Source organism: Xyrauchen texanus, chromosome 31 (genome assembly GCF_025860055.1).
Source record: "Xyrauchen texanus isolate HMW12.3.18 chromosome 31, RBS_HiC_50CHRs, whole genome shotgun sequence".
Classification (NCBI taxonomy): domain Eukaryota; kingdom Metazoa; phylum Chordata; class Actinopteri; order Cypriniformes; family Catostomidae; genus Xyrauchen; species Xyrauchen texanus.
Window position 1 is genome coordinate 2,989,797 of NC_068306.1, and position 288,159 is coordinate 3,277,955.

The following is a 288,159-nucleotide window of genomic DNA, read 5'->3' on the forward strand; positions in this document are numbered from 1 at the left end:
ACTCCAGACAGCATGAGTTGTGGAGAATCAGATGGGATCTTGGGAGCTTTATACAGCTTTAAACTGTGCATGCCATTGAAGAGATGGTATATCTATCCCTCACAGCCTCCTTTTCATTCCTGTTAAAAATAAAATATGGCGCTACACATCAATCGGACCTGGATATAATTTGCAGGTTCTGAAAAGAAACCGGTGCCACACAATGTATATTTAACCTAGAAGTTGAATGCAACACAAAGCAGAGCAACAGCACAGGGTGTTTAATTCAGTAGTGATCATCTCTATATATATATGTAGTGTGTTGCCTTCTTGAGCGTCAATGAATGTTTGCACCTTTTGTAATATTTGTGTAGTTTAATGGAGTCCCTCAATCAAAAAACGGATGTCAGCGTCATATAGCCACTGTTAGAAAGAACTCAAATGTGCAGAAAATGCTGGCAAACCAAATATTTGCAATCTTAAAGTATTCTTTAAGGTGCACTCAGTACGTTTTTGAAGTATAATGATGTGGCTTACATTGACTTACACTGACACTTGGTGGCCTGGATGCTGCATCATACAATTTTAGTAGTTTTCATTTACCAAGGCCATTGTAGACATTCACTATACACCGTAAACCAGGAGTATTTTGATCCATGAGTAAAAAGGGTCCAATAACAGGGTGGTTACTGAAATAAAGTAAGTAGTTTTCAGCTGATCGTGTGATGCTAACATGGCTGCCCCCACGAGGCGCCCCCACCCCATTTAGAATAAATCCGATCTGATTTACCACCAACACCCCTCCTGGAGGAGAGTAACTCCCCGATCGCCTGGAGTGGTAGGGCCGCTGCCAGGGGTGGAGGAATGTCCCCATGTGCCGCCAGAGAAGCGGAGGGTCGTTCTGTCCACTGGGGGTCGGAGGTTTGACTCCGGTCCGCCCGGGGAGGAGCGGCTGTCCTCTGCCGAAGAGTGCGGAGGAGTGTTCGAGGACCACGCGACGGCACATCAGAGAACCGGTGAGTGAGCTTGTTCTCTCTCTCTCCTCTCTCTCTGTTTGTCACACTGTGTTTGAATTTTGTTTTTGTGTTGTTGTTTTTCCCCTCTTGTCTCCTCCCAGGTCGAGGAAGGCGGGGATGACGTGGGGCAAAGCATGCACCTCCCCAGGGAAAGGGGGGTGTATGTCATGCCGGTGGCACCCCGGCCTGAGGTAACGCCAGGAGGACTGTGGAGCGGAGGGGGGCTGGGCTGGAATGTCACATGCCCGGTCCCCAATCGGCCTGATGGGGCGCGCAAGGGATAAAGGCGGCCGGTGACGACGGTTCGAGAGAGAGAGAATTACGGCATGTCCGTGTTTATGTTTGTGTTTTTTTTTTGTTTTATTTATATTGACAAGCCAGTTCTCGCCTCCTGCTTGCCCATCTGAATCCCCTTACAAATTTGTTGTTTGTGCTTTTCCCAATACACAATGTTCCAAAGCAGCTTTACAGAAAATCATCTGTAATATCTGTAACGCCTCAAAAACATGAATAACCAACACTCCTGGAAACATAAACAATTTGATTTAAAAAAAAAAATCTGACTTTCTATAGCTTTGTATTATTTAAAATTAGGGATGTACATTTTCATAATCGCAGTGCAAATGATCGATTAACCAATCGTTTAATCGATAATGTAAAACGCACGTGAAGGACTCTAAATAATATGTGTCTGTTAAATATACATTTAAATTAATACACTTAAGAAATGCAAGTATGGTCATTTTCCTCTTCAAATATTAGTTCAGTGTATTACATTTTTTGTTTTTTATTTAAATTAAAAAGCTGTTTAGTTTGAATTTGGGAATTGTTTAATTACTGTTATTGAAATACTGTTATTATTAACTTCTGTCTTAAGATACTTGAGATATATAATTTGTATACATATTTGAGTTAATTATTACTTGACGTTGTGGATCCTGGGATGCTTTGGATTTTTTAAAATATTTTTTTATTAGAAATTAAGTCAAATCAGAACATGCTGCGTAATCACAATACATAACAGGCTATCTATCGCTTCTCAGGTGATGGTGAGATGTCAGCTGAATGTACCTTCATGCTTTCCCAATGATTGCTGACGTAATTGTAAGTTGGGTTGAATAAAAAAGGTCAGCCATGCTTATTTTTATGTGGTACTTTAACACATTATCATGATGTGTGCAGAAAAGTTTAATCTTCATTTGTAGAGAAACGCTCCACCAATGTTTACATTGAGCCCGCTTCATCTGATCTGTGCGTCAGCTGTCTTCTGTGAACAGGATAAGGAGATGTAGAGTGCAAGAATCCTAGTGGCATGTGACTGTATCAACCTCTGCTGTCATGATTACTGTGCATTTGTCCTGAAATTAAGCTTAATCAATTATTAATGACAATAAATCGATTTTCGATTAATCCTTAACATTCCTATCTAAAATTTCATAACTTAGGCCCACTGTCCCCATATGAGGACATACATTTTAAGGAAAACTTTTTGCTCTAAAAAACATAATTTTGTGCATGTTTATTAGGCACTACTAGTGATGATGCGATTTTTATTTTTTTTTTCAATATTCAAACATTTTTCCTTAATTCGATATTGTTTTTGTAATATCAGATCCACGATAACTGGTGCTTTCTGGCAAAAGCTTCTGAAATTGCACACAATCGCCAGCAGTGCGTGTGAGAGGAAACAATTCTGGGGGTTGTCCACAGGTAAAGTAACTTGCTTTAGCAAGTGAATTGTTGTTTTTAGTTCTGTTCTGTCTAAATTATTTGAATTAAATGTGATCTTTTTCCTCATGTAAATTATATTTTCACTCCCCTATAGTTTATGGCTTTAGAGTGTAGAGTGGTGGTGGCGTAGTGGGCTAAAACACATAACTGGTAATCAGAAGGTCGCTGGTTCAATCCTCACAGTCACCACCATTGTTTCCTTGAGTAAGACACTTAACTCCAGGTTGCTCCGGGGGTTGTCCCTGTAATAAGTGCAGAAGCCAGTGTGTGTGGAGGTGAGGTCCGTCAGAGTTGTGAGCTGACTGCAGTTCCTTTATAAACCTGATGCAGAAGCTGATGCACCTGAGACTTTTCCACCACCCTGATTGAGGCGAGTAACCGTGCCACAACAAGGACTTAATAAGTAGTGGGAATTGGGCATTCCAAATTGGGAGAGAAAGGGATAAAAATAAAAAAAATGCTGTCTTCTCCTCATCCCCCTTCGATAGGCGATAAGTGTTGTGTATGTCTTTTTGTAAATACAGACGCTTCGTGCAAGGTTTCGAAGGCTGAGGACATCAAAGGTAAAGGATAGCGATTCTTCACCGTGATGTCATTCAGCCCCTGATAATCTATACAGGGTCTAAGCAAGCCATCTTTCTTCACGAAGAAGAACCCCACCCCTGCCGGCGAAGAGGAAGGGCGAATGAGATTGGGTGCCAGAGACTCATTGATATACCTGTTCATGGCCTCCCTCTTGGGAGCCGAGAGTGAATACAGCCATCCCAGTGGTGGCGAAGTGCCAAAAAGCAGTTCAATCACACAGTCGTATGCTGATGAGGAGGAAGGGTTGAGGCGCGGGACCGGCTGAACACTTCCCTCAAGTTATGGTATGTAAATGTTACACCGGATAAGTCCGCTGGTTCATCCTGCAACAGAACACATGACTCGACAGGGGAAACAGCTGAGTTAAGACAGTGCGACAAACAAGAAGGACTCAAAGCAAGAACAGTGTTGGTTGACCAATCTATGTGTGGGTTGTGCGTTACCAACCAAGGATGCCCCAACACTACCGGTAACAATGGAGATTGGATAAGGTAGAAGGACAACTGCTCCACATGATTCCCAGCGATGAAGAGGACCGGCTTTGTGAATTGAGTGATAAAGGACAGCGGTGTGCCACATAGGGTGTGGGCTGCAGCCGGGCAGGTAGAAGTATCTGAAGTCCAGGAGTTTTGTCCAAAGGGGTTGTGCTCACCAGTAAACCCTCTCCTACTAACAAGCTATGTATTTTACCTGACAGGAAGCAGAGAGATAATCAGAAGCAGCAAAGTAAAAACACAGTCCATTAAAGAGACGTCGCTGTTTCTCCCTGTGTGAGATTTGAGTTCAATCGACTTGCATAGGCTCCATGTCGGGCCGTGATACTGGTGGGTTTGCTGGAGAGGCAGAACTGGTAGGAGGATTAGCCACCAGGGTAGATGGAAAGCGGCGATGGCGACTGCGTAGGGTCAGACGTTGATCGACTCTCATAGCCCAAGCCACCAAGTCATCAAAGTGCAGAACCAAATCCAAAGAATAAATCCAGAATGTCATTGGGAAGACCATGCAGATATCGATCCCACATAGCATGGTCATTTCACTCACAAGCAGCAGCAAGAGTGCAAAATTCAATCGCATAATCTGGTACGCGTCAATTTCCTTAAGACAGTCCAGATAAAACCCTCGCCACCTCCTGACCACCTCCTTTGTTCAGCAGCTCCACCATCTGATGCCTGCCCATCTCAGGTATGGAGGCCCAAACCTGCAAAAATAAATAAAAAAATAAATGTAATAATAAAACAATAAAGGAATAAATGTCTTGATAAAACAAATATAATTCGTTTTTAATTAAATGTACTCCTGAATTTATTATTGTATTACTTTATTCCTTTATTATTTTCTATATTTATTTTTAACTTTTATTTATTCATTTATTTTGCATATTTTTTTTATTTTGTGTTAATTTATTTATTCCCAGATGTTTATTTCCATATTTATATATTCCCATATTTATTTATTTATTTATACATGTATTTATTTGTACCTTTCTGTGTGCAACATGTAAATGAGGAAGGCGGTCCTTGCGGAACTCCAGTGCATCATTGGTCGAGAGCTCAATAGTATTATCGGAAGCAAATGTACGTCACCTGCGTGAAGTTGGCCCCCCACCCAACGCAAAACTTCGGCAAAATAGTCTCAATCGTTTGTGCTGGTTTGTGCTGTAAAAAATTTTGTTTGTGCTGCTTCAGTTTTTTAGATATTAAAAGAATATTTATAGGTCATTCTGAGGCCCCGCATCCTCTAAATTCACCCAAAATAGTCTCTTATCGTTTGTGCCAGTAAAAGTTTCGTTTTTGCAAATGTCTTTTTTTAACAATACAGTTGAAGTAAGAAGGTAAGATCCAAATGGAAAACCAAATCACTAAATAGACTCATTCACTGAACTGTTACCGATCCACTGTTCGTTTTCAACTTTTAGCAGACACAGCGGATCACAGGATTTGCGGAATGTAACACAAACTCCAAGCTAAGTGTTTTAACTTGTTACTGTATTTAGTTATGTGAATGACAGTAGTAATATTAACATTGTAATAAATACAGGCACCGTAATTTGTTTGCTGGAGCTCTGTGTTTATACGCACTAGGCTGTGTGTGTGTGTGTGTGCAGGTCAAAAGTTTGGAAACATTACGATTTTTAAATTTCTTTGAAAGAAGTCTTACTAATCTCACAAAGGCTGTATTTATTTGATAATAAATACAGTAAAAACAGCAATGTTGTGGAACAATACACATTATAATAGCTGTTTTCTTTAATATTATTTAAAATGTAATTTTATTTCTGTGATGCCAAAGCTGAATTTTCAGCATCATTACTCCAGTCTTCAATGGTGTATTTGTTTGTTTTTAATTTCTATTTTGTTCATTTTACTTGTATTGTTTATTTTATAGATTATACTGTATGTCTTTCTATTTGTAGTCTATATATGCTGTATATTTTATTCTATGTGTTGGATTGACAATTGTCATGTTCATTGTTTGTAATCTGACTGGCATAATTTTATTTATTTTTTAAACTCCATCTTCAATGTCACATGATCCTTCAGAAATCAGTGCTCCCCTTTGGCACATGGACTCTCCCAGCTACCCCTGTTATTCAGCAAGAAATGGACTATTCCAAAACTGTCCACTGGAGTTTTTGCGAAGTGACAGGAAGAGAGTTAGACGGGTGATAAATGGAAAAGGAGATCGGCTGAATATTGTATATAGTTTGTAGAGTGAAATATAGTGTATTAGCCCAAATCGGAGGAGTTTATCGATTGTGCGTGTGCGTGCATCACACTGTAAGTAATCACATAATTGTTGAACATTCTCAGCGAAGCTAATCCGCCTGTATCCCTGTTTACATTTAAGGTCGTTTACTTAATTTTATTCTACTGCTGTGACACTGCTACAATTCCATGTATATTTTTGTCATTTGTTGATAGTAATAGTTATATTTATTCCTTATAATCACCAATGCACGGTTGTACCTCAGATCGTGCGCATGCGCTCATAGTTGTTTACATCTCGGTTCGACCGCACATGCATCAATAGCCATGCTCGCGTGCACAGCTCGTGCACAGTGTTAGCGCACACACATCCATCCCCACCTTTTCAAGTATATCATCATCATAGAGATTGTATTGTGTTATATTTCACTGCTATTCGTCAGTATTTTACCAAAGAAGCTTTATTGATATTGTTTGTGGTTTATATATGTTTATATCTGTATTTTGTATTAACAGAACCACACATCTATGCATCTTTAATAAACCAACGATTTGGAACATAACCTGAGTGAGACATCGTTGTTCTAACCGGACAAACTGCAGCCTTCTGCCAACCTGAACTAGCAATTAGAGTGAATAGTTAAAAGATTTTTCATGGTCCTTCAAGCCGGATTGTTGAATTGCTACAGAGATGTCTCAACCCGAGAGGAAAGAGCCTGTCATGCGCCCACGAAGACAGATCAACCCACCGACTCATTTAGTGGATTACGAGCTTGGTGAGCCATTGCCACATCGACAGCCACTTCCAGAATTCGGTCATAGCAGAGTTCAGTCACCAAGTATGGTAGGACAGACTCGATCGACTTCTCCTGTCAGTCAAGAGTTAGATCATGATAAGTGGACACTGAGAGATGAATGGCAAAGTGAAAGATCTGATGGGCGGGGAGAAGAGGAAGTAGAGCTTACAGCTATGCTGCAGGTGATGAAACGCGAGAATGCAGACTTGCGGCTACAAACCAGCCAGCTTCCAGATATTATTTCAGCATTGCAGGAGATGCGACAACAGAATGCCATGTTACATCAGGAACTTCAAAGTCTTAAGGCGGAAAGGGGAGCCCCCTCCAGGCCAGTGACTTTACCAGTGCTATCTCCAGGTCCCTTTTCTTCAGTGGTGAGCCATGAGACTCCACAACAGTTCCGTCCTACTCCAGCCCCACGGACAAACCCCCAACACCGCTTACGGCCATGAGAGAACCGGGCCCAGTTACAATGGATGAGCGACTTGGATTAGCTGAGGATTTCAGAAACATGGATATTTCCTCCTCAATACATGTAAGAGCACCACCACAAGTGCGTTACAGTGACCCACCTCAACCCAGGTACTCTCGTTCCTCCCAACACATTCCAGCTCATCAGCCAGAGTTCGAAACCACAACATATGAGCATGTGCTATCTCCGCATTCAGGCCACAGACAGGCGTATTATCTGTCTTCATCAAGGCAGGAGAAAATGTACCGAGGCCCTGCTCCAACCATTCCCTTCCTAACCTCCCCTGATTCTAGAGAGTTCTCTCGATTGAGAATAGCATTGGAGAACATTTTGCCTGAGGACGCAATGGAGCGATTCAAGTATCAGATCCTCACAGACCATCTTAAGTTGGAGGAAGCCCTACTTGTGGCATACTTATACAGTAACTCAAGCTTTCCCTTCACAAACACAATGATAGCCCTCAATAAAATGTATGGCCAGCCACATCAGCTAGCCTTACAACACATTGCAGAACTGATGGATGGATCAAACATTCGCAGTGGAGATGTGAAAACTTTTCGCATGTTCTGACTAAGTGCGTTCCCTGGTCAGTATGTTGGAACAGCTGGGTCAGAAAGGTAATGTCGAGTTGGAGTGTGGATCACATGTGTCCAGACTGATGAGCAAATTACCGCATGATCTCAGGTCCAGTTTCAAGAGGTACACACATCCTCTTCATGTCACTATCCCCACATTATTGGACTTTGCGGACTGGCTTGAGTACTGCTGCTAAGAGAGAAGGGGTGAATGTTTACTGTCCATACTGCGACAATAACAGACATTTCCTGAGCGGCTGTGAGAACTTTAAGTTACTCAACAAAGAGCAGAAGGTGAATTGGATTAAAGGCCAAAATAGATGCTGGCGCTGTGGGCGTGGCCATCATGCTGTCAATTGCACTCTAAAAGCCCTTTGTCCATCTTGTAACAGAAAGCACGTGCTAGCCTTACATGATGTGAATGAACAGAGCAGTCACAGAAGCATCGGCTCCAGCCAGTGCAGTCTTGTATGTGGATCGTCCAACCTGTGAGAATAAAATTCTGCTGAAGGTGGCTAAAGTTCTGCTCCGAAATGGCAACAAATCCATGGAGGCGTATGCAATCCTCGATGATGGGTCAGAGCGAACTATTATTCTACACAAAGCTGTGCAGAGGTTGAATCTGAAAGGACAGCCAGAGGCCTTGGTTCTCCGTACAGTCAGGCAAGATACACAGACTCTTCACGGGGCGGCTGTGACCTTTACTGTGTCTTCAGTGGTTAACCCTCGTAAGGCTTTCAGGATACAGAGCGCATTCACAGCCAATAGTCTGGGTCTAGCAGAGCACACGCATCCCGTCAAGGTACTCCAGAAGAAGTACAAGCACCTTGTAGGCCTGCCACTACAGCACCTTTACAAAGTGAAACCAGTAGTTCTCATTGGTTCTGACTGCCCTCACCTCATCACACCCATAGAACCGGTCAGATTGGGTCCACCTGGTGGCCCTGCTGCTGTGAGAACACGCCTAGGAGGGACGCTACAGGGCCCAGCACAAGAACTAACCAGCAGACTTTCCCCACAGCAATGTCTTTTCACCAGCTTATGGCCCACTAACGACCTTTATGCAAATGTCCATTTTCCACAGTTTCTCCACATTCTTCCATATCGAAACGAGAAGGTACTGACGAGGTCTAAACAGGATCAAGAGTCCATCCAACTTCTTCAGGATAAAACCAGGAGAGTGGATGTTAACAAAATCCAGCGCTATGCGACCCCTCTTCTTCGTGCTAAAGATATGCCAGGTCTACATGCACCCAAAGAAGCTGTCCTGCCACAATTAAGGGGAATAGAGTATCATTTGAACAAGAATCCTGATCAAGCGGCGGCCTACCAAGAGGAGATAGTCAGGTTACAGCAAGCTGGCTACATCACGAAACTCACTCCTGAGCAGGTGGACTGTTCCAAAGAGAGCTGGTACATTCCACATCATTTGGTGGAGCATAATGAAAAGAAAAGTGTTGTCTTCAACTGCTCATTTGCTTACCAAGGCCACAACCTGAACGAGTACTTGCTTCCGGGTCCACCACTCAGTTCTTCTCTTCTGTCAGTTCTTCTGCGATTCAGAGAACATTCCATCGCCATTAGTAGTGACATTCGTGGGATGTTCCACCAGGTACGCCTTTTGCCTGAGGACAAACCACTACTGAGATTCATTTGGAGAGATCTGCAGAGAGACAAGGCACCGGACGTGTATGAATGGCAAGTACTTCCATTCGGAACAACGTGCAGTCAATGCTGCGCCACATACGCGTTACAGAAGCATGTCCTGGATCACAGTGAGTCGGAAGACACACAGTTCTCAGTAGAGAAATCTTTCTATGTTGACAACTGCCTTCAGAGCTTCACCTCAAGTGAGACAGCGAAAGATCTTGTAGACAGACTCCGCAGTCTCTTAAGTTCTGGAGGCTTCGATCTAAGACAGTGGGCGAGTAATGATCCATCAGTCATCAGCCACCTGCCAGCTGATGCTCAATCTCAAAGCAGCATCCTGTGGCTCAGCAAAGGTTATCAAGATGCACAAGAGTCAACTCTTGGGTTACACTGGCATTGCTCATCAGACACTCTCTCCTATAAGCAGCGGCAGGCAGACCACCCACTTCCAACTATGCGGAGCATATACCAGATCCTCGCTAGGCAGTATGACCCCATAGGCTATATTGTGCCATTCACAACACGGGCCAAGGTGATCGTACAGAAGTTATGGGACAAGAAAAGAGAGTGGGATGATCCCCGTCTACCAGAGAACCTGTTGAACTTGTGGAAAGCATGGGAGAGTGAGCTGGATGGTTTGCAGCACATTGTTTTGCCGAGGGCTTACTGCAGTAAAGAACTGGATCAGTCTACCAGTATGAGGCAGATCCACATTTTCTGTGACGCCTCAGAGCGAGCCTACGGTTCCGTGGCCTACTTACGAACTGAAAACCTGGAAGGTATAGTGGAAGTAGCCTTTGTAACTGGTAGATCTCGGGTAGCTCCGAAAAAGCAGCAAACATTCCACGTTTGGAGTTATGTGCAGCACTCACAGGTGCACAACTCGCAAAAGTGCTGAAGACAGAATTGACTTTGCCCATCCACAGTATTACTCTGTGGTCTGACTCGACAACTGTCCTTACCTGGCTGCTGTCACACTCATGTCATTTTAAAGTTTTCGTAGGCACCAGAGTGGCAGAAATCCAGGAACTCACGGAGTCTGATAACTGGAAATACGTGCCAACAAAGGATAACCCCGCAGATGACATCACAAAGGGAAAACTGCTCTGTGACATAGACAGGAAAGCGGATAGTATAAGGGGCCAAAATTCCTCAGACAGACAACTGACCACTGGCCGGAGATGCCACCATTTAAGACCATTGATCAGGACAGTGAACTGAGGAAGCCAATCTTCGTTGGTCTATCAATCTCCACTCCACCTACTCCCGATCCACAGAAATTCCATACACTTCCAGAGTTGTTGAAGGCTTACATCCAGCATGCCAACGGGGCAGCTACTGATATCCCAACAGCAGATGACTACAAAGAGGCAGAACTTGCAGTACTCCGTCAGAGCCAAACTGACTCCTTTCCAGACGAACTGTCCTTCCTCAGGGCAGATAAATCCTTGCCAAAAAATAGTCGCTTGCTGTGCTTAGCCCCGGAATTTGATGAGGACACCAAACTCATACGTGTTGGCGGTTGTCTCCGTCGGATCAGCCAGCTAGAGGAAGATACGATACATCCTATTGTCCTCGACTCGTCTCATCCAATTACCAAATTGGTGATCAAGGACTATGATAATCGGCTACATCACCCAGGACCAGATAGGGTGTTTGCTGAACTTCTGAGGAAATACTGGGTGATACGGGGACGGGCTGCAGTCAGAAACCACCAACGACAATGTGCAGAGTGTCAGAGATGGCGGGGACAACCACATCCACCAAAAATGGCTGACCTCCCACCTGCCAGATTGAGGATCCATCAACCTGTTTTCTACTCAACAGGTGTGGATTGCTTTGGACCTTACACTATAAAGGTGGGGCGCAGGAATGAAAAAAGATGGGGAATCATCTTCAAATGCATGACTTCCCGTGCAGTCCACATTGACATACTCACCAGCATCGACACAGATTCCTTCTTGATGGCATTACGATGATTTATCTCCAGACGTGGTAAACCTTTTGAGCTTCTGTCAGACCAAGGCACCAATTTTAAAGGAGGAGAAAGGGAACTGAAAGAGTCATACATCGCCCTTCATCCTGAGCTTCAAGCTCAACTCGCTAGCCAACAAATAAGATTCATCTTCAATCCACCCAGTTCACCCCATTTCGGCGGATGTTAGGAGAGAGAAATTCGTTCTCTAAAGGCTGCACTTCACGTCACCATCGGCAGCCAGACAGTTACAGAAGAAGTGCTGAGAACTGTCTTCATAGAAATATAAGGAATCCTCAACTCCAAACCCATTGGCTACACTTCTTCAGACGTCGCTGATCCAGATCCAGTAACTCCGAACATCTTGTTGATGGGGCGGCGAGATGCCTCATTACCGCAAGTGGTATTCCAAGACTCGGGACTCCTGAGCCGTAAGAGATGGAGACATAGCCAGCTTTTGGCTGACCACTTTTGGAGGCACTTTATTCAGCACTACCTACCCAACCTCCAGATCAGACAGAAATGGAAGACTGAAGAAGCTGACCTGCGGGTCGGTGACACAGTCATGATTGTGGATCAACAACTGCCCCGTGCTCTTTGGCCTGTAGGGAGAATTGTTCAGGTCTTTCCTGGGTTGGATAAGAGAGTCAGATCCGCGGAAATACGGGTTGACAGCAAAACTTACATCCGACCTGTAGCCAAAATTATTTGCCTGCCCTCTCTTCCCGGCTAGCTTTAAATTTAATGTAGCAAAGACACTTAAAATTGGCAAATTCACACTGAATTTGGGGGCGGCTGTAAAAAGTGCTCCCCGTTTGGCACATGGACTCTCCCAGCTACCCCTGTTATTCAGCGAGAAATGGACTATTCCAAAACTGTCCACTGGAGTTTTTGCGAAGTGACAGGAAGAGAGTTAGACGGGTGATAAATGGAAAAGGAGATCGGCTGAATATTGTATATAGTTTGTAGAGTGAAATATAGTGTATTAGCCCAAATCGGAGGAGTTTATCGATTGTGCGTGTGCGTGCATCACACTGTAAGTAATCACATAATTGTTGAACATTCTCAGCGAAGCTAATCCGCCTGTATCCCTGTTTACATTTAAGGTCGTTTACTTAATTTTATTCTACTGCTGTGACACTGCTACAATTCCATGTATATTGATGTCATTTGTTGTTAGTAATAGTTATATTTATTCCTTATAATCACCAATGCACGGTTGTACCTCAGATCGTGCGCATGCGCTCATAGTTGTTTACATCTCGGTTCGACCGCACATGCATCAGTAGCCATGCTCGCGTGCACAGCTCATGCACAGTGTTAGCGCAAACACATCCATCCCCACCTTTTCAAGTATATCATCATCATAGAGATTGTATTGTATTACATTTCACTGCTATTCGTCAGTATTTTACCAAATAATCTTTATTGATATTGTTTGTGGTTTATATATGTTTATATCTGTATTTTGTATTAACAGAACCACACATCTATGCATCTTTAATTAACCAACGATTTGGAACATAACCTGAGTGAGACATCGTTGTTCTAACCGGACAAACTGCAGCCTTCTGCCAACCTGAACTAGCAATTAGAGTGAATAGTTAAAAGATTTTTCACATATTATATATAAATATTACTTACCCCAAACCTTTTAATGGTTGTGTATCCAAAAAAAAAAAAAGCAGCACAACTGTTTTCAACTGATAATAATAATGAATTATTCTTGAGCAGCAAATCTGCATATTAGAATGATTTCTGAAGAATCATGTGAAACTGAAGACTAAAGTAATGCTGACAATTCGGCTTTGATCACAGGAATAAATTAGTTTACTATATATTCTGATAGAATACAACTATTTTACATTGGAATAATATTTTACAATATTACTTTTTTACTGTATTTTTTATCAAATAAATGCAGCCTTGGTGAACATTAAAAAATCGTAATGATTTCAAACTTTTTGCTAGTATATATATGTATGTGTGTGTGTGTATATATATATATATATATATATATATATATATATCAATCTTCTTTCACATTGTCTTTATGGGGTATTGTTTGTATAACTTTGAGGAAAATAATGAATTTAATCAATTTTGGAATAAGGCTGTAACATAACAAAATGTGGAAAAAGTGAAGCGCTGTGAATACTTTCAGGATGCACTGTATATGTGTGTGTATGTATGTGGAAACTCGTGACTCAATGAATTAAGCCAAAATAATTTTACTTTTGAATTAAATTACTGCGTACTATCAAACATCCATTAACACAAATAATGGACCTTTAAAAACATAAAATTAAAAACACTTAATACTGACAAGCCACTATCTGTCTTCAAACCAAACCAGAATAACAGACTTGAGAGCAAACAACATCAAGCCTGACTTCCTGAAAAGCAGATACTACTTCTCCAAACAGGAGTAGGAAAACAAGGGTGTGTGGCATATAACAGAAATACTTGTATTTGTGAAATTAAATTTAAACCATGCAATCAGTCTTTTGTGTATAATACAGCATGTGGGCATATTTTCTTTTTTCTGACACTCCTGTCACTCCACTTCTCAGGTCGTCATACATCTCCCAGACACATGGAGACCTCCTGCAGTAGGCCACATAATGTCCAAGAGCATCCTGGGTCTTCTTGTCAATAACTAGAGCTTCCTGGGTTAAGCCTCCTTTGAAAGCAGTGATTGCCCTTAAAGTAAATCTCTCTCCTTGTAGCATCAGATTGGAGGGAAATTCACACAAAGGAAATTCTGTGGAGTTGTTTCCCAGGTCAGTGTCAATCCACAGAACTTCTCCCGGACTGTAACTTTGAGAAACTTTCCCTGCACAGAGCCCTTTTCCTGAGGTATCTGTCTTGAATGCAGAGGGACACTGTGAGGGACTTTGTATTGGCCTGAGGCAGGGGGACTCCGGAAGGGTAAGGCCTTCTTCCACTGCGGTCTGAAGATGAGCCATGCCTGAAGTACAGCAACAGAAGTACAAATAAATGGAACTTCCCGGGTGACTTGTGTGCTGAGACCACAATACTGTGAGGAGCACTGTTTTGGGAAGGAAACACATGCACATTTTGTCTTTGACTTTTCAATGATCATGGAGATGTGGCACGCTGCATCGATTTGGAGAGCACCAGTCTTCAATCGGACAGCTTCAAATATTTCACAGAGCAGCTCTGCCCTCTGTGTTTAAGCCTGTGCATTCAGACCCTTTGTGGTGATGGATTTCACTAGCTTGAGGAGGTTGTTGGATGGTTGGTTTTGGGTGGAACTGCTAGGCCTCTCCAGTTTTCAACCGCATCTTCATCTGTTGGATGGATGTTTGTGACATTGTCAGATTTCCCAGAACAGGAAGCATCCATTTCTGGTTTCCCATCTACACTGCAAGTTGTGGTGGGTAGTGGATTGGCTCCTGTGATGATCACTGTTGCTACAGCTGCTTCGTCTTCATCTTTTTCCTCACCTTTTTGTTTTGCAGAACAAATTTGCATGTTGCCTTCAATGAAGGACAGATGTCGAGCAATGAATCGATCCACCCGAATAGGCAAGTTTTCATGCTTGAAAAGTCCATGTTTTAAGTTTTTGAACTCTGCTTCAACATTGGCTGAACTTGCGGTGATGTTGGTGCTTCGAAAGTGAGGGATCATTACCCCTGTCCAGAGTGGTAAGTAACTTGCAAGCCAGATTATATTGGGAATAATCTCAGGGAGGAAGTGCATATTATCATGATCCCCATGAGCTACAGCAAGTGACCTGCTCTCCTCACATATGTCTGTTACCCACTGTCGTAGGTCTGTCTGTGTTTGGTCACATGGATCCACTTCCAGGTCATCACCCTCTACATCTGGAATGATGACACACTCTTCTACAATTCAGGCTTTCAGGTATTTCTTGCACCTTTCTGATATGAGGGGGGCTCCAGAACTGTCATTGCCTCTGCTTCGCTGAGAGCCACAACAGTAATACTGCGTAGTAGCTCTTTTGCATCATCCATGGAATGTGACATGAGAAGCTGTGCCATTGACCTCACAAAGAAATCTTTAATGCAATGTGTTTTTTTCTTCAAGCAGTCCCACTGGCAGATCATCTTGATGCAGTGTGCAACATCAACCCGAACAAAACAAGGTGGCACTTTTGCTGATTTTTTACTGAGTAAGACAGCACAACACTCATTGATGTAGGTCTTTAGATCAGGATGAGTAAAAGCCTTAACCAGAGCTCCGAGCAAAGCCAGAGAAAAGTCACTCACAACCTCTTTTGGAGTTGGTGCACCTGCGCGTATCCATTCTGTCAGCCAATGTGTTATTGCATTAACATCGTGTCTCTCTGACAGCATTTGCACCTCTGGGACACTTGAGCTCTCATCCCCTGCCAGAATGCCCTGATATAAGAATATATGGCCAGACTTGCCATTTGGTCTCTGTAGTTTCCTCACTACTGAGCCAGTTGCATCAAAACTCACAGTGGGGTTAGTAGATGTCTTTGAGAAGGACTTGTACATATACATTTGTGTTTGACTCCAATAATGACAGAAAAACTTGTCCAGTCCAATTTCTTTAATGCTACCACTGTGCGGTGCACTGTATTTTAACATCTGCAGGGACACAATGAGATCCTTGTCGCCTAATTCTAAATCATTTCTCTCTTGCTTTGCTTTGCGCAGGGTGGCCAAATTAGGCAGATGACTTGGCTCAGGATCTCCAAAATCCATCAGCTTTGTTGCCTCTGATGCCCTCCATACATGGGGTTCCATTCTACCCTCACACAGTTCATTGGCTATCTGCACACGCAAGTTACCAGACATCGCACGCTTGGAACAGCCAGTGTGCAGGGAGTCATCAGTGTTTTTAATTAAACACTTAAGCACCATTGGGCTGGTGTCACTTGCGCCTAGTGGTGGCAGTGAAGTGTAGCAGATGATACTCCATGTAAATAAATAAAAAATTCAATCAGGAAACACCAGTGAATGAAGTAAAGATTGTTTATTGAAAAATTGTTTATTGAACAAATACTGTGATGATTAGTCTGGACAGAAATTCTACTGAAGTGTTCACATTGAGGAGATTTGCGCTTTTGTTCTCGTGCCCAGAGCTGAGTGAAAGTGAGTGACAAAGTCCGACAGACACCAGATGAATATTGAGCTGCTGCTGTCTGAACAACAATATGGTTTTTAATAAACACCATAGCGACTACAAGAACATTGATAAGGAGTTGTTGTTGTATTAAAACATCTTCATCCAACATTTTGGCAAGAGACTGAAATAACAAACCCGCACTGCTCATAAATCATAACACACAAAACTAGATATACCTATTTTAGAAATATATAATAAAGTAGCCTAATATATAGTAATCAGAATGACTGAGACTGCTACTAACCTATGATTTTTGTGACCATTAAGTGATCTATTTTATTCGGTCAGTATTGTATTCAATAAATATCAGCATTTATAATTCGCCTGTAATTCAATGTCTAATATTTAAAAATCCGAAGCAGCACAAACGATAGAGACTATTTTGGGTGAATTTGGAGCATGCGGGGGCTGAGTGACCTCAGAATGACCTATAAATATTCTTTTAATATCTAAAAAACAAAAGCAGCACACGAACATTTTTACAGCACAAACGAAGCACAAACGATTGAGACTATTTTGCCGAAGTTTTGCGTTGGGTGTTGGGCCAACTTCATGCAGGTATGGACGTCCCACCTCGGCACGCTCTGACTCGCACAGATTTTGAATATGCAGGGAAACGTTTTACAGAGAGTTTAACAATCCAGGATGTGCTTCTACATTCATACCGGCCTACAGCTCTCCTAAAACATGAATCAGCACCAATACTCTAAATGAAACAGTTATTTGATGCGTGATTATACACTTCATTAGCATGTCGCGCAACTCTAGATATATGTGAAAAGTCAGCAATAGATTTATATACATGCAACGATCAGGGAAATGAAGCGTGGTTGTATCGTTTACAATGAACAATCATAACAACAGAAAACAATATTATGGATTTGTAGAAATAAAAATATGAAGTTATATAACACAGAAAAAAAGAAAAGGACAAGGTTGAATCATTTATGAAACTTGCTCATTTTGTGGTTTTATTGAAGAAACAGCTCCACATTTATTTTGTGATTGTAGTATAACCAATACATCTTGGATTGACTGAAGCTCTTATTTTTTTAGCCCCACAAATAGCTTTAGTTTACACGCAATATATGACCTGACGTCACATCAAAACAAGTCAAGGGTAATCGAGCACACGCTTCAATCTACAATAAGCCAATGGTAAGCAGGACCCGCCCACATCATTATCATACAAGAGACAGAAATATAAGAATAAATACAAAAATAAATAAATGTTGTAATAAATAAACATAAAAATAAATGAATGCATAAATAAATAATAATAAAAAACAAAAACATGAAAGAATAAAACAAGTTTTAAAGAATAAAAATAAAATAATAAATAATGTGAAAAAGTCTACAAAAATAAATTCAGGAATAACTTTCATTAAAAACTAATTATATTTGTTTTATCAAGACATTTATTCCTTTATTTATTTTCTTATTATTACATTTATTTATGTATTATTTTTGCATGTTTTGTCCTCCATACCTCTGGCAGTTCCTCTGGACTTCAAAGACATTAGTCATTAATCTTAATGTTCATACAAAATCGATATTTAAACATGTTTGTCGATGTTTGACGCTTAAAACTTAATTTAATAATTTTAAACCATGATTTGCACTATACATAATTAATATTGGGATTATATTCATGATGTTAGCCAGAGGGGAACTGGCCCCCACAGTAAGTCTGGTTTCTCCCATTAATCAACATTTTATGTAGTTTTGTGTTCCTTGACACAATCGCCTTCAGCTTGTTCACTGGGGTTATTAATACAATTATTAATTACTTATTTTTAAACACGATAAACAATCGTATTTTATCTAATTACACAATGATGATTCATCAACATTAGTTTTATCTTCTGTTAATGCCTGATTTTCTGTAAAGCTGCTTTGAAACGATGTGTGTTGTTAAAGGCGCTATACAAAATAAAAATTACTTGACTACTGTGCAAAGGAGCAGCCGTACATCATCACTGTCCAGAAGCGCTGCCGACTTCTCTGGGCTCGGTCTCATCTTAGATGGAAAGTAGAACAGTGGAGCTGTGGTTTTTGGTCAGAAGAATCCAGATTTCAAAAAGTTTTTGAAAAACAAAGCAGTTGGGCCATCCAAGCTGTTATTAGCATCCGGTCCAAAAGCCAGTGTCTGTATGTGCCAGGGGTGTGTCAGTGCCCATGGGATGGGTAACTCACACATCTGTGAGAACACCATGAATGCAGACAGATATGTAAAGATTTTGTAGCAACATATACTGCCATCCAACACCGTCTTTTCCAGGGATGTTCCTACATTTTCCAGCAGGACAACTTCAAACCACATACTGCCCGGATTACAAGTGCATGTCTGTGTAAGTAGAGAGTGCGGGTGCTAGATTGGCCTGTCTGCAGTTCTGACCTGTCTCCAATTTTGAATGCAAGGCACATTATGAAGCACACCATACGGCAACAAAGACCCCGTACAAATGTGCAGCTAAAGACTTACATAATGGATGAATGGGGGAAATTTACACCACCAAAATTGTGTCTTCAGTGCCCAAATGCTTAAGTGTTATTAGAAGAACTGGTGATGTTTCACAGTGGTAAACACTCGACTGTCACAACATTTTTGGAGCGTGTTGAAATCATCTGATTTGAAATTACTGTACATTTTCAAAAAACAATGAAATTCACAAGGAAAAACATCATATAATGAGTAGTTGTGGTGCTTTCAATATAGCAAAGGGTGAATATAATTTACAAATCACTCCTTTTTGTGTTTATTAGCATTTTTCAAACTGTCCAACCTTTTTCGTAACTGGGAATGTAGTTAATACATTTACACCAATAAAACAGAAGTTACTTCATCATAACACCCAGCCGTCGCTTGCTATTTTACGATGGAGTAACATCTAATGTGTTGGTACTGGACCACTTATGTGCAGGTACATGCGGTTCTGTTTCAATTTAATTTTGTGGTGGTAAGAAAGAATAATATGCGTATAACTTGTGATACAAGTTTGCTGTTATGCTGATTTCACAGAACACATCAGGAATAAGTTTGCTCTAGTCTTTAAATAACGACAAACAATGGATCCATGTATCTATTCACTGACATACAAAAACTACTGACAGTATTAAATGTGCAGTTCAAGTTATCAAATAATGGACATTTGTTATTAAAACAAAAAAACTATTGGTCATCAAAAATGACTTTTTTATTAAAACAGTGGCACACCCCTCCCTGGGTCGTGATGCTACACACCCGGCCCCTAATCAGCCTAATCAAGCCTCAGAGAGGGATAAAGGCCGACTGGAAACTGCAGTGGGAGAGAGAGATTTACAGGCACCTTGGCGTGTTTGTCTTTTTGTTTAAGTCCCTTATTAAAATATAATTTATAGTGTCAAGCCGGTTGTCACCTCCTCCTTTCCCTTAATCCCCTTACAGTGACATCATCATCAGCTCTGCTCAGATTTCAACATTTTCTGAAGCAAATATTAATGGTGCTTACCAGTACAAAACTCCCCAGCATGATACTATGGCGTTGTCAGGCAGTTGCTAGGGTGTTAGGAGTGGTTGTTAGTGTCTTACTATTGATATTCTAGTCTCTAGATATGACTTGGGTCCCAAAGTATGAATAGTGATAACAACACTTACCTTAGCAGACACCACTAATAATAGTACTTTTTGTAAATAAGTGGTGTAGTGGTCTAAAGCACATAACTGGTAATCAGAAGGTCGCTGGTTCGATCCCCACAGCCACCACCATTGTGTCCTTGAGCAAGGCACTTAACTCCAGGTTGCTCCGGGGGGATTGTCCCTGTAATAATTGCACTGTAAGTCGCTTTGGATAAAAGCGTCTGCCAAATGCATAAATGTAAATAAGAATCTGAATATATATAAATGAACAATCTGATTACACAAATGTAATATACAGTGTTCAGCATTTAAATTCTGCTGTAATTAGTGGTTGCTGTATTCTATGGAACTAATGGCAAATTGCTTTGATACAAAAGCATGCTGAACTGCACTAGGCAAATTTATTTATATAGCAGATATTATACACAGTGGTAATTCAAAGTGATTTACATTGAAATCATAAAGAAAAATAAAAGATACTTAAAAGTTCATTTTCAAATCACTTGAGAAAATAAAAATAAGAAGACAACTGAATTCATTTTTCACAAAACTTCATTTAAATGAAAAAAAAATCCTGGCTTGAATTTTCATTCCTGGCTCAAAATGTATAAAGCAACATTTTGATCGACCTTCATCAGGCAATTAAAAACAGAGTGCAACAGCACCCAATTTAAAATATGTCATGACCAATCAACACATTGGATGACCATGACATCACAACCAATGACAATCATTAAAATGGGGAACATCTAGTAAACACCTATAAATACAGAAAAGAGAAAAACATCACATATACAGCTGCCCAAATCCATATAATAAATTACACCTGTAAGGTAACCACGATGGTTCAAAAAAACGAAGGTAGTTTCATTACTACTTTATTTACAAAAGACACTGACCGAAATACTCTTTTGATTGACCCAGCTCTCACCCTACTCCTCTAAAAAAGGCTCTTCCTAAAAGTCAGTTTTACAGAATGAGGAGGATATGTCACTCTGATTCGGATTTTATTAAGAAGTCTCAAATAATGAAAATACATTTCTTCAACGGGTTTACCCACTTGATTGGATCGAAGAAGCGTTTAGGACAGTTCTTCATAGAAGACACTGATTTTTTGAAAACAATTCAAAAGAAAGCCAAATAACTTTCATTTGCTTTTACTATGACATATTCACCTACGTCTTATCGATGTGATAATTGTGCACAGTGTAACAATACTTTTAAATCATCCTTTTTTTTGTCATGCACGAACTGGTATAAGGTATTCAATAAACTCTGTTATCACCTGTACCTCTAACATGGGTAGAAGAACAGGTGATTATTGAATACCTTTTACCAGTTCGCAGATGACAAAAAAAAAGGATGATTTAAAAGTATTGTTATTGTATTTGATTCATTGCCCTTGTGGTCTTGGATACGTGGGGAAAACATCAAATCAGTTAAAAAAACGAATTAGTGAACACATGAGTTTGATCAAGAAAAAAGATCCAAATTATCCTGTTGCAGCTCATTTTGTTGAGTTTGATCATGATGTCTCCTCTTTGCATTTTTGTGGCATTGAGAGTGTTAAGATGCAACCAAGAGACAATGAATTGATTTTACAGAAACGTGATATTTATTGGATCTACACTCTTCAAACCTTATCACCGATGGGACTTAATGATGAAGCCTTGTTTAATGTGATGCTGTAGATACAGTCAGGTCCATAAATATTGGGACATTGACACAATTCTAATCTTTTTGGCTCTATACACCACCACAATGGATTTGAAATGAACAAGATGTGCTTTAACTGCAGACTTTCAGCTTTAATTTGAGGGTATTTACATCCAAATCAGGTGAACGGTGTAGGAATTACAACAGTTTGTATATGTGCCTCCCACTTTTTAAGGGACCAAAAGTAATAGGACAGATTAACAATCATAAATCAAACTTTCACTTTTTAATACTTGGTTGCAAATCCTTTGCAGTCAATTACAGCCTGAAGTCTGGAACGCATAGACATCACCAGGCGCTGGGTTTCATCCCTGGTGATGCTCTGCCAGGCCTCTACTGCAACTGTCTTCAGTTCCTGCTTGTTCTTGGGGCATTTTCCCTTCAGTTTTGTCTTCAGCAAGTGAAATGCATGCTCAATCAGATTCAGGTCAGGTGATTGACTTGGCCATTGCATAACATTCCACTTCTTTCCCTTAAAAAACTCTTTGGTTGCTTTCGCAGTATGCTTCGGGTCATTGTCCATCTGTACTGTGAAGCGCCGTCCAATGAGTTCTGAAGCATTTGGCTGAATATGAGCAGATAATATTGCCCGAAACACCTCAGAATTCATCCTGCTGCTTTTGTCAGCAGTCACATCATCAATAAATACAAGAGAACCAGTTCCATTGGCAGCCATACATGCCCACGCCATGACACTACCGCCACCATGCTTCACTGATGAGGTGGTATGCTTTGGATCATGAGCAGTTCCTTTCCTTATCCATACTCTTCTCTTCCCATCACTCTGGTACAAGTTGATCTTTGTCTCATCTGTCCATAGGATGTTGTTCCAGAACTGTGAAGGCTTTTTTAGATGTTGTTTGGCAAACTCTAATCTGGCCTTCCTGTTTTTGAGGCTCACCAATGGTTTACATCTTGTGGTGAACCCTCTGTATTCACTCTGGTGAAGTCTTCTCTTGATTGTTGACTTTGACACACATACACCTACCTCCTGGAGAGTGTTCTTGATCTGGCCAACTGTTGTGAAGGGTGTTTTCTTCACCAGGGAAAGAATTCTTCGGTCATCCACCACAGTTGTTTTCCGTGGTCTTCCGGGTCTTTTGGTGTTGCTGAGCTCACCGGTGCGTTCTTTCTTTTTAAGAATTTTCCAAACAGTTGATTTGGCCACACCTAATGTTTTTGCTATCTCTCTGATGGGTTTGTTTTGATTTTTCAGCCTAATGATGGCTTGCTTCAATGATAGTGACAGCTCTTTGGATCTCATATTGAGAGTTGACAGCAACAGATTCCAAATGCAAATAGCACACTTGAAATGAACTCTGGACCTTTTATCTGCTCCTTGTAAATGGGATAATGAAGGAATAACACACACCTGGCCATGGAATAGCTGAGCAGCCAATTGTCCCATTACTTTTGGTCCCTTAAAAAGTGGGAGGCACATATACAAACTGTTGTAATTCCTACACCGTTCACCTGATTTGGATGTAAATACCCTCAAATTAAAGCTGAAAGGCTGCAGTTAAAGCACATCTTGTTCGTTTAATTTCAAATCCATTGTGGTGGTGTATAGAGCCAAAAAGATTAGAATTGTGTCGATGTCCCAATATTTATGGACCTGACTGTATGCTGTATGTATATTTTTTTCCATGTTTATATAGGTGTGTATATTTATGTATATGGAATAGTGTTGTCACGATACTAGAATTTCTAACTTCGATACGATACCTTGAAAAATATCGATATTCGATACCATTTTCGATACCACAGAGAAAAAAACTGCCACAATATTAAGAGGGTAGAACTGTCTAGAACATGACAATGAGGTATATTTTACATGAACAAAATGTCCTGAGGTATTGCACTTGTTCAAAAGCCTCTCAGATTGCCATACATTCAAAAACCAATAAAGTGCAAGTAAATAAAAAGTGCAATCTTTTGTATTTCCAAGTCAAATCAAATCCAATCTCAATGTCAACAAAAGATACTTAAACGTCAAGGGGGGGGGGGGGGGTTGACTAGCTTTCATAAGGTCTCTCGCTCTCTCCCGTGCACGCGCTATGTATGTTGTGTGCGCGCTATCTATGTTATGCGTGCAGTATGTTCTGTCTCGCATGTGTGCTATAGATTCCGGGAGATTTGAACTAAATTGCGGGCATCAGGGAGAAGCTATCAATATGCGGGAGACTCCCGGAACTTCCGGGAGACTTGGGATGTCTGGCTTCATATCAAAAATATTTCCAGATAGCACTCCTGCTGTGTTCTTTATCAAACAAAACTGGTCGCGGGCGCCGCATGCACTTCGCCATCTTTACATTCACTTCACTTTTGCTATTTAACCAGAGCGAATGAGAGGAGTGCGAGTGTGTGTGGTGTTTGTCAACGCGCCTTTGGAGAGAAGTGAAAGTGACAGCTCGGCAAGTATCGATACTTAGGGAAATTAGTATTGGTACCGTTCAGATATTTCAGTATCGATTTTATCGAAATATCGATATTTTTGACAACACTAATATGGAATATAAATGTAAGAAAAGGATCTGTATGTAATGGTGAAGGTTACCTTACAGGTGTAATTTATTATATGGATTTGGGCAGCTGTATATGTGATGTTTTTCTCTTTTCTGTATTTATAGGTGTTTACTAGATGTTCCCCATTTTAATGATTGTCATTGGTTGTGATGTCATGGTCATCCAATGTGTTGATTGGTCATGACATATTTTAAATTGGGTGCTGTTGCACTCTGTTTGTAATTGCCTGATGAAGGTCGAGTGACCGAAAATAAATAAATTTTAACTTTTTTGCAAGCCAGGATAGTGTTATAGTTTTGGCAAGTCATTTAGAACATCGACTTTGTGCCAGACACAAATCATTTTTCCAACTATTGTTTACAGACTGGTTGTTTTACTTTTAATTGACTATATCACAACTCCAGTGGGTCAGAAGTTTATGAACACTAAGTTAACAGTGCCTTTATGTAGTTTTCAAAATTCCAGAAAATGATATCAAGCCTTTAAGCAATTAGCTTCTGATAGGCTAATTTCAGTCAGTCGGAGGAGACCTCAGAAAAAACATTGTGGATCTTCTCAAGTCTGGTTTATCCATAGGAGGAATTTCCAAATGCCTGAAGGTACCACGTTCATCTGTACAAACAATAGTACACAAGTATAAACAACATGGGACCATGTAGCCATCATACCACTCAGGAAGGAGATGCATTCTGTCTCCTAGAAATGAACATAGTTTGGTGTGAAAAGTGGAAATCAATCCCAGAACAACAGCAAAGGACCTTGTGAAGATGCTGGAGGAAACAGGTAGACAAGTATCTATATCCACAGTAAAATAAGTCCTATATCAAAATTACCTGGAAGGCTGCTCAGCAAAGAAGAAGCCACTGCTCCAAAACTTCCTTAAAAAAGCCAGACTACCAGACTACAGTTTGCAAGTGCACATGGGGACAAAGATCTTACTTTTTGGAGAAATGTCCACATTAGGTTATTTGCTCTGAAATGTTTACAGAGGTTTTGTGAGAAAAACAGACTTGTCAGATTCAGATGGGATTAAAATAAAGTCTGTGAAACATAGATTTCCCAAACCTCCTCAGGGAAAACTAGTACCCTCCGAATAGGGCTTTAAATGATGCTGCTCTTTTGGGAGAAATCTTTGAGTTTATCTGAATTTCAAACTATTTACTTGATTTCGTTGGACATGAGGATGATTTTTGCTCACTGTGACTACTTGAGCAGTTATTTTTTACATGTTTCTGTATAGTACTTGCCGCACTGAAACTTTCCCCACATGAAGAGCAGTGGTATGGTTTCACTCCAGTATGAATCCTCTCATGAGCTTTTAGGTGTACTGACTGAGTGAAACACTTTCCACAGTGTGAGCACTTGTATGGTTTCACTCCAGTATGGATTCTCTCATGTGTTTTCAGGCTTTGTGACTGAGTGAAAGTCTTTCCACAGTGTGAGCACTTGTATGGTTTTTCTCCAGTATGGATTTTCTTGTGTCTTTTCAGGTGTTGTGACTGAGTGAAACTCATTTCACAGTGTGAACACTTATACGGTTTTTCTCCAGTATGGATTCTCTTGTGTCTTTTCAGGTTTACTGGAAGAGTGAAACACTTTCCACAGTGTGAGCACTTGTATGGTTTCTCTCCAGTATGGATTCTCTCATGTGCTTTCAGGTCTTGTGATTGAGTGAAAGTCTTTCCACAGTGTGAGCACTTGTATGGTTTGTCTCCAGTATGAATTCTCTGGTGCTGTTTCAAATTGCCGGCTGAAGTAAAGGTCTTCCCACATTCAAAGCACATGTGAGCCCCCACACCGGTATGTATTTTCTGGTGCTCTTTAAAATAGGACACACGTGCAAAACTCTTTCCACAAATAGAACACTTGTAAGGCTTCTCATTTGAGTGAGTTTTCAGGTGTTGTCTAAGGTACGCTGCCACAACAAATGTTTTACCACACTGATCACATTCATAAGGTCTTTCTCCAGAGTGACAGCAGAGATGATTTTTTAATTGGGCAGCAGATGCAAAACCTTTCCCACCCTGATGGCACGTGTAAGGCCTCTGTCCAGGGTGAACCCTTGTGTGCATCTTAAAGTTTCCTTTAATCGTGAAACTTTTTCCACACTGATGGCACGTGTAAGGTCTCTCTCCAGTGTGAATTCTCATGTGTACATTAAGCTGGCTTTTATATAAGAAACTATTTCCACATTGAGAGCAGGTGAAAGTATTTTTAGCTGCTGCTCTTTGAGGCTTTTTTGGTGATATACTCTTCTTAGTCTTGGAGCCGTTTGCTGATGTTTCTCCAGTTGTGAAATCATGATGTTTCTGCTCCTGAAGTTTCTCCTTCACGTCATTCAGCTCTTGATGTTCCTCTTTCACTTCCATCAGCTCTACAATGAACACATGAAATTGTTAAAATAAATCACATTTATTATTTTTTTTATTGAGGGTGGGAATTGCCTCCTGATTTGATATAATAATATTGAAATGCCAAATCAATATGTATTACAATTTCTTAAATTATTGTGAATTGACATATTAGCTGTGCTAACTAGTAATCAATCCATCTATTGTATTAGCATATTAAGCAGAACGTTTCTATTTTTTAATTATTATTTTTTTAATCAGGGAGACAATTTAAAAATCATTTGTCTCAAGAATCACAATTTGTAAGAGCTGATTTTTATCTCAATTCCTAATATTAATTTGTGATTTTTGCTGTGCAAAATTATATAATTATACCATTAATTATGACCGATAGCTGCAATTCATGACGATAGTAATTTAGATTGAGTGTGAACTAATCAGAAAAAGAAATGTGGAAGAACATGAGGGTGAGTGCATGATAGGGCTGTCAAATACAAATTTGGAACTTATTCATCGAATTTAAGAAAAAATGCACATTTGAGTGCTAAAACTGTGTATTCAAATTCTGGATGTGTGCCAAGCACTGACAATGACTTCAGATCGATCACATTCTTGCGCTAAAAAAGGCTAGAAACAGTGCAAAAAATACACTTGTAGCAGGTGATTAAAGATGCTTATAAAATTTATTTTTAATTAGACATGGGATCTAAAAAACTGTGCACCTCAATGAAACGATGAATAAACAAAAACAAATTAAAACCAAAACATTTGTCTAGCATGCGTTTACATATAAAAAGAAATGAATGGTTGCAGAAGCGTTCAGTGTGAACAGCCCCTTACAGTTGGTGGAGGTACTTTGCTGTTGCGTCTTGAAAAACGTGTGTCGGGTAGTGTCAATCAAACTAATTTTAGCCAATGACTTTTGGCGCGGGGCCTTGGCTCTGTTTGTGAACAGCGGTCAATTTAGTCCTGGCTGGGGGTGAAGAGCATCGTGTATATAGGGAAGAATTGGGGGGCGCTGTTTGTCTCAATTAAATTTATTTCAAAGTTGCATGCTGCAGCTTTTAGTGCACAAAATTGTTTACAAGAGCACAACACTAGCCTCTTAATTCTGCTCTCAAAGTGCACCAGATGGAAGTATTTAACTTTAAAATGTACAAAAAGTTCTTCAGGGTTGCATGCCCCTAGACCACACTATAGGGTCGGAGGTCCATCCCCCCTTAGTCTATCAAAATCATGTGGGAATCACTGTATTATCCTTTCACCGGAGCTCACAGCCCTGTTGACGTGTGGACAGAAAGGTCAGAGTGCAACTTCAGGATTTTAATCACATTAAAATGCACATCCGTGTCCCACATGAGAAGCATATTTAGCACTTATAAAATTAGATGAATATCATAATATCACCTGACGGAAATGTGTACGTACGTGGCTTGCATTAGTATCAAAACAAGCGTACATCTTAAAAATAATTTACATTGAGGTTTACGCGTTGCATCAATGACATCACATAGTTGGTTATTTGATCGATGCATCAATCCAGACTGATGGATCACCATCATATCACTTATGAAGAGTTGTTTGGATTACTTTTATGCTGCCTTTGTGATTTTTGTTGCCTCAAAGTTCTGTACACCATTCACTTGTATTATATGGAGCTACAGAAATGAAATATTCTTCTAAAAATCTTTCTGTTCTGCACAAGACAGACAGTCATACACATCCGGGATAGTATGAGGGTGAGTAAATGAGAGAATTTTCATTTTGGGGTAAATTGCTCCTTTAAAAGACAACTGAGCACTTCTCAAACAACAAAAAAACAAAAAGGGACTTTTTAGTGCAATGTTTGAGTGACAAAAATCATCTGGTAACAGATTCTGACATGACTGTCGATTGTCATGAAAATGTAAAACAACATTAAAAAGGAAGAAACATACCTGAAGGAATAAATTCATCATCATCATCATCATCATCATCTTCATCACTCAGTTTTTCCTCTGTTGCGTCTTCTTTTATCTCCTCCTGCTGCTTCACTTCAATCTTCACTGAACACATCTTCACTGGTGTCTGCAGAACCTGCTGTTCATCATCATCTTCATCACTGTGTTCCTCTTCTTTTATCTCCTCCATCTTCACTTCAATCTTCACTGGTGTCTGCAGCATCTGCTGTTCTCCAGCGTTACAGACAGAAGTCAGAGACTCTGTGGAGGTTTGATCACCCTGATTACTGTCACACACACTCTCCTGAGCATCAGTAGAACAGAGTAAAGTGAGCTGTGAGTCCTGTGTGTCTCTGGATCTCTGTTCAGAGAGTTTGTCCAGCAGCTGCTGTGGTTGTGGACTGATCTCTGCCGCTCCACACTGAATCCTGACATTCTGTGGAGGTCCCATCAGTCACACACACTGAAGATTGACAGGAAACCTTTTCCAGCTCCTGACAAACACAACACAATCACATCTGTACTGTTCATCATCACAGAGTCACAGTCATATCACATCATTTGAAACTTACTTACAATCTCAACTTTAACTCGCTCAAAACAGGTGCAGGATGAATACAGTTCTCTCTCCTTCAGTTTTGTCTTCAGTGACGTCACCTCTTTCTTCAGCTGAGAGATTTCTGTGATGAAATCATCAATATCCAGCATGGACAGATCAGTTCCTACTGATTTACAGCAGATCACATCCACCTGCTCTCTCATGATGAACACCTGAACACAAAAACATCCTCATTATAATGGACTGACATTCATCAAACTCTAAAACATTATTATAATTACTCACATAAAATCTATTTCTGAGATAAAACAAAATAAACGTGTGCTTGTGTAAGATTTAATTTCCCAGACAGCAGGAATAATCTGTTATAACAGGATATAAACTGTATATTGTCATCTACAGTGAACTCGTTTATAAACAGTCGCTGTATTTAAAGAGCTCATATATCAGAAATTAAACATGATATTCTCAGATTTCTGAATATTTTAAAGCGTCCTTCAGAAAACAAAGCTTCATGTGGAGATAATAATCTTCTTTTACTGTCATTAAAACGCCCAAAAGAGAAAAACAGCATATCAACATAGTTCTTGATGTGCACGCCACATAAATACATAAAATGATGTAAAAACACATTAAACAACACGTACCTGCGCGCTCAAACTGTCTGCAGCTCTTGTTTCATCTCGTGTTTTATGCTGGTCGGAAAAACAACTCGCGGTGCGTTTCTGCCATCTACTGGACTGGAGTGAATCACACGAGCTGATTTAGCCCGAAAAACTCCAACATCGTTTTCACTATTTTTGCCTCGTCAAAACCATTTAAAAATATATCTGTAATGCAATTTTGACTAGTAATAATTCACACTGGAGATCATTAAGAAGGTGGATTAATTATAATTATAGGAGTAAATGTGACTGATGTTCACACATTAAAATGCCATGAGGATGTTTTAATGTGTAAACTCAATTATTTTGAAGGCTATTATTGTTGTCTTTTGGAATAACTTTATAAAAATCATCCTCAGCAGTCACAAAAAGATAGATATGCCTAAACTTCATTATCATTTGTGAACTCTTATGAAACATAAATGAAGATTAACTGCTGAAGTCACACCAATACCACACTGGCCATGTTTACATTCAACCAAATAAACCATTTACAATCGAAACCATCACTTCTAAAGCATTTCTTCTTTGTCACAGTGACAGTCGAGCGTAGACAGATTCAGAAAGTAAATGTCAGAATATGTTTTACAAGACATGATGCAAAGGGAGCCGAAACGTCCTCCTCAAAACTTGATTTTGGGTTTCATTAAACACTGTACCTCAGCACCAGTGTTGGGTGTAATGCATTACTGAGTAATTAAATACTGTCGTTAAATTACTTTTTCATTGTAAAAAGTAAAGGGATTACTCTTATTTACTTCTGATGTAACTGTGTTAAATACTGTATAGATTATAAATCAATAAAACAATAGTGAATTTAAAATCGCAATTTAATGTCTAATGTTAAAATGTGTGTTTTCTAATTTAATGCAGCCCATTTAAATTCTTTGGCCAGTTCATGAATAATTTATTTGATTTTATATTATTTATTTGAAAGAATTAAAAGAACAGTTTCATGTATATCCTTGTATTTTTCATCTGGTCGAGTTTGATGAGGGTTTTAGAATAAATAATGCAATTAGTTTTCAGACAGAATAATTACAGTAATCTAATTACACTGTAGAAGATGTAATTAGTAGTTAGCAATTCATTCCTTTTTAAGAGTAACTTACCATCACTGCTCAGCAACGGACATCAATGCAGATATTGAAGCAAATTCTTCCTAATCACCAATAAATTCAATGCAATTGAGTGTTTTTCAACTAGAAAATTATTGATAGACATAAAAAAACGAATAAACATTCAACGTGAAATACATTTCTGACCACTGACGGGAACCGTTTAGCGGAGACATCTCCTCTTCATTTGAATAAAAAACTCCTCGCACTTTTACATCATGTTCTTTTCATTCACATGAGTCAAATCTTTGTCAAATTAATATTTAATACCACATCTTGATGTACTTTTGAGGAAATCGATGAATGTCTGTCAGCGAGTCGATTCACCGGAATGACCGTTAATTTTTCAATTGTGCAAGCGCGCGAATTCCTGTGGAGGAATGAAAGCGCGTGCAGATCAAATGCGCGTGTTTAAATACATCAGACGCAGCGAGTGAGATTGGAAGATATTATTTAATTATCGTATGCTTTTCAAGTGTATTTTTTTAATCCTTTCAAATCCCATACACTCTAATCTTTACTTCAACATTTAATAAAAGGTTTTGGTATACTGGGGATACAAATAGGCCTATTTAAGTGGCTGTGAGAGGAGCAATGAGTGAGTCGGTTAATTTTTTTTTTGAAAAAGGGGTACCTGCAAATACTGAGGACATGCGACTTTGTATATAAAGTCTGTCGTCAACTCACAACCTTTATCTAAATGTAAAAAGGCAGCATTGTTTTTATTTAAATTTATTTTATTTTTAAAGGCAGCTTAACTCAATATGGCAATGTCCTATCTTTTCAATGTTATGTTCGGGATTTCTACTATAACATTGAAAATAAACGCAATTAATAGTAGTAGTAAAAAAGCTATTGTAATTTTATTATGTGGGCCCTTCGGTGTTAAATAGCAATTAAGAGATAACGTTATATGCTTGCCCTTTTTAGGGATTTAAATTCTGTGTTGCAATAATGTAATTCATTGCTGTCTATCAACCTCTCCACAATGTTTATGAAAGATTATCAAATATTAGGAAAAAAACTATGCAAAATGGAAAACAAATACGATTCCTAAAAATAACCATTAGAGAATGTTTTAAGTTCTTACTAGTTTGCCCCATAAAAGCCTCCCTGCAATGTTTTGGGACGGTATGGCACAATAAACCTAAATATAACCATTGCAGAACATTCTGCATAAGATCTTTTTTAGCTTGTAACACAAAAATAGACCTGCAACATTCTGGAAACGTTAGTTAATGGTTAGAAATTCCATTCGTTTTAGCAAACAAATCATTTTTACATGAAATAATCATTCTATTTAATTATGAAAGTAACAAATACGTTTGGAAGTTCAGATATGCCATTCAAATTTAACAAAAAAAAAAATTGACAAGGACAAAGGAATGGACATGACGCATCTGGCTGCAACTTTTATTGTGTTTTTAATAAAAAAATGTGGCCTTTGTCTGCCGAATTGCCTTCACGGTCGATCGCTCACCCTGTCAATGTAAACTCCATTGCCCAGGAGCCAATACAAACACATTCGGTGCATGAGCAATACGACTACTTCGTGATACTATAAAATTAAGGGAAAGTGCACGCACTGACAAAGCGCACAGACGAGGTCTCTCCGCGTGTCAAGAATTTTTTTCTGACGAGTAATCTGAAAAATTATTTAACACAGATTGCATAAAGTTGTCAATTCACATTTGGCTAAAATGCATTCATTAGCATAAGTTTTGATGTATTTTACTACTGAATAAAAACAACAAACAACAGACATCCAAAGTAGATCTATAATATATAAACAGATGTATATTCATGCTGACAGAGATTGGCTTCTCTGGGTGTGTCCAGCTTTTTAACTGCAAGATCTACTTTTATCTTGAACTAGTTCAACATGATCTCCCATTTTAGTTTAACTCAAATATGGGAAAACAATATTTAATCTTTTCAGAAACAATGTCTGTGTCACGGCTCAAGTGAGTTTGTTGGTTTGTTTTATATGTTTTGTCATTTTCTCTCCCTCATGTCTCGCAGGCATGGGACGTCAGCAGGATGAAATTGCTGCCTCGAACCAGGATTTGGAGGTGATGGCTTTGCAGCTCGCCGAGCTCACCTCCTTTGTTCAGCAAATCCATCACCTGATGCTGGCCCATGAAGTTTCCTAACCGGCTCTGGAAGTTCCTCTGGCTCCTGGATTCTTTGAAGCCCATGTTTCCCCTTCAGCCCCGTATTCAGGTGAGGCTGAATCCTGCAGTGCATTCCTTTTACAATGTTGCCTGTTCTTCATGTTACAGCCCTCCTTTTTCACTTCGGCTATAATGAAGTTGGCCTGTGTTATTACGCTCCACACTGGAAGGGCTTGCAAAAGGGGCACTGCCATGTGGGATAACAGACCTCCCTGCTGCACTTCCTATCATGCCTTTACCATGGAGCTCTGGCGAGTGTTTGATTGCTCGGCTCAAGGTCGGGAGGTGGCGAGGGTTTTATCTGGACTGTCTAAAGGAGAAAGACGAGTATCAGATTATGTGATTGAATTTCGCACCCTTGCTGCTTCTTGTGAGTAGAATGACCATACTATGTGGGATCGATTTCAGCATGGTCTTTCCAGCGGCATTCTGGACAAGATTTATTCTTTGGATTTGCCTACGCGCATCCATGACATGGTGGATTTGGCTATCCGTGTCAATCTAATTCCACCTACCCTGGCGGCTGATCCTCCAACCCATTCTGCCTCTCCAGCAAACTTGCCAGTATCACGGCCTGACATGGAGCCTGTGTCTGTCACGGCTCTGGAGAGTTTGTTGGTTTGTTTTGTGTGTTCTGTCATTTTCTCTCCCTCTTGCTGGCGCGATTGACATGCTTGAACACTGATTGTTCCCCGGGGGAATGCTGATCATGACACTGATTAGCATGCCAAGTGTTCTCCATGTCTTTGCTAGATTGTTATTTGATGTTGAGTACTAACCTCACTCTCTCTGCCTGGTTGGTCCGGTCTTGTATATCTGTTGGTTGCCCACATGTCGGGTGTGTGTTTGCCAACCAGTGTTGCTGCATATCAGCTGGCCTTCCACGGAGGATACCTCGTCTCTGTCCACATGTCGGGAGTTATGTTTGCTCATCTCTGTTGGGCGCTGTGCTGCATCTCACTAAGCTTCAGAGGATTCTATGAATCTGTTCCTGACTTCCACAACGCACATACTCATCCTATGAACACTCATCATGGATTGCCCCTTGCGCATCTACCACGTGCATGCCATTGGAGATCACTTCTTGCTGCTGCAGCCGATGTCGGGATTTTCTACATTCCTCAACCCAGTGACTGCTCATTATTAATGTTAATAAATCCTTTGAACTGTTACTCTGCTCTTGGGTCTGTTTGTCTCCCTATTGTTCGTTACAGTCTGCCCAGCAAGCTTGTTTATTGAAGATAAATTATATATTTGGTTAAACTATTTTATAGAGATATAAAAGCCCTTTTATAGTATGTTGTTTTATTAACCGTTACTTGCATGCAAAACATAATACAATATTAACAGTATTCATGTCATTTTTCACTCTCGTGTTGAGCTGCAGCATTGTTGCGTGTGCTACATGAAGATCACAAAAGTTTGTCACTTTACACGTACCTTGTTAAATGCCCTTAAGCATCTGGACATTCAGTTCTTTATGGAGTAAAAACTTATAATTTCACATAGAGATATCAATTTCTCCCTCAGGTAACCCAAAGTTTTATATTGCTTCTGTGGGATGCGAGATGCAAAGCTGTGACTTATACAGCAGAATCACGCTGAGCCTTGACTGACATCATTCAGAGAGATCTGTGGTTTTATTCAGTAAATAAAGTTCTCAGGATTCCCACATTGAGTTTTACCCATAATGATGGCCATAAACTATAAAATATATATTGGAAGTGGGGCATTGCAATATATTTTTTAACCAATAAATCACATTTAATTCAAATGGTAATTAATTTACACAGAACTCAAAAATAACTGCTAAATATTTAGTAAATATTTGCTGAAAATAACCCTTTTAGATCATCTGGATTCAGTCAGATTTATTGAACAGAATGTGTTTGTGCATCTGTAATTGCATGTGTAAATTCAATCAAGTCCGAAGGACATCTTTGTTGTGACATTATTTTAAGTTGCTTCACAAAAACCTATATTGTGAATCGATTGTCTAGATAAATAGTTTTATAGTGCATTTTTTGCGGAGTTCAGCATGTCGATGAAGGGCTCAATTTCTCATGCAATGGCATGAAGATGAGTTTAACGGATTTGTAAAAACTGGATATCATCTTTTCAAGGTCTATTGCATTGCTGAAGTGATGTTTTTGAGATCCTGAATGTTTTTTTTTAATCTAAATTGTAGCGCTCACACATCTGAAACCTCATTGTTGTGTTCGCACCCTTGTCCATGCTCGCACTTCACTACCACTTATTTCCGATTTGTCAATTCAGCAATTTTGTAGAGTAATTTTTGTAATCGAGTAATCAAATTAAACAGAGTAATCGTGACAGCCCTTGTATACTGTGTGCGATCCGATCCAGAATGTGGAAAACCAAAAGTATCTTTTGACCTCAAGACATGAAGTCAAAAAGTCTATGCAATGCACAAAAATAATACCATAAATTAAAAACATAAAACAAGGATTCAATAATGATGGGGATGAAATATACTTTATTAAACATAGAATATATACATTGATTCATACATTGAAATAATATGTTTAAACATGCAATATAACAATTACAAGAAGTCCATTTCAGAAGTTATACATATAAGTAAACATGTCACAGCAACTTCCCCTGACAATGTAGATACATCACAATCGGTATGGCCGTAGCCCACTGTCCTACCTGGCCACTAGAGGACACCTTGTGGTTTTGTGCCTTGTGTGACTGCAACAAGGATTCAAAACTTGTTGGAACATGAGTCATGGGACAGAGCCAACATCAACAGAAACGGTGAACACAAACGGTGACCATGATCTCAACCCTGGCTCATTAATGCTGGGAAAGTGAGTGGCAGACATCGAAATTACCTTTGTCACACCACAAACTTGATCCTGGCCTGAGACAGTGGGGAAAGTTAGATGGATACTAGGCAACATGTAGGCACCTAAAATCAAAATGATTTCTGGCATGCATCAACAGCAAAAACAAGCATAGACCTGCCAATTTCCATGGCATCCATCTAAATTGTGGGAAATTACAGCATTCATATCTGCTCCTATCACTAAGTGTCTGACATGTTTGAGATATAGTGCATCCAGGAAATATTCGCAGCGTTTCACTTTTTCCACATTTTGTTGTGTTACAGCCTTATTCCAAAATTGATTAAATTAATTATTTTCCTCAAAATTCTACAAATACCCTATAATGACAACGTGAAAAGTTTGTTTGAAATCTTTGCAAATTTATTAAAAATAAAAAATATATTTTACAATTATGTAAATGTACATAAGTATTCACAGCCTTTGCCATGACACTCAAAATTGAGCTCAGGTGCATCCTGTTTCCACTGATCATCCTTGAGATGTTTCTACAACTTGATTGGAGTCCACCTGTGGTAAATTCAGTTGATGGGACATGATTTGGTAAGGCACACACCTGTCTATATAAGGTCCCACAGATAACAGTGCATGTCAGAGCACAAACCAAGCCATGAAGTCCAAGGAATTGTCTGTAGACCTCAAAGACTGGATTGTATAGAGCACAGTGGCCTCCATCATCAATAAATGGAAGTTTGGAAGCACCAGGACTCTTCCTAGAGCTGGCTGCCCGGCCAAACTGAGTGATCAGTGGAGAAGGGCCTTAGTCAGGAGGTGACCAAGAACCCAATGGTTGAGAGCTCCAGCATTTCTCTGTGGAGAGAGGAGAAACTTCCAGAACAACCATCTCTGCAGCACTCCACCAATCAGGCCTGTACGGTAGTGGCCAGACCGAAGCCACTCATCAGTAAAAGGCACATGACAGCCTTCCTGGAGTTTGCCAAAAGGCACATGAAGGAGTCTTAGACCATGAGAAACAAAATTCTCTGGTCTGTTGAAACAAAGATTGAACTCTTTGGCCTAAATGGAAAGCGTCATGTCTGGAGGAAACCAGGCACCGCTCATCACCTGGCCAATACCATCCCTAGAGTGAAGCATGGTGGTGGCAGCATCATGCTGTGGGGATATTTTTCAGTGGCAAGAACTGGGAGACTAGTCAGGATCGAGGGAAAGATGAATGCAACAATGTACAGAGACATCCTTGATGAAAACCTGCTCTAGAGCACTCTGGACCTCAGACTGGGGCGAAGGTTCATCTTCCAACAGGACAACGACCCTAAGCACACAGCCATGATAACAAAGGAGTGGCTACGGGACAGCTCTGGGAATGTCCTTGAGTGGCCCAGCCAGAGCCCAGACTTGAACATCTCTAGAGAGATATGACAATGGCTGTGCACCAATGCTCCCCATCCAACCTGATGGAGCTTGAGAGGTCCTCAAAGAAGAATGGGAGAAACTGCCCAAAAATAGGTGTGCCAAGCTTGTAGCATCATAGTCAAAAAGACTTGAGGCTGTAATTGATGCCAAAGGTGCTTCAACAAAATATTGAGCAAAGGCTGTGAAAACTTCTGTACATGTGATTATTTTTATTTTTTTTACTTTTAATAAATTTGCAAAGATTTCAAACAAACTTTTTCATGTTGTCATTATGGGGTATCGTTTGTTGAATTTTGAGGAAAATAATGAATTGAATCCATTTTGGAATAAGCCTGTAACATAAAAAAAATTGGAAAACGTGAAGCACTGTGAATACTTTCCGGATGCACTGTAAGATGTAATTGATGAAAAAAAGGTAAGATCAGGACAACTGGGTGCATAAATTGAGAGGAAAGCCATCTTCGTATTCTCTATCAAAGTCTTAATGCAAGTTATTCTGCCATCTGAATCTCATAAGTGATTGTCTCATAGCCAGATTCTTCCATAAAAGAATACAAAAGAAATTCTCATCATTCACTACTAGCACAATGACCATTAAATCTAGCCCCTAACTAAGCCAGTCTGCCTAGCAAAATATTTCATTCAAACATTTCATTGCTATAAACAGCAAGTCAGAGATTAACCGATAATTTACTTTTAAAAAAAGCGTATGACTACCAATACTATTTGGCACTCACCGATACCGGTCTTTATATAAAGCTGTAATTGTCAAGTACAGTGAAGTGGGGTTGGTGAGTTGAGGGTAGCATATTTCATATTTTAAAGATATTGGTGGGCCTGGGTAGCTCAATTAGTAAAGACGCTGCCTATCACCCCTGGAGTTCGTGAGTTCGAATCCCAGGGTATGCGGAGTAACTACAGCCAGGTCTCCCAAGCAACCAAATTGGCCCGGTTTCTAGGGCGGTTAGAGTCACATAATGAGTGCACCTGTAAAGGTGCAATATGTAACAATTTTCATGTAATATTTGTTTTTTTTTTTAATGCCAATGTGTGAACGGCTTGTAAGGCAACTTAAATTAGCCCTTCCCAGACTTCCTAGGTTGCCTATTAAAGCCTGTAGACTGACTTTCATGCAAAGGGAGCAGGTCGCTTTTGCTAGGAAAATCAAAAGGTGACGTTTATGCGCACTCCCGAGAGCTTTGCCACAGACAGCAGCTTCTCTTCCGCTATTCAACAGCAACAACAAACTGCAACACAAACTGCATTGAATCCAGCAAACTTCCCACTCCCAGCACAACACCGACTCCTACACAAACACAGAGTAATCCAAAAAACAACACAAAAAACATTTATCTACTGAATCCCATCTGGCTACGCAGAAATGTGATCGTGGGTGAGCGAAAACTAAAGTGAACATTTACAGGGCATTTGAGTCCTGGATGGACCTTGGGGATCAAAATAGACCCTGAATTGGCATTCTACTTATTGGACAGGTAAGCTTACATAACTGCAAAACATGTGAAATATAGTGCCATAAGGATTGATCTGTGGAAATATAGCTAAACTACAATAACACATTAAATGAATGCTAGACAGTGTTCAAGATAAATGTAAAGACCCATTCATTACTGTAACGTAACTTGGTTATACAGAAAATATATACATTCTATTATTATAAAACAACAGCGCATCGATATATCAAAATTACAGTTGTGATGGAATCGCATTAATACTGAATTTTGTCAACATATTTCTAAATGTACAGTCTATTTTATAAACTGTTACTGTCATCATCCACCAAATTTAGCTAACAGATATTGATAAAGCTGGTTAGCTAGCCAACACTGACATACGCTATCGTATAAATGCAGTCAATGTATCATGCAAAGAAAAGTGATTACTTCAAACTACAGTCTCGCAGAGTAAGACCGATATCCACACTTAGTTTTAGCCCTGTTGCAACACTGGAGTCAAATATAATATACAGTCTCAATGTTTGTTATAAAACAATCATAACTGTAATTTTAATTATGTTACCTCATCTGTCATCATGATGCCGGTGAATCACATTCAGTCTCTTTGTATGTTACATCACTGTTTTGGATGATGCTCACTTGCTCACATCCGTATGGAGTTCTCGACCCCGTTTCCACCTTTATTTGGTGTAGACCACCTGTGATCGGATCACCATCTTAATATCTGGAGGAATTGGGACATTATTGTTGAACAAGGCCAAACTTCACAACAGGTGATTTTAGCAAATGACTCTTCTTAGTTGTTGTTTTTATTGGACTAAATGCCATCTTTGGGATTATCTGAAATTTTTACTATTTAATTGACGCATTGTAACTGAAGAAGTCCTTCTCTCTGTGATTACTTTGGGAAACACATTTTCATTTGAGAAACTACATGACGTGCTGTGCTGAATCTCCTCCCACTTGAAGAGCACTTTTATGGTTTCTCTCCAGTATGAATTCTCTCGTGTTTTTTCAGATGTTCTAACTGAGTGAAACTCTTTCCACAGTGTGAGCACTTGTAAGGTTTCTCTCCAGTATGAATTCTCTCGTGTGTTTTCAGGTTTTGTGGCACAGTGAAACTCTTTTCACAGTGTGAACACTTGTATGGTTTCTCTCCAGTATGAATTCTCTCGTGTGTTTTCAGGTTTTGTGGCACAGTGAAACTCTTTTCACAGTGTGAACACTTGTAAGGTTTCTCTCCAGTATGGATTCGCTCATGTGTTTTCAGGTTTACTGACTGAGTGAAGCTCTTTTCACAGTGTGAACACTTGTGAACTTTCTCTCCAGTATGGATTCGCTCGTGTGTTTTCAGGCTTTGTGGCACAGTGAAGCTCTTTTCACAGTGTGAACACTTGTATGGTTTCTCTCCAGTATGAATTCTCTCGTGTGTTTTCAGGTTTTGTGGCACAGTGAAACTCTTTTCACAGTGTGAACACTTGTAAGGTTTCTCTCCAGTGTGGATTCGCTCATGTGTTTTCAGGTTTACTGACTGAGTGAAGCTCTTTTCACAGTGTGAACACTTGTGAACTTTCTCTCCAGTATGGATTCGCTCATGTGTTTTCAGGTTTACTGACTGAGTGAAGCTCTTTTCACAGTGTGAACACTTGTGAACTTTCTCTCCAGTATGAATTCTCTCGTGTTTTTTCAGGCTTTCTGACTGAGTGAAGCTCTTTTCACAGTGTGAACACTTGTAAGGTTTTTCTCCAGTATGGATTCTTTGGTGCTTGTTCAAGATGCTGGTTGTTGTAAAGGTCTTCCCACAATCAAAGCACATTGGAGCACCAATGCTGTAATGTATTTTCTGGTGCTGTTTAAAATATGACCGGTAAGCAAAACTCTTTCCACAAAAAGAACACTTGTAAGAATTCTTATTTGTGTGAGTTTTAATGTGTGTTTTTAGGTGCGCTGCCACAACAAATGTTTTACCGCACTGATCACATTCAAATGGTCTTTCTCCAGTGTGACGGAGGAGATGAATCTTGAGATCTTGTGCATATGTAAAACTTTTCCCACACTGATGGCACAAGTAAGGCTTCTCTCCAGTATGAATTCTCATGTGGACATTAAGATCTCTTTTACATGTAAAACTCTTTCCACACTGAGAGCAGGTGAAAGAATGTTTTGATGCTCTTCTTTGAGACTTTAGTGAGAACTTCTTCTTAGTCTTTGTGTCACTCAAAGATTTTGCTCCAGTCATTAAATCATGTTTCTGATACTGAAGTTTATTCAGCTCTCGATGTTCCTCTTGCTCTTCCATCAGCTCTATAATGAACACAGTAAATTGACAAAAATAAATTCAAGAGGGAGATATGTGAAGGACCCCCCCCCCCATTTAAATGGCAGAATGTAACAAACATCCATTATAGATATGTTCAGACACACACAGCTGAATGTGTCCCAAATCAGACTTTCTGCTCAAATCAGATTTATTTTTTTAATAGAAATTTTAGATTTTTTGTTTTGAGAATTTAGCCCATATCAGACACTAGTCTGAACAGCCAATGCTCGTTAACTTACCCGCACGTGTCTAACAAACACATCATTGTTCATTATTTTAATATGCATAACTTAAAAAATTTGTATTAGTCCCTCTGGGGTCGGCAAACGCGCCGGCGCGTTTTGCTGGATATTTTCGTCATTACAGCAGAAACAATTTAAAATTCTCCATCATTTTTGGGTATACAGATAAGTGTAAGACATCATTAGAGACTATAAAGGGTCTACTTTTATTTGTGTACACTCACAATAACAACAAAATCGTGTGCTTTTGTAAAATAAAGAAAATTAAAAGGTTGAGCTTTCAGCAGTCTCTGTCTCCACGAGCATATTTCAGAAACACGTCACAAAAATGAACTGAAACTCTGCTAATTATTTTCACTCAAATATGAAACATGTGTCTAAAGAAAGCTTAAAATGTCTACTTTTAAATAAAACTATTCCAGTTTAAAACAAATATTCTCCTGCAATGCAATCTGTCTGAAACAAAGCGATGTACAGTTTTTACCGGTCCATCTCATTATCTGTAATGTGATCCCACCCACGAGCAGAGCGCGCCATTCATACGCTAATGTGCTGAGATGATCAATGCAAATGTACACGCCCTGGTGCAACCAGCAATACCATTTCCTCGTCCTCCCAAATTTTACACAATACCTAAAGTGGATGGGAAGGAATGCATTGCAGGGCCATCCTTAGGGCGGTGCAGCAGCCTGTGGCGATATCTAAACAGATGCCAGTGATACCCAATAACCCCCACCCTATGATTGCTACCAGAGGTGACTTCCAAAGAAGGCAATCACTACCGCGGGGATCAAAGAACGCAATTACTTACAACGGGATGAGAAACACTCACCAACAGCAACCTGCATCTCACCACTGCACTACACTTTCTTGAAGTGGCTCATTGGTCGCTTCCACCTGAAAGAGACACTCTCTGGTCCTGCATTGAACAAGAAGTTCTTGCCCCATTTTGCCATTGCAAAGCCTTTCCATTAATCTAACCAAAGAAGTTAAATCACACCCAATTATTTCACATTTGCACTCAGTATGGACAAAAGAGTCCAGAGTTTTTAATTCATATAGTTATCTAAATGTTGTCTCGAGCCTATGGCTAAAACCCCAAACTAGGCATTAATAAGTCCCCTTTTTGTTGCTCAAGTGTGGATTGCGAGGGGGATTAATACACTCAGTGATCTTTGAGAGTTGTGTGATGAAATCCTTTGAAAATTTGGCTCAATATTTTGGGATCTCAAGATCTCAGATTTTTAGGTATCTTCAGCTATGCCACTTGCTCTCTATCTTGAGTAGCACACCCACCTAAAGCAGCAGATACTCAAGGAGAGGATTCTGCTTTTGGAAAAGGCCATGAGGCATCAGTGTATTTACTCCTTATTGATTCAGAGTCTGGGGGATGGAGTCTCGACCACTCTCAGGAGATTATGGGAGAAAAATGTAAACTTGGAATTGGAGGGGGGAGAATGGGCTAGCATTTAAAAAAAATATATAAAAACGGCATCAAGAGACGGAAGGGGGCACCTTATAAAAATGTAAGATTTTACGTTGGTTCAGTTAGACCCCCTCTAATTTGTATAGGCTTGGTCTTAAAGACACGCCCACCTGCTGGCAATGCCAATTAGAGGATGAGATATAGCCCTTGTCTTTTGGGGGTGTGTTGAAATACAACAGTTTTGGTTAAAGGTGCGGAGTCTAGTGTGTGATGTGCTGCATTCAGGTACCATTTTGCTCCAGACTCTGTATCTTGGGTAATGGGAAGGTCATTGACATTGAAAGTGGACTCAAAAAGGCTTGGGTCTTAACCAGTGTCATGATCGCCAGGCCGATAATTTTGAGGGGCTGGAGGTTGGCTGGAGCACCTTCTTTTCAGGAGTGGTGCTCTGAGATGGGAACTGTGGCAGCCTTTGAGGAAGGAGCATTTTGAAGAATTGGGAGGTATAAAGTGTTCATGGAGAATTGGGGCAGGTATTTCACATTTGTAGATGTGTGATTATTGTTGTTGTGTTTTTTTATTATTAGTTTATTTTATAGCAAAATTAACAGCACATGCTCTCTCTCCCTCTAACAAACATGCAGCAGGTGCTGAGATTGAGGGAGACACGCAAAGCAAAGCTGGTTAAAATTAAACTGACACGGGTCGACTGGAGGACAATGAATTAAACTGACTACAGAGAGCACATCAATATGAAACCAAGCAAATACAGGGCATTTAAGGCGATTTAGATATCCCAGCCTGTAAAGTCCCTTTGGGAGGCAAGGATGTGTTGTCACCCTAAACAAGCAGATATTACAGCTTTTCCTACTTGCATTACAACTTGTGGACAGTTTAACCGCTTCCTTTGGTGATGGTTGTGCTGCACTGAACACTGGGGCAGGTGAATGCTCTGACATTGTGATCACGTATATCTCCTCCCTCATAATGAAATTATCCATAACAAGCTCATTAAACATGATTGTAAACAGAGGCGGAAATGCAACTGTCGCATCCGCAGGTCGGAGATGGTGAAATGGGTGTGTTTTCGCCTGTCAGTCATTGACGCTCTATGAGAGGTTGGGCATACTGAGATGGCTGCTCGAACACTTCCGGTGGCTTCACTTCCTGCTGGCAGTTTAACGTTGCATCACCGATCCAGTTCGATTTATATATCAGTGGTCACACCTAGCAATGACGTGGACCAATGGCAGTAAGAAATTGTTTAGTAGACGGTAAGAAGTTTGCCCAGGCGAGATGTTACAAACCATCAAGTGAACTAAAAACACCTTCATATTGGCCAGATTTTGATCTAAATAATGTCACACATGTTTGTTCTTCAATTTCATAGGAAGTGTGCAGGGGACTTAATGCACAAAAGACAAGTGAACACTTCTAAAACAACAATAAAACAATGAGGAACTTTTTCATGCTGACATGACAGTTGATTATCTTCAAAATGTAAAAACACAAAATGAAGAAACATACCTGAATGAATAAAATTATCTTCATCTCGCTGTTGTTCCTCTGTGGTGGTTTCTCCTCTAATCTTCATCAGGTTTCTGCAGTCCAGCAGCTTCACTGAACACATCTTCACTGGTGTCTGCAGCATCTGCTGTTCATTATCATCTTCATCAGTATTTTGTTCCTCTGCTGTGTTTTCTTCTTTTATCTCCTCTTGCTTCACTTCAATCTTCACTGGTGTCTGCAGCATCTGCTGTTCTCCAGCGTTACAGACAGAAGTCAGAGACTCTGTGGAGGTTTGATCACCCTGATTACTGTCACACACACTCTCCTGAGCATCAGTAGAACAGAGTAAAGTGAGCTGTGAGTCCTGTGTGTCTCTGGATCTCTGTTCAGAGAGTTTGTCCAGCAGCTGCTGTGGTGTGGACTGATCTCTGCCGCTCCACACTGAATCCTGACATTCTGTGGAGGTCCCATCAGTCACACACACTGAAGATTGACAGGAAACCTTTTCCAGCTCCTGACAAACACAACACAATCACATCTGTACCGTTCATCATCACAGAGTCACAGTCATATCACATCATTTGAAACTTACTTACAATCTCAACTTTAACTCGCTCAAAACAGGTGCAGGATGAATACAGTTCTCTCTCCTTCAGTTTTGTCTTCAGTGACGTCACCTCTTTCTTCAGCTGAGAGATTTCTGTGATGAAATCATCAATATCCAGCATGGACAGATCAGTTCCTACTGATTTACAGCAGATCACATCCACCTGCTCTCTCATGATGAACATCTGAACACAAAAACATCCTCATTATAATGGACTGACATTCATCACACTCTAAAACATTATTATAATTACACACACAAGAACAGATCTGTTAAACAAAATCTATTTCTGAGATAAAACAAAATAAACGTGTGCTTGTGTAAGATTTAATTTCCCAGACAGCAGGAATAATCTGTTATAACAGGATATAAACTGTATATTATCATCTACAGTGAACTCGTTTATAAACAGTCCCTGTATTTAAAGAGCTCATATATCAGAAATTAAACATGATATTCTCAGATTTCTGAATATTTTAAAGCGTGCTTGAGAAAACAAAGCTTCATGTGGAGATAATAATCTTCTTTTACTGTCATTAAAACGCCAAAAAGAGAAAAACAGCATATCAACATAGTTCTTGATGTGCACGCCAAATAAATACATAAAATGATGTAAAAACACATTAAACAACACGTACCTGCGCGCTCAAACTGTCTGCAGCTCTTCTTTCATCTCGTGTTTTATGCTGGTCAAAAACAACTCGCGGTGCGTTTCTGCCATCTACTGGACTGGAGTGAATCACACGAGATGATTTAGCCCGAAAAACTCCAACATCGTTTTCACTATTTTTGCCTCGTCAAAACCATTGAAAAAAATATATCTGTAATGCAGTTTTGACTAGTAATAATTCACACTGGAGATCAGGGACGTGCACACACATTTTGAGGGCCAGGGGCTCAAGTGAAAAAAATGGCACTTCTCATACGTATTTTTGTACTTCTTTTTTTTAAACAAAAAAGTATATATATTAACACAACTCTGACTTCCTTTTTAAAAAATGTATTTAAAAAGTTAATTAATTTTATCTTCCTCAAACTCACGCAATTGTTTCATTTTCAAAAGATGTCTACAAAATAATCAGTTCACACAGAAACCATGGTCTCCTTAGTATTCAATTTTTAAAAAACATTTATTAGGCTTCAAAAAATAAAACAGCGTTTAATTTAAGTGAACTTCAAACAATCCTCACATAAACCCATAATAAATGTCATATTTACCTGTGCCCCTCCTGTCTAACAGGTCGAACATATACAGAATTGAATACGACAGTCTGCGCTGCATAAATTATCAACTATATATAGACTAATCCTTATTAAAGCTACGCAAGGTCTTTAGGTCAAGAGCAGTGAGTAATCTTCTCTGTTCCCTTTGTTCTTTGATTAACTTTACTGACAGAAAGCTTTATTGGATGCTGGCCCTTTAAGAGCAGCCGTTGCTGAGACGCGGATCTCACACGCGCCTCATTCTCTCACAACTCTTTATGTCCATCATAAGACTGCTCTTATGTTACGAAGATACTTGACAAACGACATTTTGGCATAATTGTGTGTGTTATTGTTCGTTCAAGCGCGAAAGAGAACTATATTCTGGCGCGCGGTCTGTGCATGCGCATGATACTGGCGCGCGTCTTTCTGTGAGTCACAGTGGCAGTCAGGACATTCACATGCAGCGCGCTCTCTTTTGACTTGTCGCGCATTGGTTCAGAACTCCTGAACTGATATTTAGATACACTATTCAATAAATATATTTGTTTGACAGGGAAGCTGTGCGCAAACAGGAATATATATTATTTTTCATAAATTAAAAAAAAGCACCCCAGAAAAAAAGGGCACTTTCTCTCCAGGAATAAAAAGGGTAGGTGCTCAAGCCCCTGTTGATGTCTATGTGTGCACGTGCCTGCTGGAGATCATCAAGAAGGCGGATTAATAATACTCACTTACAAAAGTTGGGTTAAAAACGACCCAACAGCTAACCCAATGGTGGGTTGATATAGCACCGACCTATTGTTGGGTTATTTTAACCCAATAAATTAGGTAACTAGTTTTACCCAATAAATTGGGTTACAAATAACAAATATATTGGGTTATTTGGCCAAAATGCTTTAATCAACCTAGTATTAATATTAATTATAATTACTATTATTGCCATGTAAATAAATAACTCACAACTTAAGTATATTAACAATGTTTTATTTACATTCAATTAGACATTGCATTCAAAAGTTATTGTTACAATTGTTTTAATGTACTTACCTAAAGGTAAGAAGTTGTTTCAATAAATATAAAGTAATGCAATTTGAAATAGAGGGGTTTTAGTTGTAGACACTAATTCGGATTGATTCGAAACGCTGCAGACAGTCGGTCAGAACTGTGTGTGATGACACTTATTTGCAGAGAATCACCAGGCAGTTTCCAAGTTCTTTCAATGACTTTACTGAAATTCACTTCGTTGGGCATACATATGTGTGGTTCTGTAACAAATTAACACAGTAAATAAACTTAGTACACATTCTTATTCACAACATAAATACCCAATTGAATATATAGCAATACCTTGAACAATACCAGAACAAAAGGTAATAATAAAGTAGGTAAATTACACTGTTGGGTGGTTATTCTTAATTTGCCCACAGGGTGGCGCCACCAAACCGTAAATAGCGTCTATCTAAACATCAGTAGACGTGAACGTTGCGCAACTAACTGACCATTACGAAAATCTTCAACACAATTCCTTGAATTGCATGTAATCACCATTAAACAATAATAATAATAATAATAATAATAATAATAATAATATGCAATAGAGATTCAAACATACAGTGAAACAGTCCTCAGACACTCATAACATTCTAGATTGAATACTAATGAAGGTGCAATGTCGCTAGTTTTATGCTATGATGCATCAAAGCAAACAACTAATTAAGAACAGAAAGTCCACTTGCACTTACTTTATATGCACGCACACCATATCCCATATCCCATAAAACTCAAAAGTACTACCAAAGAACAGTAATTAAACTAACTAGAGTGAAGTTAGCGAACTGTTCACTCTAACTTGCAATATTGCATCTGCTCAATGCTCTCCTTGGGTTTTCACTTCAGACACGTGAGGCTGCAGTAACAAGCAATCTGATTGGTCAAAATTCTTTATCACGTCTGAGAATACCTGGGCCTTTTGAACAGCTGCCCCCGAATTCAGTGATTGAATTCGCCCATTTCACAAAAGGTTGACTTATAACATCAGTCCTCATCAGGTAAAGCTGGAAGGTGGATAAGTCGAGCTACAGGTCGTGTATACATCCTTCCTTTAACCTCCACATTGGCTGACCTTACTCTGCCATCCGTGCCCGGGAATGCTTGGGTGATCTTTCCTACTGGCCAAAGGGCCCGTGGTAATTGAGGATCGACGATCATGACCACATCACCAACCTGTAAAGCCTCTTTCTCTGATCTACACTTTTGCCGGGCTTGGAGACTAGGTAGATAATACTTTAAGAAATGCCTCCAGAAGTGATCCGCAAGCAGTTGGCTGTCGCCAGCGCCGTCGACTCAGTGCCTCGGACTCCAGATAGACCACCTGGGGCAAGGATGCGTCCCGCCGTCCTATGAGGAAGCAATTGGGGGTAATTGGGTCAGGGTCAGCAATGTCTGAAGATGTGTAACCAATTGGTTTTGAGTTGAGGATCCCTTCAATCTCAATTAAGACTGTTCTTAGCACTTCTCCAGTAACACTCTGTGCACCAATGTTAACTCGGAGGGCTGTTTTGATTGAGCGGATCTCTCTTTCCCAGCATCCTCCAAAGTGAGGCGCTCCTGGAGGATTGAAGACAAACTTGATTTGCTGATTAGCAAGGTGATGCTGTAGCTCATGATGCAGAGCAGCGAAGGATTTATTCAACTCTCGTTCTCCCCCTTTGAAATTGGTTCCCTGGTCACATAACAACTCATAGGGTTTCCCACGGTGAGCGACAAAGCGTCTCAAGGCCATCAAGAACGAGTCTGAGTCGATGCTAGCAAGAACATCGAGATGGACAGCTCTGGTGGTCAGACACTTAAACACTATGCCCCACCTTTTTTCATTACAGCGTCCAATCTTGATTAGAAAAGGTCCAAAACAGTCCATGCCAGTTGAGTAGAAAGCTGGTTTGAAAATTCGCTGTCTGGCGAGAGGCAGGTCTGCCATACGGGGTGCTTCTGGGCGTCCTCTCCATTTCCTGCACTCCACACAGTGCCGTTGATGTCGCCGGACTGCTTCACGACCTCGTAATATCCAGTAGGTCCTCCTTATTTCAGCGAACACTCGTTCTGGTCCAGGGTGGTGCAATCTCCCATCGTAATCCTTAATGATTAGTCTGGTGATAGGATTTTGAGGTTCAAGGACGATTGGATGGACAGCATCCATTTCCAGCTCATTACAATGGCGCAAGCGCCCACCTACTCTAATCAACCCTGAAGCAATATCAAATTCAGGGGACAGAGAAGCCAATCTGCTTGTGGCTAAAACTGGCTTGCCTGATTTCAGCTGGTTTACCTCAGAAGGGAAGGACTCAATCTGTGCTTGACAAAGTATTGTTTGCTCGATATCTCGTAGTGTGTCAGCGCATGCAGTGTGTGCTGCCCCATGAAGATGCTGGCAAAAAGCCTCTATGAACTCTATTAATGTTTCATACTGTTGGGGGTTTGGCAAGGGTGTAGTTGTTGTTGTTGCCAACCCACAGAATGCAGACTGCCTTAACTCACTGTTCTGCTGTTCAAGGTGTAAGGATGGTTGTTCAGGCCAGCACCCTGGTGGCAGTTTGAGGAATGGAGGTCCCTGATTCCACTGACTCCCTTCTATTAAATCATGAAGAGGTTTGCCTCGAGTTATATCATCTGCTGGGTTATCTCCAGATCGTACATATTTCCAGGTAGCAGATGCTGTTAGTTCTTGAATTTCCGCCACTCTCGTCCCCACAAAAACCTTGTAACGGCATGAGCTGGATAACAACCAAGTAAGCACTGTTGTGGAGTCTGACCAGAGTGTAACAGAATGGATAAAGATAGTGAGCTCTGTAGAGAGGAGCTTAGAGAGCTGTGCACCACTCAGAGCCGCACACAGCTCAAGGCGGGGTATGGACTGTTGCTTTCGGGGGGCAACGTGAGATCTAGCGGCCAGGAATGCAACTTCCACTTCACCTTCAGTGTTTTCTGTCCGCAGATAAGCCACTGAATCATATGCCTGTTCTGACGCATCGCAGAACACATGAATTTCATGTTTGCAGATCAGGAGATCCAGATGTGGGCTGGAATAACACCTAGGCAGAGATATATTCTCTAGATAACTCAACTCTTTTTCCCATGAGTACCATGAGGCAAGTAGATCCTCTGGCAACTGTGGATCATCCCAGTCATGCTTTTTGTCCCACAGGCGTTGCACCAATATCTTTGCCCTGGTGGTGTAAGGGATAATATAACCAAGAGGATCATACTGTCTTGCCAGAACGCTGTAGATGTTACGCATTGTCACTGTAGAACAGCTTGTAGCTCGGTGCTTGTATTGCAAAGTGTCACATTGACAATGCCAATGCAATCCAAGTGTTGATTCATGGACATTTTGGTGGCCCTGACTTAGCCAAAGATCACAATTATTGGATATTGCTTCAGTGGGAAGGTGATTGATTACTGATGGACAATTGCTTGCCCACTGGCGCAACTCAAAGCCTCCAGCAGCTAGGAGTGTACAGAGCTGGTTAACCAAGTCTTCTGCAGCTTCTTTGGAGGTAAGACTATGTAGACAATTGTCAACATAAAAAGATGTTTCAATGACATCTCTGACCTTGTCCCTAGGCTGACTGTGATCTATAACATGCCTTTGCAGCGCATAAGTGGCACAACAGGGACTACATGTCGTGCCAAAGGGTAGCACCTGCCACTGGTACACTTCTGCAGGTTGCTCTGACTTTAGATCCCTCCACAGGAACCGGAGTAAAGACATGTCATCAGGGAGCAGCCTCACCTGATGAAACATCCCACGAATGTCGCTGCTTATGGCTATGGAGTGCTCACGGAAGTGGAGTAACACAGCCAACAGAGATGGGCCCAATGTAGGACCAGGTAAGAGAAGTTCATTTAGGTTGTGACCCCCATACTGGAATGAACAATTGTAGACTGATCCGGTTTTTACCGTTATGCTGTACCATATGGTGGGGATGTACCACGTAATCTTTTGAACTATCAACTTCAACTGATTCTAATTTCACCACATATCCAGCATCCTTCAGCCTTGCAATCTCAGCTTTGTAGGCCGAAGCCTGCACAGGGTTTTTAATCGCCTCGCTCAGTACTTCTTAGTTGTGGGAGAACTGCTTCTTTAGGCATGCACAGATGTGGCATGTTCTGCATCCGAAGGAGTGGTGTGGCATAACGCATTACTCCATCAATGGAAACTCTCACTGTTTTCTCCTCTAGAATTCTGACAGTTTCCTGATCCATCTTGGATCGCATCACCACCTTCTCACTGCGGTAAGGTAACACATCCATCTGCCATAATTTTTCAACCTGTGCAAATAATTCTGCATTTGGGGAGATAGTAGTAAAGAAGCATTGGTGAGTGTTAAGCCCATGTTTGAGCTCATGTGTGGGGCCTTGAAGCATCCAGCCGAGGCGAGTCTTGACTGCAGCTGGTCCACCTGGTGGACCTAGGCGGACAGGCTCAATTGGCGTAATTAAATGAGGGCAGTCAGAGCCAATCAGCAATACAGGCCACACTTTGTCTAGCTGCTGCAGCGGGAGTCCTGCTAGATGTCGGTACTTCTTCTGCAAGGAAGCCACCGGGTAGGAATGTTCAGCAAGACCAAGCCTCTCAGCTGTAAAGGCACCTTGAATAAGAAATTTCTTATGTGGGTTGGAGACTGGAGACACTTCAAAGGAAACAGCCGCCCCATGAAGCACCTGCTGATCCTGTTTTACTGTTCGCAGTATCAGGTCTTCTGGATGTCCTTTGAGGTTTAGCTGCTGTGCTGCGGCATGGAGGAGAATGGTTCTCTCAGACCCATCATCCAACACTGCATACACTTCAATGGATTTATTCCCATTTGTGATGACAACTTTACTCAATTTTAGGAGAACCTTACGGCCGTAGACAGGACGATCTACATATAAGATATCTTTTGTGGTGCTCACCAGGCAGGAGTTTTCTCTGGTTTCAGACTCATTACCGGTATCCGCAGCTCGCTCATTCACATCATGCAATATTAGTAGATGTTTCCTGTTGCATGTCTTGCAGAGGGCTTTCAAGGTGCATTTAGATGCATGATGGCTACGGCCACAGCGCTTATTCTTGCGGATCCATGCTTCTTTTTGTTTCCTATAAAGTTCTTTGAAATTCTCACATCCATTAAGGAAATGATTGGCGTTCTCACAATAAGGGCAGTATGCATGTAACTTCCCTCTGTAGCTATTTGGGCTATGCTTTGTCTCTGAAGCAGTCATTTTGGCTTCACTGTCCATGACAGATTTCTCAGTACCCAACAGGATTGAGGTGGATTTCCCAGAGAACCTCTGATTGCGGCGGTCTTCCCTTCTCTTAGTTGTCTGGTCAGGAGCATAACTACTTATTCTGGAACTATCATCTTGAACTTGGAGCTCATACTCCAACCAATCAGCGAAATCAAAGAGAGTGGGAATGGTTACTCTGTATGGATGTATATACCTCTTAAAACTAGTCTTCAGATCATGAGGAAGTTTACTTTGTAACCTTGACACATGTGAACCACATTCCAATTCAACTGTTCCTTCAGATCCTAGCTGCTCCAACATGCTCACCAAAGAGTGCACGCGTAGTGCGAACAGCTTAAATGCCTTCACGTCTCCCGCTCGGATGCTGGGACCATCGATGACTTCAGCAATGTTCTGTAGAACCAGCTTGTGGGGCTGACCATACATCTTTACAAGAGCTTGCATGGTGTCTGTGTAGGGGTGTGTCGAGTTACAGTAGGAGTCTGCCACTAACAATGCCTCTTCTAACTTTAAATGATCAGTGAGAATCTGATATTTGAAACGCTCTGTGGCTTCCTCCGGGAGGATATTTTCTAAAGCCATCCGAAGCCTTGAGAACTGTCTTGGATCTGACGATGTCAAGGTGGGTATAGTAGGCTTAGGTCCTCTGTATATCCTCTCCTGATGGTGTGACAATTCAGCTCTTGGTGTAAACTCAGATTGTCGTGGTAGGCGGTGCTCTCTCTCACCTGGAAAGGGTTGGTGCCCTGATCTGGCGGTATACTTATCATAATGAGTGGCTTCAGCTGACTGTTCTGCATGAGTATAGTACCTCTGTGGAAGGACATGACAGCTTGTGTCAGTATGCATCTGTTCATCTTGTTTAGGTGTAAGGGTGAAGCCGCTCATCTGGTCAGTCAACTGCGCAATCTGTACAGATCTGGGTTGCCGTATATCTTTAGAATGCATGGCAGGAATACTTGTGCATGGTGGAGGCTGACGACAGGTGATTCGTGGCACATTGGTACGAGGGGCTGGTATAGGAGTCACTGATCTGTTGGAAGTCTCCATATTTCTAGTTATGTTTTGGATTTCATGCTTTAGTGTGGCATTCTCTGCTTTAAGCCCTTGTAAGGCTTTCAAAATCTCTGGCATATAGTGAATGTGACTGCGAAGCACATTATTCTCATGCTGCACATCCTCCAGTGTTTCTTGCCATTCATCCTGTAGAACCAGATCACTTATGTATGAAGGCTGACTTTTTGGCGAGGACGCTCTGGATATATTTTCTGAATTCAATGGAATTGAAACCAGGCAGTTTCCAAGTTCTTTCAATGACTTTACTGAAATTCACTTCGTTGGGCATACATATGTGTGGTTCTGTAACAAATTAACACAGTAAATAAACTTAGTACACATTCTTATTCACAACATAAATACCCAATTGAATATATATAACAATACCTTGAACAATACCAGAACAAAAGGTAATAATAAAGTAGGTAAATTACACTGTTGGGTGGTTATTCTTAATTTGCCCACAGGGTGGCGCCACCAAACCGTAAATAGCGTCTATCTAAACATCAGTAGACGTGAACGTTGCGCAACTAACTGACCATTACGAAATCTTCAACACAATTCCTTGAATTGCATGTAATCACCATTAAACAATAATAATAATAATAATATGCAATAGAGATTCAAACATACAGTGAAACAGTCCTCAGACACTCATAACATTCTAGATTGAATATTAATGAAGGTGCAATGTCGCTAGTTTTATGCTATGATGCATCAAAGCAAACAACTAATTAAGAACAGAAAGTCCACTTGCACTTACTTTATATGCACGCACACCATATCCCATATCCCATAAAACTCAAAAGTACTACCAAAGAACAGTAATTAAACTAACTAGAGTGAAGTTAGCGAACTGTTCACTCCAACTTGCAATATTGCATCTGCTCAATGCTCTCGTTGGGTTTTCACTTCAGACACGTGAGGCTGCAGTAACAAGCAATCTGATTGGTCAGAATTCTCTATCACGTCTGAGAATACCTGGGCCTTTTGAACACAATTATAAACTGCCTCATCAGGCCACGTGTTGAGGGAACTCCTCCAGGCACAAAATATTAATGTTAAAATTAATTAATTTAGAGTTATGTTTTAAGTTCTAAGAAACATGGATCACAAAAACACAAATAAACAGTTGTAAACATTACAAGTTGTAAACATTTTCATTAAGTTATTGTTTGCAATTGCTTTAATTTACTTCCTTAAGATTAGAAATTCTTTCAATAAATAAATAAATAAATAGAATTAATGCAATTATAAACTGCCTCATAAGGCAACAGTGTGTTGAGGGAACACCTCCAGGCACAGAATATTAATGCTAAAATGAATTTATTTACAATTATGTTTTAAGTTCTAAGAAACATGGAATACAAATACACAAACCAAAGCTTGTCCAGCTTATCCAATTATAAACTGCCTAAGTAGGCGACAATGAGTTGATGGTACTCTTCCTGGCACAGAATATATTGTGTGTTGTAGAAACTGCCAAACAGCTGCCGCAGACTTTGGATACTCAATGTCTAAAACATAAAATAATTTAAAGCATGTATCAACAGCTTGTAAAAGGCTGTCTTGCTCTAGTGCCGCTCCTCCCACAATGACGAATGCTTGTGAGCAGTTGAATTTGTCCCCAAGCTGCAGGACATGAGGGAATTGCCTCCGTTGCTCCTCCTCCTCCAAATATTGGATGATGTTTGTTCCAACCTTTAAATAGAATTTTTAAATGGTAAATATGCACACATGGATCAAATATTACCCCAAATGTGTTGTCATAAATGATGTACCTACAGGCTGTAAATCAACAAATGCTTGTTTTGCCTCCTGGTAAGAGGGCCGAACCATCTTGCAGCCCGTTCCCTTTACAAAAGGGTTCACTACGATGTTGCGCTGCTAAGCGCTAGGGGAACAGCTTTAGCTGTGAGCCGAGCTGAATAAATGTGTGGAACACGTCAATGAACATTGACCGGAATTTATAGCCTCGGCTGATGTAATCATTAGATGCACCTGAGGCCAGGCTATAAATGGATACGTCACCAGGTGTCGTCAGAAAACTCTTTTTTCAGAGCGATTCTGTTTCTGTGTGTTGCACACACCCTGTCAAAACTTTCTTTCCTCTGTTAGGAGATAGATTCAGTTAGGCAGTGTGCAGTGAACGTTGTTCTATTTTTGTCTTCTGTTTAGAATATATATTATATATATATATATATTTCAAAAAAAAAAAAAGAAAAGAAAGAGAGAATGACTGAAAGCAAACGGTGCGTGTTCCCTCTTCTTGCTCTATAGCTGAAGACGGCACACATCAGTTTTTGCTGTTTGTTTGGGGGTAGAGCACGCTGCTCTAGCGTTGCAGCAGGGCGTGCTCGCCTCGCTTGCTTCCGGAGTCAGCACTCACGTAAAAGATCGCTTGTGGGGCTCGTGCATGGATTTGGCTGAGGAGCAAGAGACAGGTTGATCCCTTCTCTCACTCTCTCCCCAAACCCAGCTGGTCCTTCACATGATCTCGGCTGCTCCGACGCTTCTTCGGATCATGAGGTGGATCGCTATTCTCTTCCGCCTCCGAGCTTTCCGTCCGCGATAAAAAATCTACGGAGGAATTGCTCGATGTTGTTACTCGTGCTGTTGCCAGATTGGACTGGCCACGCGAAAAGAGACCCCAAACGCTCCAAATAGGGGATAGATTTTATCTTCCAGTCTAAGAAAGGGAACGCCTCATGGGTCCCTTCCCTTTCTTTGATAACCTCCTTGAAGAGCTTTTTCGCTCATGGAGAACCCCTAAAAAAATAAAAAAATAAATATATATATATTTTCTTCCCGTGTTCACGTACCCTCGACGTCATTATATTCGACTATCGTGGGTGCTGAGGCACGGGGGTATTCAGTGATGCCGCCGGTCGAAGAGACGCTTGCGGGCTATCTCTCGCCGGGCTCGACATCGTCACTTAAGAAGCCCTCTCTCCCCTCAAAGCCTTATAGGACAACCTCCACTTTAGTGGGAAGGGCTTATCAAGCAGCAGGTCAGGCTGGTGCTGCTCTGCACACTATGCTGTTTTTCAGGCATACCAGGCTGACCTCCTGGACGACCTGAGTGTGGGTTCTGCGCTTGACGAGCAAGCCTCAGACCCACCTCGGTCCTGACTGAAGGGAGGCTCAAAAGCAAAGCGTGGTGAGTCGTGCTCCTCCTCCCAGGGATTGGGGACAGTCTCAGCCACCCTTGCCAGCCCTCAGGACTATAAATTCTAGTAAGAGAAGACCCTGACGGTCTTGCGCCTAGATTAGGGGTAGCTCCCTCGGGACGGGCGCGTGCTTCACTTCACCCCTCCCAGTACCCCCTCGAAGCCCCTCCATTCCCGCCACCTCTTGGTGTTTCGGGTTGCAGAGGCTTCTGTCAAAATTGGGTGTTTTCGCTGTTCCTGCATTTTATTCAGGACGCTAAACACCCAACAACCCTCAACAGGAAGTGTTAAAATATAATACCCATCTCAGAGATCCTGGCAGCGTGGAAACTTCTGCCAGATATATCCTTTTCTGTGGGTCTTATAAGGGCGTCAGGATTTAATTCTCTCGCGCTTTTCCGTGTTTCAACGGCGTGTTCTCACTACCAGTAACCGGATTTCTTTTTTGTAAAAAAAAAAACTCTCAATCTCCTGGTTAAAGGGGCCATGGTATGTGTTCCCCTTCCAGAGAGAGAGTTAGGTTATTACACTAAATACTTCCCGCTTCCCATGGAGGGTGAGGGGTGGCGTCTGGCTTAGATCTTAAGCTTGAACTACCCGTGGGTGTTCAAGTCCAAGATGATGCCTGTCAAGACGGTCGTGTCTCAAGCCCTACAACTCGTTTGGCTGGTCACCATCGATCTTATGACGCACTTCTATACTTCATTTAGAAGTTCTGCCACAACATGGAAAGTTCCTGAGGTTCACTTCGGGGCTGAAGTCTTCCAGGGTCAGGTTCTTTCACCCAGCCTAGCCCTTTTTACCCGCACATTCACAATGCATGATGTAGCGCTGGCTCCTTGCGACTCCAGGGCATCTGCATTCTGAATTATGTAGACGACTGGCTGATCCTAGCACAGTTCCAGGAACTGGCAGTTCAGCACAGGGACATCGTCTTAGCTCATCTGTTTCTCTGGGGTTGAGGCTCAACGCCAAGAAAAGCGTCCTCTCTCCCACTCAGAACACTGTCTATCGGGGCATCGTATGGAGTTCAATCACTATGCGGGCACAACTGTCTCCCGCTAGGATTGAGTCTATTCAGATCACCCTGAGCAAAGTCAGGCTAGGTTGCACTGTTATCAGTATCAACGATTTCCAGGTCTCAGGGCGAACGCGTCCACGGTGATCTCTCTGGACCTTCTGCTCATGAGACCGTTTTTGTTGTGGCCAAAAGCCAGGGGATTTCTTCCAAGGGCCAAAACCCCTGGGCTAAATAGGGTTCTACGCCTCAGGCTTCGTTCCCTTTCTATGTGGTTCAGACCCCGGTTTTCTGCCTTGGGTCCCACTCTAGGTGCGTCTTGTTGTCGCAGACTGCTAACGACAGACGCCTCCCTGACGGGCGGGTAGCGGCCTTAAGTGGTCAGTCCAGCTTAAGGGGATAGGAGGGTCGTCAGCTCGGTTGTCACAGTCACTGTCTCGGGTTGATGGCTGTATTTCTGGCCCTGAAATACCTCCTCCTGAGGCTGCCATGTCTTGGTGCGGGTGGACAATACAGCGGTAGCCTCTTACATAAATCATCAAGGAGACCCACGTTCTTGTCAGCTGTATTTCTGACACGTCGGATTCTCCTTTGGGCCCAGGGCAAACTCCTGTCACTCAGGGCAATTTACATCCCTGGACGCCTAAATGTGGGAGCAGATTTGCTGTCCAGACAGAACATACCGAGGGGCGAGTGGAAACTCCACTCCGAGGTAGTACAACAAATTTGGGAGAGATTTTACAGAGCAGAAGTGGACCTCTTCAGCCTCTCAAGAGACTGCGCAATGTCCCTCTACTTCTCTCTGAGTCACCCAGCCCCCTGGGTCTGGGCGCTGATGGCGCATACATGGCCCAGAATGTGTCGGTATGCTTTTCCCCGGTTTCTCTGCTCCGGGAGTCTTAGCCAGAGTTCAGCCAGCAAGGGTCTTGCCTCTTACTGATAAGCCTCACTGGCCGAACAGGATTTGGTTCTCAGAAATGATATCTCTCCTCGACGGCTCGCCTTGGGCGATTCCGGACAGGAGGGACCTTCTGTCTCAGGCACAGGGGACGATATTTCATCCCCGGCCCGAATTGTGAAACCTTTCATGTCTGGCCCCGAAGGGTACCAAATGAGGTTCACAGGGTATTCTCTTGAGGTTATTGAGACCATTTCAAGTGCTAGGGCTCCCTCCACTTGGAACTGATCTGGGTAGATTTTACAGGGCAGAAGAGGACCACTTCGCCTCTGTTGATAGCGCAATGTCTCCTCTACTTCTCCCCGAGTCACCCAGTCCCCCCTCCCCCTTGGGAGGGGCTGAACGTAGTAACGCAAATGCACCTGCATGCGTTTCCTTCTACTAAAGTTCTTATTACAGAACCAGCTAACTGCCAGTTTGTTTCAGTTCTGGATTTTCTGTAGAAAGAACTGTCAGCGGGCACTTGCCTCGCCACTGCCAGGTTCTATGTGGCCACTGCGGTTTGCCACGGCTTGGTGGGCGGGGTGCCCTCAAAGAGGCATCCTCATTATTGCCCGGGCCTACGAGGCAGCGGTCAAGCTTCGCCAGTAGGTTTCAGGGCGCACTCTACCAGAGGGCTCTCCTCCTCCAAAACCTTGGCTAGAGGTCTCCCTCTGCAGCAAGTTTGTGATGCGGCAGGTTGTCCTCTCCGCACACATTCATTGGATTTTTATAGTTTGGATGTTTTGCCACTCCGGGCTCTTATGCCCTTGAGTCGACATCTCAAGCTCATGTCTGGACAAGTTTGTGATGCGGCAGGCTGGTCCTCTCCGCTCACATTCATCAGTTTTTATGACAAGTTTGTGTTGCGATAGGGTTCTCTTCGCACACATTCATCGAACTTTATGGGTTAGATGCTTTGCTACTCCGGACTCTTATGTCCTTGAGTCGACATCTCAGCCCATGCCTAAACAAGTTTGTGATGCGGCAGGTTGTCCCTCCGCACACATTCATTGCACCTTTTTAGTTTGGATGTTCTGCACTCCGGGCTCTTATGCCCTTGAGTCGACATCTCAGCTCATACCTGAACAAGTTTGTGATGCGGCAGGCTGGCCCTCTCCGCTCACATTCATCAGTTTTTATGACAGGTTTGTGGTGCGATAGGGTTCTCTTCGCACACATTCATCGAACTTTATGGGTTAGATGCTTTGCTACTCCGGGCTCTTATGCCCTTGAGTCGACATCTCAGCTCATGCCTGAACAAGTTTGTGATGCGGCAGGCTTGTCCTCTCCGCTCACATTCATCAGTTTTATGACAAGTTTGTGTTGCGACAGGGTTCTCTTCAGCACACATTCATCGAACTTTATGGGCTAGATGCTTTGCTACTCCGGGCTCTTATGCCCTTGAGTCGGCATCTCAGCCCATGCCTAAACAAGTGTGTGATGCGGCAGGTTGTCCTCTCCGCACACATTCATTGGACTTTTTAGTTTGGATGTTCTGCACTCCGGGCTCTTATGCCCTTGAGTCGACATCTCAGCTCATACCTGAACAAGTTTGTGATGCGGCAGGCTGGCCCTCTCCGCTCACATTCATCAGTTTTTATGACAGGTTTGTGGTGCGATAGGGTTCTCTTCGCACACATTCATCGAACTTTATGGGCTAGATGCTTTGCTACTCCGGGCTCTTATGCCCTTGAGTCGGCATCTCAGCCCATGCCTAAACAAGTGTGTGATGCGGCAGGTTGTCCTCTCCGCACACATTCATTGGACTTTTTTAGTTTGGATGTTCTGCACTCCGGGCTCTAATGCCCTTGAGTCGACATCTCAGCTCATGCCTGAACAAGTTTGTGATGCGGCAGGCTGGTCCTCTCCGCACACATTCATCAAAATTGAATGGTTTAGATGTTTATGCTACTCCGGGCTCTTATGCCCTTGAGTCGACATCTGAAGCTCATGTCTGAGACCTCTCGCGTTTTTGTGAGTACACTGCACAACCGTAGGGGTCCGGACAGCCCCAAGTGCGGCGGCATGGGTATTGCGTTCCTCTAGCGCTTAGCAGCCAACATCGTAGTGAAGCCTTTTGTAAAGGGAACGCCTCGGGTTACATGTGTAACCCTTGTTCCCTGAAAAAGGCGGAACGAGATGTTGCGCTGCTTTGCCGCACTGGGGCGCCCCAGGACTGCTCTTCAAAAAGAAGTATCTGACGACACCTGGTGACGTATCCATTTATAGCCTGGCCTCAGGTGCATCTAATGGTTACATCAGCCGAGGCTATAAATTCCGGTCAATGTTCATTGACGTGTTCCACACATTTATTCAGCTCGGCTCACAGCTAAAGCTGTTCCCCTAGCGCTTAGCAGCGCAACATCTCGTTCCACCTTTTTCAGGGAACAAGGGTTACACATGTAACCCGAGACGTTTTGTGTGGCAATGGAGGAAGGATAGCTGGCAGGGTTTTTAAAGCAACATCTCCAAGAGTGTCTTTACATAAAACAGAAAGAACAATGGATTAATCTTTAAACAAGTGCATTATATTATAGACAAAATATTATAACTTGACATGAAAGTACAGAGCTGTTGTGCAGGATTTTCTCACCAGAAGAAATGTTAGTCTGAACAGGAAGAAGATCCAAGGCTCTCTTCTCGGTCTTGCAATACGAAAGGATTCGCTGAGATGCATGTCCCCAAATTTCAAAAAGTTTATCTTTGGCATGTGGGTATAAAATACCAAAGTCCTGAGCAATCTAAAAATTAATAAAGAAAAGTTAAAATCACACCAACACCTCATATGTAAAGGATAATGTAGAGCGAGGCGGTTGTTATAGTGAATACAACCCCGACAGGCTGATTATGACCCCGATGTGAAGCGGAGCTTGAATCAGCCTGAAGGGGTGGTATTCACTATAACAACCGCCTCGCTCTACAACCGCCTCGCTCTACATCCCGCTTATTACATGGCTACCTACCAAATAAATCAATAATTTGACAAAAAATATTGATTTAAAAAGGAGTTTATTGATTTAAAAAGGAGTTTATTGATTTAAAAACGATTGTATTGCTTCCGCTAAAGAAAATAGTCTGTTCCGTCTCTACGGTTAGAATCCAGCGTCCATGGCAACGCTCTGTTTTTCATGGCAACGGTGTGTTATACTTAGCAGAGGTGTGTTATCAAGAAATAACAGACCGCATTCTACATTAGAATTCAACCAAGCCATGTAATAAGGTGCAGTAACAATGAAAGTATGGACATTTGTTTATCAATATGAAAAAACAAGCCTAGTGAATCAAATCAAGTGGGATTCATTTTTTTAGGGCAGGACACAGTGATTTTTATACTATGTCCAAGCAAACAAATGAATTGTTTAGGTTAGTATTAATTGTTTATTACGATTAATGCAAACCTCATTTTCTTATTATAGATTTAACATTTCTTTACCATTCCAGGGGTGTCCAGAAGTCTTGGATACTCTTGGGTGATCTCTATTAAAGATTTAGACCCGTTCTCTCTTATCCACTGTGCTCTGTAGATAGCTGTTCCTCTCATAAATTCCTCAACTTGACTAACTGGTTGCTTATTCTTTTTCAGCCACTCTGTCATTTTGTTATTGTCTGCCTCACTGACTTGTGAATCTGAGTGAATCAAACAGCATCAGAGTGATTAATATCTCAACAACGTAAAGCAATGTTTGAAGAATGTTAACAGGCCGATGTAACAGTTACTACTAAAATTACCAAAATTAGGTATTATTAGACAGTTGAACTGCTTTGATCACACCACAATTTTGATTTTAAGGAATAAAAAAGGAATAAGTAAGAAAGTAGAAAGAAGAACGTAAATAAGGTTTCAGCACCTTTGGTTAAATTTTTCTTATACCTGGCAATAAAGTAATCCTCTCAGTCACTGTAGCTCAGGCTCATCTGTGGTTTGTGACCTCTGTCTAGATGTTGAACTGTGCCTGTGGATGCGTTTCCTGATATTACGGAGTCGTTCCTCCATAAACCCTGTGGCTGGATGGCGGTATCGCCCTGGTGTATACCATACCTCCTAAAACATCAACACAAATGTTAAATGGATAGTTTTCCCAAAAATGTCTTAAAAATGTCTTGAGTTTTTCAAATATTCTACTTCTGTGTGAAGGTGAGTGTAGTTCTAATAAACTTGGGATCAGCATACTCACATATCCACTGCCCTCTGAATCTCTAAGGCATGGAAATTGTGTGACCAGGGTCAGAGCCAACTCTTTCTTTCGGTCTGGTGATGGACTTAGTGGTAGAAGGATTGTACAGATATTAGGTTACTCTTGAGTAAATTGAATTGACAGCTTATGACTGAATGACTTTATGTAAAGTGGAACAATGAATAAAACATTACTTACTATTCCCCAAACTTCTCCATTAAATGGGACACCAAAATTTTCCTTCGGTCTTCAAGACATAAGTTGTGGTTTTGTTCCAAATTGGAGAGAATAGAAGACCCATGTGTGGTTCCCTCTAAAATCTGTCGTATATCCTTAATGGAGAATTTTTTTTTATTTTTTATTACACATCAGCATAACGTCATAATGCTAGAGAATTTCAGATGTCAGAATTTCAACATCACAGATGAAGGTGTCTATAAAGTGTGTATTTGTAAGGTATTAAATATCAGGGAAAAGGAAATGCGTACAAATGAGGTTGAATTTTCCACAATAGTCAGTGTCACAGTAGGATCTTCAGTAGGTACCTCGGTTTCACTAGCATTGTTTTCAGAGTGTTCTTCTGTCTGTATGTGAAAAAATACATTTTGGTTTTTAAGTGCAGTTACAATATACTTTACATAACCAACCAAATAAAAAAAGATATATTAATAATTGGACAATACAGCTCCAGTAGATTACCAACCTAACATATGCCCTGCAATTGATTAGTGCACCACACCAAGAATTGGCCTTTTAAAATTATAATAACAAACCTTAAAATTCTAATATATACATATAACCTATGGTAAAGTGTGTATGTCTAGATGTACAAGAAGCTTCTATTTATAACATGTATTTAATAAAGATAGATAAGGGGGGAAAAGTAAAAGCTTGTACAGCTCATTTCATGTAAAAGATAAAAAAATACTGCCTTAAAAACGTCTGTAGCGCAAGGGAATGTAGTACAAGTCATCGTCTACATTATATGATTTCACTGCATGCAAGGGCTGAAAATCATGCAGTGAGTTCACAGAGACAGCCTCGAGAGCTTCATCAGGGGACACCGCGTATGCAAAGTAATGGCGGTCAAAACCCACAGTGTGCCATTTTTTTACAACAAGTTTCACATCAACATCGAGGCCAATAGTTACAATAGCTTTTATCAGCCCAAACTGAGGTACTCCATCCTCTGTGCATCCCCTTGTAATGGTCATGCCTGGTCTGTACTCTGTGCCATTAACTACTACCCAATCAGGAACATAAACCTCAGCAAATGGGGGTTCTTCAAGACCCTTCACAAATTCTCCCTGAATTGCAGCAAGAAATGAGCGGTGTCCTGGTCCAAAATCTGGGTTTTTGGAGAAAACACTTTCTGTCAATAAGCGGTAGCACAACATCATCTGATTCCTGAATGCCATAGTTTTGCAAATATTTTTAAAATTACAAACTACATGGCCCAGCTGTTTAAAGAAATTATGTCTTGCCTCAAATCGCATTGTCCAAAATTCTTTTAATGGACCAATCTTCCGAATGGCTCTTGGGTAATGGAGGAGAAAGTGGTGTTTGGGTTTCAGGTGCAGATGTGGGTAAAGTTGCAAAAAAACTGTGTGGTGTTCCGCAATTAGATGTTTCAGGTATATGGTGGCCTCTGTTGTGATGGAAGGGAGAAAATGAACTCCATGCAAGAAAGGAGAAGTAGTAACAGTTCCCAATGTTTGTTCTCTTTTGGTATTTTGTCTCCAATGATGATGGGCAAAAACCTTAAGAAGCACCACATTTGAGCAGCAGTCTGTCTCATTGCCCCGTTAGGGTTCTTAAGTTCATGTTGTCCCAGTACAGTAGGTTTATTGCAACTATCAGGAAATCCATAATCAAAACTTGTCCATCTGTAATTCAGTGTTTCTAAACTCACAAGCCCTTCAGCCAACAAGGATGCCAAGACCAATTTGACTTCAAAAGGTCCAATTCCCTCAAGAATGTCATGCATGATGTCCGGAGCTACATTGTCCACAACACTGAAGTACTTCAAATCATCCAAGACACATTTTCGTTTGAGTCCCGTTACTGAAGGGTTGTTGGATGACAAGTCTTCTGCATAATTCTGAGCATTGCGAACCATCTCTAGGTCTTCCACAGTCTGACTCCACAAATCTTCTTTGTGCACCTTACACCAGCGACAGCAGTGGTTAGCACTGAAACTTTCTGAGTAGCCAAGGAGTGAATTCAGTCCTAAGTTGTCACCACAAACTTGTGCCACGCTGATCTTAACAGTACCAGAAAATTCGGAGTGTCAATGAGGAGTCCCCTTCTTCTAAGTCCATAATATCGTCAGTTATACGTTGCAGAACAGAGTCAATGCCATATGTTTTAGCATCATCTGATTTATACACAGCTAACAGAAAGCATGAAGACAGAGAAGACAACAGCATGGGGGGCAAACATTTGATCTGGAAGTATATCAATCCTAATTTGTGCACACCAGTTTTGGAGCCCAAGGGATTAACCGTCTCACAATCATCGTTGTACAAAAGAAGTGGGATGGAAAGCTCTTTGGAAAACAAGGAGTGGCTTTTGTAAAGCTCTCCATCATGAAAGTCTTGTAATACTCCTGCATCACGCTCTGTGTTTTGATAGTCAATGATGATTGGCATTGTTCCAGGTGTTTCAAGAACTTTTTTCAGAAGTGGACGCAATGGAATATACTGAAATGTATCAGGTACTGCCATCTGTTTAACCATTCCAGATGTAGAGTCATGCCGCTGACAATAGGATACCCCTGGAAAATACTCTACAACAGGCTCAATGAAACACCCCGTTTTGTGAAGTATTTCATTTGCTTGTACTCAGATTCAAGCTCTTTTAATGGCTCAGAAGCAATTTCAAATTGAGCTTTCAAATTTTTTACTGCTAGGTCATCTTGGTGTCCAAAGCGCTGAAACAAGGACATGGTCTTCTCCTGTAGACCACCAACTATATCTGTAATTAAACTTGCAGTTTGTTTGACGACAAAGTTGACGGCAGAATATGTTTGAGAAGATTTAGCTCTCAACTTTGCAAGAAACAAAGCTAAACGGTTAGTTATTTCTTCTTTGTCAAAGTCATCCCACTCTTCCTCTGTCCCCACATCTTCAGTGTCTGATGTTTGCACATTAGTGGATGGAGCTGTATGTTGATGTGAAACTTCAGAAGAGGCAGATGAAAATATTTCTTTTGTTGGCCTGTCATCTGCTTGCATGTGATCTCTCAACAGATGTCTTTTGAATGACCACATGTATGCAAATGTTCTACTACAGTTGTTCTCACAGCAACAGAAACAATTTGACGAACTGTTAATGCCATGAATGGCATTAAGATGTAAGAAATATTCTTTGTGGTTCGGAGTGGATTTTTTACATTTGAAGCATGTAAAAGGCATTGTATGTTTAGTTACTCACAGTTTGCAACTGTTTGAAATAATTGTTAAATTTTATTCTTTGGCCAATTCTTGGTATAAGTGCTGTTATGGTGGTGTCGTCAAGAAGTAGAAAGCTTTGCTGGTCAATTTCTTCCTCTGGAAAAGGGAAAATAAGAAGACAAATAAATGACCGACACTGCTTTATTTGACAATATTGGTTAGGACATCTCATAGATCATCGTTTTCTTATAATATTTTCCATCTCCCTTAAAGGGATAGTTCACTTTGAAATACATTTTTGGTATGTTTTAGCTTACCTCAAGGGCATCCAAGATGTAGGTGTCTTAGTTTCCGCAGTAGTTTCAATTTTGATATTTTTAGGTCAAACCGTTCTTGTCTGTCAGTCATATAATGCAGGTCTATGGTCACCACCTCAAAGAGCATGCACAAGTCCAAATTAAACATGATTTAATGACTCGTAAATGTAAGTACACATTGATGGCCTAAGACATGAAACGAGCGGTTTGTGTGAGAAAACGAACAGTATTTATATTGTTTTTACCTCTTGTAAGCACAGCCACGTCCAAGTGATCTGAGGGCGTGGGCACTTCGGTCTGCGCAAGCGCCGGAAAGCACCGGAAGTGATCTCTCGCGTGTGTACGTCACTCATTGTTTACACAGAGATTTCGGAAGTCGAAATCGTCTTCCATTGCGATTTACTGTATATCTAAATATGTTTAGATCTTCACAGTGAAAGGTAACACTTCCGAAATCTCTGTGCATGCTCTTTGAGGTGGTGACCATAGACCTGCATTATATGACTGACAGACAAGAACGGTTTGACCTAAAAATATCAAAATTGAAACTACTGCGGAAACAAAGACACCTACATCTTGGATGCCCTTGAGGTAAGCTAAAAAATACCAAAAATTAATTTCAAAGTGAACTATCCCTTTAACCATCATACACCATTAACCATCATAATGTCCTCATCATATACTTAAAGGGATAGTCCACCAAATAATTAAATGGTTTCAGGTCCCATTGATTAACCTCATATTCTCCTCATATACACTTTACACTCTTGAGTGTTTGGGTTCCATTAAAGTCCACATATTTACAGAGCAATTGTATAAAAAAAAAATATACTTTTAATATTACAAATGGTATATAATTTTTATAAATCACTTCTCAATACATTTATGCTGTGTTTTGGGTGATATGTGATTTTTTTTTAACCCATTTACAGCAAAGTTACTCAACTATACCATTAGATTGCATATTATGAATTGTTACATTTTTATGAAAAATCACTGTAATAGTGATCTTAATTAAATGTAGGTTGTGTCTGAATATTGGTCTAGGTGTTAGAGGCCGAATTTTGTTGTCTGCTGGTTAGAAAAATCCTGGGGAAATTACTGTGTGTGTGTCAAATAACAATTATTATTTGAGGTGTTTTAAAATTGTCTGTTTTTGCAATAACACCACAAATTTGCAAAAATATAACTTAAATGCCACTAAAAGAAAAGATGTAGAGTTCGATTGTCAAATTATATGTAGAAAAGATAATTAATTTTAAAATTAAAAAAATATAAAAAATGTGTATAAAACCAACACCAATAAGCAGAAATTAAGTTGTGTATGCATGTGTGTGCACCTGGATTTGTGTTTGTGTGGCTGTTAGGTCTCACCCCTTTAAATGCATTTGTGGCTGTTCTATACAAATGCACTCTTGCAGTCACACCTGTGTGTGTGTGTGTGTGTGTGTGTGTGTGTGTGTGTGTATGAGCAAGCATGTTTGTCCTAAAATGCATTTGTGACTCAAGGCTTTCCTGTATGAAAATGTTCTGATTTCTGGATTTATTGATGTAAAAAAACGAATAAAAAAAATAGGCCTAAGTTCTGCTTTTCATGAAGTCATAGTAAAAAGGTTTCACTATATTAGTGATGACATTTTTAATTGTGAGGAGGATAAGCAACTGAGACAGGGTTTCCTTTTTCAGACTTGCTACATTATCTCTTACCTGCAAATCTGTCGATTAATGTTTCAAGGTTCCACTTCTGAAGCTTTTCCCTTACATATGAATCTATAGCATCCTGTGTAAAAAATGTTTAGTTAATATAAAGTGAATTAACAAAAATAACGCCTATTGTCACCAACCTATAAATTCACTGTAAAATCACAGGAGCTGTAATTTTACAGTATGAGCTTCTGCAATGGCCATGTATTGTGGTAAATGACCTCCATTTAAAATGTCCTTTTACTGCTATGTGTCATTTAAAAAGTAATAAGTTAAATGTTATTATAAAGGAATAAAGTCTCAACCAACCGTCATTTTATTTAATGGGCATTTGGCATCTGAAAAGTGTTATGTAACTCAATTGACTATTGTAATAACTTACTACCTTATTGAGTCATAGTTATCTTGTATAACTTTTAATCTTTATAGAGTTGTCTAGATAAAACGTTTTTTTTTTTTTTTTTAAGGCGGGATCTAAAGCAATGAAAAAAAAGCACACAATGAATGGCGTCCCGTCCGGACGCATTTTCTTTAGGTCCGAAAAAAGGACATGTCCGGGAAAAAGAGGACGTATGGTCACCCTAGTTTAACACTTTGTAGTATTTTAAATTCGCACTGTAGTTGGGATAGCCCAAGTAAACATTTGCGCTACAATAGTATATAACACAGCATACCTTCTTCCTGTAAGTGACTGCGACACTGGATGGACCATGGCTTCCGCTGGTTCTTGAAGCCGAGCGCGTCGGTTAATATCTGAAAATATGAATAACTTTCCCAAAAAGTATTGGAAAGACCATAGAAAGTTAGGAAGAGTATCACAACCGAGTAGTACTAAGAAATTGGCTGGCTATATGGCCATATTGGTGTCGTTAGTCGCAGATACCGGACAAAATTTGAATTTTGAATTGAATTGAATTTTAACCTAACGGGCTGCGTTGTTATAGAACAACCCAATAAATGTTCCTAATAACCCAACAGAACGACCCAATATATTTAACCCAGCTATTGGGTACACAAAATAACCCAACGTTTTATTGAGTGTAATTATAAGAGTAAATGTGACTGATGTTTTGTAAACTTAATTATTTTGAAGGCTATTATTGTCTTTTGATATAACTTTACAAAAATCATCCTCAGCAGTCACAAAAAAGATAGATATGCCTAAACTTCTTTATCATTTGTGAACTCTTATGAAACATAAATGAAGATTAACTGCTGAAGTCACACCAATACCACACTGGCCATGTTTACATTCAACCAAATAAACCATTTACAATCGAAACCATCACTTCTAAAGCATTTCTTCTTTGTCACAGTGACAGTCGAGCGTAGACAGATTCAGAAAGTAAATGTCAGAATATGTTTTACAAGACATGATGCAAAGGGAGCCGAAACGTCCTCCTCAAAACTTGATTTTGGGTTTCATTAAACACTGTACCTCAGCACCAGTGTTGGGTGTAATGCATTACTGAGTAATTAAATACTGTCGTTAAATTACTTTTTCATTGTAAAAAGTAAAGGGATTACTCTTAATTTGTAAGTAATTACAGTTACTTCTGATGTAACTGTGTTAAATACTGTATAGACTATATATCAATTCTATATAAAACAATAGTGAATTTAAAATCGCAATTTAATGTCTAATGTTAAAATGTGTGTTTTCTAATTTAATGCAGCCCATTTAAATTCTTTGGCCAGTTCATGAATAATTTATTTGATTTTATATTATTTATTTGAAAGAATTAAAAGAACAGTTTCATGTATATCCTTGTATTTTTCATCTGGTCGAGTTTGATGAGGGTTTTAGAATAAATAATGCAATTACTTTTCAGACAGAATAATTACAGTAATCTAATTACACTGTAGAAGATGTAATTAGTAGTTAGCAATTCATTCCTTTTTAAGAGTAACTTACCATCACTGCTCAGCACCGGACATTAATGCAGATATTGAAGCAAATTCTTCCTAATCACCAATAAATTCAATGCAATTGAGTGTTTTTCAACTAGAAAATTATTGATAGACATAAAAAAAACGAATAAACATTCAACGTGAAATACATTTCTGACCACTGACGGGAACCGTTTAGCGGAGACATCTCCTCTTCATTTGAATAAAAAACTCCTCGCACTTTTACATCATGTTCTTTTCGTTAACATGAGTCAAATCTTTGTCAAATTAATATTTAATACCACATCTTGAAGTACTTTTGAGGACATCGATGAATGTCTGTCAGCGAGTCGATTCACCGGAATGACCGTTAATTTTTAAATTGTGCAAGCGCGCGAATTCCTGTGGAGGAATGAAAGCGCGTGCGGATCAAATGCGCGTGTTTAAATACATCAGACGCAGCGAGTGAGATTGGAAGATATTATTTAATTATCGTATGCTTTTCAAGTGTATTTTTTTTTAATCCTTTCAAATCCCATACACTCTAATCTTTACTTCAACATTTAATAAAAGGTTTTGGTATACTGGGGATACAAATAGGCCTATTTAAGAGGCTGTGAGAGGAGCAATGAGTGAGTCGGTTAATTTTTTTTTTTTGAAAAAGGGGGTACCTGCAAATACTGAGGACATGCGACTTTGTATATAAAGTCTGTCGTCAACTCACAACCTTTATCTAAATGTAAAAAGGCAGCATTGTTTTTTATTTAATTTATTTTATTTTTTAAAGGCAGCTTAACTCAATGTGGCAAATGCTCCTATCTTTTCAATGTTATGTTCGGGATTTCTGCTATAACATTGAAAATAAACGCAATTAATAGTAGTAGTAAAAAAGCTATTGGAATTTTATTATGTGGGCCCTTATGTGTTAAATAGCAATTAAGAGATAATGTTATGCTTGCCCTTTTTATAGGGATTTAAATTCTGTGTTGCAATAATGTAATTCATTGCTGTCTATCAACCTCTCCACAATGTTTATGAAAGATTATCAAATATTAGAAAAAAAAACTATGCAAAATGGAAAACAAATACAATTCCTAAAAATAACCACTAGAGAATGTTTTAAGTTCTTACTAGTTTGCCCCATAAAAGCCTCCCTGCAATGTTTTGGGACGGTTAGTTTATGGCACAATAAACCTAAATATAACCATTGCAGAACATTCTCTTTTTAGGGGAACGTTGTTTTTAGGTTTTATTTTTATGTAACCATAAAACAACGTTCCCAGAACGTTGCTGGAAGGTTATTTTTTGAATAACCTCAAAACAACTTATAAAGAACGTTCCCTAATGGTTATTTTTAAGTTATTGTTTTGCAACCATAAAACAACGTTCCAAGAACGTTGCTGGAAGGTTATTTTTTGAATAACCTCAAAACAACTTATAAAGAACGTTCCCTAATGGTTATTTTTTAAGTTATTGTTTTGTTCCCAGAACCTTCCATAATGTGATCATGCAATAAATGCTACAATGACTTGTACATCAATAATGCACTTATTTTCTGCACTGTAAAAAATGATTTTATGGCAAAGTAAATAAAACAGGAAAAATCATGTATCTTTTGCTAAGAATCATTTTGTAAAAATGAAAACTTTAGAATATTAAGTAAATCCTAATTATATACTCAATTTTTACTTGTAAATATTAGACATCCAACAGACAAGTAAATTTGACTTCTGACTCTCTGCCATATTTACACGCATTAATCAAGTACTTGAAGCAAATATTAAAAAATCAAGTAAAATTTACGTCCTTGAAGAAAGGAATCTGCGCGTGCGCGAAAGAAGAAAACCCGCGATCACTGAGGGATTTCCAATCTCCACTCCATCTGCTCTCGACGGGTAAGTAACAGTAAAAAACTGCATTATTTCGGATTTGTTTTTGTAATTTATTCAGTAAATGTCTTAATCACTTAATTCTATACATTTGAAAAGTTTAATGTTCTTAATGACGAGTTAGCTTCGTAAGACTCGTTAGCCATATTTTTTTGCTCAGTTTTAAACTTTACGTTTTACACACAAGTAAGTTACGCCTAAAAACCATGAATACTTAAATCATGATCTTTTTGTTTAAGTAAGGGTTAATGCCCGACGAGGTGTCCATTGTCAGGTAACGTTATTAACGTTAATGGACGACGGCGAGGCGTGCGCGGAGGACGGTTGCCTCCGCCGAAGTCCATCAAGTTAATACCTAACTTTAGACTATGGACACCTCGAAGGGCATTGACCCTCTTATACCATGGTCACTTGCCAAATAACAAATTTTTAAAACATCAGTTTATGGGTAATTCTACGAAAATGGTGGCTTTCCTGTCCCGGCCTTAACCACCAGGAAAAACACTTAAAATTGTCAGATAACGACACAAAATATCAGTTTTTTGTTTTAATTTAGGTGTTTTATTGTTAATAAAACATATGTAAGACAGTTATATTGAAAAGCAATTTTTTTATATATTGTAGAATACGGTCAGTACCATGAAATTGGCTTGTCCCTCGGGTCAGGAGTCGTTGTTTAGTGACATATTTTGAGTTAAAAAATATATTTTTCTCCCCCTTTAAATGTCATAATACAAATGAAAGAAGTATAGTTATTTAGTGGACTACTTAAAAAACTAAAATATCAACTAAATATTATAAATAATTTACAGGGAATAGCTGTCCCTCAATTTCATGTCACTGGTGTTACAATTTATAAAAAACACCACTTTGAAAAAATGCAACATCCTTGCCAACTTCTTCCTGGGTCAAAGGCTCGTTGGAGGCGGAGCTGTTTTGAAAAGCACATGGTGAGTGTTCACTCTCTCTTCATCTTTTAGCAATTTGATAAATAATTTCATAATTTCATGTGAGGACTTAAGATGCGTCACTGGTGTTCTACAGTTTATAGTAAGGGGAAAGGAAATTTGATTAAAATAATTGTTCAAATTGCATGATTAGGCTAAGTGATTTATTTACAATTTAAGAAGTGTAGTTTGAGCTACTGTGGCCGCCATCTTAGATATCCCATCTTGTCTGCAAATTTGTCACTGGTGTTATCGTCACTGGTGTTACTGTTGCTGCTGGTAACACCAGTGACATGATGATAACACCAGTGACAATCAATAACACCACTAACATTTTTCTCAACATAAGATTTCATAAAAGCCTTAACAATTATATTAATAAAGACTTATTAGCATTTTATTACTGTTTCAATATTGTACAAACATAATATGGCTTTCCTTTTGACAGATATGTTATGTCATTGGTTTCACATTGCGTCACTGGTGTTACATTGCGTCACTGGTGTTACTGCATGGCATATTGGTGTTCTGGCATCAGAGTTGCCCAGTTTCTAGAATATGGTTTTTGTATCTACCTAACTGTTGCTGCATTCATTAGTAAGCATTTTAAGAATATGATCATTCAATTTTGATCACTCAACCTCAAATATTTCTAATGTTACAACAAAAAACACAATGGTAGAAATAAAAAAATGTCACACAATATAACTTTACACATACCTGTTTAAAGTAAATTATTACTAATCAAGACAATTTCTTAATATTACATTAACCTTTTCTGTCTTTGATTATGTATGAAAATTAAATAGTCAAATTACATTCTGGTAAGCCTGAATTGTCATCTAAAATATAGGTAACACCAGTGACAAAAAGGCAGCACAAGCAATTCTTTATGTAATGTAGTAAAAATATCAAAATACATTAAGCTGTCATTTAAGTTGATTTATAATGTTAAGAGGTTAACTATTATCTGACTATAAGTTTTGGTATAAAAAAAAGAATTACATTTTTTAAAAGTTGTCTGTTCAAAAAGCCACCATTTTCATAGAATGACCCTTATATTTTAATTAGTTTTACAATCGAAATCTAAAGTTTTTACAAACAATAACTTGGATTCCCTGGTTACGCCTGACGGTTTATTTAGCAACCAAAGATATAGTCCGCTCAGCTCGTAGAACAGTTTTTTAAATTGTTAACGAATACTTTGACTGCCTGTTGCTATGGTTACTCACAGCTGATGTAGCCAGCGCATTTATTTATTAATTTCGAACGGTAAACAGTCAGTTTCACCAGAACTCCTTTACTAGGTGTAACATCATTTAGATAGACGCCCCGTGGGGCCGCCATTTTAGACCGTCACCCGCTCCACTCAGTGTAATCTGTTTAGCAGGTGCAATGAGCTGTCAGCGCATTTAATTAATCATACCGAACTGATTTTCACGCGGGTTTTTTTTCTGCAAATGTCATACAGGTAGCTATGATACAGGACACATGGTTCTGCGTATTTTATTATTCATAGTGGGCTTAACAGTAATAGAATATTCTGATATATGATAAAGTGGCCATTATCCCATAAAAGGGGGAAAAACTGGGACATTTTGACTATCAATCTGATTGAAAAACCTAATGTTGTGTCTTCAAAAACAAAACGGGGACCGAGGTAAGTTAGTTTTTTTCTGTATTTAGACAGGGACAGGCAACCAAAAACAGGGACTGTTCCCTGAAACCGGGGATGTCTGGTCACCCTGTGATATGTGATGTAGGCTATGATAACGTTATGTATTTTGCAAATCACACACTATAAATATGCTAGGGAAGCAGAAAGAGATAGTGGCAGTAAAGTCAAATATTTTAATAAGTTGAATAAACAATATAATTATGATTATATTATATTAGAGTCTACTTAAAGCTTTTTATATTTGTCTCTCTCTGTCACACACACACACACACACACACACATCCATCCATCTCTTCCCAGCCCTTGACATTTAGCAGCCCGCCTCCCGAGTCCCACACACACACACACACACACACACACACACACACACACACACACACACACACACACACACACACACACACACACCGAAATAGTGAAGCTACCACCATAATTCGTTGCCTTATTTAAATCAAGACGAGTAAAAAATTAGTACTCTCAAATTCCTAATTCGTTGCCATGATATATTTATCTGCATGCTGTGTGCATTAATGTGAGGAAATGGCTATGAGATTAAGGTCATGCAGGATGTTTTAATGTTTTTGATATGATTTGGTATGTGTGAAATTAATAATGTGAATGCAAATTAATCAACTTTTAATTTAAAAGTATTTGCTGTTTACTGATTGTTTGTTTTCTCTTTTCTTAATTTCAGAATATTTCTCAAATGCAAACTGCATACTCCTTTGTGGCCTCGTTGCTGTAAACCGGACAAAGAGAGAGACCGAACACACTGAATTGTTCTCCTTAAGTCCACACAGGGGTACAATGTTTTTTTATATTGATTCAAGCATTTCAGAATGAACTTTCTTCAATCAAATCTTCATTAATTTTCACATGAGGTGGTTGTGCAAAACATGTAACTAACGGGGAATCCCTTGAGAGTTTAGAAAATGAACGTCAAGCTTTGCTGGAGGAAACAAAAAAAAAAGACAATCAGAGAGTCATTGCAGAGAAAATGCCTAAAACATTCTCATACAGACGACATGAAGTTGTCAATCTCAGCCCACCAATTAAAGATTGCCAGGAGAGATGGCCTGCTTTATTCACAGAAGCACAGGTAAGTTACATTATTGTAGGTGTTATATTTTGATTGTTTGATGTCCATATAAGGATTTTTTGTGTATGAATTATTTAACTCTTTACAGATTAAGGAGGAATTCCGAAGAATTTCTGCTGTGCCCCTGGAGCAAACCTTTATGTACAAACTAGATGGCTACACACCAAGAATCTTGGAGCTTTTGAAAGCTAAGGGAGGTGTTGCAGGAGTGAAGATACAGTCACGGCTCAGTGCATTGCTTCAGGTATGCAAAAAAGTAGCTGTATGAACAGAGGTTTAAAGTCCAGGTTCAGAAAGTAAAAGTCCTCCTCAGTATTTTGTTCCAGTCACCTGGATTTGCTAATTAGCATAGTTTTCCAGCCAGGAGAGCTGGCTGAGTTCATGGGTGGAATAAACATATGGCAGGGCTTTCCCTTTCTGACCCCTGGACTTTACACCTCTGTTAATATTCTGTTATGTTGATTTGTGCATTGGCTGCTAAAATGTGGTGGATCATCATTTACAAATGCCGCTCGATAACACCCATTCCGCCACACTCTTCTATCTGTCCCTCCATCTGTTTTTCTGACTATTTTACTTACTGAAACCCTTCAAAACTTTTTTAAAATGTTAACTTTTATAAATCTTAAAAATTGAAAAATGTTTGTCAAATGACAATTATTTAGTATTGATTATTAGAAATAAATCTCTTCCCAGGGTCACACCATTGAGAAAAGACGAGATGCCATGATCCGCAGTCTCATTGAATATCTTGGTGAGGTGGAGGAGAATCTTTTCAAAGATGGCAGTGTAAGTCCCAGACATGTTATGCTAATAATTTCTATCCAATCTGCCACATAAGATATTCAAAGTGTTAGAAATGAAAGATTCATATTTATAGAGATGGTACACCCAAAAATGAAAAGAGTAAATATTTACAGCTAAAATGTTAGTTCAGATTGTTAGCTCGGTTTTCATCAAAAATATGAAAAATATGAGGTTGAGTAAATAATGAAAGAATTTTTTTATTTTTGGGTGAACTAACCCTTTTAAACCATTCTCCTCAAGTGCGTGTTACATGGGGTCAGTGGATATTGGATGTTTATTTGATTGGATGTTGAAACAATACAAGGGTGGGTGAATAAGTTCCAAATTTCTATTTTTGGATGAAATTGGTGATGGCTTCTTAAGTATAAATTACTAATTTCCCAATCACCGAAGCCCAGTCATTCTCATATTGGTGACACAAGACCGCAAAGCCTGGTAGGCTGCTCCAACTTGTCATGTGGAAAGATGTAAAATTGTCCTAAACCTTTTTTTTTGTTTATACAACATTAAAGCTTATGAGGGTATTAACCTTTTAAATTAGTTTTTTCCCTCATCCTCCTGGATTGCATAAGGATGACGATCAAGAAAACTTCATGGAAGATGTCCTGATGATTCTTGTCCATGGAAACAGAGACAGAGAGCCAGTGGTGTCCATTGTGCTTGAAGGAAGCAAGGTCCTAACTAAATGCGGAAATACTGCAAAAGCTTGTGCTCTCCTGATGGGACTGGTATATGCCTTAAATCTTCAGTATCCCTCCAAGCTGAAGTACACTTTTGAGGTTTTCCAGAAACTGTTTCTGGATCTTGATGGTCTGAAGCTCTCTCCTAAAGTACGATCTTTGAAAAATAAGCTGCTTGCTTGAAATATTTCCATGGATGTTCATAGGCATTGATCTGCCTTGTTGACTCTTGCTCCAAAATGTTCATTGTGTGCAACCTTTACATTTATATTTTTATTTGTTGTTAACATAACAGATGTGCATTCAACTGAGTTGATAATGGTTGCCTCATTTGATAACTGTTTTGTACAAATGTTTTTATATTTACAATTTGCAGGATTTGTATTTCAGATTTTTTATTAGCTTAAAAAGGCTTTCTAAATGCACTTGGGCAAGGACTTTATGAGTTTCCTTTTAAGGGTAGGGGGTGGGGGCTTGGTTAGCAAGTTTTATTTGTGACAGCAGTTTGTTAAAGGATTAGTTCACCTCAAAATGAAAATCTCCTAATAATTTACTCACCCCAATGCCATCCAAGATATCCATGTCTTTCTTTCCTCAGTGGAAGAGAAATTAATTTTTTGAGGAAAACATTTCTGGATTTTTCTTTGAATAATGGACTTCAATGGCAACCACGGTTTTGAAGTCCAAATCAATGCAGTATTCAATGGATATAAGACATGGATATCTTAGATGGCATTGGGGTGAGTAAATTATTAGGAAATTTTCATTTTGAGGTGAACTAATCCTTTAATGTCATGTTTTGATACTGAGATTTAGAATTAACTTGACTTAAGTTACATGTTTTTGTATCGTAGATCTTCATAGGGATTTATCTGCTTTGTTGACTCATTCATTTTGTGACTGCAGAACTGTACCCTTGAGGAAAAACCTGTTTGATGCAACTGCTAATTTTAGCGTTCTATATTATGCATTTAATGTATCATTGAAAGTAAAGGTTTAATCAGCTTGAGCGAAGATAAACTCCAGAGTGATCTTAAGCATTATAGGTTTCTGTAGATGATGCTTATTTCATAATAAATTACTCTTAACTGCACATTGTCACAGTATTATTGTCACATTATAAGAGTAACATTTAATTTAGAATAATTACCAGCACTGCATAAAACAAGTAAAATGCATTTAAAATGGCAAATGGTTTTACTTAATTATATTAATTACATCAGCTTTGTAAGTAAAAATTACTCAATATAATTGAACAGGCCAAGTTATATGTACTTTTTTCACTTTGTTAATTTTACTCGGCTTAGTTAAGTAGATTTACTTAATTTACATAAATGTGAAATTTACTTGAAAAATATCAGTGCAAAAACTTGCCTTATTAAAATTGAGTAAATTCTACTTATTGTTTTTCTCAGTGTAGGAAAGTTTAATTCCATAATCCTTTTAAAAATATATATTGATTGTCAATTTAAGTAGTTACAATTTGGAGATGATTTGTTGTTTGATCAGATTATTTTATCTAATTTCTAGGAGCAACACAGAGGAACTTCAAATCAATGAAGTCAATAGAAGTGGAAGATCTAATCTCACTGGCCCTGAAATTCGCTCCACACAGGAATTTAAAATGGTAAACGCATGTATTTGTTGAATAAACAAACACCCAACATGAAACAAGACATACAGCCAAGAGCGGGCTGGAGCACACTCGAGACCGTCCGCTCACACACACACACCAGACAATACGGTCTGTCACAAAACCAAGAAATAAACTAGACCGCACTAAGTGACAGTATTTAAATGCATTTTGAAATTACTATTATGTCAGTGGAACTGATGCAAAAGTATTATCATTATGTATCAGGTAGGTGTAATTTTACCAATAAAGGTATCAATTTAATATTTTTATAAGAATTTACACGCCATGTTATTGCATCCTATTAATGCTCGACTGTAATCTGAATAAAAAAATAATAGTGCTTTGCTCTTTTCTTTGTGCCTTTAAAGAAGAAAAATGCATGGATATTAACAACATTAATTACATTTTAGTATTAGAAATACTACTGTGACTAATACTGAAGGCTACATGGACAGCGTTTCCCAAAAGCATCATAAGATTGCATAAAAACGGATCTTAATATTACGGTCTGTTTCCCAAAAACATATCGTTCCAATAAAATAGCAAGTTTGTTTGTTGTTGCAAAAAAACCTTTTAGCTTAAATAATCTATTGCTCTTTGCAGTTAATGTAAACCGCATCTATTTGATATACTTTGTGTATATGGCATCTATCGCTAATTTTCACCTCGCTGCTCGGTGGCATCTATATTTGACAAACGCCCCTTGAATATCCTCTTCAACAGTGACATCTATAGCGGTAAACTGTTATTACATTATTAAACTAATAATTACTAAAAGGTGTTTACTATAATAATAATAATTGAAGACTTCAGATGCAAAAAAAACCCTTAATGTCGGTCTGACATTTCATTTAAAATTAGGATTTTTATCAGGCTCCTATTTAGGTTCAGTCATTTCACTTTAATGGAAATGAATGATTGAAACAAGACTATCATTTTTTACTTTACTTTGTAATAATATTACTATTTGTTATATTTACAGATGACTGGGGTGAAGATGGAAGAGGCTTTCAAGTGCAGGATCTACAATTTGACTACTAATAAAAGTGTATTCTTAGTTTGTTTTCGTTTCGCCTTTTGCGCATGTTTTGAATGTGATGCATAGCCTATGATGTGTTTTTTTGTGTGCATAGCCTATGATGTGTTTTTTTGTGTGTTTTTAATCAACAATTAAACAATGAATTCGACAAAAACATGGACTGTACAGGTTGATTATTCATATAGATTTACGGTTGTATTTTATTAAAGTAAAAAAAAAAGATGAATTGTTATTGAACGTAAAGAAAACTCTACTGGCTAACTAAAAACAAACCATAAAAAATAACGTTCTGGGAACCAAAAACTAACTTTCTGATAACCAAAAACTAACGTTCTGGGAACCAAAAACTAACTTTCTGATAACCAAAAACTAACATTCTGAGAACGTTCTGGGAACCAAAAACTAACTTTCTGATAACCAAAAACTAACGTTCTGAGAACGTTCTGGGAACCAAAAACGAACGTTCTGGGAACCAAAAACTAACGTTCCGAGAACGTTCAGGGAACCAAAAATTGTTAGCTGGGTTAATGGTTATGTGACCGGATGCTCTCCTCCCATGTTGTCTATTAATAAATTAAGTTATTTAGAGCTCGCCGCCTACAAATTTTCTTTAATCGCTGACACGTCATTTCCGATCTGCTATAAATAGCCTATTTCTATTTCTGTCGAGACGCGTAATTTCCGACTGACCCGGGGGTTCCCATTTGTTCCCAACGTGCGGATGATTTAACTGAGGCTGTACACCAGCTTTCGCTTGCTGCTGAAACGGCGATCTTCCTTTTGCTTGTTTCAGGCGTATGTAAATCCGTTTATGCGACGCTGCAGGATCAAAACAAGACCAAGCGATCTAAAAGATTGACTGTTCAGAGTGATTGAGGTTGACGCGATTCTATCATCGGGAGTTTGAGATCTGTCTTTGCCTTTTGCCAGTATTTAATGCGAGGAATCTTTGTTGTCCTACCACCTACGTTTTTGTGTTCTTTAGTTTGATATGCATGGTTCATTATATGTGAGTTGAATGACTGTTATTAATTTGTTTTGAGATTATTTGCTGTGGGAATTATAGTGTGTTGATGGCTTATTATTATTATCATGGTTCGAATTACGTGGGAGCTGAGCTCCCATAGAGAGAGGATGAGCTCCCATGAAAGCAGTAAAATCATACACCTGTGGGGGTCTCTAAAAATCATCAGCACCATTATTTTAAATTACAAATAAAGCATTTTTTCCTTCAATATATTCCTTCAATGTTTATGTTAACCCTTTTGCACGTATGATCGATCAACACCGGTGTGATTAGAACGGTCAGTGCATCACGTGATCAACTGCTAAATTCAAACGTGCTTTCGCGCTTTGGCTGGCGCTGAGCCAGAGACAGACGCGCTCAGTGCTGCTGTCATGTATCACAACCATAGACAGATCAACTGTTCTGTGTTTTCAACCACATAATGTTTATTTTAGGTTTCAGACATTTAAATACACATAAGTACTAGCAAAAAAATATTTTGAGTTTGTAAAATACACACTGATGTCTAGGGAAGCGGCAATAATAATCCTTTCCATTAACGTTACGTTACAATAAGACACGTTTTCATATCAGATACACATTGTGTAAGTAGCTTTACATTTTACTCTATTCTTCTCCCAGTTCACCGGCCACTTACTTTCATGTATTTCGTGAGAAGCTGAGGAATTGACGTGTTGTAAAATTATCCTCCTTTCTGACTTTTTCCATTATTTCACCATGCATGGGCGTGTTTTTGGTCATGTTATACCTCGGTTTCTGCTTGTTGTAAAGTAAAAGTGAATTAAATACCAAAGGATACCACTTTGAAGAGCCCATTCTTTGCCATGAGGACAACAAAGTCATACCATCAGTAGCAACAGGGTGATATAAGGTGGTTTATTATTGTCGTTTCTCTACTCCTGTATTAATAAACATTGAAATCAAAAGAATCAAGTGCAGTGTTAAGCAATTATTTATCACACACACCACGCCTGCTTATAGGCTACTTTTTTTTTTTTTAAGAGACCCCCACAAAAATGAAATCATAATTCGAACCCTGATTATTATTATTATCATTGTTTGTCTTCAGTGTTTATATTGTTCTGATTTATAACCCAATTGTATTTTGATTTTTGTTTGTGTGTGTGAGCAATGGTAACTTTCGCTAGGTGCTGAGGGCTTCAGCCAGTAATCCTCCCTGGTTTTCTCCGCGTGTTGGTGGTGGTTTGAACACATGGTGCTGTGTGCAGTGAGACGCACGGATTTTGTGAGTGATAAGAGTTTACTCCAAAGTGTGTGTGGTACTATTCCTTATACTTTAGCCCTCAGCCAAAACAGCTTCTGAGTGTAATGTTGTTATTTTTGTTTTGTAGTGACTGATTTTTGAATGACTGTACTTTTTCTGACAACATATCAACCCCCTTTTTATTGTCAGATGTTGCTGTGTGTCTTGCCTGGTACGCTCTGTTTATTTTACTGTGTTTTTAGTAATAAAGAACTCTTTTTGTACGACATTCACATCTCTGTTCCTTACTAGTGCAAACAACTTGTGTGCCTTTGGATAAAGTGTATCAATCATTCTCTGTGTGATATCAGAGTGGTGTAGTCCGTTTTCTTAAATCTGCATTTATTTCTATTATAAGTAGTTAGGCAAGAGTGCCAGTCTAATGCGGTTCCCTTTCTTGCCACAGTTAGAAATTCCATTCGTTTTAGCAAACAAATCATTTTTACATGAAATAATCATTCTATTTAATTATGAAAGTAACAAATACGTTTGGAAGTTCAGATATGCCATTCAAATTTAACAAAAATTTTTTGACAAGGACAAAGGAATGGACATGACGCATCTGGCTGCAACTTTTATTGTGTTTTTAATAAAAAAATGTGGCCTTTGTCTGCCGAATTGCCTTGCACACGGTCGATCGCTCATCCTGTCAATGTAAACTCCATTGCCCACGAGCCAATACAAACACATTCGGTGCATGAGCAATACGACTACTTTGTGATACTATAAAATTAAGGGGAGGTGCACGCACTGACAAAGCACACAGACGAGGTCTCTCCGCGTGTCAAGAATTTTTTTCTGACGAGTAATCTGAAAAATTATTTAACACAGATTGCATAAAGTTGTCAATTCACATTTGGCTAAAATGCATTCATTAGCATAAGTTTTGATGTATTTTACTAATGAATAAAAACAACAAACAACAGACATCCAAAGTATATCTATAATATATAAAAAGATGTATATTCATGCTGACAGAGATTGGCTTCTCCGGGTGTGTCCAGCTTTTTAACTGCAAGATCTACTTTTACTACCGGCTCTGGAAGTTCCTCTGGCTCCTGGATTCTTTGAAGCCCACGTTTCCCCTTCAGCCCCGTATTCAGGTGAGGCTGAATCCTGCAGTGCATTCCTTTTGCAATGTTGCCTGTTCTTCATGTTACAGCCCTCCTTTTTCACTTCGGCTATAATGAAGTTGGCCTGTGTTATTATGCTCCACACTGGAAGGGCTTGCAAAAGGGGCACTGCCATGTGGGATAACAGACCTCCCTGCTGCACTTCCTATCATGCCTTTACCATGGAGCTCTGGCGAGTGTTTGATTGCTCGGCTCAAGGTCGGGAGGTGGCGAGGGTTTTATCTGGACTGTCTTAAGGAGAAAGACGAGTATCAGATTATGTGATTGAATTTCGCACCCTTGCTGCTGCTTGTGAGTAGAATGACCATGCTATGTGGGATCGATTTCAGCATGGTCTTTCCAGCGGCATTCTGGACAAGATTTATTCTTTGGATTTGCCTACGCGCTTCGATGACATGACTCGGATAGCCAAATCCGCAATCTAATTCCACCTACCCTGGCGGCTGATCCTCCAACCCATTCTGCCTCTCCAGCAAACTTGCCAGTATCACGGCCTGACATGGAGCCTATGCAAGTTGATAGAACTCAAATCTCACCCAGGGAGAAACAGTGACGTCACGTTAATGTACTGTGTCTTTACTGTTCTGCTTCCGATCATCTCAATCAGATTGGCCTAAATGGAAAGCGTCATGTCTGGAGGAAACCAGGCACCGCTCATCACCTGGCCAATACCATCCCTAGAGTGAAGCATGGTGGTGGCAGCATCATGCTGTGGGGATGTTTTTCAGTGGCAAGAACTGGGATACTAGTCAGGATCGAGGGAAAGATGAATGCAACAATGTACAGAGACATCCTTGATGAAAACCTGCTCTACAGCACTCAGGACCTCAGACTGGGGCGAAGGTTCATCTTCCAACAGGACAACGACCCTAAGCACACAGCCATGATAACAAAGGAGTGGCTATGGGACAGCTCTGGGAATGTCCTTGAGTGGCCCAGCCAGAGCTCAGACTTGAACCCAACTGAACATCTCTAGAGAGATATGACAATGGCTGTGCACCGATGCTCAAGCTCCATCAGGTTGGATGGGGAGAGGTCCTCAAAGAAGAATGGGAGAAACTGCCCAAAAATAGGTGTGCCAAGCTTGTAGCATCATAGTCAAAAAGACTTGAGGCTGTAATTGATGGCAAAGGTGCTTCAACAAAATATTGAGCAAAGGCTGTGAAAACTTCTTTTCATGTGATTTTTTTTTTGTTTTTACTTTTAAGAAATTTGCAAAGATTTCAAACAAACTTTTTCACATTGTCATTATGGGGTATTGTTTGTTGAATTTTGAGGAAAATAATGAATTGAATCCATTTTGGAATAAGGCTGTAACATAAACATTTTTGGAAAAAGTGAAGCGCTGTGAATACTTTCCGGATGCACTGTAAGATGTAATTGATGAAAAAAAGGTAAGATCAGGACAACAGGGTGCATAAATTGAGAGGAAAGCCATCTTCTTATTCTCTATCAAAGTCTAATGCAAGTTATTCTGCCATCTGAATCTCATAAGTGATTGTCTCATAGCCAGATTCTTCCATAAAAGAATACAAAAGAAATTCTCATCATTCACCACTAGCACAATGACCATTAAAACTAGCCCCTAACTAAGCCAGTCTGCCTAGCAAAATATTTCATTCAAACATTTCATTGCTATAAACAGCAAGTCAGAGATTAACCAATAATTTACTTTTAAAAAAAGCGTATGACTACCAATACTATTTGGCACTCACCGATACCGGTCTTTATATAAAGCTGTAATTGTCAAGTACAGTGAAATGGGGTTGGTGAGTTGAGGGTAGCATATTTCATATTTTAAAGATCTTGGTGGGCCTGGGTAGCTCAGTTAGTAAAGACGCTGACTATCACCCCTGGAGTTCGTGAGTTTGAATCCCAGGGTATGCTGAGTAACTCCAGCCAGGTCTCCCAAGCAACCAAATTGGCCCGGTTTCTAGGGCGGTTGGAGTCACATACTGAGTGCACCTTTAAAGGTGTAATATTTGGGGTTTTTTTATGCCAATGTGTGAACGGCTTGTAAGGCAACTTAAATTAGCCCTTCTCAGACTTCCTAGGTTGCCTATTAAAGCCTGTAGAGTAGACTGATTTTCATGCAATGGGAGCAGGTCACTTTTGCTAGGAAAATCAAAAGGTGACGTTTATGCGCACTCCCGAGAGCTTTGACACAGACAGCAGCTTCTCTTCCGCTATTCAACAGCAACAACAAACTGCAACACAAACTGCATTGAATCCAGCAAACTTCCCACTCCCAGCACAACACCGACTCCTACACAAACACAGAGTAATCCAAAAAACAACACAAAAAACATTTATCTACTGAATCCCATCTGGCCAAGCAGAAATGTGATCGTGGGTGAGCGAAAACTAAAGTGAACATTTACAGGGCATTTGAGTCCTGGAGGGACATTGGGGATCAAAACAGACCCTGAATTGGCATTCTTCTTATTGGACAGGTAAGCTTACATAACTGCAAAACATGTGAAATATAGTGCCATAAGGATTGATCTGTGGAAATGTAGCTAAACTACAATAACACATTAAATGAATGCTAGACAGTGTTCAAGATAATGTAAAGACCCATTCATTAGTGTAACGTAACTTGGTTATTTCCGTTTTTGTATTTTCTGGTGATATATCACATCAGAACATGTACAAATGTCTCAAGAAGTGTATTTACAATGCATCCACATTGTAGATGAGAATCTATAGAATCCAGAAATATGACTCTCTTCACTCTGCTATGAAAATTGACCATTCCAGAAGCCAAAATATCAAAATAGTGCCAGGCGGACTTAAGACCCCTTAGACCTAGAAGGGTTAAATTCCTTGGTGTGGGAAAGTTCTTCACGGCTTCTACCTTTGTCCCCTCTGGTTTGATCCCTTCTTCAGAAACCACATGACCTAAAAAAGACAGTGATTTCTTACAGAGGTTACACTTCTTGAGGTTTAATGTCAAACCACCTGCTTCCATTTCACCGAAGACAGTCTTAAGATCTTTGATATGTTGTTGGATGTCTCTGGAATACACCAAAATGTCATCAATATACACGAAGCAGCATTTACAAAGCAAATCCTTCAATATTCTGTTCATCAGTCTTTGGAAGGTAGCTCCCGCATTCTTCAGCCCGAAGGGAAGACGGATGAATTCATATTGATTATTTTTGGTAATGAATGCAGTCTTCTGGATGCTGCAGTCATCCATCATGACTTGCCAGTATCCACTCCTAAGATCTAAGGTACTGAATACTGAGGCTCCGTACATCGACTTCAAGATGTCTTGTATTTGAGGCATTGGGAATCCGTCTAATGGGGTTTTGGTGTTCAACGATCGATAATCTACACAAAAACGAACACTTCCATCCTTTTTTGGTACTAGGACTATAGGAGCTGCCCATGGTGAAGTAGACGGCCGTATTATGCCCTTGTTCAACATCGATTCAATCTCCTCATCAATAAACTTTTGTTTGTTAATTGGTACAGGGTACGGTCTTTTCCGTACCGGGATGGAATCACTAGTCATAATCTGATGTTTGATGACAGAGGTTTGTCCCAGATCATCGGTACAGACAGTGGGCCAGTTCAATAAGAGACCTTCCAGTTGCCTCTTCTCAGTACGTGAAATATCGGCTTGACTCACCAAATCCTTGATGACGGTTATGGTATTTTCTGACACTTGTAAAGTTGATAATGCACAGTGAATGTTAATGCTGGCAGGTTGCAGATAGCAAGAAAAGGATTGTGGTGACTCCTGTGCACGCAATGAATAAGAAGAACTGTTGAAGTCAAGTTTCATGCCAACTGACACAAGGAAATCAAGGCCAAGAATGAGCGGAAATTATAGGTCTTGATTCCTCATAATGAACAACCGCACTGGGTAGGTACTATCTTGCAATATACATTCCCAACTGACTTCCCCTATTGCTCTTTGTATTTGGCCATTAGCAAGCGCAAACGACAGTCCTCAGCTGGATTTCCAGGTCTCAGCATCATCTTTCCATCTCCTCCACAAAGATTCCTGAATTAGGGAATATGAGCTACCAGTGTCTATGACAGCATCACATGTATGTTTCCGTAATACCACAGGGAAGGTTAACAGCTTGATGTTACTTTCTGAAAGTATGGCAATGTTATGACTCCCGCCTTTGCCTTTACCTGATCTGTCTGAATCTCCTTTTCTGGTAGCTTGCTCAGCATGGCGTTGTTTCCAGTAGGCTCTTTCCTCTGCCATGTCTCGTTCCACTAAAGTTCCGACACGTACCAGCTCATCAAAGGTGTTAGCTGTGCTTCTCAGAATACTGGCAACTCGAGGATTACAGTTCCTTAATGTGGCTTGAAGTATTTCTCTTTCGGTCATAGATGGCCTCAGTCTCAGACACATAGCTCTATATTGAAAAGCAAATGTCCGGATGCTTTCACCCAGCCCCTGCTTTCTCTCTCTGATTTTCCTCTCAGCCTCCACCTCGTGGTCATCGGGTAGAAAGGAACAAAGGAATACCGCCTTAAATTGATTCCATGTGTTGACGCGGATTTTCTCCGCCATCCACCAGTCTTTAGCAGTGTGCATCAATACTGATGGAAGTATTGACAATATCTCGCCATCACTCATCGGTCGCACTGCTAAGTACTCGGCACACCTTTCTAGGCAAGTTATTGGATCTTCGCCTTCTGTGTGTCCAAACACGGGGAATTCTAGCCTGACTGCTGCCTTAAGGAATTATGTGAGATGTAGATGTTGCCTGGCCAACTGGGAATGACGTGGCGAAGGCTTGTGAAGCTATAGGAGTAGACACAGCATTCGGGACAGAACTCATCATAGACTTGAGCTGATTATCTCTTCTCTTTAAACAATCCATCATGGCCTTGCCCATATCTTGCACCTGTTCCTCCAAAACTTGCTTCAAACGGTTACACCTTCTTTCAATTATATCTGTCAGCTTTTCTTCAAACTTTCGCTGATTCTGATCAACCGCCTGTGCTTGAGTTATCGTCTGTTTGGTTATTTCTCGAACTTGTTCCTCTAGAGTTTTAAGACAGTGGTCATGTCGCTGAAGGTGATTTTGAATGTCTTGCTCCACTCTTCTAATACACTCCACATTGTCTTTCTCCATGTTGTCTATTCTCATGCTTAACTGATTTACCTTGGTTGCAATGGCAAGACTGATAAGACTTTCATCTTCCTCTTCCTCTACTGGTGGAGGTGGTGGAAAATCAGTTAAAACAACCTCTTCCTCCTGTAAGATTGCCTCCTATTCAATCTCCAAGTACAAACTGCCAAAGGACTGTATCATTCTTGAATTGGTTCTCGGCGAGTTGTAAAAGGTGCAGCAGTGAAGTCTGGGTCCGTACCCACATCAGCCTCAGCATGAGACAGGTCCATACTTTTGAACTTGCTCTTACTCTTTACCAGAAGGTCCCTGTTTGGGCGCCATTATATGTAACACTCTCGTTTTGGTCACATACTAAATGAAGGGGATCCATTCTTCCAAGAGTAGAGTTAATTGTATTTATGTTTTTGTGAGATAACCCAAACCACATAGTTATATACACAACAGCAATATTGCCAGGAAATCATCACATCCAAAGAAAAAGAAAATCATATCTTCATTATGTTAGAACATTTCAGTTCACCACATGTTTGAGTCCAGGCAGAAATACAGTCAATTTCTCACCACACCACAAGCAGTTCAGGTTAGAAGTGAGCGTTTCCAATATTCTAAAAGTTCATTAGAAGTCCCGGAGTAGAAGTCCAACAAAAAGTGTTTCAAATCATGACCAAGCACCAGTCTGGGCAATCAACAAAGGTGTAGAATCAGAGCACAACATAGTCCAGATGAAGTGTCCATATTGAATGAAGCTAAAAGAAAATCCTCTAAACAAATAAGCAAATACAAATCAAAATATTCAATTGACACAGATAATAAACATAGAATTACAAAATATATACAACTTACATTGAGCTGTTGAACCAAAAAGATTCCTCATAATAGGGTTTATTGCATACGGCTCAGTTGAGCAAACACTCAAAGCCATGCCAGCACCTCTCTAAACACTCTTGTCTCTCTTAAAAGGATAGCCCTTCCAAAAGAAACCTCCATAGCTCCCCCTTAAGGTGGGGAGTAGAATTACAACACAAGAAATGGAACATTCTTTCAGAACTGTTACAGGTTGAGATCCAAATGCAGCTTTAATTAAGGGGCAATCCAGACACGTAATCCAATATTCACAGCATCCAAGAGAAGCACAGGCATAACTAGGGATGGGTATCGTTAAGGTTTTAATGGTATTACTATCTTACCGATACTGCTTATCGATCCGGTACTTCAACTGTATTCTTAATCGTTCTTTTTAAGATAAACATTATATAGGCACAGTGATTTAATTTCAGGAAGGTCTACTAACATTACTGTTCAGGTGTGGTCTAAAAAGAAATCTAATAATCAATAGTAAAATAACACTGCATAGTTTATCATAGATAGATTAATGCTTATTAATGCACTAGTTATTCATTCAAGAGCTGTAAGTGATTTTCTCTTTGCCTTTTGTTGTTTGATTCGCAGTAATGGCTCAATCGTCAGCATGTTTATTATTAGACTGCTTCCCCTTTAAGACCGAGTTCAGATCTAATAGGCTCCTGATGCAGCATATTTTCTCCCAACTATTTCCATAACTACGTCCATTTAAGACATAAACTGTGTTAAAGTGAATCTCCAAGCCGGTCGTTTAGACATATTTTTGTGTATAGTTGATCGTTTAGACGCGCACATGAAACCCAAAATAGTCTATACTTTGCTTGTCTCGTTGCGGTCTGTATCGGAGCGCGCGCCGCCTTGGGAACGGTATCTATTGCGCTCTTTTTATTATTAAACGCGTCCCGCAATTTAGCAACAGTAGCTAGACTGCATTTTACAACAATCACCGATCGTGCTGATTCTGACGTTAAGTTTGAGTTTTAGGGAGAAATGTCTGTGCACCGCTGTGAAGGGAAGGAAGTTGTGCTAGACAGAATGCGGCTTATGTATAAATATTCTTTTTATAATCTTTGGAAGGCGAAATATAAAATAAAATCAGACTAATATCACAGATCTAAACCAGGCAATGTTTGAATGTTTAGTTCTGTCACTCATTTAGCAGGGCTCATGTTGTGCTCGCTGTGCGCGAGATCTCTCTCTCTCTCTCTCTCTCTCTGCGAATAGCTAAATTGCATCACAGACAAATGGTTTCATAGAATTATTATACATAGAAATGGCTGGCGAGATAAAAATAACTTTCTCTTTATATCAATAATACATGTATTTTCTTAATTTCTCCAGTACCGACAGCAGAACCGGTAACGTCCGAGCTTACCAAAGCCAGTCCTTCAATAGCCTATAGCGTGTTGGTATCTTTTTTATTACTTATTTCTCTGCATTGAGTGACAACCCTCTCAAATATAAGACACACAAACAGAACAAAGTCTCAGATTCACTGTCTGTAATTGCAAAATTCTTGCTTACTTATTGTGACATGATAGCAACCCTTCTGCTGTGATAATGCAACTTCAACTACGCTATCAATATCCAAAGTAGCCGAATGTCATGTCGCGTTTTTTCTCGAAGTTGGCAGTAAAATATCAAAAGTTTTTAATTAAATATAAAGAAGTTACACAAATTTAATCCTTACTGTTTTCTCCAAGGAACTTAGCTCCTTCCTTGAAGTCTGCTCACTCTGCTGGAAAATGACTCTAGGGGCAGCATGCCTCGAACACGTGTTCCACAACAACACTAGGCTAACCAAAGACGCGCCTGCCTAATAATCGGCTTGATATACTACGATATTGGCCGATGCCGATTATGTTAAAAAATGCTAAAAATCGGCCGATTAATCGGTCGACCTCTAATAGAGTCTCAATGTTTGTTATAAAACAATCATAACTGTAATTTTAATTGTAACCTCATCTGTCATCATGATGCCGGTGAATCACATTCAGTGTCTCTTTGTATGTTACATCACTGTTTTGGATGATGCTCACTTGCTCACATCCGTATGGAGTTCTCGACCCCGTTTCCACCTGTATTTGGTGTAGACCACCGGTGATCGGATCACCATCTTAATATCAGGAGGAATTGGGACATTAATGTTGAACAAGGCCAAACTTAACAACAGGTAATTTTAGCAAATGACTCTTCTTAGTTGTTGTTTTTATTGGACTAAATGCCATCTTTGGGATTATCTGAAATTTTTACTATTTAATTGACGCATTGTAATTGAAGAAGTCCTTCTCTCTGTGATTACTTTGGGAAACACATTTTCATTTGAGAATCTACATGACTTGCTGTGCTGAATCTCCTCCCACTTGAAGAGCACTTTTATGGTTTCTCTCCAGTATGAATTCTCTCGTGTTTTTTCAGGTTTTCTGACTGAGTAAAACTCTTTTCACAGTGTGCGCACTTGTGAACTTTCTCTCCAGTATGGATTCGCTCGTGTCTTTTCAGATGTTCTAACTGAGTGAAACTCTTTTCACAGTGTGAGCACTTGTAAGGTTTCTCTCCAGTATGAATTCTCTCGTGTTTTTTCAGGCTTTCTGACTGAGTGAAGCTCTTTTCACAGTGTGAGCACTTGTGAACTTTCTCTCCAGTATGGATTCGCTCATGTGTTTTCAGGTTTTCTGACTGAGTGAAGCTCTTTTCACAGTGTGAACACTTGTAAGGTTTTTCTCCAGTATGGATTCTTTGGTGCTTGTTCAAGTTGCTGGTTGTTGTAAAGGTCTTCCCACAATCAAAGCACATTGGAGCACCAATGCTGTAATGTATTTTCTGGTGCTGTTTAAAATATGACCGGTAAGCAAAACTCTTTCCACAAAAAGAACACTTGTAAGAATTCTTATTTGTGTGAGTTTTAATGTGTGTTTTTAGGTGCGCTGCCACAACAAATGTTTTACCGCACTGATCACATTCAAATGGTCTTTCTCCGGTGTGACGGAGGAGATGAATCTTGAGATCTTGTGTATATGTAAAACTTTTCCCACACTGATGGCACAAGTAAGGCTTCTCTCCAGTATGAATTCTCATGTGGACATCAAGATCTCTTTTAAACGTGAAACTCTTTCCACACTGAGAGCAGGTGAAAGAATTTTTTGATAATCTTCTTTGAAACTTCGAGAACTTCTTCTTAGTCTTTGAGTCACTCAAAGATTTTTCTCCAGTCATTAAATCATGATGTTTCTGATACTGAAGTTTATTCAGCTCTCGATGTTCCCCTTGCTCTTCCATCAGCTCTATAATGAACACAGTAAATTGACAAAAATAAATTCAAGAGGGAGAAATGTGAAGGACCCCCCCATTTAAATGGCAGAATGCAACAAACATCCATTATAGATATGTTCAGACACACACAGCTGAATGTGTCCCAAATCAGATTTTCTGCTCAAATCAGATTTATTTGTTTTGAGAATTTAGCCCATATCAGACACTAGTCTGAACAGCCAATGCTCGTTATCTTACCCGAACGTGTCTAACAAACACATCATTGTTCATTATTTTAATATGCATAACTTTAAAAATTTGTATTAGTTTAAAAAAAAAAAAAAACAAAACAATAGGACACTTAACGACCACCTAATAAAATATCTGCAATTGATTTTGCAATCATATGGTAGAATTGATTTACCATTGAAGCTCAATAATGTAATATAATGAGCGAGACGAAGGACAGCGGGAAAAAACGCATTATATATAAGATAAGAGTTATTTACAATTATTTCAGATTTCCATTTACTTGCTTGCATTCACGTTTTGATACAGTTTGAGAAAGATAGAAACTGTTTTCTGCACGGGTGACCTGAGCAAAGAGCGGTTACATAGGCTAAATCTACCTCTGCATGTATTCATGCACATATTTTACTATGTGAAACTCAAATGAACCACTGAACCCAACTGTTGAAGCCAAAGGTTTTTTTTATTTTCTTAAAAAGGAACTGAATGCATCAACTAGAAAAGATACGACTTGAGATCTGAAGTTTTTTTTTTTTACTATAACAGGCATATTATGTGGTAAATCGAGCATGCAAGTGATGAATGTTCCAGTCGGAAAAAATCAGATATGTATCAAATAGAGGTCGGCCGATATATCGGTTTTGCAAATTAAAAAATGTTGCATATCCGAGAAAGACTATGCTAGCTGAGGTAAGGGACAATCCATAATTTAAACTGGTGTGTATAAATTAGTATAGTTTACTGAGCACGTGGATATGCTTGTTTTTCCTCAACAAAAACATGACATACAATATAAACATGATAACAATCATAAATCACATATAAACTACATTAACTGCATCAGTCTACTTCATTAGCGATTTCTTTTCTTCGCTTTGCATGAGCTTAAATGCTTTCATTCTAATATTTTGGGTTTTCACGCTAATTTTGATTATAATTAGAATTTTTTTTTTTTTTTTAATGGTGACACAAATTTTGACTAAAAAAAACATTTTACAACTCTCACATAATTCATTTAAATTACAGAATATTAGAATATTTGTTTTTAATGAGCTTAAATATTCGAATACCAAATCATTGATGAATGCCCATCCCTACATTGTGATACTCTTTTAGTAGTCAATGGTTGGGGCATTCGCTGACGATCCACGCTCAGACTGGCCGTGGTCAGTCTGAGCAGACTGGGTGATGCTGAAATGTACCAATCCAAGAGCTCTATTAAGTTCTGGTGCAACCAGCAATACCATTTCCTCGTCCTAGGAGTGGTGGTGGCGTAGTGGCTAAAGCACAGGGCTGTTAATCAGAAGGTCACAGGTTCTAACCCCATGGCCACCACCATTGTGTCCTTGAGCAAGACACTTAACTCCAGGTTGTTCCGGGGGGATTGTCCCTGTAATAATTGCACTGTAAGTCGCTTTGGATAAAAGCGTCTGCCAAATGCATGAATGTAAATGTCCTCCAAATTTTACACAATACCTAAAGTGGATGGGAAGGAATGCATTGCAGGGCCATCCTTAGGGCGGTGCAGCAGCCTGTGGCGATATCTAAACAGATGCCGGTGATACCCAATAACCCCCACCCTATGATTGCTACCAGAGGTGACTTCCAAAGAAAGCAATCACTACCACGGGGATCAAAGAACGCAATTGCTTACAACGGGATGAGAAACACTCACCAACAGCAACCTGCATCTCACCACTACACTTTCTTGAAGTGGCTCATTGGTCGCTTCCACCTGAAAGAGACTCTCTCTGGTTCTGCATTGAACAAGAAGTTCTTGCCCCATTTTGCCATTGCAAAGCCTTTCCATTAATCTAACCAAAGAAGTTAAATCACACCCAATTATTTCACATTTGCACTCAGTTTGGACAAAAGAGTCCAGAGTGTTTAATTCATATAGTTATCTAAATGTTGCCTCGAGCCTATGGCTAAACCCCAAACTAGGCATTAACAAGTCCCCTTTTTGTTGCTCAAGTGTGGATTGCGAGGGGGATTAACACACTCAGTGATCTTTGAGAGTTGTGTGATGAAATCCTTTGAAAATTTGGCTCAATATTTTGGGATCTCAAGATCTCAGATTTTTAGGTATCTTCAGCTATGCCACTTGCTCCACTATGCCCCTAAAGCAGCAGATACTCAAGGAGAGGTGCTTTTGGAAAAGGCCATGAGGCATCAGTGTATTTACTCCTTATTGATTCAGAGTCTGGGGGATGGAGTCTCGACCACTCTCAGGAGATTATGGGAGAAAAATGTAAACTTGGAATTGGAGGAGGGAGAATGGGCTAGCATTTTAAAAAAAATATAAAAACGGCATCAAGAGACGGAAGGGTGCACCTTATAAAAATTTAAGATTTTACGTTGGTTCAATTGGACCCCCTCTAATATGTATAGGCTTGGTCTTAAAGACACGCCCACCTGCTGGCAATGCCAATTAGAGGACGAGATTTAGCCCTTGTCTTTTGGGGGTGTGTTGAAATACAACAGTTTTGGTTAAAGGTGCAGAGTCTAGTGTGTGATGTGCTGCATTCAGGTACCATTTTGCTCCAGACTCTGTATCTTGGGTAATGGGAAGGTCATTGACATTGAAAGTGGACACAAAAAGGCTTGGGTCTTAACCAGTGTCATGATCGCCAGGCCGATAATTTTGAGGGGCTGGAGGTTGGCTGGAGCACCTTCTTTTCAGGAGTGGTGCTCTGGATGGGAACTGTGGCAGCCTTTGAAGAAGAAGCATTTTGAAGAATTGGGAGGTATAAAGTGTTCATGGAGAATTGGGGCAGGTATTTCACATTTGTAGATGTGTGATTATTGTTGTTGTGTTTTTTTATTATTAGTTTATTTTATAGCAAAATTAACAGCACATGCTCTCTCTCCCTCTAACAAACATGCAGCAGGTGCTGAGATTGAGGGAGTCACGCAAAGCAAAGCTGGTTAAAATTAAACTGACATGGGTCGACTGGAGGACAATGAATTAAACTGACTACAGAGAGCACATCAATATGAAACCAAGCAAATACAGGGCATTTAAGGCGATTTAGAAATCCCAGTCTGAAAAGTCCCTTTGGGAGGCAAGGACGTGTTGTCACCCTAAACAAGCAGATATTACAGCTTTTCCTACTTGCATTACAACTTGTGGACAGTTTAACCGCTTCCTTTGGTGATGGTTGTGCTGCACTGATAGCCTGAACACTGGGGCAGGTGAATGCTCTGACATTGTGATCCACGTATATCTCCTCCCTCATAATGAAATTATCCATAACAAGCTCATTAAACACGATTGTAAACAGAGGCGGAAATGCAACTGTCGCATCCGCAGGTCGGAGATGGTGAAATGGGTGTGTTTTCGCCTGTCAGTCATTGACGCTCTATGAGAGGTTGGGCATACTGAGATGGCTGCTCAAACACTTCCGGTGGCTTCACCTCCTGCTGGCAGTTTAACGTTGCATCACCGATCCAGTTCGATTTATATATCAGTGGTCACACCTAGCAATGAAGTGGACCAATGGCAGTAAGAAATTGTTTAGTAGACGGTAAGAAGTTTGCCAAGGCGAGATGTTACGAACCATCAAGTGAACTAAAAACACCTTCATATTGGCCAGATTTTGATCTAAATGATGTCACACATGATTGTTCTTCAATTTCATAGGAAGTGTGCAGGGGACTTAATGCACAAAAGACAAGTGAACACTTCTAAAACAACAATAAAACAATGAGGAACTTTTTCATGCTGACATGACAGTTGATTGTCTTCAAAATGTAAAAACACAAAATAAAGAAACATACCTGAATGAATAAAATTATCTTCATCTCGCTGTTGTTCCTCTGTGGTGGTTTCTCCTCTAATCTTCATCAGGTTTCTGCAGTCCAGCAGCTTCACTGAACACATCTTCACTGATGTCTGCAGCATCTGCTGTTCATTATCATCTTCATCACTCTGTTCTTCCTCTGCTGTGATTTCTTCTTTTATCTCCTCTTGCTTCAGTTCAATCTTCACTGGTGTCTGCAGCATCTGCTGTTCTCCAGCGTTACAGACAGAAGTCAGAGACTCTGTGGAGGTTTGATCACCCTGATTACTGTCACACACACTCTCCTGAGCATCAGTAGAACAGAGTAAAGTGAGCTGTGAGTCCTGTGTGTCTCTGGATCTCTGTTCAGAGAGTTTGTCCAGCAGCTGCTGTGGTGTGGACTGATCTCTGCCGCTCCACACTGAATCCTGACATTCTGTGGAGGTCCCATCAGTCACACACACTGAAGATTGACAGGAAACCTTTTCCAGCTCCTGACAAACACAACACAATCACATCTGTACCGTTCATCATCACAGACTCACAGTCATATCACATCATTTGAAACTTACTTACAATCTCAACTTTAACTCGCTCAAAACAGGTGCAGGATGAATACAGTTCTGTCTCCTTCAGTTTTGTCTTCAGTGACGTCACCTCTTTCTTCAGCTGAGAGATTTCTGTGATGAAATCATCAATATCCAGCATGGACAGATCAGTTCCTACTGATTTACAGCAGATCACATCCACCTGCTCTCTCATGATGAACATCTGAATGCAAAAACATCATCATTATATTAGACTGACATTCATTAAACTGTAAAACATTATTATAATTACTCACACAAGAACAGATCTGTTAAACAAAATCTATTTCTGAGATAAAACAAAATAAACGTGTGCTTGTGTAAGATTTAATTTCCCTGACAGCAGGAATAATCTGTTATAACAGGATATAAACTGTATTATCATCTGTTAGAAATAAAAGTCTTCTACACCACAGAAGTGCCTTTTCTCTCTGTCTTAATATGAAACAGATGTTTGATAATGCATACACAGCATTTCTCTCTTGGACAGAGCTGAGCTATAGACATAACATTTCTTACATCATCTACAGTGAACTCGTTTATAAACAGTCGCTGTATTTAAAGAGCTCATATATCAGAAATTAAACATGACATTCTCAGATTTCTGAATATTTTAAAGCGTCCTTCAGAAAACAAAGCTTCATGTGGAGATAATAATCTTCTTTTACTGTCATTAAAACCCCAAAAAGAGAAAAACAGCATACCAACATAGTTCTTGATGTGCACGCCACATAAATACATAAAATTATGTAAAAACACATTAAACAACACGTACCTGCGCGCTCAAACTGTCTGCAGCTCGTTTCATCTCGTGTTTTATGCTGGTCAAAAACAACTCGCGGTGCGTTTCTGCCATCTACTGGACTGGAGTGAATCACACGAGATGATTTAGCCCGAAAAACTCCAACATCGTTTTCACTATTTTTGCCTCGTCAAAACCATTTAAAAATATATCTGTAATGCAATTTTCACTAGTAATAATTCACACTGGAGATCATTAAGAAGGCGGATTAATTATAATTATAGGAGTAAATGTGACTGATGTTCACACATTAAAATGCCATGAGGATACTTTGTAAACTCAGTTATTTTTAAGGCTATTATTGTCTTTTGGAATAACTTTATAAAAATCATCCTCAGCAGTCACAAAAAGATAGATATGCCTAAACTTCTTTATCATTTATGAACTCTTATGAAACATAAATGAAGATTAACTGCTGAAGTCACACCAATACCACACTGGCCATGTTTACATTCAACCAAATAAACCATTTACAATCGAAACCATCATTTCTAAAGCATTTCTTCTTTGTCACAGTGACAGTCGAGCGTAGACAGATTCAGAAAGTAAATGTCAGAATATGTTTTACAAGACATGATGCAAAGGGAGCCGAAACGTCCTCCTCAAAACTTGATTTTGGGTTTCATTAAACACTGTACCTCAGCACCAGTGTTGGGTGTAATGCATTACTGAGTAATTAAATACTGTCGTTAAATTACTTTTTCATTGTAAAAAGTAAAGGGATTACTCTTAATTACTTCTGATGTAACTGCGTTAAATACTGTATAGATTATAAATCAATAAAACAATAGTGAATTTAAAATCGCAATTTAATGTCTAATGTTAAAATGTGTGTTTTCTAATTTAATGCAGCCCATTTAAATTCTTTGGCCAGTTCGTGAATAATTTATTTGATTTTATATTATTTATTTGAAAGAATTAAAAGAACGGTTTCATGTATATCCTTGTATTTTTCATCTGGTCGAGTGCAGTGTTCAACCGGTCCCGTGCCACAACCCTTCCTCCTCATCATCCATATGAATTTGTGATTGAACTGCTTCCTAGTGCCACCACTGGGACAGCTGTATTCGCTCTCGGCTCCCGAGAGGGAGGCGATGTACAGGTATATCAATGAATCTCTGGCAGCCAGTCTCATTCGCCCTTCCTCTTCGCGGGCATGGGCAGGGTTCTTCATGTAGGATGGCTCGCTTAGCCACTGTATAGATTATCGGGGGCTTAATGACATCACGGTGAAGAATCGCTATCCTTTACCTTTGATGTCTTTGACTTGAGTGTCCGTCTTTAAAAAGTTAGTTATGCACAATGCTTATCACCTTGTCTGGTGAAGGGGAATTATTTTTTTTTCATCTCCATTTCTCACAATTTGAAATGCCCAATTCCCACTACTTTGTCCTTGTTGTGGAATGGCGGTTACTCACCTCAATCTGGGGGTTTATAAGGTTTATAAACTCCAGGTCGCCGCACCTCTGACGGACTTCACCTCCACACACACACTGACTTTTGTTGGTCCTTGCAAGCGGAGGCCATGTTTTCTAAATTAATGGAGCAGTTTTCTACCGCACCTATCCTCATTACTCCTGAGCCTGCAAGTCAGTTCTTGTTGGAGGTGGATGCGTCTGAGGTTGGTATCAGAGCAGTCTTGTTGCAGCACTCTCCCTCGGATGGAAAGATGCATCTGTTTGCTTTTTTCGCACCGCTTAACACCAGGTGAATGGAATTACGGCTTCGGCAACTGAGAATTATTGGCTGTCCAGTTGGCTAAACTCTACACAGGATCGATGGGCATTATTTTTCACGCATTTCAACTTCATGCTGTCTTCTCTTCCGGGCTCTAAAAACATCAAGCCCGAATCCCTATCTCGATGTTTTGAGGTTGAGACCTCCACCACCCCACCGGATACTATTTTAACTGGCACACATGCGGTGGGCATGGTATCCTGGGTGGTGGAGGCTAAAGTCTGTTCGGTATTACAAATATTGTGGCCCCCGCCATGTGCCAGCGGACTGGTTATTTGTTCCACTATCTGCCCAGACACATGTCCTACATAGGGGTCACTCATCCAAAGTTGCTTGTCATCCAGGGGTGACACTCATTAAACAGCGATTCTGGTGGCAATCATTAGATTCGTAGCCAATTGCCCCATTTTTGTCATAGATAAGATGTCCTTTGATCCCCCAGCTGGGCTCCTCCAAACGCTGCCTGTACCTTCGAGACCCTGGACATCCATAGCCATGGATTGTAATGGATGTAACTGGTCTCCCCCTCCCATGGCAACACAGTCGTTTTGACTGTAATGGACCGGTTCTCGAAGGCGGCTCATTTTATTCCTCTCCAAATGACCTTCATCCAAGGAGTCAGCAGTAGTAGTCATTAACCATGTCTTCTGCATCTATGTTCTTCCGGTCGATGTGGGTTCTGACAGAGGCCCCCAATGTCTGTCACGGCTCTGGAGAGTTTGTTGGTTTGTTTTGTGTGTTCTGTCATTTTCTCTCCCTCGTGTCTTGCTGGCGCGATTGACATGCTTTAACACTGATTGTTCCCTGGGGGAATGCTGATCATGACACTGATTAGCATGCCAAGCAACACCTGTTCTACCCTAATTCACTCCCTCCTTAAGCCTGCCGTGTTCTCCGTGTCTTTGCTAGATTGTTATTTGATGTTGAGTACTAACCTCACTCTCTCTGCCTAGTTGGTCCGGTCTTGTATATCTGTTGGTTGCCCACATGTCGGGTGTGTGTTTGCCAACCAGTGTTGCTGCATATCAGCTGGCCTTCCACGGAGGATACCTCGTCTCTGTCCACATGTCGGGAGTTATGTTTGCTCATCTCTGTTGGGCGCTGTGCTGCATCTCACTAAGCTTCAGAGGATTCTATGAATCTGTTCCTGACTTCCACAACGCACATACTCATCCTATGAACACTCATCATGGATTGCCCCTTGCGCATCTACCACGTGCATGCCATTGGAGATCACTTCTTGCTGCTGCAGCCGATGTCGGGATTTTCTACATTCCTCAACCCAGTGACTGCTCATTATTAATGTTAATAAATCCTTTGAACTGTTACTCTGCTCTTGGGTCTGTTTGTCTCACTATTGTTCGTAAACAGTCTGCCCAACAAGCTTGTTTATTGAAGATAAATTATATATTTGGTTAAACTATTTTATAGAGATATAAAAGCCCTTTTATAGTATGTTGTTTTATTAACCGTTACTTGCATGCAAAACATAATACAATATTAACAGTGTTCATGTCATTTTTCACTCTCGTGTTGAGCTGCAGCATTGTTGTGTGTGCTACATGAAGATCACAAAAGCTTGTCACTTTACACGTACCTTGTTAAATGCCCTTAAGCATCTGGACATTCAGTTCTTTATGGAGTAAAAACTTATAATTTCACATAGAGATATCAATTTCTCCCTCAGGTAACCCAAAGTTTTATATTGCTTCTGTGGGATGCGAGATGCAAAGCTGTGACTTATACAGCAGAATCACGCTGAGCCTTGACTGACATCATTCAGAGATCTGTGGTTTTATTCAGTAAATAAAGTTCTCAGGATTCCCACATTGAGTTTTATCTGTAATAATGGCCATAAACTATAAAATAGTTATTGGAAGTGGGGCATTGCAATATATTTTTTAAACAATAAATCACACATTTAATTCAAATGGTAATTAATTGATTGATTCATACATTGAAATAATATGTTTAAACATGCAATATAACAATTACAAGAAGTAAATTTCAGAAATTATACATATAAGTAAACATGTCACAGCAACTTCCCCTGACAATGTAGATACATCACAATCGGTATGGCCGTAGCCCACTGTCCTACCTGGCCACTAGAGGACACCTTGTGGTTTTGTGCCTTGTGTGACTGCAACAAGGATTCAAAACTTGTTGGAACATGAGTCATGGGACAGAGCCAACATCAACAGAAACAGTGAACACAAACGGTGACCATGATCTCAATTATGGCTCATTGGCTCATTAATAATGCTGGGAAAGTGAGTGGCAGACATCGAAATTACCTTTGTCACACCACAAACTTGATCCTGGCCTGAGACAGTGGGGAAAGTTAGATGGATACTAGGCAACATGTAGGCACCTAAAATCAAATAATTTCTGGCATGCATCAACAGCAAAAACAAGCATAGACCTGCCAATTTCCATGGCATCCATCTAAATTGTGGGAAATTACAGCATTCATATCTGCTCCTATCACTACGTGTCTGACATGTTTGAGATATAGTGCATCCGGGAAATATTCACAGCGTTTCACTTTTTCCACATTTTGTTGTGTTACAGCCTTATTCCAAAATTGAATAAATTAATTATTTTCCTCAAAATTCTACAAATAGCCCATAATGACAACGTGAAAAGTTTGTTTGAAATCTTTGCAAATGTATTAAAAATAAAAATATATTTTACAATTATGTAAAATGTACATAAGTATTCACAGCCTTTGCCATGACACTCAAAATTGAGCTCCGGTGCATCCTGTTTCCACTGATCATCCTTGAGATGTTTCTACAACTTGATTGGAGTCCACCTGTGGTAAATTCAGTTGATGGGACATGATTTGGTAAGGCAAACACCTGTCTATATAAGGTCCCACAGATAACAGTGCATGTCAGAGCACAAACCAAGCCATAAAGTCCAAGGAATTGTCTGTAGACCTCCAAGACTGGATTGTATAGAGCACAGTGGCCTCCATCATCAATAAATGGAAGTTTGGAAGCACCAGGACTCTTCCTAGAGCTGGCCGCCCGGCCAAACTGAGTGATCAGCGGAGAAGGGCCTTAGTCAGGGAGGTGACCAAGAACCCAATGGTTGAGAGCTCCAGCATTTCTCTGTGGAGAGAGGAGAAACTTCCAGAAGAACAACCATCTCTGCAGCACTCCACCAATCAGGCCTGTACGGTAGTGGCCAGACCGAAGCCACTCATCAGTAAAAGGCACATGACAGCCTTCCTGGAGTTTGCCAAAAGACACATGAAGGAGTCTTAAACCATGAGAAACAAAGTTCTCTGGTCTGTTGAAACAAAGATTGAACTCTTTGGCCTAAATGGAAAGCGTCATGTCTGGAGGAAACCAGGCACCGCTCATCACCTGGCCAATACCATCCCTAGAGTGAAGCATGGTGGTGGAAGCATCATGCTGTGGGGATGTTTTTCAGTGGCAAGAACTGGGAGACTAGTCAGGATCGAGGGAAAGATGAATGCAACAATGTACAGAGACATCCTTGATGAAAACCTGCTCTAGAGCACTCTGGACCTCAGACTGGGGTGAAGGTTCATCTTCCAACAGGACAACGACCCCAAGCACACAGCCATGATAACAAAGGAGTGGCTACGGGACAGCTCTGGGAATGTCCTTGAGTGGCCCAGCCAGAGCCCAGACTTGAACCCAACTGAACATCTCTAGAGAGATATGACAATGGCTGTGCACCAATGCTCCCCATCCAACCTGATGGAGCTTGAGAGGTCCTCAAAGAAGAATGGGAGAAACTGCCCAAAAATAGGTGTGCCAAGCTTGTAGCATCATAGTCAAAAAGACTTGAGGCTGTAATTGATGGTAAAGGTGCTTCAACAAAATATTGAGCAAAGGCTGTGAAAACTTCTGTACATGTAATTTTTTTTTGTTTTTTACTTTTAATAAAATTTGGAAAAAGTGATGCAATGTGATTACTTTCCGGATGCACTGTAAGATGTAATTGATGAAAAAAAGGTAAGATCAGGACAAAAAATTGCATAAATTTTGTTGCAATTGCATAAATTGAGAGGAAAGCCATCTTCTTATTCTCTATCAAAGTCTTAATGCAAGTTATTCTGCCATCTGAATCTCATAAGTGATTGTCTCATAGCCAGATTCTTCCATAAAAGAATACAAAAGAAATTCTCATCATTCACCACTAGCACAATGACCATTAAAACTAGCCCCTAACTAAGCCAGTCTGCCTAGCAAAATATTTCATTTAAACATTTCATTGCTATAAACAGCAAGTCAGAGATTAACCGATAATTTACTTTTAAAAAAGCGTATGACTACCAATACTATTTGGCACTCACCGATACCGGTCTTTATATAAAGTTGTAATTGTCAAGTACAGTGAAGTGGGGTTGGTGAGTTGAGGGTAGCATATTTCATATTTTAAAGATCTTGGTGGGCCTGAGTAGCTCAGTTAGTAAAGACGCTGCCTATCACCCCTGGAGTTCGTGAGTACGAATCCCAGGTTATGCTGAGTAACTCCAGCCAGGTCTCCCAAGCAACCAAATTGGCCCGGTTTCTAGGGCGGTTGGAGTCACATACTGAGTGCACCTTTAGTGCAATATGTAACAATTTTCATGTAATATTTGTTTTGTTTTTTTATGCCAATGTGTGAACGGCTTGTAAGGCAACTTAAATTAGCCCTTCCCAGACTTCCTAGGTTGCCTATTAAAGCCTGTAGACTGATTTTCATGCAAAGGGAGCAGGTCGCTTTTGCTAGGAAAATCAAAAGGTGACGTTTATGCGCACTCCCGAGAGCTTTGCCACAGACAGCAGCTTCTCTTCCGCTATTCAACAGCAACAACAAACTGCAACACAAACTGCATTGAATCCAGCAAACTTCCCACTCCCAGCACAACACCGACTCCTACACAAACACAGAGTAATCCAAAAAACAACACAAAAAACATTTAACTACTGAATCCCCATCTGGCTAAGCAGAAATGTGATCGTGGGTGAGCGAAAACTAAAGTGAACATTTACAGGGCATTTGAGTCCTGGAGGGACCTTGGGGATCAAAACAGACCCTGAATTGGCATTCTTCTTATTGAACAGGTAAGCTTACATAACTGCAAAACATGTGAAATATAGTGCCATAAGGATTGATCTGTGGAAATGTAGCTAAACTACAATAACACATTAAATGAATGCTAGACAGTGTTCAAGATAATGTAAAGACCCATTCATTAGTGTAACGTAACTTGGTTATACAGAAAATATATACATTCTATTATTATAAAACAACAGCGCATCGATATATCAAAATTACAGTTGTGATGGAATCGCATTAATACTGAATTTTGTCAACATATTTCTAAATGTACAGTCTATTTTATAAACTGTTACTGTCATCATCCACCAAATTTAGCTAACAGATATTGATAAAGCTGGTTAGCTAGCCAACACTGACATACGCTATCGTATAAATGCAGTCAATGTATCATGCAAAGAAAAGTGATTACTTCAAACTACAGTCTCGCAGAGTAAGACCGATATCCACACTTAGTTTTAGCCCTGTTGCAACACTGGAGTCAAATATAATATACAGTCTCAATGTTTGTTATAAAACAATCATAACTGTAATTTTAATTATGTTACCTCATCTGTCATCATGATGCCGGTGAATCACATTCAGTCTCTTTGTATGTTACATCACTGTTTTGGATGATGCTCACTTGCTCACATCCGTATGGAGTTCTCGACCCCGTTTCCACCTGTATTTGGTGTAGACCACCGATGATCGGATCACCATCTTAATATCAGGAGGAATTGGGACATTAATGTTGAACAAGGCCAAACTTCACAACAGGTGATTTTAGCAAATGACTCTTCTTAGTTGTTGTTTTTATTGGACTAAATGCCATCTTTGGGATTATCTGAAATTTTAACTACTTAATTGACGCATTGTAACTGAAGAAGTCTTTCTCTCTGTGATTACTTTGGGAAAGACATTTTCATTTGAGAATCTACATGACTTACTGTGCTGAATCTCCTCCCACTTGAAGAGCACTTTTATGGTTTCTCTCCAGTATGGATTCGCTCATGTGTTTTCAGATGTTCTAACCGAGTGAAACTCTTTTCACAGTGTGAACACTTGTATGGTTTCTCTCCAGTATGAATTCTCTCGTGTTTTTTCAGGCTTTGTGGCACAGTGAAACTCTTTCCACAGTGTGAACACTTGTAAGGTTTCTCTCCAGTATGAATTCTCTCATGTGTTTTCAGGTTTTGTGGCACAGTGAAGCTCTTTCCACAGTGTGAACACTTGTAAGGTTTCTCTCCAGTATGGATTCGCTCATGTGTTTTCAGGTAATCTGACCTAGTGAAGCTCTTTTCACAGTGTGAGCACTTGTAAGGTTTCTCTCCAGTATGAATTCTCTCGTGTTTTTTCAGGCTTTGTGGCACAGTGAAACTCTTTCCACAGTGTGAACACTTGTAAGGTTTCTCTCCAGTATGAATTCTCTCGTGTGTTTTCAGGCTTTGTGGCACAGTGAAACTCTTTCCACAGTGTGAACACTTGTAAGGTTTCTCTCCAGTATGAATTCTCTCGTGTGTTTTCAGGTATTCTGACTGAGTGAAACTCTTTCCACAGTGTGAGCACTTGTGAGGTTTCTCTCCAGTATGAATTCTCTCATGTGATCTCAAGCTGTTTGACAGAGTGAAACTCTTTCCACAGTGTGAGCACTTGTATGGTTTCTCTCCAGTATGAATTCTCTCGTGTTTTTTCAGGTTTTGTGACTGAATGAAACTCTTTTCACAGTGTGAACACTTGTATGGTTTCTCTCCCGTATGAATTCTCTCGTGTGTTTTCAGGCTTACTGACTGAGTGAAACTCTTTTCACAGTGTGAACACTTGTATGGTTTCTCTCCCGTATGAATTCTCTCGTGTCTTTTCAGGTCTTGTGACTGAGTGAAACTCTTTTCACAGTGTGCGCACTTGTGAACTTTCTCTCCAGTATGGATTCGCTCATGTGTTTTCAGATGTTCTAACCAAGTGAAACTCTTTTCACAGTGTGAGCACTTGTAAGGTTTCTCTCCAGTATGAATTCTCTCGTGTTTTTTCAGGCTTTGTGGCACAGTGAAACTCTTTCCACAGTGTGAGCACTTGTAAGGTTTCTCTCCAGTATGGATTCTCTCGTGTGTTTTCAGGTTTTGTGGCACAGTGAAACTCTTTCCACAGTGTGAACACTTGTAAGGTTTCTCTCCAGTGTGGATTCTCTCGTGTGTTTTCAGGCTTTCTGACCTAGTGAAGCTCTTTTCACAGTGTGAACACTTGTATGGTTTCTCTCCAGTATGAATTCTCTCATGTGTTTTCAGGCTTTGTGGCACAGTGAAACTCTTTCCACAGTGTGAACAGTTGTAAGGTTTCTCTCCAGTGTGGATTCGCTCATGTGTTTTCAGGTAATCTGACTGAGTGAAACTCTTTTCACAGTGTGAACACTTGTAAGGTTTTTCTCCAGTATGAATTCTTTGGTGCTTGTTCAAGATGCTGGTTGTTGTAAAGGTCTTCCCACAATCAAAGCACATTGGAGCACCAATGCTGTAATGTATTTTCTGGTGCTGTTTAAAATATGACCGGTAAGCAAAACTCTTTCCACAAAAAGAACACTTGTAAGAATTCTTATTTGTGTGAGTTTTAATGTGTGTTTTTAGGTGCGCTGCCACAACAAATGTTTTACCGCACTGATCACATTCAAATGGTCTTTCTCCGGTGTGACGGAGGAGATGAATCTTGAGATCTTGTGCATGTGTAAAACTTTTCCCACACTGATGGCACAAGTAAGGCTTCTCTCCAGTATGAATTCTCATGTGAACATTAAGACCTCTTTTACATGTTAAACTCTTTCCACACTGAGAGCAGGTGAAATAGTGTTTTGATGCTCTTCTTTGAGACTTTGAGAACTTCTTCTTAGTCTTTGAGTCACTCAAAGATTTTTCTCCAGTCATTAAATCATGATGTTTCTGATACTGAAGTTTATTCAGCTCTCGATGTTCCTCTTGCTCTTCCATCAGCTCTATAATGAACACAGTAAATTGACAAAAATATATTGAAGAGGGAGAAAAAAAATCAGATATGCATCAAATAGAGGTCGGCCGATATATCGGTTTTGCAAATTAAAAAATGTTGCATATCCGAGAAAGACTATGCTAGCTGAGGTAAGGGACAATCCATAATTTAATAATTTAAAATTTTATTTTCTTAAAAAGGAACTGAATGCATCAACTAGAAAAGATACGACTTGAGATCTGAAGTTTTTTTTTTTTTACTATAACAGGCATATTATGTGGTAAATCGAGCATGCAAGTGATGAATGTTCCAGTCGGAAAAAATCAGATATGTATCAAATAGAGGTCGGCCGATATATCGGTTTTGCAAATTAAAAAATGTTGCATATCCGAGAAAGACTATGCTAGCTGAGGTAAGGGACAATCCATAATTTAAACTGGTGTGTATAAATTAGTATAGTTTACTGAGCACGTGGATATGCTTGTTTTATCTCAACAAAAACATGACATACAATATAAACATGATAACAATCATATATCACATATAAACTACATTAACTGCATCAGTCTACTTCATTAGCGATTTCTTTTCTTCGCTTTGCATGAGCTTAAATGCTTTCATTCTAATATTTTGGGTTTTCACGCTAATTTTGATTATAATTAGAAGTTGTTTTTTTTTAATGGTGACACAAATTTTGACAAAAAAAAAACATTTTACAACTCTCACATAGTTCATTTAAATTACAGAATATTAGAATATTTGTTTTTAATGAGCTTAAATATTCGAATACCAAATTATTGATGAATGCCCATCCCTACATTGTGATACTCTTTTAGTAGTCAATGGTTGGGGCATTCGCTGACTATCCACGCTCACGCCGTGGTCAGTCTGAGCGGACTGGGTGATGCTGAAATGTACCAATCCAAGAGCTCTATTAAGTCTGGGCCATTCTGGTGCAACCAGCAATACCATTTCCTCATCCTCCCAAATTTTACACAATACCTAAAGTGGATGGGAAGGAATGCATTGCAGGGCCATCCTTAGGGCGGTGCAGCAGCCTGTGGCGATATCTAAACAGATGCCGGTGATACCCAATAACCCCCACCCTATGATTGCTACCAGAGGTGACTTCCAAAGAAGGCAATCACTACCGCGGGGATCAAAGAACGCAATTGCTTACAACGGGATGAGAAACACTCACCAACAGCAACCTGCATCTCACCACTGCACTACACTTTCTTGAAGTGGCTCATTGGTCGCTTCCACCTGAAAGAGACTCTCTCTGGTTCTGCATTGAACAAGAAGTTCTTGCCCCATTTTGCCATTGCAAAGCCTTTCCATTAATCTAACCAAAGAAGTTAAATCACACCCAATTATTTCACATTTGCACTCAGTATGGACAAAAGAGTCCAGAGTGTTTAATTTATATAATTATCTAAATGTTGCCTCGAGCCTATGGCTAAACCCCAAACTAGGCATTAACAAGTCCCCTTTTTGTTGCTCAAGTGTGGATTGCGAGGGGGATTAACACACTCAGTGATCTTTGAGAGTGGTGTGATGAAATCCTTTGAAAATTTGGCTCAATATTTTGGGATCTCAAGATCTCAGATTTTTAGGTATCTTCAGCTATGCCACTTGCTCTGTTCTATTTTTGGGAGTAGTATACACCCCCCTAAAGCAGCAGATACTCAAGGAGAGGGGATTTCTGCTTTTGGAAAAGGCCATGAGGCATCAGTGTATTTACTCCTTATTGATTCAGAGTCTGGGGGATGGAGTCTCGACCACTCTCAGGAGATTATGGGAGGAAAATGTAAACTTGGAATTGGAGGAGGGAGAATGGGCTAGCATTTAAAAATATATATAAAAACGGCATCAAGAGACGGAAGGGGGCACCTTATAAAAATTTAAGATTTTACGTTGGTTCAATTGGACCCCCTCTAATTTGTATAGGCTTGATCTTAATGACACGCCCACCTGCTGGCAATGCCAATTAGAGGACGAGATATAGCCCTTGTCTTTTGGGGGTGTGTTGAAATACAACAGTTTTGGTTAAAGGTGCAGTCTAGTGTGTGATGTGCTGCATTCAGGTACCATTTTGCTCCAGACTCTGTATCTTGGGTAATGGGAAGGTCATTGACATTGAAAGTGGACTCAAAAAGGCTTGGGTCTTAACCAGTGTCATGATCGCCAGGCCGATAATTTTGAGGGGCTGGAGGTTGGCTGTAGCACCTTCTTTTCAGGAGTGGTGCTCTGAGATGGGAACTGTGGCAGCCTTTGAGGAAGGAGCATTTTGAGGAATTGGGAGGTATAAAGTGTTCATGGAGAATTGGGGCAGGTATTTCACATTTGTAGATGTGTGATTATTGTTGTTGTGTTTTTTTATTATTAGTTTATTTTATAGCAAAATTAACAGCACATGCTCTCTCTCCCTCTAACAAACATGCAGCAGGTGCTGAGATTGAGGGAGACACGCAAAGCAAAGCTGGTTAAAATTAAACTGACACGGGTCGACTGGAGGACAATGAATTAAACTGACTACAGAGAGCACATCAATATGAAACCAAGCAAATACAGGGTGTAATGGCGATCTGAGCCGTTTTTCTTTCTTCGCCATTTCTATATGGGTGTAGCACAAAGGATTTGACGCGTGAATCCATAATTCGTCTTGTAAACTTTACTTTTCGTTGTCAGGTTACATTTTAAGAGAACTCAAATACACACACAAAAAAAAGATAATACTTATTCACGTTCCAATAACATGAATTCGATCCTTTTCACGGTCAAAAGACTGTCTAGCACCAACCCTTTCTTCTTCCTTTTTCCTTCTTCAAATTATTACACGTATGTAGCACGTAAAACTAGTCAAATCTCGCGATACCATACAAATAAAACAACATATGCATTTATCAAAAAACATAAATCACTCTTAATATAAGGAAAAATATTACAAATTATTAATGTAATTATGGCTCTAACATTCCGGCCCCTAATTGTCTATGCCGACAGCATAACAATTATCTTGTTCAATATTTGAATGGAGTAATAACAATATTTCCTTTTCTTTTAAACAGTTCTTTTTAGAAAATTCAAATTTTCAATGAAATTTCCATTCACAGTCTTTATGAAGGTCTTATTCTTCTTCTGCTTCTTGCAATAAGCAGAGTTTTGTTATCGGCCTTTCCAACTGACAAGTTTTTGTCTGAACACAAGCACGTCGGACAGTACCAGAAGCATCTGGTGTGGTCCTGAGAATTCTTCCCATAATCCAAGAATTTCTTGGAGCAGAATTGTCCACAATGAGAACAATGTCTCCATGTACCATGTTTCTTTTCAATTTCTGCCACTTCTGTCGTTCTTGAAGTAACGGCAGATATTCCTTTGTCCATCTGAACCAAAAGAGGTCTGCCATGTATTGAATTTGCCTCCATCTTCTACGCGAATAACAATCCTCTTTCACAAAAACTCCTGGTGGCATGGTTGGTTGTTTTTTCATAAGCAACAGATGATTTGGAGTCAGAGGCTCCAGGTCATTTGGGTCATCTGATGCTTTAGTAATCGGTCGATCGTTTATAATGGCTTCAACTTCACACAAGACTGTGTGAAGCCCCTCATCGTCGAACATCTGTTGATTCAATACGGAATTCAAAATCTTTCGAACTGTGCGGATCTGTCTTTCCCACACTCCTCCTTGATGCAATGCTGCTGGGGTATTGGAGATCCACTCGATTCCTTTTTGAACAAGAACTTCAGCTATTGTGGAATTATTTAATTCTTGAATAGCTTCTTTAAGCTCTCTTTCAGCACCAACGAAGTTCGTACCATTGTCCGATCGAATTGTAGACACCTGTCCTCTTCTGCAGATGAAGCGTCGTATGGCGTTTATGCATGATGAGGTATCAAGACTGTTGGCCACCTCAATATGAACTGCTCTTATGTTCAGACATGTAAACAACACTCCATACCTCTTTACAATGGTGCGTCCTCGTTTTACTGAGAAAGGACCAAAATAATCCACTCCTGTATGCGTAAAGGGAGGATTATCTGGCAACACACGATCTCTTGGCAGATCTGCCATTTTCTGTTCGTTGACTTTGGCATTTAATCTTCTGCACACTGTGCATTTAGAAATCAGCTTCCGTATGGCTGTACTGGCAGCAGCAACCCAAAATTTGTTTCGCAGTTTTGCAAGGATTTGATTTATGCCACTATGGCCTGTGTTTTTATGTATATTCTTCAGAATCAAAGTAAGTAAAATTTATTTGTATAGCACTTTTCTCAGATGAAGATCACAAAGTGCTTCACAACAAAAGAAACCATAAGCAGCTCTCATAAGTACATCTCAATCACAAAACAAAATAAAATAAAATATAAGTAAAATAAGCAACACTAAAACACATACACAATAGACCGGCGTCAACCATCCTCCAAACTAATCAAAAGCCTCTTTAAAAAGCAAAGTTTTTAGCTGACTTTTAAATTTTTCCACACAATCCAAGCAGCGTATTGAAGGAGGCAAAACATTCCACAACCTGGGTGCAACAACTTGGAATGAACGGAACAAAGACGTTACATGCTGTTTTTTATCAAGAATTGCTGGATGCTTCGCAGATTCTGGCATTGCGGACGGATTTAAACGACCACCTACTCGTATTATGCCATCTTGCACCAGTGGGTCCAGTTTGTACAGAGGACTACTTCTTTTGACATGGTTACTGCTTTGTAAAGATTTGAATTTGTCAGGGAATGTCTGTCTTTGATTGTAACGAATCAAACTCAGTTCTGCATTTTCCACATCTTCTATTGAAAGTAGTAGAATGTGCTTGTTGTCTGTTTGGATTATTTTCAGTTTGACTTATGGTAGCTTGAATTTCTCGTCTCTTGTTTGATAGATGTTGGAGTATTTCCTTCAGCCTCAACATCCAAGCGATTGCTCTCTTCAATCTGTACCATTCTGAATAATACTCAATCAGTTTATCCAAAGGTTTCGCATTTCCTGTAGCACTGACACAATTTACTACAGCTGATTTTTTCAATTCCACTTCCATTGCACCTGCCTGATCTGGTCGCCAAGGCCATTCACTTTCGGGTTTGCAAACGAATTCTGGTCCTTTGGCCCAATTTTCCTTTTTCATGAAGTTTTCCACTTTGATGCCTCTAGAGGCCATGTCTGCTGGGTTTAGCAAGGTGTTGACATACCTCCACTGTGAGGGCTCAGAAGCTTCTCTGATGAAGGAAACCCTATTGGCAACAAACGTTTTAAAACGTGAGGCTTCATTCTCAATGCATTGCAGCACTGTGAGGCTATCAGTCCAGAACATAGAGTCTTTGAGTTGTAACCAAAGCTCGTATTTTAACATTCTGTCCATTTTCGCTGCAACAACTGCTGCAGTCAACTCCATCCTAGGGATTGTTATCTGCTTCAGAGGCGCAACTCTGGATTTACCCATTACGAATGAACAGTGTTTTTCTCCTTGCTCATTTGTGAGTACTAGATAGGAAACGGTTCCATACCCATTTTCAATTGCATCTGCGAAATGATGTAATTGAGCAGACTTAGTAGTTCCAAAATTGTCTGGCTTGAAGCATCTGCTTACACTGAAGTTTGACAATTGTTGTATGTCCTTTTGCCACATGAACCATTTTTGAGCTTGATTTTCCGGCATGTTCTGATCCCAGCCTAATTTGTCTTTGCACAGTTGTCTCAAAATGAGTTTCGCTGGAAGAATACAGGGTGCTACAAGACCAAGAGGATCGTAAATAGAATTCACTACTGAAAGCATTCCTCTTCTCGTAGCAGGTTTCTCCTGTATGTTGATGGAGAATCTGAATGTATCTGATTCTGTGCACCACCGTACTCCAAGAGCTCTTTCAATTGGTAGATTGCTTTTGTTGAAATCTAAGTCCCCTACCTCTTTAGATCTTTCCTTTTCTGGAAATGATAACAGAACTTCTCGGCTATTGCTCGCCCATTAGTCAAATTGAATCCACCTTTAGAGCACGTAGATATCAGACTTTGTGATAGTTTGATTGCTGCCTCCTCAGAGGCGACAGATTTTAAGCAATCGTCCATGTAAAAGTTTTGCTGAATAGTATTGGCAGCTTCAGCTGTTTCCTCTGTCTTTCCATCCATTGCAGCCTTTCGCAAAGCGAAGCATGCACAACTGGGAGATGAGGTTGCCCCAAACAGGTGTACTGTCATCCTGTATTCCTCTGTAGGCTTACCTAGATCTCCTTCAGGCCACCACAAAAATCGCAAAAGATCTGAATCACAATCTGGGACTCTAACTTGGTAAAACATTGATTCAATATCTGCCATGATAGCGGTTGGCTCTTGTCTGAATCGATTTAGCACACCAATTAGAGTATTGGTCAGGTCAGGTCCCTGCAAGAGTTGATTATTTAGAGAGAAGCCCTGGTAGGTCGCAGTGCAGTCAAAAACAACTCTGATTTTGTTCTTTTTCGGGTGATATATCCCATGGTGTGGAATATACTACACTCTGTCCTTGCGTTCCAGTTGTTCTAAAGGCACTTTTTTAGCATAGCCTTTGTCAATTATGTCTGACATGAACACTTCATAGTCTTTGTGAAACTCAGAGTTCCTGCTGAGCTTACTTTTGAGACTGATGGCTCTTTGTTCTGCTATGCATCTGTTGTTGGGCAGCTTATCAGGATCGTTCTTAAAGGGTAATCCAATACAGTAATGTCCATCTTTATACTGTATCGACTGCTCAACGCACTGCATGAATTTTAGGTCTTCTTGGGACATCTCAGCTTTGTCACTGTAATTACGTTCAGGGAAGTCTGCATTGAACTGCACTACCAACAGCGTTTCAATGTCCACCACTGCAATCCTGTTCACTGTGAAACTTGGAGTTCTGACCTGATCCGATTCGGTGCTCACTTCTGTTCGTAAAGGCCCATTCACTATCCATCCTAATGCCGTCCTAAGAGCATAAGGTCCATTTCCTTCACTGTTTATTATTTGCCATGGTTCTATTGCCTTGTGCACATTAGCGCCAATCAGTAGACCAATCAAATGCATTGAGATGAGGAAGGGTAACTTGTCTCAAATAAGGCCATCTTTCCAGGTCCTGTTGTTGAGGGATATTTTCCTGTTTTACCGGAATCTCTTTTTGAGTGAACATTTTCGGAAGTTCTATGTAGTCTTCACTCTCTAAACCACTTATTTCCAGGTCTGACAGAATGTGACTATGAACAGGTTTTTCTTGTCCCATAGTACGAAGAAGAATCTCCGTCTTTCTGCCTCTCAAGTTTAACTCTCTCATCAAAGACTCGGTGCAAAACGTTGCAGAACTTCCTTGATCAATGAAAGCATATGTTTTTACTATTTTGTCACTTTTCTTTGACTTGATCTTGACTGGAACTATAGCAAGAATGCATTCACTGTTTCCGGCCCCAGTGTACCCACAAGTTTCATGGTCTATGGAAGTTGTTCTCCTGCTAGTTTTGTTCTCATCACAACTGCTGGATGTGGGGCTGTACTCTTTTGTAATGTGCAAAACACTTGGGTGCATCTTGGAACATTCTTGACAAATAAGCCTTTTCTTGCAGTCTTTGCTTAAGTGTCCTTGTGTGAGACATCCAAAGCATAGTCCTTTTGTTTTCAAAAACTCAATTTTATCTTTGTGTGCTTGCTCCTTAAACTTGAAACAGGAATTCAAGGCATGATTCTTTTGACAGAATATGCATGTGTCATGAACGGTCTTGTCAAATTGAGGTTTTGTCTCTTTCTTAGTCTCACTTTCTTTTTTCTGATCAGTACAGACACTTGTAACAAAACTACTTCCCTTAGTAGTAATCTTTTTGTTGTTAAAATCAGAGGCTCTGCTTTTCTTCCCAGCATCAACACTTATCTCCTGAATGTCTCCAAACAACGGGTCATTTTTTACTTTGGCTTGACGGTCGATATATTGCACTAAGTCTGAAAACCTAGCTCTTCTGCCCATCCTTTCATGAATATCATATGCCACGTTTCTCCAGTTCTCTCTCATTTTGTATGGACGTTTGGAGATGATAACCCTCAGGTTTGTAGGGTTGTCCATTTCAACCATGTAATCTACATCTTGCATAGTATTGTGGCATCCAATCAAGAAAAGAGCATATGCATTTAGCATCTTTCCGTCTTCTGTTTTGATCTGAGGCCATTTTAGTGCTTTCTCAATGTACGCTGAAGCAATTTTGAGCTCATCACCGTAATGATGTTGCAATAATCTTCTTGCTTCTTTATATCCATTTTCTGCACTCATGTGTCCACAACTCCTTACCAGGTCTTGTGGTTCACCAATGGTATATTGCTCCAAATAGAACAGCTTGTCCTTGGCATTCTCAGTTTTACTGTCTATGCTATTGTCAAAGGCTCACACAAACGATCTAAAATTAAGAGGATCACCATGGAAGATTGGGACATCTCTTTGCGGTAGTTGAGACAGATTTTGTTGCTTTACTAGCATTTGTGTGATCTCATTTTGTCTTCGCATTATTTGAAATAAATTGTCTTCTGAGCTTTCAGATTTTTGACAATTTTGACTGGCATTATGAAGTCGAGTTTGTTCAGCAACAGGCTTTTGTTTTCTTCTGGTTGCAGCTTGAACATCAGAACTTTCACCGTCAGACGTCCTTTCATCCAATGCATGCTCTGGTTGAACATATTTTTGCACTGATTCACCAGAATTTTCATGTTCATCATAAACCTTCAGTTTTGCATTAGAAACAGCAATTGCGGTCTGCAATTCTAATAGCTCCAGTTTAGCTTTCAAGTTGATCTCTTCTACCTGTAGAGCTTGTTTCTTTTTTAAAGCAGCAGCTTTGTCAGCCTCTTCTTTAACTCGTAAAATAGAACTTGAACTGGTGGCTGATGATGTGGCACAACTATGTCCAGCTGACGAACCTGCTCTACTCTTTTTCCTTACTGCTGACGCAACTTCAGAGACACTGTCACCTGGTTCAATGTCATCATTTTTTGCAGCATTTTCATTCTTGACATGTTCTATCCACTGTTCAGTAGCAATAACATAATCCCTGATTTTTGATGATTTTGGCTCAAACCAGATATGCTGATCATCCTTCTTTTCATCATCCAGCAAAAGCTCTTGAATGCTTTCATTTAACTCAATGAACTCCTGATACAATTTGGTGAGTGTTGTAAGAACTTCTTGTTCTATTCTTTCTACATTGGCATAATTTTCTTTTAATTTGTCGATTTCTTTCATTTGAATGGTAATTTGAGCCATTTTTGACTTTCTCAAATTAACGAGTCTGTTCAAACGCTCCTCCTGCGCTTTAGGCGTGTACTTGCTCACCCTCTTGTGGCCATCTTCATCTGAGTCATCCATAATTCAACAGCAAGTCAAAATCAATGGATTGAAAAAAGTAACAGCAAAATTACCTTTAAAATTGTATTAAGAGTCCCGTTTCAACTTGAAAAAACAAGTTTAAATGTCTCTATACATCCAAATAGTACAGACCGGGAAATCAACGCGTCTCCTGGTTTACTTTCATTTTCGTCCGTCGCAATAATCTCGAGCTCGCAGTTTGTTCCGCTCATACATACATACATAATCTTGAAAAACCTTTTCGGTCCATTGCAGCATCAATCCTGGCAAACCGATTTCCACTTCACGCAATTCCAATGTGAAGAAGTCTTTTGACTAAAATGTAATGGCGATCTGAGCCGTTTTTCTTTCTTAACCATTTCTATAAGGGTGTAGCACAAAGGATTTGACGCGTGAATCCATAATTCGTCTTGTAAACTTTACTTTTCGTTGTCAGGTTACATTTTAAGAGAACTCAAATACACACACACAAAAAAAGATAATACTTATTCACGTTCCAATAACATGAATTCGATCCTTTTCACGGTCAAAAGACTGTCTAGCACCAACCCTTTCTTCTTCCTTTTCTTCTTCTTCAAATTATTACACGTATGTAGCACGTAAAACTAGTCAAATCTAGCGATACCATACAAATAACACAACATATGCATTTATCAAAAAACATAATCACTCTTAATATAAGGAAAAATATTACAAATTATTAATGTAGTTATGGCTCTAACACAGGGCATTTAAGGCGATTTAGAAATCCCAGTCTGAAAAGTCCCTTTGGGAGGCAAGGACGTGTTGTCACCATAAACAAGCAGATATTACAGCTTTTCCTACTTGCATTACAACTTGTGGACAGTTTAACCGCTTCCTTTGGTGATTGTTGTGCTGCACTGATAGCCTGAACACTGGGGCAGGTGAATGCTCTGACATTGTGATCCACGTATATCTCCTCCCTCATAATGAAATTATCCATAACAAGCTAATTAAACATTAAATATGATTGTAAACAGAGTCGGAAATGCAACTGTCGCATCCGCAGGTCGGAGATGGTGAAATGGGTGCGTTTTCGCCTTTCAGTCATTGACGCTCTATGAGAGGTTGGGCATACTGAGATGGCTGCTCAAACACTTCCGGTGGCTTCACCTCCTGCTGGCAGTTTAACGTTGCATCACCGATCCAGTTCGATTGATATATCAGTGGTCACACCTAGCAATGACGTGGACCAATGGCAGTAAGAAATTGTTTAGTAGACGGTAGGAAGTTTGCCCAGGCGAGATGTTACAAACCATCAAGTGAACTAAAAACACCTTCATATTGCCCAGATTTTGATCTAAATGATGTCACACATGTTTGTTCTTCAATTTCATAGGAAGTGTGCAGGGGACTTAATGCACAAAAGACAAGTGAACACTTCTAAAACAACAATAAAACAATGAGGAACTTTTTCATGCTGACATGACAGTTGATTGTCTTCAAAATGTAAAAACACAAAATGAGGAAACATACCTGAATGAATAAAATTATCTTCATCTCGCTGTTGTTCCGCTGTGGTGGTTTCTCCTCTAATCTTCATCAGGTTTCTGCAGTCCAGCAGCTTCACTGAACACATCTTCACTGGTGTCTGCATCATCTGCTGTTCTCCAGCGTTACAGACAGAAGTCAGAGACTCTGTGGAGGTTTGATCACCCTGATTACTGTCACACACACTCTCCTGAGCATCAGTAGAACAGAGTAAAGTGAGCTGTGAGTCCTGTGTGTCTCTGGATCTCTGTTCAGAGAGTTTGTCCAGCAGCTGCTGTGGTGTGGACTGATCTCTGCCGCTCCACACTGAATCCTGACATTCTGTGGAGGTCCCATCAGTCACACACACTGAAGATTGACAGGAAACCTTTTCCAGCTCCTGACAAACACAACACAATCACATCTGTACCGTTCATCATCACAGAGTCACAGTCATATCACATCATTTGAAACTTACTTACAATCTCAACTTTAACTTCGCTCAAAACAGGTGCAGGATGAATACAGTTCTCTCTCCATCAGTTTTGTCTCCAGTGACGCCACCTCTTTCTTCAGCTGAGAGATTTCTGTGATGAAATCATCAATATCCAGCATGGACAGATCAGTTCCTACTGATTTACAGCAGATCACATCCACCTGCTCTCTCATGATGAACATCTGAACACAAAAACATCCTCATTATAATGGACTGACATTCATCAAACTCTAAAACATTATTATAATTACTCACACAAGAACAGATCTGTTAAACAAAATCTATTTCTGAGATAAAACAAAATAAACGTGTGCTTGTGTAAGATTTAATTTCCCTGACAGCAGGAATAATCTGTTATAACAGGATATAAACTGTATTATCATCTGTTAGAAATAAAAGTCTTCTACAACACAGAAGTGCCTTTTCTCTCTGTCTTAATATGAAACAGATGTTTGATAATGCATACACAGCATTTCTCTCTTGGACAGAGCTGAGCTATAGACATAACATTTCTTACATCATCTACAGTGAACTCGTTTATAAACAGTCGCTGTATTTAAAGAGCTCATATATCAGAAATTAAACATGATATTCTCAGATTTCTGAATATTTTAAAGCGTCCTTCAGAAAACAAAGCTTCATGTGGAGATAATAATCTTCTTTTACTGTCATTAAAACGCCCAAAAGAGAAAAACAGCATATCAACATAGTTCTTGATGTGCACGCCACATAAATACATAAAATGATGTAAAAACACATTAAACAACACGTACCTGCGCGCTCAAACTGTCTGCAGCTCTTGTTTCATCTCGTGTTTTATGCTGGTCGGAAAAACAACTCGCGGTGCGTTTCTGCCATCTACTGGACTGGAGTGAATCACACGCGATGATTTAGCCCGAAAAACTCCAACATCGTTTTCACTATTTTTGCCTCGTCAAAACCATTGAAAAAAATATATCTGTAATGCAATTTTGACTAGTAATAATTCACACTGGAGATCATTAAGAAGGCGGATTAATTATAATTATAGGAGTAAATGTGACTGATGTTCACACATTAAAATGCCATGAGGATGTTTTGTAAACTTAATTATTTTTAAGGCTATTATTGTCTTTTGATATAACTTTATAAAAATCATCCTCAGCAGTCAAAAAAGACAGATATGCCTAAACTTCTTTATCATTTGTGAACTCTTAAGAAACATAAATGAAGATTAACTGCTGAAGTCACACCAATACCACACTGGCCATGTTTACATTCAACCAAATAAACCATTTACAATCGAAACCATCATTTCTAAAGCATTTCTTCTTTGTCACAGTGACAGTCGAGCGTAGACAGATTCAGAAAGTAAATGTCAGAATATGTTTTACAAGACATGATGCAAAGGGAGCCGAAACGTCCTCCTCAAAACTTGATTTTGGGTTTCATTAAACACTGTACCTCAGCACCAGTGTTGGGTGTAATCACTGATCTATATATATAACTGGATAGCTCATGACGTCACAACAGTGAAGCTACTGCGCCGCCATCTTGGTATTCCCTAACATTCTGTACTCCTATGTGTCTCAATGGGAAATCGTCTGTTTTGGTGAGTAATTTGTACCCATCCAGTCACATTAAAACACATTTCTTATGTCTGCATACACTGTATCACAATGCAATCTTCCTAAATATGTAATTCATTATTTATTTTGACTTTAATTTCCCCCCCCTGCTTATTCTAAATGTGAGCGTGTTATGTTACTCATTATTGCAGCAGCATTACGTTCAGCGGCGCACGTGCGCACGTGTTTCAATAGAAACAAGTTTAAGAAACTGAGGTAAGATATCAGTAGACATTTTCAAACATATTTTTTGCAGGCTTTAAAGTTTTTATTCTGAATACATAATTATGTTTTGTAGCTTTTGTTTACGTTGAACGTGCATTGTGGTTATTTTCTTAGGATAAATGAATATTAGCTATGCAGCTAACGTTAACTTAGTGAGTTATACTGTTATTCTTTGTGGTTATTTTCCTAAGTCAGCTTTTTTGGTCAAGTTGAATATCTAATTGCAGATCAACACCGGTTACATATGATAAATATAATGCCTTCATTAATTCTCTGTGTGTGATTTGTACTTTTTGCAGTGCAGGCCTGAATACGGTCCAGCTCACGGGCATCATTTATAAAGTGATCAATTGGAATAGACGAGGAGCAGGGCAGGACTGGTAATCTGGACTACCGGACATTTTTCCGGTGGACCGACAAACTTTGGGGCCGATCAGGGTGGACTGGCCATCGGGAGAACCGAGCGGGTCGCTGTGTCGGCCGCGATAATCTAAAACGAGCCGCCGCGTTAGCGAACACTACTACCCCCCCCCCCAACAACTTTTAACAGTTATGTCAAATCCGGGCCGATTTCTCTTTCCAGTCCAGCCCTGAAAAGGTGCACATGGATATTGTTGACGTGAAACAAGGTAAATTTGCCGTTTGGATTTCAATAAACATCGCACTGAATGCTAGATAAAACTGGAATTGGTTTGCAACAGGAGGAAAAGCTGTATGAGGAGTCAGCCTGGCTTCACTGAAGAGCTGTTTTAACAGAGTAAAAAATATTATATTGTCTGTTTTTATTTGCAATGAAGATACTTTTGCAACATGCAGTACAAGTCTCATAAAATTACTGTGTTTCAGATAGTTATAACATTTAATATTAATAGAAAAGTTGACCCAAATATGTAAATTCTGTCATCATATACTCAACTTCATGTCCTTCCAAATCCATGTGACTCTTTTGCAGAACCCCCAAAAATGTATTTTGTATTCCATATAATGAAAGTAAATGGTGAGCAAAATAGCTTGTTTTGGTCACCAATGGCATTCATTATATGGACAAAAACATTTTTTTAAATGTCATCTTTTATGTTCCACAGAAAAAGTCATACAGGTTTGGAAGGACATGAGGTTGAGTAAATAGCTGTGCGTAAGGTCTTAAGTTGGGGTATAAAGTTCAAGGCTTCGTAACTACTAGTTAGATTGCAACTAAGTTGGTGCTTAATTTGGTTGCTCCACCTGTTGTTTAAGTCAATTTTTTTTATGTACTTGGAAGCTTTTGTTATTGAACAAATAAATATGTATGAATCTTGAGTGTGCATATGTCAATAAACCTATTTCTGATTATGATTTAAAATATCAGGGATTGTTGAAATAATTAAATGCTCACAAGCTGGTATGTACATGTTCCAGAAATGAATGCAAATGGATAATTCCATTAAGTAAAGGTAAATTAATGTGTGTGTGTGTGTGTGTATATATATATATATATATATATATATATATATATATATATATATATATATACACACACACACATACTACATATGAACTTTTGTGTGTATACTATGCTACATTTTTTGGTTCTGGATTTATTCTAAGAGGTACTGTCTAGTTACAATATCAACACAAAGCTAGTCGTTTTTATTAACTTTAAAATTTGTTGATGTGCATGCACCCCCCCGAAATTAGTTCACATTTACTATATAATCTAGTCAAAAATGGTTAATAATGTTGGCAAATTATGCAGATTTATAATTTGTCAACATTATGAACAATGAGCATCAACAGATTTAAACTATGAAGGCAGAGAAACATTGCATCCTGTAACAATCTGCAGATAGATAACTTTGCTTTAAAAAGGGGTATTAATACACTTTGGTGTTGTATTTTTACTGTTGATTATTAAAGATTATGATCGTTATGCCCACTCTACATGGGGATAACGACTAATGTGTGCTTAATATGTACATAGTCATAAATTACAACCTGTGGGCACTTTAGCCGCATCCTTAAGTGAGTGTTGTTTCGCGGTTCAACGCTGCACATGCCGCGATGCCCTCTGTCGGTAGGGAATAGTAAGATGGCCGCCAGAGCACTTCCGGTAGCTTCACCTACTGCTGGCAGTTTAGAATTCTATGAGCTATCCAGTTATATATATAGATCAGTGGGTGTAATGCATTACTGAGTAATTAAATACTGTAGTTAAATTACTTTTTCATTGTAAAAAGTAAAGGGATTACTCTTAATTTTTAAGTAATTACAGTTACTTCTGATGTAACTGTGTTAAATGCTGTATAGACTATATATCAATTCTATATAAAACAATAGTGAATTTAAAATCGCAATTTAATGTCTAATGTTAAAATGTGTGTTTTCTAATTTAATGCAGCCCATTTAAATTCTTTGGCCAGTTCATGAATAATTTATTTGATTTTATATTATTTATTTGAAAGAATTAAAAGAACAGTTTCATGTATATCCTTGTATTTTTCATCTGGTCGAGTTTGATAAGGGTTTTAGAATAAATAATGCAATTACTTTTCAGACAGAATAATTACAGTAATCTAATTACACTGTAGAAGATGTAATTAGTAGTTAGCAATTCATTCCTTTTTAAGAGTAACTTACCATCACTGCTCAGCACCGGACATTAATGCAGATATTGAAGCAAATTCTTCCTAATCACCAATAAATTCAATGCAATTGAGTGTTTTTCAACTAGAAAATTATTGACCGACATAAAAAAACCGAATAGGCCTAAACATTCAACGTGAAATACATTTCTGACCACTGACGGGAACCGTTTAGCGGAGACATCTCCTCTTCATTTGAATAAAAAACTCCTCGCACTTTTACATCATGTTCTTTTCATTCACATGAGTCAAATCTTTGTCAAATTAATATTTAATACCACATCTTGAAGTACTTTTGAGGAAATCGATGAATGTCTGTCAGCGAGTCGATTCACCGGAATGACCGTTAATTTTTAAATTGTGCAAGCGCGCGAATTCCTGTGGAGGAATGAAAGCGCGTGCAGATCAAATGCGCGTGCTTATACATCAGACGCAGATTGGAAGATATTATTTAATTATCGTATGCTTTTCAAGTGTATTTTTTTAATCCTTTCAAATCCCATACACTCTAATCTTTACTTCAACATTTAAACCCCAAAATGTTTTGGTATACTGGGGATACAAATAGGCCTATTTAAGAGGCTGTGAGAGGAGCAATGAGTGAGTCGGTTAATTTTTTTTTTGAAAAAGGGGGTACCTGCAAATACTGAGGACATGCGACTTTGTATATAAAGTCTGTCGTCAACTCACAACCTTTATCTAAATGTAAAAAGGCAGCATTGTTTTTTATTTAAATTTATTTTATTTTTTAAAGGCAGCTTAACTCAATATGGCAAATGCTCCTATCTTTTCAATGTTATGTTCGGGATTTCTACAAGCCATTGAAAATAAACGCAATTAATAATAGTAGTAAAAAAGCTATTGGAATTTTATTATGTGGGCCCTTATGTGTTAAATAGCAATTAAGAGATAACGTTATATGCTTGCCCTTTTTAGGGATTTAAATTCTGTGTTGCAATAATGTAATTCATTGCTGTCTATCAACCTCTCCACAATGTTTATGAAAGATTATCAAATATTAGAAAAAAACTATGCAAAATGGAAAACAAATACAATTCCTAAAAATAACCATTAGAGAATGTTTTAAGTTCTTACTAGTTTGCCCCATAAAAGCCTCCCTGCAATGTTTTGGGACAGTTAGTTTATGGCACAATAAACCTAAATATAACCATTGCAGAACATTCTGCATAAGATCTTTTTTAGTTTGTAACACAAAAATAGACCTGCAACATTCTGGAAACGTTAGTTAATGGTTAGAAATTCCATTCGTTTTAGCAAACAAATCATTTTTACATGAAATAATCATTCTATTTAATTATGAAAGTAACAAATACGTTTGGAAGTTCAGATATGCCATTCAAATTAAAAAAAAAAAATTGACAAGGACAAAGCAATGGACATGACGCATCTGGCTGCAACTTTTATTGTGTTTTTAATAAAAAAAATGTGGCCTTTGTCTGCCGAATTGCCTTGCACATGGTCGATCGCTCATCCTGTCAATGTAAACTCCATTGCCCACGAGCTAATACAAACACATTCGGTGCATGAGCAATACGACTACTTTGTGATACTATAAAATTAAGGGGACTGACAAAGCGCACAGACGAGGTCTCTCCGCGTGTCAAGATTTTTTTTCTGACGAGTAATCTGAAAAATTATTTAACACAGATTGGATAAAGTTGTCAATTCACATTTGGCTAAAATGCATTCATTAGCATAAGTTTTGATGTATTTTACTACTGAATAAAAACAACAAACAACAGACATCCAAAGTAGATCTATAATATATAAACAGATGTATATTCATGCTGACAGAGATTGGCTTCTCTGGGTGTGTCCAGCTTTTTAACTGCAAGATCTACTTTTATCTTGAACTAGTTCAACATGATCTCCCATTTTAGTTTAACTCAAATATGGGAAAACAATATTTAATCTTTTCAGAAACAATGTCTGTGTCACGGCTGCAGTGAGTTTGTTGGTTTGTTTTGTATGTTTTGTCATTTTCTCTCCCTCATGTCTCGCATGGGACGTCAGCAGGATGAAATTGCTGCCTCGAACCAGGATTTGGAGGTGATGGCTTTGCAGCTCGCCGAGCTCACCTCCTTTGTTCAGCAAATCCATCACCTGATGCTGGCCCATATCAGGAAGTTTCCTAACCGGCTCTGGAAGTTCCTCTGGCTCCTGGATTCTTTGAAGCCCACGTTTCCCCTTCAGCCCCGTATTCAGGTGAGGCTGAATCCTGCAGTGCATTCCTTTTACAATGTTGCCTGTTCTTCATGTTACAGCCCTCCTTTTTCACTTCGGCTATAATGAAGTTGACCTGTGTTATTACGCTCCACACTGGAAGGGCTTGCAAAAGGGGCACTGCCATGTGGGATAACAGACCTCCCTGCTGCACTTCCTATCATGCCTTTACCATGGAGCTCTGGCGAGTGTTTGATTGCTCGGCTCAAGGTCGGGAGGTGGCGAGGGTTTTATCTGGACTGTCTTAAGGAGAAAGACGAGTATCAGATTATGTGATTATATTTTGCACCCTTGCTGCTGCTTGTGAGTAGAATGACCATGCTATGTGGGATCGATTTCTGCATGGTCTTTCCAGCGGCATTCTGGACAAGATTTATTCTTTGGATTTGCCTACGCGCTTCGATGACATGGTGGATTTGGCTATCCGAGTCAATCTAATTCCACCTACCCTGGCGGCTGATCCTACAACCCATTCTGCCTCTCCAGCAAACTTGCCAGTATCACGGCCTGACATGGAGCCTATGCAAGTTGATAGACCTCAAATCTCACCCAGGGAGAAACAGTGACGTCACGTTAATGTACTGTGTCTTTACTGTTCTGCTTCCGATCATCTCTCTGCTTCCTGTTCGGTAAATGACATAGCTTGTTGGTAGGAGAGGGGTTACTGGTGAGCGCAATACCTTTGGACAAAACTCCTGGACTTCAGACACTTCTCCCAGCCAGGCTGCAGTATGAATCTACCGGTCACATGATTTCCGCCTTGGTTGATTCTGGAACTGAAGGCAACTTTATGGATTTCCAATTGGCTTCTAAGAGGCGGTCTTCCTATGGTCCAGTAGGAAAGACCCATCACCGCCCACACCCTATGTGGCATGCCGCTGTCCGTTATCACTCAATCCACAAAGACGGTCACCTTTAACTCTGGGAATCATAAGGAGCAGTTGTCCTTCTAACTTATCCAATCTCCATTAGTACTGGTAGTGTTGGGGCATCGTTGGTTGGTAACACACAAGCCACACATAGATTGGTCAACCGACACTGTTCTTGCTGGGAGTCCTTATAGTTTTTCTTAACTCTGCTGTTTCACCTGTCAAGTCTTGTGTTCCATTGCAGGATGAACCGTCTGATTATCTGGAGTGCCACTGACATACCATGACTTGAGTGCAGTGTTCAACCGGTCCCGCGCCATAACCCTTCCTCCTCATCACCCATACGAATTTGTGATTGAACTGCTTCCTAGTGCCACCACTGGGACGGCTGTATTCGCTCTCGGCTCCCGAGAGGGAGGCGATGTACAGGTATATCAATGAATCTCTGGCAGCCGGTCTCATTCGCCCTTCCTCTTCACGGGCATGGGCAGGGTTCTTCATGTAGGATGGCTCGCTTAGCCACTGTATAGATTATCGGGGGCTTAATGACATCACGGTGAAGAATCGCTATCCTTTACCTTTGATGTCTTTGACTTGAGTGTCCGTCTTTAAAAAGTTAGTTATGCACAATGCTTATCACCTTGTCTGGTGAAGGGGAATTTTTTTTTTCATCCCCTTTTCTCACAATTTGAAATGCCCAATTCCCACTACTTTGTCCTTGTTGTGGAATGGCGGTTACTCACCTCAATCCGGGGTTTATAAGGTTTATAAACTCCAGGTCGCCGCACCTCTGACGGACTTCACCTCCACACACTCTGACTTTTGTTGGTCCTTGCAAGCGGAGGCCATGTTTTCTAAATTAATGGAGCAGTTTTCTACCGCACCTATCCTCATTACTCCTGAGCCTGCAAGTCAGTTCTTGTTGGAGGTGGATGCGTCTGAGGTTGGTATCAGAGCAGTCTTGTTGCAGCACTCTCCCTCGGATGGAAAGATGCATCTGTTTGCTTTTTTCGCACCGCTTAACACCAGGTGAATGGAATTACGGCTTCGGCAACTGAGAATTATTGGCTGTCCAGTTGGCTAAACTCTACACAGGATCGATGGGCATTATTTTTCACGCATTTCAACTTCATGCTGTCTTCTCTTCCGGGCTCTAAAAACATCAAGCCCGAATCCCTATCTCGATGTTTTGAGGTTGAGACCTCCACCACCCCACCGGATACTATTTTAACTGGCACACGTGCGGTGGGCATGGTATCCTGGGTGGTGGAGGCTAAAGTCTGTTCGGTATTACAAATATTGTGGCCTTCGCCATGTGCCAGCGGACTGGTTATTTGTTCCACTATCTGCCCAGACACACGTCCTACATAGGGGTCACTCATCCAAAGTTGCTTGTCATCCAGGGGTGACTCGCACTCAGACACTCATTAAACAGCGATTCTGGTGGCAATCATTAGATTCGTAGCCACTTGCCCCATTTTTGTGATAGATAAGATGTCCTTTGAACCCCCAGCTGGGCTCCTCCAAACGCTGCCTGTCCCTTCGAGACCCTGGACATCCATAGCCATGGATTGTAATGGATGTAACTGGTCTCCCCCTCCCATGGCAGAGTCGTTTTGACTGTAATGGACCGGTTCTTGAAGGCGGCTCATTTTATTCCTCTCCAAATGACCTTCATCCAAGGAGACAGCAGTAGTAGTCATTAACCATGTCTTCTGCATCTATGTTCTTCCGGTCGATGTGGGTTCTGACAGAGGCCTCCAATGTCTGTCACGGCTCTGGAGAGTTTGTTGGTTTGTTTTGTGTGTTTTGTCATTTTCTCTCCCTCTTGCTGGCGCGATTGACTTGCTTGAACACTGATTGTTCCCCGGGGGAATGCTGATCATGACACTGATTAGCATGCCAAGCAACACCTGTTCTACCCTAATTCACTCCCTTCTTAAGCATGCCGTGTTCTCCGTGTCTTTGCTAGATTGTTATTTGATGTTGAGTACTAACCTCACTCTCTCTGCCTAGTTGGTCTGGTCTTGTATATCTGTTGGTTGCCCACGTGTCGGGTGTGTGTTTGCCAACCAGTGTTGCTGCATATCAGCTGGCCTTCCACGGAGGATACCTCGTCTCTGTCCACATGTCGGGAGTTATGTTTGCTCATCTCTGTTGGGCGCTGTGCTGCATCCCACTAAGCTTCAACAGAGGATTCTATGAATCTGTTCCTGACTTCCACAACGCACATACTCATCCTATGAACACTCATCATGGATTGCCCCTTGCGCATCTACCACGTGCATGCCACTGGAGATCACTTCCTGCTGCTGCAGCCGATGTTGGGATTTTCTACATTCCTCAACCCAGTGACTGCTCATTATTACTGTTATTAAATCCTTTGAACTGTTACTCTGCTCTTGGGTCTGTTTGTCTCACTATTGTTCGTTACAGTCTGCCCAACAAGCTTGTTTATTGAAGATAAATTATATATTTGGTTAAACTATTTTATAGAGATATAAAAGCCCTTTTATAGTATGTTGTTTTATTAACCGTTACTTGCATGCAAAACATAATACAATATTAACAGTATTCATGTCATTTTTCACTCTCGTGTTGAGCTGCAGCATTGTTGTGTGTGCTACATGAAGATCACAAAAGCTTGTCACTTTACACGTACCTTGTTAAATGCCCTTAAGCATCTGGACATTCAGTTCTTTATGGAGTAAAAACTTATAATTTCACATAGAGATATCAATTTCTCCCTCAGGTAACCCAAAGCTTTATATTGCTTCTGTGGGATGCGAGATGCAAAGCTGTGACTTATACTGCAGAATCACGTTGAGCCTTGACTGACATCATTCAGAGAGATCTGTGGTTTTATTCAGTAAATAAAGTTCTCAGGATTCCCACATTGAGTTTTATCTGTAATAATGGCCATAACCTATAAAATAGTTATTGGAAGTGGGGCATTGCAATATATTTTTTAAACAATAAATCACACATTTAATTCAAATGGTAATTAATTTACACAGAACTCAAAAATAACTGCTAAATATTTAGTAAATATTTGCTGAAAATAACCTTTTTAGATCATCTGGATTCAGTCAGATTTATTGAACAGAATGTGTTTGAATTTACACATGCAATTACAGATGCACAATCAAGCCCGAAGGACATCTTTGTTGTGACATTATTTTAAGTTGCTTCACAAAAGCCTATATTGTGAATCGATTGTCTAGATAAATAGTTTTATAGTGCATTTTTTGCGGAGTTCAGCATGTCGATGAAGGGCTCAATTTCTCATGCAATGGCATGAAGATGAGCTTAACGGATTTGTAAAAACTGGATATCATCTTTTCAAGGTCTATTGCAAATGCTGAAGTGATGTTTTTGAAATCCTGAATGTTTTTTTTAATCTAAATTGTAGCGCTCACACATCTGAAACCTCATTGTTGTGTTCGCACCCTCGTCCATGCTCGCACTTCACTTCCACTTATTTCTGATTTGTCAATTCGGCAATTTTGTAGAGTAATTTTTTAATCGAGTAATCAAATTAAACAGAGTAATCGTGACAGCCCTTGTATACTGTGTGCATTCCGATCCAGAATGTGGAACACCAAAGTATCTTTTGACCTCAAGACATGAAGTCAAAATGTCTATGCAATGCACAAAAATAATACCGTAAATTAAAAACATAAAACAAGGATTCAATAATGATGGGGATGAAATATACTTTATTAAACATATAATATATATATATACATTGATTCATACATTGAAATAATATGTTTAAACATGCAATATAACAATTACAAGAAGTCCATTTCAGAAATTATACATAACATGTCACAGCAAATTCCCCTGACAATGTAGATACATCACAATCGGTATGGCCGTAGCCCACTGTCCTACCTGGCCACTAGAGGACACCTTGTGGCTTTGTGCCTTGTGTGACTGCAACAAGGATTCAAAACTTGTTGGAACATGAGTCATGGGACAGAGCCAACATCAACAGAAACAGTGAACACAAACGGTGACCATGATCTCAACCCTGGCTCATTAATGCTGGGAAAGTGAGTGGCAGACATCAAAATTACCTTTGTCACACCACAAACTTGATCCTGGCCTGAGACAGTGGGGAAAGTTAGATGGATACTAGGCAACATGTAGGCACCTAAAATCAAAATGATTTCTGGCATGCATCAACAGCAAAAACAAGCATAGACCTGCCAATTTCCATGGCATCCATCTAAATTGTGGGAAATTACAGCATTCATATCTGCTCCTATCACTAAGTGTCTGACATGTTTGAGATATAGTGCATCCAGGAAATATTCGCAGCGTTTCACTTTTTCCACATTTTGTTGTGTTACAGCCTTATTCCAAAATTGATTAAATTAATTATTTTCCTGAAAATTCTACAAATACCCCATAATGACAACGTGAAAAGTTTGTTTGAAATCTTTGCAAATGTATTAAAAATAAAAAATATATTTTACAATTATGTAAATGTACATAAGTATTCACAGCCTTTGCGAAGACACTCAAAATTGAGCTCAGGTGCATCCTGTTTCCATTGATCATCCTTGAGATGTTTCTACAACTTGATTGGAGTCCACCTGTGGTAAATTCAGTTGATGGGACATGATTTGGTAAGGCACACACCTGTCTATATAAGGTCCCACAGATAACAGTGCATGTCAGAGCACAAACCAAGCCATGAAGTCCAAGGAATTGTCTGTAGACCTCCAAGACTGGATTGTATAGAGCACAGTAGCCTCCATCATCAATAAATGGAAGTTTGGAAGCACCAGGACTCTTCCTAGAGCTGGCCGCCCAGCCAAACTGAGCGATCAGCGGAGAAGGGCCTTAGTCAGTGAGGTGACCAAGAACCCAATGGTTGAGAGCTCCAGCATTTCTCTGTGGAGAGAGGAGAAACTTCCAGAAGAACAACCATCTCTGCAGCACTCCACCAATCAGGCCTGTACGGTAGTGGCCAGACCGAAGCCACTCATCAGTAAAAGGCACATGACAGCCTTCCTGGAGTTTGCCAAAAGGCACATGAAGGAGTCTTAGACCATGAGAAACAAAATTCTCTGGTCTGTTGAAACAAAGATTGAACTCTTTGGCCTAAATGGAAAGCGTCATGTCTGGAGGAAACCAGGCACCGCTCATCACCTGGCCAATACCATCCCTAGAGTGAAGCATGGTGGTGGCAGCATCATGCTGTGGGGATGTTTTTCAGTGGCAAGAACTGGGATACTAGTCAGGATCGAGGGAAAGATGAATGCAACAATGTACAGAGACATCCTTGATGAAAACCTGCTCTACAGCACTCTGGACCTCAGACTGGGGCGAAGGTTCATCTTCCAACAGGACAACGACCCTAAGCACACAGCCATGATAACAAAGGAGTGGCTACGGGACAGCTCTGGGAATGTCCTTGAGTGGCCCAGCCAGAGCTCAGACTTGAACCCAATTGAACATCTCTAGAAAGATATGACAATGGCTGTGCACCGATGCTCCCCATCCAACCTGATGGAGCTTGAGAGGTCCTCAAAGAAGAATGGGAGAAACTGCCCAAAAATAGGTGTGCCAAGCTTGTAGCATCATAGTCAAAAAGACTTGAGGCTGTAATTGATGGCAAAGGTGCTTCAACAAAATATTGAGCAAAGGCTGTGAAAACTTCTGTACATGTGATTTTTTGTTTTGTTTTTACTTTTAAGAAATTTGCAAAGATTTCAAACAAACTTTTTCACGTTGTCATTATGGGGTATTGTTTGTTGAATTTTGAGGAAAATAATGAATTGAATCCATTTTGGAATAAGGCTGTAACATAAACATTTTTGGAAAAAGTGAAGCGCTGTGAATACTTTCCGGATGCACTGTAAGATGTAATTGATGAAAAAAAGGTAAGATCAGGACAACAGGGTACATAAATTGAGAGGAAAGCCATCTTCTTATTCTCTATCAAAGTCTTAATGCAAGTTATTCTGCCATCTGAATCTCATAAGTGATTGTCTCATAGCCAGATTCTTCCATAAAAGAATACAAAAGAAATTCTCATCATTCACCACTAGCACAATGACCATTAAAACTAGCCCCTAACTAAGCCAGTCTGCCTAGCAAAATATTTCATTCAAACATTTCATTGCTATTAACAGCAAGTCAGAGATTAACCAATAATTTACTTTTAAAAAAAGCGTATGACTACCAATACTATTTGGCACTCACCGATACCGGTCTTTATATAAAGTTGTAATTGTCAAGTACAGTGAAATGGGGTTGGTGAGTTGAGGGTAGCATATTTCATATTTTAAAGATCTTGGTGGGCCTGGGTAGCTCAGTTAGTAAAGACGCTGACTATCACCCCTGGAGTTCATGAGTTCGAATCCCAGGGTATGCTGAGTAACTCCAGCCAGGTCTCCCAAGCAACCAAATTGGCCCGGTTTCTAGGGCGGTTGGAGTCACATACTGAGTGCACCTTTAAAGGTGTAATATTTTTATTTTTTTTTATGCCAATGTGTGAACGGCTTGTAAGGCAACTTAAATTAGCCCTTCTCAGACTTCCTAGGTTGCCTATTAAAGCCTGTAGAGTAGACTGATTTTCATGCAAAGGGAGCAGGTCGCTTTTGCTAGGAAAATCAAAAGGTGACGTTTATGCGCACTCCCGAGAGCTTTGCCACAGACAGCAGCTTCTCTTCCGCTATTCAACAGCAACAACAAACTGCAACACAAACTGCATTGAATCCAGCAAACTTCCCACTCCCAGCACAAAACCGACTCCTACACAAACACAGAGTAATCCAAAAAACAACACAAAAAACATTTATCTACTGAATCCCCATCTGGCTAAGCAGAAATGTGATCGTGGGTGAGCGAAAACTAAAGTGAACATTTACAGGGCATTTGAGTCCTGGAGGGACCTTGGGGATCAAAACAGACCCTGAATTGGCATTCTTCTTATTGGACAGGTAAGCTTACATAACTGCAAAACATGTGAAATATAGTGCCATAAGGATTGATCTGTGGAAATGTAGCTAAACTATTAAATGAATGCTAGACAGTGTTCAAGATAATGTAAAGACCCATTCATTAGTGTAACGTAACTTGGTTATACAGAAAATATATACATTCTATTATTATAAAACAACAGCGCATCGATATATCAAAATTACAGTTGTGATGGAATCGCATTAATACTGAATTTTGTCAACATATTTCTAAATGTACAGTCTATTTTATAAACTGTTACTGTCATCATCCACCAAATTTAGCTAACAGATATTGATAAAGCTGGTTAGCTAGCCAACACTGACATACGCTATCGTATAAATGCAGTCAATGTATCATGCAAAGAAAAGTGATTACTTCAAACTACAGTCTCGCAGAGTAAGACCGATATCCACACTTAGTTTTAGCCCTGTTGCAACACTGGAGTCAATTATAATATAGAGTCTAGAGGTCGACCGATATTGTTTTTTTCAGGCCGATGCCAATCTTTTGAAATCCGGGTCGGCCGATGGCCGATTAATGCAGCCGATTTATTTTGGCCGATATTGGGCCGATATGTGCTTGTTTTTAACCTCTTATTTGAACCTTTTATTTGAAAGATAAAATGTAACACAAATAATTACTTAAGATAGACAAAATTTCTCAACAAATACATTTATTGAACACTTGACACTTAAATTAAAGGGGTCATGACATGAGAAACCAAATTTGCCTTGATCTTTTGGTATATAAGAGGTCTTTGTATCATTAAAACGTCCTGCAAGTTTAATATTTTAAGACGTCCTCCCCATTCTACACAAATCATTTATTTAATCAAGCTCAAAATACAGCTCGTTCTGGATTCATGGTTAGAAGTGACGTGTCGGTTAGAAGTGACGTAACAGCGTTTGCATATGACCGCCTCCAGCACAAGATAACTACGCTTTAAGCGCCAAGACAACTACGCACATTTCAGTATCGCCGTCGCCTCACAAGTGTTCAGTCGATGGACAGCGAGCTCTGACAGAGACTACTTGTGCACAGGAAAATTACGATGCCACACATATGTGCTGTTCCTGGCTGCGGTCAAACAAAACCTCTGAATAAGCTGCCGAAAGATCCAGACGTCAGGGAAAAATGGATGCAGTTTATTTTTGCGGACGTCCCAGTCACGGCAGTGTTAACTTAAGCGTTTGTTCTGTACATTTTAAGGATGACTGTTTTGAGAACAAATCTCAATATGATGCTGGCTTTGCCAGAAAACTGTTGCTCAAAGATAAGTCCATGCCGACTATTCTGGGAACAACGACGACGCAAACTGTAAGTAATCTATTTTAAACTTTAAACTACTTTTTAAAGCGCAATTTCATTCATTATGAATAATCACAGTGTTTTTACTTAGTTTACTTGCATATTGTTCTGGCTGGGAGCGTCAATAATTGATACATAGGCACTGACGTTAGCCAATCATAACAGTGGGCGTTAACACTGAAGTCTTAAATGGAAAACGCCCCCAAAACAGACTGTTTGAATCAGAGGATGAGAAACAGGGTGGGAAAAGGTCATAAATCACTAGATTTTAAAAAATTTTCTTAAAAAAAAAATATATTAATACTATAATTGCACCTAAGGGAACATAATAATACAATAAAAAAAACCATGTCATGACCCCTTTAAAAATGTATAATGTAAAAACATATTGTATAAATAATGTATAACACATATATTAAATAAACAAAGCAGGTGTTACGAACTGCTCTGAGACACGAAGGTTTGTAACACTCTCGTTTTGGTCACATACTAAATGAAGGGGATCCATTCTTCCAAGAGTAGAGTTAATTGTATTTATGTTTTTGTGAGATAACCTAAACCACATAGTTATATACACAACAGCAATATTGCCAGCAAATCATCACATCCAAAGAAAAAGAAAATCATATCTTCATTATGTTAGAACATTTCAGTTCACCACATGTTTGAGTCCAGGCAGAAATACAGTCAATTTCTCACCACACCACAAGCAGTTCAGGTTAGAAGTGAGCGTTTCCAATATTCTAAAAGTTCATTAGAAGTCCCGGAGTAGAAGTCCAACAAAAAGTGTTTCAAATCATGACCAAGCACCAGTCCGGGTAATCAACAAAGGTGTAGAATCAGAGCACAACATAGTCCAGATGAAGTGTCCATATTGAATGAAGCCAAAAGAAAACCCTCTAAACAAATAAGCAAATACAAATCAAAATATTCAATTGACACAGATAATAAACATAGAATTACAAAATATATACAACTTACATTGAGCTGTTGAACCAAAGAGATTCCTCATAATAGGGTTTATTGCATACGGCTCAGTTGATCAAACACTCAAAGCCATACCAGCACCTCTCTAAACACTCTTGTCTCTCTTAAAAGGATAGCCCTTCCAAAAGAAACCTCCATAGCTCCCCCTTAAGGTGGGGAGTAGAATTACAGCACAAGAAATGGAACATTCTTTCAGAACTGTTACAGGTTGAGATCCAAATGCAGCTTTAATTAAGGGGCAATCCAGACACGTAATCCAATATTCAGAGCATCCAAGAGAAGCACAGGCATAACTAGGGATGGGTATCGTTAAGGTTTTAATGGTATTACTATCTTACCGATACTGCTTATCGATCCGGTACTTTAACGGTATTCTTAACGGTTCTTTTGTTATATATATATATATATATATATATATATATATTAAACAAAGATAAACGTTATATAGGCACAGTGATTTAATTTCAGGAAGGTCTACTAACATTACTGTTCAGGTGTGGTCTAAAAAGAAATCTAATAATCAATTGTAAAATAACACTGCATAGTTTATCATAGATAGATTAATGCTTATTAATGCAGAAGTTATTCATTCCAAGAGCTGTAAGTGATTTTCTCTTTGCCTTTTGTTGTTTGATTCGCAGTAATGGCTCAATCGTCACATGTTTATTATTAGACTGCTTCCCCTTTAAGACCGAGTTCAGATCTAATAGGCTCCTGATGCAGCATATTTTCTCCCAACTATTTCCATAACTACGTCCATTTAAGACATAAACTGTGTTAAAGTGAATCTCCAAGCCAAGTGTATAGTTGATCGTTTAGACGTGCACATGAAACCCAAAATAGTCTATACTTTGCTTGTCTCCTTGCGGTGTGTTTCGGAGCGCGCGCCGCCTTGGGAACGGTATCTATTGCGCTCTTTTTATTATTAAACGCTTCCCGCAATTTAGCAACAGTAGCTAGACTGCATTTTACAACAATCACTGATCGTGCTGATTCTGACGTTAAGTTTGAGTTTTAGGGAGAAATGTCAGTGCACCGCTGTGAAGGGAAGGAAGTTGTGCTAGTCAGAATGCGGCTTATGTATAAATATTCTTTTTATAATCTTTGGAAGGCGAAATATAAAATAAAATCAGACTAATATCACAGATCTAAACCAGGCAATGTTTGAATGTTTCATTCTGTCACTCATTTAGCAGAGCTGTGTTGTGCTCGCTGTGCGCGAGATCTCTCTCTCTCTCTCTCTCTCTCTCTGCGAATAGCTAAATTGCATCACAGACAAATGGTTTCATAGAATTATTATACATAGAAATGGCTGGCGAGATAAAATAACTTTCTCTTTATAGCAATAATACATGTATTTTCTTAATTTCTCCAGTACCGACAGCAGAAGCGATAACGTCCGAGCTTACCAAAGCCAGTCCTTCAATAGCCTATAGTGCATTGGTATCTTTTTTTATTACTTATTTCTCTGCATTGAGTGACAACCCTCTCAAATATAAGACACACAAACAGAACAAATAAAAGTCTCAGATTCACTGTCTGTAATTGCAAAATTCTTGCTTACTTATTGTGACATGATAGCAACCCTTCAGCTGTGATAATGCAACTTCAACTACGCTATCAATATCCAAAGTAGCCGAACGTCATGTCGCGTTTTTTTCTCGAAGTTGGCAGTAACATGTCAAAAGTTTTTAATTAAATATAAAGAAGTTATACAAATTTAATCCTTACTGTTTTCTCCAAGGAACTTAGCTCATTCCTTGAAGTCTGCTCACTCTGCTGGAAAATGACTCTAGGGGCAGCATGCCTCGAACACGTGTTCCACAACAACACTAGGCTGCCCACAGATGCGCCTGCCTAATAATCGGCTTGATATACTTGGATATTGGCCGATGCCGATTATGTTAAAAAATGCTAAAAATCGGCCGATTAATCAGTCGACCTCTAATACAGTCTCAATGTTTGTTATAAAACAATCATAACTGTAATTTTAATTATGTTACTTCATCTGTCATCATGATGCTGGTGAATCACATTCAGTCTCTTTGTATGTTACATCACTGTTTTGGACGATGCTCACTTGCTCACATCCGTATGGTGTTCTCGACCCCGTTTCCACCTGTATTTGGTGTAGACCACCGGTGATCGGATCACCATCTTAATATCAGGAGGAATTGGGACATTAATGCTGAACAAGGCCAAACTTCACAACAGGTGATTTTAGCAAATGACTCTTCTTAGTTGTTGTTTTTATTGGACTAAATGCCATCTTTGGGATTATCTGAAATTTTTACTATTTAATTGACGCACTGTAACTGAAGAAGTCCTTCTCTCTGTGATTACTTTGGGCAACACATTTTCATTTGAGAATCTACATGACTTGCTGTGCTGAATCTCCTCCCACTTGAAGAGCACTTTTATGGTTTCTCTCCAGTATGAATTCTCTCGTGTTTTTTCAGGCTTTCTGACCGAGTGAAACTCTTTCCACAGTGTGAGCACTTGTATGGTTTCTCTCCAGTATGAATTCTCTCGTGTCTTTTCAGGTCTTGTGACTGAGTGAAGCTCTTTTCACAGTGTGAGCACTTGTATGGTTTCTCTCCAGTATGAATTCTCTCGTGTTTTTTCAGGTTTTCTGACTGAGTGAAGCTCTTTTCACAGTGTGAACACTTGTGAACTTTCTCTCCAGTATGAATTCTCTCGTGTTTTTTCAGGCTTTCTGACTGAGTGAAACTCTTTTCACAGTGTGAACACTTGTAAGGTTTTTCTCCAGTATGGATTCTTTGGTGCTTGTTCAAGTTGCTGGTTGTTGTAAAGGTCTTCCCACAATCAAAGCACATTGGAGCACCAATGCTGTAATGTATTTTCTGGTGCTGTTTAAAATATGACCGGTAAGCAAAACTCTTCCCACAAAAAGAACACTTGTAAGAATTCTTATTTGTGTGAGTTTTAATGTGTGTTTTTAGGTATGCTGCCACAACAAATGTTTTACCGCACTGATCACATTCAAATGGTCTTTCTCCAGTGTGACGGAGGAGATGAATCTTGAGATCTTGTGCATATATAAAACTTTTCCCACACTGATGGCACAAGTAAGGCTTCTCTCCAGTATGAATTCTCATGTGGACATCAAGATCTCTTTTAAACGTGAAACTCTTTCCACACTGACAGCAGGTGAAAGAATTTTTTGATGCTCTTCTTTGAAAGTTTGAGAACTTCTTCTTAGTCTTTGTGTCACTCAAAGATTTTTCTCCAGTCATTAAATCATGATGTTTCTGATACTGAAGTTTCTTCTCAACTTTATTCAGCTCTCGATGTTCCCCTTGCTCTTCCATCAGCTCTATAATGAACACAGTAAATTGACAAAAATAAATTCAAGAGGGAGAAATGTGAAGGACCCCCCATTTAAATGGCAGAATGCAACAAACATCCATTATAGATATGTTCAGACACACAGCTGAATGTGTCCCAAATCAGATTTTCTGCTCAAATCAGATTTATTTTTTAATAGAAATTTTAGACTTTTTGTTTTGAGAATTTAGCCCATATCAGACACTAGTCTGAACAGCCAATGCTCGTTAACTTACCCGCACGTGTCTAACAAACACATCATTGTTCATTATTTTAATATGCATAACTTAAATTTTTTTTATTAGTTTAAACACTTAGACACTTAACATCCACCTAATAAAATATCTGCAATTGATTTTGCAATCATATGGTAGAATTGATTTACCATTGAAGCTCAATAATGTAATATAATGAGCGAGACGAAGGACAGCGGGTAAAACCGCATTATATATAAGATAAGAGTTATTTACAATTATTTCAGATTTCCATTTACTTGCTTGCATTCGAGTTTTGATACAGTTTGAGAAATATAGAAACTGTTTTCTGCACGGGTGACCTGAGCAAAGAGCTGTTACATAGGCTAAATCTACCTCTGCATGTATTCATGCACATATTTTACTATGTGAAACTCAAATGAACCACTGAACCCAACTGTTGAAGCCAAAAGTTTTTTTTATTTTCTTAAAAAGGAACTGCATGCATCAACTAGAAAAGATATGACTTGAGATCTGAAGTTTTTTTTTTTTTTACTATAACAGGCATATTATGTGGTAAATCGAGCATGCAAGTGATGAATGTTCCAGTCGGAAAAAATCAGATATGTATCAAATAGAGGTCGGCCGATATATCGGTTTTGCAAATTAAAAAACGTTGCATATCCGAGAAAGACTATGCTAGCTGAGGTAAGGGACAATCCATAATTTAAACTGGTGTGTATAAATTAGTATAGTTTACTGAGCACGTGGATATGCTTGTTTTATCTCAACAAAAACATGACATACAATATAAACATGATAACAATCATATATCACATATAAACTACATTAACTGCATCAGTCTACTTCATTAGTGATTTCTTTTCTTCGCTTTGCATGAGCTTAAATGCTTTCATTCTAATATTTTGGGTTTTCACGCTAATTTTGATTATAATTAGAAGTTGTTTTTTTTTAATGGTGACACAAATTTTGACTAAAAAAACATTTTACAACTCTCACATAGTTCATTTAAATTACAGAATATTTGTTTTTAATGAGCTTAAATATTTGAATACCAAATTATTGATGAATGCCCATCCCTACATTGTGATACTCTTTTAGTAGTCAATGGTTGGGGCATTCGCTGACAATCCACGCTCACGCCGTGGTCAGTTTGAGCGGACTGGGTGATGCTGAAATGTACCAATCCAAGAGCTCTATTAAGTCTGGGCCATTCTGGTGCAACCAGCAATACCATTTCCTCGTCCTCCAAAATTTTACACAATACCTAAAGTGGATGGGAAGGAATGCATTGCAGGGCCATCCTTAGGGCGGTGCAGCAGCCTGTGGCGATATTCATTCATTCATTTTCATTTTATTTGGTTTATCATTAACAAATATATATAATAACAAATATTCAATTCATCATATACATAACTTTTGATTAAACCAAAGGGTATAGGCTGAAGCTCAAGGCTTATTGACGCCTATCCCTCTCAATTTTTACAACAGTCACAGTGCTCAATTCTCTTCTTACAAACACTTGAAACAACAAAGTCATAGATATTAATTACCCAAAACCTACCTATATGAAAGTATCATTTTGTTTCTTAGGAGGCGTTTAAATCCACTTATTGTTTGTGTCAATTTAAAATCTATATGCAAACAATTCCATAAATTCACTCCTCTTACAGAGATAGTTCTACATCTAGTATTTGTTCGTACCTTCAATTTTTTGAACAAACATGTTCCTTTTAACTCATACTTACAATAACGTTTCTCAAACATACTCAAAACTTTATCAGGCAGCATTTTATAGTATACTTTATACATTATCAATGTAACCTTATAATCCACTAAATCATAAAATTTTAGAATGTTTAATTTTAAAAATAAATCGTTAGTATGATCCCTATATTGTGATCTTGTAATAATACGTAAAGCTCTCTTTTGTAAAATAAAAAGTGGTTGGGTGTATGTCTTATACGTATTACCCCAAATCTCCAGACAATACGTTAAATATGGAACAAATAATGATGCATATAACATAAATAATGCCTTCTTATTTAACAAATTCCCAATCTTATTTAATATCGTGACTGTCTTTGAGATTTTACATAATCAATATGCTTTTTCCACCCCAATTTACAATCTAATATAACACCCAAAAAATTTATTTCATTTACTCTTTCTATTTCCTCCACCCCTATTCTTACTTTCACTTCTGTCACACTATTTTTACCCCAAATCATAAACTTTGTTTTACTCATATTTAGTGACAGCCTATTAATATCAAACCATTTCTTAACCCATTCCATCTCCCTTTCCACATTTCTCACAATGTCTTTTAACTCTTTCCCAGAATAAAAAAAATTGGTATCATCCGCAAAAAGAATAGGCTTGAGAACACATGAGACCCTACAGAGATCATTTAAATATAAAATAAACAATTTTGGTCCCACTACCGAGCCCTGTGGAACCCCACAAAGAATTTTCAGGGGACTTGACATAATTCCATCAACTGAAACAAATTGTGTTCTATTATTTATATATGAACAAATCCAAGAATATGCAACCCCTCTGACCCCATACTTAAACAGCTTCTTCAGAAGAATATCATGATTTATAGTGTCAAATGCCTTTTTCAGGTCAATGAAGACACCCAGACTCACTCTCTTATCATCAATAGCCTTGCTTAACTCATCCACTAGTTTCATTATTGCAAGTCCGGTCGACTGCTTGGCCTGAAATCCATACTGCTGCTCACTCAAAATATAATATTTTTTAATAAAACTATCCAACCTTTTAACAAACAGTTTTTCCAATATTTTAGAAAACTGTGGAAGAAGTCATACAGGTCTATAATTTGATAAATCATTTTTATTACCTGCTTTGAACAAAGGTATAACCTTTGCTACCTTCATCTGGTCCGGGAATATTCCCATCCTAAATGAAACATTACATATGTGTGTCAATGGTTTAATAATTTCTTCTATGGTTTCTTTCACTAAGGACATATCTATGTTATTGCAATCTTGTGATCTCTTACTTTTATAGTTTAAAACCATTCCCCTCACTTCAGATTCACTAACCTCACTTAGATACAAACTTTGCAAATTGTTTTCAATTAATTCATCCAATCCATTTTTCTCTTTTGGTTCAACAATATCCCTTGAGAGATTCAGTCCCACATTAACAAAAAAATCATTAAATTCTTCAGCCACATCTTGATTCTTGTCTATGCACATATTATCTTTTATTATAAATTTTGGATATGCAGCTTCATTATCTTTAATTCTTATTAAACCATTTATAACTTTCCACATACCTTTCATATTTCCTTTATTTTCCTCTAAACAACTGCTATAATATGTCTCTTTCCTTAACCTAAGTATTTTCGTTAGTTTATTTTTATATGCCTTATATTTCATCTCAGCTTTTTCCGTTCTTTGTCTTAAAAAGACCCTATATAGTGTGTTTTTCTTTTTACATGCATTAAGTAACCCTTTTGTCATCCAGGGTTTTTGTTCCCTCTTTTTCTCAATGTACATTTTTAAAGGACAATTCATTTCATATAACTTTAAAGAAATATTCAGAAGAGCGCTATACGCTTCATTTACGTCATTAACATAAACATTTTCCCAATTATATCTTAATAGATCTTCCTTAAAGGCTTTCATTGTTACAGGAGTCCTCAGCCTCCATTCTCTTTTCCTTCTTACAGGTGCTTCTTCATTTAATTTACAATTATATTAAACAAAAATTGGCAAATGGTCACTTATATCTTCCACCAACAATCCCCCTACAATGTCATTATAAACAACATTTGTACAAATATTGTCAATTAATGTAGCACATTGACCTGTAATTCTACTCGGCTTTGTGATTGTTGGAAATAAACCTAAGCTATCCATTGTATAAATAAAGTCTGTGGTACCTTTGTGGCCTTGTGGATTCAAAAGATCAACATTAAAATCTCCATAAACAAAAACATTTTTTTCTACCTACCACCTTCTCAAACATACAAACTAATTGATCATTTGTTTTGTCAATACATGTTCCAGGCGCTCTATACACACAACTAACTATTAGATTTCTACTTGTTTTCATCTCTATTTCTACAGTGACTATTTCAAAATTCCCAGCACATTCTTTCGACATAGAAACAACCGGCTTGCATTGCAGGGCAGTATTAACATATAAGACCACTCCACCTCCCTTCTTTAAAGTCCGATTTACAAAGAACATTTCATAGCCTGTCATTCCAAAGTCTTCAGCAGTGTCATTTCGCAACCATGTCTCTGAAATCGCAATGACATCAAATACCCTCTTCAGCCGCTTCAAATAATCCGTGATATTGCTGAAATTTCTATTTAAACTTCTGCTATTGAGATGGATAATATACACTCCATCCCTCTCTACAATATCATTGAATTGTTTTTCAGTGAAATATTTACAGTTCGACCCATCTGTTGTGGAGTCATAATTGAAATTCCTTTCAGGGTCTATTTCACTCCCCACATCAAACACTCTTTCATCCAAATCTTCTAATCTTCCACTATGCGATATCTAAACAGATGCCGGTGATACCCAATAACCCCCACCCTATGATTGCTACCAGAGGTGACTTCCAAAGAAGGCAATCACTACCGCGGGGATCAAAGAATGCAATTGCTTACAACGGGATGAGAAACACTCACCAACAGCAACCTGCATCACACCACTGCACTACACTTTCTTGAAGTGGCTCATTGGTCGCTTCCACCTGAAAGAGACACTCTCTGGTTCTGCATTGAACAAGAAGTTCTTGCCAATTTTGCCATTGCAAAGCCTTTCCATTAATCTAACCAAAGAAGTTAAATCACACCCAATTATTTCACATTTGCACTCCGTATGGACAAAAGAGTCCAGAGTGTTTAATTTATAAAATTATCTAAATGTTGCCTCGAGCCTATGGCTAAACCCCAAACTAGGCATTAATAAGTCCCCTTTTTGTTGCTCAAGTGTGGATTGCGAGGGGGATTAACACACTCAGTGATCTTTGAGAGTGGTGTGATGAAATCCTTTGAAAATTTGGCTCAATATTTTGGGATCTCAAGATCTCAGATTTTTAGGTATCTTCAACTATGCCACTTGCTCGGTTCTATTTTTGGGAGTAGCATACACCCCCCTAAAGCAGCAGATACTCAAGGAGAGGTGCTTTTGGAAAAGGCCATGAGGCATCAGTGTATTTACTCCTTATTGATTCAGAGTCTGGGGGATGGAGTCTCGACCACTCTCGGGAGATTATGGGAGAAAAATGTAAACTTGGAATTGGAGGAGGGAGAATGGGCTAGCATTTTTAAAAATATATAAAAACGGCATCAAGAGACAGAAGGGTGCACCTTATAAAAATTTAAGATTTTACGTTGGTTCAATTGGACCCCCTCTAATTTGTATAGGCTTGGTCTTAAAGACACGCCCACCTGCTGGCAATGCCAATTAGAGGACGAGATATAGCCCTTGTCTTTTGGGGGTGTGTTGAAATACAACAGTTTTGGTTAAAGGTGCAGAGTCTAGTGTGTGATGTGCTGCATTCAGGTACCATTTTGCTCCAGACTCTGTATCTTGGGTAATGGGAAGGTCATTGACATTGAAAGTGGACACAAAAAGGCTTGGGTCTTAACCAGGGTCATGATCGCCAGGCAGATAGTTTTGAGGGGCTGGAGGTTGGCTGGAGCACCTTCTTTTCAGGAGTGGTGCTCTGGATGGGAACTGTGGCAGCCTTTGAGGAAGAAGCATTTTGAAGAATTGGGAGGTATAAAGTGTTCATGGAGAATTGGGGCAGGATTTCACATTTGTAGATGTGTGATTATTGTTGTTGTGTTTTTTTATTATTAGTTAATTTTATAGCAAAATTAACAGCACATGATCTCTCTCCCTCTAACAAACATGCAGCAGGTGCTGAGATTGAGGGAGTCACGAAAAGCAAAGCTGGTTAAAATTAAACTGACACGGGTCGACTGGAGGACAATGAATTAAACTGACTACAGAGAGCACATCAATATGAAACCAAGCAAATACAGGGCATTTAAGGCGATTTAGAAATCCCAGTCTGAAAAGTCCCTTTGGGAGGCAAGGACGTGTTGTCACCCTGAACAAGCAGATATTACAGCTTTTCCTACTTGCATTACAACTTGGGGACAGTTTAACCGCTTCCTTTGGTGATTGTTGTGCTGCACTGATAGCCTGAACACTGGGGCAGGTGAATGCTCTGACATTGTGATCCACGTATATCTCCTCCCTCATAATGAAATTATCCATAACAAGCTCATTAAACATGATTGTAAACAGAGGCGGAAATGCAACTGTCGCATCCGCAGGTCGGAGATGGTGAAATGGGTGCGTTTTCGCCTGTCAGTCATTGACGCTCTATGAGAGGTTGGGCATACTGAGATGGCTGCTCAAACACTTCCGGTGGCTTCACCTCCTGCTGGCAGTTTAACGTTGCATCACCGATCCAGTTCGATTTATATATCAGTGGTCACACCTAGCAATGACGTGGACCAATGGCAGTAAGAAATTGTTTAGTAGATGGTAAGAAGTTTGCCCAGGCGAGATGTTACGAACCATCAAGTGAACTAAAAACACCTTCATATTGGCCAGATTTTGATCTAAATGATGTCACACATGTTTGTTCTTCAATTTCATAGGAAGTGTGCAGGGGACTTAATGCACAAAAGACAAGTGAACACTTCTAAAACAACAATAAAAACAATGAGGAACTTTTTCATGCTGACATGACAGTTGATTGTCTTCAAAATGTAAAAACACAAAATGAGGAAACATACCTGAATGAATAAAATTATCTTCATCTCGCTGTTGTTCCGCTGTGGTGGTTTCTCCTCTAATCTTCATCAGGTTTCTGCAGTCCAGCAGCTTCACTGAACACATCTTCACTGGTGTCTGCAGCATCTGCTGTTCTCCAGCGTTACAGACAGAAGTCAGAGACTCTGTGGAGGTTTGATCACCCTGATTACTGTCACACACACTCTCCTGAGCATCAGTAGAACAGAGTAAAGTGAGCTGTGAGTCCTGTGTGTCTCTGGATCTCTGTTCAGAGAGTTTGTCCAGCAGCTGCTGTGGTGTGGACTGATCTCTGCCGCTCCACACTGAATCCTGACATTCTGTGGAGGTCCCATCAGTCACACACACTGAAGATTGACAGGAAACCTTTTCCAGCTTCTGACAAACACAACACAATCACATCTGTACCGTTCATCATCACAGAGTCACAGTCATATCACATCATTTGACACTTACAATCTCAACTTTAACTCGCTCAAAACAGGTGCAGGATGAATACAGTTCTCTCTCCATCAGTTTTGTCTTCAGTGACACCACCTCTTTCTTCAGCTGAGAGATTTCTGTGATGAAATCATCAATATCCAGCATGGACAGATCAGTTCCTACTGATTTACAGCAGATCACATCCACCTGCTCTCTCATGATGAACATCTGAACACAAAAACATCATCATTATTATAATGGACTGACATTCATCAAACTCAAAAACATTATTATAATTACTCACACAAGAACAGATCTGTTAAACAAAATCTATTTCTGAGATAAAACAAAAAATAAACGTGTGCTTGTGTAAGATTTAATTTCCCAGACAGCAGGAATAATCTGTTATAACAGGATATAAACTGTATATTATCATCTACAGTGAACTCGTTTATAAACAGTCGCTGTATTTAAAGAGCTCATATATCAGAAATTAAACATGATATTCTCAGATTTCTGAATATTTTAAAGCGTCCTTCAGAAAACAAAGCTTCATGTGGAGATAATAATCTTATTTTACTGTCATTAAAACGCCAAAAAGAGAAAAACAGCATATCAACATAGTTCTTGATGTGCACGCCACATAAATACATAAAATTATGTAAAAACACATTAAACAACACGTACCTGCGCGCTCAAACTGTCTGCAGCTCTTGTTTCATCTCGTGTTTTATGCTGGTCGGAAAAACAACTCGCGGTGCGTTTCTGCCATCTACTGGACTGGAGTGAATCACACGAGATGATTTAGCCCGAAAAACTCCCAACATCGTTTTCACTATTTTTGCCTCGTCAAAACCATTTAAAAATATATATCTGTAATGCAATTTTGACTAGTAATAATTCACACTGGAGATCATCAAGAAGGCGGATGAATAATAATTTTAGGAGTAAATGTGACTGATGTTCACACATTAAAATGCCATGAGGATGTTTTTTAAACTCAATTATTTTTAAGGCTATTATTGTCTTTTGGTATAACTTTATAAAAATCATCCTCAGCAGTCACAAAAAGATAGATATGCCTAAACTTCTTTATCATTTGTGAACTCTTATGAAACATAAATGAAGATTAACTGCTGAAGTCACACCAATACCACACTGGCCATGTTTACATTCAACCAAATAAACCATTTACAATCGAAACCATCATTTCTAAAGCATTTCTTCTTTGTCACAGTGACAGTCGAGCGTAGACAGATTCAGAAAGTAAATGTCAGAATATGTTTTAAAAGAGATGATGCAAAGGGAGCCGAAACGTCCTCCTCAAAACTTGATTTTGGGTTTCATTAAACACTGTACCTCAGCACCAGTGTTGGGTGTAATGCATTACTGAGTAATTAAATACTGTCGTTAAATTACTTTTTCATTGATTACTCTTATTTACTTCTGATGTAACTGTGTTAAATACTGTATAGATTATAAATCAATAAAACAATAGTGAATTTAAAATCGCAATTTAATGTCTAATGTTAAAATGTGAGTTTTCTAATTTAATGCAGCCCATTTAAATTCTTTGGCCAGTTCATGAATAATTTATTTGATTTTATATTATTTATTTGAAAGAATTAAAAGAACAGTTTCATGTATATCCTTGTATTTTTCATCTGGTCGAGTTTGATGAGGGTTTTAGAATAAATAATGCAATTAGTTTTCATACAGAATAATTACAGTAATCTAATTACACTGTAGAAGATGTAATTAGTAGTTAGCAATTCATTCCTTTTTAAGAGTAACTTACCATCACTGCTCAGCACCGGACATTAATGCAGATATTGAAGCAAATTCTTCCTAATCAACAAATTCAATGCAATTGGGTGTTTTTCAACTAGAAAATTATTGACAGACATAAAAAAAAAAACGAATAGGCCTAAACATTCAACGTGAAATACATTTCTGACCACTGACGGGAACCGTTTAGCGGAGACATCTCCTCTTCATTTGAATAAAAAACTCCTCGCACTTTTACATCATGTTCTTTTCATTCACATGAGTCAAATCTTTGTCAAATTAATATTTAATACCACATCTTGAAGTACTTTTGAGGAAATCGATGAATGTCTGTCAGCGAGTCGATTCACCGGAATGACCGTTAATTTTTAAATTGTGCAAGCGCGCGAATTCCTGTGGAGGAATGAAAGCGCGTGCGGATCAAATGCGCGTGCTTATACATCAGACGCAGCGAATGAGATTGGAAGATATTATTTAATTATCGTATGCTTTTCAAGTGTATTTTTTTTAATCCTTTCAAATCCCATACACTCTAATCTTTACTTCAACATTTAATAAACCCCAAAAGGTTTTGGTATACTGGGGATACAAATAGGCCTATTTAAGAGGCTGTGAGAGGAGCAATGAGTGAGTCGGTTAATTTTTTTTTGAAAAAGGGGGTACCTGCAAATACTGAGGACATGCGACTTTGTTTATAAAGTCTGTCGTCAACTCACAACCTTTATCTAAATGTAAAAAGGCAGCATTGTTTTTTATTTAATTTATTTTATTTTTTAAAGGCAGCTTAACTCAATATGGCAAATGTTCTATTAACTACATTGAAAATAAACGCAATTAATAGTAGTAGTAAAAAAGCTATTGGAATTTTATTATGTGGGCCCTTATGTGTTAAATAGCAATTAAGAGATAATGTTATATGCTTGCCCTTATTAGGGATTTAAATTCTGTGTTGCATTAATGTAATTAATTGCTGTCTATCAACCTCTCCACAATGTTTATGAAAGATTATCAAATATTAGAAAAAAAAACTATGCAAAATGGAAAACAAATACAATTCCTAAAAATAACCATTAGAGAATGTTTTAAGTTCTTACTAGTTTGCCCCATAAAAGCCTCCCTGCAATGTTTTGGGACGGTTAGTTTATGGCACAATAAACATAAATATAACCATTGCAGAACATTCTGCATAAGATCTTTTTTAGTTTGTAACACAAAAATAGACCTGCAACATTCTGGAAACGTTAGTTAATGGTTAGAAATTCCATTCGTTTTAGCAAACAAATAATTTTTACATGAAATAATCATTCTGTTTAATTATGAAAGTATCAAATACGTTTGGAAGTTCAGATATGCCATTCAAATAAAAAAATAAAAAATTGACAAGGACAAAGCAATGGACATGACGCATCTGGCTGCAACTTTTATTGTGTTTTTAATAAAAAAAATGTGGCCTTTGTCTGCCGAATTGCCTTGCACACGGTCGATCGCTCACCCTGTCAATGTAAACTCCATTGCCCAGGAGCCAATACAAACACATTCGGTGCATGAGCAATACGACTACTTCGTGATACTATAAAATTAAGGGAAAGTGCACGCACTGACAAAGCACACAGACGAGGTCTCTCCGCGTGTCAAGAATTTTTTTCTGACGAGTAATCTGAAAAATTATTTAACACAGATTGCATAAAGTTGTCAATTCACATTTGGCTAAAATGCATTCATTAGCATAAGTTTTGATGTATTTTACTACTGAATAAAAACAACAAACAACAGACATCCAAAGTAGATCTATAATATATAAAAAGATGTATATTCATGCTGACAGAGATTGGCTTCTCCGGGTGTGTCCAGCTTTTTAACTGCAAGATCTACTTTTATCTTGAACTAGTTCAACATGATCTCCCATTTTAGTTTAACTCAAATATGGGAAAACAATATTTAATCTTTTCAGAAACAATGTCTGTGTCACGGCTGCAGTGAGTTTGTTGGTTTGTTTTGTATGTTTTGTCATTTTCTCTCCCTCATGTCTCGCATGGGACGTCAGCAGGATGAAATTGCTGCCTCGAACCAGGATTTGGAGGTGATGGCTTTGCAGCTCGCCGAGCTCACCTCCTTTGTTCAGCAAATCCATCACCTGATGCTGGCCCATCTCAGGAAGTTTCCTAACCGGCTCTGGAAGTTCCTCTGGTTCCTGGATTCTTTGAAGCCCACGTTTTCCCTTCAGCCCCGTATTCAGGTGAGGTTGAATCCTGCAGTGCATTCCTTTTGCAATGTTGCCTGTTCTTCATGTTACAGCCCTCCTTTTTCACTTCGGCTATAATGAAGTTGGCCTGTGTTATTACGCTCCACACTGGAAGGGCTTGCAAAAGGGGCACTGCCATGTGGGATAACAGACCTCCCTGCTGCACTTCCTATCATGCCTTTACCATGGAGCTCTGGCGAGTGTTTGATTGCTCGGCTCAAGGTCGGGAGGTGGCGAGGGTTTTATCTGGACTGTCTTAAGGAGAAAGACGAGTATCAGATTATGTGATTGAATTTCGCACCCTTGCTGCTTCTTGTGAGTAGAATGACCATGTTATGTGGGATCGATTTCTGCATGGTCTTTCCAGCGGCATTCTGGACAAGATTTATTCTTTGGATTTGCCTACGCGCTTCGATGACATGGTGGATTTGGCAATCCGAGTAAATCTAATTCCACCTACCCTGGCGGCTGATCCTCCAACCCATTCTGCCTCTCCAGCAAACTTGCCAGTATCACGGCCTGACATGGAGCCTATGCAAGTTGATAGAACTCAAATCTCACCCAGGGAGAAACAGTGACTTCACGTTAATGTACTGTGTCTTTCTAGCTTATCCAATCTCCATCAGTACCGGTAGTGTTGGGGCATCCTTGGTTGGTAACACACAAGCCACACATAGATTGGTCAACCGACACTGTTCTTGCTGGGAGTCCATATAGTTTTTCTTAACTCTGCTGTTTCACCTGTCAAGTCTTGTGTTCCATTGCAGGATGAACCGTCTGATTATCTGGAGTGCCATTGACATACCATGACTTGAGTGCAGTGTTCAACCGGTCCCGCGCCACAACCCTTCCTCCTCATCACCCATACGAATTTGTGATTGAACTGCTTCCTAGTGCCACCACTGGGACAGCTGTATTCGCTCTCGGCTCCCGAGAGGGAGGCGATGTACAGGTATATCAATGAATCTCTGGCAGCCGGTCTCATTCGCCCTTCCTCTTCGCGGGCATGGGCAGGGTTCTTCATGTAGGATGGCTCGCTTAGCCCCTGTATAGATTATCGGGGGCTTAATGACATCACGGTGAAGAATCGCTATCCTTTACCTTTGATGTCTTTGACTTGAGTGTCCCTCTTTAAAAAGTTAGTTATGCACAATGCTTATCACCTTGTCTGGTGAAGGGGAATTATTTTTTTTTCATCCCCTTTTCTCCCAATTTGAAATGCCCAATTCCCACTACTTTGTCCTTGTTCTGGCGCGGTTACTCACCTCAATCCGGGGGTTTATAAGGTTTATAAACTCCAGGTCGCCGCACCTCTGACGGACTTCACCTCCACACACAATGACTTTTGTTGGTCCTTGCAAGCGGAGGCCATGTTTTCTAAATTAATGGAGCAGTTTTCTACCGCACCTATCCTCATTACTCCTGAGCCTGCAAGTCAGTTCTTGTTGGAGGTGGATGCGTCTGAGGTTGGTATCAGAGCAGTTTTGTTGCAGCACTCTCCCTCGGATGGAAAGATGCATCTGTTTGCTTTTTTTGCACCGCTTAACACCAGGTGAATGGAATTACGGCTTCGGCAACTGAGAATTATTGGCTGTCCAGTTGGCTAAACTCTACACAGGATCGATGGGCATTATTTTTCACGCATTTCAACTTCATGCGGTCTTCTCTTCCGGGCTCTAAAAACATCAAGCCCGAATCCCTATCTCGATGTTTTGAGGTTGAGACCTCCACCACCCCACCGGATACTATTTTAACTGGCACACGTGCGGTGGGCATGGTATCCTGGGTGGTGGAGGCTAAAGTCTGTTCGGTATTACAAATATTGTGGCCCCCGCCATGTGCCAGCGGACTGGGTATTTGTTCCACTATCTGCCCAGACACATGTCCTACATAGGGGTCACTCATCCAAAGTTACTTGTCATCCAGGGGTGACACTCATTAAACAGCGATTTTTGTGGCAATCATTAGATTCGTAGCCACTTGCCCCATTTTTGTGATAGATAAGATGTCCTTTCATCCCCCAGCTGGGCTCCTCCAAACGCTGCCTGTACCTTCGAGACCCTGGACATCCATAGCCATGGATTGTAATGGATGTAACTGGTCTCCCCCTCCCATGGCAACACAGTGGTTTTGACTGTAATGGACCGGTTCTCGAAGGCGGCTCATTTTATTCCTCTCCAAATGACCTTCATCCAAGGAGACAGCAGTAGTAGTCATTAACCATGTCTTCTGCATCTATGTTCTTCCGGTCGATGTGGGTTCTGACAGAGGCCCCCAATGTCTGTCACGGCTCTGGAGAGTTTGTTGGTTTGTTTTGTGTGTTTTGTCATTTTCTCTCCCTCGTGTCTTGCTGGCACGATTGACATGCTTGAACACTGATTGTTCCCCGGGGGAATGCTGATCATGACACTGATTAGGATGCCAAGCAACACCTGTTCTACCCTAATTCACTCCCTTCTTAAGCCTGCCGTGTTCTCCGTGTCTTTGCTAGATTGTTATTTGATGTTGAGTACTAACCTCACTCTCTCTGCCTAGTTGGTCCGGTCTTGTATATCTGTTGGTTGCCCACATGTCGGGTGTGTGTTTGCCAACCAGTGTTGCTGCATATCAGCTGGCCTTCCACGGAGGATACCTCGTCTCTGTCCACATGTCGGGAGTTATGTTTGCTCATCTCTGTTGGGCGCTGTGCTGCATCTCACTAAGCTTCAACAGAGGATTCTATGAATCTGTTCCTGACTTCCTGCACATACTCATCCTATGAACACTCATCATGGATTGCCCCTTGCGCATCTACCACGTGCATGCCATTGGAGATCACTTCTTGCTGCTGCAGCCGATGTCGGGATTTTCTACATTCCTCAACTTAGTGACTGCTCATTATTACTGTTAATAAATCCTTTGAACTGTTACTCTGCTCTTGGGTCTGTTTGTCTCACTATTGTTCGTTACAGTCTGCCCAACAAGCTTGTTTATTGAAGATAAATTATATATTTGGTTAAACTATTTTATAGAGATATAAAAGCCCTTTTATAGTATGTTGTTTTATTAACCGTTACTTTCATGCAAAACATAATACAATATTAACAGTATTCATGTCATTTTTCACTCTCGTGTTGAGCTGCAGCATTGTTGCGTGTGCTACATGAAGATCACAAAAGTTTGTCACTTTACACGTACCTTGTTAAATGCCCTTAAGCATCTGGACATTCAGTTCTTTATGGAGTAAAAACGTATAATTTCACATAGAGATATCAATTTCTCCCTCAGGTAACCCAAAGTTTTATATTGCTTCTGTGGGATGCGAGATGCAAAGCTGTGACTTATACTGCAGAATCCCGTTGAGCCTTGACTGACATCATTCAGAGAGATCTGTGGTTTTATTCAGTAAATAAAGTTCTCAGGATTCCCACATTGAGTTTTATCTGTAATAATGGCCATAAACTATAAAATAGTTATTGGAAGTGGGGCATTGCAATATATTTTTTAAACAATAAATCACACATTTAATTCAAATGGTAATTAATTTACACAGAACTCAAAAATAACTGCTAAATATTTAGTAAATATTTGCTGAAAATAACCTTTTTAGATCATCTGGATTCAGTCAGATTTATTGAACAGAATGTGTTTGTGCATCTGTAATTGCATGTGTAAACTGAATAAAGTCCGAAGGACATCTTTGTTGTGACATTATTTTAAGTTGCTTCACAAAAGCCTATATTGTGAATCGATTGTCTAGATAAATAGTTTTATAGTGCATTTTTTGCGGAGTTCAGCATGTCGATGAAGGGCTCAATTTCTCATGCAATGGCATGAAGATGAGCTTAACAGATTTGTAAAAACTGGATATCATCTTTTCAAGGTCTATTGCATTGCTGAAGTGATGTTTTTGAGATCCTGAATGTTTTTTTTAATCTAAATTGTAGCGCTCACACATCTGAAACCTCGTTGTTGTGTTCGCACCCTCGTCCATGCTCGCACTTCACTACCACTTATTTCCGATTTGTCAATTCAGCAATTTTGTAGAGTAATTTTTGTAATCGAGTAATCAAATTAAACAGAGTAATCGTGACAGCCCTTGTATACTGTGTGTGATCCGATCCAGAATATGGAAAACCAAAGTATCTTTTGACCTCAAGACATGAAGTCAAAATATCTATGCAATGCACAAAAATAATACCGTAAATTAAAAACATAAAACAAGGATTCAATAATGATGGGGATGAAATATACTTTATTAAACATAGAATATATATATACATTGATTCATACATTGAAATAATATGTTTAAACATGCAATATAACAATTACAAGAAGTCCATTTCAGAAATTATACATATAAGTAAACATGTCACAGCAACTTCCCCTGACAATGTAGATACATCACAATCGGTATGGCCGTAGCCCACTGTCCTACCTGGCCACTAGAGGACACCTTGTGGTTTTGTGCCTTGTGTGACTGCAACAAGGATTCAAAACTTGTTGGAACATGAGTCATGGGACAGAGCCAACATCAACAGAAACGGTGAACACAAACGGTGACCATGATCTCAACACTGGCTCATTAATGCTGGGAAAGTGAGTGGCAGACATCGAAATTACCTTTGTCACACCACAAACTTGATCCTGGCCTGAGACAGTGGGGAAAGTTAGATGGATACTAGGCAACATGTAGGCACCTAAAATCAAAATGATTTCTGGCATGCATCAACAGCAAAAACAAGCATAGACCTGCCAATTTCCATGGCATCCATCTAAATTGTGGGAAATTACAACATTCATATCTGCTCCTATCACTAAGTGTCTGACATGTTTGAAATATAGTGCATCCGGGAAATATTCACAGCGTTTCACTTTTTCCACATTTTGTTGTGTTACAGCCTTATTCCAAAATTGATTAAATTAATTATTTTCCTCAAAATTCTACAAATACCCTATAATGACAACGTGAAAAGTTTGTTTGAAATCTTTGCAAATTTATTAAAAATAAAAAACATATTTTACAATTATGTAAGTAAATTGACTTATGTAAATGTACATAAGTATTCACAGCCTTTGCCATGACACTCAAAATTGAGCTCAGGTGCATCCTGTTTCCACTGATCATCCTTGAGATGTTTCTACAACTTGATTGGAGTCCACCTGTGGTAAATTCAGTTGATGGGACATGATTTGGTAAGGCACACACCTGTCTATATAAGGTCCCACAGATAACAGTGCATGTCAGAGCACAAACCAAGCCATGAAGTCCAAGGAATTGTCTGTAGACCTCAAAGACTGGATTGTATAGAGCACAGTGGCCTCCATCATCAATAAATGGAAGTTTGGAAGCACCAGGACTCTTCCTAGAGCTGGCTGCCCGGCCAAACTGAGTGATCAGTGGAGAAGGGCCTTAGTCAGGGAGGTGACCAAGAACCCAATGGTTGAGAGCTCCAGCATTTCTCTGTGGAGAGAGGAGAAACTTCCAGAACAACCATCTCTGCAGCACTCCACCAATCAGGCCTGTACGGTAGTGGCCAGACCGAAGCCACTCATCAGTAAAAGGCACATGACAGCCTTCCTGGAGTTTGCCAAAAGGCACATGAAGGAGTCTTAGACCATGAGAAACAAAATTCTCTGGTCTGTTGAAACAAAGATTGAACTCTTTGGCCTAAATGGAAAGCGTCATGTCTGGAGGAAACCAGGCACCGCTCATCACCTGGCCAATACCATCCCTAGAGTGAAGCATGGTGGTGGCAGCATCATGCTGTGGGGATGTTTTTCAGTGGCAAGAACTGGGAGACTAGTCAGGATCGAGGGAAAGATGAATGCAACAATGTACAGAGACATCCTTGATGAAAACCTGCTCTAGAGCACTCTGGACCTCAGACTGGGGCGAAGGTTCATCTTCCAACAGGACAACGACCCCAAGCACACAGCCATGATAACAAAGGAGTGGCTACGGGACAGCTCTGGGAATGTCCTTGAGTGGCCCAGCCAGAGCCCAGACTTGAACCCAATTGAACATCTCTGGAGAGATATGACAATGGCTGTGCACCGATGCTCCCCATCCAACCTGATGGAGCTTGAGAGGTCCTCAAAGAAGAATGGGAGAAACTGCCCAAAAATAGGTGTGCCAAGCTTGTAGCATCATAGTCAAAAAGACTTGAGGCTGTAATTGATGCCAAAGGTGCTTCAACAAAATATTGAGCAAAGGCTGTGAAAACTTCTGTACATGTCATTTTTTTTGGTTTTTTACTTTTAAGAAATTTGCAAAGATTTCAAACAAACTTTTTCACGTTGTCATTATGGGGTATTGTTTGTTGAATTTTGAAGAAAATAATGAATTGAATCCATTTTGGAATAAGGCTGTAACATAAACATTTTTGGAAAAAGTGAAGCGCTGTGAATACTTTCCGGATGCACTGTAAGATGTAATTGATGAAAAAAAGGTAAGATCAGGACAACAGGGTGCATAAATTGAGAGGAAAGCCATCTTCTTATTCTCTATCAAAGTCTTAATGCAAGTAATTCTGCCATCTGAATCTCATAAGTGATTGTCTCATAGCCAGATTCTTCCATAAAAGAAATTCTCATCATTCACCACTAGCACAATGACCATTAAAACTAGCCCCTAACTAAGCCAGTCTGCCTAGCAAAATATTTCATTCAAACATTTCATTGCTATAAACAGTAAGTCAGAGATTAACCGATAATTTACTTTTAAAAAAAGCGTATGACTACCAATACTATTTGGCACTCACCGATACCGGTCTTTATATAAAGTTGTAATTGTCAAGTACAGTGAAGTGGGGTTGGTGAGTTGAGGGTAGCATATTTCATATTTTAAAGATCTTGGTGGGCCTGGGTAGCTCAGTTAGTAAAGACGCTGCCTATCACCCCTGGAGTTCGTAAGTTAGAATCCCAGGGTATGCTGAGTAACTCCAGCCAGGTCTCCCAAGCAACCAAATTGGCCCGGTTTCTAGGGCGGTTAGAGTCACATAATGAGTGCACCTTTAAAGGTGCAATATGTAACAATTTTCATGTAATATTTGCTTTTTTTTTTTATGCCAAAGTGTGAACGGCTTGTAAGGCAACTTAAATTAGCCCTTCCCAGACTTCCTAGGTTGCCTATTAAAGCCTGTAGACTGATTTTCATGCAAAGGGAGCAGGTCGCTTTTGCTAGGAAAATCAAAAGGTGACGTTTATGCGCACTCCCGAGAGCTTTGCCACAGACAGCAGCTTCTCTTCCGCTATTCAACAGCAACAACAAACTGCAACACAAACTGCATTGAATCCAGCAAACTTCCCACTCCCAGCACAACACCGACTCCTACACAAACACAGAGTAATCCAAAAAACAACACAAAAAACATTTATCTACTGAATCCCATCTGGCTAAGCAGAAATGTGATCGTGGGTGAGCGAAAACTAAAGTAAACATTTACAGGGCATTTGAGTCCTGGATGGACCTTGGGGATCAAAACAGACCCTGAATTGGCATTCTACTTATTGGACAGGTAAGCTTACATAACTGCAAAACATGTGAAATATAGTGCCATAAGGATTGATCTGTGGAAATGTAGCTAAACTACAATAACACATTAAATGAATGCTAGACAGTGTTCAAGATAATGTAAAGACCCATTCATTACTGTAACGTAACTTGGTTATACAGAAAATATATACATTCTATTATTATAAAACAACAGCGCATCGATATATCAAAATTACAGTTGTGATGGAATCGCATTAATACTGAATTTTGTCAACATATTTCTAAATGTACAGTCTATTTTATAAACTGTTACTGTCATCATCCACCAAATTTAGCTAACAGATATTGATAAAGCTGGTTAGCTAGCCAACACTGACATACGCTATCGTATAAATGCAGTCAATGTATCATGCAAAGAAAAGTGATTACTTCAAACTACAGTCTCGCAGAGTAAGACCGATATCCACACTTAGTTTTAGCCCTGTTGCAACACTGGAGTCAAATATAATATACAGTCTCAATGTTTGTTATAAAACAATCATAACTGTAATTTTAATTATGTTACCTCATCTGTCATCATGATGCCGGTGAATCACATTCAGTCTCTTTGTATGTTACGTTACTGTTTTGGATGATGCTCACTTGTTCACATCCGTATGGAGTTCTCGACCCCGTTTCCACCTGTATTTGGTGTAGACCACCGATGATCGGATCACCATCTTAATATCAGGAGGAATTGGGACATTAATGCTGAACAAGGCCAAACTTCACAACAGGTGATTTTAGCAAATGACTCTTCTTAGTTGTTGTTTTTATTGGACTAAATGCCATCTTTGGGATTATCTGAAATTTTTACTATTTAATTGACGCATTGTAACTGAAGAAGTCTTTCTCTCTGTGATTACTTTGGGAAAGACATTTTCATTTGAGAATCTACATGACTTGCTGTGCTGAATCTCCTCCCACTTGAAGAGCACTTTTATGGTTTCTCTCCAGTATGAATTCTCTCGTGTGTTTTCAGGTTTTCTGACTGAGTGAAACTCTTTTCACAGTGTGAGCACTTGTATGGTTTCTCTCCAGTATGAATTCTCTCGTGTTTTTTCAGGTTTTCTGACTGAGTGAAACTCTTTTCACAGTGTGAACACTTGTATGGTTTCTCTCCAGTATGAATTCTCTCGTGTTTTTTCAGGTTTTCTGACTGAGTGAAACTCTTTTCACAGTGTGAACACTTGTATGGTTTCTCTCCAGTATGAATTCTCTCGTGTGATTTCAGATGTTCTAACTGAGTGAAACTCTTTTCACAGTGTGAGCACTTGTAAGGTTTCTCTCCAGTATGAATTCTCTCATGTGTTTTCAGTTGTTCTAACTGAGTGAAACGCTTTTCACAGTGTGAGCACTTGTAAGGTTTCTCTCCAGTATGAATTCTCTCGTGTGTTTTCATGTTTTGTGGCCAATTGAAACTCTTTTCACAGTGTGAGCACTTGTAAGGTTTCTCTCCATTATGAATTCTCTCGTGTGTTTTCAGGTTTTGTGGCCAATTGAAACTCTTTTCACAGTGTGAGCACTTGTAAGGTTTCTCTCCAGTATGAATTCTCTCGTGTGATTTCAGATGTTCTAACTGAGTGAAACTCTTTTCACAGTGTGAACACTTGTAAGGTTTCTCTCCAGTATGAATTCTCTCGTGTGTTTTCAGGTTTTGTGACTGAGTGAAACTCTTTTCACAGTGTGAGCACTTGTAAGGTTTCTCTCCAGTATGAATTCTCTCGTGTTTTTTCAGGTTTTCTGACAGAGTGAAACTCTTTTCACAGTGTGAGCACTTGTAAGGTTTCTCTCCAGTATGAATTCTCTCGTGTTTTTTCAGGCTTTCTGACTGAGGGAAACTCTTTTCACAGTGTGAGCACTTATGAACTTTCTCTCCAGTATGGATTCGCTCGTGTCTTTTCAGATGTTCTAACTGAGTGAAACTCTTTTCACAGTGTGAACACTTGTGAACTTTCTCTCCAGTATGGATTCGCTCATGTGTTTTCAGGTTTTCTGACTGAGTGAAGCTCTTTTCACAGTGTGAACACTTGTAAGGTTTTTCTCCAGTATGGATTCTTTGGTGCTTGTTCAAGATGCTGGTTGTTGTAAAGGTCTTCCCACAATCAAAGCATATTGGAGCACCAATGCTGTAATGTATTTTCTGGTGCTGTTTAAAATATGACCGGTAAGCAAAACTCTTTCCACAAAAAGAACACTTGTAAGAATTCTTATTTGTGTGAGTTTTAATGTGTGTTTTTAGGTGCGCTGCCACAACAAATGTTTTACCGCACTGATCACATTCAAATGGTCTTTCTCCAGTGTGACGGAGGAGATGAATCTTGAGATCTTGTGCATATATAAAACTTTTCCCACACTGATGGCACAAGTAAGGCTTCTCTCCAGTATGAATTCTCATGTGAACATTAAGACCTCTTTTACATGTGAAACTCTTTCCACACTGAGAGCAGGTGAAAGAATTTTTTGATGCTCTTCTTTGAAACTTTGAGAACTTCTTAGTCTTTGTGTCACTCAAAGATTTTTCTCCAGTCATTAAATCATGATGTTTCTGATACTGAAGTTTCTTCTCAACTTTATTCAGCTCTCGGTGTTCCTCTTGCTCTTCCATCAGCTCTATAATGAACACAGGAAATTGACAAAAATAAATTCAAGAGGGAGAAATGTGAAGGACCCCCCCATTTAAATGGCAGAATGCAACAAACATCCATTATAGATATGTTCAGACACACAGCTGAATGTGTCCCAAATCAGATTTTCTGCTCAAATCAGATTTATTATTTTAATAGAAATTTTAGACTTTTTGTTTTGAGAATTTAGCATATATCAGACACTAGTCTGAACATCCAATGCTCGTTAACTTACCCGCACGTGTCTAACAAACACATCATTGTTCATTATTTTAATATGCATAACTTTAAAAATTTGTATTAGTTTTAAAAAAAACAAAAAACAGAATAGCATACTTAAAGATACGACTTGAGATCTGAAGTTTGTTTTTTTTACTATAACAGGCATATTATGTGGTAAATCGAGCATGCAAGTGATGAATGTTCCAGTCGGAAAAAATCAGATATGTATCAAACAGAGGTCGGCCGATATATCGGTTTTGCAAATTAAAAAACGTTGCATATCCGAGAAAGACTATGCTAGCTGAGGTAAGGGACAATCCATAATTTAAACTGGTGTGTATAAATTAGTATAGTTTACTGAGCACGTGGATATGCTTGTTTTTCCTCAACAAAAACATGACATACAATATAAACATGATAACAATCATAAATCACATATAAACTACATTAACTGCATCAGTCTACTTCATTAGCGATTTCTTTTCTTCGCTTTGCATGAGCTTAAATACTTTCATTCTAATATTTTGGGTTTTCACGCTAATTTTGATTATAATTAGAAGCTTGTTTTTTTTTTTTTAATGGTGACACAAACTTTGACTAAAAAAAATTTTTACAACTCTCACATAATTCATTTAAATTACAGAATATTAGAATATTTGTTTTTTAATGAGTTTAAATATTCGAATACCAAATTATTGATGAATGCCCATCCCTACATTGTGATACTCTTTTAGTAGTCAATGGTTGGGGCATTCGCTGACGATCCACGCTCACGCCGTGGTCAGTCTGAGCGGACTGGGTGATGCTGAAATGTACCAATCCAAGAGCTCTATTAAGTCTGGGCCATTCTGGTGCAACCAGCAATACCATTTCCTCATCCTCCCAAATTTTACACAATACCTAAAGTGGATGGGAAGGAATGCATTGCAGGGCCATCCTTAGGGCGGTGCAGCAGCCTGTGGCGATATCTAAACAGATGCCAGTGATACCCAATAACCCCCACCCTATGATTGCTACCAGAGGTGACTTCCAAAGAAGGCAATCACTACCGCGGGGATCAAAGAACGCAATTACTTACAACGGGATGAGAAACACTCACCAACAGCAACCTGCATCTCACCACTGCACTACACTTTCTTGAAGTGGCTCATTGGTCGCTTCCACCTGAAAGAGACACTCTCTGGTCCTGCATTGAACAAGAAGTTCTTGCCCCATTTTGCCATTGCAAAGCCTTTCCATTAATCTAACCAAAGAAGTTAAATCACACCCAATTATTTCACATTTGCACTCAGTTTGGACAAAAGAGTCCAGAGTGTTTAATTCATATAGTTATCTAAATGTTGCCTCGAGCCTATGGCTAAACCCCAAACTAGGCATTAATAAGTCCCCTTTTTGTTGCTCAAGTGTGGATTGCGAGGGGGATTAACACACTCAGTGATCTTTGAGAGTGGTGTGATGAAATCCTTTGAAAATTTGGCTCAATATTTTGGGATCTCAAGATCTCAGATTTTTAGGTATCTTCAACTATGCCACTTGCTCTGTTCTATTTTTGGGAGTAGCATACACCCACCTAAAGCAGCAGATACTCAAGGAGAGGGGATTTCTGCTTTTGGAAAAGGCCATGAGGCATCAGTGTATTTACTCCTTATTGATTCAGAGTCTGGGGGATGGAGTCTCGACCACTCTCAGGAGATTATGGGAGAAAAATGTAAACTTGGAATTGGAGGAGGGAGAATGGGCTAGCATTTAAAAATATATATAAAACGGCATCAAGAGACGGAAGGGTGCACCTTATAAAAATTTCAGATTTTACGTTGGTTCAATTGGACCCCCTCTAATTTGTATAGGCTTGGTCTTAAAGACACGCCCACCTGCTGGCAATGACAATTAGAGGACGAGATATAGCCCTTGTCTTTTGGGGGTGTGTTGAAATACAACAGTTTTGGTTAAAGGTGCAGAGTCTAGTGTGTGATGTGCTGCATTCAGGTACCATTTTGCTCCAGACTCTGTATCTTGGGTAATGGGAAGGTCATTGACATTGAAAGTGGACACAAAAAGGCTTGGGTCTTAACCAGTGTCATGATCGCCAGGCCGATAATTTTGAGGGGCTGGAGGTTGGCTGGAGCACCTTCTTTTCAGGAGTGGTGCTCTGAGATGGGAACTGTGGCAGCCTTTGAGGAAGGAGCATTTTGAGGAATTGGGAGGTATAAAGTGTTCATGGAGAATTGGGGCAGGTATTTAACATTTGTAGATGTGTGATTATTGATGTTGTGTTTTTTTATTATTAGTTTATTTTATAGCAAAATTAACAGCACATGCTCTCTCTCCCTCTAACAAACATGCAGCAGGTGCTGAGATTGAGGGAGACACGCAAAGCAAAGCTGGTTAAAATTAAACTGACACGGGTCGACTGGAGGTCAATGAATTAAACTGACTACAGAGAGCACAGCAATATGAAACCAAGCAAATACAGGGCATTTAAGGTGATTTAGAAATCCCAGTCTGTAAAGTCCCTTTGGGAGGCAAGGACGTGTTGTCACCCTAAACAAGCAGATATTACAGCTTTTCCTACTTGCATTACAACTTGTGGACAGTTTAACCGCTTCCTTTGGTGATGGTTGTGCTGCACTGATAGCCTGAACACTGGGGCAGGTGAATGCTCTGACATTGTGATCCACGTATATCTCCTCCCTCATAATGAAATTATCCATAACAAGCTAATTAAACATTAAACATGATTGTAAACAGAGGCGGAAATGCAACTGTCGCATCCGCAGGTCAGAGATGGTGAAATGGGTGCGTTTTCACCTGTCGGTCATTGACGCTCTATGAGAGGTTGGGCATAATGAGATGGCTGCTCAAACACTTCCGGTGGCTTCACTTCCTGCTGGCAGTTTAACGTTGCATCACCGATCCAGTTCTATTGATATATCAGTGGTCACACCTAGCAATGAAGTGGACCAATGGCAGTAAGAAATTGTTTAGTAGACGGTAAGAAGTTTGCCCAGGCGAGATATTACAAACCATCAAGTGAACTAAAAACACCTTCATATTGGCCAGATTTTGATCTAAATGATGTCACACATGTTTGTTCTTCAATTTCATAGGAAGTGTGCAGGGGACTTAATGCACAAAAGACAAGTGAACACTTCTAAAACAACAATAAAACAATGAGGAACTTTTTCATGCTGACATGACAGTTGATTGTCTTCAAAATGTAAAAACACAAAATGAGGAAACATACCTGAATGAATAAAATTATCTTCATCTCGCTGTTGTTCCTCTGTGGTGGTTTCTCCTCTAATCTTCATCAGGTTTCTGCAGTCCAGCAGCTTCACTGAACACATCTTCACTGGTGTCTGCAGCATCTGCTGTTCTCCAGCGTTACAGACAGAAGTCAGAGACTCTGTGGAGGTTTGATCACCCTGATTACTGTCACACACACTCTCCTGAGCATCAGTAGAACAGAGTAAAGTGAGCTGTGAGTCCTGTGTGTCTCTGGATCTCTGTTCAGAGAGTTTGTCCAGCAGCTGCTGTGGTGTGGACTGATCTCTACCGCTCCACACTGAATCCTGACATTCTGTGGAGGTCCCATCAGTCACACACACTGAAGATTGACAGGAAACCTTTTCCAGCTCCTGACAAACACAACACAATCACATCTGTACCGTTCATCATCACAGAGTCACAGTCATATCACATCATTTGAAACTTACTTACAATCTCAACTTTAACTCGCTCAAAACAGGTGCAGGATGAATACAGTTCTCTCTCCTTCAGTTTTGTCTTCAGTGACGTCACCTCTTTCTTCAGCTGAGAGATTTCTGTGATGAAATCATCAATATCCAGAATGGACAGATCAGTTCCTACTGATTTACAGCAGATCACATCCACCTGCTCTCTCATGATGAACATCTGAACGCAAAAACATCATCATTATATTAGACTGACATTCATTAAACTCTAAAACATTATTATAATTACACACACAAGAACAGATCTGTTAAACAAAATCTATTTCTTAGATGAAACAAAAAATAAACGTGTGCTTGTGTAAGATTTAATTTCCCAGACAGCAGGAATAATCTGTTATAACAGGATATAAATTGTATATTGTCATCTACAGTGAACTCGTTTATAAACAGTCGCTGTATTTAAAGAGCTCATATATCAGAAATTAAACATGATATTCTCAGATTTCTGAATATTTTAAAGCGTCCTTCAGAAAACAAAGCATCATGTGGAGATAATAATCTTCTTTTACTGTCATTAAAACGCCAAAAAGAGAAAAACAGCATATCAACATAGTTCTTGATGTGCACGCCACATAAATACATAAAATGATGTAAAAACACATTAAACAACACGTACCTGCGCGCTCAAACTGTCTGCAGCTCTTGTTTCATCTCGTGTTTTATGCTGGTCGAAAAACAACTCGCGGTGCGTTTCTGCCATCTACTGGACTGGAGTGAATCACACGAGATGATTTAGCCCGAAAAACTCCAACATCGTTTTCACTATTTTTGCCTCGTCAAAACTATTTATTTATTTTGTAATATCTGTAATGCATTTTGACTAGTAATAATTCACACTGGAGATCATTAAGAAGGCGGATGAATAATAATTTTAGGAGTAAATGTGACTGATGTTCACATATTAAAATGCCATGAGGATGTTTTAATGTGTGAACTCAATTTTTAAGGATATTATTGTTGTCTTTTGATATAACTTTATAAAAATCATCCTCAGCAGTCACAAAAAGATAGATATGCCTAAACTTCTTTATCATTTATGAACTCTTATGAAACATAAATGAAGATTAACTGCTGAAGTCACACCAATACCACACTGGCCATGTTTACATTCAACCAAATAAACCATTTACAATCGAAACCATCATTTCTAAAGCATTTCTTCTTTGTCACAGTGACAGTCGAGCGTAGACAGATTCAGAAAGTAAATGTCAGAATATGTTTTCCAAGAGATGATGCAAAGGGAGCCGAAACGTCCTCCTCAAAACTTGATTTTGGGTTTCATTAAACACTGTACCTCAGCACCAGTGTTGGGTGTAATGTATTACTGAGTAATTAAATACTGTCGTTAAATTACTTTTTCATTGTAAAAAGTAAAGGGATTACTCTTAATTTCTAAGTACAGTTACTTCTGATGTAACTGTGTTAAATACTGTATGTGGGTCAATGACGTGACGCCTACATTTTCTGTCCAACTGCATTTATTTCAGTTAAAAAAAGGTTTTAAAAACATAAAAAGATACCATATACATGTAGTACCTCTCTATTATATGTACTCACTTTAACTTTTCAAAAAACTTTATTTATTTGTAATTTTTCTGTTATTTAAAGTGTCAAAATATCATGTGGTGCGACCGTCCGGCCATGACTGCGGTTTTGAAAACGTCTTTGAAATTACTTTAAATTGATTCAAATTTATTTTATGCCCTATTTGGCATATTTTTCAAAGTGTTTTGTAGTCCTGTACAAAATTGTAAAGCATTTGTATTTATATTTTCATCATAATATACAAACAAACTTTGTCCGATGATGTCCGTTTTATGAAATATCATGTGGCGCGACCATCAAGAAACGACCATTTTGGGACTTTTATGCTGAAATCCATTCAATGACAGGAAGTTGCATGCTGTACCAGTTTGCCAAGGACCCATGGAAGCAGAAAGCAGGTTTGTAATTCTCTCTCAAATTTGAAAAAAAAAAAGTTCATTTTTAATGGCTGGTATGTAGTTGCCACATTTGGATATCATGTGGTATGACCTCAAAAAAACATTGAATATAAATTTTTTTCTACAAATAAATATTTTTATTATAAATTTCATAGTGACTTTTTGTGGTAAACTAGCTTATTTCATTTAGGTGGCTAATTCTGTGCCTGTAAAATTGAACTGAACTTGAAAATATCATGTGGTGCGACCAAATATCATGTGGTGCGACTATTTCAGAGTGTTTTCCATGATAGATATATGTCCTAGATTGGCAGTTTTATTGCTTTTATATTCAATTGATGATTTATATACGTAAAGTACTTTATTTTAGTATTAATTGGAATAGATATTTATGCAGTCATTTGAGTAATTTGTTCTAATATTTAAGACACAATGGTTTATGTTTTATCTTTGTACAATATCATGAGAAAAATACAAAAATATAATTTAGAGAATGTCATTTCACTTTGGTAATTATGCAATTATTATGCATTCATTATTTATGTATTTATATATTTATAACTGGTTTAATCTATTTTACCAGATGCCACTGCCAAGCAAAGTAAAAAGCGCTCGCCATAGGCAGCGTGTTAATTCTGACCCTGCAGCAAGAGCAGAGTACCTTGCTAGGAGAAGAGAAAGGTATGTTAAAAAATTCTAAAAATTAAAACTATAAATAAAGCAACATGAAGTACATATTGCTCTTATGTGTTTTTCATTACCTGGAGGAAATAAATTTTTTTGTTAACATGATCATCTCCTGTCATCTATTATTAGTCCAAAATAAAATAGACTATACACTGTAGATTAATGGCATGATGCTATATTAAATGACTGTTTCAGCTACCAGAGAAGAAAATGTCAGGGAAAGATTCCATATGTGAAGTCAAGTGAGCTGCCAGAGAGAGAGAAAAAGAAACAGAGAGAGTAATGGAGGGCTGCATCCAGTGCTTACAGGGAAAGAAACAAGATGGCAAATGCTGTGTTAGACCTTACACCGCCATCTATGGAGATAGTTCTAGTTGATGTAGATGTAGCACAAGAGCAGCCAGAAAATACAGGTCAAGCTGTGGTAGAACCCATACCTCTGAATGAGGATTTTAATCCACCTGTGTCCTCCACACCAGAGAGAGATCAGAGAAGGAATACATCTTCAGCAGAGAAACGCATCAAAAGACTGCAGAAAGAGAAGTATAAACTGAATAAGCATGTCTTACATCTGAGGAAACAGCTAGCAGAGATGAGAAAACAAAATGATAAATCCAGAAAGAGTGAGAAAAGGTTAATGGCAAGACAAAGAGTAGGTCTAAGTGAAAAATTCAAGCAAAGGGGTCACAAGAAACTGTCAGCAAAGAGAAAGCAAGCCGTTATTGATTTTCTGTCCAGAGATGAAAACAGTCGTCTTTTAGCTGGGAAAAAAGACACCATCACCAAAAATAAACAAAAAATGCAAAGAAGAGTTCTAAAAAAGCCACTCACTGAGCTCCATGAACAGTATCAAACAGAGGTGGAACAGCATCTCTCCATGTCTTACAGACAATTTGCCAGAAGACGGCCTTTTTATATCACAGAGCCGAAGACCAGGGATAGAGATACATGTGCATGTGTGGTACATGAGAATGTCCGGCTATTGGTAAACAAACTCGCCAAGAGAGGTATATTGAAAACATCCAGCATCTCAGAGTAAGTGAGTATGATTGTGTGTGACCCTAAAAACAAAGCATGCATGGATCGTGCATGTCCGAAATGCTGCTTTGACGAAGTTGAATTTCCTGAGACAGACCGTACTGAGGTTTCTTGGGAACAATGGGAGCGGGTAACTTCAACCAATGGAGAGAAAACCTCTGCAAATGTTTTAAAACAAACATACACAGGGACAATCCAAGACTTAAAAGAGCTGTTCAACAAAAAGCTAGAAGCTTTAGCCATACATCAATTCAACTGGATCCATGAAACAGAACATTTTCATGACCTAAAACAAAATCTAACTGAATCTGAAGCTGTTCTTCACATTGATTTTTCGGAAAACTATGCCTGCAAGGTGAGTACAGAAATACAAGCTTATCATTTTGGAGGCAGCCGAAAGCAGGTCACAATACACACTTCTGTCCTCTACACAGTCCATGGCACCAAATCGTATGCAACACTGTCAGACAGCCTCCGCCATGATGAGCGGGCAGTGTGGGCACACCTGGAGCCCATACTGAAAGAGCTTCGGGAAACCTGCCCACAGATTACAGTTCTACATATAATCAGCGATGGACCCGTTACACAGTACAGGAACAAAGCAAACTTTTACCTCCTTAGTACTGTGCCTTTCCTTTCTGGGTTCAAGCATGTTACATGGAATTATTCAGAAAAGTCCCATGGAAAGGGTGCCCCGGATGGCATTGGCGGTGCCATAAAGAGGGATGCAGATCTCTACGTTCAACGAGGAGGCGAGCTGCAGACTCCACTGGACTTGTATGAGATGCTGGCCAAAAAATCAGGGTCAACTATTACTCACCATTGGATAAGTGAAGAAAGCATTCAAAAGTATGATGAGCTGATTCCAGGCAAATTGACGACTGTGAGGGGCACCTTAAAGATACACCAGGTTTTGTCTTCACAAGCTGCACAAATTAGTCATAGGGAGGTGTCATGCTTCTGCAAGCATGCAGAAATGAAGACATGCCTATGTTACCAGCCAGTGAAAGTAGACCTGAGGGACAACATGTGCCACACTGAGGATCCCTCAAGCGCACCTGAGCCTCCAAGGGAACAAGCTAGTCTTCAAGACTTGAGTGGCAAGTTTGTGATCGTAACCTATGATGAGCTTCCATATGTAGGCCAGGTCCTTGAGGTTGTCCGAGAGGAAGTCCAGGTTAGCTCCATGTGGCAAGTGGGTGAAAAGAACTTATTCATGTGGCCACAAACTCCAGATGTCATTTTCTACTGTAAGAAAGATGTTCATGCTGTCATCTCAGAACCTGAGCCAGCTACTCTAAGTTAAGCAGCCAAGATTGGGTAAAGTTCAGAAATAACTGGGGTTAATAAATGCTTGCAGTTTACACCATGTACCTCACTTTCACGTGGACATTCCAAATACCCATCAGCAACATGATGATTGTCAAGTTAAATGAAATGTTTGTTCAAAACAATGCAATGAATGTGTGCTGCGCTTATAAATGTTTGTGATGAGAGTTTTAGAAGAAAAAAATGTTTATGAAATGTTTGTGTTCATGAAAATTCAGTGAAATTGTAATAAAATCTGGTTTAAATCTATTTTTTTGTATGGAATTTATCATTTATTGATCTCTTTAAATATATTTGTAACTATATGAGGTCTTTGTGTCATTTGGAGCGACCAGTCATCATGTGGTGCGACCAAACCTAGCAATTACTGTATTAAATTCAAAATAAAATATTTAATTTATGTGACTGAAATATTAATCACTGATACAGTATGCTTAAGGGAATGGTATTTTTTAAACATTTTTATCAGTTTTATGTGATTTACAGGAAAAATAAGGCTTTATTTACATTTAAGAAGGTGACTGTGACATTGTAGAACAAAAATATGAGATAATTATTTATAAAAACCTCACAGCAAATGCAAATAATTTATTTCTAAACACTTTATATTACTGAGAACTTGTTAAAAATGTTAAGCATGTTAAGGTAAATTAATGAATTTTAAGATAAATCACGGTCGCACCACATGACATTTTTCTAGGCCACGGCCAATTCATCTAGATGAAAAAACACTAAAATCACTTAATTAAATTTTTTTATATGCATTTATGTGTACACAACATTCTTAATGTTTGAACAATTGCAATAGATATCCTTATTTTTTGTATTTTAAAATTGGCCTAATGAAAATCCTTATACGTCATTGACCCATATCAATTCTATATAAAACAATAGTGAATCATTACTTTTTAAGAGTAACTTACCCAACATTGCTCAGCACCGGATATTAATGAAGATATTGAAGCAAATTCTTCTCAATCACCAATAAATGCAAAGAAATTGCGTGTTTTTCATTTAGAAAATTATTGATCGACGTTAAAAAATGAATAAACATTCAACGTGAAATACATTTCTGACCACTGACGGGAACCGTTTAGCGGAAACATCTCTTCATTTGTTGTCAATAAAAAACTTCTCAGTTGCACTTTTACATCATGTTCTTTTCATTCACATGAGTCAAATATTTGTCAAATTAATATTTAATACCACATCTTGATGTACTTTTGAGGAAATCGATGAATGTATGTCAGCGAGTCGATTCACCGGAATGACCGTTAATTTTTAAATTGTGCAAGCGCGCGAATTCCTGTGGAGGAATGAAAGCGCGTGCGGATCAAATGCGCGTGCTTATACATCAGATGCAGCGAGTGAGATTGGAAGATATTATTTAATTATCGTATGCTTTTCAAGTGTATTTTTTGTTATCCTTTCATATCCCATACACTCTAATCTTTATGGAATGATTTTAATCTCAATATGATTAATGAATGCACACACAATTATGCATGTACTAGATAAATGTTGTGAATGTATTTCACTAACCACAAACAAATGCCATTTGATTTGAATCTGTGGAATTCGGGATTGAATGATTGTGCAGCGATTTGTACAAATACAGACATATTTGCAAATAAACATGTTCTGTTCTACATTAATAAATTAAAAATTGCTCATGCAAAAAGGAATCCGTGCATTTGTGGATCAGAAGACACACGTGCATTTATTGACATCTTGTTCGAATCGATCGTGTTCGGTTCATTTGGATTTGAGACTTCCTTTTCGCAGTTTACCGCATTCCACCCACCCACCCATGTAGGATGGGACAACCACTCATTGAGAACGGAGCAAAACCTCTCACCATTGACTACTAAAGGAGTCAATGGGTGCCACCAACTGTTTGATAACCAAAATTCTTTCAAATATCTTCTTTTTTGTTCAACAAAAGAAAAACTCATACAGGTTTGGAACAACTTGAGGGTGAGTAAATGACTAAATTAAAATTTTTGGGTGAACTATCCCTGTAAAATGATATTTTCTTTGTTTAACTGCTTCAGTACCTCTGGGTTGTCAATGGGATTTTCCATCTGACCAACCACCCACAGTTGGTTTGGTGAGAGGTTTTGCTCTGTTCTCAATGGGTGGTTATCCCATCCCTCACGGAACACATTGAGGTTTGCTTGCAGTCGGGGCAAAAATACATAATGGCATCAAAACAGGTGAAGAGTGCTGCTCAAATCCAGCATGTCCTGTTCCTCAAGTGTGCAATTTGGTAGAACATGCTGGTGACTCCCATCCAGAGATCACGCCAGAGTCTCTCTACTCTTCATTTAAAAAAAGACAAATTACAAAAAATAATTACAAGTCTTTCAAGTAGTAGTTAAAGACATTTAAACAATCTTAGATGAATCTATCTTGCCTCTGATTGTGCACTTTTGCCTGCTATAAAGCAGTTACTGTCTGGCCCACGTACAGAAAACATCAGACGAGCCACGCCAACATTCTCTCCTCCCTGATCAGCTCGCACTCTAAACAATAATCGATTGTGGCAGTATGAGTTAGTATAATGAACTGGCGTTCCTTTGGTCACTCCCCGTGTGAAGCTCCGCCCTATAAATAGCGCGTAACTCTTCTGACACCGTCTCGTCCTCATTGGTGACAGGAAGTTGTGTTGTGCTTCCTGCCCTCGTTCTCCGTGTGCGGTGCTGTGCTGTGTAACAGGTAGGGTAGCGGTTTTGCTGTCTCCTTGCGAACATTGTTTCCTGCTGTTTTGGTTACGGTACTATGTGGTTACTTGCGTTTGTAGATCTCCGGTCGGATGGCCAAGCTTTCATCTAGTCGTTCAATTCATTGAACCACTGAACGTACTGCATTATTAGTGCCGTGAGCTCTCGTCGAGCTTTCTCCCTCGGGTATGTCTGAATGATGGGTATGTATCTTAGATGATGTAGGATTTATTTATATTTTGTTCCTTATTAATTGGGGGTTAATGGTAATCTTTTTCTGTGTGTAGCTAACAGGAATGAGGCCAGTTTAGCCGGAGATCACTGCTAGCTGCACAGGACCGATTCGCTGGCTGCTGTTTTGTCTGTTCTTTTACTTTGGCCGTTTTTCCTGCGGCTATATTGTGCATTTTTTGCCTATGTTTGAGGTGCTGTTTTGTGTATATCTCCGTGTTTTGTCTGTCTCCGTTTGACTGACATACGTGCCGCTTTGCCTGGGCCACTGCCTTGTTTGTGTAAACGTATCAGCGAGTGGAGTAGATCGTTGGATGCTCGCCTTGCTATCACGCCACTGGGTAGTTACGGCTGTTTGGCCAGGAGTATGTGGCATTTGTTTTCGAGTGCTATTGTTTTTCTGATATGTGAATATGGCTCAAGGGGTTGGGGTTTTAACTCATAATTTTGTTGATTTAAGAAGTTTGCTTTCTGGTTTTGTGTTTTCGTTTGTTTTGATTTCAAATTAGATTAAATTTGTATTTATAATTCACTTGATTTCTTTCTTTTGATTTATTGGATTTATATATATATATATATATATATATATATATATATATATATATATATATATTAGTTTTCTTTATACTGTCGTATTATAACCATTGTTGGTTTTGGCAGTCATTTTGTATTTTGTAATAAGTTTATTTTGTTTGTTTTTTTGTTGAAATGAGAAGTTGATTTATTTGTTTACTATTTTTGTTGTATTTCTACTGCCTCTTTAGGGCCATTGTGGGTTCTGGCAGTTATTGTTTATATTTTGTGACAAGAACAACATTGATTTTCTGTATTTTCTTTTGTGGAATCTTTGTGGAAAGAGTGTGTGTGTTTTCTTCTTTTTTTTCTTTTGTTACAGTAGCTGAGCTCGGTGGTGGTATTGGTGTCTGGGTGGCATTATCCCCGTTTGGAGTGTTGTTGACTTCCCTGTTTGCATTGGTGTTTATTGGGGTGTGTTTGTGTGTGTACTGGGGGGTGTTCTGGGATTTCTTACTGCCTGTTAATCCTTTGCCTCCATTGGTAAGTCTCAGCAATTATATGTTTCTTTTTTGTTTTTGTTTTTTTGTGTTTTTTTGTTTTGTGTTCTCTTCCCCGAGAGATGACTGTTTTAAATTGTTAAATTATTTAAACAAATAAATGGTGTGTCTTCAGAATTGAACATTGTCTTTGGCTCTATTGTATACGTACCTGTGTGTCTTTAGCTGTTAGACTTATAGAGCTTGGGTAGTAAAATCATTCTCTGGGTGAAATTCCCAGGGTGGCGTAGTCGGTGTTTAGTCTGTCTTGGTATAGAACGCCACAATTTGGCGTAGTCGGCAGGACATACAAGTTAATGCCAAGGACGTGTTCAATTTTGTTGTATTTGTTTTTTTCCTCGTTTCTTTTTTTCTTTGTGTTATAGGCAAAACAGCAGCCGGCGACTTTCCCCCGTCTTCCTATCTCCTAACGGTAGGGTTTCCCTTTGTTGGGTAGGGTAAGTATGGAGGGAGAGTTACAGGAGTTGAGGGATTTAGTTGAGCAGTTAAGAGCAGATAATGAGAAGCTCCGCCAGGAGCAGGCTGCGGCCGTGCCTGGACCTAGTTCCGCACCCCCTAATGTGTTAACCGCTGCCCAACCTACGGCTAGAGCTCTTACAACTGAGAGATTGGTTTTTGTGCCCCGTGATCGAAAATGTCCTATATTCAGGGGAAGGTCAGGCATAGGGTTAGCAGAATGGATTGAGGAAGTGCAATCCTGTATGCGGGCGCGCCATCTGTCTACATCTGATCAGGCATTCTTTTTGTTTGACCACCTAGAGGGAGAGGCCCGCGAGGAAGTAAAATTTCATCCTAGTGCAGAACGTGAGAGCCCAGATAAGATAATTGCCGTTTTGCAGGAACTTTACAGTTGTTGTGAATCCTATGTATCGTTGCAGGAAGCGTTTTTCTCCCGTCGGCAGCGCGAGGGGGAAACCCTGCAAGAGTTCTCCCTCGCGCTGATGAGTCTTATGACGTCGGTAAAGCAGCGTGCCCCCGGCGATATACCAAATGCCGAAGTTTTGCTACGCGATCAATTTATTGAGCATGTACTTGACGGCACGCTCCGTCGCGAGTTGAAGCAGTACGGGCGTAGACAGCCAGCCGCTACCCTGCTTGAGGTGAGAGCAGAGGCGATCCGGTGGGAGCGAGAGGGTTTGCCTGGAGGTGCTAGGGGCCGGAGTCACTCCGTCCCTTCAGCCCTTGGGTTTCAGTTTGGCGTTCAGAGTGATCCTCGGGGGGTTGGTAACTCACCCCATCTATCTGAGCTGAGTGAAATGCGAGAGATGCTGAGGCTGCAGCAGGACCAGCTCAATCAGCTTACTCAAAGCATTGGCCGCCTGCAGAGCTCTAGCCAGCGTGGTCGTTCATCTTATAGCGGCCCCATAATATGTAGGCGGTGTCAGCAGCCTGGCCATTTTGCCAGGGAGTGCGAAGGAGAACGTGTCCCTGCTCGTGTACCCTTTACTTCATCTGCCCCTCCACCTTTTAATAGGCCTTCTCGCCCTGCTCCGGCGTCGGAAAACTAGCACCAGCCGAATTGCAGAGCCACAGTTCGGAAGGGGCAGCGATTGGTTCAGTCGTTTTTAATTGTCTGGCAGATACTTCAAAGTTGATGTCTTCTTGTCCACATTTAGATGTGCGTATAGGCGGAGTTGAGGTCCCCTGCTTGGTGGACACCGGGTCAATGGTTTCCACAGTCACAGAGAGTTTCTTTCTTCAGCAGTTCGAGCCATGGGGTCAAGAGAGGCTTCAGTCCTGTCACTGGCTGCAGCTTAGGGCCGCTAATGGGTTGGCTATTCCCTACCTTGGGTATTTGGAGCTAGATATTGAGCTTTGTGGTAAATTGATGCAGCGGTGTGGGTTGCTGGTAGTTAAGGACCCCCCTGGTGGTGCATCTTCGCAGGTTCCTGGTATTCTGGGAATGAACGTGATCCGCAGATGCTATAGAGAGCTTTTCAGTCAGCATGGCTTGGCCATGTTTGACTTGTCTGTTGTTGCCAATAGTCCAGAATCTGTTGTGAAGGCGTTGCAGGGGTGCCAGCAGGCCAGCACTCGTTCCTTTAATGCCGCTGGTAAGGTGAGAGTGCGAGGCAGAAAGGCTTGTCGGATTCCTGGAGGTGTGATGAAAATTGTTCCTACCACATGTTCAGTGCAGTATTCTGAGGATACCGTACTGTTTGAACCTCCGAGCTCTGGCTTGCCAGCTGGACTCCTTGCATCTCCTGCTTTGGTTCGGGTGGTAAGGGGTACTGCCTACATCCCAGTGGTGAATGTGGGTACCCTTGATGTGCTGCTCTATCCACGCACGGTGGTGGGTACACTGGATGAGGTTTGTGTTGTTAGCCTCCCAACAGGAGTTACGGAGGTACCTTTAGGTGTGGCTACAGTGGCTTCTCAGACTGTTGCTTCTACGATGCAAGAGCAGATAGACACCATGGACCTGTCGTCCTTGTCCGTCGAAGAGCAGGGTCGGGTGAAGTCCCTTCTGGAGACATATAGCTCTGTCTTTTCTGCTCATGATGGAGACCTTGGTTGTACTAACCTGATCGCCCATGATATCCCTCTTTTAGACAATGTTCCTGTCAGGCAGCGTCATAGGCGTATTCCTCCCTCTGAATATGAGGTGGTTAAAGAGCATATTCACCAACTCCTTGAGGCACAGGTTATCAGGGAGAGTAGTAGTCCTTACGCCAGCCCCATTGTCCTAGTTAAGAAGAAGGATGGAACTTTAAGAATGTGCGTTGACTATAGGCAGCTCAACGGTAAAACTCGGAAAGATGCTTTTCCTCTTCCTCGTATCGAGGAGTCGTTGGATGCTCTTACAGGTGCTCGCTGGTTCTCCACCCTGGACCTGGCGAGTGGGTATAACCAGGTCCCGGTTGCTGAGGCAGATCGGCCCAAGACTGCATTTTGCACCCCCTTTGGGCTGTTTGAATGGAATCGCATGCCCTTTGGGCTATGTAACGCCCCTGGCACATTTCAGAGATTGATGCAACGGCTGTTTGGTGATCAACAAAACCAGTCCTTGTTGCTTTATCTCGACGACATTGTGGTTTTTTCCTCCACCGTCCAGCAACACTTGGAGAGGTTGGAAGTGGTGCTTGACCGGCTTCAACGAGAGAACCTAAAGGCAAAGTTCACCAAATGTGCCTTTTTCCAAGAGGAGGTGCGTTACTTGGGGCATGTGATTTCCAGCAAGGGGGTTGCCACAGATCCAAGCAAAGTGGAGGTGGTAGCTAACTGGCAGTCTCCTGCGACGGTTTCAGAGCTGCGGTCATTTCTTGGGTTCGCCAGTTATTATCGCCGCTTTGTGGAGGGTTTCGCTAAGTTGGCGGCCCCCCTACATAAGCTGGTGGCTCATCTGGGGGCCACGAAGTCTAAGAGAGTGACGGCGCAAGTTACCATTGAAAGCTGGACCGCGGAGTGCCAGAGCAGTTTTGACGCTTTGAAAGTCAGGCTCACCAGTACCCCGGTGCTTGCTTATGCCGATTTTTCGCTCCCTTTTATTTTAGAGGTGGACGCCAGTCATGGCGGCCTAGGAGCTGTTCTATCACAAGAGCAGGATGGTAAGGTTAGGCCCATAGCTTACGCAAGTCGGGGTCTGAGGCCTACGGAGCGTAATATGGTGAACTACAGCTCTATGAGACTGGAGTTTGTGGCACTTAAGTGGGCCATGACGGAGAAATTTCGGGAATATCTGCTGGGCCACAAGTGTGTGGTATTTACTGATAATAATCCTCTTAGCCACTTGTCATCTGCTAAACTTGGCGCCACTGAGCAACGTTGGGCTGCTCAGTTGGCATCGTTTGATTTTGAGGTAAAATATCGTTCAGGTCGAAGTAATAAGAACGCCGATGCTTTATCTCGTCAGTATCCTCCTGGCCCAGCAGATATGGAAGCTATGCTTCCTGGGACGTCATTGCCAAAGCCTTTGCAGCAGGCTCTCCAGGGCACTCAGGCTGAGGCAATCCAAATGGCCGTCATGGCCCTGCCCCACCATACCACTTCTGATATGTGTGCCCTCCAGCAGGCTGATCCATGTATACAGGAGGTCTTGGTGTTCTGGAGACGTGAGCAACGTCCCAACGCTGAGGAGCGTCAAGGGATGACCCAGCCTGCACTAGCGTTGCTCCGACAATGGGATAGGTTGGAGGAGAGAAGTGGTGTCCTGTATCGCCGTGTGTTTCGTCCTGACGGTGCAGAGATGGTCTTGCAGGTGGTGGTGCCTGTTTCCTTACAGGAAGAGGTGTTAACTAAGGTTCACCAGGAGCATGGCCATCAGGGTATAGAACGGACGTTAGAGCTTCTCCGCCAGCGTTGTTACTGGCCGGGTATGTCTGTGGATGTGTCTAAGTGGTGTCAGGCATGTGAGAGGTGCCAAGTCGCCAAGGACACGCGACCCCCTAATTCCAGTCTTATGGGACACTTATTGGCCTCTCGGCCTAATGAGATAGTAGCCATTGACTATACCATGTTAGAGTCCACGCAGAGCGGTATGGAAAATGTATTGGTCATGACCGACGTTTTCAGCAAATACACACTTGCCATTCCCACTTACGACCAACGAGCTTCCACTGTGGCTCAGGCTTTGGTGGTAGAGTGGTTCTCTAAGTTTGGTGTCCCTGCTCGTATCCATTCCGACCAAGGCCGTAATTTCGAGAGCTCCCTGATCCAACAGCTGTGTCGACTTTATGGCATTGAGAAATCTCGCTCCACGCCATACCATCCGGCCGGTAATGGCCAATGTGAAAGGTTCAATAGGACGCTCCATAATTTGCTGCGCACCTTGCCAGTGTCTCGGAAGAGAGACTGGAGTTCTTGTTTGCCACAGGTTCTTTTCTCGTATAACACCACTCCCCATCAGGCCACTGGTGAGTCTCCGTTCTTTTTAATGTTTGGGCAGGAGCCTAGACTACCGGTTGATTTCCTCTTGGGTCGAGTACAGGATCCTGTGGGTGGCAATATCCATGAGTGGATTCAGGAGCACCAGACTCGTCTGCGGTTAGCCTTTGAAGGTGCCACGGAAAGGTTGCGGGTTGCTGCGCAGCGTCGTAAACATAATCATGATCGGCGGGTAAGGGTTGCGCCTTTTAAGTTGGGCCAGTTAGTATGGCTTCGTGACTTCTCGGCCCGGGGCCGTCATAAGCTCCGTGACCTTTACGGCCCAGTACAGTATAGAATCCTTAGAGTACCCCGAGAGGAAGGCTCGGTGTATACAATTGCACCAGTAGATGAACCAACCAAAGTTAGGCAGGTTAACCGTGCCTTGTTGAAGGCGGTGGTAGGAGGGTCTCCCTCAAGTGGGGCTGCCTCACCCTGTTCCCCTCCTGCGGACCCGCCACCGTTGGAGGATGAGTCGATAGAGGAAGATCTATTGGTGTGGAGGCATGATGCCCCTCTGGTGACTCCCACTCAAGTGTCTGTTACTCAATGCACCCCTCGGGTGCAGTCTTCACCAGTACCTATTAGGCCAGGTTTGTTAGTGCCTCCTATTGCCAGTGCAGCGGAAGGACCCTCCATCCCTTCGGTCCCTTTGCCTGAAGCTGCTTTTGCAGTCAGTGAAGTGGCTATACGTCGGACAGCACGGTCGACTGCGGGTCAACATTCTAATGTTTATCACCTTCCACAATCTTTAGCGCCTGTGGATTGTGTGGCTGACCCTTCTGGCCCTAGCGTCCAATGTAATAATGGCTCTTTTTCAACCCTGGAATTAGTATTGGATATTCTGCTTTATTCATCGTCGGGGCGACGATACAAGAGGTGGGGTAGATTGTGGCAGTATGAGTTAGTATAATGAACTGGCGTTCCTTTGGTCACTCCCCGTGTGAAGCTCCGCCCTATAAATAGCGCGTAACTCTTCTGACACCGTCTCATCCTCATTGGTGACAGGAAGTTGTGTTGTGCTTCCTGCCCTCGTTCTCCGTGTGCGGTGCTGTGCTGTGTAACAGGTAGGGTAGCGGTTTTGCTGTCTCCTTGCGAACATTGTTTCCTGCTGTTTTGGTTATGGTACTATGTGGTTACTTGCGTTTGTAGATCTCCGGTCGGATGGCCAAGCTTTCATCTAGTCGTTCAATTCATTGAACCACTGAACGTACTGCATTATTAGTGCCGTGAGCACTCGTCGAGCTTTCTCCATCGGGTATGTCTGAATGATGGGTATGTATCTTAGATGATGTAGGATTTATTTATATTTTGTTCCTTATTAATTGGGGGTTAATGGTAATCTTTTTCTGTGTGTAGCTAACAGGAATGAGGCCAGTTTAGCCGGAGATCACTGCTAGCTGCACAGAACCGATTCGCTGGCTGCTGTTTTGTCTGTTCTTTTACTTTGGCCGTTTTTCCTGCGGCTATATTGTGCATTTTTTTGCCTATGTTTGAGGTGCTGTTTTGTGTATATCTCCGTGTTTTGTCTGTCTCCGTTTGACTGACATACGTGCCGCTTTGCCTGGGCCACTGCCTTGTTTGTGTAAACGTATCAGCGAGTGGAGTAGATCGTTGGATGCTCGCCTTGCTATCACGGCCACTGGGTAGTTACGGCTGTTTGGCCAGGAGTATGTGGCATTTGTTTCCGGGGTGCTATTGTTTTTCTGATATGTGAATATGGCTCAAGGGGTTGGGGTTTTAACTCATAATTTTGTTGATTTAAGAAGTTTGCTTTCTGGTTTTGTGTTTTCGTTTGTTTTGATTTCAAATTAGATTAAATTTGTATTTATAATTCACTTGATTTCTTTCTTTTGATTTATTGGATTTATATATATATATATATATATATAGTTTTCTTTATACTGTCGTATTATAACCATTGTTGGTTTTGGCAGTCATTTTGTATTTTGTAATAAGTTTATTTTGTTTGTTTTTTTGTTGAAATGAGAAGTTGATTTATTTGTTTACTATTTTTGTTGTATTTCTACTGCCTCTTTAGGGCCATTGTGGGTTCTGGCAGTTATTGTTTATATTTTGTGACAAGAACAACATTGATTTTCTGTATTTTCTTTTGTGGAATCTTTGTGGAAAGAGTGTGTGTGTTTTCTTCTTTTTTTTTCTTTTGTTACAGTAGCTGAGCGCCGGTGGTGGTATTGGTGTCTGGGTGGCATTATCCCCGTTTGGAGTGTTGTTGACTTCCCTGTTTGCATTGGTGTTTATTGGGGTGTGTTTGTGTGTGTACTGGGGGGTGTTCTGGGATTTCTTACTGCCTGTTAATCCTTTGCCTCCATTGGTAAGTCTCAGCAATTATATGTTTCTTTTTTTTGTTTTTGTTTTTTTGTGTTTTTTTTGTTTTGTGTTCTCTTCCCCGAGAGATGACTGTTTTAAATTGTTAAATTATTTAAACAAATAAATGGTGTGTCTTCAGAATTGAACATTGTCTTTGGCTCTATTGTATACGTACCTGTGTGTCTTTAGCTGTTAGACTTATAGAGCTTGGGTAGTAAAATCATTCTCTGGGTGAAATTCCCAGGGTGGCGTAGTCGGTGTTTAGTCTGTCTTGGTATAGAACGCCACACTAACATACATAATGAAGAGCCAACATGTTTTTGTTAATATCTCATCAAATTAATATTTATAAAATGTAATTAATATGTCAAATATATCAAATGTACATTGTTTTTAACTTGCTAGTCTATAGGAAGTTGCTTTTTTTTTTTTTCAGTATGCAATAAAAGAAAAAAAGAAAAAAAAAGATATTAGTTTTACTTACCCAACCAGCTTGTTGGATTAAAATGGTATAATCCATGTTGTAAAGGTTCTTCGGGAGAATGCGAACAATGTCCATTATCACCTGTTCTCAAACCAGGGCAGGCCAACTCTGTAATTCTCTGCGACTGCCATCTAGTGGTAGCTGCCTGCCTTGCCTTTCAGTTGCGTGTGGATCCTCACTGCTGAAAATGCGGAAAGAAAGTCTCAAAATCCAAATGAACCGAACACGATCGACTCGAACAAGGAATCAATAAATGCACGCGTGTCTTCTGATCCACAAATGCACGGATTCCTTTTTGCATGAGCAATTTTTTATTTATTAATGTAGAACAGAACATGTTTATTTGCAAATATGTCTGTATTTGTACAAATCGCTGCACAATCATTCAATCCCGAATTCCACAGATTCAAATCAAATGGCATTTGTTTGTGGTTAGTAAAATACATTCACAACATTTATCTAGTACATGCATAATTGTGTTTGCATTCATTAATCATATTGAGATTAAAATCATTCCATAGGAGAGGAGCAATAAGTGAGTCGGAACAATGAGTGTCCCGGCAAATACTGAGGATATGCAACTTTGTATATAAAGTCTGTCGTCATCTCACAACCTGTATCTAAATGTTAAAAGGCAGCTGACCTCGAGGCAAATGTTCCTATCTTTTCAATGTTGTGTCCAGGATTTCTACAAGCTATAACATTGAAAATAAAAGCAATCTAAAAAATAAAAAAAATAAGCTATTGGAAATGTATTATGTGGGCCCTGAAAAACAGTAATTAAGAGGTACCTTTATATGCTTGCCCTTTTTAGGAATTTAAATTCTGAACTGCAATTATGCCATTCATTGTTGTCTATCAACCTCTCTACAACGTTTATTAAAATGATCAAATATATATTTAAAAAAAAATTATGCAGAAAGGGGAACAAAACGAAATCCCCAAAATAACCATTAGAAAACGTTTTAAGTTCATCCCATAAAAGCCTCCCTGCAATGTTTTGGGACGGTTAGTTTATGGCACAATAAACCTAAATATAACCATTGCAGAACATTCTGCATAAGATCTTTTTTAGTTTGTAACACAAAAATAGACCTGCAACATTCTGGAAATGTTTGAATGGACTCTGGCTGCAAATTGTATTGTGTTTTTAATGAAAAAATGTGGCCTTTTTCTGCCGAATTGTCTCGCTTATGGTTGATCGCTCAACCTGTCAATGTAAACTCTATAGAGGAGCCAATACAAACACATTCGGTGCATGAGCAATACGACTACTTAGTGATACTCTTAGTAAAGTTAAGGGGAGTTGCACACACTGACTAATCACAGACGAGGACTCTCCGTGTGTCAGGAAAGTCTGTGCCCCATTCGGACAGTCCATTGCATCACGTATACTGTACGGCTGTCACTATCAATTATTTTGTAAATTGAGTAATCTAGCAACTTTTCTGACGATTAATCGAGTAATCTGACAAATTATTTAACACAGATTGCATAAAGCTGTCGAGTCACATTTGGCTAAAATGCATTCATTAGCATAAGTTTTGATGTATTTTACTACTGAATAAAAACAACAAACAACAGACATCCAAAGTAGATCTATAATATATAAACAGATGTATATTCATGCTGACAGAGATTGGCTTCTCTGGGTGTGTCCAGCTTTTTAACTGCAAGATCTACTTTTATCTTTAACTAGTCAACATGATCTCCCATTTTAGTTTAACTCAAATATGGGAAAACAATATTTAATCTTTTCAGAAACAATGTCTGTGTCACGGCTCAAGTGAGTTTGTAGGTTTGTTTTATATGTTTTGACATTTTCTCTCACTCATGTCTCACAGGCATGGGACGTCAGCAGGATGAAATTGCTGCCTCGAACCAGGATTTGGAGGTGTTTGCTTTGCAACTCGCCGAGATCACATCCTTTGTTCAGCAAATCCACCATCACCTGATGCTGGCCCATCTCAGGAAGCTTCCTTACCGGTTCCAGCAATTCCTCTGGCTCCTGGATTCTTTGAAGCCCACGTTCCCCCTCCAGCCCTGTATTCAGGTGAGTTTGAATCCTGCAGTGCGCATTCCTTTCACAATTTTCACTGTTCTCTGACTGACCAACCCCAGATTCTCGCAAGACATTGCAGAGGTTTCTGGGGTTCGCTAATTGTTATTGGAAGTTCATAAGGAACTCCAGCTTGCCGCACCTCTGACGGACTTCACCTCCACACACACTGACTTTGGTTGGTCCTTGCAAGCTGAGGCCATCTTTTCTAAATTAAACGAGCAGTTTTCTACCGCACCCACCCTCGTTACTCCTGACCCTGCAAGTCAGTTCAATGGTAGTCTTATTACAGCGCTCCCCCTCGGATGGAAAGATGCATCCGTGTGCTTTTTTTTTCAGGTTGGCCACGGGTGAGTGGCCTCATTGGTTAGTGTTCGGGGGTACTTTTCGTGGTCTGGACAGATCATAAGAACCTAGAGTATATTCATAGCGTCAAATACCTAAACTCTAGACAGGCTTGCGGCACACTATTTTTTATGCATTTCAACTTCATGCTATCTTACCGAGCTCTAAAAACATCAAACCTGACTCCCTATCTCAATATTTTGAGGTCAAGACCTCCACCGCCCCACCGGATACCATTCTACCCAGCACTTGCGTGGTGGGCATGGTATCCTGGGTGGTGGAGGCTAAAGTCTGTGCGGTGTTACAACATATTGTGGCCCCCGCCACGTGCCCAAGTCTTCCGCATCCATGGCCTCCCGGTCGATGTTGTTTCTGACAGAGGCCCCAATCTCTGTCACGCCGCCCATTAGTTTGTTGGTTTGTTTTGTAATTTTCTCTCCCTTGTGTCTCGCAGGCACGGTCGGCATGCTTGATCAGAGGTTCCATTGGATCACTGATTGTTCCCAAGGGAACACTGGTCATGCCACTAATTAGCGTGCCAAGCAACACCAGTTCTCCCCGATTTCACTCCCTTCTTAAGCCTGCCGTGTTCTCAGTGTCTTTGCTAGATTGTGATGTTAAGTACTAACCTCACTCTCTCTGCCTAGTTGGTCCAGTCTTGTATATCTGTTGGTTGCCCGCGTGTGTCGGGTGTGTGTTTGCCATCCAGTATTGCTGCATGTCAGCTGGCCTTCCAAGGAGGACACCTCGTCTCTGTCCACATGTCGGGAGTTAAGTTTGCTCATCTCTGCTGGCCGTTATTCTGCATCTCATTAAGCTTCAACGGAGGAGTCTATGAATCTGTTCCTGACTTCCTGCACATACTCATCCTATGAACACGGATCATGGATTGCCCCTTGCACATCTACCACGTGCATGCCACTGGAGATCACTTCCTGCTGCTGCAGCCGATGTCGGGATTTTCTACATTCCTCAACCCAGTGACTGCTCATTATTACTGTTAATAAATCCTTTGAACTGTTACTCTGCTCTTGGGTCTGTTTGTCTCACTATTGTTCGTTACAGTCTGCCCAACAAGCTTGTTTATTGAAGATAAATTATATATGTGGTTAAACTATTTTATAGAGATATAAAAGCCTTTTTATTTGTATGTTGTTTTATTAACCGTTACTTGCATGCAAAACATAATACAATATTAACAGTATTCATGTCATTTTTTTCACTCTTGTGTTGAGCTGCAGCAAGTGCGGGCATTGTTGTTTTCATTCAGTTCTTTACTAAGTAAAAACGTATTATAATTTCATATATGGAGATGTCCATTTCTCCCTCAGGTAACCCAAAGTTTTATATTGGATCCGTGGGGTGCGAGACGTGAAGCTGAGGCTTATACTGCAGAATCCCGTTGAGACTTGACTGACATCATTCAGAGAGATCTGTGGTTTTATTCAGTAAATAAAGTTCTCAGGATTCCCACATTGAGTTTTACCCGTAATGATGGCCATAAACTATAAAATATATATTGGAAGTGGGGCATTGCAATACATTTTTAAACAATAAAATCACAAAATATAATTTAAATGAGGAAAAAGATCGCTTTTAATTCAAATTTCTTACACAGAAAAGAACTCAAACGATAATTTGCAGAAAATAACCTTTTTAGATCATCTGGAGTCAGTCAGATTTATTGAACAGAATGTGTTTGTGCATCTGTAATTGCATGTGTAAATTCAATCAAGTCCGAAGGACATCTTCATCGTGACATTATTTTAAATTGCTTCACAAAAGCATAATTTGCAAAACGATTGTTTAGATAAATAGGTTTAGAGTGCATTAGTATGTCCCGAGTGGCAATGAAGGGCTCGTTTTCTCTCACGCAATTGCATGCAGATGAGCTTAACGGGTGTGTGTGTGGGGATTTGAGAACACTGGATATCATCTTTTCAATTTCTATTGCATTGCTGAAGTGATGTTTTTAGATCCTGAAGTTTTTGTGCGCGCTCACACAGCTGACACCTTTTGTTGTCAGGACTACCCAAGTGCAGATCTTTTAGCGCCTTGGCCTGGTGAACTTGCAGGAGGGCCATGGCATGCAGGGCGGAGGTGGCCTGCACAGTGGCACCATAGGCTTTTGCCATCAGGGACGATGTTGTCCTACATGCCTTGTGAGGGGAGTGTTGGGCAATCCTGCCAGGTGGCCACGTTCTGCGGGCACAGTTGCACGGCAACCGCTTTGTCCACTTGGGTGAGCATAGAGTACCCGTGGGCCGCCATGGCATCGAGGGTAGTGAAAGCGGATGAGCGAGGAGGTCGGATTAGAGCAGTAAAAGGTGCCCTCCACGACTTTGTCAGCTAGTCGAGCACTTCCGGGAAGAAGGGGACCCGGTCTCGCCTCGAGCCGGGACGGAAGCAAGCGAGCCTGATGGGGGCGGGAGGTTTGTGGGGTTTTACCCGGCGAAACCGTGCCCGCTGAACTCCCCTAATCGCCTCCATTGACAGCTGGGTCGACCTCCATCCCAACGCTGACATAGGCTCTCGTATAAATGCAGTCAATGTATCATGCAAAGAAAAGTGATCAATTCAAACTACAGTCTCGCATAGCCAGACCTATATCCACACTTTGTTTTAGCCCTGATCCAGCACTGGAGAGTCAAATATAATATACAGTCTCAAAGTTTGCTGTAAAACAATCATAACGGTGTAATTTTAATTGTGCCAACTCATCTGTCAGCATGATGCCGGTGAATCACGTTCAGTCTCTTTGTATGTTGCATCATTGTTTTGGACGCTATGGAGTTCTGGACCCCGTTTCAACCTGTATTTAGTGTAGACCACTTGTGATCAGATCACTATCTTAAAATCAGGTGGAATTGGGCCATTAATACAATGTTGAACATGGCCAAGCTTCACCACAACAGCTGATTTTAGCAAATGACACTTCTTAGATGATGCTGTTCTTTTGGAAGGAATTCCATCTTTGGGATTATCTGAAATTTCAACTATTTACTTGAAGCACTGTAACTGAAAGACTGATGACCTTTTCATATGAGAAACCACATGTCTTGCTGTGCTGAAACTCCTCCCACAAGAAGAGCACTTTTATGGTTTCTCTCCAGTATGAATTCTCTCGTGTGTTTTCAGGTAATCTGACCTAGTGAAACTCTTTTCACAGTGTGAGCACTTGTAAGGTTTCTCTCCAGTGTGAATTCTCTTGTGCGATTTCAGGCTTTCTGACTGAGTGAAACTCTTTCCACATTGTGAACACTTGTAAAGTTTTTCTCCAGTGTGAATTCTTTGATGCTTGTTCAAGTTGCTGGCTGTTGTAAAGGTCTTCCCACATTCAAAGCACATATGAGCCCCCACACCCGCATGTATTTTCTGGTGCCGTTTAAAATATGACCGGTAAGCAAAACTCTTTCCACAAAAAGCACACTTGTAAGGCTTCTTATTTGTGTGAGTTTTCATGTGTGTTTTTAGGTATGCTGCCACAACAAATGTTTTACCGCACTGATCACATTCAAATGGTCTTTCTCCAGTGTGACGGAGGAGATGAATCTTGAGATCTTGTGCATATGTAAAACTTTTCCCACACTGATGGCACAAGTAAGGCTTCTCTCCAGTATGAATTCTCATGTGGACATTAAGATATCTTTTATATGTGAAACTCTTTCCACACTGAGAGCAGGTGAAAGTATTTTTTGATGCACTTCTTTGAGACTTTGAGAAATTCTTCTTAGTCTTTGAGTCACTCAAAGATTTTTCTCCAATCATTAAATCATGATGTTTCTGATACTGAAGTTTCTCTTCAACTTCATTCAGCTCTTCATGTCCCTCTTGCTCTTCCATCAGCTCTACAATGAACATAGTAAATTGACAAAAATTAATTCAAGAGGAACAATGGCAGAACGCACCAAAAATCCACCATGGCTATCCTATGTTCAGACACAAGCAGCTGAATGTGTCCAAAATCAGAATTTCTTATTTTTAAAGATTATACACACAAGATTTTAAATTTAGCCCATATCCGACACTAGTCTGAACAGCCAATGCTCGTTAACTTACCTGCATGTGTATAACAAACACAGACATTTTAATATGCATAATAAAATAACTTAAAACATACCTATAAACATTTTTATATTTTATTTTTATCAGAATATGACACTTAATGAATACCTAATAAAATATCTGCAACTGATAAAAAACCAGATGGATAAAGATTTTTTAAACAAAGTCATTTGCAATCATATGGTAGAATTGATTTACCATTGAAGCTCAAGAATGTAATATAATGAGCGAGACAGCATTAAATCGAAGGACAGCGGGAAAAACATCATTATATATAAGATAAGAGTTATTTACAATTATTTCAGATTTGCATTTACTTGCTTGCATTCACGTTTTGATACAGTTTGAGAAAGATAGAAACTGTTTTCTGCAAGGGTGACCTGAGCAAAGAGCGGTTACATAGGCTAAATCTACCTCTGCATGTATTCATGCACATATTTTACTATGTGAAACTCAAATGAACCACTGAACCCAACTGTTGAAGCCAAAGGTTTTTTTTATTTTCTTAAAAAGGAACTGCATGCATCAACTAGAAAAGATTTGATTGAGATCTGAAGTTTTAAACCATAAAAAGGCATATTATGTGGTAAATCGAGTGTGCAAGTGACGAATGTTCCAGTAGATATCATATTATATCTGATCTGTCTGCTCACACTGAAGGCAAATCGGAAAAAATCAGATGCGTATCAAATAGAGGTCGGCTGATATATCGGTTTTGCCGATAAATCAGCACTGATAACAGATTTCTGAACTATTGGTTCTCAGCAAAAATCCACACCGATAGTTTTCCCTGTTGTGTCCGATGCTGGAGCAGCTGGGAAGGGTCCGCTGTCATTATACAGTATGAGAGCGACCTCTAGAGGTGAAATAAAAACTTCACTGATGCCTTTTGGTGTTTGTTTTGATACGCAATATTACACTCTGCATGGAGCAGAACACTTCAAATGTGGATCTTTAGCCATTGCGTCTTGATCTCTTATAAGCACTTGTCAGATTAAGCAATGAGTTATTTAAATGCTTTGTTAGGAAAGATGTTCAACTTGGCAATGTGTTTAAGATTCTCGCATTCAGTTCCAGTCTGTTGTGTTCCTTCTGACTGAACAGACCCTGGGGTCTGGGCTCATCGTCTGAGCCGCTTCACCACTGAGTTCAGACGTTCTGGCGCAACCTGCAATACCATTTCCTCGTCCTCCCAAATTTTGCACAATACTTGAAGTGGACGAGAAGGATTGCATGGCCATCCTTAGGACGGAGCAGTTGGTGCGGCCTCACCAGGCGGCCCCGTGGCGATCCCTAACCCAACTAATCCTGGTGACGCCCTATCCCCCAGTGATTGTTACCGGGGGTGACTTACAAAGGCAGCGATTGCTACCGCAGGGATCACAGAACGTGATTGCTTATGATGGGATAAGGAACACGCACCGACACCAACATGCATCTCACCACCGCACCACACCTTCTTGACCCCCCCCAACATTGGACAGCAAAAGGCCCCGATGCTCCAAATGATTAAGTAACAGGTCTGCATGCTTGCACCCTTGTTCCTCTGAAAGTGCTAAGAGCAAACAGTCGTCAGGGTAAATCATAATGTGAACACCGCTCAGCCTCAGGCAGGACTTTAAACTGGTAAGCAATCCCCTTAATGGCGAATCTCAAGAATGGCCTATGATTAGGGGTTATCAAAGTGTCTTTTAGGTTAACTGACACAAACCAGTCTATAGGGCAAACATGAGACAGAATGTGCTTCCAAAATGGAATAAATCAGCAGCCACCTCACAAACTGTAGTACATAGTCGTGCGTGTGTTGCAAGATAGGCGGTCTCCTGCATGATGCCAACCATAGTAAAAACAGGGAAAATCTTTCTGCGTTACAGAGGAAATGACAATCTGTTCCCGGCTCACAATGGTGGGGGAAACAAGAAGATTGTTTAATAAGCACCATAAGACAACAGTGCCAGAGACCTTAAAATCTCACTTAGTAGGGAAAACACCATGTCATAATAATCTGCTTCTGCAGCTCTGGAAAAAGTGGCACAATGACAACAGTGACAACTTATCCTCAACTCTTCCATGCTCTATATCCCGTCCTCACGCCTCCCTCGTGCAGTCCCTCAGGAGCCGCAGGAGGACTGTGGCTGGAGGAGAGGACCAGTTTCAGCTTTCAAAACGAAAGCTGTGAGTAAACCATTGAGATTTATGTGCCCACCAAAAATCCAATCAAACTCTGTAAGCACTTTGTCGAAAAGGGCACTGCACAGGAAATCACAGCACTTGTGTTGAATGGAACCTAATGTGGAGAAGACGAGGCATGCCAGGCTGAGCCGGTGATAAATCGCCCTCAAATCTCCATGCTCTATTCCCCATTATTGTCAGGATCATGTTACTTTGTCAGTCATGCTTATTGTGGTGATAGGATCCTGGAACCCAGATTCTGGGTTTGTGTTTTCATGTTCAGAGCATAGTATCTGGGTCCTGAATCTTCAGTCCAATTCTTTTTCTGTTCTGGGTTGGGATCTGGACACTGATGATCCAAATCTCATCTTTTGTTACTCATTTGCTTTGCCTCAATACATTTTGACCTCTTCCCTCTTGTATTTGTCAGATCATATTGCGAGTTTGTTTGTTCCTTTTTCTGGAGGTTACTGTCTTACCACTACAATCAAGTTAGCCATTAAGTTGGATGAGTTTCTCAGCCTCTGCCTCAAAGGACTTCCTCCCCCTACACACCCTCCCTGGTCTACCTGGTCCATTCCATTTCCCCGGACTCCTGACCCTGCACCGTACTTGGAGCCATCCCCCCCAGTTTCCCCCACACTCCTTCCCTTGGTTGGTACTTCTTGTTCCTCCGCTCCTGCCCTCTTTGTGCTTCCAATCTCATCCTGGTCTGTGCATCCAGCCCAATCTAATTTGTGTTTTTGTCTGTTCTGTTTTCTGTTCCATAATAGAATCATTTAATTTTCACTCATTCCTGCATTTGGATCCTTATTCCTGCTAATTGCTTGACAAGTATAGTGGGAGAAGAGGGGGACAGCTTAAGCTGTCAGATCAGAAAGTGAGATGCTTTCACATTAAACACAACCAGCCTCAACGAGTGTCACTTTACCTAAAACAGCGATCATGCCTGCCAGACAGAGTGAAATATGCTTGTTTTCATGTGCTTGTGGAAACATTTGCAAAATGGCATCTCTATAGATACGTTAAGCAAACGGCTCTTTTACGATTTTGCACAGTATACAAATACACACAAACACAATCTGTCTGTAACGTTTACGTCACAAGCTACAAAACGCGACAAATAAGCCCTGTGCTGGATGTTATGGTGATAATTATCGTGGAGATGGAATATAATGTCAACCGGTAGAAATTTGTCTATATGTCTATATCGCATAATATAGCTGTGTATGACACTCCTCCTGGCTGCACATGAGACTTAAAGGGAAAGACAAACATGGAGAAACAGAAAGCAGGACAACTCCAAATTAAGTCAAACTCCTTTGCATATAAAGGTGCCTTTATCTCACATTGATTGATGAATGAGCGTAAACACAGCGGTGTAAAATGGACCCTCTGCTAAAAGCCCCCCCATCTCTTTATAGTGCTGCTGACGCGGCAAGCTTTCCTACCCACATCTTTACCTTTGCAAATATGGAGAGCAGGGCTCGACAATAATGACTGCACGATGGCCCGGGGCCAGTGTGAGAGTGGTTCGGGCCAGTTGCTAGAACAGTCACTTGCCCGATCGGGCCAGTGCTGCATTTATAACGTTAGCGTTAGCAGACAACGAGCGAGAGAGCACAAAAAATAGTGAACAAAGTCTTCTAACCGTGCACTCTGCTGGTAGTTTAACGTTGTACCACCTTTGTATTGGCCAGATTTTGATCTAAATTATGTCACACATGTTTGTTCTTTGATTTCGTAGGAAGTGTCCAGGGGCCTTAATGCACAAAAGACAAGTGAACACTTCTAAAACAACAATAAAAACAATGAGGAACTTTTTCATGCTGACTTGACAGTTGATCGTCTTCAAATGTAAAAATATAAAAGGAAGAAACATACCTGAATGAATAAAATTATCTTCACATCTTTGTTGTTCTTCTGTTGTGGTTTCTCCTCTCATCTTCATCAGGTTTCCGCAGTCCAGCAGCTTCACTGAACTCATCTTCACTGGTGTCTGCAGCATCTGCTGTTCCTCTGCTGTGTTTTCTTCTTTTATCTCCTCCTGCTTCACTTCAATCTTCACTGGTGTCTGCAGCATCTGCTGTTCATCAACATCTTTATCACTCTGTTGTTCCTCTGTTGTGTTTTCTTCTTTTATCTCCTCCTGCTTCACTTCAATCTTCACTGATGTTTGCAGCATCTGCTGTTCCTCTGCTGTGATTTCTTCTTTTATCTCCTCCTGCTTCACTTCAATCTTCACTGGTGTCTGCAGCATCTGCTGTTCTCCAGCGTTACAGACAGAAGTCAGAGACTCTGTGGAGGTTTGATCACCCTGATTACTGTCACACACACTCTCCTGAGCATCAGTAGAACAGAGTAAAGTGAGCTGTGAGTCCTGTGTGTCTCTGGATCTCTGTTCAGAGAGTTTGTCCAGCAGCTGCTGTGGTGTGGACTGATCTCTGCCGCTCCACACTGAATCCTGACATTCTGTGGAGGTCCCATCAGTCACACACACTGAAGATTGACAGGAAACCTTTTCCAGCTCCTGACAAACACAACACAATCACATCTGTACCGTTCATCATCACAGACACACAGTCATATCACATCATTTGAAACTTACTTACAATCTCAACTTTAACTCGCTCAAAACAGGTGCAGGATGAATACAGTTCTGTCTCCATCAGTTTTGTCTTCAGTGACGTCACCTCTTTCTTCAGCTGAGAGATTTCTGTGATGAAATCATCAATATCCAGCATGGACAGATCAGTTCCTACTGATTTACAGCAGATCACATCCACCTGCTCTCTCATGATGAACATCTGAACACAAAAACATCCTCATTATAATGGACTGACATTCATCAAACTCATAAAGTGTATTATTTAATTACAAACAAGAACAAATACGTTGAAATAACAATGTTTCTGAGATGGCATAAATATAAATACATGCTTCGTGTTTGGCTTATTTTTCCTGATAGACAGAATATTATCAGATATCAGCCTTTAACAAGCTTTATTCAAAATATAATCGCCTTAAACTCATTTTAAATTAAACATGATATTCTCAGATTTCTGTATGTTTCTCCTGAAACTGAATATTTAGAGTCTTTTAAGATCATTAAAATGCAGAGAGAGAAAAACAACATGCACAGAAAAATAAATAAATCTCACAAATGGTGTAAAATATATGAATAACAGAGCTCAAACTGCGGGATCTTCTCGTGTTTAATGGTGGTTTGCAAAACAACTTATGGCGCTTTTTCATACTGGACTGGAGTGTGACAGTGTCTGGGGAAACTTTGGGTTTTGTAAAAGCACTGATCAGCCATAACATTAAAACCACCAGCCTAATATTGTGTAGGTCCCCCTCGTGCCACCAAAACAGCACCAACCCGCATCTCAGAAAAGGATACAAATATCTGTATAAAAAGTACTGAACATTTACTCCCAAGAACAAGTCTTAAAGGGGTCATATAATGCCATTTTTGTACAAGTTAATATGAATCTTTAGGGTCTAAATGAAAACTTTGTAATATACTTTTATTAAAAATTCTCATTAGTATTTTAAGAAAACACTAATTTTACCTGCTCAAAAACAGCTCTGTTTTCAGCACGCCGTTTCAGTGCATATGACTTTAAACGATAATGAGCTTTGGTCATCCCGCCCGTAACGTTATGGAAAACATGCCGTAATAGAGTGCCGAAGTTATGACGTCACTTTGTAGGCCAAAACGGAAGTTAGCGGCGCATGGGTTCCCTCGATCGAAAAGCTATGCATTTTCCCCATAGACTTTTGGAAAATCGCAAAAAATAAGATCTGTGTTCAACAAAGAGTTGTGACCCTTACACGTTTTGTCTATCAAGATAATATTTACAAGTTAATCCAAAATGTATACATTTTGAAGCCTAAATAAAGCTGTCAGATATAAAATGCTAACGGTAGGCTATAAACGGACTACAGCACACCATGGTCGCGGATCAACGTCATCATCAAGCTTCAAACTTTATTTAAATGGTAACTAAACCCTAAACCAACTTTTGTTTAGTTAATGATCTGTAAGAATGGGGCTTTATTAGTACTGGTCATTGATTCAAGTAATTTTTTTGACATTTGTGTATAAAGTGTTTTAATTCTACAATATATGGTGTAAAAACGTCTGAGCGCTGCCCTCTTCAGGTTGAACGGTGGCTACTGCAGTTGAATTTTCCTATTGGCTGTTTGCGGTACTTCGTGACGTAAGCGGTGACAGCTGACGTAAGCAGGTTCCAACTCACCACGCCCTTGGTACGAGCTACCATGCCCATGGTAGTATAAAAACCATCTCGTTTCGTCAAAACCACTGTAGCGAGTCAGGAGTTGGAATTGCGAGTATTGAAAACGATCAGGATAGAGTATTTTAGCATCTATTTAGCATAGCATTTATATAGTTATTTAGATTATTTTGTGTAGCCTAGGTAGTTAATTAGCATATTTGTTAGTGTAGTATTGTTAGAAGCATAGTTAGTTAGTAGCATAGTATTACGTCAGTTAGGATAGCGTCAAGTTAGCGTAGATTATCTGTATTTAGTACAGTGGTCAGGATGGTACGTAGGTGTAATGTTGCTGGTTGCAACAGCACTGCTGGACTGTATTGCTTTCCATATAGACTTGGAAATTAGGCGCCAGGGGTTGCACGTCCTTGTTCTGGAAGACCGCGAGTTCCCGCCTAGAGCTGGAGGAGTGTGCAAACTGCATTTTACACGGGATTGCTTCTCCAATGCAATGGAGGTGGAAATGGGCTTCTCCAAACAGCTTGTGCTGAAAAGCGACGCAGTGCCAAACTCTGCTCCTCCTGCATGGACTCCACCAACTCAGCGGCGTCTTGAGGTGAGTGATCATATATATTTGAATCACAATTTATGGTTAGGCTAAAGTTAATCCTCTGGGGTAGACAAACGCGCGTTCGCGATGCGGGAGTGTTAAACGTATTGCACCCTTATACATTGTATTACGGTATTGACTGTATAGTTTTATTTGGAGGTATACGGTTTTGTACATGATGACGTTACGCTTTACGTCACATTCTTCTAAGTTGAGAGAACAGCTAACTGATGTTATGTTCAAGTGAAGCTTGCTAAATAAAAATCCTGCTAAAAGGATAAACATCACTGAACAGCGTTTCGTTTGTTTTTCCTGCATGCGAGTGAAGGTGAATAAGAACTCGGATGCTCAACAGGGAGTTAAAACCGCAGTTTGAGCCAGCGGCTCGAATTGATATGGCTCCGGCCCTGTGTCCACAGACAATTCACCCTCCTCCACTTCAGGTGAAGGTGGGGGAGAAAGGTCCTCGACTTCAAAAGACCGCTCCGTGGCAAAGCTACTTGTGTCACTCCAGTCACTCTCCATTTTAGAGTCTGACAGCAGCTGTCAATTAATCTGTCACTACGGGTCTCAGGTGCACGCCCCTCCCTCCCCCCGCTCATCCCCGCCCTCGTTTCATCCCCTCTATCCCCGCTGGGGTCTGCCCACTTTTCGAGCATTTTTCAAATATTGCTAGTGGGTGGAGTCAGACTCTGAGCAGGGGTTTAGTTACCCTTTAAAAAACACGCTCGCTCATTATGATCTGCGCTGCGTATGAACACTTATCCACTTTTTCATGAGAAATATTGCCCATTCGTTTTTTCCAAAAATGTTAGAAACTAATTTTGTTTATGCATGCCTCTCTGAGATTTTTTTAAAATCTTTTGTTAATGTTTTATTTATTCGTTTATTATTTTGTTAGTTTATATAAACCTTAATATTATTTTCTTTGTGATTAAAGCCCATGGTGCAGGTTAAACACCACTGTCGATTAATGGGTAGATAAAGCAGTCAAGATATGTATATAAAGTTAGAAATGTCTCCAAAATGGTGTTAAAGTCCAGTTTTGTAGTTTTGGTTAGAAACGGTTATTTTTTACGCGATTCGGCGATGACGTCACATGAGGTAGACGCGGTGGAATGTAGCCTCAGCCGTTCTCAGCTACTTGAACTAATTCTAGCAGACTAGCACTGACTACTATGGCGTCTAACTGGGATGAGGAAGAGGTGGCAAGACCCACAGTTAACATTTATGATGGCCCACAGCCATACAATTTCGAACCGTTTAAACGTGAGAGGGCGAATGAGGAAATACCGAGAGCAGATGGCCGTCAAAGACAAATAAATGCATGGTCAGAGGAGAATGAATGGAGAGTTGGTGTAGTGTCCTGGTGAGTTGCTATCATTTAGAAACGCAGCAATGACCGCTGGAGCTAGTAGTCTATGAACAGCAGTGCATACAATAACTTTTATGCTTTATTTCTAAGCTTTTACCTCTTTCTCCGGTGAAAATGTTGTTTCGCCGTAGCCGACGCCGAGTAGGCGTCGTCAGTGTGATTATTGTTGATAGTGCCAACTAGTTTTCCTCGTGATTGATTGTCATAAAGTGGGACATGTGTGCTACAACTAACGTTAGTTTCCCAGTGGAAACAATAACCTATGGCACAGCCATAAAGCTTTCATGATGATATGGACTTTTACTTCAGGGCAATTTTGTTATTATTCTAATTTTTATTCGTGAATCACTAAATATGCTCTTCTAATGTCAGAGTGATCGTGCTTGTAAGTTAGTGGAGGCTGTGTCAAAGGGAACACGGTATACAAAATACACACAGAGCTAGCTAACACGCAGCTTGTAAACATTAACGTTAGCATGATGCTTACCGTGGCAATTTCTCGCTTGCGGCAGACGGTGTCTCTCGACCTCGGGACGGGGCAAGCAGAGAGGTTTGCGTTCACAGACGGCACGGCGGTAGGAAGTAATTTAGCACTCCTCTCACTCTTTAATCCAAGTGAGACCATTTTAGCATCCCCTGAGTGGTAATCCTCCTCTTTGAAATGTGCGCTGCATATTCTCGAGTAGGCGGTGACAGAGCTAGCTGAAAAATCTGCCCGCCTAATCTTCACAAACTGCACCCAGCTTCGGAAGATCCCTTTGTCCTTGGGGAAGGAATGGACCCTATGTCCAGTTTTGCTGGAGTTCTTGCACCCGCCACAAACACAGTAATAAACCATTTTGACTAACGTTATTTATGATCTACTCTTTATCTATCTCTAAGCTCTCTGTTATGCTATGCTATTCTATCTATCTATCTATCTATCTACTTACTTATAAATCTGTCACTGTTTCACTAGTTAGCTACTCCTCGTCTCACTCTCCCTCAATTGTAAGGCGGGCCGCGGGCTTTCTTCTGTCGTCCAACAGTCAGCGAGTACCTCATGTGACGTCATGGAATGCATTGTGGGAGAAATAAGAAGCTGTAGCTAAAAGCTAACATATCACCTACTTTTCCGTATTATATTTCTTTTTTGTAGTACCCTACAACATCAAATACAATGGATAACTGTTTAAATGTTTATTACCAACTAGAAAATTGCCAAAACAAAAACAAAACCTGCACCATGGGCTTTAAGATTATTATGCCTTGATCATTGTGCCCCAAATAAACTTTAAAGATTATCTTTCACTGTATTATGTTTGATTGTATGTTTGCATACCATTTGCTAATTCGCCAGAAAAAAAATCGCGATTTTACCATCTCATAAGCACTAACGTTAGCTATGGCCGTATCAATTTCCAATCTTATGTCCTTTTTCTTAGACGATAGAAAAACCATAGATCGAGGAGAGAACCACTATAAATCACAGAATCCTGTGTACAAACATATTTGGAAAAACTACAATTTGAAAAGACTAAATATATAACGTTATGTATATTAACTGAAAGGTAAACTTAAAAGAACGTGAGGCTGTTTGTCATGATGACGTCTAAAGTCCCCGCCAAAGGATGTAGTCCATTTTAGCAACTTGTTAGCAATCACCGTTTTTAAGACACAATAATGTTTAAAAAACCACAAGCAGGTTATCACTGGTGTGTTTTATTTCATAGATCAAAACATGAAAATATTTAGAGGCTTTGTTAACCACAGACCTTATTTCAGGCGATTTAGCAAAAACCCATTAAAAAAACCCATAGACTTTAGGGCGAGGGAACCGGAAGTGCTAAAATGCTAACTCACTTCCGCGTTTTGGCCTACAAAGTGACGTCATAACTTCGGCACTCTATGTACCCTGAGTGTAAACATTAGCCACATTCATTGTGAAGCGTGCAAGCGATTTGCAAAGATTAATATAAAGGTTAATAAAACGTTACACTTACTTCTTCTGGAGGTGCAGTGGGAATATAAATAGTTGGTACCGAATGTTTTTTCAGAAGCAGCTTCTTAGCAAAACCAGCTTTATACTGACCCTCGTTTATAAAGCAGTCTGGTGAAAAATGATTCGCGCAAACATGAGCGCATTGACGTTGCTCGTGGGGAATATTCCCATCGTAAACAAAACTCAGCCACTGCGTCTTCAGCGGTTCAGATTTAGGAACATCAAAATGACTGCTGTGTTCGTTATTACACCGAAGAACAGAACACCACAATCGCTTAGGCGCCATTCTGTATCAACAATGATGACGGACTATGATTGACAGCTCGCTCACGAGCGAGGGCGGGTCTGTGTTGAAACACTGCTGTCAATCAACAATCCTGGGAGGGGCGTCCGACCATGTGACGTCACACGATCGAACGGCTCGATTTGAGGCAGGGGAAAATATATAAGGAGATTAAAACAAAAACACTGGATGGAGTTTTATCATAATAGGATGGTTGTGTACAGGCACAGCCAACACACATTTCAGTACAATCAACTTGAAAAAGTGCATGTACCATTCTATGACCCCGTTAAGCTATATAAAGAATAATATTCTGAGTGTTTTGCAGTTCATGTCTCTAGCTCAAACAGTCAATGAGTTTAATAGAATATTACAAACATTTATTTATTTGAAAACATATAGAATGTAAATTCCACAAACAGAGCATTGTGTCATACAAGGGATATTTTTAAGAACATTCCATTTTTGTTGTGATGTCATAATATCAAATGGTTAAATGGATTTATAGGGCTAATAAAATGTATATACATTTATAATAGCTTTAAATTCAGCTTTGTGCAAGGTAAAGAAAACATTCATGCATTTCCAGGTTGGTTTGACTTGAAAATGTTAGAGGCACGGAGAGTTTAATGGGTATTGTCGCGAACTTTACCGCACAATTATACAGACGGTACGCGTAAAATAACAACATAGCTCTGGTCTCCGTGATACAATCAGAGACAATGCTAACTTTAGCTGCATTAGCCGTGGAATCAGCTAACAAGCACATTCAGAAAGGTGATTTGCAAACGTTCACTAAAAGTGCGACTTAACTTTTCAGGATATAAAGCTGGAACACGAACAGTTGGTACTGACCCATGCTTGATAATCAAATTTTTGAAAATCCTGCTTTATATTGACCCTCATTCACAAAGCAGTCCGGTGTAAAATGATTTGCACAAACATACACGAATTTTGGTATGTTTTGGGGCACATTTGCTTCAAAAACAAAACGTGTCCACTGCGTCTTCAGTGGCTCTGCTGCCGGAAGTACATGAAGACTCTTATGTTCACTTTTACAGCCAGCAACAGAACACTTATGACGCTTACGAGACTGAGACATTATTCTTCTCACTGTAGCTGCTCCAGCGAAAAAAAAAATAATGGCGGACTGTGTGTAAATCACTCAGGGAGGATCTATGATAACAGGGTGGAGTCTGTCACCAGTGGTGGGCGAGGCCGGACGTGACGTCATGTTAGAGCGGAAACGAAAACCAAACACTTTGACACACTGTTTTTGATTAATAGAAATATAAGTAAGAGGAGTGGATGGTTATGCACACACACTGCCGACTCACATTTATGTTCATTCACCATATTAAAGTGAATTTTGCATAAAAGATCCCCTTTGTTCTCATATAACATTCGGCCAATGTTCCACACACCGTAATGACATGACAGTGATGCATGACAGTGATACTGAAGTCTTATGGTGTGTTCACATACAACGCAGATTTTGTTTTTTGCCTTGCATACATTGTACATACATGAATGCTGAGCTGTAGTCTACAAACAGCATTCTCACATGTGTTCCTTTTTTCCAGGTGGGAGAGAGCAGTGTGTGTTGTAGATGCAATGGCATCATCGGTGGAGCGGTTGTTGTGGTATGAGTCCAGTGAGGCGGGCAGCACAGAGCAGATGCAATCTCTGATTAGTCTCTCAAAGCATTTGCTGATGATGGGGGTCAGAGCAACAGGACGACATTCATTTAAGCAAGTGTTTTTGGATTGCTTTGGTACAGGCATGATGGTGGAAGATTTAAAGCAGGTGGGGACCACAGACAAGGAGAAGGAAAGGTGGAAAATGTCCACCTTTCGGCTTTGATCCGGGGCAGTGGTGGCTCAGTGGTTGAGACTCAGGGTTACTGACCAGAATGTCGGGGGTTCAAGCCCCAGCACCACCAAGATGCTACTGTTGGGCTCTTGAGCCACTATTGTCCCTGTAATAAGTGCACTGTAAGTCGCGTTTGATAAAAGCGTCTGCCAAATGCATAAATGTAAAATTTATGTATGATCCATAAATCACCAGCCAGTTGGTTCACGCACGCTCTGATGACACAGCTTGGAATGCCATCTGGCTTTACGGATATTCACCCGTCAAATGGATCGGGTTACATCCGCTACAGAGACGGAGCGTGAACTAACCTCTTTAGCTTTGGCCATGAGGGTTGTGTTTTTTCCATCCAATAAAAGTAAGAACCCATACATTTCCAAAATCTCAAAAAGATAATCCCATTCTAGCATATCAAACGCCTAAACGGCAAAACCAAATCGAGCCCCGGTCCAAATCGAGCATCCTGTGAAGTGCTAATTTATCTTCCTCTAAAACACATATTTTAATAGCCTCTCCTCAGAAGTTCCCCGTCACTTTTCTAATGATAAAAGGCAAATATCAATAAAACTTCTATAATATACCATCTGCAAATATGCAGATATCTTGTTTAAACAGATGTAATTTCAAGTAACAACCATGTTTTGGTTTATTATTACAATACATTTGAACTACAAAATATTCTTTTAATCAAAATCAAGACACTGAAATTTAATAATACTTCTGTGAAAGCTTACTGAACTGAACTGTGTGTGTGTGTTTAAGTGAATGTTGGAATATATTCATAAGTGTGCATCTGGATATGCAGGTAAGTCATTATTTCCATATTATCCGTGGGGTGCGAGACGTGAAGCTGAGGCTTATACTGCAGAATCCCGTTGAGACTTGACTGACATCATTCAGAGAGATCTGTGGTTTTATTCAGTAAATAAAGTTCTCAGGATTCCCACATTGAGTTTTACCCGTAATGATGGCCATAAACTATAAAATATATATTGGAAGTGGGGCATTGCAATACATTTTTAAACAATAAAATCACAAAATATAATTTACATGAGGTAAAAGATCGCTTTTAATTCAAATTTCTTACACAGAAAAGAACTCAAACGATAATTTGCAGAAAATAACCTTTTTAGATCATCTGGATTCAGTCAGATTTATTGAACAGAATGTGTTTGTGCATCTGTAATTGCATGTGTAAATTCAATCAAGTCCGAAGGACATCTTCATCGTGACATTATTTTAAATTGCTTCACAAAAGCATAATTTGCAAAACGATTGTTTAGATAAATAGGTTTAGAGTGCATTAGTATGTCCCGAGTGGCAATGAAGGGCTCGTTTTCTCTCACGCAATTGCATGCAGATGAGCTTAACGGGTGTGTGTGTCTGGCGGATTTGAGAACACTGGATATCATCTTTTCAATTTCTATTGCATTGCTGAAGTGATGTTTTTAGGTCCTGAAGTTTTTGTGTGCGCTCACACAGCTGACACCTTTTGTTGTCAGGACTACCCAAGTGCAGATCTTTTAGCGCCTTGGCCTGGTGAACTTGCAGGAGGGCCATAGCATGCAGGGCGGAGGTGGCCTGCACAGTGGCACCACAGGCTTTTGCCATCAGGGACGATGTTGTCCTACATGCCTTGTGAGGGGAGTGTTGGGCAATCCTGCCAGGTGGCCACGTTCTGCGGGCACAGTTGCACGGCAACCGCTTTGTCCACTTGGGTGAGCATAGAGTACCTGTGGGCCGCCATGGCATCGAAGGTAGTGAAAGCGGATGAGCGAGGAGGTCGGATTAGAGCAGTAAAAGGTGCCCTCCACGACTTTGTCAGCTAGTCGTGCACTTCCGGGAAGAAGGGGACACGGGGGGGGGGATGCTCTCCGATGCAGTGGAGACGTCATCATCCAGCTCGGGGTGTCCGAAGGAGACATCAGACTGGCCTTGGTGCGAACCAGTCTCACCTCGAGCCCAGACGGAAGCAAGCGAGCGTGATGAGGGCGGGTGGTTTGTGAGGTTTTACCCCGTGAAACCGTGCCCGCTGAACTCCCCTAATCGCCTCCATCGCCAGCTGGGTCGACCTCCATCGAAACGCTGACATAGGCTCTCGTATAAATGCAGTCAATGTATCATGCAAAGAAAATTGATCAATTCAAACTACAGTCTCGCATAGCCAGACCTATATCCACACTTTGTTTTAGCCCTGATCCAGCACTGGAGAGTCAAATATAATATACAGTCTCAAAGTTTGCTGTAAAACAATCATAACGGTGTAATTTTAATTGTGCCAACTCATCTGTCAGCATGATGCCGGTGAATCACGTTCAGTCTCTTTGTATGTTACATCATTGTTTTGGACGCTATGGAGTTCTGGACCCCGTTTCAACCTGTATTTAGTGTAGACCACTTGTGATCAGATCACTATCTTAAAATCAGGTGGAATTGGGCCATTAATACAATGTTGAACATGGCCAAGCTTCACCACAACAGCTGATTTTAGCAAATGACACTTCTTAGATGATGCTGTTCTTTTGGAAGGAATTCCATCTTTGGGATTATCTGAAATTTCAACTATTTACTTGAAGCACTGTAACTGAAAGACTGATGACCTTTTCATATGAGAAACCACATGTCTTGCTGTGCTGAAACTCCTCCCACAAGAAGAGCACTTTTATGGTTTCTCTCCAGTATGAATTCTCTCGTGTGTTTTCAGGTAATCTGACCTAGTGAAACTCTTTTCACAGTGTGAGCACTTGTAAGGTTTCTCTCCAGTATGGATTCTCTTGTGCGATTTCAGGCTTTCTGACTGAGTGAAACTCTTTCCACATTGTGAACACTTGTAAAGTTTTTCTCCAGTGTGAATTCTTTGATGCTTGTTCAAGTTGCCGGCTGTTGTAAAGGTCTTCCCACATTCAAAGCACATATGAGCCCCCACACCCGCATGTATTTTCTGGTGCTGTTTAAAATATGACCGGTAAGCAAAACTCTTCCCACAAAAAGAACACTTGTAAGGCTTCTTATTTGTGTGAGTTTTAATGTGTGTTTTTAGGTATGCTGCCACAACAAATGTTTTACCGCACTGATCACATTCAAATGGTCTTTCTCCAGTGTGACGGAGGAGATGAATCTTGAGATCTTGTGCATATGTAAAACTTTTCCCACACTGATGGCACAAGTAAGGCTTCTCTCCAGTATGAATTCTCATGTGGACATTAAGATATCTTTTATATGTGAAACTCTTTCCACACTGAGAGCAGGTGAAAGTATTTTTTGATGCACTTCTTTGAGACTTTGAGAAATTCTTCTTAGTCTTTGAGTCACTCAAAGATTTTTCTCCAATCATTAAATCATGATGTTTCTGATACTGAAGTTTCTCTTCAACTTCATTCAGCTCTTCATGTCCCTCTTGCTCTTCCATCAGCTCTACAATGAACATAGTAAATTGACAAAAATTAATTCAAGAGGAACAATGGCAGAACGCACCAAAAATCCACCATGGCTATCCTATGTTCAGACACAAGCAGCTGAATGTGTCCAAAATCAGAATTTCTTATTTTTAAAGATTATACACACAAGATTTTAAATTTAGCCCATATCGGACACTAGTCTGAACAGCCAATGCTCGTTAACTTACCTGCATGTGTATAACAAACACAGACATTTTAATATGCATAATAAAATAACTTAAAACATACCTATAAACATTTTTATATTTTATTTTTATCAGAATATGACACTTAATGAATACCTAATAAAATATCTGCAACTGATAAAAAACCAGATGGATAAAGATTTTTTAAACAAAGTCATTTGCAATCAAATGGTAGAATTGATTTACCATTGAAGCTCAAGAATGTAATATAATGAGCGAGACAGCATTAAATCGAAGGACAGCGGGTAAAACCGCATTATATATAAGATAAGAGTTATTTACAATTATTTCAGATTTCCATTTACTTGCTTGCATTCACGTTTTGATACAGTTTGAGAAAGATAGAAACTGTTTTCTGCACGGGTGACCTGAGCAAAGAGCGGTTACATAGGCTAAATCTACCTCTGCATGTATTCATGCACATATTTTACTATGTGAAACTCAAATGAACCACTGAACCCAACTGTTGAAGCCAAAGGTTTTTTTTATTTTCTTAAAATGGAACTGCATGCATCAACTAGAAAAGATTTGATTGAGATCTGAAGTTTTAAACCATAAAAAGGCATATTATGTGGTAAATCGAGCGTGCAAGTGACGAATGTTCCAGTAGATATCATATTATATCTGATCTGTCTGCTCACACTGAAGGCAAATCGGAAAAAATCAGATGCGTATCAAATAGAGGTCGGCTGATATATCGGTTTTGCCGATAAATCAGCACTGATAACAGATTTCTGAACTATTGGTTCTCAGCAAAAATCCACACCGATAGTTTTCCCTGTTGTGTCCGGTGCTGGAGCAGCTGGGAAGGGTCCGCTGTCATTATACAGTATGAGAGCGACCTCTAGAGGTGAAATAAAAACTTCACTGATGCCTTTTGGTGTTTGTTTTGATACGCAATATTACACTCTGCATGGAGCAGAACACTTGCGGATCTTTAGCCATTGCGTCTTGATCTCTTATAAGCACTTGTCAGATTAAGCAATGAGTTATTTAAATGCTTTGTTAGGAAAGATGTTCAACTTGGCAATGTGTTTAAGATTCTCGCATTCAGTTCCAGTCTGTTGTGTTCCTTCTGACTGAACAGACCCTGGGGTCTGGGCTCATCGTCTGAGCCGCTTCACCACTGAGTTCAGACGTTCTGGCGCAACCTGCAATACCATTTCCTCGTCCTCCCAAATTTTGCACAATACTTGAAGTGGACGAGAAGGATTGCATGGCCATCCTTAGGACGGAGCAGTTGGTGCGGCCTCACCAGGCGGCCCCGTGGCGATCCCTAACCCAACTAATCCTGGTGACGCCCTATCCCCCAGTGATTGTTACCGGGGGTGACTTACAAAGGCAGCGATTGCTACCGCAGGGATCACAGAACGTGATTGCTTATGACGGGATAAGGAACACGCACCGACACCAACATGCATCTCACCACCGCACCACACCTTCTTGACCCCCCCAACATTGGACAGCAAAAGGCCCCGATGCTCCAAATGATTAAGTAACAGGTCTGCATGCTTGCAACCTTGTTCCTCTGAAAGTGCTAAGAGCAAACAGTTGTCGGGGTAAATCATAATGTGAACACCGCTCAGCCTCAGGCAGGACTTTAAACTGGTAAGCAATCCCCTTAATGGCAAATCTCAAGAATAGCCTGTGATTAGGGGTCATCAAAGTGTCTTTTAGGTTAATTGACACAAACCAGTCTATAGAATAATGAGACAGAATGTGCTTCCAAAATGGAATAAATCAGCAGCCACCTCACAAACTGTAGTACATAGTCGTGCGTGTGTTGCAAGATAGGCGGTCTCCTGCATGATTCCAACCATAGTAAAAACAGGGAAAATCTTTCTGCGTTACAGAGGAAATGACAATCTGTTCCCGGCTCACAATGGTGGGGGAAACAAGAAGATTGTTTAATAAGCACCATAAGACAACAGTGCCAGAGACCTTAAAATCTCACTTAGTAGGGAAAACACCATGTCATAATAATCTGCTTCTGCAGCTCTGGAAAAAGTGGCACAATGACAACAGTGACAACTTATCCTCAACTCTTCCATGCTCTATATTCCGTCCTCACGCGCCTCCCTCGTGCAGTCCCTCAGGAGCCGCAGGAGGACTGTGGCTGGAGGAGAGGACCAGTTTCAGCTTTCAAAACGAAAGCTGTGAGTAAACCATTGAGATTTATGTGCCCACCAAAAATCCAATCAAACTCTGTAAGCACTTTGTCGAAAAGGGCACTGCACAGGAAATCACAGCACTTGTGTTGAATGGAACCTAATGTGGAGATGACGAGGCATGCCAGGCTGAGCCGGTGATAAATCGCCCTCAAATCTCCATGCTCTATTCCCCATTATTGTCAGGATCATGTTACTTTGTCAGTCATGCTTATTGTGGTGATAGGATCCTGGAACCCAGATTCTGGGTTTGTGTTTTCATGTTCAGAGCATAGTATCTGGGTCCTGAATCTTCAGTCTAATTCTTTTTCTGTTCTGGGTTGGGATCTGGACACTGATGATCCAAATCTCATCTTTTGTTACTCATCAGATCCAAGATGGCGGCGCGGTAGCACGCAGCGGCCACTCCGGATCCACAATGGTGCTATTTTTGTTAAAAAAGCCCGACTTTTGCAACACATGGACATCGGAGCAACCGGTGTTCGTGTCTACCATCGCCAGACACTACTGAAATAAGACTCATGCAAAAACCAAGCTGCATGATGACCTGCAGGAGGCGCTACGCGTACTTGGCTTGCTGCGGAGACCAGGCCTCCAGCCCTCGGCGTCGCCTGATGCCGGTGGCCGGGGGAGAGGGCGTCGTAAGCGGTGTGCGAGAGCGAAGCGCGGAAAGAGGCGGGGGTCCATGCTAGGCTAAAAACAAACCCTAGCCGGCCGGCTCTCCCGTCTATCCTGCTCTCAAATGTTTGCTCCCTGGACAATAAACTGGACTATATCCGACTCCAGCAGGCTACGCAGTGTGAGTTTAGAGACTGCTGCGTCTTTGTTTTCACGGAGGCGTGGCTCAGCGACAGAGTTCCGGATGCCGCCATTCAGCTAGACGGGCTCGCCTCGTTTCGTGCCGACAGAAATACAGCTCTCTGCGGTAAGACTCGCGGTGGTGGCTTGTGTGTTTACATCAACACGGAATGGTGCAAGAACTCTATGCTAGTCTCTAGTTACTATTCATCGCTGTTGGAGCTTGTGACTGTTAGATGCAGACCTTTTTATCTACCACGGGAATTCACCACTGTTTGCATAACCGGAGTTTACATTCCCCAGCGCTAACGCTAAGGAAGCGCTCTGTGAACTGTATGGGGCTATGAGCGAACTGCAGAACGCTCACCCCGACGGACTGTTTATTGTCGCCGGAGATTTCAACCATGCAAATCTCAAGACAGTGCTCCCTAAATTCCATCAGTATGTGGACTTTGCAACGAGAGAGGCGAACGCGCTTGATCTTGTTTACACAAACATCCCAGGCGCGTACGGCGGAGCCCGCCCCCACCTCGGCTACTCAGACCACATCTCTGTTATGTTAATTCCAGCGTACAGACCGCTCGTCAGGCGCACAAAACCGCTTCAGAAGCAGGTGAAAACCTGGCCAGCAGGAGCCATCTCTGCTCTTCAGGACTGTTTTGAGTGTACTGACTGGCACATGTTCAGGGAGGCTGCAACATATGGCGATTCTACCAACTTGGAGGAATACACAGCATCAGTGACCAGCTACATCAGCAAGTGCATTGATGATGTCACTTTCTCCAAGACCATCACCACACGCTCCAACCAGAAGCCGTGGATGACTGCGGAGGTGCGCACGCTGCTGAGGTCCCAAGACTCCGCCTTCAGAGCAGGCGATAAGGCAGCCCTAAGAACAGCTAGGGCCAAACTGTCACGGGCAATCAGAGAGGCAAAGCGCGCACACGCCCAGAGAATCCACAGTCACTTCCAGGACAGCGGTGACACGCAGCGCATGTGGCAGGGCATCCAGGCCATCACCAACTACAGGACAACATCAGTTGCCTGTGACAAAGATGCCTCCCTTCCAGATGCGCTGAACGACTTCTACGCTCGGTTTGAAGTGCAGAACGACGTGATGGCGAGGAAGTGCAGAACGACGTGATGGCAGCACTTGCCCGATCGGGCCAGTGCTGCATTTATAATGTTAGCGTTAGCAGACAACGAGCGAGAGCACAAAAAATAGTGAACAAAGTCTTCTAACCGTGCACTCTGCTGGTAGTTTAACGTTGTACCACCTTTGTATTGGCCAGATTTTGATCTAAATTATGTCACACATGTTTGTTCTTTGATTTCTTAGGAAGTGTCCAGGGGCCTTAATGCACAAAAGACAAGTGAACACTTCTAAAACAACAATAAAAACAATGAGGAACTTTTTCATGCTGACTTGACAGTTGATCGTCTTCAAATGTAAAAATATAAAAGGAAGAAACATACCTGAAGGAATAAAATTATCTTCACATCTTTGTTGTTCTTCTGTTGTGGTTTCTCCTCTCATCTTCACTGGTGTCTGCAGCATCTGCTGTTCCTCTGCTGTGTTTTCTTCTTTTATCTCCTCCTGCTTTACTTCAATCTTCACTGGTGTCTGCAGCATCTGCTGTTCATCAAAATCTTCATCCCTCTGTTGTTCCTCTGCTATGTTTTCTTCTTTTATCTCCTCCTGCTTTACTTCAGTCTTCACTGGAGTCTGCAGCATCTGCTGTTCTCCAGCGTTACAGACAGAAGTCAGAGACTCTGTGGAGGTTTGATCACCCTGATTACTGTCACACACACTCTCCTGAGCATCAGTAGAACAGAGTAAAGTGAGCTGTGAGTCCTGTGTGTCTCTGGATCTCTGTTCAGAGAGTTTGTCCAGCAGCTGCTGTGGTGTGGACTGATCTCTGCAGCTCCACACTGAATCCTGACATTCTGTGGAGGTCCCATCAGTCACACACACTGAAGATTGACAGGAAACCTTTTCCAGCTCCTGACAAACACAACACAATCACATATGTACCGTTCATCATCAGAGTCACAGTCATATCACATCATTTGAAACTTACTTACAATCTCAACTTTAACTCGCTCAAAACAGGTGCAGGATGAATACAGTTCTCTCTCCATCAGTTTTGTCTCCAGTGACGTCACCTCTTTCTTCAGCTGAGAGATTTCTGTGATGAAATCATCAATATCCAGCATGGACAGATCAGTTCCTACTGATTTACAGCAGATCACATCCACCTGCTCTCTCATGATGAACATCTGAACACAAAAACATCCTCATTATAATGGACTGACATTCATCAAACTCATAAAGTGTATTATTTAATTACAAACAAGAACAAATATGTTGAAATAACAATGTTTCTGAGATGGCATAAATATAAATACATGCTTCGTGTTTGGCTTAATTTTCCTGATAGACGGAATATTATCAGATATCAGCCTTTAACAAGCTTTATTCAAAATATAATCGCCTTAAACTCATTTTAAATTCAACATGATATTCTCAGATTTCTGTATGTTTCTCCTGAAACTGAATATTTAGAGTCTTTTATGGTGATAAGCTTCGTTTACGATCAGCCACAACATTAAAACCACCTGCCTAATATTGTGCAGGTCCCCCTCGTGCCACCAAAACAGTGCCAAACCACATCCCAGAAAAGGATGCAAATATCTGAATAAAAAGTACTGAACATTTACTCCCAATAACAAGTCTTAAGCTATATAAAGAATAATATTTTGAGTGTTTTGCAGTTGGTTTCATGTCTCTAGCTCAAACAGTCAATGAGTTTAATAGAATATTACAAACATTTATTTATTTGAAAACATATAGAATGTAAATTCCACAAACAGAGCATTGTGTCATACAAGGGATATTTTTAAGAACATTCCATTTTTGTTGTGATGTCATAATATCAAATGGTTAAATGGATTTATAGGGCTAATAAAATGTATATACATTTATAATAGCTTTAAATTCAGCTTTGTGCAAGGTAATGAAAACATTCATGCATTTCCAGGTTGGTTTGGCTTGAAAATGTTAGAGGCACGGAGAGTTTAATGGGTATTGTCGCGAACTTTACCGCACAATTATACAGACGGTACGCGTAAAATAACAACATAGCTCTGGTCTCCGTGATACAATCAGAGACAATGCTAACTTTAGCTGCATTAGCCGTGGAATCAGCTAACAAGCACATTCAGAAAGGTGATTTGCAAACGTTCACTAAAAGTGCGACTTACCTTTTCAGGATATAAAGCTGGAACACGAACAGTTGGTACTGACCCATGCTTGATAATCAAATTTTTTGAAAATCCTGCTTTATATTGACCCTCATTCACAAAGCAGTCCGGTGTAAAATGATTTGCACAAACATACACGAATTTTGGTATGTTTTGGGGCACATTTGCTTCAAAAACAAAACGTGTCCACTGCGTCTTCAGTGGCTCTGCTGCCGGAAGTACATGAAGACTCTTATGTTCACTTTTACAGCCAGCAACAGAACACTTATGACGCTTACGAGACTGAGACATTATTCTTCTCACTGTAGCTGCTCCAGCGCGAAAAAAAAAATAATGGCGGACTGTGTGTAAATCACTCAGGGGAGGATCTATGATAACAGGGTGGAGTCTGTCACCAGTGGTGGGCGAGGCCGGACGTGACGTCACGTTAGAGCGGAAACGAAAACCAAACACTTTGACACACTGTTTTTGATTAATAGAAATATAAGTAAGAGGAGTGGATGGTTATGCACACACACTGCCGACTCACATTTATGTTCATTCACCATATTAAAGTGAATTTTGCATAAAAGATCCCCTTTGTTCTCATATAACATTCGGCCAATGTTCCACACACCCGTAATGACATGACAGTGATGCATGACAGTGATACTGAAGTCTTATGGTGTGTTCACATACAACGCAGATTTTGTTTTTTGCCTTGCATACATTGTACATACATGAATGCTGAGCTGTAGTCTACAAACAGCATTCTCACATGTGTTCCTTTTTTCCAGGTGGGAGAGAGCAGTGTGTGTTGTAGATGCAATGGCATCATCGGTGGAGCGGTTGTTGTGGTATGAGTCCAGTGAGGCGGGCAGCACAGAGCAGATGCAATCTCTGATTAGTCTCTCAAAGCATTTGCTGATGATGGGGGTCAGAGCAACAGGACGACATTCATTTAAGCAAGTGTTTTTGGATTGCTTTGGTACAGGCATGATGGTGGAAGATTTAAAGCAGGCGGGGACCACAGACAAGGAGAAGGAAAGGTGGAAAATGTCCACCTTTCAGGTTTGATCCGGGGCAGTGGTGGCTCAGTGGTTGAGACTCAGGGTTACTGACCAGAATGTCGGGGGTTCAAGCCCCAGCACCACCAAGATGCCACTGTTGGGCTCTTGAGCCACTATTGTCCCTGTAATAAGTGCACTGTAAGTCGCTTTTGATAAAAGCGTCTGCCAAATGCATAAATGTAAAGTAAATGTCCATAAATCACCAGCCAGTTGGTTCACGCACGCTCTGATGACACAGCTTGGAATGCCATCTGGCTTTATGGATATTCACCTCTTTAATTCAAGGTAAAGAGCTTCATGTGTGCTATAAGTAAATGTCTTATTCACTATGCACTGCATGTACAATTGGTTTGATTCGGTATTTTCTGAGAAAATGCAAATGCTAACGTGGACATACCATCCATGTATGCTGGACTAATGTGTGTACTGTTATGTCCTTCCTCATATAATAACAATTTCTTAATGTGCAAATAAATTACTAAAATGTGATGACTTTTTTTTTTTTTTACAGAGTTTTGTGTGTAATTGACTCAACTGGCATGAAGGAGTTGCAAATTTGTATTTTTAAGCTCCTCATTCCAAATCTGGAGAAATGTTGTCATCTCCTCTATGTCGGTGCATTAGTTTTGTAGGCTATGTTAATTTAATAGACTAAATATTTGGAAATATGTGAATGAGAAATAAAAAACATGTTGTTTCAGTAACAATGCACATATGCAATGCAGGTGAGTGGGGACGGTTGCAACACTTTTTGCATTTCCAGCTACCCACCCATACTACTGTAACATGTGTACATATGAATATAATTAAGACTTGAATAGACAAAGACAAACTGACCCCATAACAGGGGACGGTTAAAACAGTCAACAGGGGCAGTTGCAACACTCATTAAAATGTAATAAAATCATTCTTTAACATCATTTTTCAAATTCTTCACTAAGTTAAAGACAAAGACTAGTAAAAGGAAAAAAAAATGTCAAGTAACAACCATGTTTTGATTTATTATTACAATACATTTGAACTACAAAATAATATTTTAATCAAAATCAAGACACTGAAATTTAATAATACTTCTGTGAAAGCTTACTGAACTGAACTGTGTGTGTGTGTTTAAGTGAGTGGTGGAATATATTCATAAGTGTGCATTTGGATATGCAGGTATGTGTGTGGGTGTGTGTGTGTGTGTGTGTGATAGAGAGGGTGAGAAAGAGGAAATCCACATCAGATGAAATCTTGCTGAACTGTGTGTGTGTGTTTAAGTGAATGTTGGAAAGTATTCCAAGTGTGCATCTGGATATGCAGGTAAGTCATTATTTGTGTGTGTGTGGACATATTTATGTGGTTTGCGAGGACAATTGATTTAGGTTACAAACGGGTAATTACAAGGGTATTATGCTATAAATGTGGTTTATGGGGACATTTCTAGTGTCCCCATAATTTAAATTGCTTAAAAATCATATTAAACGATGTTTTATTGAAAATATAAAAATGCAGAAAGTTTTCTGCGAGGGTCAGGTTTAGGGGTTGTGTTGGGATTAGGGATTGTGTCAGGTTTAGGGGTTGTGTTGGGTTTAGGGGATGTGTTGGGTTTAGGGGTTGTGTAGGGTTTAGGGGATGTGTTGAGTTTAGGGGTTGTGTTGGGTTTAGGGATTGTGTTGGGTTTAGGGTTTGTGTTGGGATTAGGGGATGTGTTGGGTTTAGGGGATGTGTTGGGTTTAGGGGTTGTGTTGGGATTAGGGATTGTGTTGGGTTTAGGGGTTGTGTTGGGATTAGGGCTTGTGTTGGGTTTAGGGCTTGTGTTGGGTTTAGGGGTTGTGTTGGGTTTAGGGATTGTGTTGGGTTTAGGGGTTGTGTTGGGATTAGGGGATGTGTTGGGTTTAGGGGTTGTGTAGGGTTTAGGGGATGTGTTGGGTTTAGTGGTTGTGTTGAGTTTAGGGGATGTGTTTGGTTTAGGGTTGTGTTGGATTTAGGGGTTGTGTTGGATTTAGGGTTTGTGTTGGGTTTAGGGTTTGTGTTGGGTTTAGGGGATGTGTTGGGTTTAGGGGTGGTGTTGGGTTTAGGGGATGTGTTGGGTTTAGGGGATGTGTTGGGATTAGGGGATGTGTTGGGTTTAGGGGTTGTGTTGGGTTTAGGGGATTGTGTTGGGTTTAGGGATTGTGTTGGGTTTAGGGGATGTGTTTGGTTTAGGGGTTGTGTTGGGTTTAGGGGATGTGTTGGGTTTAGGGGTTGTGTTGAGTTTAGGGAATGTGTTGGGTTTAGGGGTTGTGTTGAGTTTAGGGAATGTGTTGGGTTTAGGGGATGTGTTGGGTTTAGTGGTTGTGTTGGGTTTAGGGATTGTGTTGGGTTTAGGGATTGTGTTGGGTTTAGGGGTTGTGTTGTGTTGGGTTTAGGGGATGTGTTGGGTTTAGGGTTTGTGTTGGGTTTAGGGTTTGTGTTGGGTTTAGGGGTTGTGTTGGGTTTAGGGATTGTGTTGGGATTAGGGGTTGTGTTGGATTTAGGGGTTGTGTTGGGATTAGGGGTTGTGTTGGGTTTAGGGGGTGTGTTTGGTTTAGGGGATGTGTTGGGTTTAGGGGGTGTATTTGGTTAAGGGGTTGTGTTGGGTTTAGGGGTGTGTTGGGTTTAGGGGGAGTGTTTGGTTAAGATGTTGTGTTGGGATTAGGGGATGTGTTGGGTTTAGGGGTTGTGTTGGGTTTAGGGGATGTGTTGGGATTAGGGATTGTGTTGGGTTTAGGGGTTGTGTTGGGTTTAGGGGATGTGTTGGGATTAGGGATTGTGTTGGGTTTAGGGGTTGTGTTGGGTTTAGGGTTTAGGGTATGTGTTGGGTTTAGGGGTTGTGTTGGGTTTAGGGGTTGTGTTGGGTTTAGGGATTGTGTTGGGATTAGGGATTGTGTTGGGATTAGGGGTTGTGTTTGGTTTAGGGGATGTGTTGGGTTTAGGGGGTGTGTTTGGTTAAGGGGTTGTGTTGGGTTTAGGGGGTGTGTTGGGTTTAGGGGGTGTGTTTGGTTAAGAGGTTGTGTTGGGATTAGGGGTTGTGTTGAGTTTAGAGGATGTGTTGGGTTTAGGGGTTGTGTTGGGTTTAGGGGATGTGTTGGTTTTAGGGGTTGTGTTGGTTTTAGGGGGTGTGTTTGGTTTATGGGTTGTGTTGGGTTTAGGGGTTGTGTTGGGTTTAGGGGTTGTGTTGGGTTTAGGGGTTGTGTTGGGTTTAGGGGTTGTGTTGGGTTTAGGGGATGTGTTAGGTTTAGGGGTTGTGTTGGGTTAAGGGGTTGTGTTGGGATTAGGAGTTGTGTTGGGATTAGGGTTTGTGTTGGGTTTAGGGGTTGTGTTGGGTTTAGGGGATGTGTTGGGATTAGGGGTTGTGTTGGGTTTAGGGGTTGTGTTGGGTTTAGGGGATGTGTTGGTTTTAGGGGTTGTGTTGGTTTTAGGGGGTGTGTTTGGTTTATGGGTTGTGTTGGGTTTAGGGGTTGTGTTGGATTTAGGGGTTGTGTTGGGTTTAGGGGTTGTGTTGGGTTTAGGGGATGTGTTGGGTTTAGGGGTTGTGTTGGGTTTAGGGGATGTGTTGGGTTTAGGGGTTGTGTTGGGTTAAGGGGTTGTGTTGGGATTAGGGGTTGTGTTGGGATTAGGGGTTGTGTTGGGTTTAGGGGTTGTGTTGGGTTTAGGGGATGTGTTGGGATTAGGGGTTGTGTTGGGATTAGGGGTTGTGTTGGGTTTAGGGGTTGTGTTGGGTTTAGGGGATGTGTTGGGATTAGGGGTTGTGTTGGGCTTAGGGGATGTGTTGGGTTTAGGGGATGTGTTGGGTTTAGGGGTTGTGTTGGGTTTAGGGGATGTGTTGGGTTTAGGGGTTGTGTTGGGTTTAGGGATTGTGTTGGGTTTAGGGGTTGTGTTGGGTTTAGGGATTGTGTTGGGTTTAGGGGTTGTGTTACACAGACAGAGAGAGGGTAAGAGAAGGAAATTAGTTCGTATCAGACTCGCAGCTGTGGCAAGTATAAATGGCTCCTCCCTCAGTGCAGGCCTGATGAGCCCATGTATTGCATTGCAAGCACTGTACCCAAACCTCTCTTGGTTGCGAGTAACTCTCCGAACAAACAATGCAGAAATCGTCTTCTTTCACTGAGTCATTGTCTATGTTTTTTGTCTTTTGTTTTTTTCCCCTCTTTGGTTGGTTGTATATTCATTCAACTTTCTCTTAACTTTCTGGGGGCCTCTTTTCAAATTCTAGTGCCTCTTTCTCTGGGATGTCTTTAGGATTTGCAGTTTTCTGCTTTCTCGTGGCTTTTGAGACTTTTCTTGGTCATAGGGTCTCAGGTGAGAAATCTCTATTGGAAGGTGGCACTGGTGCGGGCAGCACAGGCGGCAGTGGTGGATCTGCAGAATGTGCAGGCAGCGCAGATGGCACTGGTGGAGCTGAAGCAGGTGGAGGAGGACTTTCTGTCACCAAAGATGGTGCAAAGTCAACATCTTGGAAGACCTCCCGATTAAATGGCCAAATACCAGTGCACCTAAAACCTGACTGCACATTTGCTGGTGTTGCTGCCAAAGGGAGGGCCAACCTAACAATGCCAGGAATGTCAAATATTGACATTGTCAAGCCTGGGTGGCACGTCATCCAAGAGTCACAGAAAGAGTTCACAGACCGTTTTAGAGGACCGTAAACGCTGCAATCCAATGGCTGTAGTTTGTGAGAGCAGTGGGGTGGGAAAGAAAGCAGGACAATTCCATTGTCTCTGCAGAAATGTAGTCCTCTCAAAGACAGATGGGATGAGTGGTTGTCCAGTATAAGCAGGACTTTAGTGTCCACTGAAGACATAGTGTGGTGTTGGAAGTGTTTTAGGAACACAATAAAGTCCTCCTCCAGCATCCACCCAGATGCATTGGCTGTTCCAATGCATCCGGGTGGGCCACCATGAATAAAATGTTCTTTGAAATGGACATGAGGAAATACGAAGTGGGGTGGAATCATATTCCCCAGTGCATTAACTGCACAAGCAATGGTCACAAGTGTCCCTCTCTCTGCTGATTTGGATGACCCAACTTGTCTATCACCATGCCAGGAAACAAAATTTTCTTGGTTTTGGACAGTTGTAACCCCTGTTTCATCCATGTTCCACACGTCTTTTGCATGAAATTTGTGCTTATCTAGCACCTTGCTGAGATTGTCAAAAAACTGGGAAACATCATGTCGATTAAAACTTGTGGCTCTAGATAAACTATTAGGTTGTGGGCACCATACAGAAAGACAGGGCTGCCTCTTCATAAAAGCCATGACCCAATCACGGCTGGCCATGGAGTTCTCATTCCAGGTTTCGGGATAATTACAGTGATAATGCACAGCCAGCTGGAAGGCAAATCGTCGAACCTGAAAAATTTATGGAAAATGAAAACCTAAACAGTAGTTTTTAATTTATTCTCAATTTATTTTTACTTCACTCTGTCTCATTCTCCCTACCAGTTTTCCTTCCGCTGTTTTACTTGGATACAAACACTCTTTCATCAATTTCTTGTATACATATACTCTTTGTTTGTTTTTATACCTTCCACTTGCTTACCTCTTTGGTGCTCAGACCATAGAATAGATCAGTTGCAGTTTTTAGGTATTCTGCGAGGCTCTTTTCCTGTTGTTCAGAAAAGACCCTCCTGGGAGTCCAGTACCCTGCCTTTACCTCCTCTCCTGGGCCTAGCTTCTCTCTCTTTTTAATAAATCGATAGAGGGTTGTGTGGCAAATGGCAAAGTCCTTTGCCACAGACCTCACTGTCCTGCCTTTATCCTTCACTATGTTTGCTGCTAACATCAGAACAGGTAGAGGGACACCCCTATCTGTTGTGCGTTTCCTCTCTCGTGGCATAGGCCTACTGAAAACACAGAACACAGAACAGATAAATGTAGGCTACATTGTGGCCTAGTCTGATATTTAAAAAGCTATATACTTAAATGAAAAGGGGAGATACCTGACTATTCAAAGGGGTTCTTTATTAATCCATAAAATTACAATATTATTATGACATGATTTTACATCAATGTTGTTATAAGGGACAGTTGCAACAGCATGTTGGGATGGTTGCAACAACATGTTGCAACTGTCCCTACACTGAGAGCCATGATTAAACTTGCTATGCTAGCTTGACACAATAGCTTTCTCACATGCTAGCTATGCCTGTTAGAAGCTAAGAAAACACTGATTAAAATGATATGACTTTACAATGCTTCACGCAAACAGTTCAAACAGTATGACAAAAACTCTGATCATCAAAAAATACATTTTTACCTTAAAAAGTCTTTTTTGCAGAAGGAATGGTCACATGTGGCTGCTTTCTTCAAGGAAGGAGGAGGGGCTAACTGAGCATGTGCAGTATGAATATCATCACCTGATTGGAGGAAACAGCCATGTTGCAACTGCCCCTTGTTGCAACTGTCCCCACTCTCCCCTGAAGATCATGCAATTTTGAAATGATTAAAACATGCCATTTTCAAACTGAATTAGTTATAACATAAAAGGATGACAGGGTAATTTTTATAGGGTTAGAATAAATTAAAAAAGCCCTTTGTAAAGGTAAAAAAATGCCCCTGGAAATCAGATATTGCACCTTAATGGAAAAGTTGATTCTGACCCTGGTTCCACCTGACATATACAGAAATGGTCAAAAGTAGCCACCTGTGAGTTTTAGGTGAGTTTGTTGTAAAATGTTTAGGATGTTTTAATGTTATGAGTTTTATTCAAAGTGCATAAATCCCCCCATATAAGCCATGTCCCCCACATTTTTAGAAATGAATTTCAGGCCCTAATGTAATGACAAAGACGTCCATCGGACTTGCAATATGTTACACACGTAACATATGCACAAACACTTTCTTCTCAGAAAAACTGAATCCATATAATCTAATAAAGTTATTTTCTGCAGATTATAATTAGTTTTGTTCTGTGTACATTAATTAGGCAACCATTTAAATGTAAATGCGATCTTCCTCCTCATGTAAATTAGATTTCATGATGATTAAGTTTGCCTCACTTCCACTTTACAGGTAAAACTCAAAATGAGAATCCAGAGAACTTTAATTACTGAATAAAGCTGCAGCTCTGCATGCTGTCAGTCAAAGCTCAACATGTGGCGTTAAAGCCACACCGCTGTGTCTCGTTCCCTGCACACAGAATATTAAACTTGGGCCTACCTGAAGGAGAAATGAGTGGAAACATGCATTTCTAAATTACATGATTACTGTTAATATTGCATTCAGTGTTGCATGAACAGAACGTGATAGTTAAAAAAACAACAAACAAATAAAATGGCTTTTTAATCTCCATAAATTGTTTAATAAAGAATGGAACTCATTCTCAAACAAGATTGGTAGGCAGACATAGTTTCTGAAAATATCAAATATTTTATTTCCATGGCCTTTTTTCTCAACTAGTTGTTCGCACAATTGTTATTCAATCGCAGGATGCATCAAAACTTGAACCAAACAAAACCTAATGTGACTTGACAACTTTATGCAATCTGAGTTATTAATTAATTTGTCTGATTACTCAAATAATCATCAGAATAATTGTTTGATTACTCAATAACCAAAATAATTGATAGTGACAGTTCATTTTCTTCAAAATGTAGAACAACATTAAATGAAGAAACATACCTGAAGTAATAAAATTAACATCATCACTGTGTTCCTCTTCTTTCATCTGCTCCTGCATCACTTCAATCTGCACTGGTGTCTGCAGCATCTGCTGTTCATCATCATCTTCATCTCTCTGTTGTTCCTCTGCTGTGTTTTCTTCTTTTATCTCCTCCTGCTTCACTTCAATCTTCACTGGTGTCTGCAGCATCTGCTGTTCTCCAGCGTTACAGACAGAAGTCAGAGACTCTGTGGAGGTTTGATCACCCTGATTACTGTCACACACACTCTCCTGAGCATCAGTAGAACAGAGTAAAGTGAGCTGTGAGTCCTGTGTGTCTCTGGATCTCTGTTCAGAGAGTTTGTCCAGCAGCTGCTGTGGTGTGGACTGATCTCTGCCGCTCCACACTGAATCCTGACATTCTGTGGAGGTCCCATCAGTCACACACACTGAAGGTTGACAGGAAACCTTTTCCAGCTCCTGACAAACACAACACAATCACATCTGTACCGTTCATCATCACAGAGTCACAGTCATATCACATCATTTGAAACTTACTTACAATCTCAACTTTAACTTCGCTCAAAACAGGTGCAGGATGAATACAGTTCTCTCTCCTTCAGTTTTGTCTTCAGTGACGTCACCTCTTTCTTCAGCTGAGAGATTTCTGTGATGAAATCATCAATATCCAGCATGGACAGATCAGTTCCTACTGATTTACAGCAGATCACATCCACCTGCTCTCTCATGATGAACATCTGAACACAAAAACATCCTCATTATAATGGACTGACATTCATCAAACTCAAAAACATTATTATAATTACACACACAAGAACAGCTCTGTTAAATAACTTTGTTTCTGAGATGGCATAACAATAAATGTGTGCTTTGAGTTTGGTTTCATTTTCCTGACAGCAGAAATATTATCGGATATTAACCCATAACAGTCTTTTCTTTTCCCATATAATCACTTTTATTAAAATAATTTACAATCAGCTACTTGATTTAACAAGTTCATATATCAGAAATCAAACATTATATTCAGATTTTTCAGCTTTTTTTCTCCAGTAGAATAAAGGGCTTTAAAGTCTAGACCTCCAAAAATAATGAACATATTATGAATAAAATTGTCCTCCAGCTAATATATACAAACAAACTGGCCATTTTTACCTTCAGATATTCAGAGAGATGATTAAAATAATCACCTAATGAAACTAATTACTGTAATATCTGTTAAGAAATAGGAACAAACATTCCCCTAAAATCACAATCCCAACTAAGGTGCTTATTCATGCATTTATGACCCCGAAAAACCCTCAAATTAGTCTATAAAAGTCTTTATGCAACATAAAAGAGCTCATAAATCAGAAATTAAACATGATATTCTCAGATATCTGCTTATTATTCCTGAAAATGAATATTTTGAAGCGTCCGTCACAAACAAGCTTCATCAGGCGATAATAATGTTCTCTTAAAGTCTTTAAAATGCCAAAAAAAAGAAAACAAACACAGAAAAATAAACATTAAAGTTGCCGTCAGTAACTTTTGTCTTCGTGTCATCTTGGACTTACACTGACACCTAGCGGCTTGGATGCAGCATCATATAAATCAACAGTTTTCTGTTTCTGACGTCACTGTAGAACTGTAGTATTCACAGTCCGCCATTATTACTTTAATCAATGAGTGAAAGTGTCCAGTAATAGTTCGGTAACTGAGATTAATCGAGTATATTCGGCTGGTCATGTGTGGACCCTCTCCATGTAGAATAAAACCGCTTTTAAAAGGTTACTGATATGAGTGAGATAGTCATTTTCATGTGAGTGTCATGATTTCCTACATATGTTGCAACATTACAATTCATGTTTTTAGGAGTTAAACGTTTTTAATAAGGAAAAAAATGACTAAGTGCATCTTTAAAATAAATATAAACACGCACCGAACAGAGAGCTCAAACTGTGGGCAGCTCTTTTTTCTTCTTCTTGTGTTTTCTGGCGGGTTGCAAAACAAATTCTGGCGCATTTCCGCCTCCTGCTGGACTGGAGTGTTTAAAATACCAACATCTGATTAATCAATCCCGCTGTCTAACTTCAAAATATATTATATACTTTAAACTGTTTTGTAGCATTACACATGAAAATTAAGAGACAGAATCTATTTTATAAGCTAATAATCAATATAATAATAATAATAAATCGTGTCTGGTAACATGTGCATGTTAAACGGATAGAAATAGCATTTTAGCTTAGCGTAAACCTAATAATTTACACAACTTTTTTAAAATTTCTCCTGCTCCAAACGTACTTCTCTGTCTGCTCATATGAATGTCACACATCATCAGAAAGTGTTTCACCGCTGTTCAAATGCACTTTGGATCACATCATGTATATGAATAAATGTTTTCCTTCTGAAAGGACTAAATATTAAATTAAACAAATGACAATAAAATGCAAAGTAATCTCTTCAGTAATCAAAATACTTTTGAATGTAACTGTATTCTAGTAACCAATGATTTAAATTGTAACTGTAGTGGAATACAGTTACTTATATTTTGTATTTTAAATAAGTAATCCCGTTCCATGTATTCCGTTACTCCCAACCCTGGTCACATGCTAACATATACAAATAATGCACAATTGTATTTATTTAAATACACATTAACAAAGATTAAAAAATGCGGTGAAATTTATTTTTCAAACGTGTTAGCTCATGATACCTAATGCCTAAAATTATTTAAAAGTGTTACCTATTTTCTCATATAATTACAACTTTTTCATGAAACTAATTCATAAAACTGTCGAAAAATGTTGTCATGAAAGTGTTTTTGCAGACAAATGGTTCCAAATTCAATGTATTATTTAGAACAGTAGATGGAGCCACCAGATGGTCGTCATGAAACGGAAGTTATGACCAACGACTTTATTACTGTATTATGAAGTATTTCCGAGTGAAACGGCTTTTCAAAAGAGAACAAAATGTATCTTAAAAGAAATGGGATCTTATTTAAATGTAAGAAAGCTGTAAGGACTGTTAGAATTTGCTCTGCTTTTGGGCTTTTAATGTGATCTTTTTTATGTGATATTACGGCCCTTACTTTTATATTTATTTTTTTTATTGTGGTTCCTATTATAAGTATCATTGTTGTTGTTGATATTATGTGCTGTATGTTTATTTTTCTGTATGTTCCTGTTCTCAGCAGTAAAAAAAAAAAAAAGTAGGGCAGGGACTTTGTTTACATTAGGACAAGACGGGAGCAGTTGTGCAAATACAAATGAATGGGAAACAAGCTAGTAGAAGCTAATTTGACCACGTTTTGAATCACAATACACTAAGCATAAATAATAAAAATGCTTATTTGAGCAGTATATCCAAGAAACCTCTGTTTTCTTCTTTTCTTTTTTGAAAGCGAGTTTCCTGCGTGTCTTATTTATATTATAGAGTGGTGGTAGAGTGGGCTAAAGCACTGAACTGGTAATCAGAAGGTTGCTGGTTCGACCCCCACAGCCACCACCATTGTGTCCTTGAGTAAGGCACTTAACTCCAGGTTGCTCCACGGGGGATTGTCCCTGTAATAACTGCACTGTAAGTCGCTTTGGATACAAGTGTCTGCCAAATGCATAAATGTAAACAAATGTAAATATTAGAAGTCATCATTCCTCTGCTGTACTGCAAAGACAATTACCCTCAAATGTGAGAGTTTCAGAAGGTGAAAGGTGATAATAGTAAGTCAAAACTAATTTTCAAGCAATTCTTCTTGTAAAATCTGTTTGGAATTGACCCTACAGCATGGATTGAGCGCCTTTTGAAATACCCTTCGACGGTATGATCAGCGCCAGTTAGAACACAGCCAGACACGTTAGGGGAGGGACAGGGCTGGAATGGAAGAGAAATCAGCCCAAGATTTTACTTAGAAACTGGTCCAAAAATTGTGCGCATATCGCGATGGTCCGTTCTGCATAACGCAGCGGCACATTTCAAGGCCAACACACCGGACCCCTCGGTTCTCCCGATGGCAAGTCCTCCCCTGATTGGCCCAAAAGTGCATCAGCATACTGGGAAAATGCCCAGTATGCCAGATTACCAGTCCAGTCCTGGGGAGGAAGTGTTCTTGTTCTAGAAAGCATTTGATTGGACAAAGTTTCTCATGCCATTTGTGTCATCAAGAATGTGCCTCAGTCTGAGAGATACTGCTGATTTTAAAACGTGTATCTTCTGAAAATGATTTTTAGCCTCATTTGGAAGTACACTAGCATATTGATGACCTTAAATGTAATACATTTATACAAAAAGCAACAAAACTTTAATTTTGATTTCATGGCGAATTTAAAAATCTTGCACAATGGTGATTGAGAATTTCACCAATTCTCTCCAACTGATCAAAGTTTGAACCTTCAAATTTGAGGTTGAACCATGACCACACAAAGACCTTGAATTTATAAATAATAATAAGAATAAAAAACATCACATTTTATCCTTAGTGTTTACATTTTCAACATTGTCCTTAGGCTAGAAGTACGCAAAGGTCAAAGTTACATTCATTCCACTAGGCTGTATCACTGTAATGATTATATTAAATTAATATTACAGTAAACAAAACAAAAAAGCATTAAGTTCTTGATAAGCGGTTTGATTGCTGCCAGCTTAAAATGTCTTGGGACATGCCCTAAGGATAACGAGGTGTTAATAATGTTAAGAGGCACTGAGATTACAGGGAACACCTCTTTTAAGAGCTTCGTCAATATTGGATCTAATACAAGTTGTTGCTTTTAATGTTTCGATAAGTTTTGTTAGCTCTTCGTGACCCATGACATCAAAGGATTGAAGTTGCTCATGGGGAATATGATACACTGTTATCTGAGGTGCAATGGCAGATGGTTGCATATGTTTTTTAATTCTGATGATTTCAATTTTATCAGTAAATAATTTGTATAAGTCATTACTATTGTGGTGTGATGGAATATCTGGTTCAGTCATGGCTTTATTCCTAACCAATGTAGCCACAGTACAGAATAAACACCAAGGATTGTTGTGGTTATTTTATATGAATTTGCTCAAATATGCTGAACTGGCAGCTGTTACAGCCTGTCTATAGATAGACTATCTTTCCATGCACCACGAACATCTCTAAATTTGTACTCTTCCACTTGCACTCCATTTTCCAAGCTGCTCTCTTGAGAACATGAGTGTGATCATTGTATCATGGTGCAGGCCTTTTCTGTTTAATTTTCTTTAATTGAAGGAGGGTGGCAACACTATCAAGAGCGCTAGAGAAGAGTTTCTGTGACTACAAGTTCTCCTGAACTTTTTGACTTACTGAGTATTTGAGACAAATCTGGAAGATTATCTACAGGTGAAACTCGAAAAATTAGAATATCGTGCAAAAGTTCATTAATTTCAGTAATTCAACTTAAAAGGTGAAACTAATATATTATATAGACTCATTACAAGCAAAGTAAGATATTTCAAGCCTTTATTTGATATAATTTTGATGATTATGGCTTACAGCTTATGAAAACCCCAAATTCAGAATCTCAGAAAATTAGAATATTACATGAAATCAATAAAAAAAAAAGGATTTTAAATACAGAAATGTTGGCCCTCTGAAAAGTATAATCATGCATAAGTACTCAGTACTTGGTTTGGGCCCCTTTTGCATTAATTACTGCCTCATTGCGGCGTGGCATGGATGCTATCAGCCTGTGGCACTGCTGAGGTGTTATGGAAGACCAAGATGCTTCAATAGCGGCCTTCAGCTCTTCTGCATTGTTTGGTCTCATGTCTCTCATCTTTCTCTTGGCAATGCCCCATAGATTCTCTATGGGGTTCAGGTCAGGCGAGTTTGCTGGCCAATCAAGCACAGTAATACCATGGTCATTGAACCAGGTTTTGGTACTTTTGGCAGTGTGGGCAGGTGCCAAGTCCTGCTGGAAAATGAAGTCAGCATCTCCATAAAGCTTGTCTGCTGAAGGAAGCATGAAGTGCTCTAAAATGTCCCGGTAGATGGCTGCATTGACTCTGGACTTAATAAAGCACAGTGGACCAACACCAGCCGATGACATGGCTCCCCAAACCAACACAGACTATGGAAACTTCACACTGGACTTCAAGCATCTTGGATTGTATGCCTCTCCATTCTTCCTCCAGACTCTGGGACCTTGGTTTCCAAATGAGATGCAAAATTTGCTCTCATCAGAAAAGAGGACTTTGGACCACTGAGCAACAGACCAGTTCTTTTTTTCTTTAGCCCAGGTAAGACGTTTGACATTTGAAGCCCATGTCCAGGACCCGTCTGTGTGTGGTGGCTCTTGATGCAGTAACTCCAGCCTCAGTCCACTCCTTGTGAAGCTCCCCCACACATTTGAATGGCCTTTTCCTGACAATCCTCTCCAGGCTACGGTCATCCCTGCTGCTTGTGTACCTTTTTCTTCCACACTTTTCCCTTCCACTTAACTTTCTATTAATGTGCTTTGATACAGCACTTTGAGAACATCCAACTTCTTTTGCAATTACCTTTTGAGGCTTTCCCTCCTTGTGGAGGGTGTCAGTGATGGTTTTCTGCACAACTGTCAGGTCAGCAGTCTTCCCCATGATTGTGAATTCAACTGAACCAGACTGAGAGACCATTTAAAGGCTCAGGAACCCTTTGCAGGTGTTTAGCTGATTAGAGTGTGACACTTTGAGCCTACAATACTGAACCTTTTCACAATATTCTAATTTTCTGAGATTCTGAATTTGGGGTTTTCATAAGCTGTAAGCCATAATCATCAAAATTATATCAAATAAAGGCTTGAAATATCTTACTTTGCTTGTAATGAGTCTATATAATATATTAGTTTCACCTTTTAAGTTGAATTACTGAAATTAATGAACTTTTGCACGATATTCTAATTTTTCGAGTTTCACCTGTATAGTGGTCGAAAGAATAGTTCTACTCTATAGATAAGGTGGCTTGGATTAAGTGACTTTGGTAAGTGCGGCATACAAGAGATGAGGTTATGATTTGAGATATCATTGATCTGCGGCAGAATTGCTACATTATCCATATCAATTCCATATGACAAAATGAAATCAAGCATATGATTATGAGTTAGTCCCATCAAATTTTGTCTGATGCCAAGAGAGTTGAGAATATAAACAAATGCTAATCATAGTGTATCATTTTCATTATCTATGTGAATGTTGAAGTCACAAAGTCTACAAATTATCAAAGGAAATCAGAATATGGCTCTGGTGGTCTATATACTGTAGCAAGAAAAAAGTATTTTTTTTAATTCTATCTATTTATGTCAAATTAAGCATTATCTGTTCAAAAGTGTTATTTCTTGACCTCAGAGTAACACCAAAAACATCACTTTTAATTGTAACAACACCACCTTCTCGACCCTTCAGATGAGGCTCATGTTTATAACAATAACCTGAGGGAGTAGATTCATTTAAACTAACATATTCATCTGATTTAAGCCTGGTTTCAGTCAAGTAGAGCAAATCCAAACTATGATCTGTAAAAATTTCATTTTCTATAAGAGCGGAATACTTTTTATGCTCGTTTCGAGGGAAATAACAACGCCCTCATGGCCGAAACTACAGAGGTTAGTTCACTCTCCGTCTCTGTAGCGGATGTAACCAGATCCTTCCGTTGAGTGAATATCCATAAAGCCACGGGTCCAGATGGCATTCCGGGCTGCCTCGTCAGAGCTTTCAGAGCAGATATTTTCAACCTTTCCCTCTCCTTGTCTGTAGTCCCCACATGCTTTAAAACGTCCACCATCATGCCTGTACCAAAGCAACTCAAAATCACTTGCTTAAATGAATGTCGTCCTGTTGCTCTGACCCCCATCATCAGCAAATGCTTTGAGAGGTTAATCTACAACACACACTGCTCTCTCCCACCTGGAAAAAAGGAACACATATGTGAGAATGCTGTTTATAGACTACAGCTCAGCATTCAACACCATAGTGCCCTCCAAGCTTGATGTGAAACTCCGGGCTCTGGGCTTAAACAGCTCGCTGTGCAGCTGGATCCTGGACCTGTCAGGTGGTTACAATGGGCAGCAACACCTCATCATCACTGACCCTCAACACTGGAGCCCTGCAGGGCTGTGTTCTCAGCCCACTCCTGTATTCCCTGTACACACATGACTGTGTGGCAACATATAACTCCAATGCCATCATTAAGTTTGCTGATAAATCTGGTCTGATCACTGACAAGGATGAAACAGACTACAGAGAGGAGGTGTACAACCAGGAGTGGTGTTAGTGTAGTGGTCTAAGCACATAACTGGTAATCTGGTAATCAGAAGGACGTTGGTTCAAGCCCCACAGCCACCACCATTGTGACCTTGAGCAAGACACTTAACTCCAGATTGCTCCAGGGGGATTGTCCCTGTAATAAGTGCACTGTAAGTCGCTTTGGATAAGACTTGCATCTGCCAAATGCAATTGGACAGATATATAAATGTAATGTAAATGTACAACCTCTCCCTCAACGTCAGTAAGACCAAGGAGCTTGTGGTGGACATCAGGAGAAAAGACATAGAACACAGCCCCATCACCATCAATGAAGCACCGGTGGAGAGAGTCAGCAGCTTCAAGTTCATCTGTGTCCACATCACTGAGGAACTCACATGGTCCATCCGCACTGAGGCCATTGTGAAGGTGGCTTACCAGCACCTCTTCTTCCTGAGATGGCTGAGGATGTTTGGAATTAACCACCACATCACTGTAGAGAGCATCCTGACTGGCTGCATAACTGGCAACAGCACCACCCTCAACCGCAAAGCCCTGCAAAGGATGGTATGAACTGCCATACAATTCATCTGAGGTGTGCTTCCCTCCCTCCAAAGTAGAGAAATAAGCAATGCTAACAGGCTACAAACACAGACTAGAGACACTGTTAAAGCAATACATTTATTTTTCAGTGCAATTCAGTATGTCAAAACTATTTGTCATTAATATACTTCCATAGAACTTTCAGTTTTGGGTAAACTATTCCAATAAGAAACGATGATTTAAGAGTTAATGGGTTAAACAATGGAGGCGTATGAGTGCAATTGGACAGATCGCTGAGGAAATGTTCACTTCAACGGGCGCATTTGACTGCAATGTGTAAATCAAATCCAGCTAATATATATCCAGATATGAAACGCAACTTGATGCCAGGTGCAATCAGGGCCTAAGATTATACTGCCCTTTTGAGAGAAATTCCATCCTTGCATTTATCCGAATTTCAAACTATTTACTTGATATTGATGGACATGAAGATGATTCTTGCTCTCTGTGACAGGTTGTGCAATTATTTTTTACATGCTGCTGTAGATGAGCTGATTGGTTGAAACTCTTCCCACATGAAGAACAGCTGTAAGGTTTCTCTCCAGTATGAATTCTCTCGTGTGCTTTCAGACTTTGTGAATGAGTGAAACTATTTTCACAGTGTGAGCACTTGTAAGGTTTCTCTCCAGTATGAATTCTCTCGTGTGCTTTCAGGCTTTGTGAATGAGTGAAACTCTTTTCACAGTGTGAGCACTTGTAAGGTTTCTCTCCAGTATGAATTCTCTCATGTGTTTTCAGGTTTTGTGACTGAGTGAAACTCTTTCCACAGTGTGAGCACTTGTATGGTTTTTCTCCAGTATGAATTCTCTCGTGTGTTTTCAGTTGTTCTGACTGAATGAAACTCTTTCCACAGTGTGAGCACTTGTAAGGTTTCTCTCCAGTATGAATTATTTGGTGCTGTTTCAAGTTACTGGCTGTAATAAATGTCTTCCCACATTCAAAGCACATATGAGTCCCCAAACCGGTATGTATTTTCTGGTGCCCTTTCAAATTGTACAGGCATGTAAAACTCTTTCCACAAGAAGAACACTTGTAAGGCTTCTCATTTGTGTGCACTTTCAGGTGTCGTTTTAGGCATGATTCCCCAACAAATGTTTTATCACACTGATCACATTCAAATGGTCTTTCTCCAGAGTGACAGCGGAGATGATAAGAGAGACCAGCAGGACATGTGAAACTCTTTCCACACTGATGGCACGTGTAAGGCTTCTCTCCAGTATGAACTCTCATGTGTACATTAAGATTACTTTTACAAATGAAACTCTTTCCACACTGATGGCATGTGTAAGGCTTCTCTCCAGTATGAACTCTCATGTGTGTATCAAGATTGCCTTTACATATGAAACTCTTTCCACACTGATGGCACATGTAAGGTCTCTCTACAGTATGATCTCTCATGTGTTCATTAAGATCACTTTTATATATGAAAGATTTTCCACACTGAGAGCAAGTAAAAGTATTTTTGGCTGCTCTTCTTCGAGTCTTTTTTAGTGAGAAATTATTTTTAGTGTATGAGCCACTCAAAGATTCTCCTCCAGTTGTGAAATCATGATGTTTCTCCTCCACTTCATTCAGCTCTCGACTTTCCTCTTTCACTTCCATCAACTCTGCAATGAACACAGTAAATTGACAAAAATAAATTAAACTGGAACAAAATGTAAAAAGAAATAAAATTAAAGCTTACTATAATGGCAGAACAAAAACATTCACTATTAATTTACTGTAGCTTTGCGGTGCAAAAGGCAGCAATTTAGTTTCTTTTCATTTTTAAGAACTTAATACATATGAGAAAACAAAACTTGCATTTGTGCATTATGATTGTGCAACATACAGTGATGTGAACGGTATTTACTAGTAAGAAACTACTAGTAACAGCACAGATTTAATCCTGTCTGTTCACACTGGTAACTCATTAACAGCTGTGCTTACATTAATATCACCTAAAGAGGGGTATTTTGATTAAAAACAGTGCAGAGTCTCATGCAGGAATGCTGCATTGATCACAAGGCACATGTGCATGGGCAGACACACACCTATGAGCGTTTGAAAGCAACCGGCTGTGATCAAACAGTGCACGGGTAGCGAATTTAATCAGATCTTGGAAATGCCGGTATTTTTGTAGCATTGGTGGCTATTCAAATATTGAACTGAACTGATCGCGGCTGCACCATGCCGTATGTAACACACCGTCCTGGACAAACATCATTGGCCGTTGCGTTTTAGTTTATTCAGCATCTCGTTCAGGAGCGCTGTGTTTAGTAGATGCCATATAAAGTTGATCAACATTTAAAAATGCGTCTTGAAGTGAATTTTGAATTTAAATTTGACCGTCTTCCAAATGCATGCCACTGGAACGGTAATACACATTGCAGTCTGAATCGAGATTGCAATCATTTATCGATTAATCGGACAGTTTTAGTTGATTGTAATGAAAAAACTGAAACATACCTGACAGAATAAAATTCTCATCTTCATTTCTTTGTTGTTCTTCTGTTGTGATTTCTTCTTTTATCTCCTGCTTCACTTCAATCTTCACTGGTGTCTTCAGTGACGTCACCTCTTTCTTCAGCTGAGAGATTTCTGTGATGAAATCATCAATATCCAGCATGGAAAGATCAGTTCCTACTGATTTACAGCAGATCACATCCACCTGCTCTCTCATGATGAACATCTGAACACAAAAACATCCTCATTATAATGGACTAACATTCATCACACTCAAAAACATTATTAAACACAAGAACAGCTGAATCCTGACATTCTGTGGAGGTCCCATCAGTCACACACACTGAAGATTGACAGGAAACCTTTTCCAGCTCCTGACAAACACAACACAATCACATCTGTACCGTTCATCATCACAGAGTCACAGTCATATCACATCATTTGAAACTTACTTACAATCTCAACTTTAACTCGCTCAAAACAGGTGCAGGATGAATACAGTTCTCTCTCCTTCAGTTTTGTCTTCAGTGACGTCACCTCTTTCTTCAGCTGAGAGATTTCTGTGATGAAATCATCAATATCCAGCATGGACAGATCAGTTCCTACTGATTTACAGCAGATCACATCCACCTGCTCTCTCATGATGAACATCTGAACACAAGAACATTATTATATAATTAAATAGGATATATTTTTTAGCAATTTTATGTTTATGTTATTTACTATATTAAATTGTGTGATATATCGGCCTGCAGGCTATTCAGAAAACCCAACCACCACTTATTATTATTATTTTATTTCGTTGTATTAATCTGACAGCAGGAATATTATTGGGTATTAGTGTATAACGGGCTTTTTTTTTTTTTTAATATGCATTAACAAGTTCAAATATCAGAAATCGAAAATTATATTCAGATTTTTCTGCTTTTATTCTCCAGTAAAGGGCTTTAAAGTCTAGACCTCCAAAAATAATGAACATATTATGAATAAAATTGTCCTCCAGCTAATATATACAAACAAACTGGCCATTTTTACCTTCAGATATTCAGAGAGATGATTAAAATAATCACCTAATGAAACTAATTACTGTAATATCTGTTAAGAGATAGGAACAAACATTCCCCTAAAATCACAGTCCCAACTAACAAGCTTCATCAGGCGATAATAATGTTCTCTTAAAGTCTTTAAAACGCCAAAGAGAGAAAGACAACAAAGACAGAAAAATAAACATTAAATAAATATAAACACGCACCGAACAGAGAGCTCAAACTGTCGACAGCTCTTATTTCTTCTTCTTGGGTTTTCTGGCGGGTTGCGAAACAACTTCCGGTGCATTTCCGCCTCCTGCTGGTCTGGAGTGTTTAAAATACCAACATCTGATTAATCAATCCTGCTGTCTAACTTCAAAATATATTATATACTTTAAACTGTTTTGTAAAGTTTTTCTATTCTCACTGACAAATGTTTCTATGATTTATAATCTCTTTTATAACGTTAGGGCGCAGATTGTTGTCTTTTGTGGTCAGGTTAATAGCTTGTGATGGGGAGGAGGGTTTGGCCGGGCCTCAAGGATGGACACCTGGTGCTGAATCAGCCGGGAGAAGGATAAAGAGGAGCTGGGGACGCCAGTTCGAGAAAGAGGTGTGAGAGATTATCTATGTGAATGTTGAAGTTACCTGGACTGTTTTATGATTGAAGTGTTGCACCGACCGACAGAAATTTCCAAGGGTCTTACTAATTAATGCATACAGTGCCTTAACAATATTAAAGGACCATTATATTTGTGACCTCAACCCCCAAAATTGTTTGGTCCCCCAATGACATGGTTACAGCCTTGCTTTTGATATACCTTTATAAAAATCATGCTCAGCAGTCACAAAAAGATAGATATGCCAAAGCTTTGTTGTCAATTGTGGGCAAGACGCATTAAGAACACTTATGAAACATAAATAACGAGAAACTGCTGAAGTCACGTCAGTCCCACAGCCTTGATTTTGGGTTTCATAAATCACTCTACATCAGCACTGGACATTAATGTGAAGATATTGAACAAATAACCAATGACTTCAGCACAGTCAAGATGATTAAAATTAGAAAATTACTGACGGACATTAAAATTGAATAAACATGTAATTAATCTTAACTAGGCCCATATAAAATTAACTTCTTCCCAGGACGTCTTCTTCAGGTCAGGCTTTTATTCTCGTCGCCTTTGTGTACAGCGCAAGTACTTTTTTTAATGCTTTCACTCAGTTCAATAATTCACTATCAAAATAAAAATAAACTTTGTCAAAATACTAAATATAAACATATGCCAATGCTACACATTCGTTCTGTCTTCTCTGGCATGCTTGGCTGCTTTTAAGGGCACTCTCCGCCATCCCTGTAATGAGAAACAGCTGTTAGAAATCATGCCAACCATGCCGGTTGGGAGCTGTTAGAAATCATGCCAACCGGTTGGCATGATTTCTAACAGCTGTTTCTCATTACAGGGATGAAATGTGAAAGGCTTTTCTCCAGAATAATTATTGTGTGCTTAAAGGGTTAGTTCTGTGTGGCAACACATAGCTCCAATGCCATCATTACATTTGCTGAAGATACAACGGTGGTAGGTCTGATCACTGACAAGGATGAAATGATGACTACAGAGAGGAGGTGCACACTCTGACACGCTGGTGTCAGGACCACAACCTCTCCCTCAACGTCAGTAAGACCAAGGAGATTGTGGTGGACATCAGGAGAAAAGACAGAGTATACAGCCCCATCACCATCAATTGAGCACCGGTAGAGAGAGTCGGCAGCTTCAAGTTCAACTGTGTCCACATCACTGAGGAACTCACATGGTCCATCCGCACTGAGGCCTTTGTGAAGGTGGCTTACCAGCACCTCTTCTTCCTGAGATGGCTGAGGAAGTTTGGAATGAACCACCACATCACTGTAGAGAGCATCCTGACTGGCTGCATCACTGGCAACAGCACCACCCTCAACCGCAAAGCCCTGCAAAGGATGGTACGAACTACCATACAATTCATCTGAGGTGTGCTTCCCTCCCTCCAAAGTAGAGAAATAAGCAATGCTAACAGGCTACAAACACAGACTAGAGACACTGTTAAAGCAATACATTTATTTTTCAGTGCAATTCAGTATGTCTTTTTGTTTCAAAACTATTTGTCATTAATATACAGGTGCTGGTCATATAATTAGAATATCATCAAAAAGTTGATTTCAGTAATTCCATTCAAAAAGTGAAACTTGGATATTATATTCATTCATTACACACAGACTGATATATTTCAAAGGTTTATTTCATTTAATTGTGATGATTAAAACTGACAACTAATGAAAATCCCAAATTCAGGATCTCTGAAAATTAGAATATTACTTAAGACCAATACAAAAAAAGGATTTTTAGAAATGTTGGCCAACTGAAAAGTATGAACATGAAAAGTATGAGCATGTACAGCACTCAATACTTAGTTGGGGCTCCTTTTGCCTGAATTACTGCAGCAATGCGGCGTGGCATGGAGTCGATCAGTCTGTGGCGCTGCTCGGGTGCTCTGATAGTGGCCTTCAGCTCTTCTGCATTGTTGGGTCTGGCGTATCGCATCTTCCTCTTCACAATACCCCATAGATTTTCTATAGGGTTAAGGTCAGGCGAGTTTGCTGGCCAATTAAGAACAGGAATACCATGGTCCTTAAACCAGGTACTGGTAGCTTTGGCACTGTGTGCAGGTGCCAAGTCCTGTTGGAAAATGAAATCTGCATCTCCATAAAGTTGGTCAGCAGCAGTAAGCATGAAGTGCCCTAAAACTTCCTGGTAGACGGCTGCGTTGACCTTGGACGTCAGAAAACACAGTGGACCAACACCAGCAGATGACATGGCAACCCAAACCATCATTGACTGTGGAAACTTTACACTGGACTTCAAGCAACGTGGATTCAGTACATCTCCTCTCTTCCTCCAGACTCTGGGACCTTGATTTCCAAAGGAAATGCAAAATTTACTTTCATCAGAGAACATAACTTTGGACCACTCAGCAGCAGTCCAGTCCATTTTTGTCTTTAGCCCAGGCGAGACGCTTCTGACGCTGTGTCTTGTTCTAGAGTGGCTTGACACAAGGCATGCGACAGCTGAAACCCATGTCTTGCATACGTCTGTGCGTGGTGGTTTTGAAGCACTGACTCCAGCTGCAGTCCACTCTTTGTGAATCTCCCCCACATTTTTGAATGCGTTTTGTTTCACAATCCTCTCCAGGGTGCAGTTATCCCTATTGCTTGTACACTTTTTTCAACCACATCTTTTCCTTCCCTTCGCCTCTCTATTAATGTGCTTGGACACAGAGCTCTGTGAACAGCCAGCCTCTTTAGCAATGAACTTTTGTGTCTTGCCCTCCTTGTGCAAGTTGTCAATGGTCGTCTTTTGGACAGCAGTCAAGTCAGCAGTCTTCCCCATGATTGTGTAGCCTACAGAACTAGACTGAGAGACCATTTAAAGGTCTTTGCAGGTGTTTTGAGTTAATTAGCTGATTAGAGTGTGGCACCCAGTGTCTTCAATATTGAACCTTTTCACAATATTCTAATTTTCTGAGATACTGATTTTGGGGTTTTCATTAGTTGTCAGTTATAATCATCAAAATTAAAAGGAATGAACACTTGAAATATATCAGTCTGTGTGGAACGAATGTATACATTATCCAAGTTTAACTTTTTGAACGGAATTACTGAAATAAATCAACTTTTTGATAATATTCTAATTATATGACCAGCACCTGTACTTCCATAGAACTTTCAGTTTTGGGTGAACTATTCCAATAAGAAACGATGATTTAAGAGTTAATGGGTTAAACAATGGAGGCGTATGAGTGCAATTGGACAGATCGCTGAGGAAATGTTCACTTCAACGGGCGCATTTGACTGCAATGTGTAAATCAAATCCAGCTAATATATATCCAGATATGAAACGCAACTTGATGCCAGGTGCAATCAGGGCCTAAGATTATACTGCCCTTTTGAGAGAAATTCCATCCTTGCATTTATCCGAATTTCAAACTATTTACTTGATATTGATGGACATGAAGATGATTCTTGCTCTCTGTGACAGGTTGTGCAATTATTTTTTACATGCAGCTGTAGATGAGCTGATTGGTTGAAACTCTTCCCACATGAAGAACAGCTGTAAGGTTTCTCTCCAGTATGAATTCTCTCGTGTGCTTTCAGGCTTTGTGACTGAGTGAAACTATTTTCACAGTGTGAGCACTTGTATGGTTTTTCTCCAGTATGAATTCTCTCATGTGTTCTCAGGTGCTCTGACCGAGTGAAACTCTTTCCACAGTGTGAACACTTGTAAGGTTTCTCTCCAGTATGAATTCTCTCGTGTGTTTTCAGATTTTGTGACTGAGTGAAACTCTTTCCACAGTGTGAGCACTTGTATGGTTTTTCTCCAGTATGAATTCTCTCGTGTGTTTTCAGTTGTTCTGACTGAATGAAACTCTTTCCACAGTGTGAGCACTTGTAAGGTTTCTCTCCAGTATGAATTATTTGGTGCTGTTTCAAGTTACTGGCTGTAATAAATGTCTTCCCACATTCAAAGCACATATGAGTCCCCAAACCGGTATGTATTTTCTGGTGCCCTTTCAAATTGTACAGGCATGTAAAACTCTTTCCACAAGAACACTTGTAAGGCTTCTCATTTGTGTGCACTTTCAGGTGTCGTTTTAGGCATGATTCCCCAACAAATGTTTTATCACACTGATCACATTCAAATGGTCTTTCTCCAGAGTGACAGCGGAGATGATAAGAGAGACCAGCAGCACACGTGAAACTCTTTCCACACTGATGGCACATGTAAGGCTTCTCTCCAGTATGAACTCTCATGTGTACATTAAGATTACTTTTACAAATGAAACTCTTTCCACACTGAGAGCAGATGTAAGGCTTCTCTCCAGTATGAACTCTCATGTGTGTATCAAGATTGCTTTTGCATATGAAACTCTTTCCACACTGATGGCACATGTAAGGTCTCTCTACAGTATGATCTCTCATGTGTTCATTAAGATCACTTTTATATCTGAAAGATTTTCCACACTGAGAGCAAGTAAAAGTATTTTTGGCTGCTCTTCTTCGAGTCTTTTTTAGTGAGAAATTATTTTTAGTGTATGAGCCACTCAAAGATTCTCCTCCAGTTGTGAAATCATGATGTTTCTCCTCCACTTCATTCAGCTCTCGACTTTCCTCTTTCACTTCCATCAACTCTGCAATGAACACAGTAAATTGACAAAAATAAATTCAACAGCAACAAAATGTAAAAAGAAATAAAATTAAAGCCTACTATAACGGCAGAACAAAAACATTCACTATTAATGTACTGTAGCTTTGCGGTGCAAAAGGCAGCAATTTAGATTTGTTTTCATTTTTAAGAACTTCATACATATCAGAAAACAATATATACAATGTATAAATTCCACATTCTATCAATTAATCTGAAGTGAAATCATTTGTACAATTGACCAGTATTTACATTAATTTGTATAACAAGTGCTAAATTGGTACTGTCTCTTTAAGAAAACCAGCAGCAAGCGTCTGATGTGTTTTGAGAGAGAAGTTTCTTCAATCGCATTCAAGAATCGTTAGTGTTGGTCAATAATTGATTTAAATGGCTGAATGTATTCAGATTACGTTACTTTGGTGGTGTAATATTTTAATTAGTTTACTGATTCAGGGTCCCCATGGTCAAAGAAAACCTGGACATATCTGTAATACCAGGAAAGGGTTAGTTCACCCAAAAATACAAATTCTCTCATCATTTATTCAACCTTATGCCATGTCAGATGTGCATGACTGTTTTTCTTCAGCAGAATACAAACAAATATTTTTATAAAAATGTAGCTAAATATAAATGAATGGTTATCAGACCTTTGTAGCACCAAAAATTACATAAAGAAAATATAGAAGTATTCCATAAGACTCGGGTCGCCAAGTGTATAAATCCATATCTTCAGAAGCTGTATAATAGATGTGGGTGAGAACCAGATCAAAATGTAAGACCTTTTTTACTCCATTTACACAGAGAATTTTCATGAGAAAAATAAACATATATACACATACACACACACAAAGATCAAAGACAAAGATCCCCCATTTAGCCTTCAACAGACTGTAGGGGCAAGTGCTGTTAGCGAGCACCATGCCCGACCACCTTTGTCTCCCCAGTGGCAATGTTTACACACCACAACAGGTACTCATTTTAGGCTGAGTTGACCTAGGGGTGGCCCGGCACCGGTTCAGATCAACCATCACTGGCCATGAGCGGGAATCAAACTCGGGTCACCAGGTTCGTAGCGCAGCACGCTAACCACTACACTACCACTCCCTCATGGCTGCCTAAGTGTGCACACCCTCTTATAACTGGGGATGTGGCTGTGTTCAGAATTAACCAAATCACATTCAAACTCATAGAAGTCATTACACACCTGCCAACATTTAAAGTGACTCATTAATCACAAATAAAGTTCAGCTGTTCTAGTAGGATTTTCCTGACATTTTCTTAATTGTATCTCAGAGCAAAAGCCATGGTCCACAGAGAGCTTCCAAAGCATCAGAGGGATCTCATTGTTGAAGATATCAGTCAGGAGAAGGGTACAAAAGAATTTCCAAAGCATTAGATAAACCATGGAACACAGTGAAGACAGTCATCATCAAGTGGAGAAAATATGGCACAACAGAGACATTACCAAGAACTGGACGTCCCTCCAAAATGTATGATAAGACGAGAAGAAAACTGGTCAGGGAGGCTTCCAAGAGGCCTACAGCAACATTAACAGCAAACAAAACTACAGCAAAAGGAACTGCAGAAATGGCAAGTACTGGCTGTGTGCTACATGTGAAAACAATCTCCCGTATTCTTCATATGAATGGGCTATGGGGTAGGGTGGCAAGACAGAAGCCTTTTCTTACAAAGAAAAACATCCAAGCGCGGCTGAAGTTTGCAAAAACAAACATCAAGTCTCCCAAAAGCACGTGGGAAAATGTATTATGGTCTGATGAAACCAAGGTTGAACTTTTTGGCCATAATTTCAAAAGGTATGTTTGGCGCAAAAACAACACTGCACATCACCCAAAGATCACCATACCCACAGTGAAGCATGGTGGTGGCAGCATCATGCTTTGGGGCTGTTTTTCTTCAGCTGGAACCGGGGCCTTAGACAGGGTGGAGGGAATTATGAAGAGTTCCATATACCAGGCAATTTTGACACAAAACCTTCAGGCATCAGTTAGAAAGCTGAAGATGAAGAGGAAGTTCACCTTTCAGCATGACAACGACCCAAAGCACACATCCAAATCCATAAAAGCATGGCTTCACCAGAAGAAGATTAACGTTTTGGAATGGCCCAGCCAGAGCCCAGACCTGAATCCAATTGAACATCTGTGGGGTGATCTGAAGAGGGCTGTGCACAGGAGATGTCCTCGCAATCTGACAGCGCTTTTGGAGCGCTTTTGCAAAGAAGAGTAGGCAAATATTGCCACGTCAAGATGTGCCATGCTAATAGACTCCTACCCAAAAAGACTGAGTGCTGTAATAAAATCAAAAGGTGCTTCAACAAAGTATTAGTTTAAGGGTGTGCACACTTATGCAACCAGGTTATTGGGAGTTTTTATTTTCCCCCTCAAAGATTTCAGTTTGTTTTTCAATTGAATTGTTCATGTTATAGGTCACATTAAAGGTGGAAAAAGTTCTGACATGATTTATCTTTGTCTCATTCTTTTACATCACAAGAACCTGGCTTTTTAACTGGGGTATGTAGACTTTTTATATCCACTGTATGTGTGTGTGTGTATAAATATATATTTATACACACACACCACACACACACACACACACACACACACACATACACACACACATTAACAGGTGGCCAAAAGTTTGGAATAATGTACAGATTTTGCTGTTTCGGAAGGAAATTGTAACTTAATTCTCCAAAGTGGCATTGAACACAAAGTATAGTCAGGACATTACTGATGTAAAAAACAGCACCATCACTATTTTAAAAAAGTAATTTTTGATAAAATCTAGACAGGAGTGTGCAAAGAAACAGACATCGGACAACAGATAATTGGAAAAGAGTGTTATGGATCCTTTGAGCTTTTGTGGGATCAGCTAGATTGTGAGGTGCGTGAGAAGTGCCCAACAAGACAGTCACATCTATGGCAAGTGCTACAGGAAGTGTGGGGTGAAAGGTCACCTGAGTATCTGGACAAACTGACAGCTAGAATAACAAGGATCTGTAAAGCTCTCGTTGCTGCATGTGGAGGACATTTTAAAGAGAAATCTTTGAAGTAGTTTAAGTAAAAAAAAAATGTAAAAAAATTTTAATAGTAATTTTTCACATTATTAATGTCCTGACTGCACATTGTGATCAGTTGAATGCCACTTTGGAGAATAAAAGTACCAATTTCTTTCCATAAGAGCAAAATCTGTACATTATTCTAAACTTTTTGCCACCAGTGAATATATAATTGATTTAGAAAAAAATGCTTTTGAATCTAATCAAAAACCAATGAATCATGAATGGAATTGATTCACTTTCAAGCCAAAGATTCACACCTTTTTCTTGTTGTGAGCGTTTGAAAGTTCCCGCCTATGCGTGGGTAGACCCGGTACTCGGTACCCCGGTACCTTCAGAAATTCTGGTATCGTAAATAATTTTTTGTTTGAGTACCGACTTGGTACCGGTATTTTTGACACTACCTATGAGCATTTGAAAGCAACCGGCTGTGATCAAACAGTGCACGGGTAGCAAATTTTTTTTATCATTGGTGGCTATTCAAATATTGAACTGAACTGATCGCAATCATTTATCGATTAATCGGACAGTTTTAGTTGATTGTAATGAAAAAACTGAAACATACCTGACAGAATAAAATTATCATCTTCATTTCTTTGTTGTTCTTCTGTTGTGATTTCTTCTTTTATCTCCTGCTTCACTTCAATCTTCACTGGTGTCTGCAGCATCTGCTGTTCTCCAGCATGAATCACATCCACCTGCTCTCTCATGATGAACATCTGAACTCCAAAAAATTATTATATAATTACCCCCAAAAAACTATATTTCTGAGGTGGCACAAATATAATTGTGTGCTTTGTGTTAGTGGTTGACCAATATATCGCAGAGGCCGTTTAATTTTCCTGTCTGGCCATTTGTTTCTTGAGGGTGCTGAAAATCACCTGCTTGCATGTAAAGCAACTGATACATGTAAACGACCAGTCACAGTTTGCTTTCTTAGTGTGTGCATCATGTTAGAGCACATAGTCATTTAAACAGTCCACATATCAGAACCACATTAGATGCGTTTGAGCTCATTATGTTAAAGAGCTCCTCTGTTTCACTCTCACTCTATCACCTCAACAGTTCCCTGTAACTTTTATACCGTCTGCAAATATGCACATATCTCATTTAAACAGATGTAATAAACCAACCTCACACAACTTCAGCATCCTGTGAAGTGCTAATTTATCTTCCTCTAAAACACATATTTTAATAGTCTCTCCTCAAAAGTTCCCTGTCACTTTTCTAATGATAAAAGGCAAATATCAATAAAACTTCTATTATATACCATCTGCAAATATGCAGATATCTTGTTTAAATAGACGTAATTGACGAATCTCGTGAAAATCCCTCGTTTTCTTCCCGTTGAGTCTAATATAGTCCTCTGAAGATCAGCCAGAATCAAAACCTCAGGATCAGGATCAAAAGTTCCTCTGATTCACAAATCATGATGTTCAGTGGTCACAATCCAAGCAGGCGATCCAGGCTGTTTAAACTGTCAGGAGATTTCTGGATCCGCATGAATGCATGAGCGCAACAAAGTCTCTCTAGTATGTCAGTGTTTGGAACGCTCTCGAGGGGCTACGTCCAATCATGAAAGTGCAGCTCTGATCTACTTGAATGGGGAAAGACCGAAATCTCCAAATCGGTTGGACAAGATTACGATCAAAGAACATATTTCAAATCAGCAGTAAAATCTGACAACACAGGTATCATAAATGGTGCTTCTTTACCTCAGATTAGGCAAAAAAAAAAAAAACAATTCAGCTTTTATAGCTAATGTGCATGCACGATCTGAAATTGATTGACAGGCAATGTCTGTATCTAAAAGGTGATTAGTTATTTTAACTGTAAGGCGGGATCTACTATCTACATCTGTTGACCGTTGGCTGCAGTTGGGCGTTAAAATTTCACCCATTAATTTGAACAGAAGTGGCCCATCTCTGCTAAATACTTTCTGGTGCAACTTCACAGTAAAAGCGCTTCACGTGTGCAATAACTAAATGTCTTATTCATCATGCACCGTATTTACAATTGGTTTGATTCGGTATTTTTTTGGGTAAATGTGATTGCTAACGTGGAAATGGCATATATGGTTGCTGGACTACTGTGTGTACTGTTAATTCATGTGCAAATAAATAACTGAAATTTGAGGACTAAACAGAAATCAGAAGAAACTGCGATCTACCATTTAAAACACAATATCATTTTCTTAGATTCCTTTTTAAAAAGTTAAAGTTTTGTATGAAACTAAAAGTAACTACAGCTCTAAATAATTTTTTTTTAACAATTTTATGTTTATGTTATTTACTATATTAAATTGTGTGATATATCGGCCTGCAGGCTGTTAAAAATACCATATCGGTCAACCACCACTAATTATTATTATTATTTTTATTTGGTTTTATTAATCTGACAGCAGGAATATTATCAGGTATTAGTGTATAACAGGAAATTAACAGTGTATTTCAATATGCATTAACAAGTTTTTTTTCTCCAGTAAAGGGCTTTAAAGTCTAGACCTCCAAAAATAATGAACATATTATGAATAAAATTGTCCTCCAGCTAATATATACAAACAAACTGGCCATTTTTACCTTCAGACATTCAGAGAGATGATTAAAATAATCACCTAATGAAACTAATTACTGTAATATCTGTTAAGAGATAGGAACAAACATTCCCCTAAAATCACAGTCCCAACTAACAAGCTTCATCAGGCGATAATAATGTTCTCTTAAAGTCTTTAAAACGCCAAAGAGAGAAAGACAACAAAGACAGAAAAATAAACCTTAAATAAATATAAACACGAACCGAACAGAGAGCTCAAACTGTCGACGGCTCTTATTTCTTCTTCTTGGGTTTTCTGGCGGGTTGCGAAACAACTTCCGGTGCATTTCCGCCTCCTGCTGGACTGGAGTGTTTAAAATACCAACATCTGATTAATCAATCCTGCTGTCTAACTTCAAAATACATTATACTTTAAACTGTTTTGTAAAGTGACAGGTTTTCTATTCTCACTGACAAATGTTTCTATTATTTATAATCTCTTTTATAACGTTAGGGCGCAGATTGTTGTCTTTTGTGGTCAGATTAATAGCTTGTGATGGGGAGGAGGGTTTGGCCGGGCCGTAACGATGGACACCCGGGAAAGGGATAAAGAGGAGCTGGGGACGCCAGTTCGAGAGAGATGTCTTTTATGTCTTACTATTTTGCTGCGATGGAATAACCGGTTTAGATTAGCCTTTGTTCTTAACCAATGTAGCCACAGCACTGAATAAACACCAAGGATTGTTGTGGTTATCTTCTATGAGTTTACTAAAATATTATGATCTGGCAGCTGTTACAGCCCGTCTATAGCTAGAGACACTGTCCTTCCATGCACATCTCTAAATTTGCACTCTTGCACTTGCGCTCCATTTTCCAAGCTGCTCTCTTGAGAACACGAGTGTGAATATTGTGTGAGGCTTTTCTCTTTAGTTTTCTTTAACTGAAGGGGGCGGCAACATTATCAAGAGTGCTAGAGAAGACCATATTAATCTTTTTTGTGACTACATCAAGTTCTTAAGTTTTTGAGACAAATCTGGAAGATTATTAGTTAAGCTATCTTTAGTGGTCAAAAGACTAGTTCTAACAAATCGATAATGCAGCTTAGATTGAGTGACCTTTGCTAAATGCAGCATACAAGAGATGAGGTAATGAAGATATCATCGCTCTGTGGCAGAACTGCTATATTATCAAAATAAAAATAAACTTTGTCAAAATACTAAATATAAACATATGCTGCACACTAGTTCTGTCTTCTCGGGCATGCTTGGCTGCTTTTAAGGGCGCTCTCTGCCATCACTGTAATGAGAAACAACTGTTAGAAATCATGCCAACCATGCCGGTTGGGAGCTGTTGGAAATCATGCCAACCTGTTTCTCATTACAGGGATGAAATGTGAAAGGCTTTTCTCCAGAATTATCCTTGTGTGCTTAAAGGGTTAGTTCACCCAACAATTTAAATTCAGTCATTGCTTACTCCACCAATTATTTTGTGTTTAATATTTGTAATAAATTTAGACTAATTGGTATAAATGTGTTTTGACTTTGATATGGAAGTCTTTTTCTGTTGATCAGTCAAAAAAGCCAAAAGAAGTTCACTATGATTTTATATTTAAAACAATTTTTTTAATAAAAACATCCAAGGGGGTGAATATGTTTATAGGCACTGTACACAAGAGAAATTGAGACAAACCTTTGATTCGTTCTGCTGTTTTTTAGCCATTGTTTCTTTGAAGTGGAGCATTTATACAGCTCATGCATACTGACCTTGTGAACCACACCCTGCCTGATGGTTATTTGTGAAATGACACTGCTAGTGGTATCTGCTTTGCTTACACAGTTACATGTGGAGCCTTAGAAATTGGTGTGTGGAACATGCAAAGCAAAACCAATGGAAATTAAGTCTCAATTCAAATGAATCAAATAGAATAGATACAAAAATGTTTTCACTTAATCCACAAATGCATTTTCAATGCTACACAAGACCATTTTGTGTTTGATTTGAAACATCTCCCTTTGGGTACAGACACAAATTGTCACATATTTGTAAAAAAGAGAACATTTGTATCTGCAAATAGTGTACATCTCTATTTGTACAAATCACAGCACATTCATTTAATGATACATTTCACAGTCAAAAGTTGAAATGCATTTGTTTAAGGGTTGTAATATACATTTGTGAAGTTTTTCAAACTGATGGTAGATATGCACTAATTTTTTTTATACATTTAGGACATATTCATCGGTAGTTGTTTGTGCATTGGTCTGCCATGGTAACAACTGTGAAAAAAGCCTAAAAACTTGATACACAAACGCACATTCAATGCTTCACAAGACCATTTTGTTTGATTTAGAACATCTCTCTTTGTTTGCATACACAAGGGAATATTAGTGTTCACAAATATGTCTATTTGTGCACATCACTGCACACTGATTTAATTATGAATTTCACAGGCACAAGTTGAAAGGTATTTGTTTGTGGATTGTAAGATACATTTGCAACATTTATCAAATTGATGGTTAAGCATGCACACATTTGTTAATCATTTTAAGACTAATTCCATCCCATACCGTTTGGGAGGAAAAACATGCATAAGTAGGAGGAGGTTCAAAACACATCTTGAGCATTTTGGTGCAATTGCCAATATTCTGTTGATTTTTGTTCTGATCAAAATTATCATGTGTTCTTGCAGAGAGGGAATGAAAGCAGCATGTAGAGGGGACCAAGGAAGCAATAAAATGGTCATTAAGAACCGCACTACATGTCTGGAGAGTGGCTAGTGAGAGTTGAAAAAAAACAAAAAACGATTGTATGGACCTGCAGAGCTGAAATATTCTTCTAAAAGAATATTGTGTATTTGTGTAGTCGCAATACAGTTGAAGACAGAAGTTTACATACGCTTAGGTTGAAGTCATTTAAACACATTTTTTAAACACTCCACAAACTCCATATTAGCAAACTATAGTTTTGTCAAATAATTGAATTAATAATTTTTCCCAAAAATTGTTTACAAACAGATTGTTTCACTTTTAATTGACTATCACAATTCCAGTAGGTCAGAAGTTTACATATACTAAGTTAACTGTGCCTTTAAGCGGCTTGGAAAATTCCAGAAAATGATGAAAAGCCTTTAGGCAATTAGCAGTCTAATTGGAGTAAAGTGAAGGTGTCCCTGTGGATGTATTTTAAGGCCTACCTTCAAACTCAGTGCCTCTTTGCTTGACATCATGGGAAAATCAAAAGAAATTATCAAAGACCTCAGAAAAAAAACAATTGTGGACCTCTACAAGTCTGGTTCATCCTTGGGAGCAATTTCCAAATGCCTGAAGTTGCCACGTTCATCTGTACATACAATAGTACGCAAGTATAACCACCATGGGTCCACACAGCCATCATACCGCTCAGGAAGGAGATGCATTGGGTCTCCTAGTATGTAGTTTGGTGCAAAAAGTGCAAATCAATCCCAGAACAACAGCAAAGGACCTTGTGAAGATGCTGGAAGAAACAGGTAGACAAGTATCTAGATCCACAGCAAAACGAGTCCTATATCGACATCACCTGAAAGGATGCTCAGCAAGGAAGAAGCCGCTGCTCCAAAACCGCCATAAAAAAGCCAGAAAACAGTTTGCAAGTGCACATAGGTACAAAGATCTGACTTTTTACTTACTGGTCTGATGAAACAAAAATTGAACTGTTTGGCCATAATGACCATCGTTATATTTGGATTAAAAAGGGTGAGGTTTGCAAGCCGAACACCATCCAAACCGTGAAGCGTGGGGGTGGCAGTATCATGTTGTTGGGGTGCTTTGCTGCAAGAGGGACTGGTACACTTCACAAAATAGATGTCATCATGAGGAAGGAAAATTATGTAGATATCTTGAAGTAAAAAATCATCTAGAAAGTTTAAGCTCGGTCACAAATGGGTCTTCCAAATGGACAATGACCCCAAGCATACCTCCAAATTTGTGTCAAGGGCTTAAGGACAACAAAGTCAAGGTATTGGAGTGGCATCACAAAGTTCTGACCTCAATCCAATAGAAAATTTGTGGGCAGAACTGAAAAAGTGTGTGTGAGCAAAGAGGTCTACAAACCTGACAGTTACACCAGTCCTGTCTGGAGGAATGGGACAAAATTCCAGCAACTTAATGTGAGAAGCTTGTGGAAGGCTACCCAAACCTTTGACCCAAGTTAAACAATTTTAAGGCAATGCTACCAAATACTAACAAAGTGTATGTAAACTTCTGACCCACTGGGAATGTGATGAAATAAAGAAATAATTCTCTCTACTATCATTCTGACATTTCACATTCTTAAAATAAAGCAGTGATCCTAACTGATCTAAGATAGGGAATGTTTTCTATGATTAAATGTCAGGAATTGTGAAAAACTGATTTTAAATGTATTTGGCTAAGGTGTATGTCAACTTCTGACTTCAACTGTAAATACTTAACGCTTAAAAGCACCAAAAGTTACTGAGAGATCAATAAAAATAATGATCCAAATCAAGCAAATGCACATGGGACGCCAGTGTTGTTCTTTTTCTGGCAAACTATTTGTCACTGCTCTTCCTGTTGATTTAGAATAAAATGTATCTCGACCGCCACATGTTAATCACAGAAAAGCACAACAGTGAGCACATCAAGAATAAACGGCACTAGAATTTGGGGAGGTACGAGTGCAGTCTACGGAGCATCACGTTGTGGTGTCAGGCAAAAGTAGGTTACAACGGGGCTAAAGGCTCCATTGGTTTTTATTTTCTCCCAAAACATTAATAAGCAACAGAAACTGCCACAGTACATTCCTAAACACCTGTTTGTCACAACAGACTGGAAAACTTTTACTGATCCAAGAGATCTTTGCATGTGGTGTCTAAAAGTTGATTTTGAGGCCATTTTCTCATTTGTATTAATTTTTTAAATGTTGCAAATTTAGTAGCTAATGAACATCCCTTAAAGTAACATGGTTCTTTTAAGACAAAATACTTATTTATCATTTTCAGTTTTGTTTAAGGTAATTCAATCAAACATTTATCAATAACTGTCCAATAAGTGAAAGGACAGTATTTGGGGTAAAAAGCCCCCTTTTTGCCCTATACCTATTTATCAGGTATCTATATGATATTATTTTAAACCCTCACCACCTTTTTTCACACAAATGATAATCAATATAAACGCATCCATTTTTTTGACCTTGACACATTTTGAGAGCAGAAAAAAGCAAGATTTCCTTAAGGCGTCCCTTTAGCCTCGTTGTACCCTATAAACAAGACATTAAAGAAGCTGTGTGTCTTTTGTGATCAGACAAATTATGAGACCAGCAATCGAATCATAGAAAGTGATAACAGGCCAATAGCGATCAGTGGTCGGACAAATCGGAGCATCCCTAGTTTCCCTTAACTTAGTTTTTAGCCCAGACATAACAGAAAAGCATTTCTATAAAATTGTTTATTAATACACACATTTTCAAATGTCCTTCAATATTAGCTTATGTTTCTGCTCTTTTCAGGGAAGTCTTTGGGTTTATCTGAACTTCCAACTATTTAATTGATGTCGTTGAACCTGAAGATGATTTTTGCTCACTGTGAATCCTTGGGCAATACTTTTGTTTTACATGTCTATGTAGATTATCTGATTTTTTGAAACTCCTCCCAAATGAAGGTCAATGGTATGGTTCTCTCCAATATGAATTCTCTCGAGTATTTTCAGGTTTTGCAACAAAGTGAAACACTTTTAACAGTGTTAGCACTTGTAAGGTTTCTCTCCAGTATGAATTCTTTGGTGCTTTTTCAAGTTGCCGGCTGTACTAAAGGTCTTCTCACATTCAACGCACATATGAGCCCCAACACCGGTATGTATTTTCTGGTGCTCTTTAAAATAGAACAGGCATGCAAAACTCTTTCCACAAGAAGAACACTTGAAAGGCTTCTCATTTGTGTGAGTTTTCAGATGTTCTTTTAGGTACTGTGCCAAAACAAATGTTTTATCACACTGATCACATTTAAAGGACCTTTCTCCAGAGTGCAATCGGAGATGATCCTTGAGATGGTGGGCATATGCAAAACTTTTCCCACACTGTTGGCACGTGTATGGCCTTTCTCTTGTGTGAACTCTCATGTGCACATTAAGATATTCTTTATATTTAAAACTCTTTCCACATTGATGGCACGTGTAAGGTTTATCTTCAGTGTGAACTCTGATGTGTCTATTAAGGTGTCCTTTGACAGTGAAACCTTTCCCACAATCATGACATGTGTAAGGTCTCTCTCCTTTATGAACTCTCATGTGTTTAATAAGATCACTTTTATATCTGAAACTATTTTCACACTGAGAGCAGGTGAAAGTATTTTTGGCTGCTCTTCTCTGAGCGTCTTCTGGAGAGAAATTATTTTTAATCTTTGAGCCACTCATAGATGTTTCTGATACTGAAGTTTCTCCATCCCGTTCATTCAGTGCTTGATGTTCCTTTTTCACCTCCATCAGATCTACAATGAACACAGTAAATAGACAAAAGTGAATTTGGGAGGGACAAATGTAAAAATAATTTTTCAAATTAAACACTGAATTGCCTGTTGATTTAATCTAAAAGATATTCAAATGCCAATTGAATATTTATTATGATTTTTTAATTATTGTGAATTGATGTATAATGATCAGCCACAACATTAAAAGACCTGCATGGGGCCTGGTTAGCTCAACGAGTATTGACGCTGACTACCATTCCTGGAGTCATGGGTTTGAATCCAGGGTGTGCTGAGTGACTCCAGCCAAGTCTCCTAAGCAACCAAGCTGGTCCAGTTGCTAGGGAGGGTAGAGTCACATTGGGTAACCTCGTGGTGGTGATTAGTGGTTCTCGCTCTCTATGGGGCATGTGGTAAGTTGTGCATGGAACGCAGAGAGTAGTATGAGCCTCCACATGCTGCGAGTCTCCACGGTGCCATGCACAGCGAGCCACGTGTTAAGATGCGTGGATTGACGGTCTCAGAGGTGGAGGCAACTGAGGCTTGTCCTCTGCCAACCGGATTAAGGTGAGTAACCGCTAGAGCTGGGTATTGTTACATTTTTCTAGATATCGATACAGGTTCCTAAACTATACTTTTTCCGATACCAATTTTATGAAATCCGTTTTAACAAGATTACAAACATTACCTCAAAAAAACTTTGGTTCAGTTACTATCAACCTTAAAGCATTTTTAGCATTGATTTAGCTAGCTATCTATAGCCATACATTCAAACAATATCTAAAGTTGATCCCAGTTTATAGGACTATGTCACCGAACACAGAAACGTTAATTTAACCAGTATACAAGCATGTACCACTGCAAGTTTGCCAATTTTGTTTGTTGGTTTGTTTACTAAATGTTAACCTTACCTGTCGGAGTCCCAATCATAGCGCCACTGCATTCATCAGTAGTTTTGGACTCATGGAGGGCATGTTGAAGGAAGCTCTGTGACAGGAGGATGCTGAGAGGATGACTGCACCGGCTCGGTTTTTTTGCCGTCGAAGACAGAGCAACTTTCTGCTCTTAAGTTTATTCCGTGCACTGTCAAGTGCTTCATCAGATTTGTTGTGTTGCTGGTCTTGGCAGCAATTATCTTGCCATAAATATTGCATTGCGTGTGGTTGGCATCGAGCCTGGTGAAATATAGCCACATTTTTTATCTTTTCCACATCTTTCACATGTATGGGGTTTGAGATGCATACACACTACAGCCTCACGTGTGAACCACGTCTCTTGGCATAACCGGCGTAAACTAGTGTTTTTCCTTGATGCCTAAACATAGCCAATCACTGCCACTTTTAGATTTGGGCTCATCTAGCTTGCTTATCACTGACGTTGAAGATATTAACCCCTTAGGTATCAAAATTTGGTACGAACGACAGACATTTTTTTGATACTCGATTGTTTAGAGGCAATTCAGTCGGTGCCTAAAATGTGTCGAACCCGATACCCAGCCCTAGTAATCACGCCACCACGAGGAAGTAGTGGGAATTGAGCATTCCAAATTGGGAGAAAAGGGGATAAAAAAAACTAGGTCCCCCTATTGCCGCTAAAACTGCGCCACCCGCATCACAGAATAGCATTCTGGGATGATATTCTTCTCAACATAATTGTACAGAGAGGTTATCTGAGTTACCGTAGACTTTGTCAGTTCAAACCAGTCTGGCCATTCTCTGTTGACCTCTCTCATCAACAAGGTGTTTACGTCCACAGAACTGCCGCTCACTGGATGTTTTTGTTTTTGGCACCATTCTGAGTAAATTCTAGAGACTGTTGTGCATGAAAATCCCAGGAGATCAGCAGTTACAGAAATACACAAACCAGCCCGTCATGCACCAATAATCATCCAATCATGTGGCAGCTGTGCAGTGCATAACATCCTGCAGACACGGGTCAGGATCTTCAGTTAATGTTCACAACAACCATCAGAATGGGGAAAAAATTTGATCACAGTGATTTAGACCATTGCATGATTGTTGGTGCCAGATGGACTGGTTTTTTAAAACAAAGAAACATACCTGACGGAATAAAATCATCATCTTCGCCACTCTGTTCTTCCTCTGTAGTATTTTCTTCTTTTATCTCCACTTGTATCACTTCAATCTTCATTGGTGTCTGCAGCATCTGCTGTTCATCATAATCTTCATCACTCTGTTCTTCCTCTGCTGTGTATTCTTCTTTTATTTCCACTTCCATCACTTCAATCTTCACTGGAGTCTGCAGCATCTGCTGTTCATCATCATCATCATCTTCATCACTCAGTTCTTCCTCTGCTGTGTTTTCTTCTTTTATCTCCTGCTTCACTTCAATCTTCACTGGTGTCTGCAACATCTGCTGTTCTCCAGCGTTACAGACAGAAGTCAGAGACTCTGTGGAGGTTTGATCACCCTGATTACTGTCACACATACTCTCCTGAGCATCAGTAGAACAGAGTAAAGTGAGCTGTGAGTCCTGTGTGTCTCTGGATCTCTGTTCAGAGAGTTTGTCCAGCAGCTGCTGTGGTGTGGACTGATCTCTGCCGCTCCACACTGAATCCTGACATTCTGTGGAGGTCCCATCAGTCACACACACTGAAGATTGACAGGAAACCTTTTCCAGCTCCTGACAAACACAACACAATCACATCTGAAATTATAAATATCCAGCATGGACAGATCACATCCACCTTCTCTCTGAACACAAAAACATCCTCGTTATAATGGACTGACATTTATCAAAGATTATTATAATTACACACAAGAACAGATCTTTTAATAAAAATCTGTTTCTGATGGTATAAATATAAATGTTTATAAAAAGCCGATTATAACTAAAGGCTATATTGTATAATAACATATTACCTACATTGAACTAATTTACAATCAGACGCTGTATTTAAAGAGCTCATATATCAGAACTTAAACATGATATTCTCAGATTTTTGCTTGTTTTCACTGAAACTTTGAAAGGGTCCGTCAGAGAACAATGCTACATTGGGAGATAATAAGCTTTGTTTATGGTCATTAAAACGCCAAAATGAGAAAATTAACATGCACAGAAAATTATCGATCAACATAAGCATAGATATTGATGTACATATAAATACATAAAATGATGTAAAATACATTAAACTCGTACCGAACTGGGCTCTCGGATTATCAGCTCTTCTTTCATCTTGTTTGATGGCGGTTAGAAAAACAACTCTCGGTGTTCTTCCGCCATCTACTGGACTGGAGTGAATCACAAACTGAGCTAGCCTGAAAAACTCGCAGTTAATCGTTTTAATTAAATTTTTCCCCTTCAAAACTATTTGAGATACATGTAATGCAATTTTGATAAGTAATAATTCACATTCGAGGAATTGTCAGTATTGAGGAAGCTACTTTGAAACGTTTGAAAAGCTATTTATAAGCTACAGTCAAGTTACACTTTTGAAAAAGTAGTTTGCTACACTACAAGTTACTATAAAAAAGAAGCTAGTTACATTGAAGCTACTTAATGAGGCAATATTTAATGAATGAATATATCAATTAAATACATTTCATGTATTTAATTAAATATATTTAATGTAATTTTAGTGATTAAATTTTTTTATTGATTCATATGGTAAACAAAGAAAAGAAAAACAAATATACACAGAATCAACATTAAACTCCCAGTATAACCCCTCCCAATCCCACCCTGACCCTCAACAAACATTCCTGTATAATACAGAGCATCCGGAAAGTATTCACAGTGCTTCACTTTTGCCACATTTTGTTATGTTACAGCCTTATTACAAAATGGATTAAATTAATTATTTTCCTCAAAATTCTACAAAAAAATACACCATAATGACAATGTGAAAGAAGTTTGTTTGAAATCTTTGCAAATTTACTAAAAATAAAAAACGAAAATAATCACTTGTACATAAGCATTCACAGCCTTTGCCATTACACTCAAAATTTATCTCAGGTGCTTCCTGTTTCCACTGATAATCCTTGAGATGTTTCTACAACTTGATTGGAGTCCACCTGTGGTAAATTCAGTTGATTGGACATGCTTTGGAAAGGCACACACCTGTCTATATAAGGTCCCACAGTTAAAGGTGCATGTCAGAGCACAAACCAAGCCTTGAAGTCCAAGGAATTGTCTGTAGACCTCCGAGACAGGATTGTATCAAGGCACAGATCTGGGGAAGGGTACAGAAAGATTTCTGCAGCATTGAAGTTCCCAATGAGCACAGTGGCCTCCATCATCTGTAAAAGGAAGAAGTTTGGAACCACCAGGACTCTTGCTAGAGCTGCCAAACTGAGCGATCAGGGGACAGGGCCTTAGTCAGGGAGATGACCAAGAACTCTGACAGAGCTCCAGCGTTTCTCTGTGGAGAGAGGAGAACCTTCCAGAAGAACAACCATCTCTGCAGCACTCCACCAATCAGGCCTATATGGTAGAGTGGCCAGATGGAAGCCACTCCTCAGTAAAAGGCACATGACAGCCCACCTGGTGTTTGCCAAAAGACACCTGAAGGACTCTCAGACCATGAGAAACAAAATTATCTGGTCTGATGAAACAAAGATTGAACTCTTTGGCCTGAATGGAAAGCATCATATCTGGAGGAAACCTGGCCAATACCATCCCTTCAGTGAAGCATGGTGGTGGAAGCATCATGCTGTGGGGATATTTTCAGCGGCAGGAACTGGGAGACTAGTCAGGATCGAGGGAAAGATGAATGCAGCAATGTACAGAGACATCCTTGATGAAGACCTGCTCTAGAGCGCTCTGGACCTCAGACTGGGGCGAAGGTTCATCTTCCAACAGGACAATGACCCTAAACATACAGCCAAGATAACAAAGGAGTGGCTACAGGACAACTCTGGGAATGTCCTTGAGTGGCCCAGCCAAAGCCCAGACTTGAACCCAATTGAACATCTCTGGAGAGATCTGAAAATGGCTGTGAACCGACGATCCATATCCAACCTGATGGAGCATAAGAGGTCCTGCAAAGAAGAATGGGAGATACTGCCCAAAAATAGTTGTTCCAAGCTTGTAGCGTCATACTCCAAAAGACTCTAGGCTGTAATTGGTGCCAAAGGTGCTTCAACAAAGTATTGAGCAAAGGCTGAGGATACTTCTGTACATGTGATTGTTTTTATTTGTAGAAATTTTTACAAAGATTTCAAACAAACTTCTTTCACGTTGTCATTATGGGGTATTGTTTGTAGAATTTTGAGGAAAATAGTGAATTTGAACAATATTGGAATAAGGCTGTAACATAACAAAATGTGGAAAAAGTGATGCGCTGTGAATACTTTCCGGATGCACTGTATGTTAAGTCTTGAACAGTGACCTTTATTGATGCAAGAGTAGCCTGTAGTTCCTTGAATGTTGTCCTTGGCTTTTTTGTGACTTCCTGGATGAGTTGTCGCTGTGCTGGCTGTGAGGAATTTGGAAGGTTGGCCACTTCTGGAAAGGTTCACTACTGTGCCACATTTTCTCCATTTGGAGATAATGGCTCTCATTTTGGTTCTTTAAAGTCCCAGAGCATTTCAGATAGCTTTGTAATCCTTCCATATATATATATATATATATATATGGAATATATATGTATATCAATCACCTTTTTTCCTAATCATTTCTGGAATTTCTTTTAGCTAACTTCATGCTGCTGAAAAATTTCTATTTAGCTGTTGATTTGATTGAACAGGGCTGGCAATACTCAGGCCTGGGTGTGTCTAGACCACCTGAACCCCATTATAAATGCTGTTTCATAGATTCAGGGATTTAGTAACCAAGGAAGCGAATACATTTTCTCACAGGCCCAGTTGGTATTGGATAACATTTTTGCTTCAATAAATAACATAATTTAAAAACTGTATTTTGTGTTTACTCAGATTGCCATTGTTTTATGTTAGATTTTGTTTGAATTTTTTAAACAATTTAGCATGAGATATAATCAGGATGGGGTAAATACTTTTTCATAGCACTGCATATTGGAAAAGCACTAAAACAAAGTAGTAAATCTAACTGCTGAATTCATGGGTTGAGATTCCCAATTTCAGTCTTTCTCTGGCTACTCTGAGTTTACATATACTTCAAATAAGCCCCAATGAATCGGAATTGAATCTTGACACATTTTGTGACCAGGAAAAAAAGCACAATTTCATTGAGGGGTGCCTTTAGCCTCGTTGCACCCTATAAACAAGGCATTGAAGGAGCTGTTTGTCATTTGTGATCTGACAAATTACAATCGAATCACAGAAAGTGATAACAGGCCAATTGTGATCAGTGGCCGGACTGATCGGAGCATCCCTGGTTTCCATAAAACATTTTTTTTTAGCCCAGACATAACAGAAAAGCATTGCTACAAAAATTCTTTAATAATACAAACACCTTTTCAAATGTCCTTTGTTATGATCTTAGATGATTCTACTCTTTTCAGGGAAGTCTTTGGGTTTATCTGAACTTCCAACTATATATATGATGTCGTTGAACCTAAAGATGATTTTGCTCACTGTGAATCCTTGGGCAATACTTTTGTTTTACATGTCTATGTAGATTATCTGATTGTTTGAAACTCCTCCCACATGAAGATCAATGGTATGGTTTTTCTGATTTTATTTTCTGATTTTATAACAAAGGGAAACTCTTTTTCAGTGTTAGCACTTCAAAGGTTTTTCTCCAGTATTAATTCTTTGGTGCTTTTTCAAGTTGCCGGCTGTACTAAATGTCTTCTCACATTCAACGCACATATGAGCCCCAACACCGGTATGTATTTTCTGATGCTCTTTAAAATAGAACAGGCATGCAAAATTATTTCCACAAGAAGAACACTTGTAAGGATTCTCATTTGTGTGAGTTTTCAGATGTTCTTTTAGGACTGAATTCAAAACAAATGATTTATCACACTTGTCACATTTAAAGGACCTTTCTCCAGAGTGACAGCGGAGGTGATACTTGAGATGGTGGGCATATGCAAAACTTTTCTCACACTGATGGCACGTATATGGCCTCTCTCCAGTGTGAATTCTCATGTGCACATTAAGAGAGTCTTTATATTTAAAACTCTTTCCACATTGATGGCACGTGTAAGGTTTATCTTCAGTGTGAACTCTGATGTGTCTATTAAGGTGTCCTTTGATAGTGAAACTTTTCCCACAATCATGACATGTGTAAGGTCTCTCTCCTTTGTGAACTCTCATGTGTTTAATAAGATGGCTTTTATATCTGAAACTATTTTCACACTGAGAGCAGGCTAAAGTATTTTTGGCTGCTCTTCTCTGAGCGTCTTCTGGAGAGAAATTATTTTTAGTCTTTGAGCCACTCAAAGATGTTTCTGATACTGAAGTTTCTCCATCCCGTTCATTCAGTGCTTGATGTTCCTTTTTCACTTCCATCAGATCTACAAGAACACAGTAAATAGACAAAACTCAATTTGGGAGGGACAAATGTAAAAAGAAATCCATTTAAACCCCAATTTAATGGAGAGCAGAGCAAACACACAGTATTTATTATGGGTAGGAATTGCCTTTCGAGTCACTCTAGAGATATATGTCAATTCAATATGTATTATGTTTTTTAATTATTGTGAATTGATATATAATGATCAGCCACAACATTAAACCACCTGCATGGGGCCTGGTTAGCTCAGCGAGTATTGACGCTGACTACCATCCCTGGAGTCGTGAGTTTGAATCCAGGGTGTGCTGAGTGACTCCAGCCAAGTCTCCTAAGCAACCAAACTGGCCCGGTTGTTAGGGAGGGTAGAGTCACATTGGGTAACCTCCTCTTGATCGCGATTAGTGGTTCTCACCCTTAATGAGGCGTGTGGCAAGTTGTGCATTGATCACAGAGAGTAGCATGAATCTCCACATGCTGTGAGTCTCCAGGGTGTCATGCACAACAAGCCACGTGATAAGATGTGCGGATTGACGATCTCAGAAGCGGAGGCAACTGAGACTTGTCCCCCGTCATTCAGATGAAGGCGAGTAACCGCGCCACCACGATGACCAACTAATTAGTGGGAATTGGGCATTCCAAATTGGGGAGAAATGGGGTAAAACAACACCTGGCTAATATTGTATAGGTACCCTTCGTGCCGCCAAAACACCACTAAACCACATCTCAGAATAGCATTCTGGGATGATATTCTTCTCAACAAAATTGTACAGAGCGGTTATCTGAGTTACCGTAGACTTTCTGTCAGCTCAAACCAGTCTGGCCATTCTCTGTTGACCTCTCTCATCAACAAGACATTTCCATCCACAGAACTGCCGCTCACTGGATGTTTTTAGTTTTTGGCACCATTTGGAGTAAATTCTAGAGACTGTTGTAAGTGAAAATCTCAGGAGATCAGTGGTTACAGAAAAACTCAAACCAGCCTGTCATGCACCAACAATTACATGTGATTATCTAATCAGCCAATCATGTGGCAGCTGTGCAGTGCATAAATTCATGCAGATACGGGTCAGGAGCTTCAGTTAATGTTCACATCAACCATCAGAATGGGGGAAAAATGTGATCTCAGTGATTTAGACCATTGCATGATTGTTGGTACCAGATGGACTGGTTTTTCAAAACAAAGAAACATACCTGATGGAATAAAATCATCATCTTCGTCACTCTGTTGTTCCTCTGTTGTGTTTTCTTCTTTTATCTCTTCTTGCTTCACTTCAATCTTCACTGATGTCTGCAGCATCTGCTGTTCATCAACATCTTCATCTCTTTGTTCTTCCTCTGTTGTGTTTTCTTCTTTAATCTCCTGCTTCACTTCAATCTTCACTGGTATCTGCAGCATCTGCTGTTCATCATCATCTCTCTGTTGTTCCTCTGTTGTGTTTTCTTCTTTTATCTCCTCCTGCTTCACTTCAATCTTCACTGGTGTCTGCAGCATCTGCTGTTCATCAACATCTTCATCTCTTTGTTCTTCCTCTGCTGTGATTTCTTCTTTTATCTCCTCCTGCTTCACTTCAATCTTCACTGGTGTCTGCAGCATCTGCTGTTCTCCAGCATTACAGACAGAAGTCAGAGACTCTGTGGAGGTTTGATCACCCTGATTACTGTCACACACACTCTCCTGAGCATCAGTAGAACAGAGTAAAGTGAGCTGTGAGTCCTGTGTGTCTCTGGATCTCTGTTCAGAGAGTTTGTCCAGCAGCTGCTGTGTTGTGGACTGATCTCTGCCGCGCCACACTGAATCCTGACATTCTGTGGAGGTCCCATCAGTCACACACACTGAAGATTGACAGGAAACCTTTTCCAGCTCCTGACAAACACAACACAATCACATCTAGAGATGTTGATTTTCAGTGATGCATCACAAATCACACTCAAAAGAATCAGAATTGATACTCAGTTCAGTTTAAATCACGGCAGAGCCATGGTGCGTGCCAAAGACAGACGTAGAAACAAAGACGTGAGTTAAGTGCATACACTAAAGTCAAGTGCACAAACCCGACAGTTTGCGGACCAGCTGTATCAAACACATGACCATTTGTGCCCGAATGAAACTATGATCCCGAAATTCTTTCACAAACCTATGCAAATAGCAACGGGAGAGTTTATTTGTGATAAAAAGCCAACAAACAACATGAAAGACGAGCTTGCACCCATAATTGCACTGAATTGCACACAACGGGGGTAAACACAGAAGAAAATAATGACAAGGCAGCGGTTCAGGAGATGGTGATTTTTTTCATTGAATAATTTTTTTCTTCTACTCGCAGAGCAAACAGATGGATCAGTCCATACGGGATGCTTGATATATTTCTGAAGCAACAACTGCGATATTTAAACCGCTTTACTATCACCTGTGCAGGTGAGGAAGTAGATATATCGCTCTATTTGTGCTTAAAAATGGAAATTAATAGGATGGCATAGATTAATTTTAAATAATAATTAAATTATTTACAATGCTTGAAGAAAAAGAAAAATCAGTTTATGTAATAGCATTGTGTGTTTTGATGGAGAAGCAATAGTTTTTTTTGTGCTATTAAGTTTTTTACAAGGTTCTAAAGAAAGAAACAGAAAAAACTGAGATACTCTTTAAAATATAGAAGCATTTATTTAATCTTGTGGATGTTCCATGTTTTGGGCACAGCTCATACTGAATGTGAAAGGCCAGTTTATGTCATGTAAACAGCTGTTAAATAAAATGCTGAAAGGAAACAAATAGAGAGTAAAAAAATACATGCACAGAAAAATATCTATCAACATAAACATAGATATTGATGCACATGTAAAAACACAAAATGATGTAAAAGACATTAAACTCGTACCGAACTGGGCTCTCGGATTATCAGCTCTTCTTTCATCTTGTTTTATGCCGGTTAGAAAAACAAATCTCGGTGTTCTTCTTCTTTTATTGGCGGCTCGCATTCTAAAATAGAACATTACCGCCATCTACTGTGGGCAACGGATCAGACACTCTTTCCATTCTTTCCACAGACCTTCAGGACTCACTTCCGATGGCGCGATTGCAGCTCCTCCATTTGCAGCCCCAAGTCCCTCACTGCCCAGAGAGAGGAGGGGAAAAAACACTTTTATGTCCTAGCTATATTATTTCAATTAACCGAGTTCTATTCAGAAATTGTATTATCCCCTCTTACTGGATTTAAAAGCTTCTTTAAGATTAATTGTTGTTCTCGTTTCTTCTGTAATTCATCTGTTAGTTTATTTCTTTCCTCTGTATATCTGATACACTGTATTAATACATGTTCTACTGTTTCTCTAACTCCACACCAATCACACAATCCTGTAAGATGTTTTCCTATTATATACAGTGTTGAGTTAAGACCTGTATGTCCCAGTCTGAGTCTAGATAAAATACATGAATTTCTTCCTCTTCCTACTAATGGTTGTATTAAATGTAGATGTCTACCCAATAAAATTGCCATTTTTTATTTAACTCTTTTATTATTGTTCTGAGTTCTGATTTACTATTCATTATATGCATGTTTTCCTTTCCCATAACTTGTTTTGATAATTTACCTGCTTCCTCGTTCCCTGATACTCCAATTTGTGCAGGAACCCATACAAATGGGGTCTTATTTCTCTGCTACATTATATATAATATCTGAAGAATCTCCATCAATGTATCTTGTCTAGTTTCATTCTGTTGAGCTTCAAGACTTAACAGGGCAGAGCTGGAATCTGAACATATGAGAGTTTTGTTTAATCCCATATCTTTTATTTTGTTAATTGCTAGTAAAATACTATTAATTTTCCTGTAAACACCAAAACTTTATCTGATTTCCTTTTTTCTTCTGCCTATTTCAATCAGCTGATGTATGCTCACTATCCCCACTTGACCGTTCCCTGGATCTTTTGATGCATCTGTAAAAACCTTTATATAACTTTCATACTTAGTCCATATATAGTCCATTGTTAATTCTGCCTCTAATGCATTTTGACACTTATCTTGCTTCCAATAGGAATAAATCAACGCTTGGCTGTGGTAAGATCAGTGGCGTAGCTAGGGTGTGGCCACCATGGACCGAAGCCTGGCCACCCCATTTGCAATTGCTGTTTTAGTCATTTATTTGGTCATTTCTTGGCACAATTTAGTTTTTTTTAGTCACCTGCCTGGTCACCCCTTTGGAAAACTCCTGGCTCCTCCCCTGGGTAAGATCCATAGAGGTATTGATGGTAATATTACCACTGGGGTAACAGTGTACTAATTTAATTTCATATCCTGCACTTAATCCTTAATAATCCAGCCAAAACTATTAATTTTCCCTTTCCCGTGTTTCCAACATGCCTCAAGTACCTTTTTTGCAGGGTGATTATCCTTCTGACCTTTTAAGTTTGCCCAGTATGCCAATATCAGTTGCTTCCTTCTTAGGTGGATTGGCATCTGTCCAATCTCCACCTGTAATACTAGTACTGGAGAAGAAGGATGAGCTCCATAACTAATTCTCCTAATTGTGATTTAGATGCTGATCCATGAGCCATACCTCCATAGTGTAGTATTGCTCTTATCATTGTAGAATAAATGGTTTTCAATGCCCCATTCACACTACTCGGTGTTCTTCAGCCACCTACAGGACTGGAGTGAATCACAAACTGATTTAGCCTAAAAAACGAGTTAATCGTTTTAATAAAATTTTGCCTCTGCAAAACTATTTGAGACATCTGTAATGCAATTTTGACTAATAATAATTCACATTCAAGTAATTGTCAGTGTTGAGGAAGCTACTTTGAAACGTTTGACAAACTACAAGCTACTCATAATTTAAAATAGTTAAGCTACAGTCAAGCTACACTTTTGAAAAACTAGTTTGCTACACTACAAGTTACTATCAAAAAGAAGCTAGCTACATTGAAGCTACTTAATGAGGCAATATTTTTTTCCAATGCTACCATCAAACCACTAATACAAATTACAAAAGTTTAACCAATAACATTTATTAATAAATTAATATATCAATTAAATACATTTAATGTATTTTTTGTGATTAACATTTTTTTATTGATTCATACAGTAAACAAAGCAAAGCTAACACTGGTTAGGACCCAACATTTTATGTGTTTATTCCCTATATTGATGACTGCCCCATCGCCTAAGATACAGAGTCTGGGGCAAAATGAAATTTGAGTGCCCAATATGTCACACATAAAACTCTGAACCTTCAACCAAAATTCTTGGATCTTAACACACCAACAAAAACATGGGTGGTGTCAATAAGAAGATGGAGACATCGCGAGGAGGTGGATATATCTTAGGTGGAATAAACACAAAGAATGTGTAGATTCCTCCCCATAAATGTCTCCAAGGTGTGTTATTACAGAAATGTCCCTAAGGTGTGTTATTACACAAAAATATTTCCGCTAGAACCAGCACTAAAAAAAAAAAAGTGCCCAGTTTCCTCGGACACACAAATGTTCAATGAGCCAGCCCATTCGGCTGCTACATGAGTGCAACAAATGACCTAATCACTCCAATGTCTTGCAAGAAATACTCCACAAAACAAACTCCAGCCAATAGGAGGCATAAGCACAAAGAACTTGCAGATTAATATACAAAACTGTCCTTAAGGAGTGTATATCCACAAAACAAACTCCAGCCTCTAGGCGGAACAGCACAAAAATAAACAAAAAAGGCACTCAGTTTCCTCAAAGAGTCAAGTGAATGTTCAGCGAGTCAGTCCATTCGGCTACAACGAGAGTACCACAAAATAACTCACTCTATTGACCTTTTGAAGGAAATCGCTTGCTGGGGACATGTGAATATTTTACGGCCATCCATAGCATCTATTCTCAATTTGGCCGGGAACATCAGTGCAAATGCGAACTTCCGTTTATGTTAGAGTTTGTTATATTCCTTGAATCAATCACATTTCTCTCGTCGAATTCGCAAAGTCTGGGAACAAGAAAATGCTGTGGTTCTTCCAGAAAAGCCTTCCTATACTCCTCGCATAACAAAAAATGTTCTCAAATGATCTCCGGAGCCGGAACCCTGTGAGCTTGCTCGATTTCCAGCTCATGGTCTGTTATGTCTAGCAGATACAGAAAGAGCCCATCCAGGAATTTCACCATAACCTGACCCTCTTTGGCTTCAGAAATTCTGACGATTCGGACATTAGCTACGGTTCTCCATGTCCTCCAATTTCTCCCAGACATGCTCCAAATCCACCTTGGTCACTACGGATTAGCTGCCACTTCCCTCTCCGATGACTCCAGATAATCTATCTGTTTCTCAACATCCCCCACTCGTAACCACCTCAGAGAACTTAGTCTCTATGGCAGTGATTGATCGGCATATTACAGCAAGATTTTCCAAATCAGATTTTTGCTCACTGTAAATCCTTGGGCAATACTTTTTTACATGTCTATGTAGATTATCTGATTGTTTGAAACTCTTCCCACAAGAAGATCCAATGGTATGGTTTTTCTCCTGTATGAATTCTCTCGAGTATTTTCAGGTTTTATAACAACGTGAAAAGTCTTTTCACATTGTTAGCACTTCAAAGGTTTTTCTCCAGTATGAATTCTTTGGTGCTTTTTCAAGTTGCCAGCTGTAGTAAAGGTCTTCTCACATTCAAAGCACATATGAGCCCCAACACCGGTATGTATTTTCTGATGCTCTTTAAAATAGAACAGGCATGCAAAATTATTTCCACAAGAAGAACACTTGTAAGGCTTCTCATTAGTGTGAGTTTTCAGATGTTCTTTTAGGACTGAATTCAAAACAAATGTTTTACCGCACTGATCACATTTAAATGGTCTTTCTCCAGAGTGACAGCGGAGGTGATACTTGAGATGGTGTGCATATGCAAAACATTTCTCACACTGATGGCACTTGTATGGCCTCTCTCCTGTGTGAACTCTCATGTGCACATTAAGAGAGTCTTTATATTTAAAACTATTTCCACATTGATGGCACGTGTAAGGCTTATCTTCAGTGTGAACTCTGATGTGTCTATTAAGGTGTGCTTTAACAGTGAATCTTTTCCCACACTCATGGCACGTGTAAGGTCTCTCTCCTGTGTGAACTCTCATGTGTTTAATAAGATCACTTTTATATCTGAAACTCTTTCCACATTGAGAGCAGGTGAATGTATTTTTAGCTGCTCTTCGAGGCTTTTTTGATGAGAAATTCTTTTTAGCCTTTGAACCACTCAAAGATTTTTCTCCAGTTGTGAAACCATGATGTTTCTGAAACTTAAGTTTCTCCTCCTCTTCATTCAGATGTTCCTCTTTCATTTCCATCAGCTCTAGAATGACCACAGTAAATAGACAAACCTCAATTTGGGAGGGACATATGAAAATAGAAATCAAATTAAACCCCAATTTAATGGAGAACACAACAAACATCCAGTATTTATTAGGGGTATGAATTGCCTGTTGAGTCGCTCAAGATATTGAAATGTCGATTCAATACTTATGATTTTTTTAAAATTATTGTGAATTGATATATATAATGATCAGCCACAACATTATAACCACCTGCCTAATATTGTGTAGGTCCCACTCGTGCCGCCAAAACAGCGCCAACCTGCATCTCAGAATAGCATTCTTAGATTATATTCTTCTCACCACAATTATACAGAGCAGTTATCTGAGTTACCGTAACCAGTCTGGCCATTCTCTGTTGACCTCCCTCATAAACAAGGCATTTCCGTACACAGAACTGCCGCTCACCGGATGTTTTTTGCACAAATCAAATCCCAGGAGATCAGCAGTTACAGAAATATTCAAACCAGTCCGTCATGCACCAACAATCATCCAGCAGCTATGCAGTGCATAGAATCATGCCGATGCGGGTCAGCAGCTTCAGTTAATGTTCCCATCAGGATGGGGAACAAATTTGATCTTAGTGATTTGGACCGTGGAATGATAGTTCAGGCCAGACTGGTTGGTTTGAGTATTTCTGTAACTGCTGGTTGTAACAAACTTCATGCAGGGAGGGGGGAAGGAGGACACAGGGAACTGGTTTCTTCCACTCAAAGGTAAGGCTTTTAATTAATAAACTAAGCGCTTTACAGCTTCACACACACACACACACACACACACTAGCACAATACAGTCTTTTCAGACGTGTAGCAGACATGCCGCTGGCGTGGTTCCTTTTATAGCGCTCTCCCCAAGCTTACTGCAATTGGGAACAGGTGTTAGTCATTATCAGGCTCAAGTGTATGCACACTTATCGCTTTCTCTCCAGACGAATGCTCGACCACGCCACCACATATCTCCACCGCCCGACTCAGGCCAGGGCTACATCCGGCCTGCCTACCACTCGCCCCCAAATTTCTGGTAAGGATGTTGGCAACAGCCATCTGCGCTCCCAGTCTGTGGACCACCTTGAACTTAAATGCCTGAAGCGCCAGATACCAACAGGTGATCCGTGCGTGATGTGGTGGAGCCATTGGAGTGGGGTGTGAGCTGAGCAGAGTGTGAAGGCCAGCCACAACATGTAGTACCGGAGAGTGAGTGACCTTTTCAATGGTGCTGTACTTCGTCTACCTCAACAAGAGCTTCCTCCCCCTCCACCTGAGGATTCGGTCCATGAGGCGCTGAAATGTAGCCGGGGTTCCAAACAAACCAAACGGAAGCATCACAAATTGGTTTAACCCAAACAGTGTATATAAGGCCTTTTTTTCACAGGATACTGGTGTCAAGGGGATCTGCCAATAACTCTGTCAAATCCAGTGTTGAGTAAAATCGAGTGGTGCTCAACCGATCGATCAACTCATATACACGGATACACGTCAAATTTAGACAACGAGTTTACTTTTTTTATAATCCACACAGATCCAGACCGATTCGTCACTATTAGGAACCAGAACAACTGGGATGGACTGATTGCTGTAGGATTCCTTTATTACCTCCATTTCGAGCATTGCCTCTAATTCCTCCCGGACCACTTTTTCCTTGTGCTCAGTAAGTCGGTAGGGATGGCTACGTACCACTACCCCCAGCTCTGACTCGATGTGGTGCTGTATGAGATTTGTATGACCCGGCAGAGGAGAAAACACTTCCGCAAATTCTTCCTTTCAAATTGGCTACCTCTGTGACTTGATATGGTGAGAGGTGATCACCGCAAATGAACGGGGCGATATGATTGGGTTTTGCCATCACCTCCGGTCCGAGCTCTGTCCTTTCCAGAACTACTGTAACAGGGACCACCACCCTCCATAAATTCAGGAGGTTGATGTTATATATTTGATGTGTGCACCCTCTATCGTTTCTTTTGACATCATAATCGAGATCTGACACTCGTCGTGTGAACTCAAAGGGCCCTTGCCACTTAGCGAGTAATTTGGAGCTCGATGTGGGAAGAAATATGGTCTGCACTTATATAGCACTTTTTTTAACCTTAGAGGTTACCAAAGCGCTTCACACTGTGTCCCAATCACCCATTCACATTCACACTCATACACCAATGGCGGCAGAGCTGCCATGCAAGGCGCTAGCCTGCCATTGGGAGCAACTTTGGGTTCAGTGTCTTGCCCAAGGACACTTTGGCATGCAGAGTTATGTGGGCCGGGAATCAAACCGCCAACCCTGCGATTGGCAGCCGACCCACTCCACCAACTGAGACACAGCCGCACTTTGTCTCCCTGTACAAATTCCTGTAGCAGTCGGCTTTGACGTTCCTGAGCTTGTTGCAAATTTTCCTGTGTTAGTTGCCCCAAGATCAGGAATGTATTGAATTTCATTCTTACTGTTTGAAGGACCCTCCTCCCAAACTTCCCGTATGAAATTGAGCACGCCGCATGCTGACCACTCTAATGGCCTGACAAGGTCCATGCCATTTCTTTCAAAGGGCACCTTAATTAGCGGGAGGGTGGTGCAAAGGCACTCTTGGGGTGGCCAGTAGATTCACCAGCTGACATTCACGGCAAGTCGCACACCACCTGTGGACATCCCCGCAAATGCCCGGCCAATAAAAACAGGCCTTTAGTCAGACCAGTGTTTTCCTCTCCCTTAAGTGACCCGCCATCGGATTACAGAGAGCCGCCTGGAAGACACTAAGTGTCTCGTCTCTCGACTGCTCCAGAGGGAAATCCCTTTTGGGAAACCCCAGAATGGTGGGAGGGCCCAACACCACCACCCTCACATCATTCTGCCGGAGAGCTGACGAAGATGGCCCAGCTCTGCCTCCCCTGCCAAAGCATCGCATATTTCACATCTGGCTGCTTTTTTGCACAACCCATCCACACATTTTCAAACTATGGTCAATTAGTTTCCAGAATTAGATGGGTGAAGCGGGATCTAACCGCTGCCTCCAATCTATGCTTTGTTTCCCTGGGTAGTTGTGAATATCCCCATACACAAACACTTAACCCTCACACTCTTGGTTGTGCCCAAAGTCTCGTGTTGAACCAAGCATTTGTGGATAGTTGTCTGGTTGGAACTCGTGTCCACAAAGGCTTGATGAGTACTCCCCTTGACACTTTCCAGTATTCTGTACACTCAGGCCCGATCGGGGCAGCCCGTGGAGTGTCGGGGATCCGGACCACAGTTCCCAGCTCCATCACAGGGCATTGATCCTAGTTTCCACAACTGTTGGTGGAAACTAGCCACCAGCAGTTGTTGAGCTGCAAGTTGGGCTTCCCTGGACAACAAAGGAATGAGCCATTGAGCACACGCCCAGATCTCAGCGGTTTGCTCAAAGAGGTTGAGGAAGGCTTCTGGCTTATCTTCCGACCCCATCTTCATGAGCGTGGGCAGAGGGCTGCTGTTGCCCAGGGTCGCAGCCGGGGCTTTCTCCTGGCTGTGGAAGCTCTGAATCGTCTGCCGGTCCTTAGCTTGAGCTCTGAAGATCTCGTGGATATGGCGATCAGGCGAGTCCAGTCAAAGCTCAAGCAGGGCCTGTTGGTGGGAGTGTTGCAGAATATCATCTCAGAATGCTATTCTGAGATGCGGGTTGGCGCTGTTTGGCTACACGAGGGAGGCCAACACAATATAAGGCAGGTTGTTTTAATGTTGTGGCTGATCGAGAACACACACAAATTCCTTATTACAAAAAAAACAAAAAACCCTGTCATACAAACCTGTGAAGTGTGTCTTCCTCCATCTAATCTAATTAGCATATTAAGCAAAACCTTACTAGTTTAAAATTAATTAAAAACAATTTCAGGGAGATGATCATTTTTTTTGCCTCAAATATTGCAACCCTGTAAAACGGCAGAACTATTATATCTTTGGAAAGATGTAAATAAAAAGATTATGGATGCACAGATCGATCGGCTGCTCATCTAAATAGACCAATCTTTGTCTTAAATCTGTGATTGGCGATCCACCTACTGGGTACGGACTAGAAAGAAAAGGAAAAGAATATAAAACAGCCCAGGAGGCGGCAATATGCACCAAGAATGAGTATTGGCAAAAAACTAAAAACCTCTTGTGAACGGGCATAGGAGTGTATAAGTAAGTGTACTTTTAAAGTAAAAAGGATTTAAATATTGCTCTGTTTCTCATCCATACCCATCATATTGCTCCTGAAGACATTGATTCAACTACTGGAGTCTTATGGATTACGGTTATGCTACCTTAATTTTATTTTTGGAGCATCGACGTTCTGGCCACCATTCACTTATATTGTATGGACCTACAGAGCTGAGATATTCTTCTAAAAATCTTTGTGTTCCGCACAAGAAATAAAGTCACACACATTTTCATTTTTTGGTGAACTAAAGTACCCCTTTAAAAGACAACTGAGCACTTCTAAAACAACAAAAACAATTTGAATTTTTATGCTGACATGAAAGTTGATTGTCTTCAAAATGTAAAACAACCTTAAAAAGGAAGAAACATACCAGAAGGAATAAAATCATCTTCATATCTTTGTTGTTCCTCTGTTGTGGTTTCTCCTGCCATCTTCATAAAGTTCCTGCAGTCCAGCAGTTTCACTTCAATCTTCACTGGTTTCTGCAGCATCTGCTGTTCATCATCATCTTCATCACTGTGTTCCTCTTCTTTTATCTTCTTCTGCTTCACTTCAATCTTCACTGGAGTCTGCAGCATCTGCTGTTCTCCAGCGTTACAGACAGAAGTCAGAAACTCTGTGGAGGTTTGATCACCCTGATTACTGTCACACACACTCTCCTGAGCATCAGTAGAACAGAGTAAAGTGAGCTGTGAGTCCTGTGTGTCTCTGGATCTCTGTTCAGAGAGTTTGTCCAGCAGCTGCTGTGGTGTGGACTGATCTCTGCCACTCCACACTGAATCCTGACATTCTGTGGAGGTCCCATCAGTCACACACACTGAAGATTGACAGGAAACCTTTTCCAGCTCCTGACAAACACAACACAATCACATCTGTACCGTTCATCATCACAGAGTCACAGTCATATCACATCACTTACAACCTCAATTTTAACAAACTTAAAACAGGTGCAGAATGAAATTAATGTTTAACCTGTAACCTGTCATCTCTCTCCTTCAGCTTTGCGTTCAGTGACGTCACCTCGTTCTTCAGCTGAGAGATTTCTGTGATGAAATCATCAATATCCAGCATGGACAGATCAGTTCCTACTGATTTACAGCAGATCACATCCACCTGCTCTCTCATGATGAACATCTGAACACAAAAACATCCTCATTATAATGGACTGACATTCATCAAACTCTAAAACATTATTATAATTATACACAAGAACAGATTTGTTGAAATGTTTCGGAGATGGTATAAAGATGTGTGCTCTGTGTTTGGGTTTCTTAACTTGACAGCAGGCATATTATCAGATATTAACCTATAGGCTTTTCTTTATTTTTCTTTCCATATAATTGCCCTCATTAAAATAATTTACAATCAGCCCATTGATTTGACAAGTTCATATATCAGAAATAAAACAGGATACAGATTTGTCTACTTTTTTCTCCAGTAGAATAAAGGGTTTATGTCTAGACTTCCAAAAATAATAAACATTATGAACAACAATGTCCTGTTCTATTCTACTGTTATTAGTACCTGGATCAGTATCGGCTCTGTGTGTTTAATAAGTAAATATATAGTATGTGCAGCGCCAGCGCGTTATGCTCCGGTTTACACACACGTGCGCGCGGGGCTATATTTAGCCTTCACAGCCGTGCACATCATAAACTCAAGAACAGCATCTCAGATGTAGATGCTCAATAGTTCGGTTCACTTATAATATGCATTTACAACAGCACCAGAGGTGCTTTTTATCAGAATGTTAATAAGAAGTGAATTAAACTACTGTGAACTAGACTACAAACAGACACATATAGGACGTCCCGGAGAGTTCATATACACCCACATACCTCTGTGCACTGCAATGTATGAGACAAGACTCAGACTGCACGACTCCAAAAAGAGAACAGGTAAGAGCACAGAAGTGTATTTCAAGAGTTTTATCACCTACTAGTTCAGACTAATTACTAGTGGGTCAGGTGGAAGCAATATGCAGACAAACCATTGGGGGACTGCCTATCCTGCGACACACAGAAAAATAAACATTAAATAAATATAAACACGCACCGAACAGAGCTCAAACTGTCAACAGCTCTTATTTCTTCTTCTTGTGTTTTTCGGCGGTTTTCAAAACAAATTCTGGCGCATTTCCGCCTCCTGCTGGACTGGAGTGTTTAAAATACCAACATCTGATTAATCAATCCTGCTGTCTAACTTCAAAATATATTATATACTTTAAACTGTTTTGTAGCATTACACATGAAAATGAAGTGACAGAATCTCTTTTATAAGCTACACAGTTTAGCAGCACATGCACAACAGCATCTAAGAAACCACATTTAAAAGTATTGTTCAACCAAAACTGAAACTTCATGAATATAATGTAAATATTACTTATGTATAGTGCAAGTCATAGTTTACAATTATTAAACTAAGTAAGTTTTAAGGGTCAGTGTTTAAACAAAGATTTTGTATGAACTGTAAGATTAATGATTAATGTCTTTGAAGTCCATCCTGGATTAACCACTGAAGTTCACATAGATGCAATTGTCCTTTGTTAGTTGGCTGATGAAGGTTTTTTTTTGGCAATTAAATAATAAAGAATTATGAAATTTCATTGGGCTTCGAAGAACTATTAAGTTGGGTATCATCAGCATAACAGTGGAAGCTTATTCCATGATTCCTGATAATATCTCCCAGGGGAAGCATGTATAAGGAGAAAAGCAGAGGCCCTAAAACTGATCCCTGTGGCACTCCATACTTACATTAAGTTTGATTTGACAATTCCATGTTTTACACATACAAAGTGGTAGCAGTCTGATAAATAGGACCTAAACTATGCTAATGCAAGTACAATAATGGCAACATAATTCTCCAGCCTATTCAAGAGAATGTTGTGATATATCGTGTCGAATGCAGCACTAAGATCTAAAAGCACTAAATAGAAATGTAGCCACGATCAGATAAGAGTAAGTCATTTGTAACCCTGATAAGTGCAGATTCTGTACAGTGATGCGGCCTAAATCTTGACTGAAATTGTTCATATATTCCATTTCTCTGTAGAAATGAAAATGGTTGGAGGATACTACCTTTTGTAGTATTTTCAACATAAATGGTAGATATGAAATCGGTCCTTAATTAACCAATTATCCAGTATCAAGTCTTCTTAATAAGTGGTTTGATAACTGCCATTTTAAAGTTTCTTTGGACATGTCCTAAGGATAGCGAGGAGTTAATAATATTAAGAGGTTATGAGATTACAAGGAACACTTTTAAGAGCTTAGTCGATACTGATTCTAACATACATGTTGTGGCTTATGGTTTTTTGATAAGTTTTGTTAGCTCTTCATGACCTATGATAATGAAGAATTGTTGATGTTCGTGAGGAAATTGTGAGGAATATTTTCTATGAGTTTGCTAAATTATGTTGACCTGGCAGCTTTTAGTGCCTGTCTGTAGCTACATACACTATCCTTCCATGCACTGCAAAATACCACAAACTTTGTATTCTTCCACTTGTGCTCCATTTTCATAGCTGCTCTCTTGAGAGCATGAGTGTGATCATCGTTCCATGGTGCTTGGCTGTTTTCTTGAATTTTCTTTAATTGAAGGGGGGAGACACTATCAAGAGTGCTAGAAAAGTCTGTATTTATATTTTCTGTTATTACACCAAGTTCTTCTAGACTTTTTGGCTTACCAAGTATGTGAGACAATTCTGAAAGATTATTAGTGAAGCTATTTTTAGTGGTCTAGAGAATAGTTCTACCTGAATGATAGTGTGGTGTAGATTGAGTGACATTAGCTGATCGCAGCAAACAAGAGAAGAGGTTATGATCTGAGATGTCATCACTCTGCAGTTGAATTTCTATAGTATCAACATCAACTCCATATGACAGAATTCAATCTAGCGTATGATGATGGCAATGAGTTGGTCCTGTCACATTTTGTCTGACTCCGAGAGAGTTGAGAATAGTGCCATTTTCATTATCTAAGTCATTTACAATTAAAGCTCTATCTACATTAACTACTAGATCTGAAAGGAAATCTGAGTACGGCCCAGGTTATTTATATACTGTAGCAAGGTATCTTTTATTTATATCTGACAGTCACATTAAGCATTATTAGTTCAAAAGACTTAATCTTACATCTGTCCTCTGAGTAACACCAAAAACTTCACTGTAAATTGTAGCAACACCTCCTCAACCCTTCAGACGAGGCTCATGTTTATAATAATAACCTGGGGGACTAGATTCATTTAAACTAATATATTCATCCGGTTTAAGCCAGGTTTCAGTCAAACAGAGCGCAACCAAACTATGATCTGTAATCATTTCATTTACAATTGACCTCAATCACATTTTTACTAAATTGTTTAGTGAGGGGTAGGTGTTTGGTAGTTCGGGGAACAGACACAGTCTCTATATGATATCTAGATGATACAGTCTCTAGTTTATGTGATCTGTGTGATATTTCAAGGTAGCTAGCAGACGTTCGGATTAACCAGTTTGTTTGCTTCCTGACCTGGTCCCCAGTTAGTCAAATACTATCACTATTAAGACCATGAGCCAAATTACTAGAGAGGAGAGCGACACCTTCTCTAGAGGGATGGAGTCTGTCACTCTTTAGCAGGTCAGGTCTACCTCAAAAACTCTTCAAATTGTCTATAAATCCTATGCTATTCTCCGGATATCACTCAGACATGCAGCTGTTCAGTGACACTAATCTACTATAAACCTCTTTGAGCAGTGAGGGGGCCAGAGCATATTACAGTGTCTGACATCATTTTTACAAGTTCACACACCCTTGTAAATCATCTTTAGTGATCTCCGAATGGCAAAGTCAGACATAGATAGTGCTGACATGAATAACAATTTTAGAAAATCTATGTTTAGCATTAGCCAGCATGACGAGGAGGAGTGCGTGGCCAGGCCATGAAGATGCAAGGCGGGCGTTGGATCAGGTGATCAGCGGGAGAGTGAGATAAAGGGGAGCTGGAGATGCCGGTTCGAGAGAGAGATGCACGTGGCCGCGCCGCATGTGTGTCTTTGTGTTTTATTTTATTTTAAGTTGAGTTTTACATTAAACCTTTATGTTGACTGTTCGGCCAGTTCCCGCCTCCTCCTTGCCTATCCTGAACCTATTAAAGTGGTGCTGAATCCCGGGTAGGAGGAGAGATGCTGTTGGGGAGACCCCACTCCTGCCATCTACTGAAGGAGCAGCCGCCTGCCTGGGGATGGAGTGGTTGTTGCCAGTCGCTGAGAGCTGGAGGAACCGCTGCCATCTGCCGAAGAAGGGGAGGAGCGGTTCTGTCTGCCAGGAGCTGGATGACTCGCTGCCGTCTGCCAAGGGAGGAGCGAGCAGGTGTCCTTTTGGGCTTGCTTCTAGAGTACAGTCATGTTTATGGGCTTGCTTCCAGAGCACAATGAACTGCAATCCATCACCGACAGCTGCCACTAAATAGCCCAATCTATTGTTCATGCTGTACTCTACATCAGTGGTGTCATACCAGCATGCAGTCTCTCGAATACATGTTTACACATGCTTTTAATCTGAAACTGGATCTGTGAGTAACATCCCAGTTAATTTCCTCCCTCACGGCAATAATGTAAGAAAGAGACATATACAAGCAATATTCTAGGTAAAAGTTAATTTCTCCATTGTTTCAGAGTCACTGCTTTGTTAATTAGATATGATGCATTAATACAGATTTTATTTGACCATAGTTTAACCATAAATTAATTTGTGCAGTTTATTTTTATTCAAGCCTTAGTTTGTAATCACATATGGTTTCAGATGGTTTATTACAGTTAAAGTCAGGGTTCCCGACCTTTTTGACCTATGCATTTCCATGTCTTTTCCTCATTCTAAATGGACTCAAAAGAACGATTCAGTGATAAATGAGACATCATTATGTATTGCCAAGTTGTGGGCTACTCTACACAAGCAATTTCAAGCTCCTAAAATATTTAGAGAAAAATTATATTCATAATCGACTTATAATATTTTAATATTACCTGAAGTTTTTTCATGACAGTGGGAACCAGGTAAAGAGCAATGAGTGTGTGCTCCCTTTTGTTTTATCCCAATATACTTTATTAAAAAAAAACAAGTTCAACAAAATATAATTTGCACATAATGAGACGTTTAGTCCAAACAGGCTACCTAATGCTAATATATGCTGATCAATTATTAAGACCATGAGAGCCTTCATAAGCCAAATATTTCATGCTTTTTATTAGTTCTAATTGCTTTTATTTGGTTAGGTTGCATTATGTTACTACAAATTAGTAGGAAAGACAAGGGATAATATTGACACTTTTTGATTTTTTTGCACGTTTTCAGAAAATGTGAAGCCCAAAAAATGCTTCAGAGACAGAGGACTCTGGCACATAATGGTGGATCTTCATCTAGTAAAAACTACTGTGTAATCCTTGAGTGTCCTATTCAGTGAAAAGCACTATTGTGTGAATGAATACTTTACATGTACATAGTATTGTTAGTCAATCCAAATTAAAGACTAGACACATCTTTAGATTATGAAGGATAGGCTTTAATAGTGACACCAGGCATTATGTAAACACAGCAGGATAGACAGGTTTCTATACAGTAGAAATAATCCAGGCTGAACAAAGAATTGTATTATTTATCTAACTGAATTTAAAATGAAGGGGAGGGGTTTGCAGCTAACGGACACCATACTGGCACCTTATAAGAGCTGCCGGTACTGTGTAATTTTCGCATCATCTCCAATACGGTGTACCGCTCACTTTAAGCACCGATGAAGAACTAATTTAAACTCGTCCACATAACACAATCTGGGCTCACATGAGCAGCACATGACAGCACCTCAGCTTATCCCACAGAGATGTTATTTCTCATGAAAATCTGAGACCCTCCCCTTGAAATTCAATCACATGTGCTCACAGGAGAGTAGTCATGATTTCAAGGTTGATGAAACTTCCTAGTGCTCTGTGCATTCTGCACCACCCTATCTACACTCGCTACTTCAAGTCTATGTGCCCTCCAGAAGATTAAGATCAGCGGGTGAGTGGCGCCTCATGGTACCATCTCACAAAATCATTTTACCAGACCTTCACTTCATCCATCCCTCGCTGGTGGAACGACCTTCTAAATCCCACCCGAGCAGCTGATTCTCTAGCCAAATTAAAGAATCATCTAAAGACACATCTCTTTAGCGAGCACTTTACCCTATCCAACCAATGCAAAAACGGAAAAGCTCATTACTGTTCAACACATTCTCTATCCTTCCTTTCTACTTGTGCTTCTTGAAGCAATTTTCAGGATGAATCACATCTATTGAACTCCTTATTTGTAAGAAGCTTTGGGTAAAAGCATCTGCTAAATGAATACATTTAAATGTGCATGCGTCAAGCACTAGGAAGTGTAATCAAGCTTGAAATCATGATCATGCCTAGAGACTGCCGATGCCAAGATTTATTGTGAAAAAGGAGTTACATTTTGATCTGTTACCACCCAAAACTGACTGGATTGATTCATAAGACATTGATTAAACCTCTGGAGTCTCATGGATTACTTTTATGATGACTTTGTGCTTTATGAAGCTTATAAGTTTTGGTCTCCATTCACTTGCACTGTATAGACCTTCAAATATTAATTTGTGTTCAGCAGAAGAAAGAAAGAACTATACATCTGGGATGGCATGAGGGCGAGTAAATGATGAAAGAATTTTCTCTTTTTTGGGTTAACTATCCCCATTAAGAAACAATGATTCAAGTTAATGGGTTAAACAATGGGTGTATGATTGGATAGATCACCGAGTTACGTTCACTTCAACTGGTGCATTTGACTGTAATGTGAGCAAACTATTTACCTGATAGTGTTGGACCTAAAGATGATTCATGCTCTCTGTGACTGCTTGTGCAATTATTTTTTACATGTCTCTGTAAATGGCTTGAATATATGAAACTCCTCCCACACGAAGAACAGCTGTATGGTTTCTCTCCAGTATGAATTCTCTCGTGTGTTTTCAGATTTTCTAACTGAGTGAAACTCTTTCCACAGTGCGAGCACTTGTAAGGTTTCTCTCCAGTATGAATTCTCTCGTGTTTTTTCAGGTGTTCTGACCAAGTGAAACTCTTTCCACAGTGTGAACACTTGTAAGGTTTCTCTCCAGTATGAATTCTTTGGTGCTGTTTCAAGTTGTTAGCTGTAGTAAAGGTCTTCCCACATTCAAAGCACTTATGAGTCCCCAAACCGGTATGTATTTTCTGGTGCCCTTTCAAATAAGGCAGGCATGCAAAACTCTTTCCACAAGAAGAACACTTGTAAGGCTTCTCATTTGTGTGCACTTTCAGATGTCGTTTTAGGCATGATTTCCCAACAAATGTTTTATCACACTGATCACATTCAAATGGTCTTTCTCCAGAGTGACAGCGGAGATGATAAGAGAGACCAGCAGCACATGTGAAACTCTTTCCGCACTGATGGCACGTGTAAGGCTTCTCTCCAGTATGAACTCTCATGTGTGTATTAAGTTCACTTTTATATGTGAAACATTTTCCACACTGAGAGCAGGAGAAAGTATTTTTGGCTGCTCTTCTTTGAGGCTTTTTTAGTGAGAAATTAGTTTCAATCTTTGAGCCAATCTTAAATGTTTCTCCAGTTGTGAAATCATGATATTTCTCCTCCACTTCATTCAGTTCTTGACTTTCCTCTTTCACTTCCATCAGCTCTACAATGAACAAAGTAAATTGACAAAAATCAATTCAACAGGAACAAAATGTAAAACGAAATCAAGCTGAAACCTAATATAATGGCAGCACAATTCATATACTGTATATTAATGATATGACCTTTCAACAATTTACCAGTATTTACATTGGGTTTACATTACTTTATACAGTGCATCCGGATAGTATTCACAGCGCTTCACTTTTTCCACATTTTGTTATGTTACAGCCTTATTCCACAATGGATTAAATTCATTATTTTCCTCAAACGTCTACTAACAATACCCCATAATGACAACGTGAAAGAAGTTTGTTTGAAATCTTTGCAAATTTACTAAAAAAAATAAATAAAGAACAATCACATGCACATAAATATTCACAGCCTTTGCCATGACAATCAAAATTGATCTCAGGTGCATCCTGTTTCCACTGATCATCCTTGAGATGTTTCTACAACTTGATTTAAATTCAGTTGATTGGACATGATTTGGAAAGGCATAAACCTGTCTATATAAGGTCCCCCCATGTCAGAGCACAAACCAAGACATGAAGTCCAAGGAATTGTCTGTAGACCTCCGAGACAGGATTGTATCGAGGCACAGATCTGGGGAAGGGTACAGAAACTTTTCTGCAGCACAGAAGGTCCCAATGAGCACAGTGGCCTCCGTCATCTGTAAAAGGAAATTTGGAACCACCAGGACTCTTCCTACTGGCCAAACTGAGCGATCGGGGGAGAAGGGCCTTAGTCAGGGAGGTGATCAAGAACCCGATGGTCACTCTGACAGAGCTCCAGCGTTTCTCTGTGGAGAGAGGAGAACCTTCCAGAAGAACAACCATCTCTGCAGCACTCCACCTATCAGGCCTGTATGGTAGAGTGGCCAGATGGAAGCCACTCCACAGTAAAAGGCACATGACAGCCTGCCTGGATTTTGCCAAAAGGCACCTGAAGGACTCTCAGTCCATGAGAAACAAAATTCTCTGGTCTAATGAAACACTTTGGCCTGAATGGCAAGTGTCATGTCTGGAGGAAACCAGGCACCGCTCATCACCTGGCCAATCCCATCCCTACAGTGAAGCATGGTGGTGGCAGCATCATGCTGTGGGGATGTTTTTCAGTTGCAGGAACTGGGAGACTAGTCAGGTTCGAGGGAAAGATGAATGCAGCAATGTACAGAGACATCCTTGATGAAAACCTGCTCCAGAGTGCTCTGGACCTCAGACTGGGGTGAAGGTTCATCTTCCAACAGGACAACGACCCTAAGCACACAGTCAAGATAAGAAAGGAGTGGCTACGGGACAACTGTGGGAATGTCCTTGAGAGGCCCAGCCAGAGCCCAGACTTGAACTCGATTGAACATCTCTGGGGAGATCTGAAAATGGCTGTGCACCGATGCTCCCCATCCAACCTGATGAAGCTTGAGATGTCCTGCAAAGAAGAATGGGAGAAACTGCCCAAAAATAGGTGTGCCAAGCTTGTAGCATCATAGTCAAAAAGACTTGAGGCTGTAATTGGTGCCAAAGGTGCTTCAACAAAGTATTGAGCAAAGGCTGAGAATACTTAGGTACATGTGAATTTTTTGTTTTTTATTTTTAATACATTTGCAACGATTTAAAACAAACTTCTTTCACGTTGTCATTATGACACATACACAGTATCATGGATTAATATATGGTTATATGGATGATATTTACACTAACTGTCTGTGATTTCGGGAGCTTCAAAGGTCTGATCACCATCCACTTGCATTTTAAGGACCTACTGAGCTGAGATATTTTTCTACTTTTTTTCAGATTTGTCCTGGTGAAGAAAGAAAGTCATACATACCTGGGATATCATGAGGGTGAGTAAATGCTGAGAATATTTTAATTTTGGGGTGAACTATCCCAACTGAGCAGCATTTTAAGAATGAGAAATTCATGGGAATGGGAAATTTTTTGTGTGACCTTTGAGTGACAAAATCATCTGGTAGCAAATTCTGACATGACAGTCGATTGCCATGAAAATGAAAAGATAAAAAATAAAACAAAGAAACATACCTGACGGAATAAAACCATCGTCATCTTCATCACTCTGTTTTTCCTCTGTTGCGTTTTCTTCTTTAATCTCCACTTGTATCACTTCAATCTTCACTGATGTCTGCAGCATCTGCTGTTCATCATCATCATCATCACTCTGTTTTTCCTCTGTTGTGTTTTCTTCTTTTATCTCCACCAGCTTCACTTCAATTTTCACTGGTGTCTGCAGCATCTGCTGTTCATCATCATCTTCATCACTGTGTTCCTCTTCTTTTATCTCTTGCTTCACTTCAATCTTCACTGGTGAAACCTTTTCCAGCTCCTGACAAACACAACACAATCACATCTGAATTCATCAATATCCAGCATGGACAGATCAGTTCCTACTGATTTACAGCAGATCACATCCACCTGCTCTCTCATGATGAACATCTGAACACAAAAACATCCTCATTATAATGGACTGACATTCATCAAACTCAAAAAGATGAATATCACTGCAAGCAGCGATTAACATATGTAACAGATATGAAGTATTAATTAGACAGTCTGTTAGCACCTAAAATGTGATAAAGTTGCTTAATTTTGCACAAAGATATGTTTATGTTTTTACATTCCTGACTGTCACAGTGTGACCAAGAAGGTGGGATTTTTTTCATGTGTCCTTAGACTGACCTCCTACATACGTGTTTTAAATTTGGCGTTGATATCTCATTCTGTTAAAGAGTTTTGACTTTTTAAGAAAAGTGGCCATGGGGGCCTGGGTAGTTCAGCGATTACTGACGCTGACTGCCACCCCTGGAGTCCTGAGTTTAAATCCAGGTTGTGCTGAGTGACTCCAGACAGGTCTCCTAAGCAACCAATTTGGCCCAGTTGCTAGGGAGGGTAGAGTCACATGGGGTAACCTCCTTGTGGTCGCTATAATGTGGTTCTCGCTCTCGGTGGGGCACGTGGCGAGTTGTGCATGGAGAATAGCGCGAAGCCTCCACACGCACTACATAATGCACTGAAGCCACATGATAAAATGCGCGGATTGACAGTCTCAGATGCGGAGGGAACTAAGATTTGTCCTCTGGCCACCCAGATTGAGGCGAGTCACTACGTCACCAGGAGGACTTGGAGCGTATTGGGAATTGGGCATTCCAAATTGTGGAGAAAATAAAAAATAAATACATTTAAAAAAAAGTGGCCATGGCCACTCAGTGTACTGTTGCAATGCTGCATGAAAAGTTCCAACTTTTTTTGATAATTATTGATAGTGGGACGCCAGAGAATCTTTCTGCACTGGTTTGGTTTCGATCAGGCGAACGGCCTAGGACTAGTTCGAAAAAGTATTTTTTTAAACGATCTCAAATATTTAATGAATGGTTTGTTTCACAGCAATGGTTCTTGAAGCAAAGTTTTTCAGAATGAAGAGATCTATAATTTGGTATGAATAACGTGTTTCTTTGTGAAACAAAAGGATTTACACATATGTAAAACGCAATAGTGCCTCCTGGAGGCCAATTTTATAAAACATTTTGCACAGACCTCTTGGTCCAAGAGACAAATAGGTTCCCAGGTTTCATTCCAATCGGCCTTATTTAACCCTATATGGTTTTCAAGATATGCGACTCTCCACATAAATCTTGGACAAAGACCACTGCATGCTAAATGTTAAGTCGACTGGACCAAACGGATCCATAGTTACAGCCATAATTAGATTTTAATTAATATAGCGCAACCAAGAGGTAGAGACACACAATTATTTATATGTCCTTAGAATGACCCAATACATATCTGTACCAAATTTTATGACAATATCTCATTCCGTTCAAGAGTTATAACTGTTTTGACATCACAATGATGCAAACAGTCTCCGCTACTCAAGCTGAACAGCCGGGAACCACCCACACGGCACAAACCTTTGTGTATGTCATATAACGATACACAAACCTTTGTGTATGTCATATAACTACCGTTGCAGTGTATTGGGATCAAAAGCCAGCCAAAGGTATTGCGGTCACGGGTCCAAAAATAACAAGCGCAGATAAAAAAATTAATACATTTAAAGTGCAAAAATAAATAGTGCATATCAAAAATAACATGCATGAATCAAATATATATAAACATTTAAAACATGCTGCAAAAAAAACTTTAAAGAAAAGTCATCAGAATTGCAAACAAAATCATGTTTTCCTTGGTTATATTACCACTTTTGAGCTCTCATATTTTAATTATGCTGTATTTTTCTTTGCTTTTGTTTCCATGTTCTGTGCTTGATTTTCCAAAACTTGTGAGTAGAGTTTCATGTAAATCAGAGGGTGTTTGGCGTCCCCATTGGTCCACTTGTCCTTGATCGACAGCTCCTCCTCTCGCCAATCATTCGAAGAGAGGAGGTGATGTCACTTCAATGCAACTCTGACGGCTGCTGCTCAATATTATATTATTTGTTGTTGATAGATACGCTGCTTGTGTCTGTTGAGTATTTTCTGCCAGCTCTAGGAAACAATATGTTGTCCGAGTAGGCCATTATCATAGTCTGTTAACACATGTATCGAGTCAGATGAATTTAGTTAGTGAAGTTTTTAATTTAGGCATTATTTAAGAGTCCCTTGTTTGTAGGTTATTGGTTGCATATCTAAAAAAATTTAAAAAAACAAGGCAGGGTTGGTGTGGATGTTTGATACATGTTTTTACTATCAGTACCAATGTAGCCAAGAGTCCAGAACCCAACTTGATATAATTAAATTCAAATGAAGTTGTATACTCTGTTCTGGAAATGTTTTGGATATGTATGCTCCAATGTTGCTCTTTAGAGACAGTCCCTAAATTTGTGACTATTTGTGAATCAAGAACGTCCAACATCAAGCCAACTTTATTGCATTATATACCGACATGGAGACACTTGATCACTAGTTTCTGATTTCAATGCAGTATCATGAAAAACGAAACTACATGTAGCCGTGCCAACGATGCCAATGTAGGATCAGTGCATAATGGTACATTCAGCAACACGGAAAAGTGGATGAAGTTGGGTTCTGAACTCGTGACTACATTGGCAAAGCTAGTAAAAACATGCATCAAACATCCACACCAACCCATCCTTGTTGTTTAGATATGCAGTCAATACATTTTTGCCTTCTTTTGTATGGCATTGGAAATAAATGGATCTATAAAGACTGTAGAATTTGCTTTTGTTACAGCATGTCACAGTCAGTAGTGATTTTTTTTGGCCACCCCAATAAAATCGTTGGGTCTTCCCTGGCCACCCCTGAAAAAAAGTTCTAGCTACGCCCCTGTCAGTATGATCAGTTTTACAGGAGAAAAAAAATGAAATAATAATCCTTACAAATACAACAGGGTTTAACCACTAATTATATGATTAAACACAAGAGCAGCTGTTAAATAAAATATCTTGTTTCTGAGATGGTGTACCGTAATTTCCGGACTATTGAGCCCACCTGAATATAAGCCGCACCCACTGATTTTTAAATAAAATATTATTTTGAACATAAATAAGCCGCACCTGTCTATTAGCCGCAGGTGCCTACCGGTACATTGAAACAAATGAACTTTACTCAGGCTTTAACGAAACACGGCTTGTAACAAAAATAAATAGGCTTTAACGAAACACGGTGTGGCAGCGGGGGCGTGGTCAAGCGCCCGTCCGGGAGAGAAAAGCAGTAAGGGCCGTTAACACCTGAGCTAAATTATGTATAACACCTGTGTCTAATTTCAGTAAGCATGGGGAGAGCGGCATAAAAAGGCAGCAGCCACAGAGCTGAGATAGTGACACACGTCAGTCTAATGTTGGCGCATAGAAGAATTGAGAAACTTTATAAAATTGATTGTAAACATTGCTGTGGCCATTAAAAGCCTTACCTGGAACGTCAAGTGCCCTGCTGGAAACTGTCACACTGGTGCCCGTGTGACAGTTTTCCCAAGAAGGACACGTGAAGCAGGGCACTTGAAATTAGACACCGGTGTTAGATATAATTTAGCGCAGGTGTAAGCGCCCTTACCGCTTTTCTCTCCCGGACGGGCGCTTGACCACGCCCCCGCTGCCACACACGGCTTGTAATAAAACATTTGCAGTAAACAGTAGCCTACCAAGAAAGTCATTGGTCACTATCTTCCTCGTCCTGTGCACTGAAATCACTGAAGTCATCTCCTTCGGTGTCGGAGTTGAATAGCCTCAGATTTAGTTGTCTTTTTGCACTGAGTCAATTCCTCACGCTGCTGTTTCCAACGTCTTATCATCGACTCATTAAGACCAAGCTCCCGTGCAGCAGCTCTATTTACTTTTCCAACAGCCAGATCAATCGCCTTCAACTTGAAAGCAGCATCATATGCGTTTCTCCATGTCTTTGCCATGGTGAGGGTGACAAAATTAGGCTACTACCGTAATCAGAATGATGGGAAGTTTGAGCGCGCTCGATTTAATCTAAACAGTAAACAAAAAAAGTTGTTTTGACCTTAACCCGTTCGTCAATTTCATTGGTCTAATGAAAGCTTCACGCCACCAAAAAACTGAGCACGTCACAGAATGTTTATTTTTATTTTTTTTTATAAAATTTGAAAGCGGGAAAAATCCATATATTAGCCGCGTCATTGTATAAGCCGCGAGGTTCAAAGCGTGGGAAAAAAGTTGCGGCATATAGTCCGGAAATTACGGTAAATGTACATGTGTTCTTTGTGTTTGGTTTCATTTTCCTGACAGCAGGAATATTATCAGCTGTTGGGTCATTCCACTAAATCGGTGCCTTTTCAACTTTAAAAATTTCAATTGTTTCAAATTGTTTCAAACTGATTTTTTTCAATACCCATTGAATGAAGACATCTTAACATGACAAGAAATTGTGTTGGGCCATCTCAAGCTATGCCATTTATTATTTTATGACTGTTTATTTCATGTTTTGATATTTTCCTCAGTCCTGTTACTGACTAAAGTGTTACTATATACACTCACCTAAAGGATTATTAGGAACACCATACTAATACTGTGTCTGACCCCCTTTCGCCTCCAGAACTGCCTTAATTCTACGTGGCATTGATTCAACAAGGTGCTGAAAGCATTCTTTAGAAATGTTGGCCCATATTGATAGGATAGCATCTTGCAGTTGATGGAGATTTGTGGGATGCACATCCAGGGCACGAAGCTCCCATTCCACCACATCCCAAAGATGCTCTATTGGGTTGAGATCTGGTGACTGTGGGGGCCATTTTAGTACAGTGAACTCATTGTCATGTTCAAGAAACTAATTTGAAATGATTCAAGCTTTGTGACATGGTGCATTATCCTGCTGGAAGTAGCCATCAGAGGATGGGTACATGGTGGCCATAAAGGGATGGACATGGTCAGAAACAATGCTCAGGTAGGCCGTGGCATTTAAACGATGCCCAATTGGCACTATGGGGCCTAAAGTGTGCCAAGAAAACATCCCCCACACCATTACACCACCAGCCTGCACAGTGGTAACAAGGCATGATGGATCCATGTTCTCATTCTGTTTACGCCAAATTCTGACTCTACCATCTGAATGTCTCAACAGAAATCGAGACTCATCAGACCAGGCAACATTTTTCCAGTCTTCAACTGTCCAATTTTGGTGAGCTCTTGCAAATTGTAGCCTCTTTTTTCCTATTTGTAGTGGAGATGAGTGGTACCGGTGGGGTCTTCTGCTGTTGTAGCCCATCCGCCTCAAGGTTGTAGCGTGTTGTGGCTTCACAAATGCTTTGATGCATACCTCGGTTGTAAGGAGTGGTTATTTCAGGCAAAGTTGCTCTTCTATCAGCTTGAATCAGTCGGCCCATTCTCCTCTGACCTCTAGCATCAACAAGGCATTTTTAAGCCCACAGGACTGCCGCATACTGGATGTTTTTCCCTTTTCACACCATTCTTTGTAAACCCTAGAAATGGTTGTGCGTGAAAATCCCAGTAACTGAGCAGATTGTGAAATACTCAGACCGGCCCGTCTGGCACCAACAACCATGCCATGCTCAAAGTTGCTTATATCACCTTTCTTTCCCATTCTGACATTCAGTTTGGAGTTCAGGAGATTGTCTTGACCAGGACCACACCCCTAAATGCATTGAAGCAACTGCCATGTGATTGGTTGATTAGATAATTGCATTAATGAGAAATTGAACAGGTGTTCCTAATAATCCTTTAGGTGAGTGTATAATACTTCCAATTACAAATATGCAACAGTTTGCACATATATAAGTAGTATTTTGGTCCCTCTTTTCATTCAGATCATGTCATATTTAAAACAATTCTGTTTTATATCATAATTGCCATTCAGATTACTGAAAATGTCCTATTTCAGGGACGAAATCACATTACAATTAAGAAATATGTATACTTTGACAAGATATTTATTTAAAAAAGGGTCTTGTCCAAAATGCAATATAGTGCAGGTTACTATGGTGAGATCTGTTTGACTGTCAAATGTCATTTTTCTTTTAAAATATCACATGAATGACAGTAACAGGACTGAGCTCTCAATAGCCGAGAGTGTGTTTAGTCGCCTATTGTTTGTCATTGCAGTTAATTGCACGCATTATAGACAAGAGTTATGAACTTATTTACTTGCATAAACGTACTAGTTACCTATGGAACATTAGGCCATGACAATCTGCTTCCATATGGGAGGTAATCTAGAATTATATAGAAAAATATAATTCTAGATTTATATTTTTATATATCTGCGTTTCCTTTGCGTTGAAATGCCAGGGGTTCTTTGTTAGACATTCTCCGCTTTTTTTTTTTTTGAGAAACCCAATGCTGCCTCTGCATACTTCCTCAGCCTGTACTTCCGGATAATTTTACCCCCGGCACATATTTTCGCAATCATCTGCCTTTCCTTTTCACCAGTGGCATTTTGGCAGCGTGCTCTGAGGTCGCTGGTAAGGGACACATGGAAAAGGAGACGTTTCCTTACTAGTGTAGGTGAACCTCGCAGCTCGTGGTTTATCTTTGACCTTGGGGACATTTGTCGTTTCTTCAGATGTTGGCATCTTTTCTTAAATTTCTCCTTCTGTTTGCGTTCCTTTTTCAGCTCTTTTTCCAGCCGTAACAGCAGGGAAGTTATTTTTTGTGTGTGCTGTTTTGACCGTTTCCTTCCCTCTCTACGTTGTCTGAAATGTAAATATAACACAAAATTACTCCAATATTGCTTGTCAGTCTCTTTAGGAATAAATCAGTTAGATTCCACTGGTATACATGTTTGTGTGCTGTACTTGTTCCATGTCTATTCTTGAATGCACTTCCCTACACCTCATTCCACTGCCTATATTTTCTTGTATGGTGCAACTCAATATCACCTTCTGCTTTTAATGTAAATATTGTGCAGACTTTACATATATATATTCTAACCTTGAAGGGCCTGGTTCTTGGCAATCTACTTCTTGGTGATCAGACTCAGAGCTCCCTGGAGGTGTGGAAAGGCTGTTGACTGCAACTGCAGTAGCCTTTTTTGCTGCACTGGTCTTTGCCTGGTCTGCTCTCCATCTCCTTCGCTTCAACACCTTTTCTACCTCATTGCATTCTTCTATGCTTTGTTTTTTTCCTTGTTCTCGGTCTCTCTTATATTTATTTTTTTCCCATAGAAGATACCGTTCTCTCCTCTCTGGATCCTGGTCTCTATGAGCGCGATAGCGCCGTTGCTTCTCGGCTGCAGATATTGGCATGTTACTAACAACTGTAAAAGTGTATAGCAAATTAAAATATGTTAATTCTACGCAAATAAGACATCAAAAAGTAAGGAGCATAAGTATACAAATAAAAAAAACACATGCATAAACAAACAATGGTAACTAAGCATGTCGATGCTCATATGCTGCTGACTCTAATGTCGCTGCTTTTAGCTCAATAACACACAAAATAACCTTTATAAATGTCTATGTCCCTTAGTTGTTGTCCTAATCCTTGAATTGCATTTTAATGTTTTCCCCTGCAAATAACAAATACACCATCTATGACTGAGTTATGAAGCTGGGCTAGAATCCATTGCTCTGGGATAGTAACAGGACTGATGATTTGATGCTAATATGCTAATTTCTAGCTAACAGGTCAATGTCAGAAAGGCACATGGTATGTAATCTGAAAGGTTATTACTTCTAGATATTGATAATATTAGGATTAATAAATAATTGTTTATATGTACACTTTAAAAAACGGTAACAGGACTGATGTTGTATGCCGACCCCTCTCTAACAACCCTGATATAACATGAAAAATAGGACAATTAAGAAGAGAGAAACTTACCCTTGCTTACACTGTGGAATCCACTTCATCTAAATGATGTCACTTCCTTGAAATGATGTCACTTCTGGTTTGTACCATTATTTTATAGGGGGTTTTGGTGATAGTAACAGGACTGATGTGAAATTAGGGGACAATGATAAAATGACTTATATTTCAAAGACAATATATCTATTTACGTCAAAACCATTGCTTAACAATGAGATTACACTTAAGACAATATAAAACTGTGAACATTTTTATAATTTTACCAACATTGTACAAATTAGAAGTCCTGTTGAAAAAGAACAACCATAGCGAGGGACAGGCTAAAATCCTTACCCATAGCATATAATATGTGATTTTAATTATTTAAAATGATATTTTATTGGCTTTTACTTGGTCTTATATTTATTCATATGATCTATAGTAACATTAAGTTTTTTAAATTACACATTTATTTGTTGTTAAAGCAACTTTAGAACGGATAATTTGTTAGGGACGCAAAAGGCACCGATTTCACGGAATCACCCTCTTATAACAGATACAATATATTACCGCCTTCATTGAACTCATTAACAATCAGAAATTAAATATGATGTATTCAGACTTCTGAAATTGAATATTTTAGCATCTTTCACAAAACAACGCGACATGCTGAGATAAAAAGCTTATTCTAAGGTCATTAAAACGCCAAAACAACATTCACAGAAAAATACATGGATATTGATATACACATAAATACATAAAATGACGTAAAATACATTAAACTCGTACCGAACTGGGCTCTCGGATTATCAGCTCTTCTTTCATCTTGTTTGATGGCGGTTAGAAAAACAACTCTCGGTGTTCTTCCGCCATCTACTGGACTGGAGTGAATCACAAACAGAGTTAGCCTGAAAAACGAGCACAGTTAATCGTTTTAATTAAATTTTGCCAAGTCAAAGCTATTTTATATCTGTACCGAGATCATCTTTCATGTCGGTCGTTCAACAAGGAGAGAAAAGAGGCGGATATATTATAATTAAGAGTAAACATGACTGATGTTCACACATTACAAATGGCCAAAGGATGTTAGCGAAAATCATTCGTCTTATTAATCAAGCTATTATTGTCGTTTTTTGGTAAATATATCACTGCAACTTACCTCATATGGGGGCATTGTTTTTACCTTTACAAAGGTATTTTTTCTAGCCTGACTCCATGTTCAGCTAAATTTAAACAATTAATGACATTTTAAAATGGCATGTTTCAATGCTACAACATTGTATGATCTCTACATTGCATAATGTGCATTGTTACTGAAATATTCATTTTTTTTCTCATTCACATATTTCCAAATATTTTAGCTATTAACAGCCTACAAAACAAATGCACCAACACATAGTAGGCTAGATGACAAGATCTCTCCAGATTTGGAGGAGCTTATAAAAAATTTAGCAACTCCTTCC

General features: G+C 39.8%; 9 protein-coding genes and 1 long non-coding RNA gene across 23 annotated transcripts; 2 read left to right on the plus strand and 8 right to left on the minus strand.

The window, feature by feature from the left end:
* The first annotated feature begins 5,928 nt into the window (after positions 1 to 5,928).
* On the plus strand, positions 5,929 to 15,710 carry LOC127624956 (uncharacterized). Of its 7 annotated transcripts, XR_007968233.1 has the most exons (6): positions 5,929 to 6,088; positions 6,533 to 6,792; positions 13,842 to 13,927; positions 14,059 to 15,156; positions 15,284 to 15,376; positions 15,563 to 15,710. XR_007968233.1 is itself a non-coding variant. In XM_052099917.1 (3 exons), the coding sequence occupies exon 1, from the start codon at positions 8,282 to 8,284 to the stop codon at positions 10,406 to 10,408; it is 2,127 nt and encodes a 708-aa protein (XP_051955877.1). In that variant the 5' UTR covers positions 8,275 to 8,281; the 3' UTR covers positions 10,409 to 12,521; positions 15,284 to 15,376; positions 15,563 to 15,710. The 7 variants fall into 7 exon arrangements, 3 of the variants coding, with proteins under 3 accessions (XP_051955877.1, XP_051955876.1, XP_051955875.1); XR_007968234.1 differs by lacking the exon at positions 6,533 to 6,792; XR_007968232.1 differs by lacking the exons at positions 6,533 to 6,792; positions 13,842 to 13,927.
* Positions 15,711 to 24,689: 8,979 nt separating this feature from the next.
* LOC127624985 (zinc finger protein 436-like) lies at positions 24,690 to 45,247 on the minus strand. 2 transcript variants are annotated; one of them, XM_052099989.1, is made up of 4 exons: positions 29,986 to 30,019; positions 29,356 to 29,550; positions 28,777 to 29,273; positions 24,690 to 26,862 (listed from the first exon to the last, which is right to left on the minus strand). In XM_052099989.1, the coding sequence occupies exons 3-4, from the start codon at positions 29,228 to 29,230 to the stop codon at positions 25,643 to 25,645; spliced, it is 1,674 nt and encodes a 557-aa protein (XP_051955949.1). In that variant the 5' UTR covers positions 29,231 to 29,273; positions 29,356 to 29,550; positions 29,986 to 30,019; the 3' UTR covers positions 24,690 to 25,642. The 2 variants fall into 2 exon arrangements, with proteins under 2 accessions (XP_051955949.1, XP_051955950.1); XM_052099990.1 differs by lacking the exons at positions 29,356 to 29,550; positions 29,986 to 30,019 and adding an exon at positions 45,111 to 45,247.
* Positions 39,163 to 198,871, minus strand: LOC127624962 (zinc finger protein 883-like). 3 transcript variants are annotated; one of them, XM_052099944.1, is made up of 4 exons: positions 198,594 to 198,871; positions 45,111 to 45,305; positions 44,533 to 45,028; positions 39,163 to 41,321 (listed from the first exon to the last, which is right to left on the minus strand). In XM_052099944.1, the coding sequence occupies exons 2-4, from the start codon at positions 45,303 to 45,305 to the stop codon at positions 39,994 to 39,996; spliced, it is 2,019 nt and encodes a 672-aa protein (XP_051955904.1). In that variant the 5' UTR covers positions 198,594 to 198,871; the 3' UTR covers positions 39,163 to 39,993. The 3 variants fall into 3 exon arrangements, with proteins under 3 accessions (XP_051955904.1, XP_051955903.1, XP_051955905.1); XM_052099943.1 differs by lacking the exon at positions 198,594 to 198,871 and adding an exon at positions 105,493 to 105,633; XM_052099945.1 differs by lacking the exon at positions 198,594 to 198,871 and adding an exon at positions 45,760 to 45,785.
* On the minus strand, positions 105,568 to 211,154 carry LOC127624945 (zinc finger protein 665-like). Its single transcript, XM_052099878.1, has 5 exons — positions 210,621 to 211,154; positions 209,442 to 209,636; positions 118,750 to 119,143; positions 105,874 to 107,906; positions 105,568 to 105,646 (listed from the first exon to the last, which is right to left on the minus strand). The coding sequence occupies exons 1-4, from the start codon at positions 210,909 to 210,911 to the stop codon at positions 105,907 to 105,909; spliced, it is 2,880 nt and encodes a 959-aa protein (XP_051955838.1). The 5' UTR covers positions 210,912 to 211,154; the 3' UTR covers positions 105,568 to 105,646; positions 105,874 to 105,906.
* LOC127625051 (uncharacterized) lies at positions 120,706 to 122,018 on the plus strand. The gene is made up of 3 exons (XR_007968244.1): positions 120,706 to 120,830; positions 120,999 to 121,062; positions 121,371 to 122,018. It is a non-coding gene; the product is annotated as an uncharacterized LOC127625051 (long non-coding RNA).
* Positions 134,848 to 146,995, minus strand: LOC127625008 (zinc finger protein 501-like). Of its 3 annotated transcripts, none has more exons than XR_007968239.1 (4): positions 146,926 to 146,995; positions 146,454 to 146,847; positions 138,085 to 139,418; positions 134,848 to 135,993 (listed from the first exon to the last, which is right to left on the minus strand). XR_007968239.1 is itself a non-coding variant. In XM_052100052.1 (3 exons), the coding sequence occupies exons 1-3, from the start codon at positions 146,980 to 146,982 to the stop codon at positions 138,499 to 138,501; spliced, it is 1,371 nt and encodes a 456-aa protein (XP_051956012.1). In that variant the 5' UTR covers positions 146,983 to 146,995; the 3' UTR covers positions 134,848 to 138,498. The 3 variants fall into 3 exon arrangements, 1 of the variants encoding a protein (XP_051956012.1); XR_007968238.1 differs by having other exon boundaries at positions 136,076 to 139,418; XM_052100052.1 differs by having other exon boundaries at positions 134,848 to 139,418.
* A 17,039-nt stretch (positions 211,155 to 228,193) lies between the features above and the next one.
* Positions 228,194 to 242,448, minus strand: LOC127625525 (zinc finger protein 420-like). The gene is made up of 6 exons (XM_052100842.1): positions 240,454 to 242,448; positions 235,605 to 236,798; positions 232,872 to 232,930; positions 231,004 to 231,192; positions 230,551 to 230,773; positions 228,194 to 229,709 (listed from the first exon to the last, which is right to left on the minus strand). The coding sequence occupies exons 1-6, from the start codon at positions 240,605 to 240,607 to the stop codon at positions 228,505 to 228,507; spliced, it is 3,024 nt and encodes a 1,007-aa protein (XP_051956802.1). The 5' UTR covers positions 240,608 to 242,448; the 3' UTR covers positions 228,194 to 228,504.
* Positions 242,449 to 244,065: 1,617 nt separating this feature from the next.
* On the minus strand, positions 244,066 to 259,234 carry LOC127625000 (zinc finger protein 391-like). 3 transcript variants are annotated; one of them, XM_052100028.1, is made up of 3 exons: positions 259,152 to 259,188; positions 250,935 to 251,517; positions 244,066 to 248,898 (listed from the first exon to the last, which is right to left on the minus strand). In XM_052100028.1, the coding sequence occupies exons 1-3, from the start codon at positions 259,185 to 259,187 to the stop codon at positions 248,156 to 248,158; spliced, it is 1,362 nt and encodes a 453-aa protein (XP_051955988.1). In that variant the 5' UTR covers position 259,188; the 3' UTR covers positions 244,066 to 248,155. The 3 variants fall into 3 exon arrangements, with proteins under 3 accessions (XP_051955988.1, XP_051955987.1, XP_051955986.1); XM_052100027.1 differs by lacking the exon at positions 259,152 to 259,188 and adding an exon at positions 252,034 to 252,072; XM_052100026.1 differs by lacking the exons at positions 244,066 to 248,898; positions 250,935 to 251,517 and adding exons at positions 255,527 to 256,276; positions 257,467 to 258,139 and having other exon boundaries at positions 259,152 to 259,234.
* Positions 259,235 to 261,333: 2,099 nt separating this feature from the next.
* On the minus strand, positions 261,334 to 269,845 carry LOC127625005 (zinc finger protein 184-like). Its single transcript, XM_052100045.1, has 4 exons — positions 269,605 to 269,845; positions 268,739 to 268,900; positions 268,137 to 268,614; positions 261,334 to 263,588 (listed from the first exon to the last, which is right to left on the minus strand). Exons 2-4 carry the CDS (start codon positions 268,898 to 268,900, stop codon positions 262,831 to 262,833), a joined length of 1,398 nt encoding a protein of 465 aa, XP_051956005.1. The 5' UTR covers positions 269,605 to 269,845; the 3' UTR covers positions 261,334 to 262,830.
* A 4,447-nt stretch (positions 269,846 to 274,292) lies between these two features.
* On the minus strand, positions 274,293 to 287,519 carry LOC127624981 (zinc finger protein 3-like). Its single transcript, XM_052099982.1, has 5 exons — positions 287,486 to 287,519; positions 285,842 to 286,166; positions 285,408 to 285,603; positions 278,503 to 278,803; positions 274,293 to 276,467 (listed from the first exon to the last, which is right to left on the minus strand). The coding sequence occupies exons 2-5, from the start codon at positions 286,153 to 286,155 to the stop codon at positions 275,599 to 275,601; spliced, it is 1,680 nt and encodes a 559-aa protein (XP_051955942.1). The 5' UTR covers positions 286,156 to 286,166; positions 287,486 to 287,519; the 3' UTR covers positions 274,293 to 275,598.
* Between the last annotated feature and the right edge of the window lie 640 nt (positions 287,520 to 288,159).

Excerpts from the sequence above, each read along its gene's own strand:
- LOC127624956 (XM_052099917.1), top strand. The coding sequence starts at position 8,282 with ATGAACAGAGCAGTCACAGAAGCATCGGCTCCAGCCAGTGCAGTCTTG.
- LOC127624985 (XM_052099990.1), bottom strand. The coding sequence starts at position 29,230 with ATGGGACCTCCACAGAATGTCAGGATTCAGTGTGGAGCGGCAGAGATC. Across the intron at positions 26,863-28,776 it reads TGATGAATTTATTCCTTCAG|AGCTGATGGAAGTGAAAGAG; the intron begins GTATGTTTCTTC and ends TGTTCATTGTAG.
- LOC127624962 (XM_052099943.1), bottom strand. Across the intron at positions 45,029-45,110 it reads AGCGAGTTAAAGTTGAGATT|GAGCTGGAAAAGGTTTCCTG; the intron begins GTAAGTAAGTTT and ends TGTGTTTGTCAG. Across the intron at positions 41,322-44,532 it reads AGATAATTTTATTCATTCAG|AGCTGATGGAAGAGCAAGAG; the intron begins GTATGTTTCTTC and ends TGTTCATTATAG.
- LOC127625008 (XM_052100052.1), bottom strand. The coding sequence starts at position 146,982 with ATGGAGAGAGAACTGTATTCATCCTGCACCTGTTTTGAGCGAGTTAAA. Across the intron at positions 146,848-146,925 it reads AGCGAGTTAAAGTTGAGATT|AAGCTGGAAAAGGTTTCCTG; the intron begins GTAAGTGTCAAA and ends TGTGTTTGTCAG. Across the intron at positions 139,419-146,453 it reads AGATAATTTTATTCATTCAG|AGCTGATGGAAGAGCAAGGG; the intron begins GTATGTTTCCTC and ends TGTTCATTATAG.
- LOC127624945 (XM_052099878.1), bottom strand. The coding sequence starts at position 210,911 with ATGTCTCAGTCTCGTAAGCGTCATAAGTGTTCTGTTGCTGGCTGTAAA. Across the intron at positions 209,637-210,620 it reads CAGCTTTATATCCTGAAAAG|ATGTTCATCATGAGAGAGCA; the intron begins GTAAGTCGCACT and ends TTTTGTGTTCAG. Across the intron at positions 107,907-118,749 it reads AGATAATTTTATTCATTCAG|AGCTGATGGAAGAGCAAGAG; the intron begins GTATGTTTCCTC and ends TGTTCATTATAG.
- LOC127625525 (XM_052100842.1), bottom strand. The coding sequence starts at position 240,607 with ATGTTCATCATGAGAGAGCAGGTGGATGTGATTCATGCTGGAGAACAG. Across the intron at positions 236,799-240,453 it reads TGATAATTTTATTCTGTCAG|AGTTGATGGAAGTGAAAGAG; the intron begins GTATGTTTCAGT and ends TGTTCATTGCAG. Across the intron at positions 230,774-231,003 it reads AGCGAGTTAAAGTTGAGATT|ATGTTCATCATGAGAGAGCA; the intron begins GTAAGTAAGTTT and ends TTTTGTGTTCAG.
- LOC127625000 (XM_052100026.1), bottom strand. The coding sequence starts at position 259,187 with ATGAAAGAAGAGCTGATAATCCGAGAGCCCAGTTCG. Across the intron at positions 258,140-259,151 it reads TAATCCGAGAGCCCAGTTCG|GAGCTGGAAAAGGTTTCCTG; the intron begins GTACGAGTTTAA and ends TGTGTTTGTCAG. Across the intron at positions 256,277-257,466 it reads TGATGATTTTATTCCATCAG|ATCTGATGGAAGTGAAAAAG; the intron begins GTATGTTTCTTT and ends GTGTTCTTGTAG.
- LOC127625005 (XM_052100045.1), bottom strand. The coding sequence starts at position 268,900 with ATGTTCATCATGAGAGAGCAGGTGGATGTGATCTGCTGTAAATCAGTA. Across the intron at positions 268,615-268,738 it reads AGAGAGATGACAGGTTACAG|GAGCTGGAAAAGGTTTCCTG; the intron begins GTTAAACATTAA and ends TGTGTTTGTCAG. Across the intron at positions 263,589-268,136 it reads AGATGATTTTATTCCTTCTG|AGCTGATGGAAATGAAAGAG; the intron begins GTATGTTTCTTC and ends TGGTCATTCTAG.
- LOC127624981 (XM_052099982.1), bottom strand. The coding sequence starts at position 286,155 with ATGCCAATATCTGCAGCCGAGAAGCAACGGCGCTATCGCGCTCATAGA. Across the intron at positions 285,604-285,841 it reads CAAGAACCAGGCCCTTCAAG|ACAACGTAGAGAGGGAAGGA; the intron begins GTTAGAATATAT and ends TTTACATTTCAG. Across the intron at positions 276,468-278,502 it reads CGATGGTTTTATTCCGTCAG|AGCTGATGGAAGTGAAAGAG; the intron begins GTATGTTTCTTT and ends TGTTCATTGTAG.